The sequence below is a fragment of the Desmodus rotundus genome, chromosome 7 (genome assembly GCF_022682495.2).
Source record: "Desmodus rotundus isolate HL8 chromosome 7, HLdesRot8A.1, whole genome shotgun sequence".
Classification (NCBI taxonomy): domain Eukaryota; kingdom Metazoa; phylum Chordata; class Mammalia; order Chiroptera; family Phyllostomidae; genus Desmodus; species Desmodus rotundus.
In genome coordinates this window covers 62483615-62748371 of record NC_071393.1, presented here as the reverse complement: position 1 = coordinate 62748371, position 264757 = coordinate 62483615, and the positions used below count along the sequence as shown (strand labels likewise).

At 51.0% G+C, this 264757-nt stretch overlaps 30 protein-coding genes, 2 long non-coding RNA genes and 1 other non-coding gene across 76 annotated transcripts in view; 16 read left to right on the top strand and 17 right to left on the bottom strand.

Annotated features, from left to right (window-relative positions):
* LOC112301240 (dehydrogenase/reductase SDR family member 4) overlaps positions 1-6728 on the top strand; it is a 10149-nt gene extending 3421 nt beyond the window's left edge. Inside the window, exons 3-8 of one of the 2 annotated variants that reach the window (XM_071221939.1) lie at positions 1381-1482; positions 3510-3580; positions 3680-3731; positions 4024-4158; positions 4745-4819; positions 6330-6728. In XM_071221939.1, coding sequence (XP_071078040.1) covers positions 1381-1482; positions 3510-3580; positions 3680-3731; positions 4024-4158; positions 4745-4819; positions 6330-6380 — 486 coding nt within the window. In that variant the 3' untranslated portion in view covers positions 6381-6728. The remainder of the gene's footprint in view (positions 1-1380; positions 1483-3509; positions 3581-3679; positions 3732-4023; positions 4159-4744; positions 4820-6329) is intronic. The other variant, XM_024556687.4, reaches the window with a different exon arrangement.
* A 910-nt stretch (positions 6729-7638) lies between these two features.
* Positions 7639-24279, top strand: CARMIL3 (capping protein regulator and myosin 1 linker 3). 9 transcript variants are annotated; one of them, XM_053928272.1, is made up of 40 exons: positions 7639-7722; positions 9208-9302; positions 9606-9656; positions 9754-9813; positions 9899-10014; positions 10231-10328; positions 10569-10639; positions 10739-10812; positions 11018-11093; positions 11175-11263; positions 11723-11817; positions 12046-12132; positions 12343-12452; positions 12591-12668; positions 13298-13374; positions 13457-13561; positions 13657-13726; positions 14187-14268; positions 14395-14491; positions 14636-14690; positions 14770-14942; positions 15148-15216; positions 15418-15511; positions 15596-15694; positions 16088-16216; positions 16383-16496; positions 16886-17061; positions 17871-17958; positions 18092-18229; positions 18514-18577; positions 18694-18902; positions 19277-19377; positions 19981-20296; positions 20672-20800; positions 21426-21492; positions 21594-21683; positions 23180-23298; positions 23386-23566; positions 23721-23831; positions 23958-24279. In XM_053928272.1, exons 1-40 carry the CDS (start codon positions 7683-7685, stop codon positions 23981-23983), a joined length of 4119 nt encoding a protein of 1372 aa, XP_053784247.1. In that variant the 5' UTR covers positions 7639-7682; the 3' UTR covers positions 23984-24279. The 9 variants fall into 9 exon arrangements, with proteins under 9 accessions (XP_053784247.1, XP_053784246.1, XP_053784245.1 ...); XM_053928271.1 differs by having other exon boundaries at positions 19274-19377; XM_053928270.1 differs by having other exon boundaries at positions 19274-19377; positions 23955-24279.
* On the bottom strand, positions 14225-22319 carry LOC123479360 (uncharacterized). Its single transcript, XR_006654964.2, has 4 exons — positions 22069-22319; positions 16354-16503; positions 15582-15670; positions 14225-14313 (listed from the first exon to the last, which is right to left on the bottom strand). It is a non-coding gene; the product is annotated as an uncharacterized lncRNA (long non-coding RNA).
* Positions 24280-25927: 1648 nt separating the features above from the next.
* Positions 25928-32512, top strand: CPNE6 (copine 6). Of its 3 annotated transcripts, none has more exons than XM_024556674.3 (17): positions 25928-26131; positions 27451-27622; positions 28045-28224; positions 28549-28623; positions 28793-28867; positions 28998-29081; positions 29173-29262; positions 29610-29714; positions 29944-30030; positions 30251-30310; positions 30573-30706; positions 30787-30841; positions 30932-30983; positions 31330-31463; positions 31599-31835; positions 32024-32198; positions 32319-32512. In XM_024556674.3, the coding sequence occupies exons 2-16, from the start codon at positions 27455-27457 to the stop codon at positions 32159-32161; spliced, it is 1674 nt and encodes a 557-aa protein (XP_024412442.1). In that variant the 5' UTR covers positions 25928-26131; positions 27451-27454; the 3' UTR covers positions 32162-32198; positions 32319-32512. The 3 variants fall into 3 exon arrangements, with proteins under 3 accessions (XP_024412442.1, XP_071078038.1, XP_071078039.1); XM_071221937.1 differs by having other exon boundaries at positions 26032-26131; positions 32024-32219; XM_071221938.1 differs by lacking the exon at positions 28793-28867 and having other exon boundaries at positions 26041-26131; positions 32024-32219.
* Positions 32513-34212: 1700 nt separating this feature from the next.
* Positions 34213-39409, bottom strand: NRL (neural retina leucine zipper). Of its 3 annotated transcripts, none has more exons than XM_024555975.4 (3): positions 38529-39409; positions 36789-36881; positions 34213-35565 (listed from the first exon to the last, which is right to left on the bottom strand). In XM_024555975.4, exons 2-3 carry the CDS (start codon positions 36852-36854, stop codon positions 35233-35235), a joined length of 399 nt encoding a protein of 132 aa, XP_024411743.2. In that variant the 5' UTR covers positions 36855-36881; positions 38529-39409; the 3' UTR covers positions 34213-35232. The 3 variants fall into 3 exon arrangements, with proteins under 3 accessions (XP_024411743.2, XP_053784325.1, XP_053784326.1); XM_053928350.2 differs by having other exon boundaries at positions 36474-36881; positions 38529-39400; XM_053928351.1 differs by lacking the exon at positions 38529-39409 and adding an exon at positions 37926-38506 and having other exon boundaries at positions 36474-36881.
* Positions 39410-47034: 7625 nt separating this feature from the next.
* Positions 47035-56534, top strand: PCK2 (phosphoenolpyruvate carboxykinase 2, mitochondrial). The gene is made up of 10 exons (XM_024556638.4): positions 47035-47189; positions 49239-49484; positions 49962-50146; positions 50240-50443; positions 50803-50990; positions 51309-51471; positions 51734-51952; positions 53637-53774; positions 54051-54146; positions 54361-56534. Exons 1-10 carry the CDS (start codon positions 47161-47163, stop codon positions 54813-54815), a joined length of 1923 nt encoding a protein of 640 aa, XP_024412406.2. The 5' UTR covers positions 47035-47160; the 3' UTR covers positions 54816-56534.
* A 6738-nt stretch (positions 56535-63272) lies between these two features.
* DCAF11 (DDB1 and CUL4 associated factor 11) lies at positions 63273-71513 on the top strand. 9 transcript variants are annotated; one of them, XM_024556570.3, is made up of 15 exons: positions 63273-63404; positions 64041-64247; positions 65136-65263; positions 65730-65857; positions 66126-66190; positions 66466-66566; positions 66756-66902; positions 67102-67156; positions 67510-67578; positions 67908-67965; positions 68064-68249; positions 68715-68868; positions 69293-69445; positions 70454-70560; positions 70659-71513. In XM_024556570.3, exons 2-15 carry the CDS (start codon positions 64093-64095, stop codon positions 70788-70790), a joined length of 1638 nt encoding a protein of 545 aa, XP_024412338.1. In that variant the 5' UTR covers positions 63273-63404; positions 64041-64092; the 3' UTR covers positions 70791-71513. The 9 variants fall into 9 exon arrangements, with proteins under 9 accessions (XP_024412338.1, XP_024412317.1, XP_024412328.1 ...); XM_024556549.3 differs by having other exon boundaries at positions 63273-63421; XM_024556560.3 differs by having other exon boundaries at positions 63289-63443.
* A 3116-nt stretch (positions 71514-74629) lies between these two features.
* Positions 74630-76279, top strand: FITM1 (fat storage inducing transmembrane protein 1). The gene is made up of 2 exons (XM_024555962.4): positions 74630-75276; positions 75640-76279. Exons 1-2 carry the CDS (start codon positions 75011-75013, stop codon positions 76250-76252), a joined length of 879 nt encoding a protein of 292 aa, XP_024411730.1. The 5' UTR covers positions 74630-75010; the 3' UTR covers positions 76253-76279.
* A 2068-nt stretch (positions 76280-78347) lies between these two features.
* PSME1 (proteasome activator subunit 1) lies at positions 78348-81091 on the top strand. 2 transcript variants are annotated; one of them, XM_053928196.2, is made up of 11 exons: positions 78348-78494; positions 79080-79112; positions 79247-79309; positions 79429-79539; positions 79627-79669; positions 79790-79887; positions 80146-80214; positions 80300-80367; positions 80470-80524; positions 80604-80690; positions 80869-81091. In XM_053928196.2, the coding sequence occupies exons 1-11, from the start codon at positions 78462-78464 to the stop codon at positions 80947-80949; spliced, it is 741 nt and encodes a 246-aa protein (XP_053784171.1). In that variant the 5' UTR covers positions 78348-78461; the 3' UTR covers positions 80950-81091. The 2 variants fall into 2 exon arrangements, with proteins under 2 accessions (XP_053784171.1, XP_053784172.1); XM_053928197.2 differs by lacking the exon at positions 79429-79539.
* On the bottom strand, positions 81090-83744 carry EMC9 (ER membrane protein complex subunit 9). The gene is made up of 5 exons (XM_024555952.4): positions 83289-83744; positions 83070-83146; positions 81666-81735; positions 81484-81578; positions 81090-81325 (listed from the first exon to the last, which is right to left on the bottom strand). The coding sequence occupies exons 1-5, from the start codon at positions 83484-83486 to the stop codon at positions 81145-81147; spliced, it is 621 nt and encodes a 206-aa protein (XP_024411720.2). The 5' UTR covers positions 83487-83744; the 3' UTR covers positions 81090-81144.
* Positions 83745-84727: 983 nt separating this feature from the next.
* On the bottom strand, positions 84728-87994 carry PSME2 (proteasome activator subunit 2). Of its 4 annotated transcripts, none has more exons than XM_053927952.1 (11): positions 87864-87994; positions 87531-87563; positions 87032-87094; positions 86727-86813; positions 86592-86622; positions 86409-86506; positions 85770-85838; positions 85554-85621; positions 85349-85403; positions 84947-85086; positions 84728-84854 (listed from the first exon to the last, which is right to left on the bottom strand). In XM_053927952.1, the coding sequence occupies exons 1-10, from the start codon at positions 87909-87911 to the stop codon at positions 84958-84960; spliced, it is 681 nt and encodes a 226-aa protein (XP_053783927.1). In that variant the 5' UTR covers positions 87912-87994; the 3' UTR covers positions 84728-84854; positions 84947-84957. The 4 variants fall into 4 exon arrangements, with proteins under 4 accessions (XP_053783927.1, XP_053783926.1, XP_053783928.1 ...); XM_053927951.1 differs by having other exon boundaries at positions 84947-85033; XM_053927953.1 differs by lacking the exon at positions 84728-84854 and having other exon boundaries at positions 84966-85094.
* A 224-nt stretch (positions 87995-88218) lies between these two features.
* On the top strand, positions 88219-99476 carry RNF31 (ring finger protein 31). Of its 4 annotated transcripts, none has more exons than XM_024556527.3 (21): positions 88219-89174; positions 89259-89405; positions 89558-89713; positions 89936-89983; positions 90097-90172; positions 90634-90811; positions 91297-91684; positions 91857-92147; positions 92629-92877; positions 92995-93180; positions 93290-93496; positions 95011-95184; positions 95268-95366; positions 95455-95544; positions 97020-97134; positions 97250-97368; positions 97644-97757; positions 97906-97963; positions 98669-98765; positions 99061-99229; positions 99346-99476. In XM_024556527.3, the coding sequence occupies exons 1-21, from the start codon at positions 88983-88985 to the stop codon at positions 99397-99399; spliced, it is 3207 nt and encodes a 1068-aa protein (XP_024412295.3). In that variant the 5' UTR covers positions 88219-88982; the 3' UTR covers positions 99400-99476. The 4 variants fall into 4 exon arrangements, with proteins under 4 accessions (XP_024412295.3, XP_024412303.3, XP_024412287.2 ...); XM_024556535.3 differs by having other exon boundaries at positions 89936-90004; positions 92707-92877; XM_024556519.3 differs by having other exon boundaries at positions 89936-90004.
* IRF9 (interferon regulatory factor 9) lies at positions 99406-105056 on the top strand. Its single transcript, XM_045192035.3, is given in 10 exon segments — positions 99406-99534; positions 100915-101095; positions 101410-101593; positions 101821-101951; positions 102040-102118; positions 102218-102289; positions 102907-103248; positions 104137-104252; positions 104620-104706; positions 104708-105056. Coding segments are annotated over 9 exon segments (1275 nt in total). The 5' UTR covers positions 99406-99534; position 100915; the 3' UTR covers positions 104792-105056.
* Positions 105057-108055: 2999 nt separating this feature from the next.
* REC8 (REC8 meiotic recombination protein) lies at positions 108056-114303 on the top strand. The gene is made up of 20 exons (XM_053928960.1): positions 108056-108413; positions 108533-108679; positions 108767-108835; positions 108957-109099; positions 109193-109268; positions 109376-109496; positions 110476-110557; positions 110935-111020; positions 111253-111382; positions 111474-111546; positions 111628-111715; positions 111877-111945; positions 112274-112405; positions 112739-112805; positions 112900-113063; positions 113246-113294; positions 113540-113606; positions 113737-113868; positions 113951-114057; positions 114148-114303. The coding sequence occupies exons 2-20, from the start codon at positions 108624-108626 to the stop codon at positions 114237-114239; spliced, it is 1803 nt and encodes a 600-aa protein (XP_053784935.1). The 5' UTR covers positions 108056-108413; positions 108533-108623; the 3' UTR covers positions 114240-114303.
* Positions 114304-114354: 51 nt separating this feature from the next.
* Positions 114355-122779, bottom strand: IPO4 (importin 4). The gene is made up of 30 exons (XM_024556382.4): positions 122711-122779; positions 122544-122630; positions 122361-122440; positions 122235-122276; positions 121685-121814; positions 121417-121596; positions 121113-121178; positions 120906-121007; positions 120740-120823; positions 120324-120488; positions 120178-120231; positions 119906-120015; positions 119512-119620; positions 119250-119379; positions 118932-119045; positions 118733-118846; positions 118361-118481; positions 118118-118229; positions 117899-118014; positions 117706-117783; positions 117568-117625; positions 117363-117468; positions 117070-117263; positions 116888-116932; positions 116378-116503; positions 116070-116278; positions 115844-115976; positions 115659-115763; positions 114857-114926; positions 114355-114709 (listed from the first exon to the last, which is right to left on the bottom strand). The coding sequence occupies exons 1-30, from the start codon at positions 122777-122779 to the stop codon at positions 114579-114581; spliced, it is 3240 nt and encodes a 1079-aa protein (XP_024412150.3). The 3' UTR covers positions 114355-114578.
* A 69-nt stretch (positions 122780-122848) lies between these two features.
* LOC139441041 (uncharacterized) lies at positions 122849-125821 on the top strand. Its single transcript, XR_011651431.1, has 2 exons — positions 122849-122984; positions 123516-125821. It is a non-coding gene; the product is annotated as an uncharacterized lncRNA (long non-coding RNA).
* Positions 123122-129129, bottom strand: TM9SF1 (transmembrane 9 superfamily member 1). 5 transcript variants are annotated; one of them, XM_045191973.3, is made up of 6 exons: positions 128813-129129; positions 127773-128134; positions 126407-127028; positions 125937-126122; positions 124521-124794; positions 123122-123775 (listed from the first exon to the last, which is right to left on the bottom strand). In XM_045191973.3, the coding sequence occupies exons 2-6, from the start codon at positions 128115-128117 to the stop codon at positions 123382-123384; spliced, it is 1821 nt and encodes a 606-aa protein (XP_045047908.1). In that variant the 5' UTR covers positions 128118-128134; positions 128813-129129; the 3' UTR covers positions 123122-123381. The 5 variants fall into 5 exon arrangements, with proteins under 5 accessions (XP_045047908.1, XP_045047913.1, XP_045047892.1 ...); XM_045191978.3 differs by having other exon boundaries at positions 127773-128149; positions 128828-129129; XM_045191957.3 differs by having other exon boundaries at positions 128828-129129.
* A 33-nt stretch (positions 129130-129162) lies between these two features.
* On the top strand, positions 129163-136563 carry TSSK4 (testis specific serine kinase 4). The gene is made up of 5 exons (XM_045192010.2): positions 129163-129487; positions 133124-134110; positions 134465-134679; positions 135089-135452; positions 135868-136563. The coding sequence occupies exons 2-5, from the start codon at positions 133886-133888 to the stop codon at positions 136048-136050; spliced, it is 987 nt and encodes a 328-aa protein (XP_045047945.1). The 5' UTR covers positions 129163-129487; positions 133124-133885; the 3' UTR covers positions 136051-136563.
* Positions 136564-136593: 30 nt separating this feature from the next.
* On the bottom strand, positions 136594-141124 carry CHMP4A (charged multivesicular body protein 4A). The gene is made up of 5 exons (XM_071221934.1): positions 141005-141124; positions 138815-138964; positions 138547-138728; positions 137687-137822; positions 136594-137255 (listed from the first exon to the last, which is right to left on the bottom strand). Exons 1-5 carry the CDS (start codon positions 141033-141035, stop codon positions 137221-137223), a joined length of 534 nt encoding a protein of 177 aa, XP_071078035.1. The 5' UTR covers positions 141036-141124; the 3' UTR covers positions 136594-137220.
* A 335-nt stretch (positions 141125-141459) lies between these two features.
* MDP1 (magnesium dependent phosphatase 1) lies at positions 141460-143011 on the bottom strand. 3 transcript variants are annotated; one of them, XM_071221935.1, is made up of 6 exons: positions 142817-143011; positions 142640-142700; positions 142457-142567; positions 142033-142140; positions 141837-141931; positions 141460-141756 (listed from the first exon to the last, which is right to left on the bottom strand). In XM_071221935.1, exons 1-6 carry the CDS (start codon positions 142851-142853, stop codon positions 141464-141466), a joined length of 705 nt encoding a protein of 234 aa, XP_071078036.1. In that variant the 5' UTR covers positions 142854-143011; the 3' UTR covers positions 141460-141463. The 3 variants fall into 3 exon arrangements, with proteins under 3 accessions (XP_071078036.1, XP_024412182.1, XP_053783925.1); XM_024556414.3 differs by having other exon boundaries at positions 141551-141755; positions 141846-141931; XM_053927950.1 differs by having other exon boundaries at positions 141551-141755; positions 141846-141931; positions 142457-142561.
* A 905-nt stretch (positions 143012-143916) lies between these two features.
* NEDD8 (NEDD8 ubiquitin like modifier) lies at positions 143917-153310 on the bottom strand. The gene is made up of 4 exons (XM_024556433.3): positions 153154-153310; positions 145103-145150; positions 144847-144929; positions 143917-144269 (listed from the first exon to the last, which is right to left on the bottom strand). The coding sequence occupies exons 1-4, from the start codon at positions 153169-153171 to the stop codon at positions 144173-144175; spliced, it is 246 nt and encodes an 81-aa protein (XP_024412201.1). The 5' UTR covers positions 153172-153310; the 3' UTR covers positions 143917-144172.
* Positions 146977-147164, bottom strand: LOC112301584 (U2 spliceosomal RNA). Its single transcript, XR_002974494.2, has one exon. It is a non-coding gene; the product is annotated as a U2 spliceosomal RNA (small nuclear RNA).
* A 4-nt stretch (positions 153311-153314) lies between the features above and the next one.
* Positions 153315-161664, top strand: GMPR2 (guanosine monophosphate reductase 2). Of its 3 annotated transcripts, none has more exons than XM_024556394.4 (10): positions 153316-153689; positions 154104-154217; positions 154330-154449; positions 156630-156713; positions 156859-157032; positions 158174-158255; positions 158348-158454; positions 158649-158691; positions 159761-159920; positions 160125-161664. In XM_024556394.4, the coding sequence occupies exons 2-10, from the start codon at positions 154131-154133 to the stop codon at positions 160312-160314; spliced, it is 1047 nt and encodes a 348-aa protein (XP_024412162.1). In that variant the 5' UTR covers positions 153316-153689; positions 154104-154130; the 3' UTR covers positions 160315-161664. The 3 variants fall into 3 exon arrangements, with proteins under 3 accessions (XP_045047935.1, XP_024412162.1, XP_024412158.1); XM_024556390.4 differs by lacking the exon at positions 153316-153689 and adding an exon at positions 153747-153868; XM_045192000.3 differs by lacking the exon at positions 156630-156713 and having other exon boundaries at positions 153315-153689.
* On the bottom strand, positions 161153-164193 carry TINF2 (TERF1 interacting nuclear factor 2). Its single transcript, XM_024556387.4, has 9 exons — positions 163597-164193; positions 163345-163449; positions 163122-163223; positions 162935-163042; positions 162757-162850; positions 162132-162594; positions 161976-162043; positions 161571-161662; positions 161153-161438 (listed from the first exon to the last, which is right to left on the bottom strand). Exons 1-9 carry the CDS (start codon positions 163786-163788, stop codon positions 161241-161243), a joined length of 1422 nt encoding a protein of 473 aa, XP_024412155.2. The 5' UTR covers positions 163789-164193; the 3' UTR covers positions 161153-161240.
* Positions 164194-173427: 9234 nt separating this feature from the next.
* On the bottom strand, positions 173428-186751 carry TGM1 (transglutaminase 1). Its single transcript, XM_053929073.1, has 15 exons — positions 186618-186751; positions 185571-185900; positions 185233-185421; positions 184046-184294; positions 183548-183666; positions 183307-183414; positions 182716-182890; positions 182165-182303; positions 181923-182026; positions 179757-179845; positions 179111-179264; positions 178729-179010; positions 178445-178605; positions 177943-178079; positions 173428-173834 (listed from the first exon to the last, which is right to left on the bottom strand). The coding sequence occupies exons 2-15, from the start codon at positions 185896-185898 to the stop codon at positions 173606-173608; spliced, it is 2463 nt and encodes an 820-aa protein (XP_053785048.1). The 5' UTR covers positions 185899-185900; positions 186618-186751; the 3' UTR covers positions 173428-173605.
* A 2436-nt stretch (positions 186752-189187) lies between these two features.
* On the bottom strand, positions 189188-195229 carry RABGGTA (Rab geranylgeranyltransferase subunit alpha). 2 transcript variants are annotated; one of them, XM_024556377.3, is made up of 17 exons: positions 195118-195229; positions 194748-194804; positions 194474-194584; positions 193983-194107; positions 193601-193788; positions 193143-193346; positions 192757-192840; positions 192585-192667; positions 192393-192494; positions 192185-192290; positions 192056-192107; positions 191808-191896; positions 191597-191685; positions 191386-191502; positions 190659-190772; positions 190303-190390; positions 189188-189404 (listed from the first exon to the last, which is right to left on the bottom strand). In XM_024556377.3, the coding sequence occupies exons 2-17, from the start codon at positions 194748-194750 to the stop codon at positions 189256-189258; spliced, it is 1704 nt and encodes a 567-aa protein (XP_024412145.3). In that variant the 5' UTR covers positions 194751-194804; positions 195118-195229; the 3' UTR covers positions 189188-189255. The 2 variants fall into 2 exon arrangements, with proteins under 2 accessions (XP_024412145.3, XP_045047844.2); XM_045191909.3 differs by lacking the exon at positions 195118-195229 and adding an exon at positions 195061-195092.
* NOP9 (NOP9 nucleolar protein) lies at positions 195172-225293 on the top strand. Of its 3 annotated transcripts, none has more exons than XM_045191887.2 (10): positions 195172-195306; positions 220523-220966; positions 221847-221957; positions 222182-222323; positions 222439-222631; positions 223285-223425; positions 223823-223948; positions 224105-224341; positions 224558-224663; positions 225001-225293. In XM_045191887.2, the coding sequence occupies exons 2-10, from the start codon at positions 220528-220530 to the stop codon at positions 225156-225158; spliced, it is 1653 nt and encodes a 550-aa protein (XP_045047822.2). In that variant the 5' UTR covers positions 195172-195306; positions 220523-220527; the 3' UTR covers positions 225159-225293. The 3 variants fall into 3 exon arrangements, with proteins under 3 accessions (XP_045047822.2, XP_024412133.2, XP_024412128.2); XM_024556365.3 differs by lacking the exon at positions 195172-195306 and adding an exon at positions 219789-219885; XM_024556360.4 differs by lacking the exon at positions 195172-195306 and adding an exon at positions 219944-220307.
* DHRS1 (dehydrogenase/reductase 1) lies at positions 209354-219495 on the bottom strand. The gene is given in 10 exon segments (XM_024556370.4): positions 209354-210152; positions 210337-210417; positions 210762-210831; positions 211340-211460; positions 211462-211484; positions 211809-211938; positions 214990-215069; positions 215222-215365; positions 216572-216584; positions 219128-219495. Coding segments are annotated over 10 exon segments (936 nt in total). The 5' UTR covers positions 219265-219495; the 3' UTR covers positions 209354-210015.
* Positions 225294-225367: 74 nt separating the features above from the next.
* Positions 225368-228301, bottom strand: CIDEB (cell death inducing DFFA like effector b). 2 transcript variants are annotated; one of them, XM_024555889.4, is made up of 5 exons: positions 228143-228301; positions 227685-227829; positions 226384-226533; positions 225963-226153; positions 225368-225802 (listed from the first exon to the last, which is right to left on the bottom strand). In XM_024555889.4, the coding sequence occupies exons 1-5, from the start codon at positions 228181-228183 to the stop codon at positions 225670-225672; spliced, it is 660 nt and encodes a 219-aa protein (XP_024411657.1). In that variant the 5' UTR covers positions 228184-228301; the 3' UTR covers positions 225368-225669. The 2 variants fall into 2 exon arrangements, with proteins under 2 accessions (XP_024411657.1, XP_045047857.1); XM_045191922.3 differs by having other exon boundaries at positions 227685-227793; positions 228143-228300.
* A 1401-nt stretch (positions 228302-229702) lies between these two features.
* Positions 229703-231451, top strand: LTB4R2 (leukotriene B4 receptor 2). The gene is made up of 2 exons (XM_053929006.2): positions 229703-230022; positions 230353-231451. Exon 2 carries the CDS (start codon positions 230373-230375, stop codon positions 231447-231449), a length of 1077 nt encoding a protein of 358 aa, XP_053784981.1. The 5' UTR covers positions 229703-230022; positions 230353-230372; the 3' UTR covers positions 231450-231451.
* A 3501-nt stretch (positions 231452-234952) lies between these two features.
* On the top strand, positions 234953-236294 carry LTB4R (leukotriene B4 receptor). Its single transcript, XM_024555871.3, has one exon. The coding sequence runs from the start codon at positions 234953-234955 to the stop codon at positions 236000-236002; it is 1050 nt and encodes a 349-aa protein (XP_024411639.1). The 3' UTR covers positions 236003-236294.
* A 680-nt stretch (positions 236295-236974) lies between these two features.
* ADCY4 (adenylate cyclase 4) lies at positions 236975-253336 on the bottom strand. 3 transcript variants are annotated; one of them, XM_053928840.1, is made up of 27 exons: positions 253272-253336; positions 252760-252965; positions 251771-251866; positions 251354-251551; positions 251062-251223; positions 250278-250427; positions 249689-249837; positions 249499-249610; positions 248671-248798; positions 248360-248518; positions 247974-248106; positions 247600-247773; positions 244979-245022; positions 244756-244842; positions 244493-244562; positions 244077-244174; positions 243317-243401; positions 243085-243222; positions 242355-242465; positions 241924-242108; positions 241636-241720; positions 241015-241173; positions 238986-239132; positions 238568-238675; positions 238337-238451; positions 237925-238049; positions 236975-237841 (listed from the first exon to the last, which is right to left on the bottom strand). In XM_053928840.1, the coding sequence occupies exons 2-27, from the start codon at positions 252916-252918 to the stop codon at positions 237689-237691; spliced, it is 3330 nt and encodes a 1109-aa protein (XP_053784815.1). In that variant the 5' UTR covers positions 252919-252965; positions 253272-253336; the 3' UTR covers positions 236975-237688. The 3 variants fall into 3 exon arrangements, with proteins under 3 accessions (XP_053784815.1, XP_053784816.1, XP_053784817.1); XM_053928841.1 differs by having other exon boundaries at positions 251372-251551; positions 252760-253336; XM_053928842.2 differs by lacking the exon at positions 251771-251866 and having other exon boundaries at positions 236976-237841; positions 252760-253336.
* A 1014-nt stretch (positions 253337-254350) lies between these two features.
* Positions 254351-258388, bottom strand: RIPK3 (receptor interacting serine/threonine kinase 3). 2 transcript variants are annotated; one of them, XM_045191701.3, is made up of 10 exons: positions 258194-258388; positions 257906-257973; positions 257395-257704; positions 256803-256948; positions 256630-256676; positions 256259-256426; positions 256063-256148; positions 255469-255834; positions 255281-255341; positions 254351-254718 (listed from the first exon to the last, which is right to left on the bottom strand). In XM_045191701.3, the coding sequence occupies exons 1-10, from the start codon at positions 258194-258196 to the stop codon at positions 254570-254572; spliced, it is 1404 nt and encodes a 467-aa protein (XP_045047636.1). In that variant the 5' UTR covers positions 258197-258388; the 3' UTR covers positions 254351-254569. The 2 variants fall into 2 exon arrangements, with proteins under 2 accessions (XP_045047636.1, XP_024412016.1); XM_024556248.4 differs by having other exon boundaries at positions 254352-254718; positions 257833-257973.
* Between the last annotated feature and the right edge of the window lie 6369 nt (positions 258389-264757).

The window sequence follows — 264757 nt, the reverse complement described above, 5'->3', positions numbered from 1 at the left end:
CTGGAAGGAGAGGGGGCCGAGATGCACAGCAGAAATGACAAAGTGTTCCCGGTGATTCTGATGCAATCCCCCACCTCCCCACACTCAGACGGACATGTACAGGGCATGGCATTCACCACTTTGTAACGCGTTCTGCACTTTCCTAGTCACAAGGCCAGACTTCGGCAGAGCCAAGACAAGTGACTGGGGCTTTGTGCCAGGACACCAAAACTTAAAGAGCACAAGTATTGATACTGATTTTTTTGAATCATGTGATTTCAAATTTTTGCAAAATTTACAGCTCAGGTGTTCCTTCAGCAGTATAGAAACATCTGAGCTTTGCACCTAGTTAGCAAGAATAATTAGTTAAAATGGGAGCTAGCAGATGGTACACACTTAATAACACCCCTCTGAGCCAAATCCTGAGGCACAAAGTTGACTGAGGGCCCATTTACTGCTGCTTGCCCCAGGCGTCAAGATCACCAGTTCTGGGCAAATGCCGACTCTGGTGTCAGGGTAGCGTATTGTTGGCAGATTCTCTTTGACTACTCGTTAATCTGCGCATGACTGCCACCGCCTCCTTACAACTTATTAAGGAGGTGAGGTGTTATGGTGTTATCTTTCTTGGTTTTCCCAGTTTCAGTCTCAGCTCTGCCTTGAATCTTCTATTCCTCCAAGCCAAAAGAAAGGTAGGATGGGGGGTGGCGTTATAACCAAGTGCGGAACTGCTTTAAGCTCAGACTGCTGTGCTCCCCATCAGACCAATTTCAGGTCTGCCACCACCAGCTAGCTTTGTGCCCTGAGCAAATCCCTTTGCCTCTTCCAAAGACCAAAGGCCTCCTATTCTTGGCTGGCCCTAGTGTGTTGTTACTGAGCTATAGGGCCTTGAGAAATTAACTTCCCTGGACCTCAGTGTTGTCACCTTCACCATGAGGACGTGGGGCTAGATGACCTAAGAGCCTCCCCACCCATGGTAACTTTCTATAGTCTATTTAAACCAGTTTCTCTATTCCAGTAGGCGTGGACTGGTTGAGTTTAAGATAATGGTAACAGTAAGCACTTGGAGAAATGGGGCTGTGACTCAGTGTGAAAAGAGGAAGGGTCTAGAAATAGATTTTGAGGTGACAGCAAGACCGGGAGAACAAAGGAGCTCCCCAAAAAGAAAATGTAAAGAGTAAAGGGTCAGCGACAGCCTTAAAAAAAGTGGGGGCAAGAAGAAAAGATGCCAAAAAAATTAGACAACCTTAAGTGTTCAGCAGCTGAGGTTAGGATAGCTTTGGAGGAAAACGTTTCAAGAAACAGAGATGGCATTTTGTTCCTAACAAGGAATTCTTTATCAACATTGATAAATGCACCTCCCCCACTGACCTGATGCCCTGATTCAGACCCGACTCTCTCTAGGCTGTGAAGCTTCACGGGGGCATCAACATCCTGGTCTCTAACGCTGCAGTCAATCCTTTCTTTGGAAACCTAATGGATGTCACTGAGGAGGTGTGGGACAAGGTAAGAGGGGATTAATGCAGCAGGGGGCCTGGGGAAACGGCAAAAACTCAGCCTGCTTTTAGAATGCATTTGTCAAGTGCAATGTAAATGTGAAGGATCCTTGCAATTTGCCGTGCACCTGGGTGCACCTGGTAAAGGCCTAGTGGGGGGTGACTTCCTCTCTCCCTGCCCATCTCTTTTATTGCTGCTTCTCCCAATTTTGTCTGCTTCTATTTGCTCCTTGCTGACTGCCTTCCCTATACCCTCACCGCCACTCTGCCCTTATCCAGGCTTATCCAGGCTCTTCTTCCCGGTTTGTTTTCAGCAGACCTGGCAGCTCATCCGCTGATAACTGATACACTTAAATCTGTACACCACCTGTCCCTTTTTTTAGCTGCCAAAAAATAGTGTTTCTCATTAGTTGGAAAACTTTCATAGCTGCTAGTTCAGTGAAATACCAATTCTGGTGAAATGACCTAAGTTGCCGCTTTATAATGTGTAGCCTTTGAAAAAGACCTGCCCGCTTTTCTTCTTAACTGCAAAGTCAAGAAAATTGGAGCTCCGGATGTCTAAATGCAAGTGTGGAATATTGGTTTTTGTGGCAGCATGCATAATTACATTATATTTATAACATATTTCACACACCTACATTTTTTTAATGATAAAGCCTTAATTAAAATATTTGTCTTTGTTTATTAAGGTTTAATATTCCCTCATGATTTGGAAATGCTATGTGTTTTTGTGATTGCCCATGGTTTTGCTTTTTCTTCTGATGTCATCAATAATATCTTGGCTCCGAAGTTTAGAGCCCTAAAATACTGCACTTTATCAGTGTTTCACAGACACAGAGACCAAAGTGCCAAATTCTCCACAGTGAGTTACTTCCTGATTGATATTCTTTAAAGTAGAGAAACATCTTTCATGAGCGGTCTGAATGGAACCCACGGGAAAATAATTTCAAACCAAGTAATTTTTCTCTTTAGTTTGCTTTTTTTTTTTTTTTTTAAATCATAGTACATCAAATCTAAATGCCAGAGTTGATTCTTGATTGAACTTTGGATTTTTAACATAAGGGCACTTGGGGGACAATTGGGGAAACTTTATCATGGACAGCACATTAGGTAAAAACTGTCATTCTCGGTGGTAAATTTCCCAGTTGTCACCATGGACGGTGGCCTGTAAGGGAACATCTGTGAGTATTTAGGGTCAGAGCCTTATGACACCTGCAACTCAGGAGTCCATGCTTCGGGGAAACTATAAACGCAGAGACGCGGCAAGTGGGGCAAATGGGAGCAGTTGCAGAATCCTGGAAAGGATATTCATTGTACTTCTATTTCAACTTTTCTGTAAGACAGAAGTTTTTCAAAGTAAGAAGTCTGCCTGGGGGGCATGGGGAGGGACTGTCCAGCAGCACCTGGAACAGTGTAAACAGGGTCATGCATTTGTTTTCAATTATGGATGCGGGGCTTTGATTCCAGCCTATGCCCCAGCTTCCCCAAAAAGTACCTCCTTGTGATCCCACTTTCCAACAAGTGTCCACCCAGCAATCCGTCCTGCAGGGCCAAGAGCATCTCACTCCCTGAACTCGGGAGCCAGGGGAGTGCTGGAACGCTCCACGGGACAGAGGTCAGGCCACGTTTTCCCTGAGAAGCACGGTCCACTCCCTGGCAGGTCCCAGGAGACCAACCTAATTCCAGACTCTCTAGTCAGAGGAAACAGAAAATCCAGCTCAAATCCAAAGTAACCCTGAGAGTTTAGATCCATTCTAGGCCAAATCATTCAAGTACCTGGCTTGCTAGGAAACTAGATGAAGCAGGCTCCATTCTTCCTCACCCAAACCTAATCTTTCATTCTCTAACTGAATAAGCTGGTGAAAGACACTTCTCCCTGAGCTTGGTTTCTTCATTGACAAGGTCCTGGGAAGTCATCTCTAAGATCTCTGCCAGCCCTAACAAGCAGGTCTTAGGGACCCTATTATAACTTCTCACCTTCCTGCCCTCTCTAGCTCTCTCCCTTCATGCTGTTTCCCCTTCCTCTCTCCGTTTCAGATTCTGGACATTAATGTGAAGGCCACAGCCCTGATGACAAAAGCAGTGGTGCCAGAGATGGAGAAACAAGGGTACGGAGAATGAGAGGGAGTCTGGGTGCGACAGGCCCCACGTGGTCTGAGGGCGGGGGGGTGTCTGCGGGGAAATGGAACATTCTCTTCTTTTTCTAGAGGCGGCTCAGTAGTGATTGTGGCCTCCATAGCAGCCTACACCCCGTTTCCTGTAAGAATCCATTCTTTGCTACTTCCTTCCCTTCCCCCATACTGTACCTTTCCACACTTCCTGTGATACTAGGAAGTTTGTGTCCCCTTTTGGAATCACACCACCAAGTCCCTTCCCATAAATAGATGCCTTGCCTCCACGAACCTAGGGGAGGTTTAGCCACAAGACAGTTTTCTACCAGGAACCCTCCCCTACAGGAAATGCCCTGTTATCCACTGCCCTTTATGTCTTCTAATCAGAACCAAGAAAGAACCAGAAACAAAGAGACTAACCCATTTTCTTCTTTCCCCAGGGCCTGGGCCCTTACAATGTTAGTAAAACAGCCTTGCTGGGCCTGACCAAGAACCTGGCCACAGAGTTGGCTGGAAGGAACATTAGGGTAAACTGCCTGGCTCCCGGAATCATCAAGACTAACTTCAGCCAAGTGGTGAGGAGCGGGCGTCCTGCATCCTGCTGGGGAAGCCTAGTGCCTGGGTCCTGAGCTCCCAACCACTCCAGCCCGCCTCCCCAGGCCTTTTTCTAGTCCTCCTCCATGCCAGCCACCTGTCCAGAACAGACCCGCTGCTTTCTTTTTATTGATAGATTGATTGATTTTACAGAGAGAAACATCGATTTGTTGTTCCACGTATTTATGCCTTCACTAGTTGCTTCTTCTATGTGCCCTGACGGGATCAAACCCTCAACCTTGGTGCATCAGGACAATGCTCTAACCAATTGAGCTACCCAGCCAGGGCAACCTGCTCCTTTCTTGAGGAGTGCAGTGGAAACTGAGAAATTCAGACTCTATTCATGCCGTTCCATATCTCCATAAGTGGGTGGAAATTTGGGAAGACTCAGGGAAGTGCTCACTAGGATCTGAAAAGAATGAAACAGGAGAGGGCCGTGGGGAAAGACTAGGGGCTAGGAAGGACTAGGAAGTGGAAGTGTGTCTCTCCACCCTTCCTCTCAAATGATGTGAGAGCGGACAGTTTCCCCCCTCTCTGTCCCTCCCTTTCTTCTTCTTTCACATAAAGAAATTCCCCTTTCCTGCAGTTGTGGATGGACGAGGCGAGAGAGGAGAGCATAAAAGAAGCCCTGCGGATAAGAAGGTAAGGCTGTCACAGAGTTAAGAGGGATAAAGATGGAAAGGTCTGGTCCCTCTCCCAGCCCACATCTTGTGTCTCTTGGTCCCATGTACAGCAGGGACATGCTCTCCTCTGCCTCAAACACACACTTTGCAAGCTCGTGAACACTGCATCACTAGAGTGGGGTGTGTGCAAGGACGTGCCCAGGTTTCAGCAGAGAAGAGCTCTGGGAGAGGCCCTTACTCCTCTCCCCAGCTGGCTGTTTGCCTACACCTCTAGACATCCCTAGCTCCCAGAGACCAAAACCAAAACATATTTTTTTAGTTCTCTTTGAATAAAAAATCATGTTTTCAAAGCTCAGGTTGATGACCCTGCAATCCAAATAAAAGGAATGAAGATCTTTTACTAAGTCCCAAGACTCCCTTTACCTAAGAAAACCAGCCCCTTCCCCAAGGGGCCGGATGAACTAACTGGTCAGGTACCTTCATCTGTATCCCTTTCCTCTAAGTTCCCTGCCTCTCTCCAACTTCTCACTTCTGGGAACTCTCTTGTCTTTAACTTCCCATTTGCCTTCAAGGACTACTTGTGCAAACAAGGCCTGCTTAAGGAAGGAGGCCCCCTCCAATGCTCCCAAAGCCATTCTGATGTCAGGCGTGAGCTGCAAGCCTAGCTCACAACTCGCTAATTAGTGAGGGTATTGTCATCTTAGAGGCCCATCTTTGGTGGGGCAGGGTGGTAAGCCTTCCTGATGATTACTATGTGCAGCTAGGATGGAGAGCCACTAATCCAAGCCTTCTAGGTCTGAGATACCCACTGGGCCCCACCTCTAGAGCATTTTACGGCAGTTATGTTAAAGTGTTCCCAGCTATGCCATCACTGATACAAACACTGAGAATTAGCACATTCTCCCAAAACGAACCTCACTCTAAGGGACAAAAATAGATTCCTGAAAAAGCTGTCTGTGAATTGAAGCTGTGCAAATGCAATCACTTTAAACAAACCACTTACTGTCACAGACTCCCTGATGCTTGAGTAGCATGCACATGTGTGAAACAAGTTCTTTGAAGTATGAAATAGCTACTCGCCAGTTTATCTGTATAACTTTGGATTTTGGTGTCCTGAGTTCTCTAAAGCAGCGGTCCCCAACCTTTTTGGCACCAGTACCATTTTCTCTTGTGAAAGATGGGGTGGAGGTGGTGTATGAAGGTGGAGCTCAGGCAAGCTGTGCTCTCCGGCCCGGTTCTTAGCAGGGTGCAGACTGGTACTGAGGATTGGGGGCCCCTGCTCTAAAGAACTAAGTATCTCTATATTATTTGAATATAATTTATAGTGGGTTTTGCAGAGTACGATATTTATGCTTATACTAAATTATAACAGCTTATCATCATGATACCCCTATTTGATGGACTTGTACACTGGTCCTGAAAAATCATCTGATACTTTCTGATTAAGCAAACTTCATTCTCTGTGGGCCAGGTCAATGGGCCTGGCCTCTTTGATTTTTACTCCCTTCCTTGTTCTCCCTATACCCCAGGCTAGGCAAGCCAGAGGAATGTGCAGGCATTGTGTCTTTCCTGTGCTCTGAAGATGCCAGCTACATCACTGGGGAAACAGTGATAGTGGGTGGAGGGGCTCCATCCCGCCTCTGAGTACCTGGAGAGAGCCCACAAGGACAGAGATTGGGCTCCAACTTCTGGTCCAGTTCCTGCATTCATGGACTGGCCTTTCCCTCCTCTGCCTATCATACTGCTCACCTTATACCCTACCCACACCCCTCCCCCAAATCAATTCTGCCCTGTGACAAGATCCAGACTTCCCTGCTGTCAAGGTTTGGTCTCACGAGGATTCCTGCTGTTGCCCTAGCCTTGGATAAAGACTTCCCCTGAGGACACAAGACAGTCCTGCTGAGAAGTCTGAGTTTACCCTGGCAAAGACCAACTAATTATATATATATATATATATATAAAAATCTTCCTCCTTCCCTCCCCACCCCCCCGCCCCGCAACTGAGCAATTTGAGGGAGAAGGAAGGTTGGAACTTAATCTGCAAATGAGGTACAAATAAATGCAGGCCATCATGGTGGTTTTGAATCGATGTGTTCATTTTTTTTTTAGTTCGGGGTGCACAGGTGTGGTAGCTGAGCACAGAGCCTAAATCTGAGTGGACTGGATGTCTGGGTCCCTCTAATCCTCCTCCCTTGTCGCCTGGATCTGAGCCTGATGCTCAGGGATGGGGGCATCTGCAGAGCTACCAGCTGGAAGGAGGTGGCAGGGGAACTCCCAGGAGCTACATCCCCAGGGATGGTGCCAAGGGCGCCACAGGGATCCCCAAGGCTGGGTGAGCAGGAAAGGAAGGACGAACTCCCCCCAGATCTGGCCAAGTCCTCTCTCTCGACCCCGAGTTTCCTCTCGGGTTAGTGAGGGCGAGATGGACTGGCCCAAACTAACAGGAAAAGGGACAGGCCTTGCAAGGATAACCTGGGGTACCCAGGCCCACAAACAAAAGAAATAGGTTTTGCTCAGGGTGCCCGGAGAGTGTGGCACGATGTCCCCCGCTTGGGAGACGGCCCGGGCTCAAGGTAACACGCACAGGACAACGCACTCGGCAGCCGGCGGCAGGGGTGGGCACCGGCGCGCGCAGGGTCTCACGCGGCCCACAGGCGCGGTGCGCATGCTCAGTCCGGCACATCCCCGGGCAGGGTTGGAGACCAGGCTCTGGGAGGCGGGGGCTGGAGCGCTCGCGCAGCCGCCCCTGACAGGAGCGGGCTCCGCGGCTGCTGCAGCGCTCAGAGCTCGGGCCCTGCCGGAGCCGGATCTAGCATGTGCCGCGGCTCCAAGGCGACGGTGGTGTCGGCTCCTCTGCAGCAGTGGCAGCAACAGCGGCTGCCATGGCCAAGTCCAGCGCGGAGCTCACCCGCGAGCTGCAAGGTACGAGGCTTCGGTGGTCTCAGGGACACCTGGTCTGGGAGCATCCCAGACCCAGTGTGTTCCTCTCCGCGGCACACCCCAGCCCCGGTGCCTCCCGCCCCCGCCCCAAGCATCCCGGTTGCAAGGCAACCCCTTGCCCCTGCATCTCAGTTCCGGGCATCTGTCCCCGGGGCATCCTCCTCTGCCCCCATCGCCTCGCCCGGTCAGGACCTTACTGTCCCGGAGACGCCCGTGCCGATCTTCGGTACAGTCCCCTTGCGCTCCCTAAGGCTGACTCACAGTGATCCTGGCCCACCCCTCAGCAAGGCGTCGAGTTTCCCCTCGGGAGTGTCCCCGTTTCCCCGCCGGGTGGAGCCAGGCCCGCCCCGCCGCACGATGGGAGCTGCCCCTGGTCCTGACCGCCTCTTGGCTCCACACCCTCCGTCTCCCGGCCCCGCCCCGGAACTGGCCTTGGAGATTCCCCCACCCCCACCCCCTAGCTGCCTGGCAGCGCCCAGACCCGTGGGGCAAAGAAGAGAATCAGGAAAAAGGGCCTGGTTTGGAGCTAAAAGCAAGAGCAGGGTCTCCGCTACTTGCCTCCCACAGCCCCCGTCCCAGCCTGACCTCTTCTCGCTACCCTACGCACACATACCTCAAGGCCTCTCCTGTTTGCATGGCCCTAGGACTCAGCCCAAACCAAGGCCCCACCCCCCCCCCCAGCACTGCCACAACCCTGACCCCCAGAGGCAGGAGCACAGGCCAGCCCAGGCAGAGACCAGGACGCTCAAGGGTACTCAGAGGCATGCTGCACCTTGACAATTCCCCCCACCTTCACACACACAAGCACAAACATGCGATATGTGTGCACACGTCTTTATAGCATCTGCACCCCACCTCTCATTCTCTCTCTTTCTCTCCCCGCCCCTTTCTGGGATATTTGGCTGGGTACGGTCTCATTTAAACACTAACTCCTCCCCCCCCCACACGCACACATCAGAATCTTCTGGCTCTGTGCCCCATTCACAACTGTGAGTACAGAATACTCATTCACACTTACGCATCCCCACCAGTGCCATAGACAGGCTCCGTTTCCTCAGAAGGCACGCACACACGTGGAGTAAAAGGCAGACACACACACCCAGACCACCTAGAATATAGCCAAAAGGACACCCCCACATCCCTCCACTCTGACTCACTGTGCATGGGTTGACAGTTGTTGGAGTGAATGGGTTGGGAAAATCCTTCTCACCCTCAGAAGTGTAAGACACATCCTCCCACTCAGTGACTGTCCCTCAACTCAGGAACATCAGGAGCGAGTTTTCTCCACACTTCTCTCCCTCTCTAATAGGAAGAGAAAAGTCACCCAAGAAATAAAGGTCTGTGTCCCTATCCTTCTTTGTCTCTCTTTTTCTCTCTACTCCCGTCTGCCCCTGCCCCTGGAGAGCCCTGGGGAGGGGCAGTGGCCAGGGTAAGGGGAGCTCTGAGCAGGTCCCTACCCACCTGCAGACAGCATCCGGAGGTGCCTGAGCCAAGGGGCAGTGCTCCAACAACACCGAGTGAAGCTGGAGACGAAGCCCAAGAAGTTTGAGGACCGAGTGCTGGTGAGGGCACTAGGCTTGGGAGGGAGGGAGATATCAAGGACAGCTAGACCACTGAGAGCAGAAAGCCTGGGAAGCAGGGGAGACAGAGGTGGGGAAGAGCTGAGGAGAAATAGCCTGGAAGAGGGGCAGGCTGGACAGGTGGATATCCGAGAGATTAGGATGGGGCATGAGGGAGAGGGAGGACCCCCAAAGCAGATGGTCATTACTGACAGAGGTTGCACACAGGCTGAGGGGGCCAAAGGAGGGGTCAATGCCCAGGAAACTTTGCCATTTGCTGCTGACTTTCTTTTCCTTTCTCTGAAGGCCCTGACCTCCTGGCGCCTCCACTTCTTCCCCCTTAAAGTCCCAGCCAAGGTGAGTTGAGCTAAGGAGCGGGAGAGCACCTGGCATGCTCCCTCCTGAGCCTGGCAGCCAGACCCTTACCACCAGTTGAGCATCCCCACACCCCCAGGTGGAAAGCTCCTTCAATGTCCTGGAGATCCGGGCCTTCAACACGCTCAGTCAGAACCAGGTGAGCACCAGCGCTTGGCGCCCCCCGTTGGGCCAGCAGGAGCAAGGAGCCAATAACTGAGGCCCTGCTGCTCCCTCACCACCAGATCCTAGTGGAGACAGAGCGTGGCATGGTGAGCATGCGGCTGCCATCTGCTGAGAGTGTGGACCAGGTGACACGACATGTGAGCTCTGCCCTCTCCAAGGTCTGCCCTGGCCCTGGGTGAGTGGCAAAGGAGGAATCTCTCAAGGGGTTGGACAACAAGACTTCTTCCTTCCCTCCTTCTCTCCTTCCCCTGCACCTGAGCTCCTAGGACACCCAGGAGCAGAACAACGTTGTTTCTGCTCCTGTTTTTTTCCTGGGGATCCAGAAGCCATAACGGAAAGAATTGAGAGCCTCTTTTCACCTCTTTCTGGGATGTATTTGTTTACCTGCCAGGTGTCTAATCCGGCGTGGAAATGCAGACACTCCAGAAGGGCCCCGGGACACATCCCCCAACTCTGAGACTTCGACATCAACCACTCACAGTGTCTGTGGTGAGCAGGGGCAGACTTGGCAAAAGTGGGACTTAAGCCACCCTGCCCCTTGTCCAGAGTCCTTTACATGTGGGAGTTCACCTGCCCGGAGGACTCCACAGCTCCCAGACCTCAGAGGTTCATGGTGTAGCAGGAACCCAGGATACTAGCACATAAAATGACCTTGACCTTTCCTTGACCCCCAAACCTATTCTTCACCCCCTTGCCCCTGGTGGAGCCAGCCCATCTACTGCCCCACAGGTGGCTTCTCCGAGACCTACGCTGCCCTGTGTGACTACAACGGGCTGCACTGCCGTGAGGAGGTGCAATGGGTGCGTTGGGCAGGGCCCTACTTGGGCACGTGGGACTTGGAGGGAGGGGGCAGAGGAGCAGGAGGGGAGAAGGTGTGATCTGGTTTCCACCTCTCCAAGGATGTGGACACCATCTATCATGCCGAGGATAACCGGGAGTTCAATCTTTTGGATTTCAGCCACTTGGAGAGCCGGTAAACTGATGGAGTAGAGACTCCCCACCACCACCCCCAAATGCCCTTCTCGTCCCACCCACAGTCCCAGCTCTCTCTCCCCAACCTACCCGCCACTGCCTTCTACCCATCCAGACTTTCCCCAGCCCAACCGCTCCATCCCTAGTCTCTTCTTTCCTGCCCTGCCACCTGCTCACCACTCTCTACCCCCTCAATCTCCCCACAGAGACTTGGCCCTCATGGTGGCAGCCCTGGCCTACAACCAGTGGTTCACCAAACTCTACTGCAAGGACCTGCGGCTGGTAGGGACTAGGAGGGATGGGGGAAGTGGGAGAGAGCAGTGTCCTCTCTCATTCCCGATCACAGCACCCCTCTGTCCTCAGGGCTCTGAAGTGCTAGAACAGGTGCTACATACCCTGAGCAAGTCGGGGAGCCTCGAAGAGCTGGTGCTGGACAATGCTGGACTTAAGACGTGAGGCCAGCCTCCTCCTTAGGCAGTGGCACACCCTTGATGTAGTCTTAGGGCCCCAGAACCTCAGAGCATGGTATGGGCATCTGAGCTACCTCATCCAGCTCCTCACTTTACAGAACAGGAGACTGAGGCCCAAAAAGGCAGAAAACAAGCCAATGGCCCAGCTGGGACTCAGACCTAAGCCTCCTGACCCCCATCTCCACGGCCTCCCCCAGCATGCTCCATCACCCACCCAGCAGGGTGGGCTTCTCTAACCTCAAGGACCCAAAGTTGGGTTTTGTCTCAGCATGCCTTCTCACATACTCCAGAGTGATGACGAGCCCTGTGGCAGGCAGAACCCGAGCTGCCCCCCACCCGTGGGGGCCTCTTACCTTTGAAGTCCCAGCCAGGCAGTCAAGTGGAAGAGGAGGGGAAGCCCAGGGGCTGGGACAAACAAATCCTTCCTCCCCTTGCCTGAAGGGACTTTGTCCAGAAGCTGGCCGGGGTGTTTGGGGAGAACGGGAGCTGTGTGCTGCATGCCCTTACTCTGTCCCACAACCCCATCGAGGACAAGGGTGAGCCCCAGCCCTGAACTCTACCCCTACCTCAATGCAGACTCCGTCCTAGCCCCGAGTCCAGCCCGGGTCGGAACAGGGGCTCTCCAACTTGATGCCAGCCCCTGCCCCAACACAGTCACCCCTGACCCCGGGCCTGTACCCCACCCAAGCCCCTACCCTGACTCTGCACCACCTGCTCCCACTGCCCAGCCTCTCACCGGGCACATTTCTCTCCCCACTCCCTAGGTTTCCTCAGTCTGAGCCAGCAGCTCCTCTGCTTCCCCACCGGCCTCACCAAACTGTGCCTGGCCAAGACTGCCATTTCCCCTCGAGGTATTTGCACTAGGACCACTGACCTTTGACTTCTGGTTCTCTCCAGTGCTTCCTAGGGTGTTGAGCCCCAGAGGCAGACCCGCACACCCACACAGCATCCCAGGGATCAAGGAAAGGAAAAGAGCCATATTTCGGGAATGGGGAACAGTTGCATACCTGGGGAAGAGGTGGGGATGGGGGCCAACCCAGCCCAGTGCCCGCTGTGCTCAGGGCTCCAGGCACTGGGCCAGACCTTCGGGGCCAACCCGGCCTTTGCCAGCTCCCTTCGATATCTGGACCTGAGCAAGAACCCTGGGCTGCTTGCCACAGACGAGTCCAACGTGAGTCCACAGAGCATAACCGCGAGTTCCCGCAGAAGCACGCTCAGGTTTCAGGGCCAGGGGCCTCTGCCCCATAGCCCAGGGGTGGAGGGACTCTATCACCCCTTCCCCTGCAACCCCTCTGTCCTGCCTTCGCAGGCCCTCTACAGTTTCCTGGCCCAGCCCAATGCCCTGGTGCACCTGGACCTGGCAGGGACTGACTGTGCCATTGACTTGGTGAGGAGTTGGTAGTGGCAGACCAGCCTGTGGTGATTTGGGGAGGCCAGGGTGGATCTGTGCCTCACCCACTTCCTCAAGTGTGGAGGTGGTCAGAGCTGGCAGGAAGACTTCAGGCTCAGCTGAATTATACAGCAACACCCGTGGCTGACACCTGTGCTGCACTTGATCTCTGTTGCTGCCCGAGGTTGTGCTGGCTGTGCCAAAAAGCCAGCACTCACTCCATTCCCCTGGCTCAGGATGGAGTCCACCAGGAGGATAAGATGTTTTTCTTAATGTGAATGAGGCACCTTAGGAGCCTGTACAGTCTCAGGATGGAGTCCACCAGGAGGATAAGATGTTTTTCTTAATGTGAATGAGGCACCTTAGGAGCCTGTACAGTGTCCCTGGCTTTGTACATCCCCTGCCAGTGAGCCTAACACCCCTGGGGAACAGGCAGGGAGTAGAGCCACTTTCCACAGAGGGGAAACTGAGGCAGTAAGAGGCAAAGTGGACATCCATAGTAGGGCTCACACAGACTGACTGCAGAGGGTAAGAGCCAGGACCTTGACAGGGAGGAAGGTGCCCTCACCCACTGCTCTCAGCACCCCTCCCAGCCCCTATGAGACCCACCATGCCTCTCCCCACAGCTTCTGGGTGCCCTGCTCCATGGCTGCTGCTCCCACCTGACCTACCTCAACCTGGCGCGCAACAGCTGCTCTCACAGGTGGGAGCGTGGGGGGGTGCAGGAAGGGATGGGGCAAGTGGTGGGTGCCCCCCTCTCTTGCTGACCCCAGAGGTCTCTGCAGGAAGGGCCGGGAGGCCCCACCGGCCTTCAAGCAGTTCTTCAGCAGCGCCTACACTCTGAGCCACGTCAGTCTTTCCACCACAAGGCTGCCCCTGGAGGCCCTCAGGTCGGGTGGGTGCAGGGTTGGGGGAGCTTCCAAGGGGGAACAGTAAGAGAAGGGGGTAAGGGGTAAGAGTGGGCCTGCTGACCTTCCTCCCACAGGGCACTGCTCCAGGGCCTCTCCCTCAACAGTCACCTCAGTGATCTGCACCTGGACCTCAGCAGCTGTGAGGTAAGCCCTCTGTCCCCCAAACCCCACTGCCTGTTCCCCACCCACTGTTCATTTCTCTGACCTAAGCCAAACCCTGGCAACATCTTGTCTCTGCACTACTCCTTCGTGACCCTCAAACCCAGTCACACCTCCAGTTTCCCCTCTCACTGTGGTGTGCTTCCCTCTTTCCAGAGGTCATTTTCAGTCTCCAGTATCTTCCCCCCTTAAAGCTTTGCAAAGGGAGATACCAGGCTTTCCCACCAGAGGACAGGAGCGAGCTATCTCTGGTGCTCTCGCCTGGAGACTTCTGACTGAAGGGAACGGAGGCTCCAGCCCTAGGGAAGAATCTGCTATGGAGATGGGGCCTCCGATTTTACACCCTGTACCTGACATGACCTTGAGTCCTGGCGTAACCACTTTGGTCTCTGAGCACTAAAGGTGCCCTGCCCCTACCCTCTTCCTACCTCCCTTGTCCGTGCAGCTCCGCTCAGCAGGAGCCCAGGCTTTGCAAGAGCAGCTGGGAGCTGTCACCTGTGTAGGCAGCCTGGATCTGTCCGACAATGGTGAGTGGAGGTGCTTTTCTTCCTGGGGGCAGCCAAGGATGGGGCCTGGAGTGTGGGGGAGAAACCTTAAGGAGACGCCTGTGAGCCTCCGGCCTCAAGACCAGGCCTCTCCCCTATACTGGCCAGGGTTCGACTCAGACCTCCTGACACTGGTGCCTGCACTTGGCAAGAACAAGTCCCTCAAGCACCTGTTTCTGGGCAAGAATTTCAATGTCAAGGCCAAGTAAGGCCCTTCCCCATACCACAGACCCCCCTCTGTCATCCACCTCTCCTTTTGGCTCACTGGATTACCTCTGACTCCCTCCCTGCTCACCCAGTAGCATGACCCCAGCCCCCTCCCCTCCAACTTGGCCCTCACTCCCCTCAGGACCCTGGAGGAGATCCTCCACAAGCTGGTGCAGCTGATCCAGGAAGAGGACTGTGTGAGTGACTAGGCCAGGGAGGGAACCTGCTGTGGCGGGGACTTTGGAGACTGGGCCCAACCCCCACTTGCCCACACAGTCTCTGCAGTCACTGTCAGTGGCAGACTCCCGGCTAAAGCTACGCACCAGCATCCTCATCAATGCCCTGGGCAGCAACACCTGCTTGGCTAAGGTGGACCTGAGCGGCAATGGCATGGAGGACATCGGGGCCAAGATGCTGTCTAAGGCCCTGCAGATAAACTCTTCCCTCAGGTGGGCCCCCACTGGACCCTCTGACCCCCTCCAAACACATGACCTCCCTGCTTGCCTTGCTCCCTACCCTATCTTCCAAGGCACCCTCAGTCCCAGAAACATCTCTGAGTCAGCCTCATTACCCAAGAAACAGAGGGTGCTGTGTCCTGCCCCTTAACAAGGACCCAGAGGGTGGGGTAACTAGCTGTGCTCACCTTCTCCCCAGAACTATCCTATGGGATCGGAACAATACATCTGCCCTGGGCTTTCTGGACATTGCGAGGGCCCTGGAGAGGTGAGTGGACCAGACCCTGCCCTTACTCAAGCCCCCAGCATCCTGTGCCTGGACCAGGCTTGCACTCACACTAGCCCCCTTGACCTTTTTGTGCAGAAATGTTAGGAAGGGCCATGGACAAGGGAAGTGGTGGGCTAGAGGTGGGAGCAGGAACCTCTCCTCACCTCTTCCCTCACCTAGCTGTGCTACTATGTCCCACAGCAACCACACTCTGCGTTTCATGTCCTTCCCCGTGAGCGACATCTCCCAAGCCTACCGCAGTGCCCCCGAGCGCACTGAGGACGTCTGGCAGAAGGTGTCGGCCTAAGCAGGGTGGAACAGAAAGGGCAGGGGCCAGCCCAGTCCCCAAGCCCTAACCCACTCACCCCGTCATCTTCAGATCCAGTGGTGTTTGGTGAGGAACAACCACTCCCAGACGTGCCCCCAGGAACAGGCCTTCAGGCTGCAGCAGGGCCTGGTGACCAGCAGCGCAGAGCAAGTAAACATTTCCCTCTGGGACCCGTGGGGCATACAAGGCACAGGTGTGATGTGACAGGGAGGGCCATGAAGGAGGCATCAAGTGGTGCCCGTGACTGGACTCCATGTGTGAGGGAGCTGGGAGACAGGACATTCACAGTAGGGGTGAGAGAGCATGTGGGCAAACAGGAGGGACCCCCAGCCAAGGGGTGCACAGGGCTGTGGGAGCTCTGCTGGGCATTCAAGGAGGGTTACCCAAGAGGGGAGAACAGGCCGTCCAGTGACATCATCACCACCCCTGTAGTGCTGGCACCATCAGCGCTGCCCAAGGAGACCCAGAAATGAGGTGCCTGGGTTCCCACCTGGGAAGATGTTGTGTGGGGTCCCCCTAACATTCCTGCCGGCTGTGCTCCAGATGCTGCAACGGCTGTGTGGACGAGTGCAGGAGGAGGTTCGGGCCCTGAGGCTGTGTCCCCTAGAGCCTGTGCAGGATGAGCTGCTCTATGCTCGGGACCTCATCAAGGATGCCAAGAACTCCCGGGCGGTGAGCCTCCATTGCCCCCTCCCCTGACAGTCCAGAGGACCGCTGGCAGAAGGCCAGCCATGCTAGCCAAGGAGAGTCCAGGCCCTGCCCCATGCAACTGCCCTCCTAGCCCAGGGCAGCCGGGACCTGGTTCTCACCTTCTGATCATAACCCCTTTCTTAAATAGCTGTTTCCCAGCCTGTATGAGCTGGGTCACGTGCTGGCCAACGATGGGCCTGTGAGGCAGAGGCTGGAGTCTGTAGCCAGTGAGGTGTCCAAGGCTGTGGACAAGGAGCTGCAGGCAAGTCCTAGGGAAAGAGCCCAGTGTTGACCCAGGCTCTAAGGACTAAGGTCTGTGAGGGGGAGATTTCTGGGGGCAAGAAGGAAATGCGTAGCTGAGACCACCCACACTCCCACTGTGCAAAGACTTTGCTAGAAAACTGGGCTTGAATTTTTTTCTGCTAGCTTCAGTCTTGGCCCCTGAACTCTGACCTCTCCCCCCTGGACTGACTCTTCCCTGTCCATATGGTAGGGTGGGAGCCCGAGTATCTGACACTGTGCTGCCAGCTGGCCCTTTGACCTTGGCGAGCCATGGGGGGCGTTGGAATAGACAGGCTAGAGTCTCTTGGCTGTGGAGCCACCCCTAATCCTGCTGCCCTTGGGGCTCTGGCCTCCCTTCCCCCATACTAGGTGATCCTGGAGTCCATGGTCAGCCTAACGCAGGAGTTATGCCCTGTGGCCATGCGGGTGGCTGAAGGGCACAACAAGATGCTGAGCAATGTGGCCGAACGCGTCACTGTGCCCCGGAACTTCATCCGCGGGGCGCTGCTGGAGCAGGCGGGGCAGGACATTCAGAACAAGCTGGAGTGAGAGGCAGATGGGCTGGGGCGGGGCTGGATTGGGCCCAGAGCACTTAGGGATTCAGGGCCCAGCTCTTAGCAATGAATAATGAATGGCACAATCTCCATTACAAGGGATAAATCTTTAACCAACTGCAATCTTGCTCTTTAGGATCAGACTGGTCTTTGCCCTAGAAATCTAAGTGCTGAGCTGGGGTTTAGGAGCTGGGGTTCAGGAGCCAGGCAGTGTACACACAGATGTGCACACACACGTAGCCACACAGGCACACCCAGATTCATCTCCTAAAAGCGAAGCACAGCCTCCTTGGAGGCATGGTCAAAGAAAATTGATGTGAATGGAGTGTGTGGACTACGCTCTGTCTCCCTCCCACTTTTCACCCCTAGACCTCTTCCATTCCAGGTCTGGGTGCCACCACTCTCCAAAGAAAAGAAAAAGAAAAATTATTACAAGAAGCACTGGTGTCTGCTCTTAGCGCAGAGACCAGCAGAACTCACTCAGCACCCCAGTTTACTCAGCTCTGTTCCACTGGAGCTCCAGGGGTCTGACCCAGAGCCCCTTTGTTCCTCCTTCCTCTTCAGTCCTCTTTGTCCACCCTCCCAACCCACACACATCTAGGCTGGAGGTCTGTGGGTGGAACAGGCTGTGCCTTTATGGAGACCCGAGTGTAGCGAGCCTCAGGTGCCTCCTACAGTACATTAGGGCCTCCCTGGACAGCCAGGCTAGCTGGCCCTCTCCCTCAGGCACCTGGGGAAGGGCAGGGCTATGGCTCGGGGCTGGGGAGGAGTGGCTGAGCAACCCCTACCTGTGCCCACAGTGAAGTGAAGCTCTCAGTCGTCACCTACCTAACGAACTCCATAGTGGATGAGATCCTGCAGGAGCTGTACCACTCACACAAGAGCCTGGTAAGGCTTCTGAACCCTGGGCAGGCTCAGACATGCCCTGCATATTGAGGCCATACCATCTCCCCCAGCCCCCTGCCCTCAAAACTCTGGGAGGAGGACTGCTTCCTTGGGATCCTTTTCACACCTTCCGCAGGCCCGCCACCTGGCCCAGCTAAGGACACTATCAGATCCACAAGGGGGGCCAGGCCAAGTGCAGGATCTGTCCTCCCGGGGCCGGGGCCGTAACCGTGACCACGAGGAGACCACAGATGATGAACTTGGGACCAACATCGTGAGCATCCCACCCCCGATCCCCTTCCTAACCTAAGTCCTGTCCCTGAACCTACAAAATACTGTCCCCTTCTACTTCTCTGGACTCTGTTCTCCCCTTACTGAGCCTGGTCTCATCCCCCAGCCCCAACCAGCCCAGCCTCTTCCCGAATCCCAATGCCCCAGCCACCCAAGGAGAGGGAGGCAGGAGGGACTCTAAAAAGAAGGCTTCATGAGGAATGGAGGCTCCAGGTGAGGTTCCTGGGATGTGCAACGTGGTCCCACTATTCGCCTCCCTTTCTACAGGACACCATGGCCATCAAAAAGCAGAAACGCTGCCGCAAGATCCGGCCAGTGTCTGCCTTCATTAGTGAGTCCCCAGCTTCAATTCTAATGGCCTGCTTCCCTTTCTTTTTTTTTCTGTCTCACCAGCCTGCTTTCTCCCTGTTCTTCCTGCTAGTCCCTCTAATGCTACTGTCTCCATAGGTGGAAGCCCTCAGGACATGGAAAGCCAGCTGGGGAGCCTGGGGATCCCCCCTGGTTGGTTCTCAGGACTCGGGAACAGCCAGTCCACAGCTAGTGGCTCCTGGGAAGGTCTATCCGAGCTTCCTACTCACGGCTATAAACTAAGGCATCAAACACAAGGCAGGCCCCGGCCCCCCAGGACCACCCCTCCGGGACCTGGTCGGCCCAGTGTGAGTCCCTAAGGCCTTGCAAGGGGATTGACCGATTATACTTAGTAGAGCCAGAGCCAGGGATTGTAGCTTTAGGATCCAAATGCCGAGGCACCATCCTGGGGGATCTGGCAGGGGCCCCGGCAAGCCACCAAAAGTGGGACTACCTAGTTTGGATGAGACCCCACCCTTGTTGCAGCAGGAAGTCTGCCTGCCAGACAGTGGCAGTCCTTGTCTTAGTGAGGGCCGCCCAACTAGGAAATTTCCAGGTGGACTGCAGTCTGCATTTCCATGGGGCCGGGAGAGGCCAGTCCAAGTCCAAAGGGGAGGCCCTGAGTGGAAGGGAGGGTCTTCCTGGCTGGTTGAGATTCCCTATGGGACACTCCTCCCAGCAGGTGCCAGTACCTGGGACGCGTCAGGAGAACGGGATGGCCACCCGCCTGGACGAGGGGCTGGAGGACTTCTTCAGCCGAAGGGTCATGGATGAAAGCTCCAGGTGTGGCACATCAACACACTCCCATTTTCATCAGGCCCCGAGGCCCTGGAAGGACCTTTGTGTCTGCCCAGCTCTCGTGGTGGCCTCTCCAATGACAGAGCCCAAAGCCAGTCTTCCTGGGATATTTCCCCCACATTCTCACCCTTCCATACTAGCCCTTATCTCCCATATTCTCTTAGGAAGGATGGGGCCACCACAGTGGAATGGTAGGGATGGGCGGGGGTGGGGCATGGCAGCAGGCCCTGGGTTGGGATGGCCCTTAGGGTAAAAAGCCTGGAGGGAATGTTCTCGGTCACTGGCTCTGCACAGAAGGAAATGGGTCACTTGGAGAGACTGAGAGAAGGAAAGGGCAAGAGGGGTACCTGGGAGGAAAGAGTTGATCTGCTAGAGGATTATGACAGGGAAGGTAGGGACACCGTCTCCCCTGAGTTAAGTGGAAAGGGCTGCAGAGCAGCAGGAGAAACTGGATTGGAGAAGGAAGTGGGAGGTTTTTAGATCCAAGACTGTCTATCACCAGCACCACCCTGGGCCCTGAGCCACCTCTGCATCTGGCATTCGCATCCCCCCAAGGCTATGTCATTAACTCACCTTGACCCTGCCCAGCTACCCCCCGACTCTGCGGACCCTGCGGCCAGGCCTCTCCGAGCAGTCCCTGCCTCCACTCCAGAAAAAGAGGCGCCGAGGCTTGTTTCACTTTCGCCGGCCACGGAGCTTCAAGGGGGACAGGGGGCCAGGGTCCCCCACCACTGGGCTCCTCCTCCCTCCGCCCCCACCCCCACCCCCAACTCAGGAGAGCCCCCCCAGTCCAGAGACCCCCAGCCTCGGCAACAACTCTTCCCCATGCTGGAGCCCAGAGGAGGAAAATGGCCTCCTCCCTGGATTTGGGGAGGGCCGGGGGCCTTCCTTCCGCAGGAAGATGGTAAGTGAGGCAGGAGGTACTATGTCCTCCCTGTTTGCTGTCCCATACATAGCCCACCTGCCCATCCTACCCCAGGCAATTAATGGGAGGATGCTAGGACTCAGGACTCTGGGGAGCTTTGGTCATCCCAACTCCCTGCTCCTTGAGAGTGGGCTGGGTCTGGTGACCCAGAGCATGCTGGGAGTGCTCATGCATATCTGGGCAGTGAAAGGACTCTTCAAAGGGCCTGGGCAGGGCTTCCCTCCCGCCCCCATCCCTGCCCCCCACCCCCGGGGCTGGAGGCTCAGAGAGGCAGGGGCCCTCTCCTTCTCCCTCACTGCCCATGGAGCCCCTTCTCCCTCAGGAACTGCTTGTAAACCTGAGACCTTGTTTCAGGGCACCGAGGGGTCAGAGCCAGGGGAGGGGAGCCAGGCCCCTGGGACAGCACAGCAGCCAAAGGTCCAGGGTGTTGCCCTTCCTGGGTTGGGAAGAGCCAAAGGTTGGAGCTTCGATGGGAAACAAGAGGTAAGGGGAGTCCAAGGCAGTGAAATGAGGGTCCTGTGGGTCTCTGTCTACCACCCTCCACTTCCCATACCCCCATCCCTGGTGAGTCAGTGAAGAGAGCCATGCTTTGGTGTTAGAAGATGTTAGCTGCAGCTCTGCCCATACCAGACGCTTGCCGTGGAATCCTGGACAGGTCGCTTAACCTCCTGAGCCTCTATTTCCTTATAAAATGAGCAGTCATAAAAATTCTTACCTCCAGAGCTCTGTTTCCCAACCTTTGGTGACTTGTTTACCACCTTCAGGGCTGATTTTTACCCTCTCCACATTCCATTTGTGTTATTATTTACATAGTATTTTAATTCCACTCACCTTTTATAACTTAGTCTGGACCTGTGCATTATCTTTAAAACCAGTCATGTTTTCTTGTACACATAAAATAAACGTATAACTATTAAAATAACAGTATTTTCATTCATGGGAGCCATTTCTTATGCCCCTAGGGTGGCCTGGGTGCCACTCTTTGGGAAAAAACGGCCCAAGCATCTAGGGACTAACAACATGAAACATCAGAGCAGAAGCCCCTTGCTAACTGCAGCCCCCACCTGGAGGGGCCTTTTCTGATGACCTGACTCAGCTGTCCTTTCAGGGCACAGGCCCAGACCTGGAGGGCAGTGTCCAGGCTTGGCAGAGACGGTGCTCTTCGGATGATGCAGGTGAGAATGGTCACCCTCCCTTCCTTTGACCCCTCTCTCAGGGTCCCCTCCTAATTTGCCTTTCTTGGTCCCCTTCATCCACCCTCTCCCTCCCCCCCCAGGGCCTGAAGCCTGGAAACCCCTACCACCACCCCAAAGCACCAAGCTGAGCTTCAGCGCCATGCGCCGTGCAGAGGCCACGTGGCACATAGGTATGGAACACCTCAGGCAGCAGCACTGAAGTCCTAGGATATGTCCACACAAACAGAGGCCATGACCCCCGCATCTGGGAGTTTTATGGCTGAGGTGGGTCAGTGAGAAGTCAACACAGTGAAAACGTTTAAGGAGATCTACAAAGCTATAACCAAAAGACACAGCCCTATCCAAAGAAAGACCCCACAGAATAAAAGTGGCTTTGCCAGGATTGGCAGACCACAGCAATACTTTGTGGGCGATTCCAGATAATTCTCTAGGGCAGGGGCCACATCTGGTCACTGTCAGCAGAGTGTCACCCGCTATAAAGAAGTCCTCTCTTTGACCTTCAGCTGGGAAGAGAGCTGGCAAGTTCTAGCCATGCCAGGCCCACCTCAAACATACCAGTCTCCTCCAAAAGCAGCTTGCCAAGCCAGCCTCAGCTCATGCAGAAAGGTGCCACAAGGAGTGGGCAAGAATCCTGCCCTGGAGATCAGAAACCTCAGGTGCAAACCCCAGCTCAGCCACCACCAGCAGTGTGGACCTTATACAAGTAATTTACCTTCTGGCTTTGAAGCTCTGAAGGAATAAAGGGAGGGGTTTGTGGTATGACACTCCCTTCTGCTGGGTTCAGAGCACCTTTCACTTACAGGGCCTCAAAAGGAGAGCTTGGCATCAAGCTATGTTCCCACAAGCCTGGAATATGACCCTTCAACAATACTGACATGGACAAATCTCCCTATAGATGTAGACACTCCATAACCTTCCTCCTCTCCCACCCCAAGGCTAGGGCACAAGAGCACGGTGCAGAGCCAGGCTGGCCCTTGGCTTGGCAATGCCTGTGCTCCTGCCCATCCTCCAAGGCCCAGCCAGTACTGGGGGCATCTTTGCTGACTTCTCAGCCTCCACACAAACTAAACACCCAAAGTTGGGCTCCGTCCTCCATCGAGGAGGCCACAAGAGTCGGATGTTCCACTGCATACACACCTCTGCCAGAACCCTGCAGGTCCCTCTTGTTCACCTCGAAGATACACACACAGACACCACCTTCCCAGTGGATTACCCTTAGGCCCAATTTGCATAAAACCCCAGAGGCAGGAGGTGGGGGCGCCAGGGCACCTCTCCTTGAGGCTCTCATCATCTAAATCAGACTGGCAGGCAAAGTCCTCAGAGTGCCAGGCTGCAGCCTTGGCAGAGCCCAGGGGCACTGCAGCTGTGGATGGACAGCCACGCCTGTGGCCCCAGACAGCCCCAGGCTCTGGCCCTGTCCCAGCAGGAAAAATGTCAGGCCAGAGCCCCCTCCAGAAGGTGACAGGCTCAGGACCGTCCTGGGGACCACAGGCTAAGGAAATATGAGAGGAAGGGAACATTTGAGGCAGGGGCTTAGGAGCAAAGAGCTTTGCAAGGGGAAGTCCTGGCTTCCAGGGCTTCAAAGGCACAGGGGACAGGGTGGGATGGGGGTGGAGCAAAAAAATGCCTGTTTCTGCAGTTCCTCTTCTCTTTCCCCATCCCCTAGCTGAGGAGAGTGCCCCCAACCACAGCTGCCAGAGCCTCAGCCCAGCCTCCCAAGATGGCAAGGAGGAGAAGGAGGGGGCCCTATTCCCTGAGAGGACCATTCCTGCTAGGAATGCCAAGGTGAGGGCTGGCAAGGTGGGTGGGGAAGGCACTTTAATGAAGCAAGAGGACTAACTAACTGACCTAGCATCTTCCTTCTTCTGCCAGCTACAGGACCCCCCTTTAGCTCCACAGCCCCCCAAGCCAGTGGCTGTGCCCAGGGGCCGCCATCCCCCCCAGGAGCTAGGGGGCAGGGGAGAGGCTGAGCCTGGGGGTACAGCCCCAGGGATGAACAAACCCCGGCTGCAGCTAGGCTCACAGCACGACCAAGAGGAGACCCAGGTCCAAGGTCTGCCACCTGGCTGGAGGGAACCTCCGGGTAGCTCTGGGACCCTGCTGCCCACACCAGGTCCCACCCCAAGCATGAAATGAGTCCAGGACTGGATGAGTGCCCAGCCTGTGAACCCCACGCATAGGCCAGACCTCCCTGACTGTCATTTCAGGGCCCCTAGACCCCAGCCGCTGGACTGCGCCCCTGAAGCCTAAGAGGACACGGCGGGCACAGTCCTGTGACAAGCTGGAGCCTGATAGAAGATGGCCCCCTGATCCCACAGGTGCCAGTGAAGTGGGCGAGAGGGCAGTCCCCCTTCCCACCTGTCCATCCAACATGGTGCACCCCATACTGGGCGGCTGGCTCTCCCTGCCCAGGAAACAGGGCTCCCTGGATCTGTTCCCAGCAGGAGCCAGTGAGCCAGGAACAGACTGAGAGCCGCTACAGCAGCCTCCCCAGCCCTCCTCTCGACATGTGCCTCACAAGGACTGACCCTCCCCCACCCCCAACCTCCAGGCCCCTCTGCCAGCCCAGCCCACAGGGGCAGGATGGCAGGATGAGGTGTGGGGGACAGGAAGGGTGGGAGCAACCTGGAGAGAGGGAGACTCTGAATGCCTGCTCCCTCGGCAGGGCAGAGTGGCAGAGTGCCTGGGGTGGGGGCCAGTTCCCTCACTGGATCTGTCCCTCTAACCCCAGGGGCTCTCTCCCCACTTGTATATAATAAAAATCAAAATCACTGCCTGCCTTGCGTCTTTGCTGTCTTCCCCCATTTACTGGCCTCACCCCCCACCATCTGTTTCCCTTCAGTGCTTGGTCTCGTGGGGAAAAGTGAGGGATACCTCACAGGGATGGGGCCAGGGCTCTGAGCAGAGAGGGAAAGACCAGGGAAGTGAGGGACACGTGGAGGGAACTGAGAGGTCCTCAAGCCAGGGTGGTTGTCATGTATGGGATCTGAGTAGACATGACAGAAACCGATGCCCGGGTGTGTCTGTCCGGCTCCGAGGGGTGTGGTGGGACTGGAAGGCTGAGGAGACTGGGAAGCTCTGTGTGTGTGTGTGTGTGTGTGTGTGTGTGTGTGTGTGTGTGTGTGTGTGTTTACACATAAGCAGGCTCACTAAAGGTGGAATTAAATGGTGTGCCATCCCGGGGGCACCATCAATAGTTAGAAGTCTCACCAGTAAAGTGGCCTGAAGGTGAACAGAAGTGTCTGCAGTGTGAGAAGATCAACGATTAAATTGTTTCCCATGGGCATACCACCAAATAGTAAGTAGCTCAGCATTCAAGACTCCTGCTCAAGAGCCTCTTCTTCCATGAAGCCCTTCCTGGTTCCTCACCCTGACTCATCCTAATTAAACCCTCCTTGTCTGTGGCCCACTGCATCCTGGATAGGTATGGACCTTTGCCTCTGACACACTTACCGCCCTTGTGTACTGGTTTACCATCTCTGCCTGTGGGCAGCAGTGCCTGGCACCCAAGAGCTGCTCAATAAATGGCTGTTACCTTAATACATGAGCTGCTTAGGGGATGGAGGGTGAAGATGTCCTGGCGAACCCTCTTGCGTACTCATCCCAGATCACTGTGCACCTAAATGTCTTCACACGGCACATGCAGCTCCCGGACAATGGCTCACTCCCCTGGTCTCACTAGGGAATGACTAATGTCTTGTTTCCCCAGATCTGTGCATGGCTCGGCCCCTCCCACAAGGAATCTTGGGGCAGAGGGTGAATTGTGGGTGCTACGAAGATGCCTCTAGAATCGGTCCTTAAGCACATTTCCCCGCTGGGCAGCCCTGTCTCCAGGGGGTTGGTTGTGTGACCAGGTTGTGAGACTGTGACCCTAAGCAATTGTGTCCATGTCCTTGTGTCTCCCTGCTCAAGGATGCCTGGGTCACGGAACCTCATTCTGAGAGCTATGAGGTTCAGCACAGTTTTTAAGGAGCATGTGAAGATCTCCATTCTGTTGTATTTGGGTTGGTGTGAGTGAGTGTATATGTGTGTGTGTGTGACAAGTATAGCCCGGTGTTCTTGTGTATGTGCAAATATCCTTAACGAGAATGATGTGGAAAGTGTTGTGAGGCGGGGCATGCTTCCCTATGTATATCTGTAGGGCTATAACTGTCGTGGTGTCACGGAGAGTTTATGTGCTGGCATCTGTGCGTGTCAAGATATGTGTGAGCCTGTGAGTCGTGGGTGCGTGTCTCCGTTGTTCCCAGTGTGAATGTGTGCGCGCGCATGCACCGCCACGATGTGTGCATCTCTGTGCTGCTGGGTGTGGGTGTGGTGTGAAGGGGAAGATGTGTGTCACTGTGTCTGTGGGGGTCCTGCCTTTGAGCCACCCCCAGCCCATTCTCCTCCCCCAGTTCTGTGGCTCCCTCCCAGACAGTGGCCCTGCCCCTTCCCTCTTCTCCCTCCCAACTGTTCTCTGCAGGGGGTGGGGGGAGCTGGTGCTGCCGCCCCCCCTCCCCATCCAGGCCCCATAAATAGCAGCAGAGCCAGAGCTGGAGCTGGCGCCAGCGGCTGGAGCAGCAAGGGAGTCGGGGCCAGGGCCAGAACCGGAGAGAGGACCCCCCCAGCTAGAGCCCAGGTGAGCCTCCCCTTCCTCCCTAGCCTAGCCCAGCCCTGCCCAGGCCAGCCTGGTCCAGCCTCTGTAACAACATCTTCCCCAGCTCCCAGAGAAGTCTCCGGTCCTGCCCAACCCCCTCACTACCACCCGTCCTTGCCCATCTCAGGGGACCTACAGGAACCGGAGTCTGGGGATGGAAGGCAGAGTCCCCGGCAACCCAGACCCTCCCTCAAAGACCCAGAAAGTCACATGCTGTGGGGAGGGGGCCAGAGAAGGATCCCAGTTCAGAGGGAGTAACCTACAGGAACTGTCACACCCTCGCGGAGACAGATACACGATGAGGGGACAGACATGCAGGGTGGGCGCAATCAGACACACCAATGCACACTCTCCGGGAGAAGCACGGCACGAGATCAGACAGCCTCACCCTGAGACGTGGACAGACACAGATAGATGAACTGACCGGCCATGAACTTGGGCCAGCGAACCCCTGCCTGCTGCTGCCTGAGGCTTGGTACCACTGCTGGGGGAGGGTGGCGTGCGTGCATCCCACGGACAGCATGGAGGGGGCTGCAGCTCCCCAAAAATCTTGTCGCTAAGAGACAGTGTTAGTGCTGCCAAGAAGTGTGAGAACAGGGTGGGGTGGGAAGGAAAGCAAGAGTTGTCATAGTGAGAGCCCCTGCCAGGAACCTGGAGGAGCTTTCAGCAGGGACAGGGCTCTGCCTCTAATTCTCCAAGCCTACCACCCCTCCCTCCCCATCATCCAGCTAGAAGGTGAGTAAGGGGAGGTAAACAGGGACAGCCACCAGGGTACCTTCCACCCTGCCTCCTCCTGCCCACTGCAGCTCCATTCCTGAGGCCCATTCTCTTCAGACTTCCAGGGGCCGGCCCACCCCCTTCCCCACCCCCTTGCCTCAATTCATCTCCCTCCTGCCAAGACTGAGTGCAGCACTGGCTCAAACATCAGTTGGGAAATAGCAGAAGGTGCTGAGATGGATAAAAGTGTGGATCAATCGATGGCCTAGGAGCCAAGGCTGCCAGGAACCCCACCCCCTGCCCTCTAGCCCTGCCCAGCCCCATCCATGCACACTAGGCTGGAAGGGGTGACAGAAGCACAGGGCTGTGCAGGAGTGGGAGGCTCAAGGCCTCTGCCCTCCCCTGCTCAGAACGTCAGGGGAGGCCAAGCCCAGAGAGGGCAAAGGAAACGGAAGGTTCATGAGGTCCAGGGCGTCAGGAAGCAGGGCGAGGGAGGGTGGGGCCCAGGCTCCCAGAAGATAGACTCCCTCCCCGGGGAATGTGTTCCTTTTCCAGTGTCCATACTATCTGCTCTGTCCCCACAGCGACATGTCGAACCCTGAGATGGAATGGGTGCCCGAGCCCTCAGCCATGACACTGGGGGCCTCTCGGGTGGAGCTTCGGGTATCCTGCCATGGCTTGTTGGACCGAGACACACTCACCAAGCCCCACCCTTGTGTGCTGCTCAAGCTCTACTCTGAGGAGCAATGGGTGGAGGTGAGAGGAGGTCTTTCCTTCACTGACCTCCGCTGGGAAGGAAGGGGGCTGGGTAGGGGCAACAAAAACCTCACAAGGGAATGTGAGAACCCCGAGGGGCCTCTTCCAGGCTCTGTGGGTAACCTTGAGAAGGGTGTGCCATCGCTGCAAACACAAACTATTTCACAGTGTCTAAAGCCCAGCATTCCAGTGGGTCCTGAGATGGTCCCACAGATAGTGGCACTGCTCCCAGGGGCCTTATGAGAGCCCCAGAGGGCTGATGGTCTAGTGAGCTGGCAGTCCCCTGAGCTTGGGGGTTCAGTCAAGGGAGGGAAGAGCTAGTCGCTGGGGTTGTGCAAGCCCAAGGAAAGCTGGCATGATGGGTGGTCCTGGGCTGGGAATAGTACTGGGTTCTCAGAGGGCCCTCACCCCTCCTGTTGCAGGTGGAGCGCACAGAGGTGCTGCGCTCCTGCTCCAGTCCTGTCTTCTCCCGGGTGCTGGCCCTTGAGTACTTTTTTGAGGAAAAGCAGCCCCTGCAGTTCCACGTGTTTGATGCTGAGGATGGAGCCACCAGCCCCAGCAATGACACCTTCCTTGGCTCTACAGAGTGCACCTTGGGCCAGGTCTGCATTCCCATCCCGCCCCCATAAACTTCTACCCCTGAAATCCAAACTAACAGAGTGCATGAGCTCCAGAGGTAGTTCATTTTGGGCTTGGGCCCCATGTCCGCCATTCATTGTCTGTGTCACCTTGGACAAGATACTTAACCTCTCAGAGTCTTAGTTTCCTCATCTAAACAGTAGGGGGTCACAGTGCCTACCTTAAGGCTGCTGTAGAAATGAAGTCCAGCCCTAGCCCAAGTGGTATTTATTACCTCTGTCCCTTATTACCCCTGGCCAAGGCAGGTGGGGCATTACAGCTGGGTCTCCCTTCACCTCCATCCCCAGATTGTGTCACAAACCAAGGTCACTAAGCCATTGCTGCTGAAGAATGGGAAGACTGCGGGCAGGTCCACCATCACGGTAGGCAAGGTCACCTGTACTCACCCTTGGGCAGAGCATTCAAGGCTCCTGCATGGATATCCATGGTGACATCATGCCCATGATTGGCTCCCACTTAAGGGAAAGGGCATAGGGTGGCCCTCGAGGTAGGGGGGTAGTGGGGAGTCCTGCCACTTGTGTTCCCTTGCAGATTGTGGCCGAGGAGGTGTCTGGCACCAATGACTATGTGCAGCTCACCTTCAGAGCCCACAAGTTGGACAACAAGGTTGAAACCCCAGAGCCCAGGCCCCTACTCGAGACAAACCCCAGGGTCCCAGCACTGCTCCCTTCTCAGTGTTAGCCATCTCCCCCTGCACACCTCACCAGGCTCATGGGCCTACACTCTATGTCCCCAGGATCTGTTCAGCAAGTCTGACCCTTTCATGGAGATCTATAAGACCAATGAGGACCAGAGTGAGCAGCTGGTCTGGAGGACTGAGGTTGGTGCCTGGGGCTCTTGGAAAGAAGGGAGGAAGAGCAGAGTAGGGAAACCTAGAGAGGAGATGACCAACTCTCTGGTGCCTCTCCAAGGTGGTGAAGAACAATCTGAACCCCAGCTGGGAGCCCTTCCGCCTGTCCCTGCACTCCCTATGCAGCTGTGACATCTACCGGCCTCTCAAGGTGAAGTGCCCCCCAAGCAAGGGCAGACTACTGAAGCACCCAGGCTGTATCTGGGGCCTTCCCCTTTGAGTGTAGCAAGCCCCCACCCTCACCCCATGAGATAAGATCTTCCCACTGTGGGGTAAAGAAACCGTCACAGTTCAATGTCCCTACATGTATGCCTTTTATCAGAAGCCAAAGTCCCTGGCAGATTGAGCCAAAGAATAAAGTCTCAGCAGATGGCCTCTCTGGGCCGGTTGAGTTTGGGGCCTAGAAACTGTTAGCCCCCACCTCCCTGAGCCCCTCCCCCTGCCCCCAGGAACCATTGCCAAGCCTCCCTGACCCTGACTTGCTCCCTGCTTTCGCAGTTCCTGGTGTATGACTATGATTCAAGCGGGAAACATGACTTCATTGGAGAGTTCACCAGCACCTTCCAGGAGATGCAGGAAGGAACAGCAAATCCTGGACAAGAGGTGCCACAAAGATCCCCCCAGGAGGCCCTCCCAAGATCCCTGGGAAAATCCTGGGGGTGACACTGAAGAGGCCACTGTATGTGATGGGAGTTGTGGAGTGTAGAAAGTCCCCAGGCTCAGCCTAAGGACTGGGCCATGGAGGCCTTGCTCTGGGTGGCTCTGCTGGAAGGGGAATGAGGGGTCGCCTGATGGAATTATGACCTGGGCTTTTGGGGTATGTGGGGTCTAGAGGCAGTGGGACTGCATCAACCCCAAGTATCGGGACAAGAAGAAGAACTACAAGAGCTCGGGGACTGTAGTGCTGGCCCAATGCACGGTAAATCCCAGTGCCGGCCTCAAGCCCTGCCCCAGGCCTGAGCCCCACTGCAACCTCACATTCAGCTCTTCCCTTGCTTCTAGGAACTGAAAACTGTTGCCCTATACCACTGACAACTGCAACCTCAAAAACTCTAGTTCCTCCACTTCCCCCACAGAACCCCACCTAGCTCTCTCCTCAAAGGAATATCCCTCTACCTTACCTCTCCTGCTTCCATCAGGTGGAAAAGGTGCACACCTTCCTGGATTACATCATGGGTGGCTGCCAGATCAGCTTCACGGTAAAGGCCCAGGGGATGGGGACATAGGCAAGTGGGAGAGACTAAGCTCATAGTGAACAGAAGGAGCCCAGAATCCTCTCTGCCCTACCTAGGACTCTCATGACCTTAGCTTTGTCACCTTGTACCCACTCACCCCATCCAATGAGGATGCTCCCTGTGGGCTCGCCCAGATTTACCTTAGTCCCCTACAGACACTAGCTCTGGCCTAGCCTCTCTGTTGGCTCTCAAGGATGGAACAAGTCCCTTTTCCCACCACCACCAGGTGGCCATTGACTTCACAGCCTCCAATGGGGACCCAAGGAGCAGTCAGTCTCTACACTGCCTCAGCCCCCGCCAGCCCAACCACTACCTGCAGGCCCTGCGTGCAGTGGGAGGCATCTGCCAAGACTATGACAGGTAGAGGTGGGGGGGCAGGGGTGGGGAGACAGGCAGGGAGGCCTTGCCCAGTGGTCCCTACAGCCTTTCCTTCTCCCCAGTGATAAGCGGTTCCCAGCGTTTGGCTTTGGGGCTCGAATCCCTCCCAACTTCGAGGTAGGCTGGGTGTCAAGATAAGGGAGGAGATGGTGGGGGAGCAAGACAGAAAGGAACCGTCTCCTTGCTGTTCTCACCTTACACTCACAGGTGTCCCATGACTTTGCTATCAACTTTGACCCTGAAAATCCTGAATGTGAAGGTAAGAGGGAAGGTTCCCACCAGCAGCCTGACCTCCTGCCAATTCCCCTAGCCCTCCACCCCCCCCATACAGCTTACTGCACACTCCCTACACCCCATGCCAGAACACAGACTGCATTCCCACGGGCCCAGCTCCCTCCCTCTTTACCCATCCAGCACCTGTCTTCCTTAGGTAAGACTTCCAGGCCCTGGCCCTGGATCTAGCATCCAACTTCCCTGGTGCCTGGACCATCCAACCCCCCTTATTATTGAGGAACTAGTAGGACATAGGGCAGGACACCTCCTTGCTTTAAGGGGTGTCAGGAAGGGCTCCCTGCTAACCTCTGACAGCCTCACTCTGCCCACAGAGATCTCAGGAGTCATCGCTGCCTACCGTCGATGCCTGCCCCAGATCCAGCTCTATGGCCCCACCAACGTGGCCCCTATCATCAACCGCGTGGCGGGGCCAGCTCAGCGGGAGCAGAGCACTGGCCAAGCCACGGTGAGGAGAGGAAGCAGGCAACCAGGTTCTGCTCGGGTGTCCTCGAGTGGGGCCAGGGCCAGGGCCTGGGCTTGGGGCAGGTGCCAAGGCCCTTGCAAACAGAGCCTACCCTTCCTTCTCTCCACCTGCCCTCAGAAGTACTCGGTGCTGCTGGTGCTCACAGACGGCGTGGTGAGTGACATGGCCGAGACCCGCACTGCCATCGTGCGTGCTTCCCGCCTGCCCATGTCCATCATCATCGTGGGCGTGGGCAATGCCGACTTCACCGATATGCGGCTGCTAGATGGCGACGACGGCCCCTTGCGCTGCCCCCGAGGGGTGCCCGCAGCACGAGACATCGTCCAGTTCGTGCCCTTCCGGGACTTCAAGGATGTAAGTCCCTACGCCCTCACCCAACAGGGCTCCTCAGCACTCATATCCCTAAATCTGACCTGACTCTCCCACTGGGTCCGTGTCCTGAGAAAGACGCTGGAGCCCAGCTGGCCATTCCGGAACCACGCCCTCCTGACCCCGCCCCTTGAGCTCAGACTCCTAATCACGCCCCCGCCCCCCACTCTCAGGCCGCACCCTCTGCGCTGGCTAAGTGCGTCCTGGCCGAGGTGCCCCGTCAGGTGGTGGAGTACTATGCCAGCCAGGGCATCAGCCCTGGGGTGCCCAGGCCCTGCACGCCGGCCACGACCCCCAGCCCTAGCCCATGACTGCTTCCCACCGGACCGACACTCCCTCAGCCTATCAGTGAGTCCTGAGGGCCCAAAGGTATGGACACTAGGGGGTGTAAGGTGGAGCTTGGTGGAGCCCATTTTGGCCGGGAGTGGTATAGAGGGGGGTGCTTATGACTACCCCACCCTCTCCCAGGTGCCTGTCCTGACCCTTGTGACTACAGTGATCATTGCCTCTCCCTCTTGGACCAGCTGTGCCCCCTGAATCCTGGAAGTGAGTGGAGAGCCCTGCCCCATCTCTCCAGGCCCCATAGCTGTCAGCCTTGTGGCCCCTCAATGACTCTTCAGTGATCCTGACTTTCTGGCCATTAATAAAGGGAACCACTCCTAGCACCTCAGCCTCTACCCATCATGTCTCAGATGCCCATTGAACCGTCTGTAGTACCCACAAACACCATTAAGAAATGAAGACTAGCACCTTTCAAAAACTGGGCCAGAGCTCATCAGAGAGCCAGGTGCCTCTAGTTTCACCCCAACTATTTACCAATGAGATCTGAGGAACCCTGATCCTCATCTCCCAACCCCAGGGAGCCCAGGCATCATGGGGGCTAATCGCTGGGTGGGGGACATAATAAGGGGCTGTCAAGGGGGCAGGCTAATGCCTTTTTACAGCTGTCTCCAGAGAAGCCCAGCTGAGTCCCCAGGGCTGAACTCCAGCCCCGACACAGCTGTGGGGTGGGGCCCAGAAGGGGTGTGTGGGACTGAAGGAGGGCAGCGGGTCTGCTAGTGAATTGTGAATACAAAGGGGGCATTTAAGGTCCACGCTGCCTGGTGTTCCTGGTGTATAAATGTGTGTGTGTGTGTTCATGCACTGCACATCCCTGATTTTCCACGGGTGTGACCTTAATGGTTCAGGAAGTCCAGCTGTGTACTCTTAATAACATTAAGAATAGCAGCACATATTGTTTAGCCAAAGAAGAATCGGTAAGCCTGGAACTTGAACCCAGGCCCATCTGACTAAAGTGCTCACACTCTTAGTCATTAGCATGCTACTTCTATGTGGGATGTATCTGTGCGACCCTCCCTCATCTTGTGACCCAGTATTTATCTGTGGCCTGATTGCGTGTATGAGTGCAGGTACCTGTGGATGGGCATCTCTACCTGTGTGTGTGTGCCTCAGCCCCAATCAAGTAAAGTGTGCAAAAACAGTAGTGGGTCTGAATTGCAGCTCCAAAGAGCAGATGAGACCCTTGTAAGATCCAGAGTGAGGGAAGAAGAGCTGGGCTCCTACAGGGGCCCTCCCTGTTCCAGCCTCTCCCTTCAATGATGTGTGTGGAAGGGGATGCAGGTGGAGAGGATAAAGGTGCCATGAGCCAGCCACAGCCAGAGTGCGTAGCCAGTAGTCAATAGCCAATGGCCAATAGCCAGTGGTGGAAAAGGGAAAGGAGAAGAGAAAGAAATCCTGGAGGTGGGGGCGATGGAAGAGAGGCCTCCCATTGCAGGCTCCTAGGTGGAGGAGGGACAAGCCTGGGCTAGAGGAGGGGAAGGAAGGGACAAAAACTGGAATGGGAAGAGGCAGCTGGAGAGGGGGTGGATAGAGGGGCCAGAAAGGAAGAGAGACATATGGGAGCCTCTTCCCCCACACCCGATTGATTCTCCCATTTATTATGTCCCTTAGAGTACCTGATGAGGTTGTCACTCCCAGTTCAATGCCTCTGATCTACCCAGATTCCCCACCCACTCCCACCATAGGCTGCTGAAGCAGAGGGCTGGATTACCATGGCAACTATAAGGCCTCAGGAGAGCTATAAACAGGCCTGGTCCTGTCACTGATGCTCCTGGGCTTCTGTCCAGTGGTGATGGGAGGGGGAGTCTCCATCTGGCCCAGTCTCCACCCCTCCACCCCATTTTCATTAGGCCTCCAGAACTGAAAGGCACCACTCAACCCAGTTAGGGGGCTTCCCAGTCTCCCTCTCTCTCTCTCTCTCTCTCACACACACACACACACACACACACACACACACACACACGTCTGGAGCAAGGATAAAAAACGAACACTTCTTAAATTGCAAGAACATTAACCAATAGCATAAAGTTCTGCCCGGACTTCAAGTTTAATTCACAAAAGCTGTGTTCTCTCAGCTCCTTGTCATGCTGGGGAAATTCTCACCTCAGGTTCAGAAAGGCAGGAGTTAGCAGGATCACCTTAGGTAGATCTGGAGGTCAAGGCAGCCTGGGCTCATCCACTGCCAAGGCTTCAGCCAGGAAGCTGGAGCAGGACAGGAAGTCCCTTTGGTGAGGTTGTCTTGGGGAGACCTTTGGACTCCCACACTAAGGAGATGCCAGAACCGGAGAGGTGTCAGAAGTCATCCAATCCAAATAAGGTTTAGATGAGGTAACCAAGACCCAGGGAGCAAACAATTTGCTCAAGATTACAGAGGTATCTTGTGACAGAGCTGGGACTAGCACCCAGGTCTCCAGACTCCTGCCCAGGGTTCTCTCCCAGCCCACAGTAACCACCCCCAGAGCTCCTCGGGCCATTGCAACTCTGGGCTCTGGAGGCCACTGGGTTGGGTAGAAGGAAAGCCTCTTGGATAAAGTTCCTGGCTATTGGAAATTAAAATCTTGAAAATGCAATAGTCCTACATGGGGAGGTTACAGAATGAAAATACGGCCCTATTGCTAATTGCACTACAGGTTGAAAGCCTTGAATTAAAATCTAAACTGAGGGGGAAGCTGCACCACTCCCTCACCTCCCACACACTGTCACCCAGCCATCATCTACGCACCCCCCTCACACACACACACACACAAACAGTGCCTGGCACTGGCTCCTGCAGATCTCAGTATTCTAGTCATGTGGATGTGGGCAGAATGTGGAGGGTTTCAGTGCACGGCTTGCCTGAGGGGCAGGGAACCCTCTCCCAGAAAATGACCATCACCTAACTTCGAAGCATGCCTTGAAGGTCCAGGAAGTTTGGGAATATTGCTGTGGTCATACAAAGGAGTGTCTGGGACCAGAAGGTGCTCAGTAACCACCTAGTGAATGGCACAGCTGCCTCCTGGACGATGCCACCCACCCCTTCCACCACTCAGCGGCACCCAGCGGCTCAGATGAAGAAGTGGGAGTGGTCCCCGGACCCAGGGCCCCTGGAGGACAGCCTGTCACAACGAGCCTTGTAGAGGTCACGCTCCCTGGCCACGCGGGCCACCTCGGCCCGGAGCGCGTCCAGCTGGGCGGCCAGGCGGGCGCGCTCTGCCTCCAGCCCGCGCCGCTGCTGCAGCCTCTTGGAGCGACAGGCCTGTGCGTACCCACGGTTCTTCAGCGTGCGGCGTCTCTGCTTCAGCCGCAGCGCCTCGTCGCGCCCGCAGCCCCGCAGCTGTCGGTTTAACTCCCGCACAGACATCGACACCAGCGCCGCGTCGGAAAAACGCTCCGCCGGCTGCAGATGGAGCGGGTAGAGACCTGGTCAGGGCAGTGACCCCCCCCCTCCCCCCGGCCCTTCACTCCGGTTCCCAGCCAGGCTGGCCCCGACCCCTGAGAAGGCCCCGCCTCCGGCTCTCCTCAGGGCTGGAACACTCACCCTTCCACTGACTCTGTCTCCTAGTCCCGACCCCGCCCCAGCTTTCAACACTTCCGGGTTCCCTTGGGCCTTTGCTGTGGGTCTCGCGCCCCTCTGGACCCGCCCAGCGCTGCAGGCCCCGCCCACTTCCACTGTCCCAAGAGCCAGTCCAGCGCCTGAACGCCGCGTGGCCCCTGCGAGATCCTCAATTAGCATCCCGCTCCAGACCAAAATGTCTCCAGTGAGCCAGCGCCCACATAAACCCCGCCTTTCCAACGCACCTGGCTCTCCTGTCCTGAAGGCCGCAACCCTGTGACCCTCAAAGGATTTGGATTACATCCTAATGCCTTCAACACCCCCCATCGGTGTCTGTAATTAATAGGATGAATCCCAATCCTTTCTGAGAAGGTTGGCGGCTGGAGAAGCACGAAGTCTTGAAAAGGCCAACCTCATTATCTTTCCCACAGTTTTAACTCCGCTCCATCCATGCACAACTCTTTCCCTGTTTTCCACGCATGGCTTATCTATCTATATTTACCTCCCCGTCATCACTTGCTCCCCTACGCTTTTTAATTCTCAGCTCTCCTTTTTCTGTCCTCTTCTAGCCTTCTCCCTCTTCCTCCTGGGTTAGCGATACTCATTTCTCTCCATTTGAAAAAAAAAGGAGGGGAGCGGGTAGATTTTCTTTCAAAGGCCCTTCTTCCCTTCTCCTGCCTTCTGTCTCTTTTCCGTCCAGGAACTCTTTCCCTCAACCTGCCTCCTCTCAGACCAGCTCACTGATCACTCACCTGGACATGCTGGGCTCCTATCTCCTCTGGGCTCCCTGGGTAGTAGCTGTGGGGCCCCTCAACAGGCACTGGGCTCTGACCCTGCAGCAGCTCCACTGCCTCCTCAGGACTCAGCCCCAGGGCCTCCCCAGCCCCCAGCTGCTGCTGCAGGGTAGCCATCCAGTACAGCTCCTCAAGGCCTGGCCGGGATCCCTCAGTGGCCCCCACCATGCCTGGCTCACTGAAGGTGGGTGAAGGAGGCACTGAGCTGTAAGGTGTGGAGCCCAGTGAGGCTGTGGGGGGGCCAGATGGCCCCTCTGAAGGTTCCCGCTTTACCTCAAACTTCATCAAGTCAAAGTCATTGACATATTCCATGGCCAAGGGGCTGGGAGGGATTGCCATTCTGGGGGTGGGTCAGGAGGGACACACCTGCAAAAAAGAGGAAACTTGGAACCCTGGAGGCCTCCTGCCAGCCTTCTTCACCACAACCTGCTCCCCCAAAGCCCAAGTGCCCTGGGGCCCTAATTCTGGAAAGCCGGAGTGATGGCACAGCCCTGTTCCCTGCACATCACCTCCAGGCTGGGGGCCAACTTTTCAGGTGGTTGGGGCTCCTGACTGGGGACAAGCAGCTTAAAACCCTGAGTGAGGAAGAGGATAGCAGAGCCTCTGGCCCCACTGGTGCCTCAGATCTATGAAAAACAGGAGGAATATGGCAGTGTCCCAACTCTAATGCTGGAACACCCTGAGATGCTCTGTCATCTCAAGAGGCATCGTTCTATTTCCAAGCAATTGAAAAATTTTGTTTAATTAACTGTGAAAGAGAATGTGTATATTTTTGGACAATGGGAAGCATGTATGCTATGAATTTTAATATATGTCTAAGGATAACATGCTATTATACCTCTCCATCTCTCAGAGCACCCAAGACAATGCCTTCCACATAGAAGATCCTTACTGCACATCTGTTCTATGGATTAATCAACCAATGAATTCCTTTTATAGGAGTGAGAGACTTTGCAAGGAAAAAAGAAAGATCCTAGAATCAGTTTTAAAAAGATCAGGACTGAGCAATGACCTTCTTTTCTCAAGGTCAACCCCTTCACTGGAAACCGTCCAAGATTGGTTTTCCTCCTTCTATTCAGAAACCCCCTATGTTGTGTGACCTTAAGCAGATCATCTTCCCCTTTCTGGCCCGTTTCCCCTCCTATTCAATGAAGGGAGTTAGACTTTATCATTCCTGAAAGAGTGATCTGTGAAACACTAAGCAAGAAACACCCGAGGAAAGGTGTATGCTCAGAAAACTTTGAGAAATGCTGCCTCCCATCCCTACCTCTTACACATTCACAGAACACAGCAGCATATTAATCTAAGAAGTCCTTCAGTAAATTACTGTTCAATTTCAACACAGAGTATACCAAACTTACATCACCAGGAGCTCTCCTCCCTATTATCAACCATGGAGCCTGTACGTACCTGAGGAACCTCTGGTTAGATGAACTCAGAGAGTCTTCCCAGTCCGGAAGTCCCAAACCCTAGCTCAGGTCCCAGTTCCAGCAGCTGCACCCACAGCCCCAGAACAGGCAAAGCAGGGAGTGCTCATCCCCAAAGCTTAGAGTTTGGCTCTGTCTTGATGCCCAAACCTATGTATCCCCTTTTCCAACCACATCTCAGTCCCCTGGGCTCTGCCCAAAAAGGCAGGAGGAAGGACAAAGGCCTCTCTCTCTTCCTGTCCCAGGGATGGGTTGTTGCCCTATCTATTGAACTCCTCACCCTTGCAAGGACAGAGGAGCTAGGAATAAAGACACAGATTTAAGGAACTGGTCCTTGGCAGGGAGAAGATGATGAGACACTGAGAGGAGTCCATACAGAATTAGATGAAGAGGTAAATGAGGAGGCTTGTTTATCTTTCTGATGTGAGAGCAGTGAGTGACATAAAGCCAGTATAGGTGGGAGTGGGGCAGGGGAGAGAAGAGTGAGGATTGCTGAAAATAGACAACAGAGAGCAGACAGCTGGTATTGGGGGAGGGGGCTCTAGGTTAGGGGCCCAGCACCCAGGAAGGCCCAGGGCATACTCACTTAAGGGATAGCAGAGAGTCAGAGCCAGGCAGGCACAGCTTCCCCAGAGGCTGGAGGTCCCATTGAGCCTGGTGCCTTCAAGCTCAGAACAAGGGGCTGTGGGCACAGAGCCCGCAGGGCACTCTTAAAGGGATAGCTCTCTGAGGTCATCTGTGGTCCTTAGGCCTTCAGCCAATGAGGTAAGGGGATCATTTGCCTGTCTCATTGGCCTGGGGGTATGGGGGAAAACAAGAGGAGAGGGCAAGTATGCCAATTCTCAAGGAAGGGAAGAAGACATCTTCCCCGACAAAGCTCCTCACTGATGGCCTGACTCACATGTACTCAGCTCCCTGGTACAGACCACCAGCCTCATCTGAACACAGCCCTCAGCACTCAGTGATTGCAAGTGTGGGGCCAAAAAGAGAGCCAGACAAGCTCTCAGTGCCCTCACACTTCAAGGCTCTGTAGCCCCTTGTCACTGTGTTTGGGGAGTACAAGCTCTCCCAACCCCACTCTCACCTGAACTGTTGTGGGTTCCCTGTTTTCAGGAGTCCTCACATTTCTGCCCGCTGCCTCACTCCCACTATATCTGGCCTCGTGATCCTAATAGCTATCACATCAGAAAAAGAAGCCCACTTCTCCATGATGAATCTCCAAGACTTGACCATCCAGTTTCTCCCAATCTTGCTGACCCAGCCCCAGGACAGGCAGCCCAGCACAGGAGAAGGAGCAGGGAAAGGGAGAAAGGGAGATTCTGCCCCTTGCTTCTAGGCCACCGTGTGACACTGAAATCTAATCATCACCAATCCATCTGAGACTTTTGTAAATGCCTGCATATACCCTTTGCTTCCTCTCTTCTCTTCCCTGTAGGTATCTCTGTCCCACTCTCTTCCTCTCTCACTCAGCCTTGTTCCCAGATGGCTGGTGGGTGACCTACATTTTCAGCCTAATCCTCTAACACCTCTTAGAGCTATCATCTCTGGGTAGAAGTTGAAACAGGGATACTAGGAATTAGCCAGGGAGATGTTTAAACCTGTCTGAAGCTGTTTAAATAGGGTAAGTATTGGAACAGAACTCCAAGAGCTAAGGGCTATTCGCTATCTTCTGAGGACACCCAAAGCCTCCGATGGAGTTAATAGATCCTCTTTCCCAACCCAGAGAGAGATGTGGGTGTCTATCAGCCCCAATGATCATCATTTATAAAAATTAACCTAAATAAATAAATAAAATCTTAAATTAAAAAAAAAAAAAAAAAGCCCTGACTGGTGTGGTTTAGTGGATTGAGTGCTGGCCTGTGAACCAAAAGGTTGTGGGTTCGATTCCTAGTCAGGGCACATGCTTGGAATGCCAGGTCCCCAGTCGGGGGCATGAGAAAGGCAACCGATTGATGTATCTCCCACGCATCATGTTTCTCTCCCTCTCTTTCTCCTTCTCTTCCCCTCTCTCTAAAAACAAAGAAATAAAATCTTTTTAAAAATTAAAGTTAAAATTAAACCAGCCTTAGTCCCAGCCTTAGATGAAAAGGTGGGAGATTCATATGATCTAAGACAGTGGTTCTGAAAGTGTTGTCCCCAGATCAGCAGCATCACCTGGGAGCTTGTTAGAAATCCAAATTCTCTCACCTCACCTCAAATCTACTGAATCAGAAACTCTGGGGATGGAGCAAAAAAAAAATACATATCTGTGTTTTAATAAGCACTCTGGGCAATTCCGATGAACACAAAAGTTTGAGAACCACTGGTCTATAGAATGCGTACAATGAACTCAGCTTCCCTTGGTGCGTGACTGTGTGTGGTCTCCTCAGCCACGTTCTCTACACACATATAAGAAGACTTAGATCAGATGACAACTTTCCCTTCCCACATCTGGCCCTCATTTTGTGGTGCAGAGACCATTTTTCAAGAAGAAAGGCTTCTCGGTGCAATTGCCTGGATCTAGCACTGCTTTTTAGAAGAACCAAAAAGCCCAAGGCCTGAAAACAAAGCCACAGAATGGGAGTAGGGCTCATAGAGACAGAGAAGCCCACACACATGCCCATGGTATGTGGCTCTAAGGCAGGAAAGAGACCCCAGAATTTCCCTGGTCGAAGAAGGAATAAGAAGTGTTGAATGCAGCCCCCTTTTATTATACCTGCTCTGGCCTTGCCAGACACTTGCCCCACTCCCCACCCCCAGCAGCTGTCAGGTCTGCACTGATCCTCTTGTTTACTGGAGAGCTCAGAAGGGAGGTGGGAGGGCTAAGCTACTAATGGGCTAATGGAGTCAGACTAAATACACTCAGGCAGGTTGAGCTGCTAGCGGCTCAGACCAGGTACCACTGACCAGGGAAAGGAGTCTGGGAACTGAGGGCTGGGCCAGGGAAAAGGATGAAGGACATGGAAAGGAGAGGCTGTGGCCACCACTGGGGACTCAAGAGGTGGTTAATGGGTCCTCTGTGGCGAAGGGAAGGGATGCGTGCTGATACTAACTGGATCAAGGACATCTGAGGACAAAAACATGGGGATGAAGCCCTGGCTGGTGTGGTTCAGTGGATTGGGTGCCAACCTGTGAACCGGGGAGGGGTTGTGGTTCGATTCCTGGTCTGGGCATATGCCTGGGTTGCGGGCCAGGTCCCCAGTAGGGGGTGTGCAAGAGGTAGCCACACGTTGATGTTTCTAACCCTCTCTTTCTCCCACACTGCATCTCTTTCTAAAAATAAATAAAATCTTTTTTAAAAAAAAACATGGGGATGAGAAAGATGAAGCCAGGTGTACTCTAGGAATGACAGAACAAGAGGAAGGGAGGCAGAATGACTTACTTAGCCTTAGGAGGTAGTGGATGCAGACCTGGGACAGAGAGCAGAACAAGTCAGGGGCTCCCCAGGGGTCTGGACTGAGGGAGACAAGGCACATGGAAGAGATGAGCAGAGAGCCACGGGAAACTAAAAGAGATAGGAAAGCTTCTGGGAGGATGCCAAAGAGGGACTAAGAGTAACAAGTGATGGGAGCAAAGGACTAGAAGAGCAAAAGTAGTAGAAGAAAGAATCAAAGGAAATTAAGATTGAGGAGCAAGAACTAAAAAAAATACAGAGGAACAAACAGGTAAATCGTCAGGTCACAAATAAAGAGCAGTGGCCAAAATACCAAAAGGTAGAAAAATATGGATTGAGAGAAAGAGGGCCAAGCAGGCAAAGGACCTAGAGCTGTGGAGGAGAAAACAAAGAGGAAGGACAAGAGAAGAGACAGAGTCAGTAATCCAGGATGCTGTCACTACCTCCTCTGTCCTGCGTCCATTTTTGGATCCCTGTAAGATTTATTCTCATTCCTAGTTCTGGCTTTTGGTATCTAAGATCTTCAGAAATGGATCCAAATCCTCACCTCTCTTCACAGCCTACCCCTTACATTCTCGTTTGACAAATATTGTTAAACACCAACTCCACCGCAGGCACTGTGCTAAGCATTAAGTAGACCTCAGTAAATCATACTGACACCAGCCCTGCCTTCATGGAGCTTACAGACTGATGAAACATCATTATATTGGTGGCCCCTACCCTGGGCCCTGTGCTTTGAAAGATTCCATTCTGGTCCTGTTCCAGCTGTGTCCTATAGAGTGAGGTATCCAGGCCTCCTGCGCCCACACCCCCAATCCTCTTCTGGACCACACTCCAGATACCTAGGAATTCCCTGCCCAGAAGACCCCAAGCCCATTTCTAGGGCCCAAATGGACCTCTTCCCTGGGTTTGCCCACCCAAGGGTAGACCATACTACCTGTATACACATCTCTAGACACTACGGGTGGCCAAGGGGTGGCTGTTTACAGGAGGCTGTGGACGGAATGGGGATGCACAGGCAGAGAGGTCCACATACATGCACACGATGCCCCTCGCAGTACAAGATGGTGTCAGGCATGGGAAAGAGGCGGGCCTGAGGGCCAGTGGCCAAAAGCTGGCTCTTCCCATGCCACCACATTGTACTGTCAACTCCTGAGGACACCAAATAAAATCTAAATTTGAACCAGATTCCAGACCATTATGTATATGTTTGTCAAGGAAGAAGTATAGAACATATTTAACAGTTTGTTAGCTTGAGTTAATTCATTTTAAATATTTAAACACAAGGTTTGTGAGCCTCTATCTGTACTCTTGCTCCAGGCCCAACATGTTAGGGATGGAGGCCTACCTGAAAACAGATCATTGTAACCGAGGTGAACGCTGTGAAGGAGAAGAGCAGGGTGCTATGAGTTTTATTCCATGAAGACCTAATCTAATGTGGGGACACGGGATGGGGTGGCACAGTGGGGACAGTTTGCTTAAGACAGTCACATTAAACTGAGACTGGTCAGGTGAGTGAAAAGTGACCATGCCTGGATGTGTGGAGAAGGTGGGGATTGCAAGCTGTGGGAAGAATATATGCAAAGGCTCTGGGGAGGAAAGAGGTGGACATGGTCAAGAAACTGAAAAAGACCAATGGGGCCAGAGAGTAGAAACTAGGAAAGGTTAGAAGAATGGTGTAGGTGAGGCTGGAGAAGTCTGCTGGTGCCAGATTATGCAGAGCCTTCTACGCCACGGTTAGGATGTGGGCTTTATTCTAAGAGCAGTGAGAAGCTGGGAGCATTTGTGATCTTGCTCCCTGGCATACATCATCAATTTGGATCAAATAAACTCTTGTAAAAATTATCTAAATAAATAAGCAAATATCGCCCTGGCTGGTGTGGCTTAGTGGATTGAGTGCTGGCCTGTGAATCTAAAGGTCACTGGTTCGATACCCAGTCAGGGCACATGCCTGGGTTGCGGACCAGGCCCTCAACTAGGTGCATGTGAGAGGCAACCGATCAATGTATCTTTCACATGTTTCTCTCCCTCTCTTTCTCACTCCCTTTCCCTCTCTCTAAAAGTAAGTAAGTAAAAGCTTTATAAATAAATAAATAAATAAGAGCAGTGAGAAGCTACTGAAGAGTTTTCAGTGGAGACGTGACATGATCAGATTATTTTAAAAGATCACTTTGGATCTAGTGTGGAGAAGGGCAAAAATGGAGTCAGAGTCCGGTAAGGAGGTGAATGCAGTATCCAAGTTGAGTGTGGGGAGATATCTGAAGCTGGAAACAAATTCTGAGATCCAAACTTGTAATCAGATGGCTTATTGGGGAAGATTTTCAAAGGGAGTGACAGAAGCAGGACTAGAAAACAGGAAAAGTTGAAATGCATTGCAGTTGCAACAGAGGAGACTTCAGCTGATTCTGTAGGAGCCCTGGTGCTGGGGTAGACCTCCAGAGTTGTTTCAAACTGAGACAAGGGGGCCAGGCCTTTGAACCCCTACATCAACCAGTCATTGGATACTTGTTATCCCAGGAAAGGGGCATCGCATTTGACAAGACAGTTCTCCTCAGTCACAGGCAGTTTTCAGGGAAACATTCAGCTGTGAACCATCAGGAGCCAATACTCAGTGGCTGGGACACTGAGCACCATGGTCCTGAAGGGGACATCTGGGCAGCATACCAGCTACAGACTGAGGAAGCATCCACTACATCCACTACAGGGGGGTTACATCCCCCTACCCCTGCCTCCAGCGCCCTGGAAAAAAAGAAAACTCAGTAATGAGCAAGGCTGATTACACCCTGCCCCCTGCTGGTGTACGTGGACATTGGGCCAGCTGGCTGGCCAGGCTGCCAGAGGGCCAGAGAACTGAACAAAAACGTGTGGCTTAAGGGGCATCAGCAGTGCGAGGAAATCCTCACAGGAGCCCCTCGCTCAGTCTGCCTAAAATTACGGAAGTAAGAAATGGGGAGGATTCAGAATGTGGGACTCGTTCATTCTTTTATTCAACTAACATTTATTAAGTGCCTATTATAGGCCAGATTCTGTTAAGAGCTAGGATAAAAACCAAGATTAAATTTGGGCCCTTCTCTCAAGGAGTTAATACTCTGGTGGGCATTACAGAGATACAAAAACAACTAAATAAAGTGTGATAAGTACAAAACTATAAGTTATGTACACGGTATAGAACAACAGAGATGAGATATAGATGTTAATTCTAAGGGGCAAACTGACTTCATGTAGGAGGTGATGTTTAATTTAAGTCTGAGGGGCAGAAAGTGTTCACAGAAGTGCTCTGGAAACTGCAGAGTCCCATATGGAGGTGGAAGGTGGCAAGTAAGGAGGAGGGGTGATAACACTGGATAAATAGGAAACATATTATAAAGGACATCAGTTACCATGTCATAGGAAGGAAGCCTTGAAGGAATTTTTAAGCCTGGGAGTGGTATGTTCTCACTTTTTAAAATGATAACCCAAGGGGACAATACAGGGGGGGAAAAACAAGTTGGTAATTAAAGTCGGACTTGGATTCGGACACCATTTCTCAACCTGACCAGCTGTGTGACTTCAACCAAAAGGCTTCATCTCTCTAAGCCTCAGTGTCCTCATCTGTAATAGAGTTGTTGTGAAATTGAGTGAGATTATACATGTAAAGCTGCTGGCACAGAGCATGGCACCTAGGGTCCACGCCATAAGCATCATAAACATGCCTCTCTCTTAACTCTCCAACGTGACCTTAAGTGCAGAGTTTGGAGGGTAACTTGGTGGGAAGGAACAAGGGTAGCATTTGGAGAGGCAGGTGGCAAGTGGTGGCTTGGAAGCAATCACCTGAAACCAGGTGAGAGAGAAGCCTAAACTAGGAAGTGGCTATGGGGATAGACACAGATTTGAAAGATAATTGTGAGGTACAAACCCAAAGGTCCTGATGTCTGATTGGCTATGGAGGATAAAAAAGGAATCGTTTAGACTGATTCAAATTCCTTTGGGGCAACTGGCTAGATGGTGGGGCCATTGGCTGAGATAGGGAACCATGAAAGCAGGTGCAGGATTGTGGAAGAGATGATGACCTTCGGTAGGTTGACCAGTCCACCAGTGTGCACACCTTTAGGGCCGAAGGGGCAAGCAGGTTGCTGTTTGCTGTGGGGTAGGTGTGGACAGAGTTTGGATGTTGGGACTGGAGGGATGAGTCCCAAATGCATACACCTGAAGTTGAGTGCAGGGGGGAGCCAGGGTGAAAGAGAGGAGGTCCAGCAACAAGCCCAAGGCTGGAGGCCAGCTCTCCTTGTTTCACTGTGTTCCAGCACAGAACTCTGAGAAATCTGCAAATCAAGATTGTTTCTGTTGCAAATGGCAGAAATCCACTTAAAATTAGTTTGAGCAAGAGAAGAAATTTATTGACTCCTATAACTGAAATCACACATCTTTTTCTCTATCCCTCTGCTCTGCGTCCTCTAGGCTGGCTTCTGTCTCAAGCAGATTCCTGCTTTGCAGTACTAAGCTGACACCCAGAAGCTCCAGATTTATAGCCTACCAGCTCAGCAACCCCAGCAGGATGAGAAAGAGACCTCATGCCCATCCCTGAACATTCCCAATTGCTGAGGTCAGAGCAAGAAACACACAAACTGGCCAAGTGGAGAACATACCCCCCAGTAGACACACGCAACCACATAGGCTGAGGAGGAACATCAAGGGTGCTATTACCAAAAATGCAGAGTGGAGGCTGAGCAGATGCCTCCCAGAGAAATACTGAGTTTGAGATGCTGTGGCATTTGGGGTGATACCCAGTGGCCTCAAGTTGAAGACAAATGTCTGGATGGAGATATAAACTGAGAAATTACCCAAGGACTTTATGATGGTGATTGGGTGGGGCAGATGATTGCTCCAGGGGAAAGTGGAAAAAATGACCAGGTCAGGACTGACCAGTGGGGCTCAGTTTGTTGGGTGTCATCTTGGAACGTGAAAGGTCACGGGTTTGATTCCCAGTCAGGGCACAAGCTTAGGTTGTGCCTTCCCCCCCCCGCTCCCCGCCGGCGGGGGGGGGGGGCGCATATAAGAGGCAACTGATAGATGTTTCTCTCTCACATGGATGTTTCTCAACCTCCCTTTCTCCCTCACTTCCCTTCTCACAAAGAAGGAAGGAAGGAAGGGAAGGGAAGGAGAGGAAAGAGAAAAGAAAAAGACTAGGTCAGAGGCCCAAAGAAGACTGGAGTAGAGAGACATCAGTGTTAGTAAGGCGGAAGGGAGCCCTCATGGGGGGAGAAGAAACAAGGACCTGGGAATTGGGGAGTGAGGGGAATTTAGCACTGGGGCCCTGCAAATTAGAAGAGCCTGGGGCTTAGAGTGCCCAGTCCCTAGGAAGAAGGGGAAAGATAATATATCCAATTCCCGCTACTGGACTTTGAGGCCCCGCCGACTCCCGCCCTTGTTCTCGCTCGACGTTCCTAGGTTGTTTGCCACCCAAGGTCTGCAGTCATCATCTACCCGGGGCAAGAGTCCTCAAAGTTACATCATGTGCAGTGGGTGGGAAGGGGCGGGACGGGGGTGGGCCTAGAGGAGAGGACCCAGTCCCTCAAAGGCAGAGATGGGTTTAGGGGTTAGGGTGCAGGGGGGTGGGGTGGTGGCTGGGCGGGCTTGGGACTTGGAGCCCCGGGACTCGGAGAACGGGCCGGCTGGCGTGGTGGAAAGAGGGTCGCTCTGGCCCTGCTAGGTCCCGCCCCTGCACCCGCCCACCCGCCTTCTTTTTAAGCGCCTCCCACCTAGGCTTAGCTCCCTCAATCTTCGCTGCGTTCCTTTCACCCACCTTCCATCTCTCCCCTGCTCCGTTCTGTTCCCGTGGCCACCCCGCAGCCCCCGCCCAGGTGCCATGGCCTCTGTGTACCGCCCCAGCCTGCGGTGAGTGACCCCAGCCCCCGGCCGATCCACACTTTCCGCGGAGCTCGAACCTGAGGGGCTGCCAGTTGCTTCGGCCTGGCTTCCCATCAGATGAGGCAGCGTGCAGAGGGGCAAGTGTTTCTCGATCCCGAGCCTCTCGGACCTCGCGTCTCACCAGAGATCGCCAGAGGGGTGGCCGCTCCGGCCCCTCCTACCCCTCCCTACTCTGCTGGTTTCTGACCGCGTGTCCTCTGCCTGCCATTCGCAGAACTTCCTTCCACCTCCTCACTCACCCCCGCTGAGCCCGGTAGCCAAGTCTTTCCTCTTTCCTTTTTAGATGTAACTCTTGTTCCACAGGTTGCAATGAGGAGCAGTAGGGCCCTAGGGTCAAGGGTGCATGAGCCCTGGGGAATGAGCTCAGAGGTCCCTAACCAAGGTAGAATGTAAACATCCATTCCTCGTCCTCCGCTTACTAGCACACGGCAGGAAGCCTGGCAGCCAGAGAGACCTGGGGTTAGGGGAAGAAGGGAAGCAAGGCAGAGGATAGAGCCGAGTTGCTTTCAATTATTATACGGCTGCCTTTGTCGCCTGTCCAGAACGGGAGCCCCTCGGCCCTGTTTGTCCACCTTCTCCCCGTTTTCACAGCTTCCTGTCTTACCTCTGTAGCCTCGTCCCCAGGTTTTGTCCCAGAATTCCAGCTGACCCCATATGGCTCCCCTGCTGGTTCCAATTGGCCAGCCTTTGTGGGTGGTCTCTGGAGCTGAAGAAAAGGAGAAGTTCTCACTAAAGAGACCAGAGGGAAGTGGTGGAGCTTCACACCAGAGACTTCCTGAGCCAGGCTTTCCCTGGAGAGAGGCTCTCCCCAAGACCGTGTACCTTTAAAATTAGTGCTCAGGGAAAACCCAGGTCCCAGGTGCCCTCCTCCTCAGCCCTGGGACTACACTGGGTTTCCATCTCACTCAGCCGGGTGGAAGACACCCTAGTTCCCGCTGCAGCCAGGCTCCAGATCCCACATCCATGATCTCAGCTTTTTCCCTTCCCAGGCTTACACCATCTCTGAATTTGAGCTTCCTGCAGTCTGCTATTGCACCCTACCACCAACACCCAAAATCCTGTGGGCATGTGTCCTCTAGGAAAGAGAGTCAGGAGAATAGGATCATGTGGTCCTAGGTGTGTGGGGCACATTTTCCTATGCCTCCCTGGAATAGGAGGAGGGCAACTTTCCTCTCCTGGCCTTTGGTCTCTCTGGCTCATTCCACTCTGGGTCCAGGCCAATCAGAGCAGACCCTGCTTCTCCCTCTCTCAGGGGTGTGAAAGGACAGACAACAGGGACCCTGCCCTCCTGGGAATCGGGACATGAACCCCAACCAGTGACATTCCCCAATAGTCAGCCTTTCACACGGTTCAAAAGTACCTACCCAAGAGCAACATTTTTGCACTACTTTTGGACCAGGTGGGCTGCAGCAGATCTCATGCCTGGAACCTAATATCCAATCACCCCCTCTCTGTGCAAGAGTCCCAATCTAGAAACCTGGGACTGTACCATCTCAAAGAACAGGTTCTTTGCATGAGGTTTTCACAGTCTCACAGCATACCCACCAGAAGAAAATAAATAAGTAAAAATAACTGCCTTTTTAACTTATAAAAGCTAGACTTGAGAATGGAAAGAACAAGGATTAGAGCTTCAAACACCAGACACATGAAGCTGACACCTAGGCAGTTTATTTACACTTGGGCCATAGGACAACTGTTCATTTCTCAATATTGACCAAACCTAGTTAAACATGGGCATGGACTAAGCCTACAGTAACAGCAGCATGCTTACACACACACACATATACTTCTACACGGCCTTTACGATCATATGGCAATACCTGCCCCTTGCTGACCAGGAGACACCCTCATTAAGCCTCATAAAGGCCACAAGATACATGTGGCCTGAACCCATCCCACATACCTCTAGCCCTGCTTTAGCACACTCCCTAGCAGCCCCAGCTTCCTGTCCACCTGACTTGCCCATCCTCTGTGAAAACACCTGGCTCATTACCTCTCTGTTTTCTTCTCCCACAGGCTTAGCTGGCATGGGCTGAGCCCCTGTGGCTGGTTCTCACGGCGCAGCATCCAGACACTGCGAGTAGTCAGTGGAGACCTGGGCTGGCTACCTGCTGGGGTTCGAGACTTTGTGGAGCGCAGTGCACGCCTGTGCCAACCAGAAGGCATCCACATCTGTGATGGGACTGAGGCCGAGAACACTGCCACACTGACCCTGCTGCAGCAGCAGGGACTCATCCGAAAGCTCCCTAAGTACGATAACTGGTAAGCCCTAAGCCCAGCGACCCTGCATATAGGGCAGCTGTTTGGACTGAGGCCGCCAAGACAAAACCAGATTTAACTAGACTATCTCATGGAATGAGCAAGAATGGGAGTTTTAGAGGAAACAGTCAGGAATTACTAGGAGTGGCCTGCATTTTTATATTAAATGAAGAAGCAAATACAAATAAAACTTTTTTTCTCACAAATTCAGGAAGTTTTCTCTGGGAGAAGAGGCCTTGAGAGGGCTGGGGGCCAAGGGAACTACCTAACTAAATAGGGGCCTAGTCCAGGCCCACAATAACATCAGTATGCCTACATGTGTCCCCTTAAATGGGGCAAAACCTGGAGGAAGTAACTGAAGTGTGCAGGGATGGGAAAAACAGAAGTCCTAGCTAGAGTCAAACTTGGACTTGGAAAAGTGCATTTGGGGATAAGGGACCCTGCTGGCCACCATTTTCCTAATAATCCCCTCTCTCCCAGCTGGCTGGCCCGCACAGACCCCAAGGATGTGGCACGAGTAGAGAGCAAGACGGTGATTGTAACTCCTTCTCAACGAGACACAGTGCCCCTCCCGGCTGGTGGGGCCCGTGGGCAGCTGGGCAACTGGATGTCTCCAGCTGAGTTCCAGCAAGCTGTGGATGAGAGGTTTCCAGGCTGCATGCAGGGTAACCAGAGCAGCGACACAGAGGCAGGGACACTGATGGTATTAACAGGTGACATTTCCTTCACCTTCATCCAGGTGACATTTTCCTCCACAGGCCGAACCATGTATGTGCTTCCATTCAGCATGGGTCCCGTGGGCTCCCCACTGTCCCGCATCGGAGTACAGCTCACTGATTCGGCCTATGTGGTGGCAAGCATGCGTATTATGACCCGGCTGGGGACACCTGTGCTTCAGGCCCTGGGAGATGGTGATTTTGTCAAGTGTCTGCACTCCGTAGGCCGGCCCCTGACTAGGCCAGGTGAGCTCCTGCTCTGTCCATGGGAGGATGCAGAGGCCTGCTTATACTCCAGAAAGAACCCCAAATCCTACCCATCCTCATCAGTGAGACACCTAATTCCCCAGATCCAGGCCAGCAGTCTGGGCTGGGAGTGAGCCTGTGTTTGCAGAGCAGTTTGCACAATATTGAGAAAGTCAATTATCCATGTCTAAGAATAGGAGCATGAGAGCTGATAGATACTATGAGGTGGGCAGCTTCAGCCACCCATTTGTACTGCCTCTGCTCTCAAGTCTATCTCCTGCCCACCCTTGATCCCTCCAGCCCCTGATACCCCAGCACCTGATGCCCCGCCAGCAGCCCCATGACCCCATTGTCCCCAGGGGAGCCGGTGAGCCAGTGGCCATGCAACCCAGAGAAAACCCTGATTGGCCATGTGCCCGACCAACGGGAAATCGTCTCCTTCGGCAGCGGCTATGGTGGCAACTCCCTGCTGGGCAAGAAGTGTTTTGCCCTTCGAATCGCCTCTCGGCTGGCCAGGGATGAGGGCTGGCTAGCGGAGCACATGCTGGTGAGGGCCTGGTGAGGACCGGGCAGCTATGGGGGACAAGGCAGTGGTGGGGCCTGACCATTCTGCCTCAGCCTCGCCTCCTGACTGCCAGGTGCCAAGCTGGTGGGCAGGGACTCTGCCCAAAGCCTGAAGCTTTGACCCCACTTGGGGGACTTCCCCTTGCTGCCACCTCAGACCCAGTGGCAAGGTGGTGCACCTGTTAAGTGAATAAACCTGTTAAACCTGTCCTTCCTGTTAACCCACAGCTGTCTTTCCCATGCAGACTGTGCCCTGACCTTTAGTGACCTCCTCCTTGTTCCCTCTCTCCCCCTTGTTCAGATCCTGGGTATCACCAGCCCTGCAGGGAAGAAGCACTATGTGGCAGCTGCCTTCCCCAGTGCCTGTGGGAAGACAAACTTGGCCATGATGCAGCCAGCACTGCAAGGCTGGAAAGTGGAGTGTGTGGGGGATGACATCGCCTGGATGAGGTTTGACAGTGATGGTGAGTGGCCCTCAGATCATACTCTTGTTCTGGCTCTTCCCAGAGCACGATGGTCTCCCCTCCACTGTCATAGTGAGCTTTGTCAGTAAGGAACTTTTCCTGACCGGTCGGCCTGGCCCTCCCAAATCCTGGCAGAGACACAAAGCCTTTCCCCATAAGATCTATGGTTCAGCTCACGGCAGAGAGGGGCGGAGGAGGAACTTCCCTGGCCCACCCCTCAACTTTTCCTGGTTGGTCCTTCCTTTTTCTCCACTTCTAACAGGTCGGCTCCGGGCCATCAACCCTGAGAATGGTTTCTTCGGGGTGGCCCCCGGTACCTCTGCCACCACCAATCCCAATGCCATGGCCACAATCCAGAGTAATACTCTTTTCACCAATGTGGCTGAGACCAGCGATGGCGGCGTGTACTGGGAGGGCATCGACCAGCCTCTTCCACCTGGCGTCACTGTCACCTCCTGGCTAGGCAAGGCCTGGAAACCTGGTATGTGAGGTAGGGGAGTCAGGACACATCCCCCAGGGCTCAGCACCTTGATGATATAAAAGCCTTCACCACCCATAGCCATCTTCCGGGACCTCCGGAAGGCATAGGAAGTTGTGAATGTTTGCAGTTTCCAAACCCAGGAATGGTCTCAGTTCATACCCCAATTCTACCAAGTATTGGCTTTGTGACTTAGGCAAATTGGTTAACCTCCCGAGCTTCAGTTCCCCCATCAGTTGAATGGGAGTAGCACCTATCTCATAAGGTTGTTGAAGGGTTAAATGCATATAATAGTACTGAACACATTGTAAATCCACAATTAATATAAGCTGGAAAAGGAAATTTTTCTAAAAAGGAAAGGGAAGGGCTGTTTTGAAAATTATTACAGAAGAAATAGGGCTCAAAGCATAATCCATAAAGTGTGACTATTAGGAAAGGAGGAAGCCTGCCCCTCCTCCTGCCACTTAGTTCCCACTATCCCTCTGTATAATAACTACTGTCTAAAGTTCAGTATTGTTACCCTCACCCTTCCCCTGTCCCTCCAACACATACACTCTAAAACCTCTTCCAAACTGAATCAGACCAGTTCTTTAGCCTCTCCTGAAAGTTTCTCAACCCTGTCCATACTCCCCATGCCTGCAGTCCTGCCCCTCCCCCAACTCTGCACTCTGACCTTCAGCTTTCAATGGCCTTCAGCAGTCCAGGAGCCCAGAGACCTGGGTAGGGATGGGAGCAACGAAGAGCATGGTGGGGGAGGGCAGCCTTGTGGTCACTGAAGCCTATATTCAAGTTTTCCAAGCTGACCTAGCAGTCACCCTCATCATCTAATCACCCCTTCTTTTCTCTAACATCATCATTAAGCTCTCCTCAGCCTTCCTACCCAACTGAGAAATCCAAGAAAATTTTGTATTTCCCTGCAGGCTAATTCCCCAACCCTTTCATCATCTCTGGATTCAGGGGTATAACTAGGGCATGTTATGCCCAGCTTCAGTTCACAGAATAACACCGTATGCTAGGGTCGTGAGTTGGGGGCTGATGAAAGTGCAAGAGAGAAACATAAAGGATGTCTCTTATCTGAGAGTGGAGGCAGGAGCTAGGGGGTGGGAAGCGGGCAGGGGGTGGTGGCTCTTTGAATCCCTCATCCCCCAGGTCTGACTAGCAACCTTCAGCAGAGAAGGCACCATATCCATTTGGGGTGCCCAGGGAAATCACCAAAATTCTGTTAGCTTTAAAATCAATTCCTATTTGCACTTTGATAACTCAGGAGATTTTTATCTTATTGCATGAAAGGTCAATTGTCTAAAATACTCACCAGAGAGATTCAGTTTTTGCTTTAGATTTGAGTATTTGTTTAAATAATACCCCATAAATAAAGAAATCATTTCTGGGAGGAAATTATGCCAACATCTAACCCCATTACTTTGAGCACTGGTTAATGCCACATGGCTATAGTTCGGCATAAACATTAGTGCCCACTTAATCCCACTTCCTCTCCCATGCTTCTCACATAGCTCAGCTGGCAGTACCATTATGGATAAATAAGCTGATCTTTTAGGGGAGATGTCCTGGCTCCCTACTCCCTACCACATGAGATGAGGCAAAACGAAATTGTGCAAGAGTACACACACATGTGTGTTAGGGGTGGATGTGCCCTTGGAAGTGATAGTATTTGTATTTCCTCTGCCAGGTGACAAGGAGCCCTGTGCACATCCCAACTCTCGCTTTTGTGCCCCGGCTCGCCAGTGCCCCATCATGGACCCAGCCTGGGAGGCCCCTGATGGTGTCCCTATTGATGCCATCATCTTTGGAGGCCGAAGACCCAAAGGTAAACATTGTGTGGGCTCCATGCCTTCTTGGTAAAGGATCTGGGTCTATATCAGGGCCCATCTCCCTCTTGTACTTAAAGCTCTGGGACCCTCGTCCTGGATTGCCACCCTCCAGAGCTCTCCTTTGGAGAGTGCAAAACTGGGGGGAAGCATGAGTTTTGAAAATGGGACAGCTAAGGACCTAGGAGAGCAAGATTAGGAGTCAGAATCACCAAAAGGGAATGGATGAGTCCAATAAAAAGGACTGCCTGTGACCCCATTCACTGGTGTTCTAGGAGTGCCCCTGGTATATGAGGCCTTCAACTGGCGCCACGGAGTGTTTGTGGGCAGCGCCATGCGCTCTGAGTCCACTGCTGCAGCTGAACACAAAGGTGCGCACCTTCGGTTGCTCCTCTCCGGTGTACCGGTGTACCCCGTTGCCTCTTCTCTCCCTGCCTAAGCCACACCTGCCTCCTGCCCAGCCCCTCCCCCATCCCTTTTCATCCTGCCTCAAGGATATTCTAGAACCATGAACACTTTATAGCTTCCTCAACCTGGATGCCAGGTGCCCTTCTCTTTTCCTAACACATCCATTCCCCTCCCCAGGGAAGGTGATCATGCATGACCCATTTGCCATGCGGCCCTTTTTTGGCTACAACTTTGGGCGATACCTAGAACACTGGCTGAGCATGGAGGGGCGCAAGGGGGCCCGACTGCCCCGTATCTTCCATGTCAACTGGTTCCGACGTGATGAGGGGGGACACTTCCTCTGGCCAGGCTTCGGAGAGAATTCGCGAGTGCTAGACTGGATCTGCCGGCGGTTAGAGGGAGAGGACAGTGCTCGAGAGACGCCCATCGGGCTAGTGCCAAAGGAAGGCGCCTTGAATCTCAGCGGTCTGGGAGCCATAGATACCACCCAGCTCTTCTCCATCCCTAAGGACTTCTGGGAACAGGAAGTTCGTGACATTAGGGGCTACCTGACAGAGCAGGTCAACCAGGATCTGCCCAAGGAGGTGCTGACTGAGCTGGAGGCCCTGGAGGCACGTGTGCGTAGAATGTAACCTGGGGCTCCAGTCTAGCCAGAGAGCACAGCATACCCCTACCCTCCACTGCTACCTAGGAACAGAAGAGCACCAGGGTTGCAGAAAATGAGCAATTTGATATAACTAACATCTCCTGGGTGCCTTGAGGCCACATGCTATCCAATAAGAGATGCTCATTTATTTTACATAACATTTGTGTTTTCATTTCCCACTTCTCTTCACAAGCTTCCCTCTAACACCAATTTCACGATCTTCCAGCCCCTCCAAGTAGCTGGTGTCCCACCGATAGCTCTACCTTTGGCCCACCTAAGTAGGAATTGATTGCTGGGAGAAGGCACTATCTACTCTGTGTCCTGAGGTCTTAAAAAATGGGGGCCTCTGGGAGCTGCTCAGTACAGCCTCCAGGCCTAAAATTCCTGATCTTCTACTCACACTAGCAGAAGCCTCTATAACCCCATTCTCCAGTGAAGTGGTTCCATTGTCAATTCTCAAAACTGTTCTTCCTCCTGGCTGACCTGAAATTGGGACTCACAAAGTATTCATGAATGCTTATTCAGTATTTAGGACAGCTAACAGTTCTATAGCACTTTCTGTGTGCCAGGCACTGTTCTAAACACATTACAAAACAAACCTTTGAGGCAGGTACCATTTCACAGATGGAGAAACAAAGGCACAGAGAGGTCAAGTAATTACCAAAGGTCACACAGTAAACAGAAGAGCCAAGGGTAAACGATAACTGCAGAGCCATGTCTCTCACAGCAACATAGACATGTAGAGCTGTAAGGGTCTTAGACATTACCTATGTCATGCTTCTCAAGACTTAAAAGTGTATATGAATCACCTAGGGATCTTACTAAAATGCAGATTCTCATTCAGCAAGTCTGGAGTGGCCCAAAGATTCAGTTTTTCTTACAAGCTCCTGGGTGAGGCTGATGCTGCTGGTCCAGGGACCATAGTTTGAGTAGCAAGGCCTTGGCCTGAACTCTGAAATCAATTTTAGAGGGAAACCACAAAAAGAGTGATGATCCTACATAAATCAGGGGCATTAGCTGAGGATAACTTCACCTGTGATCTGGATCAGGCTGAGTGAATGTATAAACTGAGGTGGGTAAGATAGAAGTCTGTACCAGAAAAATGAAAATAAACTTCAACAAATAAGATGGAATTACTGGGAAGTCCCTCAAAAGAAAACACTGGAGGAAGAAACACCAAGTGTTCTAGAAAATAGCCAATAACCTGCTACAATGTGTAAGAGTAGAAAAGGCTCTAAAGGTCAGAGTGGATCACATGCTAAAATACAGTAAGCATTGGAATCCATCGCACTTACAAGTATGCAGACAAATCCTTAGCTTCATGAATAGCATATGATGACTGAAACATTATGATCAGAGGCAGCATAACAGACATTAAGCACATAGTAGACTCAGGCCGGTGGTGCCTCTCAGTTTCTTATCTGTAGAATGCAGATGTGCCTACACCTCACAGTGTTGTTAAGATTAAGAGTCATGCCGTGACTGGTGTGGCTCAATAGTTTGGTGTCATCCCACAAACCAAAGGGTCATGGGTTCGATTCCCAGTCAGAGCATATGCCTGGAATGAGGGTCAGGTCCCTGATCAGGGTCGTGGGAGAGGCAACTGATCAAGGTTTCTCTCTCACACATAGATGTTTCCCTCTGTTCCTCCCTCCCTTCCCATCTCTCTAAAATAAACAAATAAAATCTTAAAAAAAAAAAAAAAGATGACGAATCAGTGGTGCCAGGAACTCAGAACTATGCCTGGCATGGAATGACCTTTGAATATTTGTTCGCTGCCCTCACCTTTCCACTCTATATTGATTAGGTTAGACCATACAAGCCTATATTATATATTGCTGACTCAAGTTTAAGAGTAAAATGAGCAATTTAAATAAAATTTAGAGGAGAAATAAAATCAGTTTGGAAGTAAGTCCCTCCAGGAAAAGAGCCAGGAACTGGGGTTCCAGGCACCTCTCTGGTATCTAAATGCACAGTGATGTGAAGATGTTAGCCTTAAAAATAATTTTGTCTGCCCTGGCTGTTGTGGCTCGGTGGATTGAGTGCCAGCCTGTGAACCAAGAGGTTGCTGGTTCAATTCCTGGTCAGGGCACAAGCCTGGATTGCAGGCCAGGTCCCCAGTTGGGGGTGTGCAAGAGGCAACAGATCAATGTTTCTCTCCATCTCTTTCTCCCTCCTTCCCCTTCTCTCTAAAAGTAAATAAATAAAAATCTTTTTTAAAAACGATTTTAAAAATTTTGTCTATTAGAATAAAACTGGGCTGCATGCCTATAGCTCCAGATAAATGAGAAAAATTGATAACACATTGTAATTAACCTTTATTTTAAAATAAAACAGGTACCAAAGAAACCATACAAAGGTATAGCTTAATAAACTAAAGTGAATACCCTTGAAACTATCACCTAGAGAGAAACGGAACTTTGCCAGACACCGAAAGTAGTCCCTCCACACACACACCTCCTCACCATGCTCATCTCTTCATCTCCATCACAGTCCCTCCTTCCTGGCGTAAATGAACACTATGGTGTACCATAATCATTTGCTTTTTTTTTTTTTTTGTAGTTTTATCACTAAAATGTGCACCCCTAGACATTACAGTTTAGTCTTGCCCATTTTTCAAAAATTTCATACGCTTTTTAAGTCTCTTTCAATCTACAGGTTCCCCCTCCATTTCTTTCTTTTACCTCAATTTAACCATTAAAGAATCCAGGTCTAGATGGTCAATGCTTATACTCACTAATTTATTAGAGATTTCAAAGCACTCATATCTAAGCTCTATCACAACAGTTGGAATACTTTTACAAAAGGACACTCCCTTTATCTTTGACTGATTACCCTGGGGTACAGTTTATACAGGAACAGTAAGATAACTGATTCTTTTTATGTATAATCTTCAAAATAATTTGTTTTCTTATCCTTCCAAAGGTGACCAGTTAGTTGCACACACATACACATAAACCATATTATGAACTCATGGATTTAAACATAATGGGTTTTTTTTTGTTTTTTTATTTACTGATTGATTTTAGAGAGAGAGTAAGGAAAGGAGGGAGGGGAGATAGGGAGAGAAAGAGAGAGAGAGAAAGAAACATCAACTTATTGTTCCACTTATTTATGCATTCACTGGTTGATTCCCGTGTGTGCCCTGAAGGGTACAGAACCTGCAACCTTGGTGTATCAGGACAATGCTCCAATGAACTGAGCTATCCAACCAGGGCTCCTAAACATGTTTATTAAATTATCCTTATTAATGCTCAAATTATCCCATTTTTGGCTATGAGAACTTGGCTCCTGAGTCCTTTTGACATTACCCTGATAGTGCTTACTGTCTTTTTCGCTATCTGGTATGATAGGTTGTTCCACACTCATCTTGTACATTTCCTGCCCAGGACCTGGAATCAGCCCTTTCTCCAAGCTCTGGTTTGTTTCTGTGCGAGATGGTATTTTAAGATATAGATGGCAGAAGAGAGATTCCAGATGGCAGAGGAGTAAGTGGAAGCTACACTATCCTCCTCTCAGGACCAATCTGGAATTACAACTAAATTGTAGGGAAATCATGCTGAAGATATGGGTGGCAGGAGTATTCATCAATCCTGGTTTGGTCATTGTTTCTAGGTCTTTTCAGTGGATAGGGATAGAAAGATAAAACATCTCATAAGTTCATACTGATAGCTCCTATTCAAACTCAGGGCTCAAGGGTTTTTAATTTCTTCTATATAACAGAAGTTATACCTCCTGTCCAACTGCCACACAGAAAATTCTGGTTCTCAAGGAGGTCACAGGACATGAAAGTTTAGAAATCCCATAATTACTCAATTGCTTTATAGTCAACACATTTTAAGTCCTGAGTAAATTGGCACACTTCCCCCTTTGCTCTACACAAAGAATGCTGCAAGAAGATAAAGTATAAACACATCATCAGTCACTTCAGAATTTTCCCTTGTGTTGCCTGGAGCTGTACACGTGTCCCAGGAGTCTGTGTAGTCACCAGACTGGAAGCTGGCATGGGGGAGAGGGAGGACAGTCTGAGGAAAAGAAAAATTTGCTTTCCTCTCCTGTTTTTAGCCTAGTCCGCCCTCTAGTGGAGATGTTAATGAGCAGGAAACAGCACTAGGCGAGTCAGACAGGAAGTCCGACTAGCTGACATTTACTTAGCAATTACCACAACTGGTCCTAAAATGGGTGCTAAAGGTAGAAAACATCTCTGTGGCTTTAAGTGTAGCTGGGGAGAGTAGAGGCTGCTCAAAAGAAAAGCACTTTACAAAGTGTCATCAAGCAACATGCCAAATTTCAAAATCATGAGAGGGAAGACCAAAAGAGTTTATCAAAATGACTTAATTATAATTATTTTTAAAGAAATACCATTTGACAATGGAGTAAAGATAGTCTATTCAGCAAATGCTGTTGGGAAAATAGGACAAATACATGCAAAAACGAAACTAGACTCACCTTCTTACACCATATACAAGAAAGAACTCAAGATGGATTAAAGACTTAAATGTTAGGCCCTGACCCATGTGACTCAGTTGGTTGGGTGTTGGGGTACGTACCACCAATCAATATTTCTCTTTCACATGATGTTTCTCTCTCTCTCTCCCTCCCTCCCTTACTCTTCCTCTAAAAATAAAAAGATAAAATCTTTAAAATAAACAAATAAAATCTTAAAAAATAAGACTTAAATGTTAGACTTGAAACAATAAAATTTCTAGAAGAAAACATAGGGAATAAAATCTTGGACATTTTTCTCGGAGCAATATTTTTTCTGATATATCTCCTCAGGCAAGGGAAACAAAAGAAAAAATAAACAAATGGGATTACAGCAAACTAAAAAGTTTATGCACAACAAAGGAAACCACTAACAAAACAAAAAGACAGCTCTGGCTGGTGTGACTCAATGGACTGAGTGCCGGCTTACAAACCAAGGGGCTGCTGGTTTGATTCCCAGTCAGGGGGCATGGCTGGGTTGCGGCTGGGTCCCCAGTGGGGGGCACACCGAGGGCAGCCATGCATCGATGTTTCTCTCCCTCTCTTTCTCCCTCCCTTCTCCTCTCTCTAAAAATAAATTTTAAAAATAAAATAAAATCTTTAAAAAAACCAAAAAACAAAAACCCCCAAAAGACAACCTACTGAACTTGAGAACATATTTGCCAATGATACATCTGAAAAAAGGTTCATATCTAAAATTTATAAACAACTCATACAACTCAACACCAAAAAAAACAAACAATGCAATTTTAAAAACAGGCAGAGGAGCTCTTTTCCAGAGGACATACGGATGTCCAATAAATATATGAAAAGATGCTCAAGTAATTATCAGAGAAATGCAAATTAAAACAATGAAATATCACCTCACACCTGTCAGAGTGGCTATCATCAAATCAACAAACAAGTGTTGGCCAGGATGTGGAGAAAAGGGAACCCTCATGCCCAGCTGGTAGGAATGCAGTTGGTGCAGCCACTGTGGAAAATAATATGGAGGGTCCTCAAAAAATTAAAAATGGGACTGCCTATGCCTCAGAGATTCCACTTTTTGACATGTTGCCAAAGGAACCCAAAACACTAATTTGAAAGAATATACTTGTATGCACCCCTATGTTCATTGCAGTGTTATTTACAATAGCTAAGAGAAGAATGCAACCCAAGTGTCTCTCAATAGAAAAGTGGATAAAAAGGTGGTGGCACAAACGTACAATGGAATACTACTTGGCCATAAAAAAGAATAAAATCTTACCATTTGCAACAGTATGGATGGGCCTAGAGGATACTGCGCTAAGTGAACTCAACAAAGACAAAAATACCATATGATTTCACTTATATGTGGACTCTAGAGAACAAAATAAACACACAAACAAAATTGAAACAGACTCAGACACAGAAAACAGACTGTTGGTAGAGGAGTAGGGGGTTGAGAGATTGGGTGAAAAAAAGTGAAGGGATTAAGAAATACAAATTGGTAGTTACAAAATAGTCACAGAGATATAAAGTATAGCATAGGGAACATTGTAATTACTATGTATGATGCCAGTTGGTAAATATTGGGAGAAACACTTTGTAAAGTATATGATCATCTAACACTGTGCTGTACACCTTAAACTCACACAAAGTAATATTGAATGTAAACTGTAATAATAAAAAATGCAATTTTCTTTCTTTTTTTTTAATGAGATCAGTATTATCCTAATTCTTTTTTAATTTTTATTGTTATTCAATTACAGTTGTATGCCTTTTCCCCCCTTCCCTCCACCCCACCTCAGCCGAACCCCCCCTCCCTCCCCCACCTCCACCCTCCCCCTTGATTTTGTCCATGTGTCCTTTATAGTAGTTCCTGTAAAAAATGCAATTTTCTTTCAATGGAACACAGTACATCCTAAGATATAACTGCTCATAAATACTTTTAAAGTGTTGTAAGTCATAAGTGACATAATCAGGTTCATAGGCTTAAAAACCTTACATACAAAAATCAATCAGAGGATTCAGAGATGAAGTCCTATATTCTTTAGCATTTGATTGACGTTAAGACTCATTTTAGTCATAAAAACCTCTGGGTTTTTAAAAAAATATTTTAATGACTTTTATATGTTCATTCAGCAATGTACAAATTTTGTATTTCAAAGCCTTGAATTTGGATTTTACTCAGTTTTAAGCTGTATTTATAGGTGCTATGGAGGCCAAGAAGAGGAGAGGTCATGAAAAAATGCATTATTAAGATGACTTGATACCCTGGCTGGGTAACTCAGAGTGTTGGGCCAATGTGCCAAGGTTGTGGGTTCGATTCCCCGTCAGGACACATATAAGAATTAAACAATGAATGCATGGATGGGTGGAACAACAAATTGATCTCTCTCTCCCCCCATCTCCCTCTCTCTAAAATCAGCAAATAAAGAAAAAAAATTTTTCTCAAGATGAGTTGAACAGTTTTTGTCTTTTGTGAACCTCAGGTGCTCCAGTTGTATTAATCATAATGCAATGTTCATGCTATACCTTTTGTCACTAATTCATTGCAAGGCCTTTTCATTTTATTTGTTTAATGGTATAAAGAACCTGGATATTTTCATACTTTTTCATGCAAAATTTAAAGCATATTGTTTTTGCATGCACCATAATATGCCAGCAGAACTGACTACCACCGTTTTTAAAACCTAACAATGTTAACTTGAAGTTTTCCATAGCATAAAAATAGATTACATTATCATTTTAATATCTACCCGGTATTTCTGTGTCCTACCACATAGGCCATAACTTATTTAACCAATCCCGTTTCATACAGTAGTATGTCTGTTTATAGTGTATTGCTATTATCAGTAGTAAAATAAGTGTGGGTACGACTGTACAGATCGTAGGCTCATGAAGCAGAGATCTTCTCTGGCCCTGGTGACCAGAGATAAGCTCGGGTCTAGCAATCTAGAGACCAGGAGTCACCACCCAAAGGACTAACCACACCCTCCCCCTCCCAGGGAGAGTGAGGCCGGGAAGAGAGGGCCCTCCTCGCTCCCCTCTCCGTCCTCAGGAGACTCTAGATCCGGGCCAACTAGATGCACTTCTAAGAAAGTGAAGGCCAGGGTCGCTGAAGTGCAGCTTGGACTCCGGACCTTTGCGTCCGGCACTAGTCACTCGACCCAGATCCTTCGCCCCCCCAGACTGGGCGAAGATTCCGAGTCTTGGCACGTCCCAACCGTGCACTAATCCGGCTTGCTCATAAACCTGGAGAAGAGGATAGGAAGCGGAGTACTTGCATACCCTAGCCAGGTGGCCGGGGACGGAAATGCAAAGGCAAGGACTGAGGGTCTAGGGAAGGTCTGCAAATCCTTGAGGGCCAAGGGCAACTGACAGAATAGGAAAGGCCCGTTGATGCCCAGTAGTGTCTTACTAAGCGCTTGCAAAGAACGCAAAGGGAAGCCAAGGGTCATCTAAAAAGTTATCAAAGGGCTAAGGGGATGTTTCGGAAGGTAAACCCAGAATGGAGGTTATGCAGGCCTGGGTCCCCATCTGTGACGTGGTCACACCTTATATGCGTCGCCATCCCTAAGGTAGGGCCGCCTAAATCGATGAACGAAAAGAGGAAAAAGGCTGGGGCCGGCGGGCAGGCAAGGTGGGGAGAAAGATGAGGGCCTCAGAGATCGTCTGAAAGGTGCAAATTCACATGAACTTTTAGGGACCGACAGCAAATTGTATCCCTTACTAAGCAACCCCTCGGTAGCGAAACCACGAACTTCTTTTTTTGTTGTTGTCGTTGTTTTCTTCAAACTTCTTTTGTAAACCCCACCCCTCCACCCATTAATTGTAATTCCGTTGCTCCCGATACCCGGAGCACCCGGTTCCTCACTTACTCCTCCCAATAAGTAGCGAACACCCTCCCTAGGTCGAGGGCGTTCCCCTCCCATCATGCACTTTCTCCCACCCACCTGTCAATCACCAAGCCCTACAGTCCAGTTAGCGGGCCAAAGGGGCGGTGCTGTGAGGGGAGTCGCGTGACGTCGACATTCCGCGGGCCCGGCAGCCGGGAGACGAGTGACGAGAGTGCCGCGTGACGAAGGAGCGGTTGGCCAGCGCTGTGGCGGCAGTCGGTGTAAACAAGGTCTCGCGCCCCTGCAGGTCCTGCGACCCCTCCTGGCTGGTGGGTGGTCTTGTGCGGGGTGGTAACCGCAGGCTTCAGTGGGAGGGGCTTCTTGGCCTCTACACCTTGGTGTACACGCCCCCCGCTCACCACGTGGGCGTGAGGCTGGGAAGGAAGGGGTGTTAAGCTGAATTCTAACGTTATTGGTTATTGCTGCTGCCGGCTTTCGCAAGGGTGCACTTTGATTGGCCGGTAAGGGGGGGCGTCGGGGGGTCTTTGAGTCCTAAGGCTTCTGATTGGCTAGGTGAGATAAGCTTGCTTTCTTCCGGGAGGGGTTTTGCTTGGTTGGCCAAAGAGGTTACGGGGAATCCACTTTATCCTGGGACTTTGGTAGGTGAGTTTGAGGTAGAAAACTGATAAATTCCTCTTCAAAGAATTATCATTGGTGAGCTCGGGTAGACTCCTAGGCTTCTCTCTTCTTTTTTTGCTTCACAAGCCTGGGGAAGTTTTGTGTTCCTGAAGCGTTGGAGTTGTCACAGGCTAAAGAAAAAGGGATCTCCGTGGTCCCTAGGAAGTGTCGATCTCCTAGAGATAGCTACCCCTATCTCAGGAGACCCTAGCATTTCTAGAGCAGGCTTTACTTTCACCAAACCCAAGGAGGTGATAGGAGGAGTCCCTGCACAGGACTTAAGGATGCTGTGACCAGAAGATGGGATCCCGGAACAGCAGCAGCGCAGGAACTGGGTCCGGAGACTCCTCCGAGGGTTTGCCCCGAAGAGGGACTGGCCTACGTCGGAGTGAAGAAGAAGAAGAGGAGGATGAAGATGTGGATCTGGCCCAGGTACTGGCCTATCTCCTTCGCAGGTAACTTGCCCCCTGGTGTGTCCCCACCAGGTGCCACCACAGTCCCTTGATCCCAACTCCAGGCCAGGAAGTTACAGAAGATAGGGAATGGTATTAGCCCAGGACAGCTGTTCTCCTGGACACTCACAACACTCAGCTCCACACCCAGTGAGAGTGTCCTAGGGTCACTTGCCTAGGGTCACCAAGATAACTCTCTCTTGTGTTTGAGGGGACTGTTCAAGGGAGCTTGTCTAGCTATGACTACACAAATGTAATGTATTTTCCAAGTAAGTAAAAAAAGGGGGGAGGGGGAACCCTGGTGGGAAGAGAGTGATGTGAGGGGGTGAAGGGAAGAGTTGGGGAGGTGAATGTTGAACTTTAGTGAAGTTAATTACATGTGATATGAGGTCATGTGGATTTACTTGAAAAAGAAGTTTAAATTAAGCTAACTCTGACCCTGCTGTTGAAGAAAGAATGCTTTGAGGAAAGTGACCCCAAGAATTGACTGGAAAGGTAGTGAAAATGGATTTGTTTCTTAGCTGTGGTTTCTTGAGGAGAAGACAAGCTTGGGGAGCCGTCAAAATACTGTGCTCTATGCTGGACTCTTTAGGCAGAGGCTCAAAGGGAAATGCTCTCCAAATTTTTAACTTTTGGGGAAGTCAGCTTAGTAGGTCTTGTCAATCTTCATGTAATTTTGGGGTTCTCTACTCCTGCTGAAAGAGTGAGAATTAGTCTTATAGAAGACTTCCAATAACAGCCAAGGTCTAGTCAGCCTCATACCTCAAAATGGGAACTGCATGAAGATTTGAGTACCAGTGGTCTAAGAGCTGGATAGCTATTGACTCTGAATCTGGTTGGTTTGGGAAAGGGATCCTCCCCCTTTATCATGGGAGGGGGGTCTCTCCACAGGGGCCAAGTGAGGTTGGTGCAGGGAGGAGGTGCAGCAAATTTACAACTCATCCAGGCCCTCTCAGACTCGGAGGAAGAGCATGACAATGCCTGGGATGGTCGTCTTGGGGACCGATACAACCCACCTGGTAAGAGGAAAGACAGACCAAGAGCCTGACATCAGAAGACTTTCATTAGCCGTGGCTGGTGTGGCTCAGTGGACTGAGTGCCGGCCTAGGAACCAAAGGGTTGCGGGTTCAATTCCCAGTCAGGGCACATGCCTGGGTTGCAAGCCAGGTCCCCAGGTTGTGTGTGAGATGCAACCACACATTGATGTTTCTCTCCCTCTCTTTCTCTCTCCCTTCCCCTCTCTAAAAATAAGTAAATAAAATCTTTAAAAAATAAAAAGAAGACGACGACTTTCATTAGAAAACCCTTTAAAAATTTTTTTGGCAAAGAACAATTAAATTGAAAGAAGATAAGATAATTCAGGGAATGAGGGAGTCCTTGCAGACTCAGTATATGCAGCCACATTGAGTGGGCTTGCGCACAATTCTGCTAACTGTCCTGTGGGATTGAAAGACCTAGGATGAAACGTCTCCTTGGTCCTCGCAGTGGATGCAACCCCTGACACCCAGGAGCTGGAATGCAATGAGATCAAGACACAAGTGGAATTGGCCACAGGACGGCTGGGGCTTAGGCAGTCAGCCCGGGAGCACAGCTTTCCTCAAATGCTGTACCAGGTAGGCCTCTACCTCCCGCTAGCCTGGCAACAGGCCTATCAAGGTAGCCAGAAGCTCTGCTAGCCCCAGAGAAGAGGGAAGTACACTTTCCAAAGAAACCTCAAGTGCTGAGCTGGAAAGTTCTTAGCCAGCCTTCTGCAGTTCTGTGGGACATACTGTGTGTGGTATCCATTTCTGTAACAAGAGCAATAACTTTGGAGAAGGGGGCTTAGTGTGACTGAAGTGGGCTGTGTTTCTGCCAGCAATATTCCCCAATGTTTTCCTTTAGAGAGAACGGGGACTCTGCCACCAGGGGAGCTTCTCCCTTGGAGAACAGTCTCAAATGATGTCTCAGTGAGTATGGGGCTTATCTTCTAAATTTTGAAGGGACAGATGTTAAAGGATCCCCAGGGGTATCAAGGTTATGTTAAGTGGGGTTGAAACTTTGAGAGTAAACAAAGTGGGAAAGTATAGAAATTGAGAAGATGAAAGAAAGAGGATCGTACCCAAAGCCAAAAGGGAATAATGGCCTTGTACTCACATCCAGCTCTGTTAGGATTCTGCTAACCAGGACACTCTTCATCCTGAGCTCCCCTTACCCTCACTTTCCTTTCCCTCTTCTTCCCCAGCTTCTTGCCCAATGACCTTGGCTTCACTGATACCTACTCTCAGAAGGCTTTCTGTGGAATTTATAGCAAAGATGGTCAAATCTTCATGTCTGCTTGCCAAGGTACCAGACCCTGATCCTATGAACTGCCCTAGAACAAGGAATGGTCCTTCTGGCTGAAGCTAGAAAGGCTCAGTCCCTGACTTAGAGATGCTTAGTCAGAGCACATTTTTCAGACACACCGAGGGAGGTTGATCTGGGGAGGATTCAAGGAATGCATTCCCTAATTTTGTCTGGTCCCTACTTAAACAGACCAGACAATCAGACTGTATGACTGCCGGTATGGCCGCTTTCATAAATTCAAGAGCATCAAGGCCCGGGATGTAGGTTGGAGTGTCCTGGATGTGGCCTTCACCCCTGATGGAAACCATTTCCTATACTCCAGCTGGTCTGATTACAGTGAGTATGCCCCAGACTTCCACTGTCTCTCTAGCCTGGGACCTGAGATCTCCAAATGCCCACCTCCTCTGTACAGGACTCCACACCTTCTCCTGGAAAGATAACTCCCAGGGTCTGACACCCTGATCCTTTGTTCCATCTCCTCTCAACCGGCCTTTCCCTAGCCCCGAAAGATTTTTGTTTCTCTTGCTTCTTTTAGTTCATATCTGCAACATCTACGGGGAGGGAGACACACACACTGCCTTGGATCTAAGGTACTGGCTTCCCTTCCTGGTCAGACTCATCAGAAACTTCTCAAGGAAGGCTCTCCAGGAGCAAACCTCTTGAACTGGAACTCCTGCTTAGAGGGAAAAGTTCCCTGGTTGCAAGTTTCTCTGTGTGGATTCCTGGGAGGGACCCACCCATCCTGTCAGCAGAGGACCAGGGTAAAATAGATGGTTGCAGGATTATTTCTGGGTTCTCCCTGAGGTGATCTACATTCTGGCTCATGTTGGCAGGACTTCTTTTCCCTTGAGAAGTGTGCCTTACAACCCTCATCAGATTCTATATGGATTAATAAAGGCTGAAGGGAAGTGCACTTAACCAGCTCATCCTTTGCTCTTTTCAGGCCAGATGAACGTCGCTTTGCGGTCTTCTCCATTGCTGTCTCCTCAGATGGAAGAGAAGTGCTAGGAGGGTGAGTGTTTGTGGGAGACATTGCGCTTGGTTAATAGAGTCCTCCCAGAGACCTGCTCTGCTGTTACAGAGACCCAGGCAGCTATGGAAAACAACAGCTCTTCTCCAAGGTCAAGGTTTATTGCTTCACCTCTTGGTTACCATTTCCTCAGAATGAGATGAGAGGTCTCAGTCCTCCTCATAAATGCAGCTAACTCTTCTGTCTTCTGTATAAGAAGAGACAAGGGTTTGCTCCTCAGTAGGACTTCACAACGGGGACTTTCCAGAGCACACATAGCATTTGTCTTCTTGGTCCTGGCTCCAGTACCCTGTTTATTCCTTTCCTTTCAGGGCCAATGATGGCTGCCTGTATGTCTTTGATCGAGAACAGAACCGGCGCACCCTTCAGGTATTGATCCTGAGACTTAGAGTCTCTGCCTCCTGGCCCTTGGCCTATTAGAAGACCCAGAAAGAGGGCCTAGATATCCTGGTCTCTTTCTCCCCTAGATTGAGTCCCATGAGGATGATGTGAATGCAGTGGCCTTCGCTGACATAAGCTCCCAGATCCTGTTCTCTGGGGGTGACGATGCCATCTGCAAAGTGTGGGATCGACGCACCATGCGGGAGGATGACCCCAAGCCTGTGGGTGCACTGGCTGGACATCAGGATGGCATCACCTTCATTGACAGCAAGGTGGGCAAGGAGGCAGCAGTGCACAGCCAGGCTACTCAGGTTCCAGTTGTCCAGGAGAGGGTGTCAAAATGGACTGGTGTGGGAACTTGCCCAGGGTCCTTGTTAGCCAAGTTTGCAAGAGCTGGAGTTTAGGGAAGGGGTTTAAGCCAGGAAACATGAGATCCATTGGTACCCAACACTGATGGGAACCAGTGAAGCAGTTCAGGGCTTTCTGACAAGAAAATTAGAAGACAGTTAATCCAGGATAGAATGGAGACCCAGTGAGTGCCATGGGCAAAGAAGGGGAAGCCCAACCAGAGGATGGGTTTTGGGGTAGAAAACCGATGTGAGCCCACCTGGATGAGGAAAGAGGTGAACAAAATCAGATGAGTGGCATTTTTACCCCTCAACTGGAGAAGGGAGCTGGACTGACAGCACCAACATTTGCAAGCTCTGATGCCTCATTATCCATCTTGGGATTTATAGGGTGATGCCCGGTATCTCATCTCCAACTCCAAAGACCAGACCATCAAGCTCTGGGATATCCGGCGCTTTTCCAGCCGGGAAGGCATGGAAGCCTCACGCCAGGCTGCCATACAGCAAAACTGGGACTACCGCTGGCAGCAGGTGCCCAAAAAAGGTGAGAGTGGAAGGTAGAGCCTGAGATCTGGAGAGTGAAGAGTCAGGGGTGGTCTGTCACCCCTGGAGAGGTCTGTCATGGCGCAGTGAATATTACTATAGTTCGGAGCTGAGTCCTGGAGTCCTCCCCTCACTCCCCTTTGCCAGGCATTTGTTTGCTGAACCATGGGAAGAGCCAAGGGTTCCCAGGGTTGGGGGCTGGGGACCACTCTAAACTAACCTATAAGAAAATATTTCAGTATCTTAACAATCATCAGGAGGCCCAGCTGATTGTTGGGGAATACCAGCTGACTGTTAGGTGGAGAAAGAGCCACCAGTCGGGGGTTGGAAAGATTATTGTCTGTGAGCATCAATCTTTGCTAAGGACTGGTGAATTGGGAGAATCCAGACTCCTAACCTAGGGCTCTCCCTGCACCCCTACCCAGCCTGGCGGAAGCTGAAGCTCCCAGGGGACAGCTCCTTGATGACCTACAGGGGCCATGGGGTACTGCACACCCTCATCCGTTGCCGATTCTCGCCCACCCATAGCACGGGCCAGCAGTTCATCTACAGCGGCTGCTCTACTGGCAAAGTGGTTGGTAAGGATTGTATTCGAATGGGGGCCTCAGAAGGGCAGGAGTATTTCTCAGGCATTCTACCTGTAACTACCAGTGACCACCTTAAAAAACTCAGTGACATGTATAAGTGGAATTTAATTTAGCTTGATGCAAGGGAGGTTTAAACAGAGAAACAGAAAACACTCTATTCATTAGCATTTTAAAGTAAGAGAAAGAACATTGAATTCCAGTCAGTAAATATAATGGATTACCAAAATTATACTTGGTTCTGTTTAGTAGCCAGTCAAGTAGAGATTGCAGATGAAAGGTAGGAGGGAACAGAGGTAAAAAAAGAATGACACAAAAAGAAAACAGCAAGTAGTAAAGGCCATACAGCCACTGAAGCAGGAGGAATGTGCAAACACAGCTACATCTATAAGGAGCCTAAAACTGAACTCACATGGAGACCCATCCAGAAAGAGAGAAAGGTGTGCCCCATCCAGACAAGGAACAACAGGTTCATATGTCTTTGGAGACATCCACTGTTCACTTTTGTGGTGCTGTCCTTATGGGCTCTTTAAAAAAAATACTTGCCTGAGGGTATGTTTATTGATTTGAGAGAGAGAGAGAGAGAAACATCAATTGAATGCCTCTCATATGTGCCCTGACTTGGGATTGAACCCACAGCCTTTTGGTGCATGGGATGATGCTCCAACCAACCAAGCCACCAACCAGGGCCAGATCTTGTGAGCTTTTTAGAAAATTGTTGCTAAAAGTTTTAAAGCCACATTGTGCTGTGTTAAGTGTAGACCTTGTGAAATTTAGCTGAAGACCAGAGATATCCAAGTTCTGCTAGACCATACCCTCAATGTGAGGTAGGGAAAAGGGAATAGAAACTGAGAAAAACCTTGTCCTCTGCTGTGGGTTTTGTTCCCCCAGGAAAGGGGGAAGTTGCCTGAGAGGCATGTAAGTGGTATTGCTCAGGGAGAGATGAGGGGTGGCTGGAAGTTCCTGTGGTGGCCCCTCTCCACTCTGGCCTTTCCTGAACAGTGTACAACCTCCTCAATGGACACATTGTGAAGAAGCTGACCAGCCACAAGGCTTGTGTGCGTGACGTCAGTTGGCACCCCTTTGAGCAGAAGATTGTCAGCAGTTCGGTGAGGTTGCAAGGGTTAGGGGGAGCCAGTGCATGTCTGGGATTTGGACCTGGGAGGGGGCAGCACCCCCTGACTACTTACCACCTTCTTCCATGCAGTGGGATGGGAACCTGTGTTTGTGGCAGTACCGCCAGGCTGAGTACTTCCAGGATGACATGCCAGAGTCTGAGGAATGCCCCAGCGCTCCTGCTGCAGTGCCGCATCCCTCTTCAGCCTTTTCCTCGCCCTAGTGGATCTGACCTCCAGCCCATACATGGCTGAGCCTCTTGATAAGCCCTCTACCTTCTCTTCCCTTTCTCCCTTCTAGGGGAATCTTTGGGGAATTGTTGTCATTGGATGGGGAGGAACAAGCCCAGGCTTTCGGGGCCCTAAATCAGCCCTGGAAAATCCTCCTTGTGGGTCTCCCCACATGCTCACATGCCATGCAGCTTGGCTCTCGATCTCTGGCCAGGATCTGCACAACTGCCATTATTTTGTGGCCCTTGTAAGAGAACTGTTCTGAGTGTTTTTAATCATGTTTGGATGTTAGGTGTTAGCTTCTAGAGTAGATACCTGGGGCCAGGTCTGCACTTAGCTGCCAGCTGGGCCCATTGCCCAGGCCTTCACATTAAGGATTAGATTGGCCAATCAGAAGGCCAGGCGTCCTGGCCTTTCTTCCAGAGATCCTAATGGATAGAGCTGTAGCCCTTCTGGGGAGGGTGGGATGGGTAAAGCATGTCCTCAGCCAGCCTCCTGGGGTGGGGAATTATGTCCTTTCTCTCCTGTGTCTGGGTTTTCGGGGTACAATAGTCTGTGGTGTAAGAGGCTCCATGTGGCTTCTCACAGGGCAGGACCTCCCACCCAGAACGTTCCGTCTTGCAGAGGCCAGCAGCTTTAAGGAGGGATGTTGAAGTAGGACTCCTTTGTCCTCTTACTGGCTTTGGCTCCCTCAATAAACTCTCTGTGGGAACCTGGCTCAGTGTCTGTCTCTGTCTCTTTTTCCTGTCTGAGGTCTTTATCCTCTCTCTTCAAGAAAATAATTTCAACAGAGCCTTCAGATGTGCTCCTCTATGGTAAAAAAAACACCCCTTTGATACCTCAAGATGTAGGGAAATATCAAAATCATCTGTTAACTGAATTCTTCAATAGATAGTCCCTCGCCAACCTCAGAAGCTTCCCAGCAAGTAGAAGTCAAGAGAGCAGGAAATAACCGTATTTTAGACCAGCACACGTGCATCAGCTCTCTTCTGGGGCTGGCCCTGGAGCTGGTCCAGCCTACAAGAAAAAGTAGCCCATAGTCAGAGACAACCTGGTAGGCACTGATGCCAGGCCCCATCTGGGCACTTCACCCTTACAGTCACCCCTTGTATAGGGTGGGAAGTGGAGACGTACAGAGGTCAGGCAGCATGCCCCAGAGCAGCCCGATGGTGTGGTCAATAGGGGAGCTAGGGTTCCCGTCCAGCTCTGCTCCATCTTTTTCCACATTTCACTATCTCCAAGGCAATTTTCAAACACCTACAGGGGTTCTCAAAGATGCAGCAAGGGGTAAAAGGAATACCTACTTCACAGTGAAACCGTCGTTTTTTAAAAAGTGAATTGTTCAGATGCTCAGCCACCAAGTGTTCTCCCAGTGCTCTGCCCAGTGTGAAACTCCTTTTCCTCTGACTCTTTTCATTTCCCCTCTACTGCATCACCCCAGAGATGCCACCCATTTGACCCAGAACCCGTAGTACCTCCAAGGATGCCCAAGTTAGAAGCAAATTAAAACTATTACTGTCTTCAAAGCCCCATTTAATGAAGGCCCTAAAGACCACTCATTCTCAATAAGATGTGTTTCCAATACAGTTTTAGGTTACTGTTATCAAAATTTGTGAAATGTTTGTTATACTAATAATATATTTTATTAGTATAACATTATAATTAGGCAAATTCAATTCTGAAGAAAAAATTTTAATTTTTAGAGCTTTATGAATACAGGAAGTGTTTAAAAATTAAATTTCAAAACATTAGGTCCTGACTGGTGTGGCTTAGTTGGTTGGGCATTGTCGTCTCACAAAGCAAAAAGGTCACCGGTTCCACTTCCTGTCAGGGCACGTGCCTGGGTTGTGGGTTCAGTCCCTGGTTGGGACATATAGCAGAGGCAGATCAATGTTACTCTCTCACATTGATGTTTCCCTCCCTCTCTCTCCCCCATCTTCCCTCCCATCCCCTCTTGAAAGAGAGAGAGGGAGGGAAGGAGGAAGGAAAGAACAGAACATTAGTATAAGTTCTTCAAGGGAAGTAGAATGGCAATATCTAACAAGATCTCATCCTCCACCGACTAGTGTAGCTCAGGGGATTCGGCATCGTCCTGCAAAAGTCACCGGTTTGGTTCCTGGTCAGGGCACATGCCTGGGTTGCAGGCCAGGTCCCTGTTTGGGAGCATGTGAAAGGCCGCCAACCCATCAATGTTTCTCTCCCTACCTTTCCTTCTCTTTAGAAATAAAATCTTAAAAAAAAAAATCTCATCCCCTGTTTTTTAAATGGATAACAGTGAGGTATATAATCACTGTAGTGTTTAGATTCCATTGGATATATTTAAAAGACTGATATAAATAACTTTACTTTTGAAATGTTAGTGTATATAATACACTGGAGATTATGTCCTTTCCAACTATTTAAAAGTACAGTGAAAAACTTTTCACCAATTTAAAATGTTTGAAGGGGGCTCTGGCTGGTGTGGCTCAGTGGATTGAGTGCTGGCCTGCAAACCAAAAGGTTGCCAGTTCGATTCCCAGTCAGGGCACATGCCTTAGTTGCGGACCAGGTCCCCAGCGGGGGGGCACATGAGTGGCAACCACACATTGATGTTTCTCTCCCTCTCTTTCTCCCTCCCTTCATTTCTCTCTAAAAATAAATAAAATCTTTAAAATAAAATAAAATGTTTGAGGGGTTCTGCAGTGTCCATGAGTAGGAACTATGCCCAGTTATGGACTTTAGGATCTGGAAAGAATCTGATTAATCTGTCTTGATTAATTTACAGATGAGGGTGCTGAGGACCAAGGAGGGTTAGTAGTTTTCCTGAAGTCACACACTTGGGCCCAGAACCCAAGTGTCCTTGCTTGCTCATTCCTTTCAGTACTTCGTGGGTCTCCACTGTGCTTTGAAATCCCACCACCAGTTTTGAGGAATGAGAAAGGAAGACAAAAAGGGATGGCAAAACAGTTACTGAATAACAAGAATTTCACTTAGGTAAGTTGCTCTCTGCTCTGTGGCTCCAGCTGCAGCGGTCAGGTTGGGAGGCCAAGTTCTATGTGTGGCTGAGGCCCAGGGTAATTGGTTGGAGGATACAACCCAAGTTTTCAATGGCTGGAGATTTTCCTTCCCCATCACCTAGAAATAAACCTAATCTTTGGGTCTCTGAGAGTCTAGTGTGGGCCACCACCATCTCATACAGGACACCCTTTTCAGAACACTTGAATGTCATCTGTTAGCCAATCATAATAAACATTCCAAAGAAAGGTCCCCTGTAGATCTGATGTGCATTGTACAACCACCACAGTTTACACAGCAGCCCTGGGCTAAACTAGCCCCTCAGAGCCCCTCCAACCAGACCAGATGAGCTGGGCTGAGCCAAGTCCCTGGGGTCATAGTACCCTGAAGGAGAGAGGCCTGACTGGACTCAGCACAGTACACAGCTGTGTTGCTGCATGCTCAATAGTGGGCTCTTGTGCCAGATCTGAGAAGGGGGCCTGGACCACACTGATGAGACATACACAGATTTTTAAATAAATTCCAAGGTTTAGTTAGTTTTACCTTTCTGACACTTTCAACCCACCTAAGTTTACGCTGTTTTATTTGAGAGACCTCTAAAAATAGCTTAGATTCTTCCTCCTACCTGCCTGCAGCATGGCATGTGAAATCCAGCTTCTGAATAAATCTGTTTCACAAAACCTCCCCTCAGATATGTTGACTCTGTCACTTCCCATTCTTAAGACATAATGTTGCTTTAAAAGGTCAAACGGTAAAGAAATCTCAGGAGCCTCAAACAATTTTTTTTTTAATTTCCATGTGGATCAAACAGTAAAGTCGGGGGGAGGAAGGTGACTAGCAGTCTAAACAGAAACAGGCAGACCCAAGCAGGCTATGCTCAGAGACAACCCTGAACAGCAGGCCCAGCCCTGAGACATTAACTAGAACATGGTTAGAGCTGGGGACACAGGCCTAGAGGGCCAAGGGGACACAGGGCTAATTGGAAAGAACACAGACTGCAATCCAGACTGGCAACACCAGAGGCTGGGACCCTGCTGACGTGGCAGCCCTCTGCCCTGGCCCCTTACTGCCCCCCGCCCCTCTCCCCCCGCCTGCCAGCTGCCAACAGGGCTCTGCCCTGTGTCTACCACACCTGTCACTGCCTGTCCTTGTCCAGGGGGGCCCCTTCAGCCCCTCAGCTGCCCAGCAGAGCAAGCGGTTAGTGGGGAGGGGAGGGAACATGGAGCGGGGGCTGGTGGTGGGGGCAGGGCGGGGGGCCAGAGCCCGAATCCGGGCACTGCTGGGCTGTCTGGTCAAGGTGCTGCTCTGGGTGGCCTCTGCCTTGCTGTACTTTGGGAGCGAACAGGCTGCCCGCCTCCTGGGCAGCCCCTGCTTACGGCGCCTGTACCATGCCTGGTTGGCAGCGGTGGTCATCTTTGGGCCCCTTCTGCAATTCCATGTCAACCCTCGGACTATCTTCGCCAGCCACGGCAACTTCTTCAATATGTGAGTCCACTCAAGGCCATAGGTGCCGCTCCCTGCACTCTGGGATCCTAGCTCCCTGCAGGCTTCTGTCCTCCTGCCAGTCCAAACACTAAAAATAAGCCAGGAGGCCGAGGAGAAGGTCAGAGGAGGGGGAGGGGGACAGCATTGTGGGGGTACAGAGGAAGTGGGAGCAGGGCTGAAGAGGAAATATGGACCCTAGAATGCTTAATGGTCCTATAAGTGAATGGGGTGGGAGGTATGAGACAGGAAATAGACAGCCAGTGATGAAATGTAGGACTGGGGACAGCAGTGATGGGAACACAGACTGGAGCAGGGAGATTGGGCTGAGGTGTCTCAGTAGCCTCCCCTCTTCTCTGCCCGCAGAAAGTTTGTGAATTCGGCATGGGGCTGGACATGCACCTTCCTGGGAGGCTTCGTGTTGCTGGTGGTGTTCCTGGCTACACGGAGCGTGGCTGTAACTGCCCGGCACCTGAGCCGATTGGTGGTGGGGGCGGCTGTGTGGCGGGGGGCTGGCCGCGCCTTCCTGCTCATTGAGGACCTGACGGGCTCCTGCTTCGAGCCTCTGCCCCAGGGCCTGCTGCTCCACGAGCTGCCTGACCGCCGCAGCTGCCTGGCAGCCGGCCACCAGTGGCGGGGCTACACGGTCTCCTCCCATACCTTCCTGCTCACCTTCTGCTGCCTGCTCATGGCTGAGGAAGCAGCAGTGTTCGCCAAGTACCTGGCCCATGGGCTGCCCGCTGGCGCGCCCCTGCGCCTTGTCTTCCTGCTCAACGTGCTGTTACTGGGCCTCTGGAACTTCTTGCTGCTCTGTACTGTCATCTATTTCCACCAGTATACTCACAAGGTGGTGGGTGCCGCAGTGGGCACCTTTGCCTGGTACCTCACCTATGGTAGCTGGTATCATCAACCCTGGTCTCCAGGGAGCCCAGGCCATGGGCTCTTCCCTCGCCCCCACTCCAGCCGCAAGCATAACTGAAAGAAATAAAGGCACATCAGGCCTGGCTCTGGCCCCTCTCATCATTTGGTTGGGGGATGTAGGAAGGGTGGGAAGGATAAAAAGAGAGGCTGGTGGTCACTGAGGTTCCTCAGCCATTCCTTGCTGTCATCAACTTTGAATGTCCTTCCTTATGGCTTGATGGCCATTCCTCCTGCTGTCCTTTCAGTCTCCCAATCCTTGCATCTGAGCTATCTGAGGCTCTGATACCAAGGAATGGCACTGCGAGGGCAGGTAACAGTCCTTAGGTATGGGCAGCATTCCCACTGAGCAGGTGCTCCATCTCCAGCCTGCTTGATTCCTTTCTCCTGCCTCTTTCACTGAATCCCACCTCTACTTTCCTCAGGTGCCTAACTCTCTAGGAGCCCTTCCTACCCCATCTGTCCCATAGGGGTCCATGTGCACTCATTTTTTTAACAGATGTTTAATGAGCCAAGCATACTCCTATGCCATATGAGTAAGAAAGACAAGGTTTTTGCTGCTTAAGGGCTTATGGGCTACTGGGGGAAGCAGATGATAAACTCAAAAATAATAGCGAACACTTGTGTTGTACTTACTTTGTGCCAGGCACCAGTTCTTTACATAAAGAACTCTTAACACATTTAGCCCTCACAGCACCATCACTGTGAAGTGCCTCCATTGAACAGTTGCGAAAACTGAGGCACAGGGTAAGTAACTTATTCACAGCTAGTAAATATCAGAGTCAGAATATAAACACAGGCACTGTGGGTCCATTGTCTGTCTTTAAACCAGGGATCAAATTACAGCCCTCCTGGGGCCAGTTTTTGTATGGCCAGATTGCTAAGAATGGTTCTTATGTTTTTTAATGGTTGAAAAAAATTAAAGAATAATTATTTCATGATATGTGAAAATTACATGAAATTCAAACTGCAGTGTCCATAAAGTTTTATTGGAACTTAGCTACACTAATTCATCTAGGTATAGCTACTTACCTGCTACAACAGCAGAGTTGAGTACTGTAGTTGCTACAGACATTATCTGGCCTTTTACGGTAAAGGTCTGCCAACCCCCACATTATCCTCAAAAAACAAACTGACCAATATCAGCGGTTAAGTGCTATGAAGGTACTAAAACAGGCTGCTTTGTAAGCAAGAGACATGGAGGCAGATACTTTATAAAGGATGATGGAGAGAGTTGTTTCTTAAGTAGTGACATCAGAGCTGAGAATGGAATGCCAATATGATGCAGGGGAAGAGTGTGTCAGGAGAAGGGATTAGCGGAGGCAAATGCCTTGAGACAGAAATGAATGAACAAATGAAAGCCAGGTATTTTCAAGTGTAATGGAAGGGGGAGAAAGCAGTGCAACAGTGAATCTGATTGGCAACAGATGCCAGACTGTCCAGGTAGGCCTTTGGATTTCAGGAAAGCCCTTTGAATTTCATTCTTAGGTCAACAGGAAACTGAGAAAGAGTTCTAAGCAAGAAAGAGCCAGATCCTGCTGCTGTGTAGATAGCGGGTTACAGGGGAATGGAGTGAGGAGAGAGCTGCCTGGGGCCTGTGTTGGCGTGGGGCCAGTATCTGAACCTCACTACGTGGGCCCGAGGATGCCCGAGGGCGGGGTCCAAGGTCCCAAGCTGGCAGGGCTAGGGACGGGAGGCCACCTTCGCTCCACAGCTGCGGAAAGATGTAAGACCCCCAGAGAAGGCGTATCACTGTCTCAGGCTCAGTCGGTGAAGAAGTGGGCCAGTTCGGGGTCAGGACGCTGAGACGGGGGCGGGAGTCCCGAGGCGGGCACTGGCTGGGTGGAGGGAGTACGGGCCTAGGGAAGCCGAAAGGCGAGATTCAGAACCTAGGGAGGGCAGGAGTGGAAACAAGGGAGAGGAAGGGGGAGGATGAGGAGGGGAGGGGAAAGGGGGGAGGAGGCGGGGCGTCGAGAGCAGAGAGGCGGGGTGGGGAGGTGGACAAACGGCCTCAGAGGAAACGCTCTGCTCCGTCTCTAGGGGGAGCCCCGCCGAAGCTTCCTTCCCCTGCTCCCCCACTCCCCCCATCCCAGCTTTCCCCCCCCCCCCCCCCCCGGGCCTGACACCGCCTCCTCCTGTGCCTCCACTCCCCTCCACTCCCCGCTACTCAGGAAAGCCGCGCCGGTTACGCGCGCTGCTTTCGCTTTCCCTTCTCCGTGCCCAGCCTTCGCTCCTCGTGCGGCGCTCACGTCCCCGACCCGGTCGTGGCCATGATCAGGGTCCAGCCTGAAGCCCAAGCCAAGGTGAGCGCTGCGGGTTCGAGGAAGGGCTCATTAGGGAAGCATGGCGCCGAAAACCTGAGGACGTAGGTAATCCGCCTTCCAGCTCCCCCGACACTTGTCGAGGTCAGTCCTTCAGCCCAAGTGAGCCTCCATGAAGGGAGCACTGGAGGCCCGGGGAGACCAGCGGGGTTCGCCTGCCGGGAGAGAGGAGGCGGCCGAGGTTCAGCGGGTTGAGGTGAAGCGGAGAGCTAGCGTGGAGGGGAAGTCCTCTGGCCTGGTGCCGGGCCCACACACAGACGGGGTGCGGCACCTGCCTTGCCTCCTCGTTGCCTTTCCCACAGGGAGGGCCCCGGGGCCCACTCCACAGGGTATTCTATCCCTGCCCAGTCTCAGAAGGCTCTTACACAGCCCAAGAGACCCGAAGGATCTGTTCTCACCTGAACCACTCGCCCTTTGCAGCCAGAAATGTCCTCATCCCCCAAATCCACTCCCACGGGCACCTGCTCCACCCTTCCCCAGACTGAGCCCTACACAGCCCTGAGGGAACAGTACCCAAATGAACTGGCCATAAAACCAGGTGTCTGAAGGGCTGCCTATGTCCCACAGGTGGATGTGTTCCGTGAAGACGTGTGTACCAAGGTAAGACTCACCCCATCAGTGCCCCATCAGCCCCCTATCCCTACTGCTCAGCCCTTTCTTGCTGGGCAGGGTCAGCCCTGCGTCACTGCCTAGGAAATACATTTGCTTCTGACACCCATCTTCCTCATGCACAGACAGAGAACCTGCTTGGGAGCTACTTCCCCAAGAAGATTTCTGAGTTGGATGCATTTTTAAAGGTACTGGGGCTGGGCAGGGAGCTAGAGAGTAGAGGCCAAGGGGGAGAGTCTGAGGACCAGGAGAGTGAGGAGGTGAGAGGGATGCCCTTGCCTCCAGGCCTCCTCCTACCCTGTGTCAGGAGCCAGCTCTCAATGAAGCCAACCTGAGCAATCTGAAGGCCCCATTGGACATCCCAGTGCCTGACCCAGTGAAGGAGAAAGAGAAGGAGGAGCGGAAGAAACAGCAGGAGGCAAGCCAGGAAGAGCTGGGAGGAGGGACTCAACCATGGGAAAATTAGCCTTAGACCTGTCTCCCAAGAGCCCTTCTTTCCCTGCAGAAGGAAGACAAGGATGAAAAGAAGAAAGATGATGAAGACAAAGGTACCACTCTGGTGGGAAGGGACTTGAGTCTCATCTTTCAGGAGCTCTTCTTGAAGGATTCTTCTTCCCCACCCCTCACTCAGTCCTGGCCATGTGACTAACTTATTGGCCACTCTCTAGGTCCTCCCTGTGGCCCTGTGAACTGCAACGAGAAGATCGTGATCCTCCTGCAGCGCTTAAAGCCTGAGATCAAGGATGTCATTGAGCAGCTTAACCTGGTGAGCCCTCCCACTTCACTTCTACCCCCAGGCTCTAGGTCAAACCCTTTGTCTTCCTTGATCCCTGCAATTTGGATCATGGCACCTGCCAGGTCTTAGTTGGAGAGGACACAGCAGATGAAGCTGGAAGTTTAGGCTCTGTGCCTCAGGATGGACCTGGCATGCTGCCACCCAAAGTGGGCAGGAAGCAAGGAAGGACAGGAACTTGGGAACTGGGTTGAAGGCTGACGTGGCTTTGATGCCATTCCCTCCTCCCAGGTCACCACCTGGTTGCAGCTGCAGATACCTCGGATTGAGGATGGAAACAACTTCGGAGTAGCTGTGCAGGTTAGAGTGCTGCCTCACTCCCCCACTCTTCTTACCTCTCTAGTCCATCCTGTTTTCCACTTTCCCCCTTGCATTCTTTCCCCAGGAGAAGGTATTTGAGCTGATGACTGCCCTTCACACCAAGCTGGAAGGATTCCACAGTCAAATCTCCAAGTGAGTGTCTGTCCAACTGCACCCACGTGCACATCCTGCCTTGGCTGAGACAGAGAGGCCTGGGCTCTCTCCTCCCACTCCACACCCTTCTGTTTCCCACAGGTATTTCTCTGAGCGAGGCGATGCTGTGGCTAAAGCAGCCAAGCAGCCCCATGTGGTAGGTGAGATCCAGGTCAGGGTGCATGGCAGTGGGGAAGGACATATTTGAAGGCGGCCCTGACCCAGGTCTTCCACAGGGTGATTATCGGCAGCTGGTACACGAGCTGGATGAGGCAGAGTACCGGGACATCCGGCTAATGGTCATGGAGATCCGAAATGCTTATGTGAGGAGGAGAGGATGGGGCAAGGGTGGGCAGAGGCAACTTTCCCGGGCTACCCATCCCCTGACCCTGCAGGCTGCGGGTAAAGGGTGACAAAGCTCAGTCTTTCTGCAAGGTTAGAAAAGGGGCACAGATCCATGGGGGGCTTATGGCTGATCCCCACTCCTCCCTGGCCTTGCAGGCTGTGTTATATGACATCATCCTGAAGAACTTTGAGAAGCTCAAGAAGCCCAGGGGAGAAACAAAGGGAATGATCTATTGAGAGCCTCCTCTCACACTGCAGTGGATCCAAGAGAGAACTTCCTGTCTTTGACAGGGAACTCCAGATTTTGTCCTACCTTCAGCCTTTTGAGGTTTCTCCCTCACTTTGCCTCTCAGGCACAATAAATATAGTCATAACAGTATCCATCAGCTCAAGTCTCTTTATTGGATCCTGACCCTCCCACTCTGGCCTGGCTCAGGCATTTCCATTGGTGGGACCAACCCACTGTGTGATTTGGGTGTTGAGCTGCTGGTTGGTCCAGTCCTGCCGGATGTCATCAAGATGGCAGTCGAAGTCCACAAGGTGCAGGTGGGCCCGGCTGTCCAGTAGTGTTCCCACCATCTGCCGTGACTCTTCCCAGTCCCTCCACATCACTCTGAAATAGTAACCCCCATGGAGATGAAACTCAGCTGGCAGTGGGGCCAGACACTTAACAGAAGTTAGGTCTAGAGAATGACCCTTGGGGCAGAACCAAGGACAGAGACCCCGGTACTGTGGGTTTCCAAGAAGAAGTAGAGGGAGTGGGGCACTCACAAATTCTTGTCCTTGGGGACCCAGCGAAGACCATGGTTCTCCAGAACGATGACTGAGGGCACATGAGGCTGAGATACCAGTTTCTGATTATCCAGCTGTGTGGACAACCAGGGCAAGTGAGGGCTTCAAGGATCCCTCTTCCTATTTTCTTTCCAACCCCCTCCTCCAAACCCAAGCCTCACCATAATAAGTACTGCATCAGGGAAGAATTCTGCAATCCGCCCAGCGATTTTCAAGGCAAGGGGCCCAGGGCTGTGTAGAGGGAAGATCAGAGGAGTGAGGAGCCGACTGGAGAGACCCCATTCGTATGAACTGTGTCTCCCAGGTCTCACAGACATGAGTGCAGTGACTGTGTTTCCCTGTAGCTAAGCTGGGGGATCCAGTCTGCTTGATACTTGAATGCTGTGGGAAACAGGTGCTCAGACACTGCTAGTGAAAGTGAAAATCAAAGATGGTCTTCTTGGGGGGGTAATTTGGCATAACCATCCAGATTTAAACTGTATACTACAGATATGCTGACCCAGAAATGCCACTTAAAAAGAAAGTACTATAGCCCGGCTGGTGTGGCTCAGTGAACTTGAGCGCTGGCCTGTGGACCAAGGGTTTGCCGGTTTGATTCCCGGGTGGGGCACATGCCTGGGTTGCAGGCCAGGTCCCTGGTTGGGGGCATGTGAGAGGCAACTGATTGATGTACCTTTCACACAATGATGTTTCTCTCCCTCTCTCTGTTTTAAAAAGATGTTATTTATTTTTAGAGAGAGGGGAAGGGAGGGAGAAAGAGAAGGAGAGAAACATCAATGTGTGGTTGCGTCTTGTGCATCTGCCCCTGGGTTCTTGGCCTGCAACCCAGGAATGTGCTCTGTCTAGGAACTGAACTGGTGACCCTTTGCTTTGCAGGCTGGTGATCAATCCACTGAGTCACACCAGCCAGGGCCTCTCCCTCTCTTTCTCAGAAAGGAAGGAAGGGAGGGAGGGAGAGAAGGAAGGAAGGAAGGAAAGGAAGGAAGGAAGAAAAAAGTTACTGTAATAATGGGGCAGTCTATAACAAAATATTGGAAACAATCTCAATATTCAAAATAGGCATTAAATAAATTATGGTACATCTGTATTCATATTACATAGTTTTATGGTAAGGTAGGTCTTGGTGTAGAGATGGAAAAATGTCAGATATTTATTAAATAAGGGAAAAGCAAATTATAAAATAGTATGTATACTTTAATGTAGATACACGATTAATATATAAGTGGATATATTTTCCTACTTACAGAAAGTAAATTTTGTGGGGGTTTTTTTAAGTTGTTGGTTGGGCTTCCGAGTTTCTGTCAGCAGTTTGGGGGGGTCACTTTGGTTAAAACTAGTGTTAGCCTTTTCTTATTCATACACAGCTGTCCTCCCCACCCCTACCACTGCTCCTCCCAAGCATCTTTCTGTTTCCTCACTCCAGTACCCAGCCTTATGCCTGGTATAGAGTCCCTGCTCCTAAGCCTTTGATTAAGGAAAGATTGAAGGAATGACCAAGAGGGGTTCTCATGACCCCACCCCCACCCCATAACCCTTAGCCTTCTGTCTCTGGCTACCCCACTTACCTCTGGTCATGGAGAGCTGCATTAGCGTGGTAGTACCCAGCCACTACCAGACCGGCCTGCGCGCCCCACACATCCACCTGCCACGGGAAAGGGGCCGTCAGTAACTAACTCGAGCTGCCTGCCCTGAGGGTGTACACTGCTGCTAAGAGGCCGGAGATGGGCTTGGGCGAGGGGTGTTAGGGGATTTCTCGGTATTTGGTGGGCATCCAGCAGCGGCACCTGGTTGAGGGCGACCTCCAGCATGACGGACAGGGCCAGGTGGCTGTGGAACAGTGGCACACAGTCGGCTAGACAAAGGCATTCTCCCGATTGCGGCACCGGCGCCAACAACAGCCCATTGACCGCGGCGTGAGGATATCGGGCAGCGTGCAGGCACATCTTCACGTACGCCCGGGCCGAGATCTCCACCTCCCCCATGGCAAGCCGGGCCCCAGCTCAGGTCCCGGAAGCTTCTTCTACCACCCCTGCGCGTTCCCTGGCCCTTCCCGTGACCCGTCACTTAGGTTCGGGGATGACCCTGACCCGGCTCGAAGACTCCAGGGGCCCCAACCTGGCCGGGAATGCTGGCGGTGGCGATGCACGCCACTGCACTGAGCTCCGCCTCCGCCAGCCCCCAGGGGGCGGCCTCAGATTCGTGCTCGTCTCTGGGACCGAGAACCGCCTGCTCAAGCTGGACTGACTTCTGGAGTACTGCCTACATGGTGCCACTTGATAGGTTTAGAGGTTCTCATTTTGTCCAATCACTAGCCTCGCCCAGACCTTGCCACACCTTTGTCGCCAGAGGACTGAAAAGAGCCCACAACTGTAAAGCAAGCACTGCTAGCTCGCAGATTGGCTAGGTTACCCGACTTTGGCTCGTGATTGCGGGATGGCTTCTGTGAGACTGTGCAGCCGGCTCCCAAAGGCCCCACAGAGCCAGGAGGGTGTGCCCTGCATCGGGTGTCCCGGAGCAGATTTTCGAATTTGGGCACGTAGCAGACTAGCTTATTCCTACTATCAGATGAATGGATTTGTACTCTAGACTGATGCTTCTACTTAATAATGAGCTACACTACCTTTCCAACCACAAGTTAATCTGGCCCTTAGTTCCCTTGATGTAGTAGTATCTGTAGAAATGAAGACAGCAATTGGCTGAAGGTGGGTAAAAAAAAAAAATGTACAGACCCATCCTTCCCATAATATCCTCGGGTGTGATTTCCTTCATTATAATGTCTTGGGATTGTTTTTTAACCTCCCAGCCCTTGAGAAGGAGTCCAACCATTTACCCCTAATTCTTCCTGTGAAACCATTCTTCCTCCAGGCTTGCTGGAGGATGATGAAGTGATGAAAGGCTTTTCCTTTCTTCATTTCCTGACTTCACCCACAGAGCTTTTACCTTGTCTGTCCAAAGCCCGATTCTTCCTATAAGGGCTCTGCCCAAATGCCACCTCTTCCAGGAAGCACTCATGAGATCCCCAGATGGGAATAACTTGTGAAAATCCCCAATATAGGTTATCTTCATGGCTGTCATGGCATTTAAGTTTCCACCCTGTTGGGCATCTAATTCATCTTTGTCTACCTGGAACCCTTTCCCTTTCACAGCTCCAAATTCACATTCAGTGTCTGGACAAAGGTGGCACTCAGTAAATGTTTTTTGAATGAATGACACACACCAGAGGTAATCCACACAAGTATTGGTAATTTATTTCTTTTCTAGCCCTGGGCTCAGTACATAGATGGCTTCTCTTCACCCTTTGGGTTAACAATTTTCTCCAGGTTTTTGCTGATGATATGATAAAGCTCAGCCTGGAAGAAAGCCAGAAGGACAGCAATCAGGTTCTTGGCCTTTCCTCTGCCCTCCCTCATCCAACTCCCTGAGGGGCTTACTTCACACTCACATAGAAGGCCCTCAGGTCCAGCACCATGGCCCTGAGTTCCCCATAGGCTGTCTCATCTCTTTCGTGCACCAGGGCCCGGTAATCCATCTGGGATGTGGAAGGCAAAGCCGAGTCAGCCCCATGGGAGGTTGGGACATAGTCTGGTTTCCTCATACAGGGAATAGGTAATTTGAGGATGAGCCCTTGTCAGCACCAAGAAATGGGATTCCCATAGTTACAAACAAACAAAAAAAGGGGGTCAAGCGTTTTTGAAGCCCAAATTAGTTTTCCTAGACAATGATTATGGCCTGATATTCCCCACATGTGGAGGGTCATAAACAAGACAAAGAGAACCTCTATCCCCCGTTCCTCACCCCACCCCCAGCCAGCCTCAGCTGAAAGGCTGGTGGACAATCCACTCACTACATGGGTCTCCTTAGAGGCCTTGGCCACAGCATCCCCGCGTTCTGAGAAGTACCTGCCGGAAGCACAGGGATGGGCGTTCAGAGAGACATATTCTCTCAGACCCTTCCCAAAGCCCCCCATCATCCTGAGGGGACTGTCCAGCTTTGGGAGTCCCTAAAATGTTCCCACAGCATCCCTGTGCTGGCCTTTCGGTGGCCCTCACTTGGAAATGGTTGTCTGGAAAGCTTCTACTTTGGTCTTGACCGCATTCACCCTTTCCAACACCTTCTCCTGTGGTAACAAAAGAGATGGAAAGCAAAGAAAACACTTACTGTCCTCCCTTCTTCACTCACTATCTCCCTCCTCTTCCCAGTTATGTTTAGCTCCTAACCCTCACTCCCCAAGCCACTCTTAATGTCCTCATACACCCTTTTCTTACCTGGATTGCCACCCCAAAGTCATTTCCATCCTCAATCTTGGGGATCAAGTGCTGGATCCATGTGATCACCTACGTGAAGACGTACCATGTAGTGCTCATTCAACAAACCTACTGGGTTCTTCCTATTTCTGCTACTTCCTAATAATGGCTCTATTTAATGAAGCATTTATTATGTGCCAAGCACTATGCTATGTATTATACATTTATTTTACTCTTTTAAGTTTAATATTCTTTTTATGCCTTTTTAACAGATTAACAAACTGAGTCATAGATCATCTAGAGAACCTAAGAGATTTATGTAACCAGCTAGGTAAGTCATAGAGTCATGATTTGAACTCAGGCAGTCTTCCTCTAGGGCCCAAACTCTTAAAATCAACTTACTATGTTATAGCACCTGCACTGTATACCTGGTACAGCAGTGGGTTCTGAGGTTATGGAGGTGGGTATAGCACAGTCTCTGATTTCAGGAATACCGCTGTGATATCAGAGGTCTAACAGAACAAAAGGTGTCTACATCCACATCACAGATGGAAGTTTCCTACTTCAGGAATAGGTTCCTGCATGAAGGACTTGCATTTCTGAAGGACCCTGGGGCCTGGCCTGTCTTCTCTTTCTATTTCTCTCAGTTCCCAGGCTTACCAGAATACATTTTTCTTTGAGAGTCCAGACTTCTGGCTTAACCAGGGCAAGCAGGGCCAGAAGCTTCTCATTCCCAGGGAGAAAGCCACACTTAGGGACTGTGAAAAAAGGGGATTTAGACCTCTTCTCATCCAGCAGTCACTGTGCCATTTCCTTTTCCCTAGCCACCCCTTCCTCTCTTACCTTCCTTCTTCTCCTGTTTATCTGTTTCCATCTAAAGTAGAATGGGGGAGAGTAGCTTCAGAAAAGTCATGGAGGTCGGAGGGCCATCACTTCCATTGGGTTTGGAGTCTAAGCCCTACACCCTGAATGCCTCACCTCATCATCCTTGGGTGGGGGGTCTGGAATAGGGATGTCCAGTGGGGCTCGGAGAGAGGTCAGGTCGGTCATGTTAAGGGAGTCCTCCTGCACAGAGCTTATTATCAGGGGCCGCTCAACCTTCCCTCCACACATCCCATCTGCCCTCTGCCTCCCATCCTAGGCTCAGGCCTCACACAATCCTAAAGTTCCTAGTCCACCACCCACAATTGTTCTATGCATGCGGAGCCCAGCTGTTAGCTAGACAGGGTGGGTGGAGAAAATGGAGGCCATGGGATGGAGCAAGAGGGGTTCACACTACTCACTTGCAAGAGCTGATTCAGGTGTATGATTTTCTGTGGCAAGAATCTGTAGAGGAATTCCTCAGCCTGTGGATTACATTGCAAGGGTGGGGAATAACAGAAGACCCTCAATGAGACATTTGAGAAGTGGGACTGGAAGGGCCCTTGAAAATTATTGAACCCAAGACTGATGAGGAAACTAAAGAAGCCCTGAAAAGTGAAGGGACTTGCCCAAGCTGGGAAGTGGCAAAAACCAAGGTTAGAATTGTGGTGTTTCTGCTTCAGGGCCATAGCATTTCCCTCCACACCAAGAGGGGAGAGAAGTGGGAGGAGTGGGGAAGAGTATTAAGAGGGGTCAAATCAAAGGTAGAGATCAATAATTAGGAGCTTATCTTGGGTGAAGGCTTTATAAGGGAAGTAGGGTCCCGGTTTAGGATGGGTTTGGGGGTCACTCTGAGAGGTTGTGACCCTCGGGCATTGGTCTAAGATTCTCGGTCAAATCCCTTGAATCCAGAAGACTTACCTCTTGGAAAAGATTTTGCCTGAAGACATCCACCTACACAGAGAGCAATACCCGGATGTTGGTTAAGGGTCTCAATTGTCAACAGTAAGATCCCACCCCCAATGGAATGCCCTCCAACTTGGCTCGGGCCCTTCCCACCACCAGCCAGATTTCCCCGGAAGTCCATGCTCAACGAAGAGACTGGCTAGAGGGCTGGAATCTGGGAATTCCCGAGCAGAAGTGAAAGCACTAAAGAGGTTGAGGGAGTTCTCCAGCACGACTTGGTCCCTACCCAGGTTGGCCTCTACCACGAGGGCTCCCTGGCCCCCTCCTAGCCTCCCAGATCCCCGTTACCTGTTTGCGGGCTTCCCCGCTCAGGCGCACCCCACAAGGCTTGGCCATACCGCTTCAATTTGCTAGATTTCGGTCTCCCGGCTCGCCTCCTGGGCTTTCGCTTTCACTCCCCACACCCAGGCCCGCCCCCCTCAACCCCGCCCCCTTCCTTTTTTCCCCTCCCCCTGGCAGGCCGCAAGTGTAGCGAGCCCCTCAGCCATGCTCGGCTAGTTAAAACCGGGAGAGGCGGTGCTGACAGGGTCTAAGGCCGGGGGCTGCCCGACTGAGGCGCTCGGGCCAGTGGGACCGCGGAGACTGAACTCTCGAGAAGGGGCGGGGCTTACAGGAAGTCTGTGTTGGGGTGAGAGAGGTGGGAGAGTGGGAAAGGAGGTGTTCGGTGGTAGGGCTTCTTCTAGAAGGCGCGACTGTGAGGAGAGGCCGGAGAGGGATCAGAGCGTTGGGAGTAGTAAAAGGGAGAGCCTGGGGCTGAGAAGGGCTAGCAGGCTATGAAAGAGAGTAGGCGCAGGGACTCCCAGCCTTCAAGACTGACTGGAGAAGGGGAGGGACTCGCTTGAGCCGGGCACAGGCTCGCCAGAGTGGAGTCCCGGGCAGAATGGGACTTCCCCAGTGGGGACAGGAGCAAGGACTACTGGTCAGGATACAGAGGAAGGAATTGAGGGAAATAAGGATAACCCGGCTCCTTTGGTCAACCGAAACGGGGCGAACCAGCTTGGAGGAAGGTAGGGAATAGCTCTAGAACCAAGTTAGAAGCAGTGAGACTCTGGGGGCGGAGGGGTGGGGTGAGACCAGGGACTATTTACTCTTCTCATTGGCTGGGGCCACCCGTATAGGCCACGCCCCGTTACTCCATTACCCAGCCCTCCTAATCTTAAAGCCCTCCTCTTCCTCTGAACCCGGGTGGCAGTCCCGCCCTCTATCCTAGTACTTCCTGTTCCCGACTAAGCTTGGCTGGGGACTGGGGGGCCCAAGGGTGACCGTGGCCTGAGTAACCCAGGAAGGCGCGCCGACCGGGTCGGGTCGGGAAGTCAGACACCAGGCGGAAGGAGCGGTGCTCAGGCCGCGCGCAGCCCGTTCCGGATCCCCGCCGGCGGCTGTGCTGGGACTGACTGCTGTCTTGGGATGCCGGGGGAGGAGGAGGCGCGGGCCTTCCTGGCAGCTCGCGAGGAGCTGGTGAGCGCCCTGAGGAGGGATTCTGGTCAGTCGTTCTCCCTGGAGCAACTTCGGCCGCTGCTGGTCACATCTCTCCCGCCAGCCGCCCGCTACCTGCAGCTAGACGCCGCATGCCTGGTCCGCTGCAATGCTCACGGGGAGGTGAGGCCCAGACCCGCTTGAAAAAAGACAGAGAACCTGAGCCCGGGGCGGGCTCACAGCTCTCTGCTCTTTGACTGCTTTCAGCCCCAAAACTACCTTAACACCCTGTCCACGGCCCTGAATATCTTGGAGAAATATGGCCGCAATCTCCTCAGCCCTCAGAGACCTCGGTACTGGCGCGGGGTCAAGTTTAATAATCCCGTCTTTCGAAGTACGGTGGATGCTGTGCAGGTGAATCCCCTGGAGCCCCTAATTGGAGAAGGGAACTTGGCCTAGGTCGGGGATTGGCTAGAAAGGGCCTGAGCTGGGCAGAATGGAAAGGGGTTCAGTCTTGTTGGAAACGGGGCCTGGCTGGGTGGTGACTGGTTGCGAATGTGTGGCAGGGGGGCCGGGATGTTCTGCGATTGTATGGCTACACAGAGGAGCAGCCAGACGGGTTGAGCTTCCCTGACGGGCAAGAGGATCCAGACGAATACCAAGTTGCTACAGTCACACTGGAAGTACTGTTACTTCGGACTGAGCTCAGTCTGCTGTTACAGGTAAGGTGTCTCTGGACCTGAGAACTTAAGCACCAAGCCTGGGAAGCTCAGCCTAACTCCAAAGCCAGTCTAGGGATTCCCATGCTGCTAAGCCATGGGCAGTCTCTGCAGCAACCTGGGAGTTCCCCTTACTGTTCTTTCTGTGAGTGCTGGGGACCAGGGCTTAGAGAGAGGGCCTTGTTCTAGGTCTGTAGGTGGGAATTCTTCTTATCTTGTTTGCAGGGTTCTCACCCAAGAGAGCAAGCACTGGAGCAGCTGCTGAAAGACAAGGTTGACGATGGTGCAAAGAAGGCAGGAATGGGACTTTGGGGCCTGGTGAACAAAGGGGGCAGGAGTTAGGAGACTCCCCAAACACTTATCCATTCCCTGCCCTTTTTCCTCAGGTGCTAAAGCTCTCAGAGTTTGCCCCTCTACTGAGAGAGATTGTTCCTGGCTCCCTCACCACACCATCTGGCCCAGGTATTATTGGTCCTATATTGGTAGGGGGCTTAGTAGACCATGTTGATGGAAATTTGGGGGCCTCCTCTGTCTATCTTCTTGGTTATCTGCCTTTCTTTTTTTTGAAAGATTTTATTTATTTATTTTTAGAGAAAGGGGAAGGGACAGAAACATCGACGTTGGAGAGATACATCGATCAGTTGCCTCTCACACTCCCCTAGCTGGGGACCTGGCCTGCAATACAGGCATGTGCCCTGACTGGGAATCAAATCGGCAACCTTTTGGTTCTCAGGCTGGCACTCAACCCACTGACCCACACCAACCAGGGCTGCCTTTCTTTTTTTAAAGAAGAGATTAAAATGGTTTCCTTGAGTTCAGATATGTTGAAAAGTAGTCTGTAACTGATCCCCTTCTACAGCACATTCAGATATAACCTGGTCTTTTCCAGAAAGATGTTCTGTTCTTTTTCTCCTGTTCTCCAGCCTCCACTCCTGGTCCCTGCTTCCTCTGTGGTTCTGCCCCAGGCTCATTGCACTGCTCAGCCTGTAAACAGGCCTTGTGCCCAGCTTGTGATCGCCTGTTCCATGGGCACCCATCCCGTGCCCATCACCTCCGCCAGACCTTGCCTTGGGACCCCCAGACTGCCCACTTGACCCCTAGGTGAGAGTCCTTCTCTTCTGGGAGGGAGTGAAGTTGAGAGAACTTACAATTACTTGAGTATCTAGTGTGTACCATATTCTGTGCTAAAGGCTGTTTTATAAGGGGCAAGCAACTAGTTACTGCCTCCAGGAGATCATAGACATACATATCAATCAAGTAGCAGTCACAACAAGATAGATTATCATGTTGGGCACATAGGTAGCAGGAGGATGCAGCCTAGTCTGAAGGATCAGCTTAACCAGTTGGCAGGATTTTAAGCACCTAGAATGGGTCAGGCCCTATGTTAGGGATACCTACCAGCAAGATATAAACTTAAAGCTGTTATTTAAATGTTGAACAGGCTATGGGTATGGGAGTGTTCCAGACAGAACAAAACGTGCAAAGGTCAGAGCCATGTGTCATCACGCAGGGAATAAGGGATGCTCAGGGTGAGGGACTGAGGCACCGGGGCCCCCTCACAGGCCATGTCTGCTTTTCCGTTACAGCTTGCCTGCCTCAACTCCACCATGGCCCCAGCTAACCTCCATGCTGACCCTGGGAGACAACTCCCTTTCGTCCCCTGATCCTACAAGTACCCGTCTGCCTTGGCACTGTGCCACCTGTGCCATGCTAAATGAATCTTGGGCAGTGCTCTGTGTGGCCTGCAATCGGCCCAGAGGTTGTAAGGGGTTAGGGCCAGAGATCGTGAGTCACCAAGGCTCTGGGAGCCTAGAACCTGAACTTGCACGGGGTCATTGGGCCTGCCAGAGCTGCACCTTTGAGAACCAGGCGGCAGCTGTGCTCTGTGCCGTATGTGAACGACCTCGGCTGGCCCAGCCTCCTAGCTTGGTGGTGGATTCTCGAGATGCCAGCATTTGCCTGCAGCCCTTTCAGGTAACCTGTTCCTGGCCTTCCCAGCTCTTTATATGCGCCTGTTACCATAAGCAATTCACCACCTACTCATCCCGTTTTCCTTCAGTTTCCCCATGTCTTCCAACCTGCCCCCTATATTTACATCTTGAGCCTCAGCCAGCTTTCAATGGGATAATTCTTTCTGCCTTCCCAGCAGGGAGATACTTTGCTCTCCTCTGCCCAGACTCCGACCTGGTACTGTATTCACTGTACCTTCTGCAACTCGGGCCCTGGCTGGGTGTGTGCTATGTGCAACCGAACCAGCAGCCCCGTACCAGTAAAGCATGCCTCCCGGCCCAGTGCTGGCTCTTTGGAAGAGCAACTCCCGGAGTCAGGGCCTCAACGACGCCTCAGTGCCCCCCTGCCCAGTTCCTGTGGGGACCCTGAGAAGCAGCGCCAGGACAAGATGCGGGAAGAGGGTCTTCAGCTAGTGTTCAAGATCCGGGTAAGGATTTGGGCCTATGATGAGGTGGGGCTGTGTGGGAAGGGAGAGGCTTCAGTCAAATAATATGAATTCTTACAAATCTGGTCATTGTTAGTCACAGCTACCTGTTTGGGTTTTTTTTTTTAAAGATTTTATTTATTTTTAGAGAGTGGAAAAGGGAGGGAGAAAGAGAGGGAGAGAAAGATCAATGTGTGGTTGCCTTTCCCATGCCCCCTACCTGGGACCTGGCCCACAACCCAGGCATATGCCCTGACTAGGAATCGAACTGGCAGTCTTTTGGTTCTCAGGCTGGCACTCAATTCACTGAGCCACACCAGTCAGGGCCACCTGTTTTTTAATACTTCCCACATGACAGGTTTGCTTTGCTCTGCTCACATGATCATAGTCTGAGCTCAACCACTCAGCATTTTGATTCGGGCTGAGGGTGGATAGAAGGCACCCTTCCTGATAGGCCCTCTGTCTGGGGGGGACTGTGCCTCAGGAAGGAGAAGCTGCAGGCACCTGTCCAGAGGAGGTCTTCTCAGCTCTGCAGTACTCCGGCACTGAGGTTCCCTTGCAGTGGTTACACTCAGAACTGCCCTACGTGCTAGAGATGGTGGCTGAGCTGGCTGGACAGCAGGACCCGGGGCTGGGTGCCTTTTCCTGTCAGGAGGCCCAGAGAGCCTGGCTGGATCGTCATGGCAATCTTGATGAAGCTGTGGAAGAGTGTGTGAGGGCCCGGCGGAAGAAGGTACCAGCAGTGTTAGAGTTGGGACAGGGTTGAGGGTTGTGGGTCTCAGAGCCTCTCGTGTTCTCTCCTTGCTTGCTTTTTCCCTCTTTATTCTTCCTCTTTACTTCCAACTCTCAGGTGCAGGAGCTCCGATCCCTGGGCTTTGGGCCTGAGGAGGGGTCTCTTCAAGCATTGTTCCAACATGGGGGTGACGTGGCTCGAGCCTTAACTGAGCTACAGCGCCAGCGCCTAGAGCCCTTCCATCAGCGCCTCTGGGACAGTGGCCCGGAGCCCACCCCTTCGTGGGATGATCCAGACAAGCAGGTGCTGGGAAGAGGTGAAAAGCCATATAGAGGGGCAGAGGGAAGGGTGAAGAGTAGGAACCTTGGGTCTGACAACCACTTCTTCCCTCTCCACCTGAATCACATTGCAGAGCTTGGTCAGACGGCTTTTGGCAGTCTACGCACTCCCCAGCTGGGGCCGGGCCGAGCTGGCACTGTCGCTGCTGCAGGAGACACCCAGGAACTATGAATTGGGTGATGTGGTAGAAGCCGTGAGGCAGAGCCAAGACCGGGCCTTTCTGCGCCGCTTGCTTGCCCAGGAGTGTGCTGTGTGTGGTTGGGCCCTGCCCCGCAACCGGGTAAACACCTCCCACTGAATCTGGCCTTAGAGTATTTCCTTTAGATCCACATGCCACCCCAGCCAGTCTTTGGTCTTGTCATTTGCTCTGCAGTTGCTCCTGTGCCCCTGAAGGCTTCTGGGAAAGAGAGGGCAAAAATAGGCCACCTCCCCTAACCCCCATTTCTTAATGTTATTATTTCTTTATTATGGAAAATTTCAAACACACAATGGTAGACGAAACTGTATAACAAACTTCCTCCTCCTCCCTCTACCATGTATTCATCACCAGGCTTCAGCAATTACAAATGTATAGCCAATCTTGATTTCACTTCACACGCACACAGGATTATTTTGAAGCAAATCTCAGGCATCATGGCTTTTCTGCTAATATTTAGGTATGTATCTCTAAAAGGGAAAACTCTTTGAAAACATAGCCATAAATACCGCGTCCCAACAAAAAGTCAATAGTAATTCTTTTCTTTTTAAAATATTTTATTTATTTTTAGAGAGAGGGGAAGGGAAGGAGAGAGAGAGAGAGAAACACCAATGTGTGGTTGCCTCTCACGTACCCTGCACTGGGGACCCAGCCCGCAACCCAGGCATGTGCCCGGACTGGGAATCAAACTGGCGACCATTTGGTTCGCAGGCCTGCATTCAGTCCACTGAGCTAAGCCAGCCAGGGCTAATTGTAATTCTCTAATGTCGTCATTAAATCTCCATTCTGTAGGAGCAGACCCCTCTTTATCTCCTGAGCCCCAACTTAATCAAGGTCAAAAGTGGCAGGTCTTTTGCCAAAAACAGTTTGATGTAGTTAGGGCTCTGTATGTTTTTTGTTTTGTTTTGTTTTTACTCTTCATTTTAAAGTAATCATAAATATACATACATATGAAATAATTATAGATTCAGAGGAAGTTGTAAAAATAGTATAGAGACCTATGTGCTCTTCACCTACCTTTCCCCCCTTGGTTGACTTCTTGTATAATTAGAGTACAATATGAAGACCAAGAAATAGACATGGATACGGTGTTAGCTAGAATGCAGACATAGTTTGTTTTTCACATGGATGTGTGTATGTGTGGTTCTATGCTGTTTTGTCTCATGTAGAGATTCATGTAACTGGCACCACAATCAAGATGCCGACTGTTCCATCACCACAAAGGAACTCCCTCATGCTACCCCTTTATAGTTATATATATACAGCTTCTTCCCTTTCTCCTGTCACCTGGCAGCCACTAGTCTGCTCTCCATCTCTATCATTTTGCCATTTCAAGATTATTTGTGTGTTTGCTTTTAACTGAATGCGAATGCCTTTAGAGGACATTCTTCCCTTTACCTTAGGTCTTCCCATTGTCTACTTTCCTCCACCTGACGGTCTTCAGACATTTAGGTTGCCTGCCTGGCACCTGTTGGCATTTGAAGTTGCTCTCCCTGCCCAGTTGTTAATTAGTGGTTTCTCAGTGAACACCTGGCTGCTATCCCTTCCCAGGCTGGCAGTTGTGGCTTCTGACTTCCTTCTCTCCCTCTCCCCTCTAGATGCAGGCCCTGACTTCCTGTGAGTGCACCATCTGTCCTGACTGCTTCCGCCAGCACTTTACCATCGCCTTGAAGGAGAAGCACATCACTGACATGGTGTGCCCCGCCTGTGGCCGTCCTGACCTCACTGATGACACACAGTTGCTCAGCTACTTCTCCACTCTGGACATCCAGGTACCACAGTCTCTGGGACTCAGGGTGCCCAGGCCTTTGAGCAGAAACCCTTGCCATCCTCCACTTCTGCATTCTGTTACCAGCTTCGAGATAGCCTGGAGCCAGATGCCTATGCCCTGTTTCATAAGAAGCTGACCGAAGGCGTGCTCATGCGGGACCCCAAGTTCCTGTGGTGTGCTCAGGCAAGTGGCCTGCCCAGAGGAGCTGACTGGAAGGGTGGGGGTGGTGCCTGGTCAGGCCTCGAACAGCTCTATCCTCTTGCACCCACAGTGCTCCTTTGGCTTCATATATGAGCGTGAGCAGCTGGAGGCAACATGTCCGCAGTGTCACCAGACCTTCTGTGTACGCTGTAAGCGTCAGGTGAGGCACATCCATCCTTCCAGAAATACTTGTTGAGCTGCTGCCAGGTACTCTGTTATACTAAGAGTGTGCTAGAGAACAAAACAGACATGAGCTCTCGGCTCAAAGTGCTTACAGACTTGTCAGGGAGAGATGGAGGAAGAGTGAGAGAAGGAAGAAAGGATGAGGGAGGAGTGGAGGGAGATGGAGAGGGTAAGAGAGGAAGGCCAAGGCGGGAAGGATGGAGGGGGAGGAAGGGTGAAAGGGAGGAGGCATGAAAGGTAAGGTAGAGGAGGAGGGAAGGGGGTTGGTGAGGGAGGGAGGGGAGGAAGGAAGAAACGGAAGTCAGGGAGGGAGAAGGAGCATAAATACACATAAGCATAAGTTCTATGAGGAAAACAAACAGGAATCTGAGATTAGGAATAATGGAATGGAACTACTTAGAGAAGTCAGGCAAGTCTACTCTAAAATTGGTTTAATTTAAGCTCAGGCCTAAGTTAAGACAAAAGTTAAGGCGCAGAAAGTTAAGACAAAGTCAACTATGCAAAGAGTATTTGTGACAGAAAGAGCAACCCATGCAAAGGCCAAAGTCAGAAAACAGTGTTGTATGGTTGGAATCTAAAGAGCAAGGGTAAGAGGGGCAGGCAGCTGGAGAGGAGCTAGCCCCCAGGTCAGGAGAGGCCTTGAGGCCAAGTGAGGAAGGTGTTTGCTTTTCATTCTAAGACTAAGCAAGGAGTGACGTGATCTCGTTTACCTTTTTAAAAGTTTAATATTTGATCCCCCCAAAATTGCATTTATAGTTTGAAACACAATAAATAAGCACCTGAGACACTACCACTGAACCTCAAAACTAAGACACTCCCAGTCCTGTTGCAGCTGTCTGTAACAGCTGCCTTCAAAGGCACTTTGGCTCAAGGTAGAGTTTGGACCATAGGAGAGCCTGAGTGGAGGCAGAGAGAACAGTAGCCAAGGGAAGACCTGACCTGGCCCAGAGTAAGATGGTCACAGTAGGGATGAAGAGAAAGAGGACAGGGTTGTGAAACAGACATGGACACAATGTTAGCTAGGCTTTGGTAGTGGAATCAAGACTTCTGGGAATGTACGGTGGTGTGAGGGAAGGAAAGCGCCAAGGCTGGCCCCTCGGTTTGAGATTAGAGCAGGGGTGTCAGACTCATTTTCACCAGGGGCCATATCAACCTCACGGTTGCCTTCAAAGGGCTGAGCGTAATTTTAGGACTGTATAAATGCAACTACTCCTTAACTAGGGGTAAGGAGCTTGGTGCTGTTGCTGGGTAGAAACAAGGTGCCTGGCCAGATAAAACAAGGTGGAGGGCCGGATTGGGCCCACAGGCCTTGTGTCTGCCACCTGTGGATTAGAGCGAATGGTGGATGGCAGTGCCATAAGCTTAGCCAGGGACCACTGGGTATGAGTAGAGGGACGGGCAAGAAGGGCCTAGGATGAAGCTTCCATGTGACTCTTGCTTTCCTTCTGGCAGTGGGAGGAGCAGCACCGGGGCCGGAGTTGCGAGGATTTCCAGAACTGGAAACGTACCAATGACCCAGAATACCAGGCCCAGGGCCTGGCAATGTACCTTCAGGAAAATGGCATTGGTAAGGCTGCCCCACTATGCCTGTTTGCCCAGTAATCTATTGTTGCCAGTGGCTCTTTTCCTGAAGGTCTCAAGGAACAGTGGCAGCCCTAGCCCTGACCTGCTGTCCCTTGCAGACTGCCCCAAGTGCAAGTTCTCGTATGCACTGGCCCGAGGAGGCTGTATGCACTTTCACTGCACCCAGTGCCGTCACCAGTTCTGCAGTGGATGCTACAATGCCTTTTACGCCAAGAATGTGAGCCCAGAGAATGGGGATGGAAGGGATAAAAGGATAGGGGGCTGCCATTGGGTATGAGGGACAGAGGCCACTGAGGAGCAGCCTGGGGGAAAAGAAGAAGCAGCTGATGGGGGGTGTAAATAACCTCTCTCTGCCCCCTTTCCCCTCTGCTTGCACCAGACCCTCCAGTGTTTCCATCTCCCCCCACTCCTACACCCCTCACTCAAGGGTTCCTGAGAGGACAGGACCCCAACAGTCTCCAACTTCCCCTCTTCCATCTGGGTTTCCACTAGAAATGTCCAGACCCTAACTGCAGGGTGAAAAAGTCCCTGCACGGACACCATCCCCGAGACTGCCTCTTCTACCTGCGGGACTGGACTGCTCTCCGGCTTCAGAAGCTGCTACAGGTAAGGGGGGCCAACCTGGCTGGGTTCGCAGGTTGTCCAGTACAGGGGTCAGGGCCCAGGGTAGCAAGAAGGGAGAAACTCTGTCCTGGGAAATCCAGTGGGCTGACACGAAGGAGAACCTAACGCCCACCCATCTGCCTTTTCTCAGGACAATAATGTCATGTTCAACACAGAGCCCCCAGCGGGCACTCGGGCAGTCCCTGGAGGTGAGTACTAGGACAAGTCTTAGAGAAGGGGAGAGGGTGGCTGGGCGCCCACTGTGAATTGGGTAAATGGGAGGCTTGGGTCTGGGGTCAGACCTGAGCTGAAGACCCATCCCATGCTAACTTGTGTGTGCCCATTGATGAGGTAACCTCCCTGGGCCTTGTTTCTTCCTCTGTGAAATGGGGGTAATATTCACCTTGCAGCTCAGCTATTTTACATGAAGCCACATTAAAGCATCTGGCACCTCAGTACTCTCTTCTTTCATTCCCAAAGGATAATGATTCTTTAGTTCAATGAGTATTTAGTGAGACTTGCTAGCTGCACTGTCTTAGGTTCCATGAGGCAACGAGATGTTACATATGGTTCTAATGTACCCCACTTCTTACCATCAGGACAGAGTAAGACCTTCACACAATAAGTTAATTATTCAAAAGCTAAATCAAAAAAGAGCTGTCTCCGAGGGTATGTGATTATGGGCCAAGAGCCAGCTTTGATAAAAGCAGGGACAGCAAGGTCCCTGCTTCTGTGTTAGATCTAGTCTGCCACAATGGCTTCTGTAAGTACACCCCACCACTGTTAGAGTTGGCTCTCCTGTCCTCCGGTCCCTCCCTGGAGGCTTTCACCCATGCCTCCATCCCTGTTGTCCTAGGGCTTGGCTGTCAGTGGCCTCTTCCCAACAAAGGGTCTTTTCCTGCCCTTATCCGTAGGTGGCTGCCGAGTGATGGAGCAGAAGGAGGTTCCCAATGGGTTCCGGGATGAAGCTTGTGGCAAAGAGACTCCTGCTGGCTATGCAGGCCTCTGCCAGTAAGTGCCTGGCAGGGAGCTTGGTGTTGGGGAGAGGGACAGGAGTGCTGAGGGGGTGTCCAGGCAGTAATGCGCATCTCTGGGAGTAGTAGGTCTTGCAAGGAGGAGGAAAGGGCTCTCTGGGCAAATGCCTGGATAGGTAGTAGCAAGCAATGTGCACGGGTTGGCATACCTACACAGCTGAGGGTTGTTGATGTTGTTTATCCAACTGTGCCTGTGTTCAGCAACGTGCTGGGCGCACTCAGTTACCAGAAGCCAAACAGAAGAACCGATATCTCACCCTCTCATCTCTCAGGGCACACTACAAAGAGTATCTTGTAAGCCTCATCAATGCCCACTCACTGGACCCAGCCACTCTGTATGAGGTAGAGGAGCTGGAGACGGCTGCCGAGCGCTACCTGCACGTGCGCCTGCAGCCACTGGCTGGGGAGGATGCCCCTGCCTACCACACCCGCCTGTTACAGGTGAAGCTCCTCACCCCCAGCCTTGTCTCTGGCCCTATGCTCCGCAGGTCCCTTGTCTAGCCTATGTCTGAGCTCCAGACTTCGAGGATCATTGTCGTCTCTCTCTCTCTCTGCAGAAGCTGATGGAAGAGGTGCCCTTGGGACAGAGTATCCCCCGCAGGAGGAAGTAGCTGAGGGTGTGGGTCCCATGGCCCCACTCCCTCAGGAACATCTCCAGCACCAATAAAGAGGCATCTCCTTGGCCAGACTTCTTGGTGGTCCTTCTTCCTGACCCCACCATCTGGGGGCACCAGGGAAAGAGGGGGGTGAGCAGAGCTTTGCTAAAAGGGCCCCCTACAGCCCACCAGCTGACCCTCCCTGGATTCAGGACCAGAAAGGAATTGACCTCATGGATGGCAAAGGGAGGTCCTCCCCATCCAGCCACTTGGCCTGGGTTGACTTCCTCCCTCCCTGCCTCCTTTCTTTTCATCAAATTCAGCTGAGATTTGAGGTTACCTAATAGATACAAAGCCAGCACTGTGGGGGAACATAGATGGGTAGGTGGTACAGCTACCCCGAAGCCCTGGGGCCGGCCTCCAGCACACTGTGGCCTCCCTGGGGAAGCCACAACAAGGTGTATCTGAGGGAGGAAGAAGGAGCCTGAGCTGGATGGTTCCTCCTGCTGCTGCTGAGATTTCAACAGTGAGATTCTCAGATGCTGCTTCCCTCTGGTGGCAATCCATTGCCCTGCAACTCAGAGACCACGTGATTTCACGGAAAAGGACCTCCCAGGAGGAGAACTGAAACTTAGGGTGGGGACTGTAGAAATTGGGAGGAGTTAGCAGGAACCTCCCTAGCCAGGAGCGGAGCTGAGGTCAGCTGAGCTCTGGACTGCCTGCACAGCCGCTCAGGTAAGATCAGCGAAGAATTGGTGGCAGCAGCCTGGGTATAGGACTAGAAGGCCCCACCAGATTGGTGGAGGGAGGGTCCTGGGGGCCTCTCCACTAGACAGGAATATACTAAAGGCCTATGAGCCAGGAAGCAGGAGGTTGGCCTGAGTGAGAGGGCCAACCGAACTGACCAGGGTCTGTGTCCCAAGCTCTATAGGCAAAGGCCGGGTGCACCTGCTGCCAGGCCGTTCAGGGAAGAGGGCTGTTTGCTCCAGTCCACTCACACTTTTGTTTCCTGGCCTTTTGGCCCTGCCTACATCTGCTGAAGCTCCGCCCTTGCCCCACCTACCCCTAAGGCAAGCAGAGGGGAAGGATGGGGGTCTTAGGAGAGGTTGTGGGGGTGGTGGTTGAAGAGGGTTGATAAGGCGTCTCAGAAGCAGACACCGCCTCTGCAAAGGTTTTGGGATCTAGACTGGGCCTCTCATCAGGAACAGGCCACCAAGATAATGCTCTTTTCCAAACAATAGATGCCTGAAAACATCTTAAATTTAAGACCAGTGCCTAAGGTTCCCTTCCAGGTGTCACAGTTTGGGTGTTAAGAACTTTTTTTTTTTTTTTTGTAATTTCCAGTGATGGCAGAAACAAAACTATTTGGCCTCAGAGGATTTTGAGATATGTCTGGAAAAAAAAGATGGATGGGTTCTTTGGGGGTCCTTGCCAGACAGAATACAACCCAAATGGCCAGAACCTCAGCAGATGTTCCCTCCTAAAGTGTTGGTTGGTTCTACTGATGCTGCCTGCTGCTCTTATCCCCAGGATGGCATCAGGCAGGGCACGCTGCACCCGAAAGCTCCGGACCTGGGTGGTGGAACAAGTGGAGAGTGGACAGTTCCCAGGGGTGTGCTGGGAAGATGCAGCTAAGACCATGTTCCGGATTCCCTGGAAGCATGCAGGCAAGCAGGACTTCCGGGAGGACCAGGATGCTGCCTTTTTCAAGGTGAAAGGCCCTGGGAACCGTCCCCTCCTTCCAAGTGAGGGATAGAGTTGACACTGAAGCTCCAGGGGTTGTGTCTGCCCAGGTGTAAGATAAAGGGGAGACCAGAGGGTTGAACCAGCTACGTAATTGTCAGAGCCCAGTGTAAGATGAAAATGCAAACGTTAGTAAGGGTTTCAAGATGGCAGCAGCTGGGCATAAGCCCAGCACAGGCCTTTCTGTGCAAGTGCTCAGGCCGCGCTCATCCACGACGCCGGCCCTGGTGGCGTGCTGCCGCAGTCTGTAATGTGCTGCCTCTCTCCACTTCTGTCTGCAAGGCCTGGGCGATATTTAAGGGAAAGTACAAGGAGGGGGACACAGAAGGCCCTGCCATCTGGAAGACTCGTCTGCGCTGTGCTCTCAACAAGAGTCCTGAGTTTGAGGAGGTTCCTGAGAATAGCCATAGGGACGGGGCTGAGCCCTACAAGGTGTATCGACTGCTGCCACCAGGAACCCTCCCTGGTGAGTGTCCCCTTGCCCACCACTCCTAGAATGAGCCTCCCGGGCAGGTGCTGGGACTTCCTCCAGGCCCCTCAGTCAGAGTTCTACCTTGCCCCTGTCCTTGGGGAGCTGCTCCCCGGGTTCTCCTGCCCATTCCTGCCCATCCTTTCACTGTCTCCTCTCTCTCCCTACCCTCCATCCCCACCTAAGGCTCTGACCTTTCTCTACCCCTCACCCACATTCTACAGCTTCACCAGCAGCCCAGAAGTCACCATCAAAGAGACACCACAGCTCTGTGTCCCCTGAGAGGGAGGACAACAAGGATACCGTGAAGAACTGTATACTCAGTCCCTCCTTGTTCCAGGACCCCCTCAGAAACGTAAGAGCTGGGGAGGGAACTTGGTGGGCCTTAGGGCAGGAGAGTAACTAGGGGGAGAGGAGGCCAACGACAGGCCCTATGTCTGCAGGAGGAGGTGGAGGCCAATGGGGGAGCTGGCCATTCAGACTTTGGGAGCAGCAGTAGCAACAGTCCTGAGCCTCAGGAAGGTACCACCTCTCCTGCCTCTTATCGTCACCCTTGCCACACCCTCTGCCCTTTGAACTCACCCCTCCCACTCTGAATGACATACGCCTTCTCCCTTCCAGGCACAGACACAAATGAGGCCCCTTTCCAAGGAGAGCAGGTGTCTCTGGAGCTTCTGCCCCCTCCAGACTCAGGTACTTGCGTGTCTGGCTTACCCCTGCTCCCTGTCCCCACAGGTCATCTCCCTGGGACTGTACTCGCATTATCTAATCTGTCAGAGCTTGCAGCGACCTGGGCTCAGCTTACCCAAACACAGACACTGGTTTCTAGGCAGTGCACCTAGCTGGACTCCAGACTCCAAACAGCTCACTTCCCAGAATACCCCCTCTGCATTCTGTTTCCTGGAAATCCACTTTGAGACATTGATTTCTGTGGGTTAAACAGAGGCCCCATCTCTGGTACCTTCTTGTAAACTGTAAGACCCTGGGCATTAAGCCTTGAGGCCCTTGTGGGAATCTGCGTATCAGCTACTCTTCTGAGTAATGGGGAGGTCTGGCAGGAGGTCCCTTGCTGGTGAGGGTGAGGGGCGAAAGGAGGAGGGAGGGCAACTTCTGTAACATGAGAAGGTAGAGCTGCTGCCCCCACCCCACAGCCTGCCTTGTCCTCCCCAACTCTTGCTTGGTTTTCCTGCCTGGGCCTCATGTCCCTCAGCAGCAAAATGAGGACATTGGATTTGCAAGGAGCCCCTCTGCTGACCAGGGAGACCCCTGGGGAGAGACACTTGGTACAGTTGGCTGCTCTCTGTCTGCAGACTACTCGCTGCTGCTCACCTTCATCTACAATGGGCAGGTGGTGGGCGAGGCCCAGGTGCAGAGCCTGGACTGCCGCCTCGTGGCTGAGCCCTCAGACTCTCAGTGCAGCATGGAACAGGTGGTGTTTCCCAAGCCTGGCCCGCAAGAGCCCACCCATCGCCTGCTGAGCCAGCTTGAGAAAGGTGTCCTGGTGGCTAGCAACTCCCGAGGCCTCTTCGTGGAGCGCCTTTGCCCCATTCCCATCTCCTGGAGTGCACCCCAGTCCCCACCTGGTCCAGGCCCACATATGCTGCCCCCCAACAAGTGTGTGGAGCTCTTCAGAACCACCCACTTTTGTAGAGGTAAGGTTCCTGCAGCCCAGCCCCTGAGCCCCTTCCTCTCCCCTCAGTCCCCCTGGGCCCTGCCCCCACCGTGTGCTCCCTCCAGACCCATGCATGGCACTCTGCACTTGCTGGGTGCACGTCCTGTGTGGCCCTATGCTTAGCCCTGACAGCTGTCTGACAGCCCTCCTTCCGCAGCCCATGCCACAGAAGACGGGGCTCAGGTGGAGCCCAGCACACAAAAGTGTCACAGCTCAGAGAGCACCACCACAAGGAAGCATGCAGTCATCGTGGGAAGGTGCACCTTGTGGCTCTCTCCTACACACACGCTGGCACATGCACCCATCCACGCCTTCAGGGGAGCTGCCATGTGTCACACATCCTGGCCCTACCACACTCCAGGTGTCCTCTTAGGTTGCCCCATCCCATCCACACTTGGAATTCCACCTCCTGCCTCCACTCCACTCTAAACCTGGCCTTGGAGCAGGTGCCAGGAGTACAGGGGACACAGAGCATGACTGTTCCCAGGGCCATAGGTGCCCTAGCATAGCGAGGATAGTATGAGCAAGTAACCAAGGTGTGGCCACGTCTGAGTTAACAGCCAGGGCTGTTGCTGAGAGGACTCTAAACTCTCCCAGCAGAGAGCATGTCAGGCTGTGTTAACAGCTGGCTACTGCTAAATACAATACTTCCTACTGGAGGAGGGAGTACTTTTCCCCATCTGCATATGGGCGAGTAGCCACTTAGTTCCTAGAATTTCTCCTCGCACAAGACAGCAGCCTTGTGATCCTGCAGCTCCTCTGGCTTTGGTCTCCAAGTGGCCTCACTGCCACCTCTCTTTCTCCTCCCTCCCTGTGGCCCTCTCCCTTCTTTTTTCTTTCCTTCAACCTTTGACCCTTTCTCTTTCAGACTTGCAGAGATACTTCCAGGGCCTGGGACCCCAACCCAAGTTCCAGGTGACACTGAATTTCTTAGAGGAAGACCCTAGCCCCAACCACACCCCACAGAATCTTATCTCAGTGCAGGTAAGTTCAGGGCAGGGTAAGAAAAGCTGCCTAGCCCTGACTGGTGTGGCTCAGTTGGTTGGACGTCATACTGCAAGGTGAAAGGTCACCAGTTCAGTTCCTGGTCAGGGCACATGCCTAGGTTGTGGGTTCAGACCCTAGTTGGGGTGCGAACAAGAGGCAACTAATTGGTCTTTCTCTCCCTCTCTTTCTCCCTCCCTTCCCCACTCTCTAAAAATACATACATACATACATACATATGTACATAAAGAATAGCTGCCTATGCAGGCAAGGGGGTTCCAGGAGGAGAAGGGCCTACCGGGGTGGGATGGGGGTAGTGTCTTGCCTGTTGTGCTCACGACACCCTCTCCCCCCACTTCCGGCACAGATGGAGCAGGCCTTTGCCCGGCAATTACTGCAGGAGACTCCAGAGGACCAGGCAGCCGCTCTGTCCCTGGTGCAGAGCCTGGGGGACCTACCTTCCTCTCCTCCACTCTGTTCTTCCTATTTCCTTTGAAAGAGACTCATTCTCCACATTATTGACTTGCCTCTCTTGGTGATAATTCTTAGTGGTTGTCTGTGATGGTTATGTCCTTGAACTCCTCATGGTATCTGGTTGGTTTTTATCTGTTTTTTAAAATTTTGTTTGTTTTGTCTTGTTTTGTTTTTTGAGATATACCCTCTTTTATCTCTGAGGAAGTAAACTGGGAAATGGTGTGAACTCAGGGGGGCATTTCCTTTTCCCCCAACCCTAAAGCCAAGCACTTTATATTTTCTTTTTAAATCTTCACTAAGGATTTAAAATAAAATTTATTGAAAAAGGAATCAGTATCTGATTTGTTGGGAGAATAAAGCAGCAGGGCCACAGGGAGATAAGAGAGGTGGAACTTGAGAGTAGGGCACTTGGGCTCTCCTCCCGCTGACATCTCCGGGCCCCTTTCCTCCCCACCCACAGGTTCTGGTGAGGAAGAGGGAGCAGGCTGGGCACTGCAGATTTTGGGCCTGGCTCTCTGTACGCTCTGTGCAACCAGGATTAGGGTTAGGGTCAGCCACCAAGAGGGGCCCAGCCTACAGCCACTGGTGCCACCAACTTCATATGGGAAGATCCAGACTCCACAGTTCTTTGTCAGAGGCATCCGATTTGGGCCTTCATGAAAAGTCTAGGGTAGGACCCTAGATTGGAGGTCTGAATGAACAGGATAACTTGTGGTTGACCTGAAACCATGGGCTAGAGGCTTTGGGGTCTGCTGGACCTTCTGTGCCTGGGGCAGACCAGGCCCTAGTGCCTCTCCTCCCAGCACATGGTGCCCTGTGCCCCCACTGGAGGGTACTCCCAAACTGGTTTCCTCACTCCACCTGAGCTCCACAAGACAAGCTGGCCTAGGATGCCATGTCACCAACAAACAATCTGTTCACTGAGCTTTGAGGGATCCAAATCAGCTGACACTCCCTCACCAGTTTGTTTTGCCACCAAACTGGAAATTTTGTCTTCACAAGGCCACTTGTCATCCATCCTCTCTGTATGTTCAATTCCAGTAGAATAGCTCAGACCTAAGTCACCACTCACCTGATTACCATGGTCTCCAGCTTCCCCTTCCTGTACATGAACCCAGGTTAGAGGAGGGGCCTCCCAGACTAGACTCCTTGCTGTCATGTCACTCTTAGAAGCCTTCAACAGCTGGTGAATTACCTACACGATCAAATCTATATACTGAGATCCTCAAGGATCTTCGTGCTTCAGTGCTATTTGAGCCTTTCTTCCTCGTTAGGCCTGCCTTCTCTTCCGTCTCTCCCACCCTCCTCCAGGGACCTACACAGGCCTCTGCACTGACAGTAACAAAATCAGTACTGTGTGCACAGGTGCACAGTCCTCTGTGCCCTCAATTTGCTGAAATCCCTCCTGGACCTTTGTACCTGCTACCTCTTTGACTTCCATTTGTCTCGTACCCCACATCCAGTCCACCAGCCAGTCCTGTCATTGTTCCTTCAAAAGCTACCCGGACTCTGACCGCTTCTCCTTGCTTCCACCACCAGCACTTTGGAACAAGTCACCATTATCTCTCATACTTTTTCTTCCTGCTTCCTTCTCCATTTTCTTTTCTGCTTCCACTCTTGTCCACCTTCAGCCTATTCTCAACACAGTGGAGGTGCTCTTAACACATAAATCTCATTATGTCACTCCTGCTCAAAACCCTCCATTGGCTTTCACCTCAGATTAAAAGCCCAAGTCCTTACAATGGCCTCCATGGTCCTTATGATGAACCCACTATCCTCTCTATCCTCATCCCTTGCCATTCTCCTCAGTCACTTTGCTCCAGGCTCCTTGCACCCACCAAACACATATCTGCCCCAGGACCTTTACAGCTGCTAATTCTCTTGTCTAAAATACTCTTGCTTCAGGTAGGTACATGACTGGTCCCCTCCCTTCCCTAAGTCCCCTACCTAACTAGCAGTCCTTGCTACTCTCTATTCTCCTATGCTGCCTCATTTTCATTCATGGCACTGACCGCTTCATATATTTCCATTTGTCTACCAGTTTATATCCTCTCCTTCCTTACTCTGTGAGATCAGGGACTTGCTCTGTTCGTTGCTATACCCCTAGTGCCTAGAGGAGTACCTGACACATTGTAGGCATGTAACAAATAGTTGTCGAATGAATAATGAACAAATTATCTCCCAAACTAGGCTCTAGGTGGACGCCCCATTTTATCATCTTTGTGTTCCAATGTGAACACTTGTGAACATTGACAACTTATGGACAGTGATTGAAACAACTAGTTTGTAGAAGCCAATTCAGCCAAACACAGTGAAATGGGGATTGGGAACACTGAAACTCAAGAGAGCAGAGCTCCAACCAGGCTGCCACTAAAAGCTGTGTGGTCCAGGAGAAAGAGTCTGTATGGACCTCCGTTCTCATCTTCAAAAGCCAAGTTTGCACTAGATTTTGAAATCCCTTTTAGTCTCGACATTCTGTGGTTATAAGTTTAGTGTAATTGCACAGTTATTTGACAAATATTTACTGAACTAGGTTCCAGGCACTAATTGAAAACACAAGACCCCAATCTCAAGAGCTCTCAGATTGAAAGAACAAAATAAAATAGGGTCAGCTGGGCTGCAATGAGAGTTGAGTCTTAAAAAGATTCAGCATGCCCTGGAGTTGAGGCTGGGAAGGTCATCCAGACTAAAGAAATGACTGTGCAAAGGCAGGAGGCGTGGAGACAAGGCAAGTTTGTAACCAGAACATAACTTAATTTTACACAAATAATTGTTTGAAACAAATGGCTTTTGGATGCCAAGAATATATCCTGCATCCAACAAAGCTAAAATCTACTTCAGCTAGGAGAACATTCAAAACTGGAAAACAGGCAGATCAGGCATGCCCACAACTTAAACTGATCAAGTTTGGGAAATGACCAGGCAAGTCCCCTCGTTACTTCCTGTGAGATCTTTTACCCCCATCGACCTGTGGTGGCTCTCAGGCCACCTCACACCGTTTCTACCTGCCCAGCTCAAAGTAGACCCGAAGCTGGCATGAAGACGACCAAACAAATGCTACCTAGTAGGATTTGGTGGGGGTGGGGCAAGGTCTAGCCGCAGTTCAGGCGCCCATACAGGGTCAAGGCCTTTGCCCCAGACATGACCCTACTGGGTGAGATGCCTCTGTTACTAAGCTGGATGAGGGAAAGGCTGGGGTTTGCTCCCCGCTTATTGGTCAGCAGTGAAGCGCCGCCGAGAACCCCTTGCTACCAAAGGGAACGAGAGCCCATTGGTCAGGACACCTCATAATGGCCCAGCAGCGCGCAGGGTTCTGCCGATTGGTTCGTTCCTCCCTCGCAGGGCCCTGGGGTGGGGTGCGCGGGGGGGGGGGGGGCGGCTATCTCCTTGACCCCTGGCTGGCAACTTGGCGCCTGGAACAAGCTTAGCTTCGCCAACCCCTGTTCCCATTAGCTGTTTAGGGGGCCACCCTCTGCTGCTGAGGAGCGGGGCGCAGAGCACCCAAGTGCATGCTCCCTGCGGAGGGATCGAGGTCCGCGAGGGGGCGACTGGGTGAGACTGTCGCTGCTCAAGCTGAGAGCAAAGGTCCAGAGCCAGACATCTTTGCGCAGGGCCACCACGATTGGGACCTGGTCTGGGCCACCGCCAGGACTCTCCTCAGAAGCTCTGCATCTCCAACCTGCTACCGTAAGTAAGTTCGAAGCACCGACATGGTGTGAGAACCCTTCAGGGCTGACGCCTTACTTGTCCCCTGCATTCTGGGTCCATCCGCCGCCCCACCTGTCCAAATTCTTACTTTCTCCAAGGGCGTTGTGAAATCCTGTGCCCTAAAGAATTCGGATTGATATCCGAACAGAGAAGCAGTAGACAACGAGAGGGTGAAACCTTGGAGGGACGATGTTCTACTATCCCAATGTGCTTCAGCGCCACACCGGCTGCTTCGCCACCATCTGGTAAAAGCTGGCTGGGCCAGGGTGGGAGAGTTAAGAGGGGCACCCCAAGATCCCTGCCTGACAGCTCCCCACCCCCACCTGGTCCAGGCTGGCAGCTACTCGGGGCAGCCGGTTGGTGAAGCGTGAATACCTGAAGGTGAATGTGGTGAAGACCTGGTAAGGCCCAGAAAATGGACCTGGGCTGGTATGGGTTAGGGGGTGGATTAGGGGTGGGCAAGGCTGTGGGGCTGGTTTTCTGCGCAAGCTTGGCGGTGATTGGGACACGTTGTTCTCCTAGTGAGGAAATCCTCAGTTACGTGATGGTACAAGTGGACCCCCCCCAGCCCGGCCTGCCGCGCCCCCGCTTCTCTCTCTATCTCTCAGCCCAGCTCCAGATCGGTGTGATCCGGGTCTACTCACAGCAATGCCAGTACCTCGTAGGTAAGACTGGGAAGGCTCTGCCAAGGTGGGGCAGAGCCAAGTGGCCCTCGGCTAGGCTGGCTCTCCCCATTTTGTGCTCCGTGCCACCCACAGAGGACATTCAGCACATCTTGGAGCGCCTGCACCGTGCCCAGTTGCAGATCCGCATAGATATGGTGGACACTGACCTGTGAGTGTCCCCCTGGGCCCAGGACCACCCAGCCTTTGCTGGGGGACTTCCCTGCTTGATGTTTGCTCATCTCAGCCTCAGTCCTTGACAGCCACATTCTTTCTCAGACCCAGCCTGTTGCTTCCTAACTGCCTGGACATGATGGAGATCCTGGAAGATGCTCCGGATCCCTTTTTTGGGATGATGTCTGTGGATCCCAGACTTCCCAGCCCCTTCAATATACCTCAGGTGGGGCTCATCCCCTGGGACACCCTAGATTGATGATGGGCTGACAGTACAGAAGGGAGTGCTGCTGCTGCACCAGTCTGACACTGGGGTGAGGGAGACAAGAGCAGGTGCCGCGGGACTGTCCTGGTGGACCAATCCAAACAAACCTGCTCCACTCACTGCAGACCAGCCTAGAGGCTATTCTTGTTCCCACTCATCTCCACACTGTTCCAAGGCCCTAATCCAGGCCCTCATTCTCTCTCAGCACTAGGTTTTCCTACCCATGTCCTTCTCCATCCATTCCTGACACCTCTGCAACTCAGATAATGTCATTCCCTCCTCCAAAGACACCTCCAGCAGCTCCCCACTGTGAACAGAATACTAGCATTTAGGACTCTGTGCCTTGGTCCAGAGCTAGCCATTTCCAGGTATCTCAAAACATTCTTTGGGCATCTTTGGCTCCCAAACACACCAGTCTGATCCCTGGTCCCAAAGATGCCACATTCAGTTCTTTGCTTGATAAAGTCCTTAAGGTCACCCCTTGTTCTTTACTAGTTAAATTTTACATATCCTTATAAACTTTACTCAAATGCTACCCTTTTCCGTCAAGTTTCTATCCCACTCCCTGCCAGAACCAAATACTGTTCCGGAACTCAGCACATAGGGCCTTGTTTTAGTCATTTTGTTGACACTTGCTAGGGTCATATACAAACTTGCCTCCCCACTAAACTATATGCTCCTTAAGATCAAGAATCCTTCCTTTTCCCTTAACATTTGATATAAGGATATAGTGCTTCTTGCACAAATTGTCAAAGGCTGCATAACTGGTGTTGGGGGTGATGGGGTCTGTGAGGGCAGGAGTGGGAAACCCGATGGTGAGTGAATTCACTGCATGCTCGTACAAGAATTAGGTATAAGGGGTATTAAAGTCCATTGTGTGAATAAGACTGCAAAGTGGAAAAGCAGGGGACTGAAGCTGAAACCTATTTTGTCCCCAAAGATTCGGCACCTTTTGGAGGCCGTGACCCCAGAGAGAGTTCCTGAGATCCCTCCTGAAGTCCCTACAGAGCCAGGGAAGCCAGGTGAGCAGAGAGGGCCTTCTTTCTGGTGAGAGGCACAGGAAGCTCTGACAGCTGAAGAAATAACCATCCTTGAGCTGCTGTTAAGAGCCAGGCCCTGTGAGGGGCACTTTATGTGTGTAACCTCATTACTACCCCACAAGAGTCCTGTGAGATCAGAACTCCCATCCCCGTCTTACAGAGAAGAAAAGTGAAGTCCGTAGTGATTAGCAGACTTAATATGATTAAGCAGCATATCCAGGGTCAAATGGCCAGAGAGTGGCCTGGGCCTGACTGGAACCCAGATTGACTTGACAGCAGAATCCATGCTTTTGCTTCATGTGGGTGTGGGAACTTAGAAAAGAGGCAGAGGAGCTGGCATGACTTCCCTGCCCCTTCAGACAGGATCCCAGTCACAGTCACTGTGCTGCCCCCGGAGGCCATCACACTCCAGGAGGCAGAGCCCATACGTATGCTGCCGATTGAAGTGAGTCCCCCCTGCCAGCCTGAGGCCTGAGGCCTGCTGCTGAAAGCCCAGCCCCCCTTGCATCTACTTCTCTGCCTCCATTTCCCCTCTCTGTCCCTCTGGCCCTTGAGCACCCACTGGGCTTCCTTGGCCTGGCCCTGTGGCGTGCCTTTCAGATTCATTCTCCTGGATCCATTCTTTTTCAGAAATGGAATGAGTTCCCCCCCCCTCTTTGTTCTTCCTCTTACGACAGGGTGAACCAGACCTGCCAGAGATTAGCCGTCGAGACCTGGACCTACTCATTGCTGAGCAAGATGAAGCTATCTTGTTGGAGGAACGAGGCAGGCCTGTCTGGCAGTGTGGTGCCTGCCTGGCGCTGGACAGTCTGGCCCCCCGGGCATGGGCAGTCTGGGCTTGGGACGTGTTCCATCTCTTTTCTTCTCTGCTCTGAACCCTGATCCTCTCTCTTTGCAGTGTCCAGGGAAGAGCCCCGGGCCCCGGAAGTGGAAATAGCAGTTCCCTCACTGTCACCTCCAGCTCTTGCACAGTAAGTGCAGGAACCCCTGGGTCAGGTAGGGGGTTGGTGCTGGGAGGAGTGTTTTCATCTCTCTTGCCCATTTTCCCTCAGAGTGGAAGGGGCAGCAGAGCCACTTCCAGGTCTGGTCCTGGCCCCAGAGGAGGTGAAGCCAGCAGTCTGGGAGCCTGAGGTCCCGCTTGCTGGTGAGTAGCCACCATGCCTGGATCCTTCCTGGGGGCATCTGCACAGCTGCTGCAGACAAGGGCCCTGTATTCCCACTTGCTAATAAAAGCAGGGCCCTCTAGCTTCTTGCCTGGGTGGTTCTGAGGGTAGAGGGTGTGGGGCGGAGGCAGGACCTAGTGTGTTATTGCAGAGGTGACACCCCCACTCCCGGAGGAGCTGCGTCTCCCAGCCCCACCCAGCCCAGAGGTGAGTAAAAGCCCTTCCAAGCCTTCTCTTCACCCTCCTCTCCTAGAGCTGCTCACCCATATTAAGCTTCCCCAAGCCCCAGACTACTGCTAGCCTACACAAGCCTTTGTGCTAATTAGTAAGAGGTGGCCCTGCCCATACCACCATTTAACCAGCTGCACTTCAGATGGGTATGCCCCTACAGGGTAGGAGCTGCATGTGCTCCCGGAGGGCCCACCCAAGCCCTTTCCTCTGTGGCAACAGTGTGGGGCCTGTTTGCAGCCCACCAGGATGTCAGGAAAAGGAGTAATTGGTAGCCTTTCCCCCACCTCCCCTCCCCATTCAGCAGAGGCGGCCCCCAGCCTTCCCACCTCGCCGTCGTGGTCGCCGCCGCCAGTTACTGTTCTGGGACAAGGAGACTCAGATCTCCCGGGAGGATTTCCAGAAACAACTGCAAACCAGAGCTCACTGCTGGGAGTGTGTAAGTGCAGCCCCAACTTTGCAGGGAGACAGGGAGGGCCTAGAGCAGGTATATGCTAGGCCTTGTAAACTCCTAGGGAGGCACTGGGAACATCCCCTAAGTGCATGCCCTGGGGGTCTGCACATACATAACTCTCCATGCTCCTTCAGTGACCCTGCCCAGCACATCTACTGGCACCAGTTACAAGTCCTACTTTTAGCAATGAGCACAGCAGGCAGGGGAGTGTGCCCGAAAGGGTTGGAAGGACAGAGGCCCTGGACAAGGCCTTGCAGAGGTGATAGGGCAGTGCAGTGACTCCCTCTTAACTGGGCTTTGCCTTCCCTCCTAACACAGCCAATGGTGCAGCCCCTGGAGAGGACCATCAGAAGCCCTATGGAGCTGTTCCAAACCCCAACTTACTGTAAGAAGAGTGGTGGGAGTTGGCATGTATTCCTCACTCTTGGCATTCCTCATGCCTCAAACCCTGTCCCTGTTGCCACCCTGTCCCCACTCAGCTGGCTGGCTACCCCCAGAACTGATGGCTGTCTGGACTCACTGTGCTCAGCCACCCCCAAGAGCACTCAGGCGAATGCTACCCCTGGAGCCTGAAGAGGTGGCTAAGAGGGAGGCAGCAGCTGAGGAGGAAAGGAGAAAGACTGAAATTCCAAGTGATATTGAGGTAACTGCAGCCTCACTCCTCAAAGGACTTATTTCCCTTGAGCTCCAGCAGTCTGTCTTCTGCCCATGCGAGCCAATGGCATCAGGTCCTGTCTGAGAGCCTAGGCTGGTTCAGAGTGGGGACCATTTCACTCCTGCCCCAAGTGCTTCTGCAATGTTGACATCATTCTCTTTCACTCCCAGGTCCTGAGGGAGGCCCAGGAGCCCAGTGGGCCCCTTATGCTGTCCTCAGGTAAGCTCCTGAGGAAGGGGTGGTGAAGACCACCACCCTAACCATTGTCCCAGGAAACTGGTACCCCAACTGCTGACAGCTTTTGTCAGAGAGTGTTTAACACAGAAAGCACAGATTAGTTCTCTTCAGTTCTCCCTCCTGGGTGCTTGTAACAAGTCAATGCCCAGCTCTGGCATCCAGTCTGAACAGGTCCCAACTGTTGAGGTCCAAGCAGATTGGATCAGGACCTCCTCCTCCCCCAACAGAGCTCTCCATAGAAGCAGCTGAGGAAGACAAGTCCCAGATCAGCCTCATTCCCCCAGAAGAGCGGTGGTAAGCAGCTAGCCTGGGTGAGCTCAGGCCGCAGCCCTGGGCAGGTGGGGCAGGGGCTAGGATGGGTATGCCCCTGGTCACCATCACAGCTGCTCCTTTCTTTTCCTACCTGCCTCCCATGTTCCCCCAGGGCCTGGGCTGAGATGGAGCAGCCAGAGCCCCCTGCACTGCCTGTGGTGCCTGAACTCCCTGAGGTGCCCATGGAGATGCCTTTGGAGCTGCCTCTGGAGCCCGAACTTCTCTCGCTCGAGGCTGTGCACAGGTACCAAGGGGGGGGGGGGTACCTCAACTAGGCAGGCCCAGCATGGGGCCTTAGCTAATCTAATGGTTCTTGACCCCTACAGGGCAGTGGCACTGGAGCTGCAGGCCAACAGGGAGCCAGATTTCAGCAGCCTGGTGCCACCTCTCAGCCCTCGCAGGATGGCCGCCCGAGTCTTCTACCTGCTCCTGGGTGAGTGTGGGCACGTGCAGGGGGGACACACAGACTAGTGGCCACCGTAGGGACTTCCCCCTGACCAGCCCACTCTTCCTGTCTTGACAGTGCTGGCAGCCCAGCAGATCCTACGCATGGAACAAGAGAAGCCATATGGGCGCCTTCTGATCCAGCCAGGGCCCCGATTCCACTCTGGTTAGAGCCAGTGTAAGAGCTGCCAAGAAACCAGCTACCTTAAACCACGTCCTGCCTTACTGGGCCCTGCCTGCCTCCTTTCTGGACATGCAGCTCTATCCTCTCTGCTCTCAGAGCTACTGTTTAAGCAGAAAATGAACTGCCTTTATTACAGTACGCTGTCATGACTCCATTTGTATTGTCCCATAGCATAGCAGATCCAGCCCCAGGGACAGCAGCCCCATAAAGCAGCAAGCTGGGCTTGGTCTCTAGAATCTTTGGTAAGACACGAGGAGGAACTGGGCTGAGTGGTGGTCTTTGGGCCTGGTCAGGCTGTTCTCTCTGGCCCAGCTGCAGCCCACAGTCTAGGTGAGGCCCAGGATGGCCTGGAGCTCCTGAGCTTTGTCTCCAGGCAGTGAGCCCAATGCCAAGTGGAAGCTATCGGTGTGCTGTTTGGCTAAGAATGTCAGGAGCAGCAGCAGTGCGGCCTTGGTGTCTGGGTGGGGTGAGGAGAGAGAGAGATCCAGGGAGGACTGGTCCGCAACACCTAGTTGCCCCAGGCCCTCTGAGCTACACTGCTCCTTGCCTCCCCCCCCCCCCCCCCCCCCCGTCCTGCCCACCTGCCCACGACCGCCACCCTCACCTGGTGGGATCTTGTCGTCAGCCTGAATGAGGCTGTAGATGCGCAGGAGCTCAGGAGCTACATCTACCACCTGTGGGAAAAGATGGGCTGGCTCAGGCAGCACCAACCCTGAGACCTTTAGGACTAGGGAGGGGCCACGGAGAGGCAGAGTCCCCCACTAGGGCTGTTTTAACCTGATACTAATTCACAAGAATCTAAGATAACTGTGAAACATGAGAAGGACCCCTGAAACAATATCATGATAATTTTTGGGGCATAGGGGCCGAGGACAGGGGATTGTGACCAAAGATGATTGAAGTCATGACCTCAAGATCAAAATCCCAGACACTCAGGAGCACCACCATGAAGGTGCATGACAAAGGTGAAAGACACAGGGACACAGGGACATAAGTCCAAACCTAGCCACTCGGTGCAGTCAAACCCAATAGAAAGACTGTTTTGATTGTAATGGATGGTACGTGAGGTAGCCACACCTGTACCCAGGCTCCATAAAGCACAGCCTGAGAGAGCCCTAGTCTAGGAAATCAGCTTAGGGAAGCTGGGACTTCTGGCTCAGACCAGGGGATGCACGTGGCCAGACAGGATGGAGGCCCCTTGCGGAAAAATGCTATGTGGTGAGAGAAAGCCATTTTTCTCACATGAAAGGCCTGGCTGCCAATCCTTGCAGACTAATAAGAAAGCAGAGTATGGTGTGTTAAAGGGCAGCTTAAACTGCCACTCTGCATCAGCTACAACTGATGCCAACTCTGCCTTTCTCTGAGAAGGGAGCATTAATCTCTGAGGGCTCCAGCATGGAGGTTACCTGGTCAGGGGTGCTCTGGTACAGGAAGCTGAAGAGGCGCCCTACGGTGACCCACTCCTCCAGGTCCTCCTTCAGTGGCAGGGCATGCAGCAGGGCAGCCAGCACCTGGACACATAGATGGCTCTGGTCTCCTGCCCCGTCCTCTCCTTAGCTTCCAAGCACTCTTTCATACCCCCATCCCTCACCTGGGGCTCTGGTTTCCTTGTGGGACTGGCCATCAGTAGGCGAGAGAGTGCCCCACAGATGTTGTCATGGACTCGATCATGGCGTTCTCGTGCCAGCAGGGGCAGCAGGAGCCCTACCAGCTTGCAAAAGTGTCTGGTCCAGAGTCAAGGAAAAGGTACTCTCCCATCCCTGAGCCCAGGACACTCTCCCAATCTCACCCCAGCCACTCTTGCAAGCCAAGGATACTCCTGGGCAGGGTGGCCCCCATGCTCAGCCAGCACGCCCAGCCCGAAGATGGCATTGCTCCGCACTTCGGGGTCTACCTCCCGGGTGGCGCTCAGTAGCACGGGGAGCAGACGGGACACAAACTGGGCTGAGGCAGCACCCAGGCCCTGAATGCACTCTGCTAGTGTACCCACTGCAAAAGATTTCTCTGCCACCGTGCAGCCCTGTTTCTGGAATGGAGAGGAGTGCAAGTCAGCTTGGGACTGGAACAGAATGGAGGGTTGGGGTTTGGGCGGAATGGCGTTTGAAGCCAGATGATGAGCACTCACCGTCCTGTACAGCAGTAATGGCAAGAACCCAGCAAAGAAGGGGGCGAAAGCATCTCCCCCAGCTGCGGCTGCCAGGGCAGGAATGGCCTCACCAGCGTACTCTAGCAGCATGGCGTCATATTCAGCCTGTGGGGCCAGGTCAGGGGCTGGAGCACCAGCACGATCTGTGACCGTGGCACCTCCCAACATGCTCGTCCACTGCCAAAGGTTCCCGTGAGGGCTGCCCTTGGTGACAGGACTGGCACCTCTCAGGCTGGGCTTGTCCGCAGCCCAGATTTTTCTCCTGGCCCTACTACTCCCAATCCAAGCCCATCCTGAATCCCCACCTTGAGGAAGCCTGTCCTGAACCTTCTCTGCCTGAGTGGGAGCAGGGCTGTATCATTCACAGCTATTACCGATCTTTTAGCAGCCCCGGCTCACCTAGGCCAAGCCCAAGTGCACTGTCCACCCTGCTCTGTGGAGACTACCAGACACACTGCCTGGTCCCAGTGTTTGCATCCATGCTCTCACCTGGTCCTCGTCCTCCTCCTCCTCTTCAGTGTCCTGACAGGCTGTCTGCAGGAAGAGGTAGTTCAGCTCAGCCTGGGCTCTCCTGCCCCTTCTCCTCTCCGTGGGGTGGGGGTATGGGGGGGCTGGACTTTTAGCCTCTGACCATCTCCACCTGGGGCCTGCAGCCCACCTGCCCTGCTCACCTTCCTCTGTAGCACAGCCTTGAGCATGTTGCAGAGCTCGGCGAGGCGCCCAGGGGGCTGCAGTGTGAGGGTCCCACAGCTGCGCAGCACCCCTGTCAGGGCCTCCAACACAGCCATCACCACTTGGCGCTCCCGCTCCCCGTATACTGCCTGCATGTACGATGGCACCACCTGGGCCAGAGCGGCCTGCAGAGCTGGGGACATGATTGGCTGATGTCCCAGTCAGGCCCTGCCCCTCTCCCATGCACCCTCTGGCCCCAGAGGCACCTGCCCCGCCCCGGTGCCCTTCTCACCAGTCGAGCTGGGTTCTGAGGGGCAGCTCTGACAGGTTTTGTGCAGTGCGCAGCAGAACTGACCCAGGGCCTCATGGGCTGCCTTGCGCACATTCAGGTGAGGGCACTGCAGGATGAAGAGGGGTGGAATGTGCCTCCTCTGTGCAGGGCGAACACAGGGCCCCTGACCCTTGAACCTCACCAACTCTACCCATCACCCACTCACCTCTAGAAGTTTGAATACTTCTTCAAAGACACTCTCCAGGTAGGGAAGGAAGGCCACACTGTGAATTGACACGAGGCCATGCAGAAGAGGCTTCCAGGCAGGGTTCCCAGTGCCAGGCAGGGAAGGGCCAATGCTCACCTGGAATTCACAGAGATCTCCCCCAGGGCAGTGCAGGTGTCTTCCTTCTCGTCGAAAAAGGCGTTCTCCACACTGTACCTGGAGTGAGGTTGGGGTAGCCACAATCAGGGGCCAGCAGGAGCAAGTCTGGCACTGGGCCTTTGTCCACAGCTAGAGTCCCTCTGACCATGCCTATGATGGCACCCCTCCGCACCCTGAGATCTCTGAGTCATCCTCCTCTTCCTCGTCCTCATCCATGAGCTCTTCCTCTTCCTCCCCATTGCTCTCGTCATCAAACAGAAGGAAGGAACTGCTGCCCTCGTACTGAGGCTGGACAGCGGAGGCAGAGTGCAGACTCTGGCTCAGCTGTGACCGGAGAATAAATCCCCCGCCAGGGCTTCCACACTGCCCAGCCCACCTCCTCTCTGCTCACCACAATGCCCTCAGTGGAACGCAGTGACGACAGCATGAGTGTGGTGATTTGTAGCAGGTAAGGTGCCAGGGCCTCACCCATCAGCCCCGATAAGGCTGCAAACAGGCTGTACCTGGTGGAGGCAGGTGGAAGCTATAGAGTTCTGCTTACGATAGCCAGACAGGATGGGGGAGCCAGGGGAAACCTATGGTCCAGAACCAGAGGACTGAGGGCTGGAGTGGGGACAAGTGGGGGCTCACTCACGTGCAGCGCCGCAAATCAGGGTCGTCTACCTGGTCACACAGGCCCAGCCCTACCTGGCAGCATTCCTCAGCCAGGGGCCTCATGGGCTCTCCCACTGCTCGTGCCAGCACCCCCAGAGTCTCTGTGAGGGCAAAGACTTGGTTAGCACTAGGAAGTGGAACTGGGCCAGAGGAATGCAGGGCCAAGACCTGGGGACCAAAGGTGGCAGCTGGAGGTAATTCAGAAATCCCACCTACTGCTAGGTACAATGGGAACGCCTTCTTCAGTGAGAAGGAAGACACCTGCGGCTGCCCTGGGGGAGATCTCTGTGAACACCAGGTGAGCATCAGCCCTTCCCTGGCACTGGGAACCCTGCCTGGGCCCCTTCTTTACCCAGGCTCTGGATCCGCACAGGCTGAAGGTCCTCATGGCCTGTCACCAAGAATTCCCGCAGGTGCTCCATGATGGTGGGAAAGTGGGGCAGCAGGGAGGCCTGGGCAGCTGTGGCTGCAGGACAGAACCAACTGTGGGTGGGTGGGTGCTAGGCTTTCTAGGTGAGCCCCATGCCCTGCCTCCTGCCCCATTTCCTCACCAATGGCCCCCAGGGCGCTCACAGCCAGCTCCTTGGCCTGGGGACTGCTGGGGTTCCTCAGAGGCTGCAGCATACATTCCATAAGCTCCGGAAGGTAGGGCTGCACTTTAGGCCCTGTGGGAAAGGGTGCCTGTCTAACCACCAACCCACGTCTCTACATTCTAGGGGGTCCACATGCCTCCAGGCTGATGTTCCTTGTGGCCCCACCACACCCTCCTCCCCACCATAGGCAGTGATTCAAAGAGTTGCACATCCTGCCCCCTTCAGCCAAAGCTACAGCTTTGTCCCCTCCCTTGCACCCTCAACTGCCTTCACTACCTAGGTTCTCCACGAAATTCTCCAGGGCATAGGAGGCCTTGGCTAGGTGGTGTGTGTGCCTGGAAGGCACTGACTTCAAGTAGGCAAGGAGCAGTGGCATCACCTCCCCTGAATAGCTGCTGATATGAGGCTGTGGGAGAGAGTGGACCTTGAGTCAGCTCCACCGCAAGGCACACACTTCAGTGCCAACAGCAGCAGGGGCTCCTAAGGACATGGAGCTGGTCCCTGGAACTGGTGGCTACCCACATTCAGCCCCGCTGACCTGAAGGTTCTCCGAGAACTGGCCCAGGGCAAAGAGTGCGGCATTGCGCACAACTTGTGACGGGTCCTCCAGGCCCTTGCACACAATCTGCAGTAGTGGGGGCAGCAGTCTGGATGAGGCAGGACAAGAGAACATAGTCTGAGGGGCAGGAACCGAGAGCCCTGGGCTGAACTGTTCTCCTGTTTCCCCAGGCTTTCTCTGTCACCCGGTACCACCCCCTGGTCCCGACAGCTGGGATAGCCTTTCATTTATCTTTCAAATCAGAACACTTCTGAGATTAGAGGGCAAACACTATTAATAATTAGACATGAACGACAAGCACAGACCAGGACTGCTGTGGGTCATGTGGTTCTCATCCCATGGTCCACCCTCCCTGCAGGACAGGAATAAACACCTCTGCCTGATGTGGTCGCTAGCTCCATCAGACAGCACAGCCAACACCAGGAGCCCAGCCTTGCGCTGGTAGGGGCTTGCACTCCTTAAGGCCTCTTCCAGCATGGGCATCTAAGGAAGCACAGGGTGTTCTCCTGAAACCCCAGCACAAGCCTGCCCACTCTTGTGGCAACAGGCCCTCCACACTCACTAGGGCCCATACGGCCTCCATTCAGGAGACTATGCACACCTGGGGTTAGGGCCAGCAGGCACCAGAAAGACGGAGATACTTACCAGTGGGGTAAAGAGCTTCTCAGGGGGCAAATGTAGTGCCAGCATGTCCACAACCTGAAAAATGACAGGGAAACTTTGCTGGACAACTCTGCCCCCCAACCTCCTATAGCCACCTAATGCCCCGCCCAGCCTATCCCACGTCCCACCTGTACAGCAAAGTGCTTGGGTGTCTCTCCCACCAGTCCAATCTCCAGATCTCCCTCCTCTGAATCCTGGTCCTCTGGATCCAGCTGGCCCAAGGGGGGCTCGGCAGCAATAATGGGGAAAAGGGTGTGCAGCAAGGGGGGCAGGAGACGATTCTTCAGTAAGGCCTTGAGAGGGAGGGTGGAAAGATGTCCCTGAAAATCTGCTTCCAAAATGGACTTATGAAAAATCCCAGCCTTTCAGGCCATAAAGGAGTCTAACAAATAGCAAGTTTCACCTCCCAGCCAGGAGCCAGGGTAAGGCCAGAAAAAGTCTTAAACATCTTAGTTACGGTACTTTGAATATCCCAAGATTGTCAAAAAGCCCCACGTGTGAGATGAGGGTGGAGGTGGGGTTGGGTGTGTCAGAGGACACTCACCTTGCTCTTGACTTTGACCAAAAAAGTGAGGCAGCAGAGAATACGTACACGCACGGCATCACCCAGAGCTGTGTTTCTAGCCACCTGCTCAGAGACTAAGGCGAATCAGAAACAGGGAAGGAAAATACAGAAAAAACAGCAGGGGCTGTGCCTACCCCAGGCTCACCCCCAGGCAGAATGTGAGGATCTCAGAGAGGTGGGAGGTGATGACAGGCACCTCTGATTCCAGCAATTCATCCAGGGCCTCCATGGCCTCACAAGCCTTTGCCTGTCAGACAGACAAGTCACAGGGTTACCATGCTCTTATTCAGTGGATCAGGCTGGATGCTCCTGCACCCTCCTTCCAACAGAGCTCCTGCCCAAACGTCCTCACCTCATCTACAGAGATCAGAGTCTGCACGGCCATGATAAGCTTGGGAACCAACATCCGCGCCAGAGGCTGGACGACAAAGGATGAGTTGAATCAAGGAAGCAAAATGCAGTCTATTCTCAGGCCCCAGAAGCTGGCAGCTTCCTTGATGCAGGAGTCTAGCCACAGCCACCCACACTCTCCCTTCTCAACTGTTAGGAAGGACAACAGGCAGAGAAAGAGTCTAAAGTAGCTCTGTATCCTGCAAGGGTAAGGACCTAACAGCCCAAGGATAGGGAGCCAGGGAAGGTGAGGGCCCACATCTCACCACATCATCAGTGCGGAGGTAAGGGGCCATGGTGGTCAGAGTGCGCAGAGAGTAGAAGAGAAGCCCAGGAGACCCCACCTCACCAAGGGTCTCATTCAAAAGCCGAAGAAGTTCCCGGTGGTGGGGTCGGAAGACCTCAGGCCGGGAGGACACCACTACACTTAGCAGCAAAAGCCCCATCTGTCCAGGAGAAGGGGACGAGAGGGAAAAGCATACATGGTCTATCCAGCCTCTCTGTCCCTCCCTCCTGCCAACCATGTAACAGTACCTCTCTCTCAGGGATGTGGGGGCTGTGGGTACTGTGCTGAAGAAGCTGCATGAGCTGAGGCCAGGCCTCCAGGCCTTCCTTCCGAAAAATCGTGGCGGAGAGCTGGGCCAGGCTAAGGCTCACGGTGTGCCTGCAACAAGAGAGATTCCCCTGGCCCCCAATCACCTTCCAGTACCCTCCCCTGCACATGCTGGCCCTGCCTCCATCGGGTTATCAGGAGAGAAACTTCCAGGTGGTGGAACAGGGTCTTTGCCAAGTTGGGACATAGAAGATAGAGGCTCAAAGGGAAATCAATAGCATGATGGTATATAATCTGGTGAGCCTGACGTTCATTCAGACTGAATTTCGGTTTCATTTTTTGACAGAACATCACAGCCCACTCTCAAGAACTTTAGCCAACACAGCTTTAGAATCTTTGCCCTACCCTTGGTCTAAAACTGAAGTCCCTGCCCCCAACTCCCAGTATGGAGATGGATGAGAAGGCAGAAACCCAGAGTGGGTATCAGGGTGGAGTCAGTTAGGATCCGAGAGGAGGTGGGTGGGCACTTACTCTGTCTCTCTCTGGAAGGTCGTCAGAACCAGGGACTTGATGCTGGAACACACGTGGCAGGCGTTTGGTCCTCTGCCTGCCCATCTCAGCCGGGCCCCGCCCTGTCCCGCCCTCGGCCCTGCCCACCTCTCTCGGTGCTCAGCTGACAGCCGTCGCCAGCGGGTGCTCAGTCGTCTGCGGGTCAGCACAGCTGCGAACTGACGGATCTAGGACCAGGAAGCAGGCATGTGAAGGTCCGTCCGGGCAAGAGAGAGGGCTCGACCAGTGGCGTATTGTGGGAAGTTCAGCGGGGAGGGGCAGGAGCTTCACCTGAGGATCGGCCGCCGAGGCCAACAGGTCGCAGAGCGCGGATAGCGCGGCGGGGTCCCTAAGAACGGTCTGGAGCTGCTTGGTGGCCTGGGGGGTGCCGGGAGTTAGAGTTGGGCCTTTCCCGCAACCTCCCACTTGCCCTGATTTGGCCTCTCCTGCCCCCGTACCCGGCGGATGCGCTCGGTGTCCGGCAGCAGCAGCTCCCGCAGGATCAGCTCCAGGCCCGCGGGCTCCATGGCGGCAGCCGAGCCGCCGCTACTTGGCCGAGAGTTGGGAGGCACAGCACGTGGAAGCTCTGAAACCCACTTCCGGCGGAAAGGGCGTTGCTCTGCAAACCTCCTGTCGCCAGGATGATTCAATTCGCTTCTTGCACAGAGCTCCAGTTCCTCGACTTCCGTTGGGCTGAGCGCAGCTGAGCCGTGGAAACGACTCCTTGGCGAGGTAGGTTCCTCCAGCCCACGCTCGGTGGAGAACTCGAGTTCCGTTTATTCCACGGCCGACGCGGCTTCCTAAGGGACACCGAGTGCAACGGCAGGGCTTGAGTTCCTATATCCAGACCAAACCCTCCAACTATAGGATCCTTTTTCTTAATAAGCTTTATTTTGGTAATTGTAAAAAGAAAAATAAGGACCAAAACTAAAGGCAACTTAAGAAGTTCAAGTATATACTTATTATATAATATTTATAATTTCCGGAACTTCCCCGGGGGAAGGGAGTCCCAAAGGGCAAAGGGGAAGGCAACAATACCGTCACACAATTCAGTCAATCAGAAGAGATGTTGGTAAGAAATGGAGCGTGAAGAAAGGGAGAGAAGAGCAGTAGTTTTGCCACCCAAAACTCAGTCCATTTTGAGGTTAACATAGATATAACGGATGAACTTTAGGGAAGAAAAAAAGGAAATGGTGCCCAGCATGAGGAAGAAGATATAACCAGTGAGTAAGGAGTAGCCAAAGAACTCCACTGTCTGTACAGGCCCTGACATGTTGGAGCGCCTGGCATAGTAGAAGACTGAGTAGAGGAAGATGAAGAGTCCAGTGGAGCCAACACTCAGCACAGATCGCCACCACCAGCGGTAATCCTCCCCTGACAACTGGAAGTAGGTGAGCGCAATGGAGATGCAAGCTCCCACGCTCAGCAAGATGGCGAAGACAAAGAAGAGGATGCCATACAAAGTGTACTGCTCCCGACCCCACACTGTGGCAAAGATGTAGTACAGCTCCACAGAGATGGCACTGTGAAGAGAAAAGAAACTGCATTAAAGGGTTGTGCACTGCCAGCACCCCTCCATGTTACTGGGTCAGTGTGGTGAGTGGGTCCAGTCCACTCCCTGTCCTGGAGTTCCTGGCTTGTTGGGGTTTCTTTTGCCTATGATTAGCTGATTTCATTTTCAGAACATCTTTGATAGGTTGAGAACAGGGATCTTGTCTGTTTTATTTCCCATTGTATTATCTGCCTGCCACTGAGAGGTACTCAACAAATTGAACAAGTAATCAAATGGGCTTTATCCCATATAGCATTTGTAGACACTCAAGTCAAACCAGGAAGATGGTGAAAGGAGCAATGCCTCTACAAGTGAGACACCTCACATTTGAACTGTTTCAAGCTCATTCCTACTTAGAGAAAGGAGGGACCATTTAGTGATTTTTTTCTTTAATGGAAGGGTTTTTTAATTTAATTTAATTTTACTTATTGATTGTAGAAGGAGAGATGTCGATTTGTTGTTCCACTAATTTGTGCCTTCATTGTTGCTTCTTATATGTGCCCTGGCTGGGGATCGAACTGCAATGTTGGTGTATTGGGACAGTGCTCTTAAGCAGCTGAGCTACCCGGCCAGGGCTCCATTTAGTGATCTCTTAATGGTACGGCTGAACCAGAGATTATCACTGACACTAGGTTAGGGTACATAGGGTGAGTGGGGAAAGGAAAAGCTGAAGGCAGGAACCTGAGAGTGATGGCCATAGGATAAAGGGAGGATACCTGAAAGGCAGGAAGCCTCCAACAGTCATGTGGATGAGAGTAGACTTGTACCAGGGTTGAGGCGGGATTTCCCGGGCAATGTTCTTGGTGCGGCAAGGTGCATCGAAGGGGCTAGCATTGTTCTTCCCGAAGATACCTCCAATGATAGTGAGAGGAAAGCCCACCAGCAGCCAAACAGTCAAAAGCAGCAGGATGGTGGTGGCTGGCAGAGCCTGGGTCGAACCATTGGCCCAATGTACTGAGTTTACCACACTCCACGTCAGGAAGAAAGGCACTGCAAGGATGGGCCCCCAGAGGGAGGAGGGTTAGTACTAGGCACTACGTCCCTGGGGCACCCACTCAGGCTGGGTCTAAAGGGGAGAGGAGTGAAAAATCCTGCTCCCAGACAGGTGCCAGCCTTTCACATCCCACTTCTTGTCCCTTGTCTTACCGATACCCCTCCCCTATCCATTATCATTAAGGACCAAGGTGGCTTTACATCTCTAGCTGCTGTGGCTCAGTGAATTGAGTGCCGGCCTGTGAACCAAAGGGTTGCCGGTTCGACTCCTAGTCAGGGACACATACCTGGGTTATGGGCCAGGTCCCTGGATGGGGGCACATGAGAGGCAACCACACATTTATGCTTCTCTCCCTCTTTTTCTCCCTCCCTTCCCCTTTTTCTAAAATTAAATAAAATCTTTTTGTGGGGAAAAAAAAGGCAGCTTTACATGAGGATCTAAGAGTGACACAAATCCACCTGCCTCCAAGGGCCTGCTCTGCTGAGGCATCAATGATTCCTAGCATGAAACATTCCTTTGGATTAGGCCCTGGTTTCAGAAAACCTCAGTTCAACCTTAAATGTGTTGGAATATAAATCAGACCCTTAGCTTTGGGGACATGAAATGTTTAGAATGCCAACTACTACTGCCTTTGAAAGGACAAGACAGCTTAAAGGCTAGAGCAGAGTAGCCCACCTCAAAAATAAGAAAACAAAAAAGAAAAGGGCAAGGGGAGTCTCCAAAAATAAACCCCAGGGTGTTATTTCAGTGTAATGGTTGAGAATATGGGCTCTAGAGTTGAACTGCCTGGGTCTAAAACCTGGCTCACTACTTTTTAGGAGTGTAACCTTGGGCAGGTTACTTAACCAGCCTGAAATTCAACTTACTCATCTGTAAAATGGGGACAATATTGCCTACTTCATATTGTTATTGTAAGGATTAAATGAGATGAAGGCATGTTGAGTACTTACTATGCTGCCTGGAACACTTTAAGGGCTTAATAATTTTTAACTATGCAAAATAAATGCATTCTTGTCTTTTGAATGGTTTTCTTATTGTTTGTTTGTTTGTTTTTTGCTGATTTTCATTCCCTTGAAGCCTCACTCCGACTCTATCCCAGGTTCTAGGATGCACCCACCATGGAAGGGCCAGTTCTCACCAGAGAAGAGACTGGTGGTAAGAATGATGTTCCACACCCAACGCTCGCCTCCAATCTGCCGGTAGAAGTGGCTGGACACGTAGCCAGAGATGCAGCAGGTCAGGGCATACAACAATATAGCTGCTGAGTTAATGGCCCCATGACGGTGCACATGGAACATGCCCAGCAGCGCCATGACAATAATGCCTGCAGGGTGGTAGTGGAAAATCTGTGTTAGGTCTCACGTATTCCTCTGGCAACTTCAGAGGAATCAGCCTCCTTCTCTCATACCCAAGGCCTCCAGCAAGACACTATCCCCCAATTCTGTTGTCCAGAAAACTCACAATTAGAAATATATATGTCCTTGCTAGAGCCACCCCACCCTTAGGTCTGCCCCTCACCTTAGACAGATCTGCAGATCTTTTCGGAACAAATCACCTACTAACATTTAACCCTTGAGAAAAATCCCTGGTTAATTTTTATCACCTCACCAGTGCCAAGGGCCAGGAACTGGGCACCCACACCAAGCACAGCACAGAGCAGACCACGGTATGGAGGGAAACGGAAGACATCGGTATGGATGATTTTCCAGCCATTGTCACCTTGGTCAAAGTCATCACCAGAACCTGCAGAGGTTGTCTCCTCATCCAAGTTGTACCGAGCCAGGTCATTCCGAAGCACACGCATGAGAATGACAGCCACAAAACCCACCAGTAAAAACACAAGCACCATGGAATTGATGATGGACAACCAATGAATTTCCAGTGTTCGGGGAAAGAAACCACCATCATCACCACGGCGCCTGTCACTCCGACGCTCCACTGAAGTCTCAGACCAGTGCACACTGTAGGTGTGGGTAAGGCCTAGGGACTCATCAGGTTGTAACCCGTCTAAACTATGGGGCTTGACATCTCGCACTGAGACGTTGGCAAATATAATTCGATCTCCATGGAATTCCAGGTGGAAGTCTAGATGGGTCCAGAGTCCTATTTTGTGGCTGTGAGGCAGGAAGCCACTCTCCTCCATGTAGCCCACAAAGCCACGGAGTGGCAAGTCGTCCACCACAAATTCAAAATAATACAATTCCTCGATGGCCTGGCGCAGCTGTTCCACCTACAAAGAGCAAGTCAGGAATCAGACAAGGCCTCCCCCTGGTCACAGGGTTAGAGCAAGGTTACTCAGCTTCGGCACTACTGACATTTGGGGCTAGATCATTTGTTGATGGGGGCTTTCCCTTCCCTGGCTTCTTCTCACTAGAGTAGTACCACTTAATAGTGACAATCAAAAATACTTCCAGGCAGTGCCAAATGTCTCTTGGTAGACAAAACTGCCCCCTGTCCAGAACTACTGGGTTAGACCCTACTATGTTGGGTTTCTGAAAAGAAAAAAAAAAAAGTTTGACAGGGTTACAGCCTAGAAAAAGGAGAGGTAAGGTATAAGAAGGGCTAAAGAAAAAGTGTCCTAATATAAGATTTGCTAGTGAAAATAGCATGAGAGGGAAGATTAGGCAGAGTGTGAAGGAGCCAGTTAAGGGCTGAGAGGTAAGTATGGAAGGAAGTAACTGTGTAGTAGTGACTTGGGAGCTTATTACCAACAGAGAAGCTTGGAATCAGGAGTCCCAGGCTCTTATATCAGCTCTGCAATTCGCTATCCATGTAGTCTTGAAAAAGTAACCTTTGAGCAAGTACGTTTCTTCATCAACTGAATGCAAATAATGCCACCTGCCCTGCCTGCCACATGTAGTTGAAATCAAGTCAGATAATTTCCATAAAGATGCTTTGAAAACCATAAATGTGATGCACTGTTATTAGTCCCTGGGAGGGAGGAATAAGTTCTAGCCAATGTGGAGAGGCTGACCTGTGCAGGACTGAGCTGCATGTGGCACAGAATTCTCCTTTCCACATTCTCCCGAAAGCGAATCTCATACAAAGACTCAGCCATTCGGTCACCATCCAGCACTTCACCCAGGCTAAGGCTTTTGTGACGTATCTTCTCAGGAGAGCAGACTGGAAGCTGATAGTAGTGGTAAGTCTCCTGAGGGTTATGGTAAGGTCCCACTTTGTTGACATATAGAATGACAGGGTCACCGGCCTTGTAGTGTGTCACACCTTCCACCCTTGGTTCATGGCCTGTGCTCAGCAGCAGCATCAGGAATGGCAGCCACTGACAGCTCCAACTTCGAGGGTGTCCTAGGACTGTCATCCTTAAGGCAGTGGAACCTATTTGGGGGAGTCCTGAGGTTATGGAAACCAGGGATCAACTCATGACGTCCCAAGTCAGCCTTTTGAACTGACCGAGCTAGATGACTGCATTTCCTCCCCTTGGCCTCTCCGACCCTCCCTCAGACAGCTACCTCCTGACCCCCACACCACACCACACCACGTTTCTATCCCGAAGACTGGGCTGCAGCTCTGCTCTTCTGTCCTTGACCCAGGTTCCCCTCGCCCTCAGTTTGCCTGTCCCAAACCTCCCCGCGCCTCACTCCGTTGCCATGACAACGCCACGTGGCCTCGCACCTCCTGCACCTTCCCGCTGCAGACCCGGGGTCCAAACGGCGCGGGAAGGGCTGGCCGAGGCAGCGCCAGAAGCCTCTGCAGCCCCGTAGCTGCCCTTGGGCTCCAGCTGGGGTCTCCCCCAGAGCGGCGCACTAGCGGCGGCCTGTTGAGGACCTGACGACCGACCTCCGTAGGGTGGGCCGCCATTGTGCCTGATCGAAGAGACTGAGGTCACACCATGAGGGACCCTCGCACTCGGCTTAGTGAAGTGCTCGCCTATGAGCTTTGTGCAGCGGGACACCCGGCTCAGCTCCGGAGTCCACGCAAGGATCACCGAGCCTCTCCCCCGGCCGGGTGCCCTCCCGGCAATCGGGAGAGCTGCCCGGGCCACGTCAGCCTTACCACTTCCGCCCTCACCAGCTGTATCTTCGGCCCCGCGAGAAGCTTCTTCCTAGACTCTGTAGGGGGCCGTGGTCCAGCTGAGGATTCCTGGGCAGGAGGCCGCGGTCCAGGCCTGGCTGCGGGCATGCAGGCACCGTTCCGGGAAAAGAGTCGTCTCCAGGCCGTCTGTCTGTCCCCGGGAAGGTTTGGGGCGGAGACCTTGAGCAGTTCCTGCCGCGCGCGCCCAGTGACTGTCCAGGTCAGGGAACCTGGGCGGTGGCCGTGCCCGCATCTAGTGGATACCCTGAAGTGTTTGCTGGCTGCACCAATGGGACTCGCCACGGACTACTGAGGGCGAGACCTGAGCAGTTCATGGTCCCCAACCCCGGGCTGGGCCGGGGTGAGACTTTGGGTGTCGTTGTGCTAGGACAATGAGGGCACAGCCCGTACAGATGTTATAGTCTGGATCCCATCTTACTCCTACCGCTCATGAATGGCCTACCGCCAAAAAATAAGTACGTAAATAAAATATCTCCTTGAGGCTGTATTGGAGGCCTCCCTGGCTGTATAACGACCTTTCCATGGCTGACAGTAGGCGAACCTGAGCGAGGTCTGATGTACAGGCCCAAAGAGATAGGATATCTGCCCTTTCACCCGGTGAATGGGGAAGCCTGACAGAGCTATAGTTAATTGCAGGTAAAGAATCTTGCCACGCGTTCATCTCTTTCCTGTTTTTGTTCTTACTTATCTCTATATATGTATTTTGACTTCTCTTAATTTTGTATTGCAGATTATGCAGAAAAAGTTTACCTTTGCCTGTCTCAGCTCTATTTTAAGGGAAGCTGCCTTTAGAGGAGTTCCCTTGGAGATCAGACCCAGGGGCAGTGACTTCCGTTTGGCCACCTGGGAGTAAGGAAGCTGAAAGTCCCAAGTGGTTTCTGGCCTGAAAAGTCCATTTAGCTACATCTGCTCTGTCTGACCCAGTCCTTTCTGAAGGAGGTGAAGTTTCAGGAAGTAGAGGGTTGAGTTTTTTAGACAATGAATTTAGTAATTCAGAAAGTAGCAAGCCCTGGCAGGGTCCTGTACACCAAAAGGTTGCAAGTTCAATTCCCACTCGGTGGGGATGGGAGGCAACCGATTGATGTCTCTCTCCCACCCTCTCTAAAATCTATAAAGATTTAAAAATTTTTGGTGAAGATTTAAAAAATTTTTTAAAAGATTTTATTCATTTATTTTTAGGGAGAGGAGAAGAAAGGAAGAGAGGGAGAGAAACTTCAATGTGTGGTTGCTCCTCACGCACCCCTACTGGGGACCTGGCCTGCAACTCAGGCATGTGCCCTAACTGGGAATCGAACTGGCAACCCTTTGGTTGGCAGGCCCGTGCTCAATCCACTGAGCTACACCAGCCAGGAATAAAAAAAAAAATTTTAAGTAGCTTAGAATGGCTTTGGATAGTCTTTAAGTGACAAACACCCTGTCTCTAAAGCCAGAAACCCGGGCCTCTTTCTCAATTACCACCATCCCCCAGATCAGTGCCACCAAGCCCTTTCTGCTTATTTCCTGAATGTCTTCCAAATACCTGCCCACCACTGTTGTCTTGTTCAGCTCCATCCTCTCACCTAAATTACTGTGACAGCCACGGTGCTAGTCTCTTTGTCATCTTCCTCCTCGGGTCCATTTCCCACACTGCTGCTGTAAGAATGAATATACACACACACACACACTAAAAGTGTCTTTTTTTCCTGCAACAATGGCTCTTAAGTCTTCATGTATATTAGATTCAGCTAACAGCTTATGAAAAACACAGATACCTGGGTACCACTAAATCAGGATCTTGGGGGCATGGGTGACTGGGCATCAGCATTTTTTTTTAACAAGCTCTGATTTTTATGCATACCAAAACTTGACCATGAGTACATAAGATAAAGTCAAAAAAGCTGGCACGTGAGGCCTCTCAGGCCTGGATCTTGATTTCTTTAGGTACATTCCCCTTCTGGAGTCCTATCCTGATTCAAATTGAAATTCTTTAAGAAATTTTTTTTAATTTATTGATTTGAGAGAGAGGGGAAGGGAGAGAGAAGCATCGATTTGTTAGTCCACTTATTTATGCATTCATTGGTTGATTCCTGTATGTGCCCTAATGGGAGATCAAACCCGCAACCTTGGCATATTGGGACTACACTCAAACCAACTGAGCTAACTGGCCAGGCTCAAACTGAAATTCTAAATGTCACCCTGACAGGCGTGGCTCAGTTGGTTGGGGCGTTGTCCTGTAACCTAAAGGTCGCCAGTTCGATTCCCAGTCAGGACACATCCCCGGCTTGCCGGTTCCATCCCTAGTTGGGCTGCATGCCAGTAGGTGTTTCTCACATTGATGTTCCTCTCCTTTCCCTCTCTCTGGGATGAGAATAAAATAAACCTTTAAAAAAAAAATTCTAACCATCTTAAGCCTGCAAGCCTCACGTAGTTCCCTTTGCTTAGACTGCCCGATCTACAGTTCCCACTTACCTGCCTGGACACCTCTTTTGAACAGTGCAAGTACCACCTCCTCTATAAAGCCTTCCCTTGCATCTTTCCAGGCTTTGTTTGTAGCACTTCATCTCACTGTTATTTTATTTCTTATGTGCCAGTCTCCCTTGTTAACTGCTAACTCCTTACATTAATTTATCCATCTTGGTGTCCTCAGGGCCTAGCAATGCTTTCGTACATAGTAAGCAGTCTAACACACATTCCTTGTAAGAACTGGTTTACTTCCCCCACTGCCCCGTACTGCTCCCCAACCCCCATATGTGATGAGAACAGAGGTGCCACTAAGCTACCTACCCAGAGGCCAGCTGTGAAGCAAAAGATGGGCAGGGCTGGGTGGGCCTCCTTACCACAGTATGCCCTGGACAACTGCTCATCTTGATAGATTAAGGATGTAGATCTGGCCTCCAACAGGACTTGGAGCTGTCCTGCCAGCTGGGTCAGGCTGTCAGTAAACAGGAATTTACCAGTAGCCTATGGCATGATCTGTTGGAGTTTTCATTTCATTTTGGAGGATGGACGATATAAGACATCTGATTCTTCCTTTGTTTTTTCCTCTGCGTGCCCCTTCCCCCTCCCCCCACCATCCTTAAATCCAGACACCCCTTCTATGGCCACAACCTCTTGTTCTGTCATTCCCACCAAATTTGGTCTTGCATTTCATTGAGACCTACAACCCCTCCCCCAGCCCCTTTGGCTTTTTCACCTTGTTTTAACCCATGCAGCTCAGATTCTGCATTCCATCATTTCAGCCGCATTCTTGCCTGTGTCCTTGAAGATTCCATTTATTGCAGCTGCCAAGTGAAACCTTAATCTTGCGTTGTCCATCTATCAATGTGCAAGCACCTATATCTAGGATGCTAAAAGGATTTCAACACTGATGTGTTATGATCATGTGTCTCTAAATTGTGTTCTCTAACCTCGGTTGGGTCCTCAGTGCTGCCCAGTGATCCTGCTCATTTTCCAAATCAGCTCTCTTCCACTCTCCATAACCCATTTTCAAACTCCTCATTTCATCTCCTTGTCAGCTGACCTCCCTCTTAGCTTAGTGGGGGATGCAACAAGAAAAGCAATTATAGTCATTAAGGTAGGTGTTGTGACAGAGGAAGTATTGAGGTAGGAGCATCCAGGAGGCAGGAACTTCTAATTTGGGCTTGAGCAAGCTTCCTTAAAACAGTTCATCAGTTAAGTCCTGAAGGGAGAGCAGGTGTTTGCCAGAACAGAGGGAACAATGAAGGAAAAGCAATTCTGTTTGGCTGGAGCATTGCATGCGTGTTAGAAGGAAAAATCGGGGAGGTAAGCAGGGTCAAGTCTTGAAGACACAAAATTATTTGGACTTGATCCTGAGATTAATGGAACACATTAAATTGTTTTAAATGGGAATAAAATCAGATTTATGCCTTGGACTTAAGGATGAAGTACAGAGTTTAGGGTCATGGAAGGCAAGATAAGAATGCATTTCACCAGCCCTGGCTGGGTAGTTGGTTAGAGCATCGTCCCAATATGCCAAGGTTGTGGGTTTGATCCCTGGTCAGGGCACATACAAGAATCAACCAGTGAAGGCATAAATAAGTGGAACAACAAATCGATGTTTCTCTCTTCCTAAAAAAACCCACTGAATTTTAAAAGAATGCATTTCGAGGTTAAGAAGTGGAGTCTACGTATATACCCCTTCAGTCTGCATGATCCTTGTAACCTTGTAATTGTCTTTATTCATATAAAAGTATGGGAGTGATACTTTGTGATTTTGGAGCCTGGCCTCAATTGATCATGCAACTTGTGATTTTTTTTTCTCTTGAAATTCAGTGCCACTATATGAGGGAACTGAGGCCAGTCTGCTGGATAGTGAGACCATATGCAGCAGAAGCAAACCATCCCAGCTGAGATGAGACCACCAGATGAACCACCCAAATGGGCCTCACTCAATTTACCAAAAACTTATTCTACGCTAAAAAAGAAAAAAGTATGAATTTTAAAGTTAGATTCCTCAGAACATGCTTCTACCATACCTTGTAATTCTCTTTAATATTCTCACACTCATGTGTTTCTCATGCTGGATTATAAAATCTGGGAGCACTGGGTATACTGGCCTTATTACTTATTTTATCCCAGTACTTATCATACTGCCTGACACATAGTAGGTGCTCACTAAACACAAATAGTTGTAGGGACCAGATCTATGGATGGATTCTCACCAGATTGCAAAAGTGCCTCCAGGAATGACTATGTTCCAAACTCACTTCATTCTCAAGCCTTGTGTCCAGTGGTGGATAGAAGGTGAATTGTGATGTGTGCGGAACATGGGACCTTGGGGAATTCCGTAACCAAGAGGGGAAAGACATAACAATAGCTACTGGAGACAAAGAATTGCTTCTCCCTTTTCTCCCCTCCAAGATCCTAGTGAAGAGCCAAACCCACCATCCCGGACTTGTGTGACTACACAGGCAAGCATTTGGAGACTAACTTTACTTTGGTACCCTAGCCCTCAGTGGCTCGAGGTGCTGGTTTTCTGAGCAGACAGGAGGCTTTTAAGTAGCAAAGCTACCTGCTCTCAGTAAGCCCAGCACCATGGGGAAGGGAGACACCCAGGAGGTAGCACCACCCACCTCAGCCTACCGCTCTGTCATGGAGGAGTACGGTTATGAGGTGGGCAAGGCCATTGGCAATGGCTCCTATGGGACAGTATATGAGGCTTACTACACAAAGCAGAAGGTCACGGTGGCTGTCAAGATCATCTCAAAGAAGAAGGCCTCTGAAGACTATCTGAACAAGTTCCTGCCCCGTGAGATACAGGTTGGAAAGGGGACTGGAAGAGGGAACTGGCACCAAGCTGCTTAAAGCTTCTCACAAGGGATATGGTTAGGAGAGGGGAGGGCCAGAAACCCCCAAACCGGAACTTAATGCCTCACTAAGCAGCTAGGAAAATTACTTGGTATAAATCCAACCTCTTCCCACCCACCCAATTACCTCCAGCCCCTCAAAAAGTAAAAAGGCAAAGGACAGGGTTTGCCCACAGGCCACCAGCTAGCTCTCTAGGGTTTGCTCCTGTTGCAAAGTTCTGAAGGCAGCACTGGGAGAGTAGGAGGGCTGGGAGCATAGCCAGGGTTCTCCCTTCTCAGGTTTGATGGGTCACCGTTCTGGGGCCAGGTAATGAAAGTCCTGCGGCACAAGTACCTCATCAACTTCTATCAGGCCATCGAGACCACATCCCGAGTGTACATAATTCTGGAGCTGGCTCAGGGTGGCGATGTCCTTGAATGGATCCAGCGCCACGGGGCCTGCTCTGAGCCCCTTGCTGGCAAGTGGTTCTCCCAGATGACCCTGGGCATCGCCTACCTGCACAGCAAGGGCATCGTGCACCGGTGAGTATGCTGCCACCCAGACTGGGGCCTTCGGGCTTTCAAGGGGGTTTTGTGTGTGTTTCTATTTCCTGCCCTGTTTTTTCCTCCTTTGACCTCCCTGCTCAGTATCTAGGCCCATTCACCCACTCTATTTTAGTCACCTGGTCAAGAACATTTATTAAGTACCCACTGTTGAGCAGAGCCCTTTACGAAATGGGAAATGGTGAGCTCCCAGGGCTCCTCAGGTACCATTATATCTCCTTTTTAGTCTCTGCTCACAAGCCCACGGTTCTCCTTCCTCTCTGCCTTGGGTCTTCATAATGACATCTTTCTCCCATTGTGCTTTTCCTCATCTCTAGCCTCTGGCTCTTCAGCTCTGGGTCTAATACTAAGCCCTTTCCCTGACCCCCAGCCTTTCTGCTGCTGGTAGGGACTTAAAGTTGGAGAACCTATTGCTGGACAAGCGGGAGAATGTGAAGATATCGGACTTTGGCTTCGCCAAGATGGTGCCTTCTAACCAGGCTGTGCGTAATAGCCCTTCTTACGGCCAAATGAACTGCTTTAACCACCTCAGCCAGACCTACTGTGGCAGCTTTGCTTATGCCTGCCCAGAGATCTTGTTAGGCTTGCCTTACAACCCTTTTCTGTCTGACACCTGGAGCATGGGTGTCATCCTCTACACTCTAGTGGTTGCCCGTCTGCCCTTTGATGACACCAATCTCAAGAAGCTGCTGAAAGAGACTCAGAAGGAGGTCACTTTTCCAGCTAACTTGTCCATCTCCCAGGAGTGCAAGGTGCTGGCTCCCCCAGTAGAACTGAGGCTTCAGGGCTGACCCATAGGGAGGGAACCCAATCAATACCTCCCAACCCTGGAGAAGGCTCTTCCCTACCAGGAACAGCTCACTCTGGCCCCTGCCCTAGAATAGTGGGAAGGGCTTAAAGGACCAATCACTGGGCTCCACACCTTAGCTGAGTGGTGAGCAGCAATTCAACTTCTATCTTTCTAGGCCAGAGGGGGTTAGGCAAAGCTCTTCCTTCTCTTCCCCTCCAGTGAGTTAAAGGCCTGGCTCTTCAGGATAAGAGGAAAGCCACACCCCCTTCTGTCAGAGTGGTGTGATGGGCTATCCTGCTTCTTTCTTAGGTCCCCTGCTCATTGCCTGTGTGGCACAATGGGAGGCTCAGCCAAGACCTCTCTCTCCCCTGCCTTAGAACCTGGTCCTCCAGATGCTACGCCAAGCCACCAAGCGTGCCACCATCCTGGACATCATCAAGGATCCCTGGGTGCTCAAGTTCCAGCCTGAGCAACCCACCCATGAGATCAGGCTGCTTGAGGCCATGTGCCAGTCGCCTAGCGTGGCAAATCGTCACCAATCCATGGAAATCAGTATCTGAAAGTGGCTGAGAGGCAGGGGGTTGAGAGAATAGCAAAGCGGGAGGTGTTGGGCTAAGAATCTTTTATACCAAAAATAAATCTAAGTCTGATTTAGTTTCATGAGCTGGGGTCAAAGACATTCTTTCCTGAGGGGAACCTTAGCAGGTAAATTTCTGCCCACAGCCTGTAACCAGTAATCTTGAGAGCTGTTGAGTCCACAGCGTCATTCAGTGTAGCTCATATGTGGCTCACAGGAGAGGGAGAGCCCAGATGAACACCTGCTTTAGGGAAGTTTCATTATTCTGGCTAAGTACATGTTCATTATTTTACAACTCTTTGCACTTTAAATGTTCAAGCCATAGGGTAGAGGACCTGGTTGTTTGTTCTTTAAGAAAAGGGTATCAGGATATATGAAATATATTGGTACCTTTTTCCTCCTCTAAACTCACTATTGAAACAATCCTAGTGAATCACAGCACTTAAGACACAGAAGTGACAGTTCAAACCAAGTCTACTAACTATGGATTCCAGCAAAGGAAAGTTACTTGCCCCTTTATCCCTGTATTCTCCCTCCCTGTCCTTGAAAATAGGCTTTGCAAAAGGAAAACGGGCAATAAATCATGAGGCTGTCTTGGCAAAGGCTAACTGGGGGGAAGTGATGAGGGAAGAGGCAGAGACAGCTCCACTTCTAGGATAAGTAATAGACTGCAGTTTCCTCAACCTCAGCGCTAGGCAACTCTAGGACAAATCAACTTGAAAGATGAGCCTAGTAGGTAAGATATTAGAAACATTTAATCTATATTCCAATGCCCCTTAATTACTCCTGTTATTATTCATGGCCTGAAAAAAAGCTCCAAGGACCAGGGGAAGAGTTTCAGGTATAGACAAGGCAGTATAAATACCAGGATTCCATCTGCCCGATTTTATTGAGGACAAGGCACTGTAACTGCTAGCAAAGAGAAGGGAGCTCGGAGGCTCCTCCTGTACCAAGATCCTTCTTTACAGTTGAGTCAGGGATGGAAGGGCAACAAACCCTTTCTCAAGCAGGGCTATACCACCACTCTCAGCAGGGCCTCCCAAAAAGGCTATGTTCCTTTAGCTTAGCACTTGGCATTTAAGGAAAAGAGACCAACGGAGGCAGCATCGGGAAGATAAGCCCAGACTCATCAGGGTACCCAGTCAGCCAACTGCTATAATGCTTCTCCATCTTCATCCGCTTTGGGAGCTTTGGGGACAAGGATACCCAGAGAAAGATGTGTTAAGACCTCAGCACCTTCCAACCACCCCTGCTACAACTCAGAACCTGCTGAATTTTCTCTCCCCAGCAAAGAACCCAAAGGGGTGGCCCTTCTGCTTGCTGGGCTGCTGCTAATCCCCTATCTTTGTGTACCTTAAAAAAAAAAAAAAAAAGGTGCCTGTTTCTCCCAGCATTTGCAGCCCTAAACCTGGCCACACAGCTTACTGAGTGGAGCACAGGCTGGATTTCAGTCCCCATTTCCCTTTAGCCAGGTACCCTTATGCAGTCAACAACCTGTGCAACTTTAGCAGCAGCCCTTTCTGCCTGGTTTGTTTGAGGCAGGATGGATGAGGCACAATCTTTCCTCATATCTATCCTACCCTCTCAAGTCCCTGAGACATGAGGACGGCTCTGAGTACCTGGCCCTGAGGGCAGGTGTGCAGAGGGTACACTAGGCAGTTGGACTGGGGGTTCTTCCTCCTTTTCGCCCACATGTAACAACTCCCGGGCCAATTCCTCCTGCTCCAGCTCCTCTAGCTCCACCAACAGCTCATCCTGGATAGGGGACGACAAGACTGTTCAAGACAAAGAAAGGAAACTTCTGCTCTTAAAAACATACCGCTTTTGGAGTTCCCCCCTAAAATTGCCCTGATTCTCCTAGACATTGTTTTTGGCTGGTCCCATGCTTTCTCTAAGACTTCCTAACCCCTCATCCCCAATCACCTCATCCACATTATCTCCAAAGCCCACAGGCTGAGAAATGGCATCAGAGATCTGCTGGGCCATGTCCTGCTGTTCTGTGATTTCAGCCATCAGTTCATCCACCTTGTCAATGTCCCTCAGAAAAAGATATATAGCCAAGACATCAGGCAACTACCCCCCTGACTTTCTTATCTCAAATGAATGAAACACCTTCTGCCAGTGGCCTCGGACTGCTAAATCCATGGCCAACAGGTAGAAGAGATCTGTGGAAAATTGTAACTAGGCAAGTCTGGGCTGAGAAATGGCAAGAATCCACACTGGGCAGGGGGTGGGACAGTGGGAGGATAGATTGCACTCCCTTCTCTGAAGGATCTTTACAAATTAGGAAAATCATCTTTCTTTGCTAGAATGCCCCAGCCAGAAGAGAGGTATCTTGCAGAAAGCAAGGAGGCTGAAATAAGCCTACCCATCACAGGTACCTGTACTGTAAACTCACATTGGAAGGTTTTAAGGTCCAAAGTACAATACCAAGCTTATAACCCCAGTACTTGAGCCCCCTGCACCCCTTCCCCCATACCCACATGTCCTGATAGGCTTTCTTCATGCCATGGGCAGCAAGCTCCATGGTGCGAAGCACTTCTGCATTGGTGGTGGCATTCTCAATGGCCTCACGGTGAAACTCCAGGGTAGATAATGTCCCATCAGTTTGCGCCAGCTGCTGTTCAAATCTTTTCTTCCTCCTCAAAGCCTGTAGGGCAGCTGACCCAGGCCACACCTTGAACGTCAGAGTCAGAAGCCCCTGCTTGGTACCTGGGTCCTCCCTGTTGGTACCTTTCCCCTATTACCTCTCTTGTTCTTGGTCCCATGCTTCTTGGCTGTTTGTAGCTCCTGTTGAATCTTCTGCTCTAGAAACTCCTGTTTTTTGATCAGTATCTTCTCTGTCTCCTTCAGTTTCTGTATCGCCTCCTCAGGGGTTGGCCCCTTCTCCTTCTTCCCTGGAGTCCAATGGACAAGGCCCATATTGTGTGAAGGAAAAAAATTAACCACCAATCATGGAGTGCATACTATTTGCTAGGCATTTGACTGTGTTATTCTAGTTATTCCCAGAATGACTCTCTGCAATGAATGTATTTTTACAAATGTGAAAATAGGCATGAAGATACACTTTTTTTTTTTTTGGTCTAAAATCACAACTAGTAAGAGACTGAGCAGTAATTGAAATGTGGCAACATGACTTGCAAAGCCAGTATTCCTTTGCTATCCAAGCCTGGCTGGAATTTCAAGTCATTTCCAGTCTTTTAAAAAAGTTTATAGACTCTCTTTTATAAAAGATTTTATTTATTTATTTTTTAGAGAGAGGGAAAGGAGAAAGAGAGGGAGAGAAACTGTAATCAGTTGCCTCTTGCAGGTGCCCTGACTGGGCACTGAACTCAAAAGTCAGGCATGCATGCTGACTGGGTATTGAACCAGTGATGTTTTGCTGCGGGACAACACGTAACTGAGCCACACTGGTCAGAGCTAGACTTTATTTCTTAGAGCAGTTTCAGGTTCACAGCAAAACTGAGTGGAAGGTACAGAGACTTCCCATATCCCTCCTACACCCACATACGCACAGCCCCCCATTACCACTTCCCCTGCCAAAGTCCGGTCGCTTTTTATAATCACTATTCCACTTGCTGTCACAGGAGATACCCAAGATCCTGACACCACAGGTTCAAACTGAATGAAGTACAGGGTGCCAGAGAAAAACAACAAAAAAAACTATCGTATTTTTCCTTTCATCTTCTGCACTTCTAACAGTTATTTCCCTCCACCCCCCACAACTGATGGCCCTTGCCTGCTTGAAATCCTTCCATACTCTCTACTGCTTATAGATAAAATCTGAAACTTAAAAAAAAATTTTTACTTATTGATTTGAGGTGGGGGGAGAAAGAGAGAGAGAATAATAAGGAGAGGGAGAGAGAGAAACATTGATTTGTTGTTCCACTTATTTATTCATTCATTGGTTGATTCTTGTATGTGCCCTGATCAGGAATTGAACCTCCAACCCTGGTATATCCAGATGACGCTCTAACCAACTGAGCTATCCAGCCAGGGCAAAAATTCAAAACTTAAAAAAAAATTTTTTTTAATCCTTACCCAAGGATATGCTTATAGAGAAAGAGGAAGGGAGAGAGACACATCGGTCAATTGCCTCCCACATGTGCCCCCACCAGGAATGGAACCCACAACCTAGGTATGTGCCCTGACTAGGAATCAACCCAAAACCTTTCTGGTGTACGGGTCAGTTCTCCAACCAACTGACCCACCTGGCCAGGGCCAAAATCCAAAACTTTTTAAACGGGATTTACAAGGTTCTTTTGGCCCTTGCTTACCTCTCCAACTATACGTCCTTTTACTTTCCTCTCCCCTTCAGTGTGCATTACACTCATGGAGCAACCAGAACTACTCTTTCTTCTGGATATAAAAAGGATATAACCATCCTTTTTCCAGTCTCTCTTTTGCACAGTTACCTCTTCCTGTGCCTCGATTCTCCACCTGATGTTCTTCTAGCCTTCTGGACCCCCAACAGCTGCTTCTCCTGTGCTCCCCTGGTTTTCAGGAACATCTCCACCATATAGTGCTACACTATACTGTAAATGCCAGTTTTGCTGGTCTTCCCCCATCAGATGGGAGCTTTAAGAAAGCTCCTTTCTTTGTCACCACTGATTCCCTCTTGCCCAGCATCAAGTAAGCACCAATGTTTTGGGAAAAACCTGGAAACTGGTCGCCCAAAACTAAACAGTAGGAGCCAGCACAGCACACAACTCCTGTCCATTCCCCGGCCTCAGCTACTCCTGGAGTGGAGGAGGGAAGGCTAACACAGCCTGGCTCTCTGACAAAGTGGGGCCTCCTGGCACCAGAAGCCTTGCTGGGCCATCACCAGGATTTGCAGTGAAGCCTGTCTCCTGGGTTTCTTCGCCTCCAGGGGCCGTGGTCTTTCCCCACTCTTTGTGGCCAGCGCCTCCCGGCCGACCCGTCTTGCCCCGGCTCACCCCTCCCGAAGAGTCGGCCCGAACCACTCATCGCAACCCAGTTCTCTCCCGCTGCGGGCCCACGGCGTCATGCGTGCACACTTCCGCCTTGTTCCGGGGGAGGGTAGCGCAACTCCTCACTCAGACACAGGCCTCGGCCAATCCCTCCTGGGGCACCGCAGTGACTTCATCAACAGGCGCCAAGGAGGCCACTTCTACCACGTGATGCCAGGCACCAGCTCCAAATTCACAGGCTCCTCTTAAAGGGGCTGCTTCATTTTCAAGTATAAAAAGGCCACCCCCATCCCGCCTCAAAACAAATTATTTGTTTCCTGTAAGGAAATGTGCAGGGTAATACACCCCGTTACCTGGGGCCAGTGGAAGATTTAGTTCTTTATGCTCTTAACAGCTCAGGAGAGAGTGAAGATGCCGCAAGCACAAGGGGTTTGCCACAGGTTCTAAGGCAGAACTTGTTGCAGTCTAATGCCTCACACTCTGGTCTTGGCCCCTCTGGATGGCCAACACTGGTTCACACGCAAGAAAAACAACCCCACATTGTGGGTAAGATTTCTTCTGTCTCACACAAAAACACTTTAATAATTTACACATGCACCTGAAAATGCCTTCCTGATTTCCTTCAGTTTTATGCCTCAAATGAGGCTCATCCATAGGACTGGACCTCAGGGTCCAGCTTGGGCCTTTGCAAATGTCTCCAATCCTTGAGTTAGGATTTGAAGACTCATTCCATTCTGGACATGAATGCAGGTAACACCTAGAAAGAAACAGAGATCTCACTTTATACCTAACCCTCCTAGACACCCTTTCTCCCCATTTCCCAAATGGTATTCTCAGCACTCAGTACCCAGTTTGCTGACGTCTACAATATTCCGCTTCTCATCATCAAAGAACAGCATCTGGGAGAAAGGAACTCCAGTCTTCTGCCGCAGCCTGTGCAAGACAGGGCAGGGGGTAACCACACTGGCTTCTTAGCTCCTCCAGGCTCTCTGCTCTTCTCTTCCCCTGCTTCTACACTCATCTCCTGCGCATACCTCTCAAAGTGTGTGACCTTGCTGCCTGGATAGATTTCCCGCTGAACAAAGTATCTGTCAAGGTCAAAGAGCTCCAGTAGCTGGTTAGCCCCTTCAATTTCACCTGTCCTGCAAAAAGGTGTAGTAGATGGAATCAGGAGAGTGGAGGGCCAGAGCTGCAAGTGAACTATAACCAGGAGTAAATCAACTTGTTTTCCCAGGATGGATGGATAGACTTCCTGGGCCCTTATTTTACTCCATATCCTTCCTTTCTGACACAGGTGGCCCCACCCAAGTTCAAAAAATAAAAGGCACAGGCGGTAATAATTTAAAGAATGTACAATACTTGCAAATTTACACCGCCTAAATTTTGGGAACACGAGAAGTCTTGCGCATGCATCCGTCAACGTTAGGCTGACAGTTTTTTTCCAGTTGCTCTTCTTACCGTGAAGCGGCTGCGACCGGCACCCCAAGCCTCCGAAATCGGTTCAGGACCTCGGGCACCTCTGGGTACAGTCGGATGGTCTGGCCTCGCCTATCTCGTACAGTTCTATCACTGGAGAAGGTGAGAGTGCGCTCAGCTCCGGCCCGACCAGCCTTTCCCCAGTCCTCCCCAGCCCGGCCTCACCTGCTCTTATGGAAAGGGGGGTCTACGTGCGTGTCCACCCAGAATGGCCAGAGCGTGTAATCTGAGAGAGGAAGAAAGAGGAGGGTTCAGCCTAAAGGAAGCAGGGCCTCGAGAGCTGCAACTGGGGTTTGGAAAAGGAGAGCACCCTACGGAATTCTACACAGTCGGGTCCCTCACCCAGATCGAAGACAGCGAGCTTCGGGAGTCGCTCCATCACCCGCCCCTCAGGCTGCGTGCCGGAGGCGCACGGAGGCGGGGCCTTCTCCAGGGCCGTAGAGTTCTCTATACTCAAGGGAGGCTGCAAGACTGCCAGGCCAGCCTTAGAGAAACGGCGGTTAGAGAGTCCTTAAGGCGGGAGGGCCGCAGCGGTGAGCCCGGAGACTGCACAAGAGCGCCATCTGACGGTGGAAGGGGAAAGGACCGCTGCAAGTGCCAACACGTGGCACACGGGACCACAGTGGTTTCCGTTTCTCCTTCCTTCACTTCTCTTCTTCCTAGCCTCCCCAAATTCTGCTAGAGACGCCAGGGAAAAGCCCTTCTGGCACTGGTCTCTCATTTCACCTTACAAACCTAAGTCATCCATCACAGCTTGTGTCATTCCTCAATCTTTTTTTAATTTATGGATTTTTAGAGGGGAAAACATCAATTTGTTGTTCCACTTATTTATGCATTCATTGGTTGCTTCTTGAATGTGCTCTGGAGATCAAAACTGCAATCCTGGTGTGTCATGACATCCCTCTAACCAACTGAGCTACCAGTCCAGAGCTCCTCACCCGAATTGTGTATCAGCGTCTTTCCACAGTGTAGAGCCCAGACCCCCTCAGCAATATTCCAGCCGTAAAGAATATGGTATCTGTAAAACCCTTCTGGCCATTCTCAAGTCAGGCCCAAATGTCCAGTAGGGTCACAATGAGAATTCACTCTCCTGGTTTCTACCACCCATGTTAGTATAACAGATGTGTAACAACCAGTTTGGGGGAGGGATTGATTTGTATTGTTTGACAATTTCTGTAAATATTCCTACCTACCATGGCCAATTTCAAGCTACCAACATGAGGTTATTTGACATGGGGTTGGAAGGAGATACCAATAATTAAGTCCCATGAACCGATAAGAGCTGACTCCAGTACACCACTGCCACTGAGTCTGGTAATCATTCTAAGGACACTTCCCTTCCACGGCCCTACTCCTTCAGTCTGGTATAAGTGGGTGTACATTTGATCCATTCTGATTTCAGTCATATTTGTGCAACAGAAGAAAGATTCCAGGAGGCCAAGTATCTTTTATATTTTATTTTATTGAGAACCAGAGAGGGAAGCACATAGGTCTGCAAACTAAAACCCAATAGCCAGCAAGGGCCCTTTGGGCCAGAAACACTGCATCCTGGGGTCTTCACAGTCTCCCACCAGTAGACACACAAGACTGGGCATCCAGGAGAGGGGGCAGTCACTCTGGTGTCCCAGAGAGTGGTAAGGATATATGATGTCTCATTATGAGGAACAGGGTAAAGAGGTAAAATGGAGAGAGGGTCCATCACTGCCTAAGACCACCTCCTCCTCTTAGTGCTAACACCAGATGGAGGACTGAACCACCTAGGATTTTATAATCAGCTGCTGTCTTCTCATCATTCCTGCAGGAAAAGGAGGCACAAAAAGGATTAGAAATTCATGTAGAATAGGGCTCTTAACCTGGGTCTCATGGATCTTTCTGAGGGTCTATGAATTCAGATGACAAAAAAAAATTACATCTTTATTTCTACTAACCACAAACTGAAATCTGGCTATTTCTTTAAATTATGAAGATAGGCAAAAAACCACAGTGGTATAAGCAATATGGGTAACCTGTTAACAACAGAAATTAAATATTTTCATGTTATAATTATTTGCAGGTATCTTGAAAATATTTTGAAATTATGGTAGTATTTGGCCCATCATTCATTCTTAATGTATTAATACAAAGCACATATATTATTACAAATTTGCCTTTTTAGTATTTTGATAACTGTATATAATTAGTTTCTTCTGTAATTTGATGTATTTTATTTTATGTCTGCTAAAATATTATTCTGAGAAGGGGTTCATAGGCTTCACCAAATTGCCAAAGGCTGTAGGCCACCAATAAAAAGAAGTAGGCCCGCTTCATCTCCAGTATTTGCTCCCTCATCTTCACATAAGATTGCCACACCCTCATTCCCATTCCAAACTCACATCTGTTTACCACTATAGATGAGCCGCTGCTGCTGTGGGGGGATTCCCTCTTTCTCTTCCACACGTTCCTTGATTCGCTCCACCTTTAGGGGTACAAGTAGTCAGGGGCTACTCGTGGTAGGTAGGAGGGGTGAGACCATGGAAGTGGAAAGAACAGAGCTATGCAGAGAGCATGAAAGCAAAGGACTAAGTTCATCAGCATATCCAAACAAATGTACATGTAGGGATATAGGCATGAAGAGGTGATGGGTATTACCTTGTCTGTGGGTTCAATGTCAATCTCAATCTCCTTTCCAGTCAGCGTCTGAAACAGACAAAGATTTCATGAACCCTACAGCCCAATATACAGTTTACCTTCTAGGTAAAATGTCCTGCGGTGGCTGGTGTGGCTCAGTGGATCAAGCTCTGGCCTGCGAACCAAAGGGTCTCCGGTTTGATTCTCAGTCAGGGCACACGCCTAGGGTGAGGCAACCACACACTGATGTTTCTCTCCCTCTCTTTCCCCTTCCCTTCCCCTCTCTCTAAAAATAAGTAAATAAAATCTTAAAAAAAAAAATGTCCTGTCCTGTTCTCTGGGGATCTACTATCTTCTGAGAGATGCACATTCTTGGCAACACCACTTTGAAGAATCAGAAGGCTTTGAACACACCTGTATTCATCAAACATTTTTACGCTCTGGACTAGTTCGAGAGGTAAAGACTCTGTGAACCATTTGACCTTACTCCCCCAGGTCATTTCACATTCCCCACCCCACCAGAATCCATGAGAATACTGGTATTCCTTTGCTTGAGAGAGCAGTGAGAGATGTCCTAAAGAAAGCATTCCTTTTAGTCAGAAGGACCTTGCTTTATATCCAACGATAGAAATTAACATTCAGATAATTTAAAGAATTCTCAAGGACACCAGAGATCACCTCTGACCAGCTTCTCCCATATCTTCTCCAGACTTCTATGTAAATCCTAAATTGCAGCTCTGGTCTTCTTCCATAGGCTAAGGGCTGCTGATGTCCAAACACAATGTGCTGATTGTACCCTTTAAAATGCTGTGCTCCACTCAGTCTCATCTCTCATCCATCCTTGCTCTGAAAGCTTGTATCTACACCAGTCTACAGTAATCCAGACCACAAACACACAATGCATGGTCCAATTTAGGGACATTTCTTTCCTTTTACTATATTCCTTTTTGTCATACCCTTCCCCACTTTTTCTCAAACCTTCAAAGACCCTTTAAAATAAGATCGATGACTTGTCCCTAATGCACTTTAATACCCATTATAGCTAGTTGTTTAAGTATCTAACTCTCCAACTTCCTTAAGGACAGAGACTATTCTAATCGAAGCACAAAGCACAATATTTGACATATAAGCAATCAAAAAATATTTATGGGAGGGCCAAATACACTGATGATCATGTTATAATCACAGCCAACATTTATTGAACACTTTACAAGAATCAGAAACTGGGCTGAGTGTCTTACATGTATCAATATAGTTAATCCTTCCTAGTATTTCTGAGATATGAACTATTACTATCACCAATTTATAGATGAGAAAAATGGGGCTTGGGCAGGTTAAAAAGTGTGACTATGGAATCAAAAGGAGGGTGTAGATCTAAACACAGACTCTCTGTACTCAGTACTGCCTGCGTTGGACTGATCTAGAACTGAGACTCAATCTATGCTTCTGTGTAAATTCATAAACTAACACATGACGTCTCCTTATGGTATTCACACAGACCAGCATGAAGAAAGTACTTAGGGCCTAATTTTTCAAGTATGAGAATGGTTCAGTCCTAATAGATAGTATTTCCAAAAATGCAAGAGTAACTCCTTTGGCTTTACCTGTTTGGATGCAAAAGAATAAATTACAACAACGACTCTCAGATTTCTACCCTAACCCAAGCTGCAATGTGTGAACATTTTCTGTAGTCTATGATAAAATGAGAAAAACACTAACAGCAATGAGATTTTCATGCAACTAAATATATTCAGGCGTTAAAATGTCTTCTTGTGAAACAACAGTAAAAATATTTGGTAACTTCTTTTAGGCCCTTTCCTGACAAAATGAAAAGTATGCAATTCTGTGCTGTACAAAAATTATTTCACTTTATTGATCGTAATACTTTTGGGGGGGTAGGGGGCACCATCCCCAGAAGTACTGCAATACTGGGTAGATGTGTGCAGTGGATGGAGCAAGCTCCTATTCCATCTCCCAGCTCCAAAAATCCACTTAATATAATGTCCTCGAATAGAGGACGTATCAGATATTAAACAAAGAACACATACTACATTTGATCTTAGCCAAAAGGCAGAGAAGCGATTGATCATAATACTTTAAATGCAAAGACTCTTCAACCAGACAATTCTATTTATAGGTAAGTAAAGTGGAGGAAAAACTTGGGCATGTATCCAGTGAGGAACATGTGCACCTTTTGTAAAAGCAGAACACTGGAAATAGCTTAATGCCTAATAATAAGAAAACTATTAAACTATGGTACATCCACAGAATATTTGTTATGCAACAATTTATACACTAAAATGGAAAGATCTAAAGAATGCATAATTATATATTATTTTTTATATGAAGACATATGTACATGCACAGAAGAAACGATTAAAAGTATACATATCTCGCCCTGGCTGGTGTGGCTCAGTGGATTAAGTACCAGCCTACGAACCAAAGGGTTGCCAATTTGATTCTCAGTCAGGGCACATGCCTGGGTTGCAGGCCAGGTCCCTAGTGAGGGCTGCACAAGGCAACCACACACTGATGTGTCTTTCCTTCTCTTTCTCCCTCCCTTCCCTCTCTCTAAAAATAAATAAATAAAATCTTAACCAAAACAAAAAGGATACATATCTCTTGTAACAGTGGTTCTCTTTGAGAAGGGGAGTGGTACTAAACGGAGGGTTTATCTGTACTACCTAAATCTCTAATAAAATAATCTTTGTCACATGAATATTAATAAACAGATATTTATTCATTCTGATTTAATAACAGAACATTTTAAAGAGTAAAAAAGATTCTAAGAGAAGGCGTAGAATGGTTCTCCTAGGAGTAAAATGCTTGGATCTTATGACATCTAAAAAAAATAACTGGTTTGTACAAATCTAAAACTCAGGAGTGACCCTTTGTTTCTGAAATTGACTGTAGAAGCCCATGAATGTATCCAGAAAGCAATCTGGTCTCCTAGCAACAACACTTTTGGAAAATAATCATGACTATGTACAAAAATATACCTTTAACACTGGTCATTGAGCCTTTTGATACTGAATAACTAGAAGCACAAACTAAATATCAAACAAGTGAGGATTAAATAAATTATAGTACAAACACAGAGGGAAAATCAGTCCTCAATGTCTAGAATAATGGTATAATCCCAATTTTGTATTTAAAAAACCAAAACAAACAACAAAACCCCTCAGATATTGTTTCTGTTTTCAAAAAAGTTGGGAAGGATATATACATCAGTACTTTTATCTTGAGTTGTGAGGTTATAGGTACTTTAATTACATTATTTGTACTTTTCTGTATCTTCCATTTTATATACCATGAGTACATTGTAATGAGAAAAACAATTTTTTAAAACAAAGTTCTTGAGTCTTGGCTGGGTGGCTCAGTTATTTGGAGTAGTGTCCCATACACCAAAAGGTTGTGGGTTCAATCCCCGGTCAGGGCACACACATAGGTTGTAGGTTTGATCCCAGGCTGGGGCACTGTGGGAGGCAACTGACTGATGTTTCTCGCTCACATTTCAAGTATTCAGTAGCACATGTGGTTAATGGTTACTACACTGGACACTGCTTAAGCATTCCAGCTTAAACGACAATAAAATAAGAATATTCCCATTTTGTGACCTCCGATGAAATAATAGATCTAAGATCATGGAAAGTAAAAGAGCCTAACAGAAGTACACACCATACCACTACCTATGAATTATTTTCATACATGAACACACAGAAAAGACTAATCAAGCCTCAAGATCTTATTACCAACTCACAAGAAAAACAGGTTGAAGAGGAATGTATTAAAGACAATATGGAGATATAACCAGGAAATCCAAACCATACAAAATTCTATGGTTTACAACACAGTTTATTCGACAAGAAAAAAATAGGGAAAAGGGTGCATTACAGAATTAAAGAGGCTTAAAATACATATCAACCAACTGCAATGTATGATCTTAGTTGGCTCCAGATTCAAACTAACTGTAAAAAATAAATGAGACTATAGGGTAAATTTGATGACAGTAAGAAATCATTGTTAATATTTTTTTCATTTTTACTTTATTTTTAGAGAGAGGGGGAGGGAGAAAGAGAGGGAGAGAAACATCAATGTGTGGCTGCCTCCCACGCACCCACCATGGCAACTGGCTGGCAACCCAGGCACGTGCCTCTCTGACTGGGAATCAACCAGTGACCCCTTGGTTCACATGCCAGTACTCAATCCACTGAGCCACACCAGCCAAGGCTCACTGTTAATATTTTAGGTGTGATAATTATGGTTATTTTAGAAAAAGGGAGTTATTTTTATAGCTAAATACTGAAACATGTATGAGTAACATATGCTACGATTTGTTTCATAACACATCAGGTACGGAGAGTTGGTGAGTTTAAATAGGATTGACCATGAAATGATAGCTGGGTAAAGGGTCTTTCTCTGTGCTGTTGTATGTGGAATTGTCCATAATTAAAAAGTAAGTAAACAATTTAAAAAGATATTCTTGATACATCATGTGGTGATTGCAGATACTAGGTTTCTTCCCTCAGATCTGCTCATTGTGACCTGGGAGTGCATTCAATGCTAGTTAATAAGTCTATGATGAACTTCAGCCCAACATACTGCTTTAGGCACTGGAGGGGATGTAAAAGAAATTATGTGATCCAGCTTTTGCCAACAATCTTTTTCAAGTGAAGATTTACAACCAAGAAACAATGACCCATACAATGAACAGAACCAACCTACATAGTATATAAGCAAGTGCCATATTGAATATTATTGCCCAAATACAAGGTGCAATGACAAAGTGCTGTGGTGAGTAAAAATCTATGCTGATTAATTTCATACCCACTATCATAACTAAAATAAAAATGACTGACATTACTAAAAGGTAGCAAGGGTGAAAAGCAGCTGGAATGTTCATCCACTGCAGGTGAGAATGGAACATGGAACAACCCCTTGGAGAACTGTTTGGCAGTTTCTTTTAAAGCTACATATATCTACCACATGATCCATTAATTCCATTCCTAGGTATTCATTCAATTTATCCCATCCCTATGTCCACAAAAAGCCTTGTATAACAATGTTCATAGGAGCCTTATTCATAATGGCCAGAAACTGAAAACAAGCAAAATGTCCATCAAGAGGAGAATGGATAAACAAATTGTGATATAGCTATTCAATGGAATACTACTCCACTGTGAGGTACAGACACACTCAACAACAGATATAATGCTGAGTGAAATAAGTCTGACACAAGAAGTATATATTGCATAATTACATTCATACGCAGTTCTAAAGCAAATCTGACCTATGGAAACTTTCAGAGGGTATGAGTGAAAATATTCTACGGGATACTACTCAGCCATAAAAAAGAAAAATTTACCCTTTGCAACAGCATGGATGGACCTGGAGAACATTATGCTAAGTGAAATAAGCCAGTCAGAGAAAGGCAAATACCATATGATTTCACTCATATGTGGAAACTAGTAACAGACTGAACTAACAAGCAAAACAGAGACAGACTCATAGACAGAGAGCAGGCTGACAGTTCTGGGGTGGGGGATGGTAGGCGGATCCAGCAAAAAGGAAAAAGGACTCATGTGTATGGACTACAGTGGTGATTACAGGGCAAAGGGGGGTATACGGGGGGTAAATGGTAATGGAAATTTTTTTTTAATGTTCTAGATCTTATGGTTACATGAGTAGTTACTGTGGTTAAAAAATCACTAAACTGAAGCCTTAAGAACTTTATGTTTCATTCAATGTTTAAAGAAAAACAACTTGAATGAGAAAAATGGGGTTTAGATAGTACAGACAGTTGTCCAAAGTAATCTGCTAAAAGGGTACCAGTGCAGCATCTGGGGTAAGAGAGCAAGATGATGAAAAAGAAGTTTAAAGAAGATCTGTACACTATGATATTGTATATCATGCCTTGGTTTAGACTCTAAACTTTAGAAGGGGTATGGCCATATGAAAACCTGGTTGGAGATATCACACAGAAATAAAGACGTAAGTTAATGAGACCCAAGGCCAGAATAAGAGTAATGGGAATGAAAAGAAAATCAAGCAAAAAAAAAAAAAAGGTATCAAAGGAAAAATTAGGTTCTATAAGAGAAAAATGACTCTAAAGAACTGAGTTCCAGATACCTGGTAGATTTGCAGGATCAATATGTAAGATGAGTATTGGGGAGATGACTTAAGACAGAAGATGATATATTTAATTTCAGAGCAATGAACTATCAAGAGAAGATTTAAATCAGAAGGATTGGTAAAGGATTGCAGAAAGAGATACGGAAGACCCCAGCTAAGAGGAAAGGAATCCTGCCAATAAAACCTACCATTTATATAACAGCTATTAATCACGTTCATATGTATTTAACATGTAGAGAAATGCAACAAATAAAAAAAGAGAGACAGAGGAAAGATAACCTGTTTAAACGCAGAAAGGAAAGTGTTTCAGAAAAGGAGACTGACGATTTTAGAGAAGTACTAACTAAAAGTGAATTCAAAGAGACAAAATCTAGAACCTTGCTACTCACGCAGCATCAGCATCACGTTAGAAATGCAGAATCTTGGGTCCCATCCCAGACCCACTTAATATTAGAATCAGTATTTTTACAAGGTCCTCAGGTAATCCTTAAGTACTTTTGAGTTGAGAAGCCCATCTACAACACAGGTGTTTAAACTGCAGATCTCAACCATCAGTGGATTATGAAGTCAACTTAGAATAGAATCGTAAATGTCAGAGTACATCACACAGTGTTTTTGTGCCTGTCTGGAGGTAAAATTTTTTCGTGTAGATTGGGATTTTTAAAAAAGTTTACAAAACATTGAACATCAAGTATAGTAATAACCTGTTCTTTGAACTAAGAAAGTACTAAGGGGACACAAGAAACCTTATTCATTGAAAAGAAGATAAAAACATTCATCTGCTAGTGTTCCTCACACTTTTTCGATGGTGACCCACACTAAGAAATACGTATGAACTAGTAACACATATGCACGTGTAATACACATAAAATGAAACAATTCACAAAACACTCTTACCCAGAAGTATACCCTGATATTTCTATTGTCCTCTTTTTTTTTTAATGTTGTTCTCAACCCATTGAACCATTAAATTGATTTCACAATTGGTAACTTTTATAGGTCACTACTCAAAGTTTGAAAAAACAATGGCATTTGGCCATGCTGTTTGGTCTCAATCCTTGGCTAAGAGATTGTTTGGAAGAACTGAAGAGGTTAAGAATGGCTATTATGCATGGTAAATACAATAAGAAGCTGATGAAAGAACGCGACTTTCTGAGCAGTAACGAAGTCGAACTAATGTTGCACTGCATCAATTCAAAAATGTTTTTGTCTCTGCAGGTACAAAAGAGGAAATAGCAGACAGGGCTAATGAGAATTGGGAATTGAAGAACCGCGGAAGTTGAGAGATGGAGCTGAAGGAAATACTGCTACTACCAAGAACTAGGGCCCTGGTAACCAACCTGCCTCAGTCAAAGAAATGTGAGTGGTCCAGAATTCCTGGCTCAGAAAGGCAGGTGCTGAATGAACACACTCCTAGCATTGGTTTTTGAAGGCTGCCTGAGATGCCACACCTTCAAAGGCTTACAGTCTAGCCTCTGGAGACCCCCCATTCCCCAGGCTAACGTTTTTGTGCTGTGCTCGGAGGCAGCCTATTTTAGGAGCTGGGAGAAGCAGGAAACCCGCGCACTGAGACCGGAGATCAGAGCTAATTCCAAGAACCTAAGAGACAGTGCTGCCTAGCTACTGCTAGGCCTCCCTGACAGCGAGGGTTCGAATACATCGAGAACCGGGACAAAAGAGGCCTCCTTCTGGGTCATGGCACTGTTCTGGCGAGAAAGCAGGACTGGCAGAAACCCCGCGGTCGTCCGGATGGGCCAGCCCCCAGCAATCAAAGCTCTCTTAGAGTCCCCCTACTTCCCATCACCCCTCGCGCAGAGCCCTGAGGCTGTCATCGCCCTCCAGGTTCGGGAAAGGTGTGGTTTCCCTTCCCCGCTTCTCCCGTAAGATACAGAAGCCAGCCCAGTACCACTGCGTCTTGGCAAAGCTGGAGGTGCTCCCACCTTCACTTTAATTAGCATCTTCCTCGAAGATGTGAGCTGCAGACAGATAAATTGCTGCTTCCACCGATGCGGTAGCCGCTGCCGCTCCCCTGCACTACGTCTGTGGAAGTCACTTCTTCTTCCGGGTCACTACCTGGCTCCACCCCCCCCCCCTTTTATCTCCGGGGTTCCAGAAAGGCTCAGAAACGCTCCGGCGTTTCGTTTCGGTGTCGTCGTAAAGGGAAAGAAGGTGGTCCGCTTAGGTGCGCAGAGATGACTCTTCCGCGATCCTGAGAATCCTTAGCGAGCCGGTTCTAGTGGAAAGACGGAGCGGAACGAACTACTGCCACCGCGCCAGGGGCAGCTCCGCGCGTTCCACCCTGGGAGTTGTAGTCTCCTGCCCCTCAGATCTAACGGCAACCTTAGTGTGCGAACTCTGTTAATCAGAAGCTCTCGCAAGGTCGCTGCCGAAGCTGGAATTCCTCGGGTAATCGTTTTCGCCCGCAATTAGTGGGACCTGTTGGCTTGGACTGAAAGGCTCGGCGGGGCTGCACGAGGTTAGTTGCTAAGCAAGGGGAGCTTCGGTCAACTGCCACTTGGGCCACGGCGACAGGAAGTGAATACTCCTGTTACGGAAACTGGTTATGGGACTCTCCTCACATTCCTTCTCTCCCCCAAATCACCCTCTTAGCTCAAATTACTTTTTTGCAGGGGCTGGAAAAGGAAGAGTAGTGGGGTAAGGAATGTACCTCCTTAGGGCTACTCACGACTCCATCCGAATTCTCCCCTCGGATGGAGACACCGAGGGTAATCGTAACCGTGGGACGGGTCGGAGGTGACCAGGGATCAACCACACTCCGACTTTCCACAGTTTAGGCGAGGAGAGAGATGAGCCCTGCTGAAAGCGTTAACAGAGCATTAAGGCTTGTTATTGATTCAGCCCCCCTCTCATGTCTTTTCTTCCAACTCAGATTCGTTGCTACCTCGAGGCCCCTGCCATGCCTCACATCGACAACGACGTCAAACTGGACTTCAAGGATGTCTTGTTGAGGCCCAAACGCAGTACCCTTAAGTCTCGAAGTGAGGTGAGCCAGCTTGCCCGGGTGGACCAGGACTGAGAAAGATTCTTGGCCCTTTTCCTTGTGCGATACTTGTTTTTTTGATGAATGAAATGCTGTTTCCTGTTAATATCTGCAGGTGGATCTCACAAGATCCTTTTCATTTCGCAACTCAAAGCAGATGTACACTGGGATCCCCATCATTGCTGCGAATATGGATACTGTGGGTACCTTTGAGATGGCCAAGGGTCTCTGTAAGGTAGGTCTTCTCTTATGCTGCTTCCTCAATGGTGTCCAGTTCTGTGAGCTGACTGCAGAGTTTTTTGCATCCGCATCTGCATCCCAGCTCAACTCAACAGCAATTACCAGTCTGGATGCTACAGTTCACTATTTTCTCCAGTACTAAGGCCCCTTTATCTGGTTTGTTCAAAGAGCCATGTGAGTTAATGAGATTTGAAGCTAAGTTTTGCCCCCATTTTTCTGATATATAAATAGAACTTTATATTTCTCCTGTCCAGTAGTTTATACACCTTGCCACATTTTCTCAGAACCCCCTCGAAATAACATGCATCTCTCCAGTTACAGTATTGTTAGAAATTAAACACTTACTATTTTAGTCCAGAAACTAAATACAGTTCGAGCATTCAAAAATTCTTGACTAGAAGATCCTAGAGAGAAGAAGCTTATTAATTTTTATTTTATGCCTTTTTAATTTTTTTAAGAAAATCTTCTATAGACCTAGGTATCTGGGAGTTTCTGGGATGTGCCCAAAATGGAATGTGTTTTTCTTATATACAGGTTATTGTTCACTTTAAAAATAGAAGATGCTACTCTTGTCAGTAATGTTACCTGCCTCTATATTTACAGCTGAGAAGGTAGATAGTTATTCTGGGCACTCCGAGAACATACGTACTCTTCTAGTTTATCCATAGTTGATGGATTCTGCTGAGTATGGCTCTGTTAGCCTGAAGGACTTCATCTCCTTTTCTCTGTTTTTGATTGCTCTAAGTCTTTGTGGAATGTCTGCTGTTGTTGCTCTGAGGCTGATGGTTGTTGTTTTAGTATTGTATTGCTATTGCCATGAACTAACTATTTGGGACCCCTGCTGTTGCCTGTCTAGGTGAGGAATGGTGAATCTGACTGCAGTGTTAACAGACATGCTGTCACACATGGAACTTGTGGGCACTCTCTTGATGTTTTATGTTGAGCCTGGCTTTTCAGTACTGCTGATGCGTGCCAAAGAAATCAGATTTTAGAGATAGAGCCAAGTCTCAAAGAAATAATAAAATGGTTGGATGCAAGCATGCATCTTCTTCTAAATCTTCAGCTTGGTATGTATTTGGACATGCTTATCATGCCACACTGTGCCAGTGTATCTCCAAGGTCTGTTGACCTCCTAGAGTGATTTTTCTTTGTCAGCATGTTGATGGCAGAGTGTTGCTGAGAAAGCAGAATTCAATACCAGCTAGGTAGTATTAATGATCTCTGACTGCGTATCGCATAGCACTGTTACTGCTGGCTGATACATGACTTCCTTGGGTTTCTTTCCAGTTGCAAGACTTGAGTTGTCTCAGTCAACTGCTGTCTCGTCCGTTTGCATGCCTACACTTATATTCTTGTACTTTTAATTATAGTTGCATACATTATTATATTAGTTTCAGGTGTGCATGCCTACACTTTTAAAACACAAACACCAGCATTCACAGTGGCCTTTGAATGTCTTTCTCAAAGTATTGGGATATTGTTTGTAATTTGTTGAACTAGAAAGTAGAAGTCCAATGAGTCATTATATCTTTGAACTTGGTTGCCTGAAATAGACTGAATGAAAGTTTTCAGGTTGGTCTGTGTTTGTAGAAAATCTGTCCTTTATTATAGTGGAGATGGAGAAAGGATGGGGTGACACCTTATTGTCTCTATTTAAGGCTTTAAGCCTTAACCTTACTTAACCTTTAACCTTTTGTGAGCATTTAGACGCACAGAATTACTGCAGGTAAATCGCTGAGAAGGTACCAAAAATAGGTCAGGTGTTCTACTGGGTTACCTTAGAAGGAAGGGCTGAGACACTGTAGGCAGACAGTGGCTCTGTCCAGCATCTGCATGGTTCTTTCTTGTCTACTGCTTGTCCTACTGCACCAACAGCTTGTCCTAGTCACCTTTTAAGTCAGCAGCACTGTATGCGCTGGCAGGTGAAATCCAAACCATACAACTTAGTACTTGGTGGGAGTATCTGACAGCACTACCTTATGGTAAAAAGTCCTACTGGGATTTGTAAAGAGACTAATGGTTGAATGTAAAATCCCAACCTCAACCCTGAGTTCTTCAAGTTTCTTTTTCCAGACTTCAGTCCTTTTCTCCCTCAGAATAGTATAAAGGTCTATTTCTAGAAAAAGAGACCCTATTAAAGTTCTCCTTTTTGATGACTCTCTTTCATCTTCTCAGTTCTCCCTCTTCACTGCTGTCCATAAACACTACAGCCTCGAGCAGTGGAAAGAGTTTGCTAGCCAGAATCCTGACTGTCTTACGGTAATACTGGTCCTCCCCGACCCTTTCCTTATTCCAGTTTTCCAGGAACCTTTGCTGGGCTTCCTGGGTTCAACCCTTACTGCCCCACCCCTGTTGGCTGCTCATCAGGTCATTTCAAACATGCCAATGCCTGTTTCTTCCACAGCATCTGGCTGCCAGCTCAGGCACAGGCTCTTCTGACTTTGAGCAGCTGGAACAAATCCTGGAAGCTGTTCCCCAGGTGAAATATATATGCCTGGACGTGGCAAATGGCTACTCTGAACACTTCGTTGAATTTGTAAAGGATGTACGGAAGCGCTTCCCTGAACACACCATTATGGTATGTTTCTGTTACCCAGTAGTTGGTACCTCCATCTCCTCCTTCCACTCTTTTGTGACACTCCACTTTTTGTCACATCAGTTCCTTTCTCCTCTTCTGCGTTATGATTTTCCTGGTCTGCTTAGTCATGTCACTGGGTGATTATCCATGGTTCTGTGCTTAACATGTTTGGTTACTGGTCATTGCAGTATCTGGCCCTTGATACATAGCTTTGTAGATCCAGTGTTCCTGACATCACTCACAAAACCTTGATGTGTTTATGTGCTGTACACACCTGTGGTATGTGTTCACACTTGTGATACATGTACACCCGCCTACTGAAATGAATGTGGTACTATAATTCTATTAAAAGGATCACATGCAACAATGTTTTATTTTCTTTTTTACATGCTTAGGAATGATGACAAGGCCCCATTTTCTTCACTGCATTGAGGAGTCCCTTTTCCCTCCATCAGAAGCAAACACAGCTATGTAGATGGGGATTTAGCCTACGTTACTATGTCTTCCCCTTTTCCATAAGCCAAAGAGGTTTTATGACCCAACGGCTTAAGGGCAGGATATGTTTGAGTCTCTTGGGGAGATAAATCCACTGTAAATCAGATTTAATCTTGGTCCAGTTGGACCCCAGCTTTACCCTAGTATGACAGTGACACTGGCCACTAACTCCTTACCTCAGCTGGGGAAGCAGGGTCCTTTGAAGTAGCTAGTCTAAAAGCTCTCAGAGGGTTCAGTAGAGAGAACACAGCTATCCCCTTCTTTGTAATTATGTTGGAAGGTCCTGGTCCAGGCGTGCTATAAATGAGAGTACACAACTTCCTCATTTTTTTTAAAAAGCATTTTCTTTATTCCCTTCTTTCTTTTTTTTAAAAAATATTTTATTTATTTATTTTTGGAGACAGGAGTAGGGAGGGAGAACGTGAGGGAGAGAAACATCCAAGTGCAAGAGAAACACCCAATCATTGCCTTCTGCTGTCCTCAACCGGTGACCTGGCCCGCAACCCAGGCATGTGCCCTGCTGACCAGGAATCAAACCAGGAACCCCTTCAGTCTGTGGGGTCATACCCAACCCACTGAGCCACACCAGTCAGGGCTCGTCTTCATTTCCGATCCTAAGAATGCTGTTCTGATTGCTCTGTTCCAGGCGGGGAATGTGGTAACAGGAGAGATGGTGGAAGAACTGATCCTCTCTGGGGCTGACATCATCAAAGTGGGAATTGGACCAGGTAAGCTGGCTCACTGGGGGACTGCTGGCTACCTCTTCAGTGGCAAACACCTATGGAACACTTCACCCTCATCCTCATCACATTCTTCTCAGGCTCTGTGTGTACCACCCGGAAGAAAACTGGAGTGGGGTATCCACAGCTCAGTGCGGTGATGGAGTGTGCAGACGCTGCTCATGGCCTCAAAGGCCACATCATCTCAGTAAGGCCCACGGGCAGGCTAGGGTGCGAGGCTGCCAAACATCTGGGTTTTCTGCTGGGCAGGGAAGCTCTGATAGAGGTGCTTCTGGGTCAGGACTTCTGGGTTCCTGTCGGCTTTGAAGTGGGCTGTTGAGACGTCGCTGAGAGGGCTAGGGAAATCCAGGCAGTCTCTTCATATTGGTTCTTTCTTTGCAGGATGGAGGCTGTAGCTGTCCTGGTGATGTGGCCAAGGCTTTCGGTAAGGGCACTGGGAGGGCACAGAAGGATCCATTAGAAGAGGAGGAGTCACCTTGGAGGGCCTAGGATCAGGCTGAGAAAGGCTGAGGAAGCCATTTAGATTCTTTCATGATATGAACTTGTGACCCAGAAGCTTGTGGTGTCCTTTGGGACAAGCCAGCTGAGACTCTGATATGTACTCTCCCAAGTGTGGGCCAGGAACATCTGCATCATCTCCTGGACTGCTGGACAATGTAAATGCCTAAACCTCAGACTTAACAGAATCCAGCTCTGGAGAATGGGGCTGCACATCTGCAGTTTTTACAGCTTCCCAGGTGATCCTTGTTCACTGTAAGTTAGAAACTTTTGCTCTTAGAACACTTGAAGTGAGTCTTACTCAGCTGAGCACAGTAAAAGAAATGACCAGAAGATGGCCAAAACCAACCAAAAGGAGAGAGCAAAGCCAAGCGGGGAATCTCTGCAAGGATGTCCAACTTTTTGGCACCTCTGCGCCACACTGGAAGAAGAGTTGTCTTGGGCCACACATTAAATACATTACGACATGTAATCACAAAACAATCTCATAATGCTTTAAGTAAATTTAGGATTTTGTGTTGGGCCACATTCACAGCCATCCTGGGCTGCATGCAGCCCACAGGCCACAGGTTGGACACCCCTGCTGGTGGTTTAAAAAAAATTGTTTTTTAAAAGATTTTATTTATTTATTTTTAGACAGAGGGGAAGGGAGAAAGAGAAACATCAATGTGTGGTTGCCTCTTGCAGGCTCCCCACTGGGGACCCAGCATGCAACCCAGGCATGTGCCCCAACTGGAAATCGAACCAGTGACTGTTTGGCTTATAGACCGGTGCTCAATTCACTGAGTCACACCAGCCAGGATGCTCTTTAAAATTTTGTGAAGTCAGGAATAGAGGCCAGGGCAGAGCAGGCCTATGTGAGTTACAGACCAGCTAGGAAAACCACCAGGGCAACGCTGGAATCAGGACTGAGAATTTGGTGTGAGTTGCTTCTGAGTATGGGTGGGTATGTGGGCACCTGAGCCAGATTCATCTGTCTCCCCCCTCATTGATAGGGGCAGGGGCTGACTTTGTGATGCTGGGTGGCATGCTGGCTGGGCACAGTGAATCAGGTGGTGAGCTCATCGAGAGGGATGGCAAGAAGTACAAGCTCTTCTATGGAATGAGTTCTGAAACAGCCATGAAGAAGTATGCTGGGGGCGTTGCTGAGTACAGGTATGTATAGAGGCCCAGGAGTTGAGGGTTCTTGGAAGGTGTGACAAAGTAGGGTGGTGGCAGAACTCAGGGTTGCTGGGAGATGGATGGTGTAGTTCTTGAGAGAAAAGTGGTGAACCAGGGTTAAATGCGAGAGACTGGGGAAGAGTAACTGAGCTTAAGGAATTCAGAAGGAAAACATCAGAAAATTTTTCCTCCTCTAAGGGCCTCAGAGGGAAAGACGGTGGAGATGCCCTTCAAAGGGGATGTGGAACATACCATCCAGGACATCCTTGGAGGCATCCGTTCCACATGTACCTATGTAGGAGCAGCTAAGCTAAAGGAGCTGAGCCGGAGAACCACCTTCATCTTTGTCACCCGGCAGGTGAACCCAGTCTTCAGTGATGTGAGCTAGGCCTCAGCAGTTCTGCCGTCCCAAGGCACCAGCACCTCATCACAGGGCCTCCCAAGTTTGCCCCTCATTCATCCCAGCTACTATGACTATTACTTGGTAAACTCACCCCTGAGAGTTCCTGCAGTAATGCTATACTTCTCTATCTGCACTCACAAAATGCCCAGAATGTTCACTGGGGAGGAAGCAAGGAAAGCAGGCTGAGAAAATGAAGTTGAGATAATCAAGTGGGAATCTCAGGATTATTGAAAGAGATACTGATTCATATGCAACTGTTTTATGTATGGCCATGGTCTTATAGAGGGAAGCTTTTAGAATCATATTTTGCTAATCAGGTTCATTAAATAGGACCTTTGAGTATCGATAAAAAGCTCAGAAGTGTTTACATAAATTTAAGTATCTATAAAGAGAGATCCCAATGACTGTAGAGACTCTGGGGCTTTCTGCACAAGCCTGGCATCTGGGTGCTGCTCCAGGGCAAGTAGAGGTGGAGGTGGCATTAACCCAATGGAGTCAATGACAGTAAGTACTTTTCACATGAAACAACTCCATTTGAGTGCCAACCCCCCACCCCACCCCCCACCCCCAGGTAACCTGGCAACATGAGGACTTACAGAGTGTATATTCTGGCATCAGGACACAGATATTTTCAGAATAGGAAAAGGAGATTTCTCATCCAGGTTCTCAGCCCTGGTAATCTTTCTGGCACTTCCAAACAACACTTCCCAAAGGAAGCAAAAGGGCAAAGGAATTCTTTTAGACCTGGAGAGTCCACTTTTGTTTCTAATGATCTACACTGGCCTTACAGAAGCCTTAGTTCCCACTCCTTCATACCAACACAGTGTTTTAACAGATCCAAAGTTTAATTACCAAGCATTACAAAGTGATTTGGGCAATGTAGTCAGGCAACCCAAGCTTGGGCTTCTACTTTATCTCCAGTAAACCGCCTGTAGAGGTGAGGAGAAAGAAGACCGGCAAGATGCAGGTGGTGTTCCAGTCCTATTAGAGGAGTCTATATGGTCATGGGAAGGGACAGACACAGCACTGGGGTTAGAAGGGGGGAGGTATTCATAGAAGGTGGGGATTAGGGTGTCAAACTTTGTCTTCTCATAGTTTTCCAGAGACTCCTGCAGAGAAGAGAGCAAGGAGATCATCATTTAGAACAGTGCCTGAGCCCTCCATATTCTGGAGCACAGGGATTTCTGCCTTGTTCTGCCCCATCCCCTTCCTTCCCCAGCTTTCTGTTCCTCCCTACTCACCATTCCTTCCCTCTGGCCATTTTCTTCCTCATCAGAGTCCAAAACCAAGTCCCCTATGGTAATGACAGGGCTGCACACAGATGGAGGACACACTGCAGGAAGGAAACCAGAGTCAAAGTACTCTTCTAAGTGACACAGGCCCTTAAGAGTCCTCAAACCCTGACCGGTGTAGCTCAGTTGGTTGGGTGTCCTCCCGCAGAGTGAAACATCGCTGGTTCAATTCCCAGTCAGGGCACTTGCCTGGGCTGTGGATTCAGTCTCCAGAAGGGGACTGTATGAGAGGCACCTAATCAATGTTTCTCACACAGATGGTTCTCTCCTCCCCTCCCTCCCTTTCCTTCTCTCTTTAAAAAAAAAAAAAGTCCTCAAGAGGCTATCTGATCCAGCCTGACTCATTATACCTACCTGGCTTCCTGGCCCTAGGAGATGACAGTGACAGTGTCAGGGGCTCCAGGGGGCAATCCCAGCAATTCCTAGGGTGGCAGCAAGCAAAGAAGATAGGGTAAAGGGAAAGCAAGTAAGGCATGGGCTGCTAGTAGGGAGAAGCAACTGTTTACTCACTCCTTTTGCTCCATGGCAGACAGGTCAACTGGGTTCTCCTTCACAGCCCTTCCCCCCAGGGTCTGGGGTGGACTCCTAGACTTTCCAGGGGGGATTGCTCTCGTGTTGACGTCACATGCTGGAACTGCCATGTGTGTCCCTTGTTCTCCTCTGTTGTCAGGTTTAGATATGACCTGAGTTGGTGAACCCAGATTTCTAAAGGGTAATAGCATGGCTGTGGGGCGCTCCTTATTGCCTACCCTAGTGTTTGCCCACTGGGAACGGATTCTTCGCTGGCCTAGAGGGGCCAGATTGAAGTGGTGGCCAACCAAAGGTTCTGGGTGCTTCCTTGAGGCTGGTCCCTGAGGTAGTTTTGGGCCAGGCTTGGCTTTTGGCAGAGGATGGCGGAGTGTTGGTCTTGGTTGCTGAGGAGGACTTGGCTCCCTGGGCTCTCTCATGTTCACTGAATTAGTAACAGAGCACTCTAAAAAGAAAACAATGTTCTTTATAAAGAGAACACGTCAACTTAATGTGGTTTCTTATGTCTCTTGACCATGTAACCCTTCTAATGGGCTGGCTGTCTCAAAAGGTCTCAGGCTAAACACTCCACCCCAAAATTCCTAATTCTCCCAGATGGTCCTGGTACCTGGAAGTGGCCACCTCATGTCCACACCATACTGGCTCAAAGCAAAAGAAGTGATAGGAACTCCAGGCTGCATCCAACTCAGCACATCCTGAAGCTGTGGGCAGGGAGAGAGGCATGAAAACTACAGTCTTTGATCCAACCAGCCCGCACTCTGCCCTGTGTTTTGCCCCAGGAAAACCTGCTGAGTCTGTGGTGCAGGCAGTGCTTTTTCCAGCTGACACAAGTATTCAAAAAATAGCTTTTCCACAGCAGTCAGAAAGGGTTCCCCATACTCTTGTTCAAGTTCCTGCACAACAGAAAAAAGCAGGTCAGAAGAGGACTAGAGAAAATAGCCACATCATAGCTTCCAAACCAGCCAGTCTCACCTGCAACTTCCAAGCCAAATCCACAGGGGCTTCTGCCAGCTGCTTCACCTGCTGGCAAAAGGCCTCCTGTGCCTCCGAGATCTTTCTGAGATCCTGTTTTGTCTGTTGAAGGTGCAGAAGGCAGAGAGACAAGTTAGGAGCATCAGGTGACTAGGAGGAGCAATTTTGTTGCACGAAGGATTAACGGGGGGGGGGGGGGGGGATTATTCCAGGGATCACTCACCGCTTTAGGATCCCGCACTACAGGTCCAGACTCTGGGAAGTGGTGATGCAGGGCATTTAGAACCTGGGCCCAAGGCCGGCCCTGGAGGATCAGCTCCACCACCACCTGTGAATGGTACCGAGCTCAGGGACCTAACTTCGGGACAAGTTCCCCTTTGGCAACCGGTGTCACCCCCAAAGCGGTCTGCCGAGTCAGGCCCCTGCATCCCGCCTCTTCCCCTAGTCCTTTTCCTGGTCCCAGTGGCTCTAATACCTTGGCCTTTAGGCCCATACACAGGCGTTCGTGGTGACGGTAGCGAACCAAGCCAGGGGCAGCAGCGCGCAGGGACTGAAGAAACTGCAATACTCGTGGAAAATGTTCCACGCAGCGTCTGCGCAAGACTATCCAGCTGGCAGCGGCTGCAAAGCGCAGAGCAGCCGGACCCGCTCCCGGGGGCGTAGACATGGCGGAGATGCTCCGCCCTGGAGGCAGTACTCAGAGTCCTCTCCTCCACCGCGAGGCTTTCTGACTTCTCCAAGGGGCGGGGCTTCCGGTGGCTTTTAGTGGCTCGGTGGTTTCGATGGGCGCCGTATACTCACTATCCGACTCAGCGTCCTTTCATAGACCACCAGAATTTTGGATATCTCCAACTTAGGCAGGAGCTCGAGCAGAGAGTCTAGCCGGCTTCAGTGGCACCAGGTCGCTCGTTCTGCCTTAAACAGCACCCTTGTCTCCACCCAAGAGCTACCGCGCTTCCCGTCGTCCTGCGACCAGTTTTCTCTACCCGAAAAAGGGGTAGTAATAGATAACCAATGGGCCGCCGGCGAGAGAAAACGTAATGTCCCGTCAAAAGGCCCCGCCCCGGCGGTTCCGGGCCCGGCCCCGCCCCCGCCCTCGCTCTCCGTCTGGTTCGTTGGCCCGTTGCTAGGCTGCTTTGACAGCGGGTCTGGGCCCTCCCCTGCTCCTGCGTGTCTTTGCGGTGCCAGCGTAGAAGTCGCGTCCCTCTCTAAGGCTTTACTTTCTTGTCTGTAAAGCGGAATCATGCTGCTTGTTCTCTCCATCATCATCACCCACTGAAATATGATTCCTTAAATCCCAGTCCCCAAACCGGCACTACAAAGCCTTCCCGGGTGGCACGCCGCGTCTTGTAAGATTTCAACTGTTCCTTTTACAAAGCAGGAGAGGGCGCCACCTTTTAAAAGTTCGAAAGGATACATAAGGGGACTAAATGGTAAGGGAAAAAAAATACAATAAAGATTAAATAATTTAAAAAGATACATCATATTGTTAACCTGGTTTTCTCTGGATGGTGACACTGTAGGTAATTTATGTGCTTTTCTGTATTTTTTGGTATCATGTAATTTGAAAATAAAATGTAAAATAGTTTCCTTTTTCAAATTTCTGTTGTGTACTTACTCTAGACATCTTCTAAAGTAATTGATTGCTTTGATCGTTTGTCTCTTTGTCAGCCTTCCTGATGTCTACTTATTTCCATCACCAAGTACAGAGCCTGGCACACAATATATATTCTCTGTCGGTCGAATGAATCACCTGCCCTGACTACTTTACAGGGCTTTTGTGAAACTATCCTTTCCATGGGCTGTCTCCTCCCCTGGAGTTATGGCTCCCATATTCCTCCCCCTCTCCATCCAAGGTCTGAGGTGATCCACACACTCAACTGCCTATGGGACATCTAGTTGGAGGTCCTAAAAGTATCCAAATTGGCTATGTATTAAATTCTAGTTATTGTCCTTTTAATTTTCCCTTTATTTTTTCCGCGAAGTCCATCTTTATGTACATCTGAGTTTCTGACCTATACTATTTTCCTTCTTTCTGAAAAAATTCAACCTATCTTGCAAGTCAGGTCTTCTGTTGACACATTTCCTTGATTTGTGTTTGAGAAAGGCTTTATTTCTCCTTCATTTTTAAACAATAATTTTGCTGGATACAGATTAGTCTGCTGGGCATTTTTCCTTCAACATGCTAAATATTTTATCCTGCTTTCTTCTATTTGCATGCTTTCTGAAGAGAAGTCTGATGTAGTTCTTATCCTTCCTCCTCTATAGGTAAGGTGTCCCTGCTTCTAACCCCCAGGCTTTAAGATTTTATCTCAGTTTTCTGCTCTCTGAAGTTTGCATATGATATGCCTAGGTGCAGATTTTTATTTTTTATTTTTTGGTTTTTATCCTGCTTGGTGTTTTCTGAGCTTCCTCCATTTGTGTTTGGTGTCTATCATTAATTTTGGGAAATTCTTGGTATTATTGCTTCAAATATTTCTTCTGTTTCTTTCTTCTGGTATTTTCTACACCTTTGGTAATTGACCCACAGTTCTTATTGATTTGGTTTTTTCTTTGCATTTCAGTTTCGGAAATTTCTATTGACATTTAATCAGGTTTACTGATTCTTTCCTCAGCCATGCTCCTCTCTTGATCAGCCTGTCAAAGGCGCCCTTCACTTCTGTTAGTGTCATTTCTAGCATTTCCTTCTTGTTCTTAGTTGATACCTCTCTGCTTATACTACCCACCTGTTCTTACATGTTGTCCACTTTGTTCATTAAATCTCTTAACATATTGATCATAGTTTTAAATTCCTGGTCTGATAATTCCAATATCTCTGCCATATCTGAGTCTGGGTCTGATGCTTAGTCTGTTACTTCAAAGTGTATTTTTTGTCTTTTAGTATGCCTCATAGTTTTGGGGTTTTGTTTTTTTTTTTTGAAGTTGGATGTGCTGGTAAAAGGAATTGAATTGAGGTAAATACCTCAATTAGTGTGAAGTGTTATATTCACCTGGCTGGGAGTTAGTCTGTGTTGTTTACTGCAGCTGCAGGTGTCAGAGGCTAAAATTTCCTGTGGTGGCATAATTGTCTCCCCTGTTGTTCTGGGGTTCTCTAGTGATGTCTTTAATAAGATCTGAGATGTGCAGGTCTTCCCGTTGTATCCCCCAGGTAGACCACCATCATAGTGACTGTCAGGAGGAACTGAAACATGGCCTGAGGATCACTAGGACTAAGAAATCAAGACGGAGAGGTAAGGGAACAAAGGGGACTGTCATGGCAATGTGATTTTGACTATTTCATGTTGGTGCAGTGGTCAGATTAAGGAATTTTGTGGGTTTTAAAAAATTTTTGTGGTATTTATTATTTTTTTTTGAAAAGAGAAGATTTAACGTGAAGATGGTATAGAACTGAGGGTTCATTTTGTTTTTTAATCCTCACCCGAAGATATGTTTGTTGATTTTAGAGAAAGAAAAAGGGGAGAGAGAGAGAGAGAGAGAAACATCGATGTGAGAGAGAAACATTGATCAGTTGCCTCCTGTATGCGCCCTCTGGGGATTGAACCCACAACCTAGGTATGTGCCCTGACTGGGGACTGAATCTGCAACTCTTTCGGTGTATGTGAGGACACTCCAACTAACTCAGGCACCTGGCTGGGACCTGGGGATTCAATATGTTGACTCTGGAAATATGTTTTTAGTTCCATTGACCCTATCTGGCATAAACAGTTCTTTCTGGCATTGTACTGAAGAAGAAATAAAACTTATTTATGCTTTACATCATTACAACCTAAAGATATTTCCAAAGTACAGGGACAGGCTGGCTTCACACTAGCTCAGAAAACTTTCACTAAAGTGGCAGTGATACTTAACACTTGTTAAGGTAGCTCCTGTGGATCTGTGTCTTGTACCGGACCTGAGGTCCTCAATGAAGACTCCACAGCAATGTGCTCTGAAGACCATCAAGCTGGCTTGGGGGGGGGCGCCGTAGCGCCCTTTGAATGTGCAGCACTGCAGGGACAGGCTCCTCGGTGCTGAAACAGGTCAGTGGCTGATTGAATGGGATGTAATCTGCTCAGTCAAAATTGAGGTGCTGTGAGGGAGAGGAAATCTATTGCCAAACCCCACAAATATTCCTACATCAGAAAAAAAAGACATTTCTTCTGTACTATATATCCTTCCATTTCTTACAGGAAGTTCAGCTCCAGTATAATACTACGGGACCGCTGTCACGTATATGATCCTTCATTGACCAAACATTGCATGGCATATGACTGTTATCTTGTTTACTCTTCTAGATTCCTTTCTACCACAGGATCTTTGCACAGGCTGTTCCTTCTGCCTGGAGTAATCTCACTTCCCTCTCTGCGTATCCTCCAGGTCCTCTATTTAGGTAAAGCTTTCCTAACCACCAACACCAGGCTAGGTCACATGTCTTCACTGTAAACTGCAGAGTTGTGTACTCTCTTTTGTCTCATGCACTTATTCTTTTAATATTTCTCAGACTCTAAATTCCATAGGGCAGGAACTAGGTTTGCCCTGTGTTCCAGCACTTGCCCAGTGCTCTGCATATGTCATTAAAGGTTGGTAAGTGGGTGAAGAAATGGGCCCATTAGCCATCCCCATACCTGGACCCTGCCAGTCAGAGTCTCTGAAACAATTCTGGTCCAACTGTGGACAAAAATCCCTTTCTGGAGTGGACCTTAGAACAGCTGAAGCTAGCCATTATTTTAAACATTAACTTTATTTAAATAAAGTGCAATCACTATAGTCTGATCCATGAATCTGAGAAATATAAGTCATATTTTATAAATTAAAAAAATATGTTATTGTTTATGCTACGGCAGTTGTCCCAATTTTCCCCCTTTGCCCTGACCACCTAGCCCCACCTAAAATTTTATTTTTAAATTTGTGATTCGTTTCACCTTCCTTGTTTTTTATCAGGAAGATAAAAATCTTCCTTTTGGTGTTTTTAAATCTCCCAGAATTTTCCAAGAAACCTGACCAACAGCGCAGGCCTTGCAGCTTCTGCGCTTGTTGGGGAGAGCTCTGCTGCTCTCGGGGTCGCCATACTTTTTCCGCCCACTCTGTGTCCTCTTAGAAAACCACCTGCAGGGGTTGGTACCTGAGCTCTCAGAATTCCACCCGCAGATCCAGATTTTGCTCCCTGAGTAAAGAGGCTGTAGGAGCTTCCAGCATTAGCCACAGGCTTTGCCAAATCAAACCCACCAACATAGTGCGGCGCTGGTGGTATTGGGTGAGCATAGCTGCCTTCCAAACCCACTGACATGAGGTTCAGGGACCCTCATGTCCAGCCCAGTTTTCCAAGCCTAGGATGGTCCCCTGCTCTACTGTTGAGCTTCAGTTGAAACTACCATAGTCCACACTAATCTTCCCAACTTTAAATCTTGAGGCAGAAAGAAACAAGGAGAATATTGGTTTCCTTTACACTCAGGAAGCCCTGGGCAGAGAACCCACCTTCTCCCTAGGGATTAACTTTGTACACCAGGTGTCCCAAGAGAACCAAAACAGGTTACCAGGACTCAGAGCAAGTGACTGACTCATCACTGCCCATGGACGCTGACTAAGAGGGCAACTCCCGCAGATTTCTTGAAACCAAGACTAAGAACACTTTCTTTTTTAAAAAACAACAACAACCACACACACACACACACACACACACTTTGTACATATGAAGGAAATCATCATATAAATAAATATAAATGTTATAAAATAGGTTTTTCTAGTAAGTTTTCTGAGGTACAATCCCAGTACGAGCTCTGCTTGGATGGTCATTACTGGGCTCCCGGGTTCCATGGATCCCCCTCTTTCCCAGACTTGCTCTAGTCATCCATCATGCATTTTTCCTACAAATGCTCCAAAACACAATCCTCCATTGCTCCTCCCAGCTTCCAGACTCCCCATCACCCTCTGATTTAGTCCATCTTCCATGCAACGGATATTTATTGAGCACCTACTACATGTCATGGTCTGTGAATCAGCTGTGAGTAAGAGAAAGAAGGTCCCTGCCCTGGCTGGTGTGGCTCAGTGGATGTAGTGCCGGCCTGTGAACCAAAAGGTCACTGGTTTAATTCCTGGTCAGGGCACATGCCTGAGATGTTGGTCGGATCCCCAGTTTGGGGTGTGCGAGAGGCAACCGATCTATATATCTCTCACGCATCAATGTTTCTCTCCCCCTCTTTCTCCCTCCTTTCCCCTCTCTCTTAAAAAAAAAAAAAAAAAGACCTGAAAGAGAGAGAAGATCCCTGCCCTCACAGGGCTTACATTCTAGCAGGAAGGGATCTAGAGGCCTGAGGCCAGAACAGATTAAGCTGGGACAACAGGGATTCTAATGCCCACAACTAGAGAAATAAAGGAGGTGATACCCCATAAAGCATCCAATTTGAGCTTAACTCATAGTAAGAACTCAATGTATATTTGTTTCTTTCCTTCTAACTGTTTGGAGGATAGCATTGCCTCCCTGTTGTTTGTTTGTTTGCTTTTTGAGGATTTCAAGCATTTTGGGCCTCTAATAAATACAGGGGATCAGGGTAAAGTGAAGAACTGTGAAACAAGTTACAAAGTTGTTGGAAATCTTCAAGTCTCACATTTTCTCCCAGGTGTTCAATGAAAAGAGATACTGTTGTGTTACTGCTCAATCTTTCTGGGAACCAATTTAATAGAACATATCAACCATCTTAAACATGCCACATCTTGCAAATCATCGCCTTTAAATTTGTATGTAGCAGACATTTTTTGTGAAGCTCTGTGGTAGACCCTGTGCCAGCTCCTGGGACAGTGTGTGAATGAGCCAGGTAAGGTCTTAGCACTTAAGGGAGTCCCATTTTAGAGAAAAGAGACAACATTTAATAAATAAACAAACACAGTAATGTTGATTGATAAGTGCTAGGTAGGACACAAAATAAAACAGTGATTGCTAAAGAGACTAGGAGGCGGGAAAACACATCAGATTGAGGGTCAGGGAGGAGCTCCCTGAGGAAATGACATTTGAGCTGAGCCCTGATAACAGGAGGGTTCCCCCCCTCACCCAACCCCCTGCCATACCACCTGGGGGAAGAATGTTCAACCAGAAGGAAGAGCAGGGGCTAAGTCTTAGGTAGAAGATATTGAAGCTGAGAAGCAGAAACCTGGGCTGAGGTGAAAGAGCCACAGCATGTGGTGGAGATGAGGTTAGAGAGGTCTGCAGGGCTGGTGGATCAGAGTAGGACTTTGCATTGTTCCAAGGGCGAAGGGGAAACACTGAAAGGTTTTAAGCAGGAGAGCCCCAGGATTCAATTTAGAGTTTAGCAAGCTCACTGGCTGTGCAGAAACCGGATTGTTCAGGAACAGTGGAAACTTACCAGGAGGATATGGAAGTTCTCTAGGGAGAGAGCATGGTGACTGTGTAAGTGGAGAAAATGACAGATATATTTTAGAGGTAGAGCTGAGAAGACTTGCTGATGAGTTTAATACTGGAGGAGAAAAAAGAGGAATCAGGTGACTTTGTATGTTTATGGCTTGAACAACTGGGCCATAACAGCAATAATGAGATGCAACGAATTACTGGAAGAACAGTTTGGTGGTGGAATTAAGAGCTCTGTGGGGCTCCTTTTAGTCTGAGATAGAATGTAGGCTAGAGAGCCAGACTGCCTGGGTTCTAATTCTGTTCTAGACTGCTGACTGATTTTTGACAAATTACCTAACCCTTTTTTCCTCAGTTTCTTCATCTGTGGAGGGGGCATAACAATACAGCCTGCCGAAAGAGGTCGTTGTGAAGATGGCAGGAGTTACTATAGATCAATTAGTGCCTGCATTCTTACTCACTCAGCAAATATTTAATATCTCTAGGCACCAAATTCTGAGCACACAGTTAGGAACAAATCAAACAGACATCACTGCTCTCATGGAGTTTGTATTCTGGTTAAGGGAGGGGAGGCGCAATAAACAAATGCATTATTCAAATGCTTAGTATGTTGGATGGGGAGAAGTGCCATGGAGAAAAGTAACACCGGGAAAAGTGGTAGCGAGGGGTGGAATGGATTGCAATTTAAAACAGGAGGGCCAGAAAAGGCCTTACTAAGATATTTGAGAAAGACGTCAAAGGAGGGAGGATGCCAGCCGTGTAGTCATGGGGGGTGAGGGGATGGGGAGAGTATGCCAGGCAGGGGAAAGAGCAAGTCCAAAGGCCCTCAGGTGGAGGCTTCAAGAAACAACAAGAAAAGTGACGCTGAGTGACAAGGGGGTAGGGGGATAAAATTGGAGGGCTCTGAGGGCCACAGGGAGGGCCACGGCTGTTATTCTGAGTGGTGAGGAGCCACTGGGGTGGGGGCGGATCAGTGACACAATCTGACATTTAAAAACATCTCTCTGGCGGCCAAGGTGAGAATAGACAGGGGATGGGGAGGGCTACTGAGAGAGCTAGTACCCAAGTGAGGGAGGACTAGGATGGGGCAGTACCAGTAGAGAAGATTTGGTAACAAACAAATAACACAAAGAATTCAACATACAGAGCATCAGGTGGTGATATGTGCTATGAAAGAAAATGCACAAGGGGGAGAGGGAGTGTGAAGAATGTTACAAATTTATTTATATATATTTTTTTTACTTTTTTCAAATTGTAAGAGAAAGTTATTTAGAAAGTTAGAGAGGTAGTAAAAGTGAGCCAGCTGGGCTGCACAGGAAACAAGTCACAGAAGCAAAAGAAGGGACCTTGGAGCTTAGGAGAGAGAAAGGCAAAGGTAATGCACACCTGAGAAGAAGAAGAGGGAAAAGGGAAAGGCTGTGGGCATGCTCCAGAGAGGGAAAGCAGGCTGCGGATGTTGCAATTTTAAAATGGGAGGCAGAGGTGAGGGTGCAAACTATGGAGATGTCTAGGGAAGAACTTCTTGGCAGACTGCTGAGCCCTGCAGAGGCCCTAGAGCAGGAGCATGCCTGGCCCTGGAGGAAAGGAGCCAGGGACCTGGAATAGACTGAGCCTGGGTCAGGAAGGGGAGCTGAGGGCTGAGTCACTGAGCGCTGGTGAGGACTTCGGCCTCGGGGAAGCCAGTAGAAGGTTTTGAGCAGAAGACTGACAAGGTCAAATTCACCTGCTCATTCTGGCTGCTGTATGGAGAGCAGAGTATCAAAGAGCAGGAGTGGGCTAGGGGACACAGTTGGGAGGCAGGGGCAACAATCCAGGTGAGAGGCGAAGACCGCTCGGCAGCATGGTAGCTGTAGAGGTGATGAGGAGCAGGCAGATTCTGGACACACAGGAATGGGAGACAGAACCATCAAGACTCGCTGATAGACTGAATGAGGGATATGAGAGAGAGAAAGGAGTCAAGGCCGACTCCAAGATTTTGAGCCCAGGAAATGGAAAGGATAGAGTTGCCAAGTAGTGATACAGGAGAGGCCACAGGAGGACACGCTAGAGAAAGTGAGGAGTCTGATCTCAGACCTGTTTAGCTTGGTGGGGCGGTCCATGAAACACCCAGCAGGGGTGTGGAGAAGGCCGCAAATACACAAGTTTGAGGTTCAATGAAAACATATAATTTGGGGAGCCAGTGGTCCTTAAAACCCCAAGACTGGCAGGACTCACCTGGGCAGAATGGAACTGGAGGAGAGAGAGCCTGGGCTGGAGGCTGAGTCACTCCAACACCCAAGGCTGAGCAGGAGCAGAGGCATCGGCCACGGAGCCTGAGAAGGGGAGCCAGTCCCCCTCTCAGAGGACTGGGAGGGCAGCTTGGAAGTGAAGACTATCATCCAGTCTTTAATCTTGATGCTTTCAACCCGTATTTAATGCTGGGAGAGAATGCTCAAAGGTTATTTGGGGAGAGAAGCAGCACAGGAAAAATGGTTAACAGTTCTTATCTGTACATGGTGGTGGTTGAAGATTGTTAATATCTTCTTTACAGTTGTTGGTAAACTAGGAACATGTGTTTTTATAAAAAGTCTTAGATAAAGATATCTGAAAATAAACATTAAGAAGTGGCTTTTGCTGCTCAGAGAGTATTCCAGCCTATTTCTACCTCAGACATGTGCCTACAAAAGGGAATTTAGTTCTTTTCTCCCACAGTGCCATGGGAAGGGGCAGTTCCCCGCCCTCCCCAAACCCAGGAGCTTCAAAAGGGCTTTGGGCAATAGAAGCACCCTGGGGTGGGGGTGGGGGATTGGTCAGATAAGCACAAGAGGCTGTCTTGATGCCAAGCAGGCCCAGTCTCAGGAGCTGCTGAGCTGGTCTCATCTTACCTGCCAACCATGCTTCTCAGAACCAGGGGCGCCAGAAATGCCATGTGCGTCCCCGGAACACTGCTTGACCCAGCATGGACTGACAGATGGACAGGACAGCAGCTTCATTAAAAAACAGTTTATTAGCTTCTGTGCCACCCAGGGCAAGTGAAGATGGGCTCCCTCCCCAGGTGTCCTGGCCTCCCCGCCTGCACCCCTGGAGAGCCGCTCTACAGCGGACCCCTGTCTCAAGGCAGTGTCCTTGTTCGTCTGACTCCAGTCCCGTTGCTCCTGGCCCAGGGCTAGGCCCCACCTCGAGAAGCCATAGGAATGCTTTCCCCTGAGCCACTGTTGTCTCCAATGCCTGAGAAGAAGCCCCGACTCCCGGAGGCTGGGGCCACATCCACCTGGATGACACCATGCACCTGGGAGAGCTGTGGGCTGTCCAGGCTGGCGATGAGCTGGCGGGGGCCGGGTCGCACAGGCACGAACGTCTGGCGCAGTGTCACCGTCTCATTGCCCCCAATGTCCCTGTGGGCAGAGAGAGGGTCACAGGCCTGGGGCGACTGGGAGTGGAGTGGGGAGCAAGGACTGAGGGGGCAGCCAGGAAGAAGAGGTGAAGAGGGGGAGCCCCTCAGGCACTTCTAGGCTCAGCTGGAATCCCCACACCCAAGACCAGGACAAAGCCTGAGTCCCCAAGGCCGCCTACGCTCAGCCAGATCAGCAGTCACCCACGCAGCTGCCTGAGCTAGAAATCTGCCAGTCACCTGGGATGCCTCCTTCTCCCACAGACGCCCAGACAAAACTGTTGCGCTGCCGCCCTCTCATGGCCGCTGCCGCCTAACCAGACCATCCCCGCCCCACACAGGGTTTCCAAGACCGAGTGAACTTCATGTGGGGACTTTGGGGCTTAACACAGTATTGCCAAACACTTCCAGTTTTGCCAAGCAAGAAAGTGGAGGAAAATTAATTATCCTCTGCAACAATAATCTTTCCAAAGAAGGAGAATTGTAAGATAACAAAACATTGGGAAAATGTTATCAGAACAAAATGAAAGTCTTTCCCAAGAACAGGTAGTTGGCATGTTTAAATTGACATACATGTGTGTGTGTGAGAGACACACACATACTTCAGTGCCTTTGTTTTCTCCCTTCCTCATAGATTTTTAAAAAGCTATTCCGAGGCCACCCCTCTGGGAATCATAGTTTCACCAGCCTTCTAAATGACCTTGCCTCCCATCTCATTTTTCCATTCTATTCTCTAACCACTTGAACTTGAACTGAATGAACCCTTCAAGGACTCGGCCTCCTTGGTGCTCCTGGAATGAGACTGCAGGTCCTTAACCCGACACACAGGCTTGCTCTGACTCAGCCTGCCTGCCTATGTGGCTACAGCGGCCCCCACCATTCCTCCTGCCCACTGGCCCAATGGGTTCCTTCCCTCCCCTGCACTCACCTCCTTTCTCATGCTTGCCCTGGCTGCCAGTGCAGGCCCACACCACCTCCTCAGGGAGGGCTCCCTTGAGCACCTCCTGCCCTCAGGAAAATGAATCTGGCCTTTGTTTGAGCTCCCCCAGCAATCTGCATGTGTGCTTCGTATACTGAACACGATCGCATTTATATAGCACCAGCTCATGCCTTTTAGCATCTATCCTTTCCTGCCTCTGCCTAAACCCTTACCTCTGGCTCCCTACTCAGCCTAAGCCCATCTTGGGGATCCTCTCTGGAGCCACACCCTGTGTGGACACCTCAGTCCTCCAAGGGAATGAATCAACATCCCAACTTCGAGGATGAGCTCTCCCTGCTCGGAGCCTGCGTGCAAGGGGTGTCCCTGGACTACTCTGTACTCCTTCTACCACCGTTAGGTGTGCGGCTTAGGACAAGTTACTGAACTTCTCTGATCCTCACTTTCTGCTCTGTGAAATAGAAGTGAATATAAAATAAGAGGGTGGGGTCAGATGGTCTTGAAGGTCCCTCCAAGCTCCATGAAGGAGGGAAGCAGGGGTAGGCAGGGAGATACACAAAGCCTAACTGTTAAGTTATAGACTTAATCCCTAGATTTTCTATCATAACAGAGAACTAGAAAATTAAGTCTATAATGTAGCAGGTAGGCTATACTCTGGCTGGTTACAAATTTGTGTTTTTAATTTGTGCCCACTTTTCCACAGATACAAAGGTCTTCTTGTCCTATACTATAATCACACCGTGCTTTTCCAGAACATGGCCTTTATTTATAATGTTATTTCCAAGGGAAAGAGCTTTCCAGGTCCCAGCATGGGATACCAAGGTCTCTCTCTGCCCTGGTCTTTGTGGCAGGTGAGACATTTGCCACACCCCTGTTTATGAGTGTAAGCAGAGCACATCAGCTGCTGAAGCTGGACTGTGTCTGTGACAGTGAGCTCAGGCAATGAAACCAATTCCCTGACAAGGACGCCAGAAATTAGACGTCCAAAATTAGCACTGTCCTTCGATTTTGTACTTGTTCAGCCATGTTGCCAGTGCTTGGAACATTATTTAAAACTCCTTTTGGATTTTACTTCAGAGTCCATGAGAACTGCGCACGCGCGCTCACACACACACACACACACACACACACACACACACACACACGCCACAAGCACCCAGTCACATATGCACATCTGGTCTCTCCTTTACAGCCAAGCTTTCTTTCTGATTAAGGAAGGCCACCCTAGGGATGTCCTCTAGAGAATATGATTCAGGCTCTGGGGAAAATTCCAGAGAAGGGTTTGGAACAGACTTTCAGCCTCTCCTGGTGACTGGTTTGGTGGTGACAAAAGCTATCTGGAGGAGTAAGTTCTGGAATGTTTATTAAGTGGCTAGTCACCATGCTGGGTGGCACACCTTTTGCTCTAATGGGATTCTTTACCACAGCCTTTGATGTGCAAATGGGAGCGAAGTAACACCCATCTTGGAATCCAATATATCTGAACCAACAGTCCGGGGACTTCCCCCTTGGGGTTCTCCATTGTCCTGGTGGCCCTGGCCTGAGCTAGCTGCAGCTGAGGAGCCACAGGCGAGGAGAACCTGCCTTGAGAAACCATCATCCAACTCTCTCATTTACTGGTGGGGAGACTGGGGTCTTTAAGTGGGAAGGGGGGATGTATATAAGCCCACAGGTGAAGAGAGGGGCCAGGCCTCCCTGCTCAGCTCATTAGTCTTTTTCTTAACCCCAGGTGGGGGCAAGACTCAAAGGTCTGGCAGGGCTGCTGATGGGAGTCTAGTTCTGGGGACCCCTCAGAACAGGAGGTCCTCCCTCCATCATTTACAAGTGAGAGACACCTGCAGGGGGAGCTGTCGGGGAGTCCCAGCTATACTCTCTAAGCTGCCCCAGTCTTCCAGGGAGACAAGGGAAAGCATTCCTTTGTAACATAGGACATCATCCAGGGTTCAGGCTGGACAAAGGTCAGGAAAACAACCTTTTCAGCTTTGTCTTGTTGGCAAAAGTGGAGGCCCCCACCAAGGCAGAGTCTGCTGTGACTGTGTGGAGGGTGGGGGAAAAGAAGGGCAGCGTGGACAGGGACCGTCTGCTTCCCCCACCCAGCCCCTCCACAGGGACCATCGCTTTCCCTCAGGCTCTCTCTCTCTAAGGAAGAAAATGAGTGCCCCTGTCCCCAGAACCCTGATCTTAAACATCAGCCCCTGGCCTTCCCTGCTTTCCCTCCATGCTGTTCCTGGGGAGGGACAGGGCAGCATGTGTGGGTCTGTGTCAGAGATGGCAGCACAGGCCCAGAAACACAGCACTGTGTCAGGCTGTTGCAGAGCCTCGCCTGGCCCAGGATCAGGTCCAGGTGGGCTGGAAGAGGCCTGGGGTGCAGGGCTCCCTCCTCTGGAACTACTGCTCAGCCCTCGTGGCACAAAGCAAGCAACAGGCTTGAGAGCCTGTACAGGGTATGTGCCACATGGGCAGAGCAGAGTCAGGCCCTTGTGAACTGTTAGACCCTGTGAGACACGGCCATTAGGTTTCCCCTCTGTAAAGCGGGTCGGATGGTGGCAAGAATCAAAATACAAACTCCCAGCGGAGCACTATCTGTGTACCAAGCACATGCTAAATGCTTTACGTGCATCGCCATCTCATTTAATCCTCACAGTGGTCCTCAGAACCAAGTCCTACTGTTATCCCCGCATTACAGGTGAGGAAAATGAAGCTCAGAGGAGAAAAGACACTTGCCCAAGGGCACACAGCCAGTGAGTGATGGAGGTGGGAGTTGCACCCAAGTTTTTAGGATCCCAAAGCTTTGCTTTTAATTATATGATGGTCTCTAATGTACTTTAAAGGGTTTTTATGGTCTCCCAAATGAGAAAATATTCCTGAAGGTGCCTGGTCAACTGCTGAGTGCTGGGCAATGTTAGGGATGAGCTGCTAATGGTCCCTATGTGAAGTTTCAGCTCCCTAATGAGATGGTGAGGCAGGGCAGGGATACAGCACAGCACCACACACGCAGCAGGCCTCCTCAAACGTGTTGCTTGGGCTGAACTAAGTCAGGAGGTGTTGCTGGCTGGCCCTAAGCTGTGTTGTCGGACCCTGACAGACAGGACCATCCTGACCACCCTGGACAGGTGCAGAAGCCAGGTGGGGCCCAGGGCAGCCCAGGAGGCAGGCGAGGGGACGCCAGACTCACCCCACATTGAGAATCTTGGGTCTCTGTAACCCGGAGCCCTCGAGCCGGAAGACAACGTTGGTGAGGGTGACAGGCAGCGGGTTCTTGAAAACAATCTGTACTTCACATTCCTGGCCAACCACAGCTGCTCCCAATAACTGAGAGAAAAAGACACCCATCCCTACATCAGAGACCCTGGCCAAATACATGGGGTCCAGACACTGCACCAGGGGGGATTAAAACCTCCTTGACTCCCACATTTCTGCCCCTGAGAGGAGGCTGTAAATCAACCAGAGGGGAAACTCCATGTAGCTCCTCACCCGAAGTCACCACAGAATTGAGGAGATGAGGTGTAATTTCACAGATGAAAAAACTGAAGTCTGGGAGCCGAGGGCCAGTCCCTGACCTGTTCCTCCTGGAACTGCTAGTCAGGCCAGCCCATTCCTGACTTAGTGCTCTGTCCCCCCACTCCAATTTCCCTCCTCCCCTAACTGTCCCGCATGCTCTAACCAGCCGCCCTCACCGTGAGGGAGAGGTCCGGGGTGCGCAGACGGAAGGTGTGCTGCTTGGCCAGCACCTGGCCATTTTCCTTGACATGACCTGAGACATTGAGCAGCATGGCCCCCTGGTCCACAAGGTGGGGCTGGTATTCCTTGTAGGCCACGGGCATGGTCACACGTTCCGCTGGGGAGAGGAGGCATGGTGTCACGAAGGCCTGCTTCCCCAGACATGGCCTCCCAGAGTCTCCATGTCCACAGCCCCGAGTGATGGCCATCTAGCGGGCAGGGATGGGGAAGGAACACTTACAGGCCCTTGGGGCCAGCACCACTTCCTCCTTGCTCTCCTTGAAGGTGGACCCAGTGACCCCGGTATAGAAGGTGACTGAGAGGTAGAGGTGGAGCTTCACAGTACGGCGGCTGCTGCTGCGATTGGTCAGCACCACACCGATTGTCAGGTCCTGCCCCATCGCTGCATCCTGGGCCTCCACCTGTATTGCCACATCGTCAGCCGAGTCCCGGGTGGTGTACACATTGGGTTTGCTGCCATGGGCGGCTGCTGTTTCCACTGCCTTCCGCTCTGCTTCTGAGCCTGGGGGTTGAGGGTCAGGGTTGAGATGACTGCTACTGTGAGGGTGAGTGAGTGCTCGGTGGGCACATTTGCATGGGCCTGAGCTGGCCCGGTTGGGTACCTTCTGGGTGCTTATAGATGTGGGTGATATCCTCCCGCATGTTGGAGCCGATGGCCTTTGTGATGATGAGTGTGCCAATGGCCTTCTCCTCCACGTACACAATCTTGAAGCTGCCATCGTCCTGTCGCTGCCAGTAAACCTTGTCACTGTTTACCTGTTGGGAGAGGGTAGGGGAGTATGAGCAGCCACGGGGCCTGAGGTTGGACCTGACTCCAGCTACCTCCCCTTGATCCTCTGAGCAATCCGGCGGATTAGGTCTAAAGGCTGGGAGCTTCCTGGCAGAGCCAAACAGGGAGACTTTCCAAAATGAGCCCGATGAAGCCAGAGAGCAGGGAGGCTGGTCTGGGAGGCTCCTTGCCAAGCACTTTGGCATTAATAACAGTAATCCCTTATGTTCACCTTCGCTGACTTTATGACCCGTAAAGCCGTTTCATACCCAATTATTTCTTTTGATCCTGAGTGCAGGAAGCACGGCAGCCATTATTATTCCCTTTTACAGTTGAGGGAAACTAAAACTCTTAGAATGACTTGCCCAAGGACACACAGCTGGTTGGTCAGTGATGAAGTCAGGGCCCGAGAACCCAGGACTATGCCAGTGCTTTGCTCTCCACACTGCTCAAGAAGGCATGTGGGGTGCAACCCTCACCTCGGCGAAAATGAAGGGTGTGTCATACTTCATGTAGACCAGGCCATTTTTGACAGACTCCACGGAGCAGGGGCCACAGCAGAAGATGCCTAGGGGAGTCAGGGCAGGATGGAGGTGAGAGATCCAAGGAGGCCACGGGGGACCCTCAGATCCTGGGGAGACGCCTGCCCATCCAGGCCTAGCGCCCATTGCCTTGGGGTCAGCTGTCACCCAGCCCAATCCAGGGAGGATAAACAGAAGAGTGAGGTTCCATCTGGCCTGTCAGCAGGTGGCAGGGCCAACCCTGGGACAAGCCTGCACTGGCAACCAGACCATCAACACACTTGTTCTCCACCGACTAAAGCTGGGTGTTGGCTGTCTCTGATCCCAGAGTTCAGGACCCTCTATGTCAGGACACATCCAGAGCCCACGGTGATGCTGCTTGCTAGGAGCAGATTGACAACTCCACAGCCACGAGGGGGCGTGGGGGGGCTGGTGGGAAACAGAGTCTGACTGCGTTGTGCTGGGGGGGGGGGTTGGGGGGGCGGGTTTTAGGTGAGGTGGCTGACAGGGAGGAGGCCTGGCAGGAGAGACACAGAATGGTAAGTGAGGGGCATCCAACAGGAACGGGTCTTAGAAAACACCTATGGTCTTCTTTTATAGATGGGGAGACTGAGACTCAGAGAGGCAAGGTAGACGCTGGATCTCACAAGACAGCTGGATATGAGCAAGTGGAAGGAGCTAATATTTACTGTGGCCCAGGCATATTGCTAGCCTCTCCAATATATGATTTCTCATTTGATCTTCCCGAGCACCCTGTATGGTACATATTATCCTCATACTACAAACAAGAACATCAAAGCCCAAAGGGTCAAGGAACCTGCGCAAGATGACATATCTAAGGAGTAATCAAGCTGGAAAGAAGCCCGAGGCTGGCTGGCCCCAGAGCTCCTGCTGGCTGCCCACCCCACCACTTCCCAGAGTGGGCACCAGAACTCAGTTCTCCCAGTGTCCTAGGCTAGCCTTTTCCAGCATCACTGGCATCACTGGGTTGCACAACTCAGGGGGCACTGTCCATAGAGATGATTGAAAGGGAGGGGTCTGGCCAGAGACCAGGGGAGAAACATAGGCTGAATGAGGGCCCTCTTCCCCAGGATGAAGAGGGGAGAGGCAGAAGGAAGGAAGGCAGTGTGAGGGGCAGGCTGGTTGCCTGGGGCTGCAGTGTTCTGGTAGGATGGGGAGGGGCCTGTCTGAGAACAGAGTGTATGGCAGGTCTAGCTTTTGCCAACAAGCGTCTAGTGGAAAAGATACTAGTAGGTTATGTCATCAGTAGTTATTTCTCATGGCTGGGTATAGGGGCTGCTTTCTTCTTTGAACCTATCTGAATCCTATTTTTTTCTATACTATACATACTACTCATGGTGAGCAATGGAACAGACAGAAGAGGACTTGGTGAAAGCGAGAATGCACGTCCAGAAGGAAGGGAGTCAGGGACTGGCTTTGCTCTGTTGCTGACCTAATGCTCTGTGTCCTAGGGAAAGTCACTCCGCCTCTCTGGGCCACCATTTCCCATGTGTCCCAAAAGCGCTGGGAGAGGGCCCCAAACCCAGCTGATCTCATTACCAGGGGAACTTTCAAAAATAAAGATTCTTAGAATCCATCCCTGACAGGTCTGATATGTCAGGTCTGTGGTGGGACCTATGTATCTACTTACAACAAAACAAAACAAAAACCTCCTGAGAGAGAACAGGAAATATTTACATTTTATGTTATTCAATTATGCACTTTTCCCCCCTCTCAAGCATGTATTACTTATAATAATCATATTTTTAACTTTAAAAATACATAAATAAAAGTGTCCTTCAATTAACTATCCCTAGGATATGTAAGTAAAAAAGCAAATGAGAATAGTGGATTGGTTGGTGGAGAAAAACCTGTCACTGAATTCTCTTGAATCCTTTGACTTTTGAGCCATCTGGTATAATGGTATATTAACCATTATAAATAAATAAAACTGAGGCATACAGTTATGCAGAAAAGTAAAAACAAACTAAAGGGCACGCGGCTGATGAGCTGGTTGAAGGAGCTGTGGGGGTAGAGGACCTGGCTCTCAGGCCCAGTTCAGCACAGACACTGGAGTCTGTCACCCAGAGTGGGCTCGAGGAGCTGGGCAGGACCCCGCCTCACCACTGCTGGTCTCCTGGGGTGTGGAGTCCACAACCTGCCACCCAGTAAAGCCCGAGGGCAGATCCGGCCTCTTCATCCAGCAGTCGTTCCACACGTGGAAGTTCCTGGACAGACACGAGGGAGTGCTGGGTCTGAGCAGCCCGTCTGGGCTCCCCAGGACCCCTCCGGAGCCAGGTTGCAGGTCACTGTTCCTGGCAGGGACAAGCGTCCCAGCCCAGCCCCAGCCCCAGCCCCAGCCTCACCAGACGGAGTCATGGTTCAGGTGCTCGAGAGGCTTCATGTTCTCATCAAAGTAGATATCCATGGTGAGGGACGTGTCTGTGTCATGTGCGGAGTTGAAGTTGGTGACGGTACGGGTGGCCAGGCCCAAGCATCGCAAAACTACAGAGGAGGCAGGGTTGGGGCTCAGGGCTCAGGGCCCAGGGCCAGGGCAGGGGTGGGGGAGAGGTGAAGCATCAGGTGAGGAACAGCAAGGGGAGAAGGGCAACTGGGGTCGCCAAGCTGGGTCAGGGGTCATTAGGGTCAGGAGGCCTTTGGGTCAGGGTGTGTTGGGGGTTAGGGGAAGCCAGACCACCTGTCTGGCCTTGCCCCTGCCTGTCCCTTTCCCCTCCCCTCCCCTAGGCTTCTCTGTGGTTGTTAACATTAATTAATGATAATTAAGGCCAGCCTACCACCCACCCCCTCCTACCCCCGCAGCATAGCGACAACTGGGCCTGGCCCATGAAGGTGGAACCTGGCTTCCCTCCCTCCTCCTGCAGGGCCCAGGCCACTCCTGTCCCAGTCCCTCCACTACCTGTGGTGGTCACACCAGCGAAGACCCAGCACTGGCCATAAGGGACAGAATAGCCGGTTCGTAGGTAGCTGAGAAGGATCTCCACGCTGCCCACCCACGCTGATGGGTTGGTGCCTCGGGAGTAATCACCAGACCAGTTCCCAATCAGGACCCCATTGTCATCCAAGGAATTCACCTGTCCAGGCCAGGATGGGGTGTGAGGAGTCAGAGGAGAGGCTCAGGACCTGCCTTGTGGTCACCAGCCCAGCCCCCTGCCCTGCAACCTCCCCTCACCCCTAAATGCCTCAGGATCTAGCCAAGTCCGGCCCAGCCCTCCCAGAGCCATCTGCTTTCCCAGCCCTGGTCTGACACAGGAATGTGTATCCTGGGTGTGCCAAGTGTTGGGTTTGGCCCTACATTCCATTAGGGCTGGGACAGGAGCCAGGAAGGGTGGGGTGAGGGGCAGGCAAAGGAGAGAAGAGGAGTGAGACCCCTCCTCACTATACCCTTTGCAAGGGCAGGTCAGGGCTGGGGGTCCTGGAGAAATCTGAAAGGCCAGAAGTGGGCAGCAGGCAGACACTCAGCAGGGCTCAGAGCCACAAGGGCGCTCACCATGGCAGAGATGACCCGGGAGACGCTGACTGGGTCCCCACGGCCTCCATATGGCATGCCCCGCCGGTCCAGGATGTACAGGCAGGCATCCAGCACCCCATGGTCAAACTGCAAGGAGGGAGGGCAGAGGTGACCTCAGCCTACTGTGGCTGAGTTGGACCCCTTGGCCAGTGTCTTCTCTCCCACCAAACCCCACCTGCCTCTAGCGCCCCCTAGCACATCTGGCCTTGGCTGACTGTACCTGGCCATAGTTCCACGTCCGTTCGCCAATCTGTGCTTCGGTCCCATAGTAAATTCTCCCAGACTCATTAAGCACATACTCCTGCCGCCAGTCCTCATGTTCCACGTACACGATGTCCTCTGCATCCCCAAAATACACATGCCTGGTTTGCTCCAGCCCTCTCCCTGGGCCCCACCTACCCCTGGGCCAATTCTGCAGGGCTCATGTCCACAGAGGAAGGACAGGGACACCACTAGCCTAAAAACACTGTTCCCAGGAAGGACAGAGAGAACATGTCAGTGATGGTGGGAGGAGGGTAACTGTAACCAGGGTGTTTCACCAGGAGAGGTGAGGCTGTGTGACCTTGAGGGGGTAACCTTTTGGCCTAGGAACTAGATCCCCTCACCTGGACAATGGGGAGGCTGGCTTCTCCTCGGGATCCTGGCTGGATCCTAGGAGAGGAAGCCTGACCTGCCTCCTTTCTTGTCTATCCCCTGCTCCAGACTCCAGCAAGCTCACCTGGGCACCAGGGATTGAAGAGGATGTATATCTCATTGTTGGGGTCAAAGGGCAACAGGAACTCGCCAGCCTCCGAGTGTGTGCGGACTGTGAACTGAAACTTGCCGATGATGGCATTGGGGGAGGTGTGGACACGTAGGTTCAGATTCTGCCCACTGGACTTGGTCACCTGGGCCTTCCAGCCTCCACTGCCCCCTTTGCCCACTGGGATGATCACATGGGTGCCCTTGCCCACTTCGGGGTTGTTTCCTGGAATGGGAAAGCAGTAATTAGCTGGCGAGGCCTCCCTGAAGTGGGGGGGGACGGAGCCTTAGACTTCTCTCGGCCCCGCCCAGAACGTGTATGAACCAGCGTGTGTGTCCCTGAGTTGGGCCATCACCTTACAATCTGAAAGCAGCTCTGTCCCCGCCCAATGCTTGCCCACATGCCCAGTCCAACATCCCAAACCTGTTCCCCTGACACTGAACTCAGAGGTGGGTAGGAGAGACCAGGCCACAGTCACCCTCTGCCTGCCTGACTGTCCTAGCCCTGCCTGGGTCCAGGTGCCCCACCTCATGTGAATGGGCAGTCCAGATCTTGAAGGCCAACCCTGCCTGTTCCCTCAGGCTGCCGCTTCGAGAGCCCAGGGAATCCCTGGTGGAGGTGGTGGGGTACTTGGGAAATGAGAGGTGGGGTGGACAAGGTCAAGTCCTAATCAAAGGGTATGAGGAGTCTCCCGCCCCCAGCAGCAGGGTAATCACCAGCCTGCACAGTCAATGGCCACCAAGCAACGCGGTAAGGGAGGCACCTGCCCTGGGCCATGGAGACCGAGGAAACGCAGAGACAGACTTGGACAGAGAGCGTAGAGGGAGCCAGCCACACCCTGTGCAAGGAGAGCAGACCCAGAAAGAAAGACACACAGAGGCAACAACACAGAAGCAAACAACAGAAGAGAAAAAATAGAAAGAGATGCCCCTGAAGGTTTGAAGTGGTTGAGCTTAGGAAAACAGGGACACCAAGACTTTCCCTGTGACATGCCCCTAGGGACACACACTTGCAAATGCCTCATCCGCCAGAGGCCCAGGAGTGGAGGAGTGAGATGAGGGAGGGGTCCAAAGATGCCCTCTGACCCTAATGCCACGGCTAGGGGGCCAGCTAGCCAGGCCTCCGCCCAAGTTTCTACCCTTCCCACTACAGTCCCTACTGACCAATGTGCAGTTCCAGGGTGATACGGTCAGAGGACTCATAGGGCCGAGACAGGAAGAGGACCATGTGGAAAGGCTGCCCACGGCGCAGGATCAACTCATCGTACTCGAACTCATCTGTGTGGTGCTCTCGGCGGTTCTGATCCGAGCGTGAACTCAGCAGATCCACACCGGTCACCACCAGCATGCCCTCTGCAAAGTCACAGCTCCTGGTCAGTGAAGCCCCATGGGGATCCCAGGGCTCCATCAAAAGCCTCCCAGGCCCCCAGAGATGCCAGGATGAGTCTCAGTCCCCATTAAGGCCTTTCGACTCTCAGGTAAGATGGACAGGCCAGTCTTACCTCGGATCACGCCATCTCCAGCTGCGTTCACACCGCTGCCCCGTGAGATAGGTCGGCGGGAACCTGAGCCCCGGGAGTCGGGTCTTCTTCGGCCCCCAGAACTGGACCCTCGACCCCTGGAGCCAGAGCCTCGGTCTCCGTGGGGCTCCCAGTCATCATCTGCCCCACTCCGGCAGGAGCAGCAGCCACAGCAGCGAGCCCAGAAGGAGCGGCTCCCTCTGCTTGACCGCCTGTCTGGCTCGGGCTCGGGCTCTGGGGATGGTGTGGCGGAGGGCTGCCAGGGGTTCCCGCCCCAACGGCCCACATCTGAACGAGGACTTCCCATCATGTCTGTGTGGAAGAGGCAGGGAGGCTCCAGTCACCCTCTCCGACGTCCTTTACCCAGGACACCCCAGACAGCCCAGCCAGAAAACCTCCATTCAGAGAGCTGAACTGGGCTCAGCCAGATGACAGAGATGATCTTATCTTGAACCAGAGGTTACCCCAGACCCATCCAGAGGCACTCCCTGAAGACTTCTCTCAGACTTACCTAGAGAAACTTCCCACATTGCAGAGGAGAGTCCTCCCTTCTCACCCCCACATAGACATCCACCAAAACAGATACCCTACCAAAAAAGGGCCCATCCCAGGAAATGTGTGGACACTTGTCACAGTCTTAAGACCCAGCTGCACAGACCATCCCCTGTCCTGATCCCACCACCTACTGCTCCTCCGTCTAGATAGAGGTCGACCAGCTGATCGCCTTTAGGACCCATTTCTTAGCAGAGACTCCCCACCCAAGGCAAAAGACAGGCGGGTGACGAGGGACCTGGGGGCCTTGGCATTCCCCACTTCTGGTCAAACCCCGCGCACAGCGTCCGGGAGGGGCGGCTCGCTGCGCCCGAGCCCGCGCTTCCCCGCGTGGAATCCCGGCACAGGGGCAGCTTTGCTGGCTCCGCAGGCTCCAGCTGGGTCGCACCCCACCTTGCTGGGGCCGGACCTGAGGGAGCGCGCCCCCCAGACCGCGTCGTGGGGCTCAGCAGCCCAGAGCCCGTCGGGGCCCCTCACCTGGCGGCGGTGCGGGCGGCGGCAGCTCTGGGTTGCGCCTTCGGGGTGGAACAGGTTAGGACTGATGAGACAGGACGGACGCGCTGGACGCCGCCGCACGAGTGGAAGGTGTGGGGCCGGCGGGCAAGTGATTTATGAGGGGGGAGGGCGGGGCTGCTGCTGAGAAGGGGGAGTTTGGTTGCTCCCTCCCCGTCGGGGGAAGAGGCCCGGCCCCCTGGGGCTGTCTCCAATGCTAAGGAGGGAAATGAGGCCCCGCTGAAACCTATTTTCCCTTTCGAGGAACTGAGGAACCTTGGAAACGCATGGTGCCGCTGGGGCTAGGGCTTGGGAGGGCGCGGGGTGGGGGTGAGGGTCGGAGTCAGGGCTGAAGCTGGAGTGAAGTGGAAGGCTTTGTTGGGACCGACACACCAGGCTGACTCCTGCCAGACTGCGTACTTAAGGAGTCTCTTCTCCTGAGGGCAGTGGGGCAGGGAGCCCCTTTCACTCACGCCCTTATCCAGCGGACCCTCTGCTGCCATGCTCAGCCTGCCTGCCTGTGGTCTCAGGCCCCTGTTGCCAAGTTCCTGTGCAGCCCGGGTCAGGCTCAGCTCTGTGACACTGGCCTGGTCCTAGTCCTGATCCTGCCCAGGGAGGTCCCTTGGTCCCAAGGTGCAGACTGCTGACATCAGCAGCCTGGCCCTCAGACTGGCTCCACCAGCCAGCCCGAGACCTGCCTGCTCTACCAGATCCTCTGACCCCCTACCCATGTGTCCCTCCTCTTCCTCCAGCTGCTCCACAGCCCCTGGCAGAGGTGAGCAGCCCCCAGCTTCCTGTGTCCCTCCAAGTTTGGAATTGGGGGGCATGGTCAGAGTAGGAGCAATCCCTTCTTTTCTTATCCTGCCCCCCCCAGGAGTCTGGGGGAAGCTGAGGCCTTACTCTGAGGCTTGGGTTGGAACTGAGGCCCCTCCCCAGGCTGCAGAGTGCCCCTTCCCCCCCTACTGAGAGAGGAGTGTCTGGTCAGCTGGAGTCCTGGGTTCTCCAACCCTGAATTCTTCCTGGGAATCCTGACCAACCGGCTCCAGGCACCTGCCCTGTGTGCATCCCAACTCCACCTTGGCACAGGGGAAACACCGGTTGCTGCCCTGGAGAGAGCAGCAAGGTAAAGAGGAGGCCAGTCATCTTTACCGAGGCTTTCTTGGGAGTTCTACAGGAGGGCTGGGCCGCCTCTTGGGGCCTCTCCCCGCTATCCCACTGGTGTCCCAGCACTGCCCACTGGCCATCGAACAGGAAAACAGTGAAAACTGGGTTGGCCATAAGACACAAGGAAGCTGACTGAGAAGAGGCGGAGTCTGATGATGCATCAGGCAGGGAGGTGCTTCAGGGAGTGCGCCAGAGGTTGGGAGTTCTCCACACTCACGTTGACCTTTTCAGGTCCACCTCCTAGGCTCAGCCCAGCAGGGGGGTCCGCCCCAACCTCCAACACTTTCAGACAACCCACCAGTGGAAATCAAAATCCCAGGCAGATATGAGGGAGGTCAGCCAAAGGGCTTCATTGAGGGGCTGTTTGTGCATCACTATGGACACAGAAAGGGGCCGGACCTTGAAGATCCGGTTGTGTGTGAGCAAACAGGAGCTCAGGAAGATTCCCAGGGAACCAGGAAAATGCCTGTCAAACTCTCTCCTTTTTGCTTCAATCTTTTCCCCCACCCAGCCAGGTTTGACTCATGGCCTAATCTGAGCCACTCCCTTTTCCTCCCTCCAGGAGGCTGGAGCACCTCAGGGCTTTCAGTCAGGATAAGGGTGTGTGTGTGTGAGCACAAACGTGCAAGGGTCCACGTGCACAAGGGTGTGTGTAGTGGGGGTCACCATGAAAGTGGACATGGATTCAGGGAGTGAGGCCAGGCTCTGCTCAACCATTCCACATTCACACAGAAGCTAGAACACGAGTCTGGAAACCTGGAGCAAGGTGTGCAGAGCTTTGGCTCCAGCACTTGAGCTCAGCAATCATGGGTGCGTCTTACTGTTTCCTCATCAGTACAATCAATGGGCCTAATCATCTCATGCCTGAGAGCTTATGATGAGCAAGTGGGATCAAGTATTTTAAAGGGCTCTTCAACTGCATAATGCTATTCATGGGGAAGGATATTGTTGTTCTGAGGGTAGAGCAAGGGTGCCCAGACCCCCTCCTCTGGGAAACAGCCTTCTTGGCTGTGGTGAATGAGAGCCAGGGCTCCTGGGCAGAGGGAATCTGGAAGGGGCAGGGGTCATGGGAGAAACTTTTAGGAGCCCTTCCAGGTGGAAACATAGATGCTTTGTAGCCCAGACCCAACTGTTACCTGACCCCAAACTGGATCCCAGCCTGGAATCCAGACCCAGCTCCAAACCAACCAGAAGGTAAACTTGAATCTAGACTTCACCCTGATTCTGCCCAAATGCTGAGGCTTTGATTCTCCATGACAGGAAATAGCAGGACTGGGCATAAAACAAAGGAAACGGTGAGCCAACACACCCTAACTCTCTCCTTTCCTTTCCCAGAAAGGTGGCAGTAGTAATGGTGGTGACGGCGATAGCAGCAGCAGCAGCCGCTTATCAGCCTTAGAGGCTTCCCCATTCTTTATTCAGTCCCATAAGTTAGAGGGCAGGATGGGGGCAGGGTCTCTTAGGTGAGGATGCTGCTAACTGAAGGCAGCAGCTCGGCCAGGTGTTCCGAGGTGCCCACTGTTTGGCACAGGGGGTTGCCCCGCAGGTTGAGGAGCACCAGCTTAGGGCAGGAGGCAACAGGTTGAAGTGCTGCAGGCTGCTGGAGACCTTAGGCAGGAGAGTCAAGGAAAGGTTGGCCAGTTCCCCCCAGATCTTGTTTGCTCCTGTGCACTCATCACTGTTTTTCCTGGCAGCCTGGTTGGTGGGCATTTCCCACACTTCCCTAGAGGGAGTAAGGCTCTGGGCAGGGACTACAAACACCTGCCCACAGGGGCCAGGCAGGAAGCACAGGGGACAGGCTGGGTTGGTGCTAGAAGTGGTGGAGACTGTGGCCAAGAAGGTGGCCAGCCATGGCTAGAGGCATCCACGACTCAGCAGTGACCAAAGATAGCTGAGTGGAAATGCCGGCCAGCCGGGCTGGTGTGGCTCAGTGGACTGAGTGCTGGCCTGTGAACAGAAAGGTTGCCAGTTCGATTCCCAGTCCGGGCACATGCCTGGGTTGGGGGCCAGGTCCCAAGTTGCAGGGGGTGGGGAGGGGATGTGAAAGGCAATTAATCAAACAGATCAATGTGTCTCTCACACATTGATGTTTCTCTCCCTCTCTCCCTCCCTTCCCATCTCTCTAAAGATAAATAAATAAAATCTTTAAAAAACAGGAAAAGAAAATACAGGCCAAGGTTGCTTTAACTTACAATCTTTAAGAGGAATCAGAATTCCAAATTTTTAAAATATGAAACTTCCTGACTTTTAAAATACTACCTAGTACCCAAACACATCTGCAGGCTGCCCATTTGTGAACTCTGGCTTGAGGAAATCACTTGCCCCATGCAGAACTACCAGTGCAAGTCAAGGACAGCCACACATAGCCCCTCCCCCTAGCTTAGGCTGACAGAGCTCCCTCCCCATCCCCCTTCAGAGGGGCACCCACCCTGTTTGCTGTCTGTCCTTTCCCAGTGTGGCACCTCACCCTACCCACAGTCTAAAAGGCACCCAGAAGGAAGGATACGGTTGTTGCACAGTAAGAGCTCCTGTAGACGTGGCAGGTTGGTCACACCATCCAGGGACTCTATGGCATTATTGCTGGCCTGTAGTACCTGAGGAGCAGGGAGGGTAGGGAAGACAAGGCAGGCAGGCAGCTGGCAGCCTGAGACTGATACAAGCAACGGGGGTGCCCAGGGGGACCATCTTACAGTGCATGGGAGGGCTCCTGGGGTCAGGCTGGGTGACGAAGGGGGGAAGACAGGGGTCGTATGCAGTGGCTGGAAGGACCTGGGCATCTCTTTGTAGGGTGGGCAGGCTTCTGAGGTAGAGGAAGGGAAAAAGGACCACCCCGGACACTGATGGAGGAGTGAACAGTTTTACCTCAAGGCAGCGCAGGGCAGCCAGGGCAGGGGGCAGGGCTCGGAGACGATTGTGTGACAGGTCAAGATGAGTGACCAAGAGCAGCTGTTCCAGATGGCAGAGCACCGTCAGGTCCTGAGGAAGGAATGATACACCCAACAGGGCGGGGCCTCAGCCATCATTTCTCAGGCACTTGCCCTCTGTGCCCCACACAGGCACTTGGGAACCCCAAATTAGGAGAGGATGGGGCAAGTGGGAAGCTTACTTTACAACCCACCATAGTACATGCTACAAGTCAAGGACATGGGACAGACATGAGTGCTGTGGGTGAGGTGGCCAGTGGAGTGGGAACAGGTACAGGGGGCAGAGGAGGACACTGAGGGAAACACGGACACTGGCAGGAGGGGCCTGGTGAGTCCCGGTGGCCAGATGCTGGGAGCAGAGGCAGGCTGCAGTGATGGGGTAAAACTGATGTGTTGGGAAGGTTGGCTGGGAAGGACTATGAGCAGAGGAAAAACAGAGTCTGAGAAGTTTGTCAGGAACCTTTGGGAACTATTCAGGCTTTAGGTGTTGGCCTGCTCCAATGAGCAGAGGAAAAAATGTCCAGAAAGGCACCTGAGACTGAAGGCAAAGCCAGACAGGTGAGGCCAGACAGACCAGGGAACAAACAGAAAAGCTAGCCAGGCCATGAGGAAGAAGGGTGGGCCGGCGGGATGAGGGCCCAGGAAGGGCAACATGCAGTCTGTACCTTGTGACTCAGGTACAGCACGCGCACCTCCGCATACTCCATCTTGAGCACACTGTTCTCCAGCAAGAACTTGCTGCGCAGGTCATCCAGGTATGCTGCCCGCATTGGGTCCACAGCCTGGCAGGGACAAGGCCGGCAAGGAATTTGTGTCAGCTGCCTTCCTCCTGCCCACGGGGCCTCCCCCTTGTCTGTTCCTGTAGGCCCAGCTTGCCTTGAGTGTCTGGAAGTACTGCAGTGTCTCTTTCTCATATAGGAGGGGGTCCAGCGCACGCATCAGCAGGATGATGGTGAGCAGGCACCCTGAGAAGAGGCTCTGCTCCCATATTCTTGAGACCCTTTCTATCCCCCCCACCCCCGCCCCACAAACACACAGAGAAAGGGGCCTCCTGAGAGACGTAGGATCTCAGGGAATAGGGCCTCACATTTATTCTCAGGCTCCAGCTCCTGGAGCTCCTTACAGGATGTAAGCTCGGACTGTAGCACCGTGGACTTCTCCATCGACAGCTCACACCTGAGGGTGGGTGGAGGGGGGAAGGGATGATGCCCACAGCCCTGGGGTACTAGCCATCCCCCTATCCAGGCTGAGACCACCTGCCTGAGGCCCCTGCCTCCCATCCCAGTTGCCTGATGCCCAGAGTCCTCTCCTGCAGGCATGCTTCCCTGTCATCACCTGAAGAGCTGCTCATCTGTGGCTGAGTCTCGGCACCAGCCCTCTTGGTAGCCTGAAAGAAAGAATAGGTGGCAGGAGGGGACACCCATGAGAGGAAGAGGGGGAGGGGGCTGCTGCAGGTTGCATCACCTTTTAAGAGCACACACTCCTTCTGGATATTGCCTGCTGTCCAAATGATGCGAAATGTATGTTGGGGCAACTGGTCATTGAGGGAAGCAGCAGGCAGGTCACAAAGCTGGGAGCACTGGGTCAAGGAAATGCCCAGCCATGCCACTTTTCCGATCATTCCACCCAGGTCTGCCGCAGCCCCCACTGTGTCCCAGCAATCCTGGGATACCCAGACATGACCGGGCCGGTTCCTGCCATCTGGAGTCCTCCAGTCCACAGTCAGGGGTGACTCATCAACCATGAGCAGTAAGGTCTTCATCCTAGAGTCCACCTGGCACAGGGGACAAGAGAGACCCCATCAGTCCCAAAAGTGTGAAGCCCACAATCCACAATGTTCTCCGGCAAAAGGTATAGGACTCACCAGGATGGGCCGAGAGAAGGAGACAGTCAGACAGGCCTCATCCCGGCTCACGTGCAGGCAGTGCAAAGCATCCTGGGGGTCAGCTGGCGGGGAGACACAGCCTTGGGTCCCCTTAAATCCTCTTTAATCCCTTCCAAGCCCTAAACACCCAGCCTACTCCCCCACCGCTCACCTCGTCCCAGGAGCCAGCGGTGATAGAACCAGGCACTCTGATCATTGGGGTCAGTGAAGAAGGCATTCTGCACCAGCTCCAGCTCTGCAGGGGCCCAGGAGGCACAGGGCTGTGGTTAGGATCCTGGCTGCCCCAACATCCCACCCTCTCCTTGGTGTCCCTCCAGTCCTTGATTGCTTGTATGCCAGCTTTCTACACCAGCTACATATATCAGTTTTCTATTTTCCCACTGGACATGAGCTCCCTTCTGTCAGGGGCTGAATCTTGTGCACCCCCAGAGACAGGCATGAAATAGCTGCTCAAGAAACCCAATTGCAAGTTCAGAAACAGGGCTAGGCTGGAAGGGCAGTGATGCAGAGTCCTCCCCAGCACCCAACCCAGCTTACCCTTGAGAAGCACATCCTCAGGGAGGCGCCCCTGTGGTCTAGAGTCTGGCTGAGGATGCAGCTCGGGCAAGAGGCAGGAGCGGTAATGCCAGGAAGAGTAGTTGGAGAAGTTTCGAACGATGAGGCTGTCAGTGAAGGCAAGCTCCTCTGCAGGGGGCACAGCTGCCTGTGCGGCCACAAAACGCCGGTAGTCCCAGCAATGAACTGGGGGGAGGGGTGACAGCACATCTCAGAAGCAGGGCAAGAGGAGCAGCTCCCTGGGTGGTACCTGTGGAGTTGCCTCCAAGACCCCGAGAAAGACCTCTATGCATCCCATAGAGTTTGGCTCCATAATCCCTCTGCCATCAGCTCAGTAGGCCTGTCCTGGTCATCCCTCCCCACTCTGGGTCTTACTGAGGCCCCAGTACCAGGATGTAGGGCACGGGAGGACTGTGGGGACAGAATCTGCAGGCACATACAGTTCCGTTCATCAACCTCGAGGAAGTGGGCACACAACTCCAGCTCCCGAGCCCAGTTGGGCTCTGGCAAGCGGCTCAGCAGCCAGCAGCGGTGGTGCCAGGTACCATAGGATTTGGGGTTCACCCTCAGGCAGCTCTCCAGAAAGCCCAGTTCTGCCTTCACCAGAGTGGCCAGCTCCTCGGGGGACCTGCACCCAGAGGAGAATGGGGGGTCAGGACCCTCCAACACCCAACTTCAGCTCACCCCTGACTTTCTGTAACAATCCTCGACTGCCCTCTGCCTATGCCTCTGGCTACCCACTTCCTCCTCTATCCCTGGACCCAGGCAGGGGAGAGAGGTAGGGCTAGGGTTATATTCCTGGGATCCTGAACCCCTACACACTTCTGAGCCTCCAGCCGCTGGAGCACCTCTCGTCGACAGTTCCAGAGGGTGGCAAAGTCAGGGTTGGCTCCCAGAATCTGGCTTGTCAGTTCCAGCACTGACTCATCCAGCTCACCAGCCTGGCGCTGAGAAGATAGGTAGCGGGGTCAGAGATCATATCATTCTTCCACTTCAGGGATAAACAACATAAACAGAACTATCCAGCATTCTATAAACCCCATGCCATACAGTAGGTAGTATGTAAAGCACTTCATGGATTTACATGTATTCTCTCATTGAACTTTCACAACAGCCTCGTGCAGTAGGTGCAATTATTAGCCTCATTTTACAGATGAGCAAACTTGAACTCCAAAGAGATTCAGTAACTTGCCAAGGTCACATAGGAGTAACCGATAGAACCCAGGCAGTAGGATTCTAAGGCCCAGCTCTTGGTCTCTGTGCTATATACTAAGGGGGCCACGTGGAGAGGGGGCTAGCTCTGAGGGCCCCACCTTCTGGAAGACAGTCTGGGTGGCTGATTTGTATAGCTTCAGCTTCTGTTCCCGCTCTAGCCTCTTGGCCTCCGCCTGCTCTTCCGAAGTCTTCACCTTCAGGCGCCCGTGCTACAGGTATAGGCGGGTTGGAAGGGAGCAGGTTGCCTTGCAGGGACAGATCCACGGAACCCACTGTGGAGCCTCAGGTTTACAAAGGTAAATGGAAAGGCAAGGCCAGTAGGGGCAAGGTCATGGGCATGCCGAGGTGATGGGCCCGACTCAAGGTTCTCACCATAATGCCGGTTAAGGGTTCAAGCCAGGGGCGGGGTCCAGTGGCAGCCTGTGAAACCTGGGGAAAGAAGTGTCAATCATAGAAACCCCGCCCCCTCTAGCCCCGCCCCCAGTTCCCCCGGAAACCGCACGCGAACTTGGTCGGAGACCCCCGGGCTGTAAAGTAGTTCTGGACAGGCATTGCACTTCCCGGAGGAGGCGTCCATTAAACTGGGATTTGCACCCGTGCGGTCTTGCCCACGCCCCGATCCGCCAGGGCCGGACCCGAGCCCCGGCATTTAGGCGATGGGGACCACTCCACGCACGTAAGTTACCGTTGCCAGCCTTCCCCACTGCTACCAAGCACTCCCGCCCCCCGCGGGCGGACCCACCTGCGGTGTGAGGCTTAGTGGAGGACGCGGAGCTGCGGCGCCCACCACCGAGCCCGGACGCTGGCTAGAGCGGCATCCCGCCCCGACTCTCCAAGGCACAGCGCCCTCTGCAGGCCACAGGAGGGACCCGAGCGGCGTTGGAGGGCTCGGAAGGCGCGTGCGCGGGGTCCGGAAACTGTTAGCCCTCCTGTGAGTACGAGTGCGCATGCGCGGCTATGGCGCGCGCGTGAAAGTCCCGGGCGCTGTAGTTTGTGTCAGCTACTCCAACAGCAAGCAATTCAGTTGAAAAGGTTTCTCCAACAGCCTAAAAAACACTCCCTCACCACTTCACTGGCCTCATTCTGGTTGTACAGGCCACCTCCTAGTTGCTAGATCTAATGGATGGAGTTTCCTCTCTTTATCTTCCATGACTTCTGCAGCATGTGACGCTGCTGACTTTATTACACTTGGCGCTTTGTCCTAGTTTCTCTTGCACCTTAACCCCTCTCTTCTTTTCTCCTAAAAGTTGATCTTTAGGGCTCTTTCCCCATCCCCTTTTTCCTTAACGTAATGTTGCTGGGAGGACCTTAACAGCTCTGTCCTGGGCCCACATCTTCTGACTCACACTTACTCTGGGTGACTTCATCCGCACTCATGGTTTTTAATTGCTACCCATAAGCTGATGACATCTCCAGCCCAGTTGTCTTGCAAGCTTTAATAATTAATGAAAATATATGTGTGTATACATACATGTGCACACACACATTCAAAAACCTTTTAGATATTACATGAGTGTCTCAGAGACACCTCGAACTCCAAAAGTCAAAAGGTTTCATTGACTCCCTTCCATCCAGTCTAAACTTTGGTTTTTATGTTTCCCTATTGTAATGAATGGTACTATTCCTTCCCTACTTTTCCTTAATATCTCTTAAAAACCATCTCTATTCTCACTGCACTAAGAATTTAAGCTCATTTCTTCCCTGGATTGTTGATAGTCTTTTCAATGTTCCCCCGTTTCCACCCTCTCCCCTCTATTATCAGTTCATCTGTGCAGCTGGATCAGTCTTTCTAAAATGCAGGTTCGATCGTGTCACATCTCTGCCTAAAAGCCTTCCATGGCTCCTGACAAATTTTTCAGGACGTATTTTGAATCAGGTTAGCACATCAGGCCTTTTGCCACTTGGGTCCTGCCAAGCCCCTCTGGCCTTTAGTCCTGCTTGTCCCTGTTAAAAACTCTCCATCACAGCTGATAGCACTATTTGCAGTTTCCAAGCACATTAACCTGTTTCCACCTCTTGACTGCCCTTCCTTTGCCTGGTAACTCCTGTTCATCTTACAGATTTAACTCAAGTAGCACCACCAGGAAGTTCTCCAAAATACCTCAGCCTGATTTAGAAGACCTTCATATGTGTTGTTATAAGAGTGCTGATATTTCCTTTGCCTATTGTAAGCCTTGGTTTGTATGCCAGCATCTCCTATCAGGTTCAGAGTTCCTGGAGGACAGGACCACACTTTCGATCCTGCCTCTGCAAAACCTAGCCTTGGTTCTTAGGAGTTGTTGAGTATTTATTTGAATGAATGAACAGAACGCCACATAGGGTGTGGGCTGGCTTGGCTGGCCCTAGTAGTACTGTTGGTGTTTAGGGAAGGGAGAGTTCTTGTGGCTTGGATCAGCTCAGAGAGGTTTCCTGGTGGAGTCTTCATGGGGTTCTCAGTGACAGTGTGCATGTGTGTGTGATATATTTTTGAGAAGTGTACGTCTGTGTGGCATGTATATGTTTACAACTCACATCTGGGTAAGAAAGCATGACTTTGAATTCTTTATATTCCATACCTTTTAAAAAAAATCCTCATCCCAGGATATGTTTATTGATTTTTTTTTTCTCTGAGAGAGAGAGAAAAATGGAGAGAAAGGAACAGCAATGTGAGGGAGAAACACCAATTGGTTGCCTTCTGTATGAGCCCTCACTTGGGATCAAACCCAAAACCCAGGTATGTGCCTTGGCCCAAGCATTGAACCTATAACCTTTTTGGTGCATGGGACGACGCCCCAGCCAACTGAACCACCCAGCCGAGGCTCTTCTACACCTCTTTAATAATACCCGCTTGCTAGAGTTGAAGTGAAGATTAAACACAATTATGTAGGTAAAGTGCTTAGAACAATGCCTACACTGAGTAAGGACACAGTAAATAGTAATAGTAGCAATTTCCCCATTTTTGTGACAGATGTGCAAGGAAATTGAGATGCAGAAAGATTAAGTAACCTGTGTCTTGGTCTGGTCCAACCCTTCCACCTCACCTACTGCTTTTTTTTTTTGTCACCACCTGCTTTTGCTTCCTGCTCTATACACACTCACGTGTATAACCAGATACCTGGGAAGACAGGTGCCAACAGGTGCAGTACCATCTTACATCATAGTCACTAAGAGAAGAGGAAAGGGGTGGAAGTAGGCCGAAACACTTATGAAATATGTTTTAGTAATTAGCAATCTTGAAACTGGGAAAGTTGAGTCAACCGGGTGTAAAGGAGGAAGTGAGTGTCATGAATAAATCTGCTTCCAAGGAGGTTGGGCCTGTTTTTGGAAAGAGAGGGCAGGAAAGGCATTTCAGGCATGTACTATGATGTGAAGGTGGGAAAGAGAAACCAAATAGACTTCGTTGGCTGGCAGACAGAAGGTGAACCAGGTGCCTTTGAAGATAAGAGCAGTGGAACCAATGACAAGCCTCTAGCTTTAAGGCAAGAAGCTGTTAGGAGTTATATTTAGCGTCCTGTGTGGGATAAGTGGGAAGCATGCAGGTGTCTGAGGGCCATGATCTGAATGATGTTTGAGGAAAGAATTTTACTGCCTTCTGTGTAGAGAAGGGAACAAGCAATAACTGCATGCCAAGTGAGCCTCAGACATCTTGATGTACTCCCTACGTATGTGAAGTAGGTATTATTATCCATATTTTACAGTGAGAAAGCAATGCTTACTGTGGGTTTACCAAGGTTAAGTTGCTTGCCCAAGGGCACGCGGCTTGGAGGAAACACAACCAGAATCCAACCCTAACTAAGCCTGGGTGCCTGCCCACTGCATAGGTGGGAGTGGCCATTGCCAGAGGCTCGGACTTGAGCTTCTTAAGGCCTGGAACCACCTCTTGCTAACCCAATCCTTTCTGTACTCCTACTTCCCAACACACACACACACACATGTGCACACACATTTAGAATGCCTCTAGGGCCCTGAGGCATCACAAACTAGAGATAGTTTGGAGGGAGGAAGGAGACCACGAGCCCTGGGTTGGGCTCTGGAGGCAGGGAGTGTAAGGAAGAAGCAGGTACTGGAGCTGGTGTGGGGCTGGTGCCGTGTGGCAGTGTGTACATTAATTCAATCACTTGAGAGGTATTTAGCATCAGAAGTGGGCCCGAGGGTGTGCTCATTGCATGCCAGGAATACAGTCTGGACCACAGAGATTCGGTCTTTGCCTTCCTGGAGCTTACTGTGTAGTGCAGCATTGTGCTAGATTAGAACGCTCTGTGATGTGGAAGTAGTATCTACGCCATCCAGTATTGTCACTCCTAGCTCCATGTGGTTGTTGAGCACTTGAAATGTGGCTAGTGCAATTGAGGAAATGAGTTTTAAATGTAATTTAATTTGAATTTATTTAAATATAAACAACCACATGGGGCTAGTGGTTAGTATGGGACAGGACAGGTCTCAGGGGTGAGACACATATGGCAGCATGTAAGCTAGAGTAAGACAGGGGCCCATGGGACCGGCCCCAACCTGACCTACGCTGAGGTCAAGAGGAGCTTATTCTAGATCTGGTGATATGAAATGGTTTGCAGTTTTTTCCTTTAGCTCCTGGTGCTTTTCATCTTCCTGTAAAAATTGTCAATGAAGTACGCATGTATGAGTATACTAAAACTGCACAGAACCTAAGTGCACAGCTTTGATCCTCCTATTTTACACTCTCCAGCTATAGGTATGCGGAAGGGGGTTATCAGGTCCCAGAATACAGGGAGTGGAGGTGAATGTCAGAAGTGGGTCAGAAAACCCCCTTCTCAGGGGTATTTGGGCAGGACCTGAAATCCTAATCTGAGTCCCCTGGACCTTGCTAGGAAAGGGGGTGGAGTTGAGGAGGGGGCTGATGAAAAGAGGGCTATTTTTGAGGAACAGTAGGCAGGATTTGGTAGCAGTTGGGACTGAGATGCAGGGACAAAGGTGACTTTGAGGCAGACCTGCAGGTGGTAAAGCTGAGGGACTTGAGAATTTGTGGGGTCTGTAGAGGCCTTGGAACATGGGCGGGGGCAGGGTGTGGTACTGGAGAAGAGAAAGGCTGCCTCTAATGTGTTTGGTGTGCGGTGGAGATGTCCTGAGGCAGTGGGAAATGCTTGCCTGCAGAGGGCTTGAGAGGTCAAGGCAGAAGGTGTCGCGTGGGAGCGCAGATAGTAATTAGACCCCTCAGGGAACGGTACTCTGGTACTCCAGAAGGGACTGGAGGAAACCCACAAACAAGCTGTGGGTAGAGTCATGGTGAGGGCAGAACTAGGGGTGCAGGGCAGAAAAGCCTCAGCGGGGGAGCAAAGGAAGAAATGGACTTGGAAGAGAGGTGCTGTGACCCTGAAGCCATTATTAATGACAAATAACAATGACTAAATGCTTTACAGCCCTGACGAGAAGAAACTGAAGACTCTGTCCAAGGTCATGCCACTCATAAGCAATAGAGCCTGGTCTCGTGTCCTGGCTGTCTGATTCCAGAAGACAAGCTCTCACTCACTTTCCCCCCAGCCTAGCCTTGCCCATTGGTGTCTGGTCTACCTGGCAAAGATGGAGAGTGTAGAGGAGGGTGAGAAGAGTGTGGATATGCCTCAGACTTCTGGGAAGCTAGGGTAAGTGTGCTGGAGGGCCTGGTGGGGAGGGAGCCAGCCCGGGGAACTTGGGCCTGATGGTCCAGATCTTCTCAGAGCCCTAGATCAGCAGGTTATCACATGATCAGTGATTAGACATCTGGATGGGGGCAGCCAGGCACTTGAAGGAAAATCAAATGTTGGGAAAGTCTGAGAGGGTCAGTGTAAGTTGTGGTAAAAGAATTTCAAGTGCAAGAGCTGAGCAGGGCATCTGCTGCACAGCAGGAAGGGCAGAGCTGAAGCTTTCTCAAGGCCTGGGTGGAAGTGCCCACTTCTTATCTTTTGTAACATGGGCCTCCCTCTGCCCCAGCTTCCTGACTCCCTAACCCTGACCTCAAAGAACAGAATGTCAGACCTGGAGAGGGCTTCACAGATCATCTAGCCCCCTGCTCATTTCCCAGTGGCTCTGTATTGGAAAAAACTCCGTTTTCCACCATCTTTGTACGGAAAACCCAGTTCTTTCCTGCTATGAGTCTTTCACCTATGTGTCTCCTTTACTACATATTCAGAACACTTCACTTCTGACATGTCTGGTTACCAAATGTGTGGAGATTTTCCCCCGCAACAAGCAATTCTCTGTGACATCAGCTGGGTGTCCTACAATTTAACTCAGTTCTGACACTGTCTACCTGGCGACAGCACCAGATCCCACAGGTTAAGGGCTCGGTACCACGAGGGTACTCACCCCTCACCCACACATACACTTCGATGCCAGTTAAAAGCCCAGGTTATCACCTGAGCTTCTGACCAAGCGGCTGCAGATTGGAGGTTCCGAGGATCCCCCTCCTTGAGGTTGATTAATTTGCTAGAGGGGCTCACAGAATGTAGGAAACATGTATGTTTACCAGTTTATTATTAGAGGGCATGATAAAGGAGACAGGAGAACAGCCAGAAGAAGAGGTACATAGGGCAAGGTCTGGGAGGGTCCTGAGTGCAGGAGCTTCTGTCCCCATAAAGTTGAGGTGCGTCACATTCCCGGTGTGGATGTGTTTGCTGACCTGGAAGCTGTCTGAACCCCATACAATTGGGATTTTATGGAGGCTTCATCACATAGGCATGGTCAATTATAACAACATTTCCAGCCCCCCTCCCCTCTCAGGAGGATGCAGGGTGGAGCTAAAAATTCCAGGCTTCTAATACTGGCAAGCAGTCTGCATCCAGAAGCCATCCAGAAGCCCACCCTGAGTCGCCTCATTAGACAAAAGATACTCCTAATGCTCTTACCATTTGTGAATTGACGAGGGTTTCAGGAGCCCTGTGTTAGGGACCAGAGTCAGAGGCCAAATGTTAGAAGAAGAGATGCTCCTAGTGCTCTTATCACTTAGGAAATTACAAGGGTTTTAGGGGCTCTGTGCCAGGAACTAGGGACAAATACCAAATATATATTTCTTACTATAAATCACAATATCACAGGCCTAGAGATCCTTGGTGACATGAAGTTGGTATATGTGGTGGCAGTCAGGGCTAGAAGCCAGGTTCCCCAATCATGGGAGGCAATCAAGCATGTGCTTGTGAGAATGTGGCAGATTGTCTCAGTGCTTTTGTACCCATCTCGGTATGTTTAGGAACAAAATGGTGAATTGTGTGTGGGATGATAGGACAGTAGGTACAGTTATAACCGATAGGATGTTCATCTCCAAATAAAGGTGATTAAATGTGTCTTTGTCAACCTTCAGGGAAATCTCTAGTGGTGGCAGTTTTTCAGTGACATGTTGAATGATCACACAGGTGCCATTCTTGTATTTGAAAATAAATAACTTTGAGAGGAACACTAGGCCATGGAACCTGACCTAAATGTAAATCGAGGGCCAGATTTGAGATGGTATTGAATAGGGGTAGCGGTAGAGTCTGGGTCTTTGGTCCCCAAAAAGTCATCTGCATTAGAGCGAGATTTGTGGGCGGGGGGATAACAACAGTGTGCACAGACAGGGAGTCTCCGGTTGGCACAAGGCTGGTCAGACGTGACTCTGTGATTCGCTTGCCAAAAGCACTGACATGACCTTGAGCTGCATGAAGACAGCTTTAGGACCCAGAATGATGGGGCTCAGGGGCAAGGGGGACAGGAACAAACCTTAGTGTCAAGAGGGAGAAATCAGAATGGTGAGGACAGCCAATCACCAGAAGGGAGGACGTGGAGATATTGAGCTGGGGGAGGGGAGGCAAGGGGCAGATGATCGTGGTCCCCAAACTCCTGAAGGACTGCTAGTTGGAACAGAAACTACATTGATTCTGTATATCTGAGAGCAAAGACAAAAACTATTGGGTAGATATAGACTCATGAAGAAAGACTTTCTAATAATTAAATCTGTCCTAAGGTGAAATGGGTTTCAGTGCATGGTGGTGAGCTCATATCATGGGAAGTAATCAAGTATGTGTTGGTCAACCACTTCGTGAGATGTGGTAGAGGACATTCAAAGATCAGAGTCTCTCTACCCCAGAGTTCTGCAAGGTTTTGATTCCTGGGGCAGACCAGGAGACCAGAATGACCCAAAGTGCAAGAGGATCCTCTACACTGCCTGTCCCCCAGGGTCCCAGGTTCCTTGGGCACTTGGTCTGAGTGCTTGGATATTTTTTTCTCTCTTCCCTGCTCCCAAGTTCCTTCTGCCAGGCTGGGGAAATTCCTCACTGGCCAGTGGGGCCACCACGTGCCCATGGCATACTTCTTGACTGGGGAAGAGGAAGGAATAGGCTGGCTGGTGGGAAGGAAGGGCAGGGACCCAAGACTGGGCCTGAAAGACAGAAGGGCCCCAGAAGGAAAGTCCCCACAAGGGAGCTTCCGATCCTACCCAGGGCGTGGAGGGTGCTAACTCACGTTGGCGTCTCTGGGGAAGGAAATGCCAGAAAAGCAACCAGGCAGTGGGGCTGCAAATCTGGTAAAACTTCTTGAGTCAGAACTGGAGCCTCTGTTACAGGAATCAGGCCCTGCATACTGGTTTTTGAAGATGACAGTGTTGCTTTAAAATTGCTGAGAGCGCTGGTAAGCTGGACACATGGCCAAAAGGCCTGCTGCGTGGCAGGGCTAGAGTGGCAACCACTGTTGCACAGCTCCAGGGGGTGCCTGGAGTTTAGGGAATATACAATGTGAGTGGTGCCAGGAGGCAGCAGCCCTGAGGCTCTATGTCCACATGAGAAACAAAAGCCTTAGAAGATGGTAGGACTGTGGGAGCCTGGGGTAAGCAGGTGTGCTCTGGTTGGTAGATGAGCACAGGGGACAAAAGACCAGTTCCAGGAAGCAAGAGCTGTTCCCTTGGGGGAGGACCTGGTCCCTACCCCTTCCCTGTCCCTTCATTCATTCAACAGCTAGGGACTGAGTGCCCTTTGTACTGAACACCATGCTGGCCATGGGGACCAGGACAGTGAACCAAACACAGACACAGGCCCTGCCCTCACGGAGCTATGGTTCAGAGCAGGACTATCCAATAGAGCTTTCTGTGTGATGAAAATAGTGCAGCCCCAGCTGTTGTGGCTCAGTGGATTGAGCGGCGGCCTGCGAACTGAAAGACCGCTGGTCAGATTCCCCAACAGGGCACATGCCTGGGTTGTGGGCCAGGCCTGCAGTTGGGGTCATTGGAGAGGCAACCGATTGATGTTTCTCTCACACATTGATGTTTCTCTCCCTCTCTTTCTCCCTCCCGTTCTCTGAAAATGAATAAATAAGATCTTTAAAAAAGAAAAGAAAATAGTACGGAGAGGGAGTCAAGCAATTGTATAAGCAAATTTAAAATGACAGCTCTGCCTGTATCTGGGATAGGGGACGTTTCCCAGGGAAGTGAGCTTAGAGCTGGGGCAGAAGGAGCGGGGAGGAGCCCTGGCTGTCCCTGTGCCCACCCAGCACTGCGGCCTGCGGTGCCTGCATTCTAGCTCACCCCGTGGCAGTGCAGCATCCCTGCTTTCACTCCAGCTGTGAACCACCCAAGAAGCTGTGTTTGATGGCACCTCCCCTCACTTGGCCTGGTGTCCACACCAGGGTGGTTGCTCAACAAACATTTACATAATTCAGCCAATCACCAAGCAATAATCATTGAGCACCAGTACGGCTCACTTTGCAGCAATGACCCACACTGCCGAGGCCCCTGCTCTCATAGAGCTTCCACTTGTGGAAGCAAGTGTACACAAGTTCCCTGAGGAAATTAAACAGGGTATTGAGATAGTGTTGTTGGTGGTGATGGTGTTGGGGTGTCCTGGGAAAGAATGAATGAGTGAATGAATGACGAGCAACGGAGGCCAAAGAAAGATTACACCGCACCCCTGGGTGTTGGAGTGGGGATTAGGGAAGCAGGGAACTCTTAGATCCCAGGGCGGGGACCTTGGGGTGAGGTGGGGAGGAGAGGTCTGAGGTGGCTGTACTCCAGACCTCACAGCCAGGGTGAGGTGGAGAGGGAGTGGGCAGGGAATGGGGTGGAACCTCAAGTTCAGTAAAGAAGAACACCTGGAATTGCTGACAGGAGCGACACTATATCCCCATGTCCCCTTTGCACCCAATCATGACTCAGGCTTGAGTTCTGAGGGGAGGGGGGTGGGGCAGGGAGGACCTGGAGTTTAGGTTCAGGGGGCTTGCTTCAGTTTTGTCAGCTGTAGGAGAGTGCTTACACTACACGGCAGATGAAGGAGGATTAAGTACCACCCAGACAGAGTTCAGGTCATTGCTGGCGCTCTGTAGACACTAATTCCCTCAGCCCTGCAACAGCAAGTCTCTGGTTGGCTCAGCTGTGCCACAGTGGTGTCAAAGCTCACAGCCCAGGCACCTTGGCTTCCTCTTGCACAAGGTCCTCTGGGGATGCTGGGGCAGTGTCTGTGTGTGCAGTTCCAGCTTTGCTTGTTTCTTCTAGAACCACTTCTCCAAGGAAGGAGGAGCCAGGGATAGGGGCATATGGGTACTCACTAAAAGAAATTGCACAAAGCTGACCCCACTTCTTCCCTCTGCCTCCTTTCCAACATTCTTTGTTATCCTCCATTTCCAAGGGAGTCTTTCCCAGATTCCCCATTAAAAAGTTAAGCACAGGTGGCTTCCAATTCCTCTCCTCTTCTGGCACGCAAGTCCAGGCAAGCCCTGCGGCCTGTTGACCTTGTTCTGAGTGAACCTGCTCGAGACGGAGCAAGGATGCCCTTAGTTGCCTGGAGGCAGGAACTGAGACCAAGTTGTGAGGTTTGGTAGAGAAAGACAGGGATAAGAAAGTGAAACCTGAAAGGAACAAGAGTTTCGTGTAACCTGGAGAGCAGCCTGGCTGCACCGACTCCTCCTGCTTCTTTGTGTCCCCACCCAGGGTCTTGCCGTGGTTGTCCAGTTGTTTCCTGATGATGAGTGAAAACACTCTGAGAACTGGACCCTTGCCTTACAAGGTTGGCCTGTGTCTGTCCGCCCTGCCCTGCCCAGGGCACAGCAGGAGGCTGCAACAAGGGGCAGCGGACTAGGAGATGGAAGGATAGGGGAAGGTCCTGTGGAGAGATGGGTTCAGGGGCCGGGAGGAACAGTGGCTGGATGAGAGGCCTGAGAGGGCGCAGGCAGAAGACTCAGGGAGGAGGGCCTCTGTGGAGTAGTGGGCCAACTTAGGGGGTGAGGACCGGGGACCAGATTGGATGGGGACAGGTTGTGGCAAAGTGACTTCTGAGGATATGATGGGGGCACTCCCCAGCAATGGGGAGGCCAAGGAGCTGAAGGAACCTCACTCGACATCTCAGAGACCATGTCAAGGCCTTTGGGGGCCATGGTGGGTAGCAGCCAGGATGAGGAAGGAAGGACAGGTTTGGGTCCAATCACCTCACCTTGATTTGTCTGTCAGGCTGGGGCTGCTCACTCCCTGTGCCTAAGTCCCCAGCCTACTGTCACATTCCCGAAGGGGCCTTCAGGACCTGATGGGAACCCCTCCTTGGTGACTTGTCCCAAAAGCTGGAATCTGGACCTCTTGGTCCAGCCCTGCTTCCATCAACTTTCTGTTCGTGTTGGCCAGTTGGTCAGAGCTCACATCCATGGGGACAGACACTTCACAGTCTGCTTCATTTTGGCAAACCCTAACCATTGGGCAGTCGCTCTAGAAGGAAGAATCCCACATCAGGTGTGACATGCATTTCATAGTTGCACTGTGGGCTCCCTTCTGTGAGGAGGCCAGGGCTGGGCTCCTTGGTACTCACGGCCCTTCTCTGCAGCCATTATTCTCCATCCCCTAAGCCCTCAGTCACTCTCTTACCCTCTCTGCTGGCAGGGTCAGGAAGTTTCTGGTGATGGGAACAGCTGCCTGAGGACCTGGGAAGGGAAGGGGCCTCTGAGCCCAGGGATACTCCTAGCTTAGAAGTGAAGGACACAGGGCCGGAACAAGCCTTAGAGACTGGAAGATATAACCCCCCTTAGCTGGAGGAATAGATGTCCCTCTTTGCACACAGTCTTACCAGTTCCTTGAGTAAGTGTAGCTATTTGCTTATTGCTATTTGTCTGGGCTGTTTCTGGGGCTACCTATAAACTTGGTAGCACTGGTTGCCTTGCCTCTGAGTTGGGGTACAGGCACTCAAAGGCAGGGATAGGAGGGGACTTTTCATGGCACACCTTTCTATAACTTTTGGGTTCTGAGCCATGTGAATACATGGCCTTTAAAAAATTTAAGTTAAAAATGCAAAAAACCAAACAAACAAAAAAACCCCACCTCTTCTCCATCCCTTCCTGGGCTTCTTTGGGGTATTAACCATCTTCTGGGGACCAGTCAAGCTGGTGAGGGTAGGGGCTGCATGCATCTCAGCCAGCCCCTCAGGGTCCCACCAGGATTAGCCTCAGGCAAGCTGGCGTCTCCTTCACAGCTCAGGTACGTTCCTCCTTTCTTGGTGCCCGCTGCTGGTTTCATGGTTCCTCATGCCTGTGGTAACACCACAGCAGCCCTGCGCTAGCCCCACCTCCCTTCCCACAGGCCCCCAGTCTGTTGACTCTGTCGCCTACCATGTCTCCTTTGCCCCCACCTCCACGGCCATCAAGTCCTGGATATGGTATGTTGGCTCTTCTGCTGTCTGTATTGCCTTCTGGTGTGTCCTCCCCACACCTCAGTCCCAGAGAGCTTCCTAGAATACAAATTTCATCACGCTGCTCTCCTGCTTAAGTCCTGCTGTAGCTGACCGTCAGTGCTCTGCCCACATCTCCCTGGGTGCCCTTTTCCATTTTCATGCACGATGCCCCCTGCAGTGTGCTTTCGCGGTGGACACCTTCGGTTCTTCTTGGACAGGGGTCCTTAGCCTCATGGAGCTGCTTCACCCCTGGGCCACAGCTGGGGCTGCCCCGAGGCCTCATGCTCCAGAGCTGTTTGGGTGGCTAGCTTACTTGTCTGCCTCTAACCCCACCCACCTGCTGGCTTCCTCTGGGAGCCCTTCCTTAATAGTATGTTACTCAGCATCTAAGATGAACCCCTCAGTGGAAGCCTATTGCTCACAACTTAAATTTCAACCACTTGTCTTTACTCATCTTTCTCTCTGGAAATCGATTCCTTATCACATCTACATTTAAGCCACATCAAAGTTCCAGCTGTTCTGTTGTCACATTTTTGTATCTTGGTACTTGCCTTTTTTTTTTAATTAAAAAAAAAAAATTATGCCCTGGCTGGTATTTCTCAGTGGATTGAGCCTGCTAACCAAAGGGTCACTGGTTGTATTCCCAGTCAGGGCACATGCCTGGGTTGCAGGCCAGGTTCCCAGTGGGGGGACGTGTGGGAGGCAGCCACACACTGATATTTCTCTCCCTCTGTCTAAAACTAAAATTTTTTTAAAAACCAAACCCCTTCTCTCCCCGACGCTTTACACATCTGGTCAGTGTCATTTCTTTCTTCAGTTCTCTAATGGAGCTGGTTGTTTCCTCCTGTATTCGCAGGGCACTGTGTGACCTTTATTGTAGGGCTCATCTCACCAAATTTAACTAGTCTTCCCTGGTGCCTAGCATGGTGCTGGCACAAAGGAGGCATTACATAAATGTTTTTTGAATGCATATTGATCCTCCAAATATCCTAAGACTCTCTATTGGGCTTTTCAGTCTTGAATCTCTTCTGCATCCAGTCGAAATTCACTGTCCTTTCTTCATTATCTCAAAGCACTGTAGTCTATTGCTTATGTTGCTAAGATTAATTAAATCTTGTTGGAGGGAAGCAGGATGGTGGACTATAAAGAACGCTGTTCCTTCTGGTACCCCGGGATACCAGAAACTCAAGGTCTAACTGCATGTGGTGTGGGATCTTGGAGGGCCAGCTTGCTTCCTTCCTTCACTAAGTGGAAGGTGTAGATGACCTCTAAAATAGTCCAGAGCTGAAACAAACGTTGTTTGTAGGCTGCGGCCTGGTCTGTTGTATTCTCTGTTCTCCCAAGACCAAGAATAGTGCCCGGTGCAGAGGATGCTCTTAAATGTTTGTTGAGAGAAGGATGTGGCTATTTCAATAGCTATGTATTTCTTGGCACTTTATGTATGTTATTTCACGCAATTCCTGAAGTGGTGGGATCAGGGTTTATATGCAGATTTGGATGACTTTGAAGTGCATTTCTTCCCATAGTACCTTGTGGCAACAAGGATTTGTTCTATTGATGGCTTTTAGTGGTGGCTCTAGAAGGCTGCAGGCGATCCTGAGGCCCTTATTCTTGTTATTATAGCATACAGGCATCTGCCTCTGCCACTCACTAACCTCGAGGGGCAACAGGAATTGAGAGCGGTTAGTGGTGAGAAGGCAGTGAGGAAATCTTATCACTGCCATCTGAACGGGGTGCCTGGGCAAGTGGCGGGGTTTAGGTGCACAGTGCCAGTCATGTGCTGACAAGGCCAGCTCCCTCCCTCTCTCTCCAAAAAACGAAACAAAACAAACAAACAAAAAAGCCCACTCAAAAAAAACAATAAAAACCCTGTTTGGTAGCTCTTGTTAGTTGCTGTGGAATATGTGCTCTCACTATATGGCCAGCTTCAGGCAACCACCGTGCAGTCACTGACTGCAGACTTGGCAGAACTGTGCACAGCTGGCCCTCACAAGCCAGTAAGCTGCCCTATCATGCTAAAGGAACAGTAACCAGGGCTGTCCCTAGAAAGCCACAGGAAGATTACAGCTGCTGAAGGCACTGTGGGCAGCCTCGGGAAGGCTCCACTCTTACTCTGCCTCTTTGGAAGACTGGAGATGGTCTCTGCCCCTCTGACTCACAGCAGCTCTCCCATTACCTCAGCGGCCATTTAGGCTGCTGGCTGGAAGGCTCTCCCAGAGTGGCTCTCAGCTCCTCTTTGGAACATACCCTCTGCTGCCTTGCCTCAGGCTGGCACAGCCCCCAGAGCAGGCAAGGCAGCCCTAAAGGGCTCTTCAGTTAGTCCTTCAGAAAGTAATTCAGGTGGTATCATCCTGAGAGGAAGGATGAGAGTGTGTTAGTACCATCAGTTATTCCTTTGCCCCTCACTTGAATTTGGACTATATTTTCCTTCTGAATTCCAGGATATCATCACCCCTGAGGACAGCGCCCTCACCGCATCAGGCCCAGCTAGAAGGCAGCAGGCATCCCTGTAGAGATGGTGCAGTGAAGGGGCAGGAAAGCAGTGTGAGACCGAGGGGCGCTGACCCCCAGCTGGGGTGTGAGAAAAAGGCCTCTGGCCCCAGGGCAGGTGCCCCTGAGACAGACTTCCCCAGGGAAGAGCAGGACCAGCTCTGGAGGAAAGGGGCCTGCCTTGTCCCAGTGATGGAGCATCTGGAGAGCCCAGACATTTTGCATGTTTTTGGGTCTTTCTCTTGAGTATTTAAAACTTGGCCTGATACAGAATCAGCACTCAAAAAAATGTGTTGAAGGAGAAATGAGACCTACTTAGTACCCAGAGTGTTTTTTAGTACTAAGGCAAAAAGTAAAATGTAGGGGCAAGGAAAACCAAGGCACAAAGAAGGACCTATAGGGTCCCACGGCTCACCAAAGACACACATCAGAGGCCTTCTCTTTTTGTATTGGGGCATGTGGTATATGGGAAAGGCTGCCCTCTTCTACTGACAGGCCCAGCCACCCAGTCCAAATCAAAAGACCAGCAGAGTAATGACGTAAGCCCAGGAAGGTTAGAACTTGCTTGTGTAGAGCGTCACGATCCACTTGGGCATACGGACGAAGCCGGGCAAGTAGGACGCCAGCCAGCCCAGGCTAGAGGCAGAGCGGAGAACTGAACCCAAAGACAAATAGTCCCGGATGGGGCAGCCTGAGGAGAACAGGAAAAGAAGAAAGATTAGACCCTCGTTTACCAGTCCTTGGACACCTCCACCTGGGATGAGGGGACTGAGCAGGATGGAGGAAGGAACAGGAAGGGAGCAGCGAGGGAGAAGGAGTGGGCAGGAAACAGAAGGTAGGCGGGGCCAGGCTGGCTGCTGGGCTGGAGCTCTTACCATCCACATCCCGAAGGCCATAGCGCTGAGCAAGGTCACAAGATGGCAGCACCTTCCCACTCAGGCTCAGGATATTGGGGTCTGTGGGCACACATGCAGCTGAGATGGCATGGGAGTAGTGCAGGGTGACAAGGCTCTGGCCCAATGGGACAGGGCACCACTGAGACAGGCTTAGGAGCCCAGAGTTGTTTCTCTCTGTTCCTAGGAAGGTTCCTGGGCCTCTGGCTTCTGGCCATATGTCCTAGGAGCTAGTTCTTGAAGCTCCCAATGTTCAAAATGGGAATCCTGACCCTTTGGGTCTCCAGAAGCCAGAGAAAAGAAGGGTTTATTCCTCAACCACCTCCTGAGCCGAGACCCAGAACTGGCTGCCCCCATCCTGCAGACCCTCGAGGCCCTTTCTGTTACCAGCTGCCCCACCTCTTTACCTGTTGCCAGAGCCACCACACACTTGCCACTCATTTCTGGGGTTTCCTCGGATGAGAAATCAGGTTTGAGCTGAAACATAGGAGCAGAGAAGTGAAGGGTTAATTTTTCAGAGCACTGCCCAAGTCTCTTCCCTGCTTTCAGCTTCTTTTCCAGAACAGAGGCCCTCATCACTGCACCTGTAAGACTCAGCATCTTGGAAGGTGCGAGAACCACTCCTCCCTACAGCCACATGAATCCTGTGCCCCAGCACCAGGACCCACTGTCTTTCCTAAGTGGAAGGATCTGGGGAAGCCAACTATGTTGACCTTCTAGGTTAGCGCAGTGTGGGAGTCAAGACCATGGGCTGACTTTAGGCAAGTTTTTTCTCTCTCTGGGTTTCAGTTTCACTATAATAAGGAGATACTATCTCCCTGACAGGATGAAAGGACAAGACGTGTGCACAGCGCTCAGCCCCATAATTTACTTCCGTGGTAAAATGCCCGGCATCCACTCCTTGCTATTGTTACTACCTTGATGTTAAGGATGGACAGGCTGATTCCCCTGCATTCTCTGCCACCCTTGGCTTCCCCTCACCAACCTGCTTAAATGTGGGGTCCTCAGCATTGTCATTCCTCTCCATATAATCCTTCAGCAGTTCTGTCTGCACCAACCCTGGCCACAGAGACACATAGCTGACCCCATGGCGCTGTAGCTCATGGGCAGTCAGCAGCTAGCCTGTCACACTGTAGGGGGACAAAAGGCAGAGTGAGAGCCAGGGCACCTGGCCATACCACCTTCCTCCCCTGCCCTCCCTGCTTCCGTTGAGGATGCCCCAGCCCCGTGCCCTTCCCAGGCGCCCTGTCTCAGCTGTCCACCTTTCGCAATGCACTACTGACTCTGGCCAGCAGAGAGGAGCCCAGCTGAAGGAACTGCTCATGGAGGGGCAGAGGGAGAGCATGATGGCCAGCTGGCCTTGCCCCTCTGACCACTGGGGATTTACCTCCCAAGGTAAGTGGGTACCATCACTGTTTTGTACCTCTCCAGCCCCTGTGCTACTGGGTCCTCACTGCAGCTTTGCCCACGCCATAAAGGATGCAGAAGGTATACTGCAGCCCCCCAATGGAGATGACCATGATGAGTCCCTGGCCAGCTGGTGCCATCAGCCGTGCCCCATACACTGAGCACAAGTAGTGGCCTCTAGAAGGAGGGGTAAGGAAGGAATGGGCCCTGTTCAGGGCTGGCCTGGGTGCTGGAGCCTAGGCAGCTTCCTCTGCCCTCTAGTGGCTGCAGTCAGCCAGGAGAAGGCAGCACAGTGGTGACGGCAGACCTGGAGAATCCAGGGCTTGAGGCCACCTTCTGAGAGAACACCGATAAAATTAACCACTGAAGAATGAGAAATGGCACTTTCTAGAAGATATAATGGAAGAAAAGAGCTCTCTCATGATAGCAGTAACAAACCTAAAGTAGCCCAGGGGAAAAACATATAAGATCTTCAAGGAAAAACTATAAAATTCTGTCTAATATAAATGAACAAGTACAGGCATAATTTATTCAGAAAAATCAACATATAAAACATCAGTTCTATGCAGATTCAGTCAATTTGAGTTATATCTCAATAAGACTTTGGGAGGAACTAACAAAATAATCTAAAGCTCAATGACAATGAACATGAAATAGCCAGGAAAATTCTGAAAAAGGAAGAGTAGTATCTTGTGGGTGGGAAGACGTGCTCCCCTCACCCCGCTACCCCATGTTAAAATGTACAGTGATATAATAGTTAAGAGACTGCAGTACTAGTATAACAATACACAGAGAGTCAATGAAGCAAAAGAGTCAACAATTACATCCGAGTGTAAATGAGAATTCAGTGAATTATAAGCGGAATGTTTCAAATCAACAGGGAAAGAGGGATCATTCAGTAAATGAATTTGGTACAACTGGCCACTTATTAGGTGGGTGAGATTCGCTGTCCACTTCATTTATGATTTCAAAATGCATTTCAAAAGGGTAATTATTTGAATATTAGAAAATGAACGCACAAAAGCACTAAAAGAAAGCATGACAATGTATTCATGAACTTGAGGTGAGGAACGCTTGTCTTAGAGGCATACCAAGATAGAAAATATAAAAGATTGACCTATTTGACCTCTTAAAAGTAAGACATAAGTATAAATGTCTTATACATACATATATGTAAATGACAAATACATACATCCACATGCTTATGTATATCGAGAGAGCTGGGGAGAGCATGTATGCAAAAAAATGAGTAATAAATTGGGAAAAATATTTGTAAACATATATCAAAGGAACCTATTCAACAAAGATCGCTTACAAATTGATGTAAAAATAGCCTGGCCCCAGTGGCTCAGTTGGTTGGAGCACGCCAAAAGGTTTCGAGTTCGATCCCGGGTCAGGGCGCCTACAGGAGGCAACTGATTGATGTTCCTCTCTCACATCAATGTTTTTATCCTCTCTCTCTAAAAATAAAAATAAAAAAAAAACATATCCTTGGGTGAGGATTAGAAAAAGCCAAATTGATGTAAAAATAAATAATACAAACAGCTCACAAAAGAATAAAGAGCCAATAAATAAATGAATAAAAAGCTCATCTTCATAAATAATAAAAAGTATGAATCTCAAAACCACCTTTGGATCTCTCTGGCCTATCAGAGCGGCAGAAACTGCCTGCCTGAGTGGCCTGTTTAGCACAGCTGAAGATGTGAAAAAGATATTCTCCAGTATTGTCACAAGTTTATAAATCGGTGGGGTCTTTTTGGAGGACAGTTTTATAAATGGTTGTTAAATCTTTAAGAAGTACATTTTTTCCCCCAAGAATTCCACCACTGCAACAGATAAAGGATTAGATAAGTTATGGTACTTACTCCAAGTCGAGTATTTAGAAGAATGGTAGAATAATAAACTATCAACAAGGGAAAAATGGGTGGTGGTAAGAGAGTGAGATCATACTGATTTTCACATTTTTCCATAGTTTATGGTAAAATGTGAAAATCATAAACTTGGTAACCAGAAAACAATTTCTTTTGCATGGGAATCAGGAACCTCCAAATGAAAACAAGTATAGGGAGCTATGGTTTCGAAAGGAAGCCCAGCCTAAGCTAATGCAGAGGGAAGACACAGTAAATGCTTATGTGCAGGTCTGTAGGGGACGTGAGAGGTGGTGTTGATGGGCTTCCAAGAGGAAGTAACTTTAACCTTGGAGAATTCATCAGGGCTGGGGCTTTGCCTTGTAGGCTGAAAACCCTGATCAGCAAGAGATGAGTGTGAAAGGCCGCTCTCTCTGCAGGACTAAGGACTCTGTGGGCAGTGCCTATTCCCAGCTGTTTGGATTTTCTGTTCTTGCTTCTAGGCTACCATCGCTCTCTGTCCTCATAACCTTTCTACTACTCTGGAAATCACAATTGGATTCTCACTCTGTTCCTTGGGATTGCCACTAGAAGCCGTAGGTGTTCTTAAACACTTTAACCTTAGATTTGCAGATAGTATCTTAGTTACTCTCAGAGGTGGCTGGTCATATTCAGGGAGTGTAGTTTCTGAGAGTACCACAGTTTCAAAAATAATAAACACAGACATTACTGTATATCATGCTGAGTGAACTTTAAATGCTGTGTTTCATCTCATTCCTGTACCACATATACAAGTATGCCTGTGATACCCCTGGCCTCCCAACTCGGACCTGGGAATGCCCCTGCCTGTGGGTCCGGAGTGAGGTGCTGGAGGCTAAGATGGCTGGCACTCAATCTTTGTTATTGTCCTTCTCTTGATCAAAAACAAAACAATTTCGCTAGAGGGAGGGGGTATAAGGGAACTAAATGGTAATGGAAAAAAAATACAATAAAGACTATAGTAAAACAAAACAAAATAATTTCTTTCTCTAACCATTTTTAGAAATATTGACTATGGGTGACGTGCATTATTGAGGGAAGGAGGCCCCCTTCTGGGTCATGCATTTGGATGGGCAGAGAGTGAGGCCGGAGAGAGGCAAAGGGCAAGGTCAGATGAAAATTACTGACAGAAACAAGATCGAAGTTGACATTGCCAGGTACAGATTCACTTGGATTGAGCTTCTCCATAGTTGAGTGGAAAAAAATGGGACAAAAGGGAGACAAAGAGATGGGACATCAGAGGGAAAAGGAAAGGGCATATGGGCAAAGATCTGAGCCCTCAGCCTGGATAAGTGAGTGAGAGGAGCCCAGGCCCTTGCAGCAGGGCAAGGGGAGCACCCACCTGAGTCCTACGTTGTTGACATCATCCCAAATGGAGGCCGGGCTTCCCCAGAATGCCTTCTTACTGTTGTTCAGGATTGTCTGGAAAGCAAAGAGAGAGTGATAAATTAGATGGTCTAAAGGCAGGAAGGTATGAGGGGCTGGATCACACAAGGGACAATGAGTGGGGATAAGGACTCAGGGGTCAGAGAAGGCGGTCAGGAGTGTGGGGCTGGGATCCAAGTTCAGAGTACCTCAACCCCAGCATACGCATTGTTGACCAGCACATCCAAATGCCCATGCTGTTCTCGATCCACCTGTTCAAACAGGCTTTGCACGTCACTTTCCTGGCTTGAATTACACACCACAGGCACACACCAGCCCCCTCAGGATTGCGCCTGGAGAGAGAGAGAGAAGATATGAGCTCACAGTCACTCATGAGTGTAGCCATAAGGCAGCTTCCCTCAATTCCCAGCACGGGAGCTGAGAAGGCCATCACAGGAATCAAAGCCAGCAGCTGAGGGAACATGGCTGGCAATATCGCCCTCTGATGAGATCTTCCCTTTATAGAGCAAGGTGGATTGGGATCTCAGGTTTAAAATATACAAACATTTCCTGAGGCTTACCATGGGCAAGGCGTTGTACTCTACATGTGGAGGGTATGAGACAAATAAGGCATGGAGGCTGCTCTTGAGAAATGAGTATCCATCTTTTTCCTTGTCCTTGGCCACTCATCTCACATGCCCTTAGCTCCCAACCTTCACTACTCATGTGGAACCCTTACTCAGTCCCAGCCCTCTCACCCTCTTCACTCTACCTGTGCTGCTGCCTGGTAACAAAGACATCAATGCTCCCAGGCATGAACTGTTTCTACTCTGTTCTGCCTCAGCTTCTACAAATGTGCCCCATCCTCTAACTTCAGAAAAAGAAGAGTACCTTATTCAGAAACAAGCCTCCTATTATCTAGATTCATGCTCTGGGTCCAACTCTCTTATCTCCTTGCCTACTAACTGCTCAATTGGCCTCCAGTCTTTCTGCCTTATATTATTCTTCATACGCCAGCCACACAGTATGAACTATCTAAAACACAAATCTGTCTTGCCCTGGCTGATGTGGCTCAGTGGATAGAATGCTGGTTTGTGAACTGAAGGGTCGCCGGTTCGATTCCCAGTCAGGGCACATGCCTGGGTTTCAGGCCAAGTCCCCAGTTGGGGGTGTGTGAGAGGCAGTTGATCAAACAGATCAATGTATCTCTCACACATCGATGTTTCTCTCCCTCTCTTTCTCCCTCCCTCCGTCTCTCTCTAAAAATAAATAAATAAAAACCTTTTAAAACACAGATCTGCTTAAAGTCCTCTAATGGGATCATCATCTCTTAGAGAATAAAGGGAAAGTTCTCTACCTGGGTCTTCCAAGACCCATTTTCTGTTTCCTCTCCAGCCTGTTACCTAACACTCCTGCCTTGTACCTATATTTAAGCTTTGCAATTTTTTCTCACAACATCTACACTCACTATTGTCCCTCTGCTTGTGAAGTTCCCTTAGCTGTATAGTGGTCTTACCTTCTTTGACCTTTTACCTTTCAAGACTCAGTTCAAGAATCACTTCCTCCAGAACGCTTTCCCTAACTAACCTCCCATAACATATTGAAACTCATCCTGTGAAGCCAGAGCATGCTGTGCACATTAGCCTCTTAACCACTCACCAATTCACATTACATTGAAATGAACCATTTCTGCCTATAGCTAGAATCTAGCTTTTTAAAAATATATATATTTATTGATTATGCTATTACAGTTGTCCCATTTCCCCCCCTTCACTCCATTCCCTCCTGCCCACCCCCTCCCTCCCACATTCCCCCCCCCTATAGTTCATGTCCATGGGTCATACTTATAAGTTCTTTGGCTTCTACATTTCCTATACTATTCTTATCCTCCCCCTGTCTATTTTCTACCTACCATTGATGCTACTTATTCTCTGTACCTTTCCCCCTCTCTCCCCCTCCCACTCCCCTATTGACAACCCTCCATGTGATCTCCATTTCTGTGGTTCTGTTCCTGTTCTAGCTGTTTGCTTAGTTTGCTTTTGTTTTGGTTTTAGGGGTGGTTGTTAATAACTGTGAGTTTGCTGTCATTTTTACTGCTCATATTTTTGATCTTCTTTTTCTTAGGTAACTCCCTTTAACATTTCATAGAATAAGGGCTTGGTGATGATGAACTCCTTGAACTTGACCTTATCTGAGAAGCACTTTATCTGCCCTTCCATTCTAAATGATGGCTTTGCTGGATAGAGCAATCTTGGATGTAGGTCCTTGCCTTTCATGACTTGGAATACTTCTTGCCAGCCCCTTCTTGCCTGTAAGGTCTCTTTGGAGAAATCAGCTGACAGTCTTATGGGAAGACCTTTGTAGGTAACTGTGTCCTTTTGTCTTGCTGCTTCTAAGATTCTCTCCTTCTGTTTCATCTTGGCTAATGGAATTATGATGTGCCTTGGTGTGTTCCTCCTTGGGCCCAGCTTCTTTGGGACTCTCTGAGCTTCCTGGACTTCCTGGAAGTCTATTTCCTTTGCCAGATTAGGGAAGTTCTCCTTCATTATTTGTTCAAATAAGTTTTCAATTGTTTGTTCTTCCTCTTCTCCTTCTGGCACCCCTATAATTCGGATGTTGGAAGGTTTTAAGATGTCCTGGAGGTTCCTAAGCCTCTCTTCATTTTTCTGAATTCTTGTTTCTTCATTCTTTTCTGGTTGGATGTTTCTTTCTTCCTTCTGGTCCACACCGTTGATTTGAGTCCCAGTTTCCTTCCCATCACTATTGGTTCCCTGTACATCTTCCTTTGTTTCTCTTAGCATAGCCTTCATTTTTTCATCTAATTTACGACCAAATTCAACCAATTCTGTGAGCATCCTGATTACCAATGTTTTGAACTGTGCATCTGATAGGTTGGCTATCTCTTTGTGGCTTAGTTGTATTTTTTCTGGAGCTTTGATCTGTTCTTTCATTTGGGCCATTTTGTTTGTTTGTTTTGGTGCGCCTGTTGCGTAAAGAGGCGGAGCCTTAGGTGTTCACTGGGGCGGGGTAACACTGGTCTGTATGCGGTGACGGTGATGCTGTATGTGGGGGAGGGGCTGAGAGGGAGCGATGGCACTTGCTCCACTCTCTGCCATTTTTCAGTCACTCCCTCTGCTACCCACAATCAAATTGGGCCCCTCTGGTGCTGATTCCCGAGTGGGTGGGCTTGTGCACACTCTAGGCCCCTGTGGGTCTCTCCAACAAACTCTCCTGTGAGGCTGGGAGTTTCTCCTGCTGCTGCCTCAACCCCCACGGGTGTTTTCAATCAGAGGTTGGAGGCTTATTTCCCTGTGCTGGAGCCCTGAGTTGTGTGGTCTACTTTGCTCCCCCTTTGTTCCTCCTGGTTTATCTATGCGCCAATGTGGGGCTGCGGGGTCTGCTAGCTGCCGCACTGCCTGCCCCGTCCCACAATCCACCACCTTGCTGGGTCCACCAGCCGCTTCCCTGCTGGGAGTCCTCGCTGCCCCGGCTGCCCATCTCCACCCGTCCTACCGGTCTGGATGAATGTTTCTTCTTTATCTCCTTGGTTGTCGGACTTCCATACAGTTCGATTTTCTGTCAGTTCTGGTTGTTTTTTTTTTTTGTTTTTAAATTGTTGATGTCCTTTTTTTGGTTGTGCAAGGAGGCACAGTGTGTCCACCTATGCCTCCATCTTGGCCAGAAGCTGAGTCTAGCTTTTAAGAGCAGAAGTTATATCTTATTAATCTGGGTAACCCCAGTGCTTCACCCAGTGCCTAGCAAATCAAGTGTGCCCAAGTATTTATTTAACTGAAAATCAAGTAAGAAAGGTCAAGTAAGAATGTACAGTTCAATAAAAGTCTTGTCTAAAATTGAGGAAAACACAGGTCCACAACTCTTTAGTTGCAATTCCAAAATCCCTAAAGCTCTCAAATAATGCCTTTTCATAAAACTCACTTGGTAGCAAATAGGACCCAATCTGAAGATATTTATGGGGTTCATTTATCCCACTTTGAGAAAATATTCATGTTCTGTTGAGGAGTATGAGGGGTTGGAAGGAGTGGTTAATAAGAAGGGATCCTGTAGGTGGTTTCTGCTGTCCTGGTCCCAGAGGAAGCACTCACATCCTGAGCAGCAGCCTGCAGGTGTCCAGATGTCGGCCAGCGATGTAAACTGCGGCACCAGCTTGGCAGAGCCTCAAGGTGATGCCGCGCCCAATACCCCTGGAAGCAGCAGTCACCACGCACACTTGGCCATTCATGGGGGTTGCCATGAATAACACACAAGCAGAGGGGTAAAATCTGCGGAAGCCAAGATTTGCTCTGAGGAAAGCCTGCAGATTGTGTATGTGAAGGGGGACCCCCGACAGTGATAGGAGTTGGGATCCTCTGAGGGGAGAGAAGTTTCAGAGGGTGACAACTAGGTGCAGGCCTGGAGGCAAGACAGGCAGTCCGCTTTGGGATGTCCAGAAGTGGAAAAGGGGGCTGGGTAGGGCTGTCCAGGGCGGGACATCTACCAGGACTCCGAGTGAGGATGGCTGGGTGAAAGATTCGGGCTCAGCACTCCCTGCAAAGCGTCCACGCAGAGAGGGCTATCTGGAGCTCTGGCCCCTGGCCTGGCCTAGCCAAGCTGAGCCCAGAGGCTTGGCTTCTAGGCCAGGTTGTGAGCGAAGGTCCGGGGACCCTGAACCTTAACTGGGAGGAGCTCGCATCCCTTACCTGTCACCTGTGCTACCTCTTGAGTCCACGCCCCACCAAACTCGCTGATTGCCCCGAATCGCGAACTTTGATTCTGGCCGCGGAGAAGAGACCAGGTGACTACAGCTGAGTCAGTGTAGCAGGCGACGCAGAGGGGAGAGCCCGAGAGCCAGCCGCATGGAGGCAGCGCGATCTAGGTATACACCTCCCACCCCCGCCCCTCTGGGGGCCGTCGCGGGGCTATGACGTCTGCGGTGCGTCCCAGGCGCGCCGGCATTTCTAAACTCCTTGGGGAGCTGGCCCGTACCTGGCTGAGTGCTGTCCGGCTGCAGCTGAGACCGCTTTTGTTGGCTGAGAAGGAACTAAGCACCCATGGCCCTGGGTCCGCGGTCCCCCCGTAAGGCCAGGCGCCGGTTCCCAGCTGGTAGCAAACGAGGGCGCGGGGCCCAGGGGTCGGGGCGCCCCGCATCAGGTCGTCAGAAACAACCCAGCGCGCCTCCGGAGAGCCTCTCGGAGCCGGCTGTACATGCCCACCCTCACCTGAGCCCGGAAGCGCTGGGGTATTTCCGCCGGGCGCTGACGGCGCTTAAAGAGGCCCCGGAGACCGGGGAAGAACGAGGTAGGGAGGGCCTCCCGGGTGGGACCAAGAGAGGGACTTGTTGACTATAAAATCCAGTACAGGCAAGGAAATTTTCGTGGGTTCCCAGGGCGCGGGGGACTTACGTTTCATTTACCGTATCCTCTTCCTCACTCCCAGCCCCTTGGTTAAGTGATGGAACTTAACCTTATCCTCTTCTCAGTGTCTTTAAAATCTTTCTTTCCTTGTCTATCTAGAGCTGATGGTGCACAATGTTTTGAAGGAAGTGGAGGCTCAGGCCCTCGCCTTGGCCACAAACAGGACTGGCAGCGAGATACTGCAGGGACTGTTGGGGTTCAGTCCCCTGAAACCTCTGTGCCGAGTACTGGCTGTTCTGCGCTCTAACTTGCGCTTTGTGGCCTGTCATCGATGCGGGGTCCATGTATTGGAAAGTGCTTTGCTGCAGCTGCCTCGATTGTTGGGGAGCCCTGTGGAGGAGGAGGAGGAGGAGGATGGGAAGGATCATCCCATGGACAGCCTGAAGGAGCTGGTCCTGGGACTGGCCTCTGAAGTGTGCGATGACTTTCTTTTCTACTGCGGAGACACACATGGCAGCTTCGCGGTCAGAACTCTGCTGCAGGTGTTGGGAGGGACTCTTCTGGAGTCTGAGGGAGCCAGACCCCATGGCTCCCAGTCACCTGGTAAGTATTAAGAGAGAGGGAAGTGGACCTAGAGGAAATGAGAGTTTAGGAAGTTCAGAAGAAGAGAGTAAGCAGAAGAGTAATTCTTCATGCCCTTGAAGAATTAGCAGAGAAATGGGGACAGGGGTTAGCAGGCCAAAGATTAGGGAAAGCTAAATGTGACTCAGTGTACATTTGTATTTATACACATCCTGGATTCAAGCAAAAGATTGGGAAATAATACCCTTAGTACATACAACCCACTCCAACATTTTCTTTCCTTTCTTAAATTGTTACATTAAAAAGGTGCTGGTTGATACCCACTAAATTGATTTCATCATGCACTCATAGGCAGTGACCTACATTTTAAAACACTTTGGGAAAACAGGTTAGAGAATTTAGACAAGGCCTGATTTTTGAACACTTACATTTCCTGGCTGAGGAGTTTGGACTATCCTCCTGGACCGTGGGGGAACTGGTTGAAGTTTCTTAGAAAAATTAAAGCAAATGTAGTCTTAATTTAGTCATCTAGATGAGAAGACAGGTTCAGCTGTGTTCTGCATCTCTACGCTGAAGCCTTGTTCACCTGTGGCAGTGATTTCCAGCCGGCGTGCTGTGGCACACTGGCGCGCCGCACACACTTCTGCACCGCGCAGCGCCTGACCGTTCAGTCAGGGGCACTGACCTCTGCTCCCTTAGACTGTCCAGTGTGCATGAATCAAAATTAATACTTATTTTTTTGTCAGATTGGCAAAAAATATATTTTGGGGTATGCCACAGAATTTTGGTAATTACTTTGTGTTCCATGAGATGAAAAAGGTTGAAAATCTTCGGAATTCTTCTCCCTCCTGGATGGTGGTTTGTGATCTCACCACTGCACACATTCTTGATCTTCCTTCAGAAGCACGAAGGGCCCCAACCTGGGAATGTAAGCCAGCTGCTTTCAAGGTTCCTGAATCCTTCTTGAATTGTCTTCGAGACCTGAGCTCCTGCTTTCTGAAAGACATCACTGGTAAGGAAAGAAATAGGAGGAGGGCCTAGGATCTCCCTTTCTGGAGGTGATTATCTTCAACCAAGGCCCTTATTGAGATCAGTCTACTTTTCCAATCTGATCTGGCTTGGTGTTGCAAAGACTATAGACCTTTTGTCCGTGGTCCCTTGTACCTTGTTCGATGTTGTATGAGTCGTCTGGATTTTGGGAAAGTTGCTTTTATTATTTGTGTTCTTTTCCCACAGTGTTTATCACTGACAAGATCTCCAGCTTCTGCTTTCAAGTGGCCTTGCAGATCTTACACCACAAACTTCCCCAGTTTTGTGCCCACCTCTGTAATGCTGTGATTGACTATCTGAGTAACCGCAGTTCTTCAGCAGATGGCAGGTGTGGTCAGGGTTAATGAGGATTAACCAAGGCTGATGGGGCTATGTGAAGTGAATGAGGCGATGTAGGTCTTTTGGATGGAGTGGAGTTAAGACTACCTTCTTCTCACTTCCAGCCCCCTACTGCTATTCCTGCGGGATCGGACGAGCTCCAGACTCCTGGAGCAGGTGTTGCTGGTGTTGGAGCCCCCAAAGCTCCGGAGCCTTTTTGAAGATCACTTCCAAGGGCAGCTGCAGACCCTGGCTGCACATCCTATTGCCAACTTCCCTTTACAGCGTTTATTAGATGCCATCACTACCCCTGAGCTGGTGAGAGTCGGGAACTTACCTGGGTCTCCTTCTGTATGCTGTTGTTTTTATTTGTTCTTGTTCATTGGGCCCTATTTTATGGTGTGCCCCTCTCTGTATCTGATTGTGTGCTGGCTATTCCCCTTCAAAAGTTATTCTTGGGGGTTTCCCAGAGCTTAGGGTGAAGGTGCCTCCTACCCAGAAAAGATTTGCTTTGGCTTCACTCAAATGCCAATGCCAGCAGGAGACCGGCTTAATCCCAGTTAGCAGCCTGAGGTTCAGTGGTCCACCCAGACTGGTTACTTGGCTATAAATCAAATGAGCACTGGAGCTGTTGCCATAGCTTCTCCTTCCCTTTGCTGTTTAGTGCCAGGGCATGCTTCCCTGTGGTGTTGTGGGTTGGGAGTTAGGGTGGAAGGACAGGTTTGAGTCTAGTTCTCCTTTACCCTGAAAGTACGGTCATTTAAAGTCCCCTCTGCATGTGAGGCAGCTCCTCTAAGACCGCCCCCTTGTCCTGGACCTTTCTTATCCAGCCAAACCAAAGTCTTGATACTGGCAATGCTTTTACGTTTTATCTAGCATTTTTAGTTGTTTTTGGCAGAAGGATTTCTCTGAATAACTTAGCCCACAGTTACCAGAGTGCCAGGGATTCTTTATTTCATGTCTCCCTTTAGCTGTCCCCTGTGTTCGAGGAGCTGAGCCCTGCCCTAGAAGCGGTGCTGGCACAGGGTCGCCCAGGGGTAGTCATTGCCCTGGTGGGAGCCTGCCGCAGAGTTGGGACCCACCAAGCCCAGGTCCTGCAGCTGTTGTTAGAGGTGAGTGGGTGTTCCTGCAACCTATTTATGTCATCCCTTCAAATTCTGCCTCCTCAAACTTATCGAATCTTTAGTCATTGTATCTCTGGACCCAAGAGATTTAATGCCCAGGGAGTTCACAGGTAACAGCAGAGAATGAGGCCAAAGCCATCCCATAGCCCTTGAATGAAAATTGTTTCCCAGAACAAAGAGAGAAGTTTATTTAAGGACTAAATATTTACTGACCCCTGTTACATGTATACATTATGGGGGTACATTGGGGCAGATGAGACCCTGTCCTCATGTAGCTTACATTCTTGTGGGCACGGGCATTCTCACTACACATGAATTTTTTCCTTGTCTAGAAAGTCAGGGTTAAAGTCAGTTCTCAGTTTCATTGTTTTGTCTTCTCATCTAGGCATTCCACTGTGCAGAGCCCTCTTCTCGGCAAGTGGCCTGTGTGCCCCTGTTTGCCACTTTGATGGCTTATGAGGTGTACTATGGACTGGAGGAGGAGGAGGGGTCAGTGCCTGTGGAGCACCAGGTAAGGCAGGGCAGAGCCGTGACTGACTGGGGATCAGGCCCAGGGAGGCTTCGGAAGTCTATGACCACTGAGGTGAGGGTGGCGAGATCTCTGGCTTCCTCCAAGTGGAGGTGGCACTTTGGTAGCTGCCTCCTGATTTCCTGTCTCTGTCCTCAGGTTGAAATGGCCACAGCCCGTGCCCTGGGGGAAGTGACAGTCCTTGGATCTCTACTGCTTCAGCATCTGTTGCACTTCTCCACTCCTGGCCTTGTATTTCAAAGTCTGGGTGCCTTGACAGGACCACAACTTCTGACTCTGGCCCAAAGCCCTGCTGGTTCCCATGTGCTTGATGCTGTCCTGACCAGCCCTTCTGTGACGCGCAAGCAGCGCCGCAGTGTGCTCAAGATGCTAAAGGTTAGACTTCTGGCTTCTGCTTTGATTCTTCTCCCATTTTCCATTTAGAGAACATGAGCTTCCCCTAGGACTGTTCTTCAGAGTCAGGGAGGATATGCCTTTCCTAGACTCTTTAGACTCAGCCTCTATACTTCTGAAGCTTCATTCCCTCCTGCCCTCCCCAACACATTTTCACAGACTGCCTTATAGGGACCTACCTTACTTGTCTCAATACAGGGACAGTATGTGGCTTTAGCTTGCAGTCGCCATGGCAGCCGTGTGCTAGATGCCATCTGGGGTGGAGCAACCTTGGGGGCCCGGAAGGAAATTGCTGCTGAGCTGGGTGAGTACCAGCGTGTCTGTGACCTTTTCAGACTTTCTCTTTCCTTACTCCAAGTAGCTGGTTGGCTGGGGGGTGGATTTAAATTCAGAGACTTCAGTTCCAAAGGGTGGTCTTGGCCATGGTGCTTAGTAGTCTGCTCTCCCCTGCCCCTCTGCTGATGTGCAGCCCTGTGCTCCCACCCCTCCTCCCAGCTTGTTCTTTGGAGAGTGAGGGGTTAACTCCATCCCAAGGCAGGCCCAGGGTCCAGGGTAATGGAGGGACCTTCACTCCAAGTAGGGTCTCTTTGAGCATGGGTTCAGTACATTCTGGTACTGAAAATGAATGGTTCCCTTTGCAGGGGAGCGGGATCAGCAGCTGATAAAAGACCCTTTTGGCCACCATGTGGCACGAAATGTGGCCCTGACTACATTCCTGAAGCATCAAGAGGCTTGGGAACAGCATCAGGGAGCAGTGGCCAAGCGGAGGCGGATTTTGAACTCAATTCTTGAAGACTGAGGCCTCAGGATCTGGGAGTGGGTGTGGATGGGGGAGGAAGAAAGGAACTGTCTGTCTTGTCCCCTTACTAATTTAAATTGGCGTCATCAAAGACAAAAGTGTTATTGGTAAACATTTTTATATTTTTATTGGAAAGCCTTTGTTATTCTTGGGAAGGGTATGAAGAAATAGAGAATCTCAGACTAAAGTCCAAGACGGCTGCCTTCACTGCACTGGGAGCTCAGGGAGAGGAGCTGTACGAACATCTAGAGGTAGCAGCACTCAGGGTGTCATCACGATGCCTGGGACAAGCTTGTGGCCTTTCAGGGTAGGTGGGAGGCTGAGAAGATGGCTAGGAAGGGACAGCATTTATAGGCTAGCGGTGTAAGGCATTATGCTGATGGGGTCAGAGGACAGTGGGGAAACCAGGTGAGTTACCTAGTCTGCACTATCTGCAGGTCCCCAGGCTTAATGTCAGTCCCTACAGCTGTCTGTTGGAATGAGTCTAGGGGCAGAAGCTCCAAGCCCCTTCTCAGTAGGGATGAAGGCGACCTCGCTGCTGCCACTGCCCAGCCCCTTCTGCTACATGACGAAGAGTAGAGGAAATTCCCAGCAACACATGGCCCAGGCCCTGCAGCAGTGTGGAGGTCAATCGGAGGAGCTCCCTGAAGGGCAGAGACAAGAGGCAGTCAGATGGCCAGGAGGAAGTACAGAGCTGGGGGCTAAGGGCATGCAACAAGGGAGAGCTAATGGGTTGGGTAAATGCAGAAGGAATACGGGACTGCAGCTATAGGGATGGGGGAGTAAAACATGTTGGGTTCTGACCTGAGTACTTTCTTTGGGCCGAGTCCTTGAATGTCACAACTCATGGAGTAGAGCCCATAGAATGTGGCCTTGATGTTCAGGCTCCCAAAGAGGTCTCGAGGATTTTGCTTGTACATGTCAAAGGTGATGCGGGCGATGTCCTTTCTGTGCTTGGGCTTCTCCCAGCCCAGGCCATATGACAGCATCCCGCTCTGTAGGGCACCCCATGAGTGCAATGGACCCTCACCTACTGACAGCCATGGTTAATCCCCACCTGTAGTGGGACAGACCCACCCTTGCCTGGACTGTTAGTCCACGATAAGGTGTCCTTCATAAATCCTTACCTCTCTCGTCACCCCTGCCTCCCAGGGTTAGGCAAGAGGAGAGGCTTGGGAGAGACCTAGAGGATTGGTGGCTGATAGCCCCAGTTGGAGCCTCTCACCCTGCTGGGACTCCAGCTCTGCCCACGTTCCAGCACCATCAGGCACGTGTCATCCTCCAACAGCTGGAAGAAGTCTTCACTCTCCACAGCGGTCCCGTCCTCCTCCAGCACCAGGGTTAGCGCTCCACTCAGCAGCAGGGCCTCTAGTGCCTGCCCAGTGGTAAAGCAGGAGAAAATGGCAGAGCTTGTCCCCTGCCCCTCCCCCCTCCAGCTGCCCAGCATCCATGGGGTGGGCTGACACTGATATCCCAACTCTACTTCCTGGTGCTTTGCCATCCTTTCAGATGGCTCTGGGTCTCAGCTGTTCTTTCGCTGGGGGACCTTCACCAGGAGCCAACCTTTTTTTCCCCCTTTGCTCTGGTTTGCTTCTACCATGTCATTGTTACCTCCCCTGCTCTCCTCCAAGCCACTTCTGGTTTGGAACTGAAAAGCTGTCAAGGGCCCTGGCCGGGTGGCTCAGGTGGTTGGAGCACCATCCCCTACACCGAAAAGTTACAGGTTTGATCCCTGGCCAAGGCACACACCTGGGTTGTGGGTTCAATCCCCAGGGGTGTGTATGGCAGGCATGATGGATGTTTCTCACATTGATATTTCTCTCCCCCTCCTCTCTAAAATCAATGAACATATCCTCGGGTTAGGATTAAAAAAGAAAAAGAAAAAAGCTAGCTAGATTCTCTTGAAGTCCATCCTTTGGGAATGGGCACAGGCTGGGGGTGTAGGGCGTTATCCTGATGGGGCCTGAGGTGATGGAATCTCATCTCTCATGCCCCACCTTGCTCTCCCCCACGCTCCAGAGTTCTCCACAGCAGTTTTCAGTAATGACGACAGCCTTTTGAGTCTTCACTAGTGCCAGGTATCTATGTAGCAGTTTACATACATTATTCTCTTTTACTTTTTTCTAACCACCCAAGGAGGTATATTATTCCCTTTTTATAGTTGAAGAAATTGACGTTTTGATAGCATAAGTAACTTCCCAAGGTTTGACACTAGGAAGTGGCAGAATCAGGAGTTGAACTTAAATTGTTAGACAAGTCGCCATGCCATGCCATACTGACTTCTGAATCTGTCTCTCCAGCCCTCTATCTGCTCCTTCCCCTATCCCCAAAGGAAAGCCCACTCCTTGGGGAAAAAAATAGATTGACTCAAATGCAGCAGAGATCATTGCCCACCCCTCCTTTTAGCTGTCAGAGGGAAGGGCACTGTGCAACCTCAGCCCTTTCTGCCGGTCATTCCAGGTTCTCACTCTTCTTGAGCCCCTTGGCTGCCACTGGGATAGGAACCCAAGGGCCTGGCTCACTCACCTTGTCTAGCAGTTCCTGTTGGGTGGCAGCTGTCAGACCTTTCCGGGTGGTCCGCTTGTGATCACAGACACGGAAAGGTCGCTGGGGTGGTGAAGCTGAGGTCCAGACCCTATGGCCAAACTCAGAGCTCATATTGGATACTGATCTGGTAGTTTGGAAAAAAGGTCAGGAAGGAGTGAGGGGTTTGCTGAGTGTAATGGGGATGATGGGGGTGGGGTGGCCAGAGAGTTAGGGAGGGAGGGGTTTAGATTTTTAGATTAGAGTAGCCCAGTGAGAGGGAGAGACCCTGGAGTGGAGGTGGATGGTGGTGGTTTGGAAGCTGGACAAGCCCGCTGTGGAAAGTTGGAGTGGAGAGGGGAAGGGATACAGGTTCATGAGTTTCCTAGGGGCTGAATGGAGTTTTGTTGCCCTGCTTCTACCCCCAGAGTCAGAGAGTGGAGAGGAAGATGAGTAATCACCTGAGTAGGCCGCTGGGATTCAGGGCAGAGAGGTACTCCATGGTGGAGGGAAAGAGGTCCTGGGCTAGGTCGTTCTCCACTGTGCTGGGCTGAAGCGGTGATGATTTCTGTTACAGAGCTGGGACCTCAGCCCCAGTGAGGTGGAGGATGAGTCAAGCCCGGACTCTGGACCAGTAAGGAGGGCAAAGTCCAGGGGGAGGGAGAAGAGGAGGGGCCTAGATGGGGTCCTGTGGGGAAGATTAAAGTCCAGACTTGCCAGGCAAAAGCCAAAGAAACTTTCTGTGAGTCTGTCTCTGGTGGCAGCATGTGATGTGAGGGTAAATGGGAACTATGTGAGAGGATGGAATGTGACCTCTGGTGTTTTTCTTTATATGGAGGTAATGTCTAGGTATAGAAGCTGCATTATGTGATTTGTGCTGTACATGCTGCCACCTACTGAAACACCCATAAACTGCAGCTTTAGGAAAAATGGAGGCTGGATTGAGCTTGGGTTCAAGGGCAGGGCTTGGAGAAATGGTAGGCGAGGTAGTGAGTCTGGGTTGGGTGTGAGAAAAGGATGGGTCCTGATCCATGCATGATCCTGTCTGGGACTCTGGCCTTCCTGCTTTCCTGCTCTTTCCTTCCCGTCTAGAGGAAGCAGTTGGCTCAACGTATCTCCGGTTTAATTCTGCAGAACTGCCTACTTCAGCCACGCTGGATTAGTCGCTTTCCCTCTCGCCTTCCCCCTTTGGCCACTTACGGGGCATGAAGTTCATGTGAAAGGGGAAGTGGTCCTTTGATGACATCAGGACTTCAGGTGTCCCATCTCTGATCTCAGCTGCAGTTGTGATGGGCAGTTGTGTGGAAGCAATGAACTCCTCACGTGAGAGCAAGTTCCTCTGCTTTCCTGCCTAGAAGTCTTGTCTGAAGCTTTGGCGGTCCAGTCGGCGCCCTGACAAGGGCAGGCTACAGGCGTGTGTAACAGTGTCAATGACACCTCTTTCTGGAAGGCGTTTTCTGCATTCTTAGATGCCCCTGATGCCTACGGAAGGAACTCCATAACATTGTCCCTGGCTTTCCTCTTCCCTCTCTTGTCCTGCTCTCACTCCCGCTTCCGAAGCTGATCTCCCAAATGTAGGGTTACCTGTACCCACGCCCTTAACTTACACTCTGCTTTAGAGGGAACCCAAATGGAGATGATGTTAGTGTCCTGGTCCCAAGGAACCCTCGGTTCTGGTTGTTGACTGACACAGGTCTTTCCCCTCCCTTCAACTTTATCGATAAATTTACTAAGTCCTCTCAAATTTCTTCATTTCTAATCTCTGCCTGACCTCTCCACCCAGAGAAGACTTCTTTTCAGCAGGTCTTCCTTTGTTTCTGGTCTTGTATCCTGGTGCAGCCTAATAATGTGGTCTCTTCAAGGCTGTGTGCTATAACACCTCAGGCAGGTTATGCGCCCCTTACACCTCCATGCATTCCCCAATTCCCCCACAGATCTTAGCACCACGCTTTACACTGAAAGCTGTCATTGACAACCCAGTGAGAGACCTGAGGGTGGGATGACTGGGTTGGGAGACTTGGGGCCAGAGCTGGGGGATCAGGATTCAGCAATGTCTCTACTCATTCACTTTCATGACCAGGGAACCTCATCTGCACCCCTTCAGCTTTTCCTATTGCCTGGGAGGCAGTACCTTACATGCCTGGACGTGTTAGTGATGGGAAAGAGGAGGGTGAGGGAGGGGCCCCAAGAAAGGCCCCACCTTGTCCCTAGCCATTCTCGCCTCACCCACTGCAAACCTAACAGGCACAGGACGGGAGCAGGCACCTAGCCCATTGCTGCTTTGCCTTTCAGCCTCTGCAGGCCCTTTGCGGGGGCCCTCACGCTGCTAGCTCCCAGCTGGGTAAGTAGGTCTGCCCAAGTGCCCTTACTCCCCACTGCTCACTTTTGCCCTGAGGTGTAAAGAATGGGGCTGGACAAAGAAAGGTAGAGGAGTGGAGGTGCTGACAGCCTGAGAGTGAAGACTGGGTAGGTCGGCTGATTAAGAGCAGGGGATTTGGGTTCCAAGAAGTGTTTTCAGTTGGGGCTGGGGTCGCTGAGGAAGCCAAGGCTCCCAGAGAGAAGAGAGTCAGGCTGCAGAGAAGTGGGAGAAGGCACAGTTCCTTATCACCTGGCATCAGGGTTACCACAGGCTTTTACCCACCTCCTGAATGCTCTCTATGGCTCTTTCCAGCCCCCTGTAGGTGCAGAAGGATGATAGACTGCTACCGCCCCCCTGGGAACGAGACGCTGCTGAGCTCCCCGGCCTCACGGGCCACAGGCACCGTCTTCCTACTGCTGGCAGCGCTGCTGGGGCTACCCGGCAATGGTTTTGTAGTGTGGAGCTTGGTGGGTTGGCGGCCTGCTCGGGGGCGACCATTGGCGGCCACTCTCGTGCTGCACCTGGCACTGGCCGACGGTGCAGTGCTGCTGCTCACACCTCTTTTTGTGGCCTTCCTGGTGAGGCAGGCGTGGCCGCTGGGCCAGGCGGGCTGCAAGGTCGTGTACTACGTGTGCGCGCTCAGCATGTACGCCAGCGTCTTGCTCACCAGCCTGCTCAGCCTGCAGCGCTGCCTTGCCGTCACTCGCCCTTTCCTGGCGCCCCGGCTGCGTAGCCCGGCCCTGGCCCGCCACCTGCTGCTTGCCGTCTGGCTGACCGCTCTGTTGCTTGCTGTCCCAGCCGCCGTCTACCGCCACCTCTGGGGGGACAGCCTGTGCCAGCTGTGTCACCCGTCGCGGGCCCACACCGCCATCCACCTGAGCCTGGAGACTCTGACTGCTTTCGTACTGCCCTTCGGGCTGGTGCTCGGCTGCTACAGCGTGACACTGGCGCGACTGCGGGGCGCCCGCTGGGGCTCCGGGCGGCAGGGCACGCGGGTGGGCCGGCTGGTGAGCGCCATTGTGCTTGCCTTCGGTTTGCTCTGGGCCCCCTACCACGTGGTCAACGTTGTGCAGGCGGTGGCCGCGCTGGCTCCACCCGAAGGGGCCCTGGCGAAGCTGGGCGGCGCAGGCCAGGCAGCACGAGCTGGAACTACGGCTTTGGCCTTCTTCAGCTCCAGCATCAACCCGGTGCTCTACCTGTTCACTGCAGGGGATCTGCTGCCCCGCGCAGGCCCCAGCTTTCTCACGCGGCTCTTTGAGGGCTCCGGAGAGGCCCGAGGAGGCGGCCGCTCTAGGGAGGGGACCTTGGAGCTCCGAACTACCTCTCGACTCAAAGTGGTGGGGCAGGTTGGGGGCAATGGAGACCCGGGAGGCGGGGCAGCAAAGGAGAGTCAGGAGTGGGATCCTTGACACCAAATCCTGTTCTCCCTTCTCCCCTTCCATCACCCCTCACAACTCGGAGAACCACTCCTGAGCGTTTGGGAATCCTCTGACTAGTTTGGATCTGTCGGGGCAGGACTATTATGTGCCTGGGGCAGGCCCAGTTTTCCTCCAAACTGAGGGATTGCGTGGGGTGGGGGTTCATGTTAATGAATGTTGGGCATTTGCAGGCTGGCATGTGCCCACGTGCCGGCGCCGCTCACTTGTTGCCAGTACATGTTGTGAAAGACGTCGTGCAGCCATCACACCGTGGCTGAAGCGTGCTCTGCCCAGTGGTTCAGCATGCCTGGATTTCAGGGAGCCACCTGGTTTCCCTGCTGGGTCAGGCCAGGTCTGGGCAGGGCTAGCCTTCTGTGGCATCTTGACCTGTCCTTTCCGGCCCAGGTAGCCTGGTCCCTCAGGCTAGCCCATATAACCACTCTGTAAATAAAGGGAGAAAGGAAGGAAAGGTGTGTGCGCTTAGACGTGGGGCGGGGATGGGATCCATCCTCTGGGGTCTGGAAGAGCCAAGTGGGAGGAAGCTGGCTCTGGAAGGTGAAAGTCAGTTTATGGAGTTTGAAAGGGAAGTTTTCTGTCTGTCTGTAATGTGTTTGGCCCAGTGAGGGAGGGGCCCTGGAGGTCTGAGACTCATCCTCCTCTCGGAGTCCAACTCTCCCCTCAAAGGTTGCCCAACTCAAAAGGGAGCCCAGGAGCAGGCACTCACTCTCCCAGAGGGTGTCTGCAGTTGGAGATGAGAGGAATATGAGGAATGGTGTGGATATTTGGAGGACAGAAAGAACTTCTCAGGGAGGGGCCACCTATCCTTTCTCCTTTTTCTCTCTGCCAAGTGTTGGCTCCTCCCGAGCCTGCTAGCTATTCCTTACCCGCCCTCTCCAATACTTCCCCACCCCCATCTTTTGGAATCTTTTTACATCTAGGCCTCAAAACTATTCTGGATCCTGACGCTTTTGAGTTTGGGGAGGCAAGATGGGGTTCCTTTTAGGGGATATTCCTGTGTACACACATGTGGTCACTAGGGTGACCAACTCAACCTGGTTGGCCCAGGAATTTCTCAGTTTTAGCAGTGGATGTCTCTTATTCCAGTCCCTTCAGTCTCTGGCAAACCTAGATGTTGGTTATCTGAGTTCTGGTCAATCTGACCACTACCCCAGGTTCTGCTTTAATGACTGTTCACACCATCTAGGCAGAGGCCAAGAGAGAGCAAAAGAAACCCAGTTTGCAGGGTCAGGGTCACACCAGGGACACCAAAATGGGTTGGGAGTGGAGCTTTGGACTTGGAGGAGGTATGCTTAGAGTGTCTAGCCTGGGGTGGAGGAAGAAAGGCCACTGACAGAGATGTATGTGGGGAGCAGCTTGGGAGAGGAAGAGAGACAGTTAAGCTTGTGTCAGAAGGAAGGGGCCTCTGATGGACCCCAGAGCTTTGAGTCAGAAGCTTCTGTACTGATACATGGACTGCAGAGGCTTCTTCCTGTCTTCACGCACTGGGGGAGAGGATCACCAACTTCCTCTGTTACATATTCCCTGTCTCGCAGATGGTGATCTGTGGTCAGAAAGCCCTTTCTCAACCCTGCCTGCTTGCTGTGGTTTCAGACCATTTCTTTTCATCATATCCTCTGCCTGATAGCTACTGGGTGAACTCTGCTTTGGCTTTTCTCAAAGCAGAAAAAGTGGCAGGCACTATTACTCTCTGAAAATTTCCCCCAGAGTGGGAGAGTTGGAAGGGAAGCAGGAGATCAGACTGAAGGAAAGACTTTCCAGCTCTTAGCTCCTGCAGGAGAGTTCAAGAAAAGGAGGAAAGGGAAGAGTGATCCCTTTGTGGGGCTGTTTCCCTTTCCACAGCTATGGTTTCCCCTCTTGGCAGGGGAGGCATGAAGAATCACTGCCCCCATCCCCTCATTCCTGTTCCCCATGCTCAGCCTCTACTTCCTATGTGTGTTGAAGGTGGGACTGGAAGGTGGGGCTATGGGAAGGCAGGAAAAAGGTGGTGCTGACCTCCTTGCCTAGTGCCCAGATCTTAAATCTGAACTCAAGGCTGTCAGGGTAGCCACATGGGCAAATACAAGGCAAGTGGTTGGGGGAAGGGGAGGAAATTGACATTCTGTGTGATAGTAAGGAGACCCTTTGGACTTTGGCTTCTACCAAGAGAAGGGAAAATTGATTAACTTAGAATGGAACCAGCCCTTTTAAATGAGGGGAGGGCCTGGGTTGCTAGAAGATGGACTTCTCCCCCCAACTCCACTCATACTTGAACCCAAGCCAAGGATAACTTGCTGACCTCTTTAAGTCATTTCATCACCCAAACCTCGAACCTAACCGCAGTTGTAACCTACATTTACTATTAATCTAAAAATCTACTTGCTCACACAAAATATACTCAACATTCTACCCTCTCAATCTGAGCCCATTTCCTCTCTCTGGCTTCCCTCCCTCCTCCTCCCATATGACACAGTTTGTTACTATGTTCAATTATCTAGTCTAGACCTGCATATGAGGCCACACCCCAGCCTACTCCTACACCCTTTTCTCTCTCACTGCCCCTTTTAGGGCTCTTCTCATCTGGTCCCTCCCCTGAGGGTCCTCCTCCCTGCTGGCCTCTTCGGAGCACAAAGAATATCCCTCCTTCTAGTGAAGGGAGGGGGTAGGAGTTTCAGCCCCACCCTCAAGATGCATCTTCCCCCTCCCCTTCGCTGAGGTACTTCCTCTCTGGCTGACTTAGCTGACAGCATCCAGACCTGCAGCCAGACCCCCAGCACTGAGACAGAGCTGGGGATAGGCAATACCATTCTGCGCTGTCCCTGGGATTGGCACCAGCTTCCAACCAGTGCCCAGCAAAGCCTGTGAGTAAGGATCCTGGGAGTAGAGGAGGTGCTGGGGGGGGGCGGGGTGCAGCCACGAGAGAAGGTACAACGGAATTTCTGAAGAGAGCCTGACCTAAGGTAAGAGGACTTGGGAGGATTTGTACTTCTTTCCATGAACTCCTTCCCATCCCTGTTACTCCTGGTGGAACTTGGGCATCTCTGGGGAGAGTGGGTAGGGAATTGGAGGACATTAGTGAGACCGAGGGGGCTAAGGACCTGGCAAGGGACAGAGAGGCGTTAGCCTTTTGAGAGGTGCAACATCGGTAAGGAAGTCCCCTCACCCCTAGTTTGGCTCTGGGTTTGAGGGTCTCCTGAGGAAAAGAGGCTGAAAGGCTCTGGAAATGCTACTGCTACTGCTACCGTGTATTTTGCAATTGGGTCTACGCGCAGGAAGGGGCCCTGTGGCCCAGTTAGGAAATTACTCTTTCTTCTCAGCCAGATCCCCTAAGACAGGCCAATTGGCAGTGATGAGGGCAGTGCATTGCAAAGGTGCATCTGATGTTGCTGATTTGGAGAAAGACTAAGAGGGTTCAGGCTGTGTGTGTCCAGGGTGCCAGGAAACCCTTGAACCCCTACCCTCATGTGCATGTCCACCTTAACCTCCAGATCCTGGTGATGGCCACGAACACTACATCTCCTGCAGGACCTTCCTCACAAGGCATCATGTTCATCTCTCTGCTGGCTATCATTCTACTGTCAGTAGCTCTGGTTGTGGGGCTCCCTGGCAACAGTTTTGTGGTGTGGAGCATCCTCGTAAAGATGCGAAAGCGCTCTGTCACTGCCTTGTTGGTGCTGAACTTGGCCCTGGCTGACTTGGCTGTATTGCTCACTGCCCCCTTTTTCCTCCACTCCCTGGCCCAAGGCACTTGGATTTTTGGAGTGGTTGGCTGCCGCCTGTTCTACTATGTTTGTGGAGTCAGCATGTATGCCAGCGTTCTGCTTATCGCGGCCATGAGCCTGGACCGCTCATTGGCGGTGGCCCTCCCCTTTGTGTCCCAGAAGCTGCGCACCAAGGCATTTGCCCGGCGGTTGCTGGCAGGCATCTGGGTGGTATCATTTCTGCTGGCCACGCCTGTCATCATATACCGCAGTGTGGAACGGAAAGACAGGAGCCTGGTCTGCTTCCCGGTATACTCCAGCAAAAGTCACATGGCCTTCCATCTGCTCTTCGAGGCCATCACCGGCTTCCTGCTGCCCTTCCTGGCCGTGGTGGCCAGCTACTCAGACATCGGACGCAGGCTGCGGGCCCGGCGCTTCCACCGCAGCCGGCGCACGGGTCGCCTAGTGGCGCTCATCATCCTGGCCTTCGCTACTTTCTGGCTGCCCTATCACTTAGTGAACCTGGCTGAGGCTGGCCGCGCGCTGGCTGGCAAGGAGGCAGGGGTGGGGTCCGTGGGACAGCGGCTTCGCCTGGCCCGCTATGTGCTCATCGCGCTGGCCTTCCTGAGCAGCAGCGTGAACCCCCTGCTGTATGCATGCGCAGGAGGCGGCCTTCTTCGTTCAGCCGGTGTGGGCTTCATCGCCAAGCTGTTGGAAGCCACCGGCTCTGAAGCGTCTAGCACCCGACGTGGGGTCACCCTGGGCCAGACAGTGAGGGGCGTTCCCACCCCTCCTGAGCCTAACCCAGCTGAGAGTCTCACTGTCTCCACGGAGCCTCTCCAGTGAAGTGAACTGAACCAGGCCTGGAGAGTGGTGGTGGAAGAACACTTGCTTTCCTCCTGGTGGAATGCCCCCATGCTGGCCTGACCCAATTCTGCAAATCGTGTGGAGGTGGAGAGGAAGAAGAGGGAGGGGAGAGATGAGTAAAGGCAGAGTGAGATCCTGGCTCCCCTGGGCAGCTTCGCAATTAAAACTGAAGTCTGAAACTGGGTTAACCCTGTGTGTGTGGCATGTGCATTATGGGGAATTAGGGTGCTGCTGGGTGTGTCTTAATGGGGGTCCATCTCCATAGTTGAGAGGCACATCCTTTAGTTTCCCATGATTTTCAATTTTTGAAGGGACACAAAGGCAGACATAGAAATCAACTCCCTCTCCCACATTCTGAGACAGGTGGCTTGCGGATCATATTTAGAACACAGGTTTGCAGATTCCTGAAGGAGCGGACCAGGGAAGACCACCCACGTGGGCTCCTCACTCCAGACTCCTTGACTCATCTGACTTTCTGAGAAAATGTAGCACTGCTCTGGGACCTCTACCCTGAAGCCAATGATAGTTATCATTGTTACCATGACTCCAGCTTCCTGCCCTTGACCTTCTTCCTCTCAGTGGTAGGTTTCTAAGGGACTGGCTTTCTTCCCTTAAGGGGAAGGCCCCCCCATCTCCCAAAGAGGCCTCACTTGAGAACCAAGTCAGCAGATCCTGTCCCCTAGAATTGACATCTAGCCAGGCCCCGCAAACACACTCTGGCACAGGGTGAGGCTGAGGGTACTCTGTGACTGTGGTCACGCTTAGGAAAGGAAGATTCCCCAAAGTGCAGAGGGATGAGTCATTCTTTCCTAGGGATGGCTGTGGTCTCAGAGAGCCTCTGTTCTGACAGCATTTTAGGAAGATGGGAGCAGCAGTGGCAGTGTTGTACTTTTTGAATCTTTCTTGTAAGAAAAGAGAGAGCAACTAGGAGAAAAACCAAAAAGCCATGCTTTTTTTCTTGCAAAACATTTGCAACAAAGCTAGAGTGTTAAGATATCCCTCATGGACCCCAAAATTTGAGCAGGGGAATGAACCGTGGATGTTTCAAGACCCACATAATATCAGCATCTGAGCAGAAGTTTACAGAAGGAAGCAAGGGGGCATCTGAGGGACCTGAGAACAGGAGAACCCCCAAACTGTCTGCAGGTCCTCACCGGAAAGCATCTTGGGTCAGTTTTAGAACCGCAGCTGAAACGGGGAGGGACCTAATAGATTTTTTCCAAGGCCTCTCACCCATGCTGCATAGTAAGCACATAATAAGAGCTTATTTAGTGCTTGTTGAATGAATAAAGGTCAAACAACATTCTTCCCAAAGATTCCTTCCAATATTTGTGGGTGGGGAGCGGGAAAGGACAAATCCTTGTTTTGAGTCATGCAGCTAAAATTCTTCATACTTCTAAGGTTTATAAAATACTGAAGTCAGGTTGGCAGGGAGGCTGAGGCAGTTCTCTTCCTGAGCTTGTGAAAAAGAATCATTCCCTCCCACACACTCACGCTCATGCTTGCACACACACACCACTCAGTGTGAACTGGGAAAAAGCAGTCTGGCTGAGAGGCGTGGAGGTGATTCCAGAAGCTGTCTCAGCAGTTTCTCATATCAATTTGCTCCAGACATTCCAGTCTCTTTACTGAGGATCTTCGAGATGAAGAGTAGGAAGTGGGGTCTCAGCCTAGGGTGGCTGAGGGAGGTCCAGCTCGTGTCAAATCTGTGTTCAGGAAGTAGGTGCACAGCTGCCCTTTGCCTTTGACCTTGATAACACCTCTGCTGTAGCAGGTGTAGCCTAAGGCCTGCAGGGCCCAGGCCGTCTCCTCCGTCACCTGCAATTGGAGGAGGGTGAAGGAGTATGGGGATGCTCCTAACCTTATCTACTGCCCCCATGCCTCCAATGTAGTTCCCTCACTTGGATCTTGCCCAGGACTCCTGTACTCTCCATGCGGCTGGCCACGTTCACCGTGTTGCCCCAGATGTCATATTGTGGTTTCTGGGCCCCTATCACTCCGGCCACTACAGGTCCATGGTTCAACCCTGACAAGATATGGTAAAGATGGGGCAGATTTGAGGAGGGAGAAGAGAAGAAAAAGCTCAAGGAACTAGGAAGAAGAGCCTGGGGGCTTTAGCAGAGAGGAGTGTGGGGCAGGGAGTGGGAGCACCTCATAGCTCTCGGCCCAGCAGCTTCCTGCTCCATCTCTAGGGGTTAGTCTGGAGGGAGGTCCAGGGTTGAGCTGGGAGCAGCTAACAGAGGACATGGGGAGGGAGAGCTTGGGAAGGTGAGGAGGAGGTCCCAGACTGTCCTGGCAAGGGAAGGCCCTTACCCACACGCAAGCGGAAGTTGTTGAATGAGTGCTTGTTGATAACGTCCAGCTTACACCCAAGGGCCACTGCAAATTCCACCATGGTGCCAAGGTGGCTACAGCTTCGCTCAGCATCCTGGCAATGAGACAGCCACCAGAATGGGTCAATGAGAGCACAGGAATAAGGCCTGTTTATGGACCTTCCAATGAGAGCCCAGATGAAGGTTGGTAGGTAAGGAAGGAATGCTGTACCTGCTGTGCCTCCTGTCCAGAGGTGGCATTTAGGCCTGTAGCTGCCATGTAGGTGCTGCCGATGGTTTTGATCTTCTCCACCCCACTGAACTTGGGCTTAGAGAGCAGCTGTATAGAGATGAGGCTGTGTCCCCCGTCTCCCTTGCTCTCTCCCTCCTCTCTCCCCAAAGCCCAGCCCCAGACCTTTGGAAACTAAAGGACCAGTTGCAGGGTCGGGGATGGAAGCAGGAGGGAGAGTTGGTAGTGAACAGAGTTGCTGATTATTCAAGGCAGAGATGGGGTATCAGAGGCGGAGTGGGAAGGCTCAAGAGGGCAGACTGGGCCTCATGGCCAGAAGAGCAAAGTATTTAGGAGGAGGGATAAGTGGGGAATTCTAGGGTCCTGGACATAGGATGTGAGGGACCCTTGGAGCTGTCACCTCATCAAAATCAGCAATGATCTCATTGAGCAGCCGCAGACACTCTAGCCCCTCGTGGTTGATGTTGGACTCAGAGTAAAACTCCTTGAAGTCTGGGACTGAGGCGAAGAGGACACAGACACATTCATAGGACTGGTGGTAGAGGTCCTGGGAAGGTGAGAGGCTGGAGTAAGGCTGGAGGCCATATTCTTTCTCCTTCTGTCATTGTGTCCCCATGCCTCCACCTCTGTGTAAGAAGGATTGGGAAAGAAGGGGCGGGGGAGGGCTAGGTTACTCTAAGGGATGTGACACAGGAGTCAAAGATTGGGTGTCATTGTGATTCCAGGAAGGATACATGTTTGGGGTAAAGATCACCTTATAGCAATGTGAAGGGAATCACTTCTAGAACTGGGATCACGTCAATGAGAATTATCTTTACATCCTATCTATTGCTGAAAGGTATTAAGTGAGTTAAACCAGCTTATAAAGATCTACAGTTTGCACAATAAAATAAAGCAATAATAGGGAAAGTGGGGCAAAGGGAAAATAAGGGTAAGATGGTAAAGATGGAGTCAGATCTGAGGTTGGTTCACTAAATGGGTTAGTGAACCCGTGTTAGTCCTTGATTCTGTGTCTGAGCTTTCGAGTAGCCAATGTGAAAACAGAAACAAGATCACTTACAAGATTCCCAGTGTCTATAAGAGAAGAAACCAGAAGCAGAGCGACTTCTGATCTTGAGAACAGACAGCAGCTGGTGGGGACATAAGGCTATAAAATAACCTCTGGACTATTTTTTTCAACACCTCTCAATACAGGCCAAGAGCATTGCCATAGCAGAGGATGAGGGGGTGGTGGTGGTACGAATAAGAGGGTACAAATATGTGGGTGACCTTCTGATGGACTGATTATAGCACGATTTTTTGAAGATCTAGAGCAGTATCATCTAATAGAAGTTTCTGTGATGATGGGAGTGTTCTACATGTGCCGTCCAGTGTGGTGGCCACTAGCCACATGCAGCTGTTGAGCACATGAAATGTAGCCAGTGTGATTGAGGAACTGAATTTTTTCCTTCTTTCTCTCTCTCTCTCTCTCTTTCTCCCTTCCTTCCTTCCTTTCTTCCCCCCACCTATTTTTTAAGATACAGGTTTATTCACAAGGCCTGAAAATTACACAGCACACCTGAGGCAACACAGCAAGGTCATGGGTTAAGAGTGGGGCCTAGGTTCTCAGTCTCACCTTTTTTAAATGTGCCAATTACAGTTGACATTCAATATTATTGTATATTAGTTTCAGCTGTACAGCATAGTGTAGACATTTATATAATTTATGAAGCAATTCCCCAATAAGTCTAGCACCCACCTCGCACCACACATAGTTATTACAATATTAGCAACTATGTTCCCTATGCTGTACTTTACATCCCTGTCAGTATTTTGTAACTATTGATTTTTCTGTCTTAATCCCTTCACCTTTCTCACCCAGACCCCAAACCCCCTCTCATCTGGCAACCATCAGTTTGTTCTCTGTATCTATGAGTCGGTTTCTGGTTTGTCTGACATTTATATTGTTCTTTAGATTCCACATGTAAGTGAAATCGTATGGCATTTTTCTTTCTCTGTCTGACTTTTTTCACTTAACATAATGCCTTCTAGGTCCATCCATGTTGTCACATGAATTTTCCATTTGACTAATTTAAGTGAAAATGACCACACATGGCTACTGGCTACCACACTACAGTGCAGGTCTAGAGAGGTGGTGGACTGTGTTCTCCACACAACTCTCGTCAACATTTGACAAAGCTTTTGAAAGGTTTGGAGTGATCCTGTGTTGGAGAGAACACTTTCTAGGAACTTGGAATACAGAGATTCTGTGTTTATCAAAAACAGAGCCTAAGGTCTTGTGAAAATGGAAGGCACCTGACAGGGGTATGGAGGGGTTTGGGTGGCTGCCCAATCCGCTCTGGGGGAGTCCAGAAAGGTTGGGTTGAAGGCCAAGACTTTCATCTGAAATTAGTCCCTATGGTGTCTGGGGCTCAGGAGTCAGGAGTCACCTCATTGCGCCGGTTCTGGCCAATAAACTTGGGGGCCACGTGTGCAGGGAGCACATTCTCCAAGAGCAGCCGAGTCAAATTCTCCATTGTCTCTGTCTCCTCCCTCTCCTGCCTCAGCTTCTTCTTCCACAGGAAATCCAGGCGGCAGTAGTACTCATTCTGGGGAGGGTCACGGGGCCACGGGGAGACACAGTGAAGGGGAAACCCCAGACCCTGAGTCTAAAGCTCCATGAAACTTAAAGCCACACCTCTTCACAGTTTAGAGATAAGGCTTAAGATGCAACTAACCTGGGGAGACTACCTTGAAACTAGATTCAAAATTGGGGGGGGGGCAGAATTGGTAGCAAATTTTTTCTTAAACACGGGCTTTCCTAGATTGGTGGTGGATGGGGAGGGAAGTGTGAATTTGAGGAAACTCTCCTTGGGGAGTGAGGAGAAAGAAAGGGAACAAAAAAATTCACTTAGAAAATTTCACTTAGAAGCTTTCAGTGGGTACGCCACTGGGGCTCATCCCAGGAGACACCAGATTAAGGAAAGTGTAAGAGAGACATAGTCACAAATATGGGGACCCCCATCTCATTCTTCATAGGGAGGCCCTGGAAGGCTGACTGGGTGACTTACCTGCCGAGCCAAGACAAGGAGTGTGAAGAAGAAGATGAAGAAGGAGATAGCTCCCATCAATTTTGGCTCCTTCAGCACTCCAGGCCTGAGGAGGCCATGGGTCAGGGTTGTCTCTTGTCTTGCCCCTTCACGATGGCCTCTCCCTGCCCCCAGTGCCCATGGAGTCCTCAGCCTCCCTCCCGCTTTGCCTTGTGGGTGGTTCAGGTCAGTGAAGTGAGGACAGTTCTGCCCTGTCCCACCACCCAGTCCCAGAGGGTCTGGGCACTTCTCTCCAGCAGCCATGCGCACCTGGAGTCCAAGGAGCCCTGATAGAGGCGGGCGACGAGGCAGTCAGACAGCCAGGCATGGGAGTGCAGGAAGAGGGAGCAGGAGGCCGCCAGCCATAGCAGGAGCAGCAGCAGCTTCAGTTCGAAGCTCATGTGCAGAAAGAGGGAGCAGGAGAGGAAACCCAGCACACAGCAGTGCATGGAGTACTGTGGGGCCAGACAGGCTGGTCAGGAGGTAGGACATGTCCCACAGGCAGGGGTAGGGGGGCACCTGAGGGCTCCTGTCCTGCCCCTCCCAGGTCCTGGGGGGCAGGGGGTGTCATACAAACAGGCACACACCAAGTGTGACTTATGTCCCATGACCCATGGCCTCCCCACAGGATGGAGTGTTCTTCAGTTAAAGATGTGCGGGAGGAGCTGAGGAAAGTTCTGGAGGAGATTCGGGACACTCACTGGAATGCTGATGAGAGGCAGGGACCCAGGGAGCTCCCAGGAGAGGTTGAAAGCCATGGAGGACACATTGGGAGCCCTGAAAGGGCAGTTCGATGTTGCTGGTATGAAGAACTGCAGAAGAAGACGAGGAGCTGAGGTGGGCAGGCAGCTCCTTGGGCACAGTGGTGGCTTGGGCAGGGTGTCAGCTGAGGCAGGGATAAGTCAGGGCCAGACTCCTCCAAAGGAGAAGATTTGGTTACTTCTGGATGGTGAGGCCCCTCACTGGTGGTGACGAACAGGGACTAGGGGAGTGGCTGTCATGCACACTAGACTGCCAAGGCTCCACTGTGTGATCTCCTGCTGGCCACTCAGCCTCTCTGGGCCTGAGCCTCCTTTTCTTGGCTAGGCATTATTCCTAATGTGCCTTTCAGGGATGGAATTCTAGGGTTGATTCTAAGTTCTGAAAAATCAGCCAAACTTCTCTACAAAATAATAGTGAGTGAGCTAAGTAATGATGATCTGCCTACATTAAAAAAAAAAAAAAAGATGGAAGGATGTCTACCAAAGTGTTACCAAGATCATGCCCAGGTGGTATACCATGAGTAACTGTCATTTTTTTCATTAGTTGTTCAAAATTTCCAGCATCCCCTGGCCTTAGTCTAGCTGCCCTCCCAAATCCAGAGGTCCTCTTTCAGCCTTGGCAGGTCCAGCATGCCCTGATGGGGGTGCATAGGGCCCCCTCTGCCCTCACCAGGCTGGCAATGGCCATGGCAAAGATGAGGAGGATGGTGGCAGTGCCCAGGGCAACTCTCAGTCCGGGCCGGGTGGCCACCAGGCCAGACAGTGCGGGCAGCCAGTGCAGCATTTTGGGGCCTTTCAAGACACACCTCTGTGGAGGAAGCACGGGAATCTTAGCCATGGAGTGGGGACCAGGTTGTGGTCAGAACCCCAGCTCTCCACTTCCGCCCCACAGCCCACCTCACCGTCAGGTGCTCTGAGAAGCAGATGAAGAGGAGGAGGAGGAAGAGGAGGAAGGTGATGCTATAGGTGATGGCCAGCGCCGGGGTCCTAAAGGGAGGCAAGAGTGAGGCTTTGAAGAGCCAGAATAGGCTCCCTGTGTGTGGAAGGGTGCTGTATCATCTGGTTGGAAGAAATGCGAAGTGGTCGTGGGGATCTGAACTAGCTGCTGGTGGGGTCTGGGATGATAAAAGACATTATGTGATGAAATGGTAAAGTTGAGGGGTCTAGGGCAGTGTTTGGGTGGGACAGGAACTAATAAGATGGGAACAATATTGGAAGGGGTGGTGGGGCTCACAGAGTGGCTGAGGCTGCATCAGACTGGCCTCTGAGGCTTGAGGCCAAAGCTCTTTCACCTGTCTGAATTCTGAACAAGTCCTTGCCCTTCCTAGCAGTGGACTAGGAGTGAGGACCTACTTTCTATATTTGTTTGCTGTGAAATTTGGGCTCCTCAGTGGAAACAAAACCTCATTCATGGGAATGTTAGACTCAAGGGAGAGGCATGTGAAAATGCTCAGGTCCACAGGATGTAGAAAATTCACAGGATGTACAATAATAATTGGGGCTGTGGTTATCATGGTTCCCCAGAATGCGTGTCTCCATTTCTTCCCTGGGTCAGTGCCAAGGAGAAGTAGGCAAAAGAAGAAAGTGGGTGTCAGGGATCAGAAAGAACCAGAGGGTCCATTTTTTGAGAACCAGGGCTTCCCTTTTCTGGGACTGTCTCACCTGTTTGTCACCAGCATCTGGATGATGAAGTTGGAGAGAAAAACCAGGAAGGTGCAGGCTGCATAGTATTTGAAGGCAGGGAGTGCAGAGAGTCGATACTGGAAGGGAGGTGGTCAGGGTGGAGACAGGGTCACCAGTGCTGCTCATCATCTTGAAGGTGTAAATTCTAGGCAAGGAGTTGGTCCCCCAGCCCCACAGCCCCACCCTTCATTCAGTTCCTGGTAGCCGCCATGGGTTCTCCAAGGAGCTGTCCCCTCTTCCATCACCACCCAGTAATTCAATCTACAGTGTGACTTTTCTTTTAGAGAGAGGCACGAGCCCCTCCATCACTCCCAGGATCACAAACTGAGCACACCTGGGGCGGGGAGATGGGACCTCGGGGCATCCTCTGATGCGCCCCCAGCCCCTCAGCCCACCTCTTTCTCCATTTCCTTCTCTCGGAAGTACAGTGTCAGCGGGTTGAAGTCCTTTGACTGCTTCCACTGTCTGGTGGGAGGTGGGGAGCAGTGAGTCCCAGAGAGGAAAGAGCAAGGCAGGAGGGAATGGTTAGGCGAGTCTTCCCTCAGGATGAAGAGGAAAGACCTTCCCTCCTCTCCAGGTCATCAGCAGAACAGCACCCTTGCCCTACCCCAGGAGCCCAGGCCCTCCAGCCCTCCCAGCCCTCTTCTGTTCTCCATACTTCTGAGAGTTGAGCTGTTCGATGACCTGGAAGAACTTGGCATCTCCAGTGTCCAGTTCATCATCTAGTCCCCAGGGTGTACGGCTCCTGCACAGTGAAAGCCCAGCTTGTTGCCATGGAGACCCTCAAAAGCATCTGGGCGAAGCAGGAGCGACCCCCACCCCGAGGATGCAGGTTGGTCACCCAGGCAGCTCCACTGTCAAAACTGCTTGGGCTTCCTCACCGGTCCAGGCTCCACTGGGGGCTGAAGGAAGCCAGGGCCTTCTCCTGTTGGGAGAACACACCAAGGGGAAGACGGGAAGACGGTGAGGGTCCTTGGAGCCTCTCTGGAGCAAGGCATTCCATATCTACACACATCTTTGACCTTGAGCATTTGAGATGGCTGTGTCCGCTGCCTCTAATGGCTTTTTTCTCTTTCCACCAAAATTCCACCTGCTCTTCAGGGAAAGTTCAAACCACAATCGCTCCTTAAAGATTCCTCCTGACTCTTTTTATTTTATTTATTTTAAAAAAATTTCATGAGTTTATTTGAGCCAAACCGAGAAACACGTGAGGGCGGGGAGGTGGGGGGGATCTGAACTGCTCTTTCCCCCAACTCCTTAGACTCCTGGGGCCTTCTTACTGTGATTTCCTCAGAGTTAGTTTCTGTCACTTACCAGGCAACCCTGTGTCTTCCACAGGCTCGAGTGGTTGTTGGTTCTCTGTGCCTCATTTTCCCTAAGGACTGCCCAACGCCAAAGTCAGGGGCTTTCCCATCACCCTTGGATGCCCCCAAATCCTTACTGGTGTGAACTGAAGTGACAATACGGAACATTTTGACTCCTCTCAGACCTTTTGTGACGGTCAGGCTGAGCTGAGAGGTAGTGGGGGTGGGAAACAAAAAATGGAGAAGGAAAAGAGGAAGAGAACCAGACTTGGTTGCAGTCATTCTCTTCTGATCCAAAAGTGCTGCACAGTGCGTGCAGAGATAAGAAAACAAACGGCAAGTGAAGTGGGTGAGGACAAGCACCAAGGGAGAGAGGGAAACACTGTGGCCATGGCCCAGGGCAAGAGGTGTGGTGACCTTCTCTGATCCCCTGGGCTCATGTGAAGGAAGCAGGGTCACAGGGGCCACCTCATCCCCCTCAACCAAAACCGGATGTGTGTGAGAGGAGAGGGAGGGACAGCGACAGACACAGAAACTGAGACAGGGACAGAGAAAGATTGAGAGGTATGTTCTAGGTACAAGCTCATGAGCCCATCTGTGCATCTATGCCTGTGCCTAAGGTTTTTCAAATTTCCTGCCTGCCTCCACTCAATGCCTGTAAGTTATTTTTAAAAAGGGAAAGCATCTTATTCACTTCTATCTTCTCAAGACCTAGTCTAGTGCTTGCCACATAGTAGGTGCTCAAAATTATGGAGGGAGTGACTAGACGAATGGGATACACGGACACAAACACAGCCCCGCCTCCCCCAAATTCCACGTTGTTTAAGAGTAAGCTGACTGTGATTCTCAGGATTTCTAACATGTGACTGCAACCCTGGAACTTCAGGGACTGAGGTGAATTTCTGGGCTGGTCAGGTCCTGTCTATAAAACAAGGGGCCCCTACCCCTCTACCATGATACTTCTTAGCCTGCATCTTAGTGGGGGTTGGAAAGGTCTGGCATGGGTTCTGGGGGGGCATCCCCACCATGGGATGGCACTCAATGTTGTCTCATGTCCTTGGGTCCCCGGCCACACCCCGTTTACTCTACTCTCATCCTGGAGGCCTCATCCTGCACCAATCAGCTGGGTCTTGGGTACTTTCTTCCTCTCCTTCCTGTGAGCTTAGCCCTTCTGACTTGTCCCCTACTCTAGTTGAGGCTTGAAATGAAGTACTCTCCTGACCCATAGCTGCCAATGTCCCCTCACTCCTCAGTGGTCACTGCTCTCAGACTATTTTCCTGCTGAATGGGAGAGAAGAGGGACGGAATGGAAAGGATACCCCGGGGTCATCCCATAAATCCAAACAGGTCTACCAGTATAGAAGATTCTGGGAAGATCTGCAGAAAGGTAGCTGGGAATGACTATCAGGTTGGGGAAGATCAGTAAGATGGAGGAGAGCAGGCCGAGGAGCCTAACCCCGGGGCAAGCCTTTAGGGACACAGCCTGGCTTTCTGCATGAAGGTTCTAGTCACTCATCATCCAGCACCAACCCCAAGAGCTAGAGGCAGGGGAGATCCTGGCTCCTCCACCAGCTGGGGGTCAGTGGTTACCTAAAGGTGCTACGCCTAGGATCAGCCAGCAATCGGCCCTGCCCTAGCTTTCTCTAGTTAGGAGGCAGGCCCACTCCCTTCCCTACCTCCCTCACCCCTGCCTGCTCATGGTGACTTCCTTCTTCAAAGCCATGTGAGATTTTCACTGTCACCTCATTTTATCTGTGTACAAGTGCTGAAGAGTAGGGGCAACAACCAACTGCCCCACCTTCCCAATCCTAGTGGGTACTGAATAAGAGAGCATGTAGTTGCAAGAATTGAGTTAAAAAGAGACACTTCCTGGTGGGAACGGGTGTGAGCACTGGCTTCAAAGTTAGGAGGAAGTGGGGTTCCTGGGGGAGGGGCTTCTTGAATGGAGGTTGGGGAGCAATGGACATGGTGTCTATGGGAATCTCACATCTCTGCAGTGAGCTCAAAGGGCAGTCATCTTTGCCCTTTTTCTTGAGAGAGGGCAAGGGAAGATCCTGAGACAGTGACTTGGGTGACCAGAGAGTTTAGACTTGGGATGTCACCAGGTGACTCACTGGTGGTAGGGGCAGGGAGGCTGGGAATGGGCATTGGGGGTGTGTTTATGTAAATGCAGGGGCTCGTGATAGAGGTGGACATACCTGGAGAGGAGTAGAAGTGGACACAGGGCTCTCAACGTGGCTCAGGTGGGCAAAAGGCTTGGCTGCACCCCAGGATTCCAGGTAGCGGGTCATTAGCAGTGATGGACGCATCTTGGGGCCCTCGAGAGAGGACAGCAACCCTCCTGCAGTGCCCTTCTCATCCTCCTCCTCAGCCTGGGGTAGGTACGGGTTGACATTCAAGATTACAAATCCTCCCCCATTCTCCCCACAGCCCTTAGAAATTTGTGTCCCCTTCCCTGCAACATGCACACTAGGACCTAGGAACTTAATCTCTGGCACTGGAGAAGAGACTGGGCCGGTGGCTGTGGATGGTTAGAGTGGGCCAGCCCTTGGGTTCCCAGTTAGGCTTTTACCCGGGGGTCAATGACCAGGTAGGTAGGCTCCCCTAGCTCCCGCAGGTATGGATCCCGGTGTTCCATGGCTGCATCCTCCACAGCGTAAGCTCCTGCCAGCAGGGCCAGAGTAGCCCCTGTGATGTGCACTCGTCTGGAAGGAGGAGACTATGGGAGTTAGGAGGAAGGGCCTCCAATCTCTCTTTTCTTTCAAGGATCATTCCTGAAGGTCTGACTTCAAGAAAGGACCAGTGCCATAGGAGGTCTCTCCCAGCTTCCCACCCTGCACTCCAGGGGCTCCCTGGGCCCCAATGGGATACCTCATTTTAAGGAACGATGGAAAGGGAGGCAACAAGGGGGAGGCCTGGTTGGCCTCTTGCTGTAGCCTCCTGAGCCCCAGGTCTCACCCTGGCACACCACTCGCCTCCATGTGGTTGGCTAATGTGACATCATGGGACCAGACATCATACTGCCACTTCTGCAGCCCGATGACTCCACAGAGCACACTTCCTGAGTGCACGCCCACACGCATGTTGACGTCCACACCGGTGGCTGCTCGCAGTTTCCTGAGCAGGGTGTGAGGGACTACCTGAGTGCTGTCTTCAGCCCTGCCCAGGTCACACCCCTTCTCTTCTCCAGGAAGACTTCACTACCTTGCCTGTTCCTCTCCCACACATTCATCCCTCAGGACTCCTCTTGCCTGCCCTCTTGAGCTGACCTGATGGCCCGGCACATGTCCAGCCCCATGCGCACGCAGTTGATGGCGTGGTCTGGCAGGGAGAGGGGCAGCCCGGAGACACAGTAGTAACAGTCTCCCAGGATCTTGATCCGCATGCATTCGTGCTCCTGGGAGTGTGTGTGTGCAGGGGGAGAGGGGCACCTGATTAGAGGCCAGAGGATGCAGGAAGAAGTTGGGGAAGGCGGGAGCAAATGCGGTGTTCCTGAGGAACTTGTGAGGTTGGGAGTGTCTAGGGCACATCTAGGGACTCCCTTAGCTTGTTGTGGGGCTGGCTGAGGTCTCTCATGCAGGTGTTGTTCTCAGAAGGGTTTCTCAAGGGTAGGGATGTCTGTCACTTTCCCCAACTTTGGCATGTGTAGGGTGCATTCAGATTTGAGCATATAAAAGTAGCCTCAGGTATGAGGGGGTTTTTTGGAGCGGGAGACCCAAGATTAAGTTGCTTAGGGGCATCCCTGGGGTCTAAGCTGGTGGCTGGGCCAGAGATTTCCCTTGGAAGGGCCTCCTAAGGTTAGCACATCTGGATATCTAGATTCAGGTTTAGTGTCCAGAGACACCTGTGTTGGGGTTCTGGGCATATTTGGGGTGCTATGGTTGGGGCACCTGTGGAGATGTTGAGAGGTGTCTCCAGATTTGAGGTGTGTGGTGAGTGGTTCCATAACTGGGGTGTTTGCCAGGGTTTCCTAATTTTCAGTGGTGTATCTGGGAGCCCACATGGGTGGGACGAGGGTCTTATAAGTTAGGGATTGCCCTTGGAACAGGCTCTCCAGAGTGGGGTGTTTGAAGCCGGGGAGGGAGGCCCCCTCTGACCTTGGCGATCTGGTCGAACTTGCCAAAGAGCTCATTGAGCATCAGCACCAACTCCTTTGGGGAGCACTCACTGGCTAGCCGCGTGAAGCCCACGATGTCAGCATACAGCACGCTGGGCAGGGCAGACCGCAGTCAGTGGGGCCAGGCTCTCCATTCATTCTCCCTTGCCTCCAGCCATCCTTGCCCATACCTGACTCCCTGGTGCCTCTTGACATAGAGGCTGTGGAAGTTGTTGGTGTTCTCTGGCCTTGACCCCTGTCCAGCCTGCAGCCGTGCCATGATCTCTGCCTTCATCTCTCGGGCCAAGTAGGCAGGAAGGATGGACAAGAGAAGGTGTTCCTGAGGGAGGTCACTATGAGAACCAAACCTTCTGCACCCTAAAGCCAGGAGCCCAGCTTCCCAAATGCCTAGGAGCCCACATCCTTCTCTAGCCCCACTGGGTGTTCCCCAGGGTGGTCTTCCAGGTCCTCCCCACCGCATACAGCTATGCTCCAGTATCCCATCCTGCACTGACCACCTTTGGGGATTGAACTCCCAGCACCAATGCCAGAATTAGAATTCATTTAGTGTCATAAGGTTCTAAAAGGCTTTAACAAGCTTCAGTTTGGTTGAGCCTCCCAGCAACCTTCCAAGGTGGGCAACAGCCACTTTTGACAAAGGAGAAAATAAATTGGGTGACTTGCTTAAAGTCATCTGGCTTGTGAAGGATCCCAGTTGTGTGAGTTAAGTAACCCCTTTCTCCTACGCTGGGTCCCTCCTGGCCCCCAGTACAGGCAGACCTGGTGCTTCTTCTCTGTGTCCAGCCGCCGGCGAGAGTGCAGGGAACTAAGCGCCTCTCTGAAGGTGGCGCGCAGTGCCCGCTCCATCAACGCCTTGTGGTACACTCCGGCCACATTCCCGCACAGGAACAACACCGTGTTTGCTGCCAGCTGTGGGTGAGGGTTAGCCTCAGGGGGCACTAGACCTGGGTAGGGGTGGGGGTGACTATGTGTGTAGCTGGAGTTGATCTCCAGAGGGGCCGGGGAGGACATTATCATTAGAGACCCAAGTATTTGGAGGCAGTGAGTGCCACACAGCAGGATCCGTAGGTGGTAGGTAGTGCTTCTTGCCCCCCACCACCTTCCCCCAGCTCCAAACTCTTGGCTGCTGCACCAATGTAAGCTTCTTAGGTCTAGAAACCTTTGCACACACTTTTCCTCTGTCTGGAATACCACTCTATACCACCCCCTCCCCCGCCCCCTACACAGCAGCACAAAACTACTCAAGCTCCAACTTTTGCATTCTCTCTGAGGGTTCTATCAAGCACATCTGTCCCCACCACCCCTAACTTCTTTCCCTGTGGGCACAGAACCCTCTTCTGGTGTCTGTGGTCATGGAACTGCACCAGTGTACCAGCTCCAAGTGGGCACAGTCCGGGTCCATCTGTATGTGTGCCCTGTGCCCAGCATTGTGTCCTGCCGTAGAGTCAGAGTTCAGCAAACGGTTGGTGAATGCCCTGACGAACCAAGTAGCGCCCAGCTGAGCTGGCCCTGGGTGCAGCTTGTGCTACTCCTATGTGCTCACCTGCGGCAGCAGCGCGGGTCTTGAGTCCAGCTGAGGCCCAAGATACAGCCCGAGGACCAGCAGGTGTGAGAGCGACGAGACAAGACCCGCAGCGGTGGCTTCTTTCATGCCCAAAGGCAACATGGCGTAGGTAGTGAAGATGACAAAGAGGAAAAAGGACACCTGGGGGAGGAGGAGCGGGAGCCGGAAGCTGCAGGCTGACACTACTGAGCTGCTTGCTGCTGGTGTCCTGGGTGCAAGTTGGAGGTCGGGGCGTCCCTCTACCTCCTGCTCCACCTGCCACCCATCTCACCTGGTCCCAGGCGCTCACCAGGCCCCCAGTGAACAGGAAACCTTGGCCCAGCGCGAGCAGCGCTGCCCACACGAGGCCCGACAGGGGACGCGTCCAGCGCTGCAGTCGCTGCTCGCGGGAGGCTAGGCCCAGTAGCAGAGAGAAGCCACCCAGCGCGCACAGCACCGTGGTCAGGAAGCCTGGGTCTGAGGTCAAATCCTGTGGGGAGGGGAGTGGGTGGAGTTTGGGAAGCTCGTCCAAGAGCAAAAATGAGCAGCCCCTCAGGCCATTTCTGAAAAGTATCTCAAACCCAAGTACAAAAAGGAGGCAGGGCACCTCTGCTTGCCATTCATATTAGGTTGAACCATACGAATTGTTGATAACCTGATTTTAATCTACAGAACTAGCAATCTCATAAGGTTCAACCTAATATCTCACTTGCGTGCTGCAGAGGCAGCTGACCCAGAAGTTCTGACTCCAGCTCCATATCCGCCATTGTGTATCCGTGATCATTCTGAGCCTCGGTTTTCTCATCTGTCAAATAGGAATCGCAGCACCAGCCCGGGATCCGGAAGCAAGTGAACAATCCTAGCTCACAGAAGGCACTTAGAACTAAGTGCATCCAAATCTGGTCAATTTGCTGGTGAGATTCCCTGCCCCAGGCAAACGGCTCCGAGTTTCTGGGCTCTGGGAAGCAGTGCTCTGGCAGCAGGGGGCGCCAGGAACTTCCCTTATCCCTCAGGGGCTGCATTCTCTCCACGGCCTCTGGGCGTAGAAGCCCTGCCACTGTCTTCGCCCTTCCTCCCACCTCTTCCTGGACTTTGAGGTGGATTAGCAAGGACTGGTTACGTCCAGTGAATTTTTCCCACCTTGCCTCGGAAGAGTGAAAAGAAAACTTGGAGGCTGTTTCCAGAAATGGATTTAAGGACCCCTTTTCTCCCTCCAAAGGAAACTGGGGATTGGTTTATTTTGGGACTAAATGAGAGCGGGATGGAAGGTAACTTCTGGGAGTTGGTGGGTACAATTGTCCTGCAGCCCCTTAGGTGAAAAGAAAACCAGGAAACGGATTCCCACGGGGCCCAGTGTAATTTCCCCCACCCTGGAAAATGGGAAAATCCGGTGTTGGGTGTTGGATTTATTCTAGAACTAGTAGATTACAGAAGCTCGTAAGGTCTGTCAGTACCCTGGAGAAATTAGAAGCACCCAGGGCTCAGATACCTCTCAGAGTAGACCCAGAGACCGTTTGGCCCAGAGAGGTGAGGTGACTTGTTCAGTGTCTCTATAGAAAGGTTCAATGCTTCTTTCCCTCGTCCCAGCAAAGAAAGCACATCGAAAAGAAGACCCCACAAGCCTCAGCACTGAAAATACTTCCTAGACAGTGACCCTCCCATTGCCCTTGAAGCTTGGGCACAAGAGGCCCTGCTCACCCTGCCGCTGGCTGAGGCAACGACAAGCAGGGCCAGGAGCGCGCAGAGCACGATCACCAGCAGCAGTAGCAGGAGCGGGTACTGCTGGCTCAGGCTGTAGTAGGTCTCGTAGAAGAGGTCTTCGCTGGGCGGCGGCCGGGTACTGAAGAGTCTGGCCATGGTCTTCCCTCCTCCGGCGCTGCACGGCGTGGGGGCAGACCCCGGGGCTGGGGAGTGCCGTTCTCTAGGTTACTGTCAGCAGGCCCCAGCCAGCCCCAACTGTGTCCCTCTCACCTGGTACACGCCACTGCCATCCCCGCTCCCAACCTCGCGGGAACTCATCTCCTTCCAGGCACACCCTATGGCTTCCAGTGTTCTCCCAAGTTGGCGGTGAGGGCACTGCTACTCCTCGCTCAAACCCGGACTGCGGAGGTACCCCCGCCCCCTGCTTGAAGCAAAAGCCTCAGCTCCAGGAGAACAGGATTTGAGGTGGAAACAATGGAGCCCCGGGGTCCCTTTATTCTCCAACTCACCGCCTGCGAGGCTGCTGCAGCTGAGGTTGCTAGGCCCGGGGCGGGAGCCGCGGGTCGGGGGTAGGGGTAGGGGGGTGGGGGCGAGCTGCGGAGTCTCTGCCGGCCGCTAAGTTAGTGGCTCAGATCCCCAGGCGACAGGCGCTTCCCTCCCGGCGCCTCGGGCCCCCTCCCACTTCCCCGGTGAAACAGCCCGGCCCTTCCCGTGCCAGAGCGGGACTCCCCAGGCCCCCTCCCCCACTCTAATTGTTTCTTCTGACACTACTGCCTTTCCTGTTCAGCCCACTTTAGTAAACAGAATGAGGACCACGGGAGAGATGCGTGGGGTGGGCCCACTCAGTGGCAAGTATTAAAACAGAGGTCGGACGCTTGGAAGTGGGGAGGCTGAGGGAGCGCTGGAGTAAAGGCTGGCGGGAAAGTAGGGATGCACACGGTACCAGATGGGAACTAGGATCTGGGTCAGGATGGGGGCAAGTGCTCATTTCCCCCTGGTCCCTAGTGCCTGGACAGTAACCACTGTGGCCCCAGCTGAACTGTGCATTCTCCTGCCGTCTCCAGCTCCATGGGAGGGGACATGTCTGTGGTTGCTTTGAGGAGCCATAGCTTTCTACTCCCAGACACAAACTGAGAACCAAAAGACCCCTGCCTCCGCAGCAATGTGCATGTGTGTGTGGTGGAGGAAGGTGATGGTATGAGGGCTAACCTCCAAGAGACTGGAGGGGTCTCTCCTGCAGGGCACCCTTCCAAATTCCCACCCCTGGGCTGGGTCTGCAAATTCCCATGCACCCCTCTCCCTAGCACCCCACTGCCTAGTCTCTGTAGCCCAGAAGAAAACAGGAAGGGGGATATTGGCACCACAGCATCTATCCCCACAGTTTGTGTTTAGGGTGGGGGCTTGCCTGCTCTAGAGGAAGTGCTCTGCCCTGAGATTAGAGTGGGCCCCAGGAGCCAGGCCTCTGAGATTCCTGGATTCCTTCCTGCCACCAGCTGGGCCCTGACCTGTGTGCCATGACATTGCCCACCCCCAGGCCTCAGCATGCCACTTCCTGTGTCAGTGAGACTGCAGCGCCTCCTCTACCCGTAGCCTCCTGCGTAGTACTTTGGTTAAAATTCCACCACTTTATTGACTGCTGGGGCCACAAAGTCAGTTCCAGTGCAGGGCCTGGTGGCCCTCAAAGAAAGTCTTGGCTAGCTGCCTCAAGTCCAGGTGGCAGTTTAGAGGCTTCCTCAATTCCTGTCCTTATTATACTGGCCCTGTGACCCAGTCCAGGCTTCAGGTTCTTGCATCACTTCTTTCAAAGTTACTTGCGGGGGGCATGCTGACAGCCCCTACCCATGCCTTGAGGTGGCCGTTTCCATGTGGGTAAAGCAATTTTTCCTGGTATTGTCATGTGGTTGTTGTTTCCAATCTGCACCCATTTGCTGTTATGGATGGTAAGGTGCGATGGCCCTTTAAGGAAACAGTGGTGTTAGTGTGAGGGTTGAGATGTCAGCAATTCAGTTAGGAGGAGCAGCAGAGTAGAGGGGTAGCGGCACCTCGTGTTCACCCGGGGGGGGGGGGGCGGGGGGGGTGGATGCAAAGATGGGGTCGCAGGGCCTCTCACTGAAGGTGTTGGGTGTGTCTTTGCCTTTCCCCTGTTGGCTGCCCCCTCAGAACTGGGTGTGCAGAAGCTCAAGAGTGGTGGCAGCTGATGTTTCTGGCCCTGATATTTGGGTCTTTTCTGCTGGGAGGCCCTCTGGACTAACCTAGTACCATGGAATTGGGGGGTTCATAGAGCTGGTCCTGGGGAGCCAGAAGGCCCAGGGACAAATCCAGGCTTTGCTGTGACCTCAGCAGGGTCCAATCCCAGTGGGTGTCAGTTTTTTTCTTTTATGAAATGAGAAGGTGTGGGGTAGATGGCCTCTAGTCCTTTCTTTCCCTGCTTTTCCCCAAGGTGCCCTGGATCTACGTATAGTCTTGAGGATGAAGCTGGTAAGGAGTTGGGTAGGGGAAAGGAGTGGGGAGTGGGTACCTGGAGTTGGATTTGGCCCTGGCTCCTCAGGAGGCCAGTTGGTGCCACATCTCTCAGGCCCCTGTGAACAATACAGCACTCTCAGGTTCCCTGTCTTGGGGCTTGTTTCCAGACCATAACCCTTGGGCCCCAGGTTTTCCCTGGAAAGGGGGCAGGATTTGCATCCCCTAGTCCTGCCAAAATCTCACCTGATTTCCTTGGGGTCCAGGAGCTGGCGTCCAAGCTGAGGTGGGGTTGGGCTTCTGGTTTTTGAATGATGAGGTCTCTGAAGTTGAGGGAGGTCGGGCTGTTGAACCAGAAGACATTCTTGCCGTCCAGGCATGCTGGACCTCCTCTTTCTGTGCCTCAATCCTCTCAGGAAGGTTTGCACATTTTTCAGGAGCAGAGCTAGGGGACCGTTTCAGATTCAGTTTGTCCAGCATGTCAGAGACGGCGATGGAATCAAGGCTTCCTGTGGGTCCCCCAGGGCCATCATTTTCTGTTTCGCCCAGGCCTGGCTCAGGGGCAGACAACCACCTGTTGCTGTTCCTGTGCTCAGACAGGAACTTCTTTACCTGCAAGGACAGGGAGAACTTGCTGGGCATGGAGGTGGGAGACCCAGAGTAAACCCAAGGAAGGAGTCTCTTGGTTCATAATCTGTTGTCTGGGAATTCAGAAGTGCAGTGGGGAGAGTGGGCATGAGGGTCAAGGCATAAAGAACAGTGGTCAGTAGGAAGCTGCTGGGTGGCCTGGGGAGCCATGTGGTGCCAGATCTCGGGCTGGGTTTGGTGTTGGACACTCACTGTGGAGACAGCAGCATCCATCTTCATACCATCTACATCTCCACTTTGTACCAGGCAGAGGGCTTCCTCAGTGTGTTGTCTGCATTCTGGAGAGAAGGCAGAGCAGGTGACAGGTGAGCAAAACTTCTTTCCCAGGGAGAGCGTCTGGCTGACAAATCCAGGCTGCACCCAGCTGCCAGTTAAATGGCCAGTTCACCTTGGAAGGAAGGCCTGTCCTTGGGTTCGTGGCTCCAGCAGTGCTGCATTAACTCCATCAGTCCTCCCAAGCCTGGAGTCTCAGGGCCAGGCTGGGGCAGCTCTGTCAGTGGCGGCCGGATCTTCCTCTCATACACGGCTCTCTGCACCAGTGACAGCTGGGTCACTGCTGATGTGGGCGTGGGGGACATGAAGAAAAAGCATTCAGGGTATGAGGGGCCACCTGCTACCTCATGGAAAGGGGCAGAGAGTGTAGTCCAAGGGGAGGTGAAGACAGAGTAGGAGAGTCTGAGCAGGTAAGCAGGAAGAACAGGGCTTGCAGACTCTCAGGAGGAGGGCTTAAAGGAACCCAGAGTGTGCTTAAAGTCTTACTCTCAGCTTCTCTTCCGGCGAGCACTGCCCACATCAGCATCCCGAAGCTGCCGGAGACACAAAGGTGAGGCCAAACCCAAACTCTGGCAAAACTCCTCTCCAGTATACTTCCTCCTAGAAGGGCCCCAAGAGGTGTAAAAATTGGGAATGTGTGTTTGGCATGGGTACCTTACCTGTAGACATCGCTGGCCATGGAAGCCTTCTGATTTACATCAGCTAACAGTTCTGGGGCCAAGTAGGCTGGGGTACCCCCTGACACCTCAGATCCTGCCCGTGACCGTGAGCATCCCAGAAATGTGGACAGGCCAAAATCTGCCAGCTGCAAAGGAAGGGAAGGAGGAAGAGGTAAGGGATGGACAGAACCAGGCAGCTTCCAGAATTCCTTTCTCTCCCTTACCCCAAACCAGAGATACAGATCCAGCCTTGTGAAGGGGGTATGGAGGGCTAAGGGAACAGTGGGACCAATGGGGCCCTTGGTTTGGGGGTCTGGGTCCCCCTTCTATTGGGCTGGGTCAAGGTCTGAGTTTCCTGAGCTGTCAGCCATGGGTCTTTTGAAGTCCTAGTGGCGTTGTCAGGGTCTCTATCACTTGTGGTAGAGGCTAAAGCTTCCGGGTGGGCCTTGGCACTTGGCCAGCTTTTTGTCCAGAGGAAGATGCTGAGGGTATTCAGTAGACAGGACTGTATCAGATGCTACAGTGGGTGGGTCTGGAGCAGCTCTGGGGCAGGGCCTTGTCCAGGGGCTGAGCTGGGGTGTGGTACACTGACCTTGGCATGCAGGTCTGAGTCCAGCAGAACGTTGGAGGGCTTCAGGTCCCGGTGCAGAAGCACAGGATCCTGGCTGTGCAGGTAACACATCCCAAGCACAATCTCTTGCAGCAGGCGGCAGATAAGTGGCCAGGGCCGAGGACATTGGGGTTGCAGCAGCCCCACCAGGGAACCGTTCTCCATGAATCGAGTCACCAGAGCCGGCCCAGACACGTAGTCCCACTCCAGCTTCTCGGTGACTCCCAGCAGTGGCAACACGTCCTCACTATGCAGGCTTGCCATGGCCTTCACCTCTCTTGATATCACCTCCCTATATTCCATGAGAGAGCTGGGGTCCCGCTCTGCTGGGCAGATCCCTCCCTTCCCCATTCAGGCCCCCAAGAACAGCAGCCTGCCTCCAAGGCAAGACACTGGCTAGCCAACAGCTGGGGCACTCACGAGTTCACGATCTTGACTGCCACATAACGACCCCATTTCTCATGTCGAGCCAGGAACACTGTGCCGAACCCACCTTGTCCGATGCGCTTCAGTTTCTTTAATACCTCGGTGGGCACCAGGGAGGCTTGGGTACCTCCAAGCCTGAGAGAAGGTACCCAAGGAGCCTTGTCACCAGCTGGCCTCGGCCCCAAGTCCCTGCTGCTTCCTGCAACCCCTCCCCACAATGGGACTTGTGACTCAGCAGGGTTGGTACAATCCACAGCCTCCCCTGTGGGTCTCACTGTCCCCTGGCCTCAGCACAGGCACAAACGTGGTCCCTGAGCAAGTCCAAGGGGCATCCTGTGTCTCATTCTCTACTCACCATATCTTGCTGCAGGACATCAGGCTGGATGGGGTGAGAGGCTTCTTTCTGGAAGTTGCGAGTTCACACAAATGAAGTGACTTCTGGGAGTGGTGTTTGTGGTAGAGAGGGGTCTTGGGGTCAGGAGAAGGATCAGTCTCTAGGCCACTCAGGCCACTGCATGGATTCAACTTCCTTACCCTGAGTGACTGAACAACTTCCTTTTACAAGAACTGCCCGGAGCCTCTAAAGTTCCGTCTGTCTCTGTAGTCCCGCCCCAAAGGGGCTGGGCAGAACAGAAGCTTATTGCTTGTCTTTTTCTTTCTCTTTTTAAAAAATTTAATCTTTATTGTATTTTTTTCCATTTCAGTTAATCCCCTTATGCCCCTCTCCCCCCAGCAATTGCTTGTCTTTTCTCATTGGCATTTCCTTGAACAAGCTGCTATATACCACAGCCTGGTTAGGTGTCACTGGCATTTAGGCTGCCACGAAGGTGTCCTCACCTTCCAGAAACCCACTCCAACCTCTGGTGTCTCTCTCTTCTCCTACAGGACTCCCAGCTGCGCCACCTGCCAGACCTGGGCTGGAGATGGGATGGTGTTGAGGAGGATTTCCTGGTCCTAGGGCTCAGTTTTCCCACAGCTACCCTAAGATCATAGCTAACACCTCTGTAATGTTTGACATGTGCCAGGTACATATATGAGCTTATGTAATTCTCACATCAACCCTAAGGGCATAGATACTGCTTTCATGACTTCTCTATGGATGAGGAAACACAGGCACTGATAGTTTACCTTGGCCAAGCCAGTGTGGAACATCAGAGCCTGGCTCCAACCATCAGGCTTTCCTGTTTTCACATAGGCTTCAGGGCTGTACCACTCAGTGGGAAGTGAAAGTGGCTAGGAAGGTGTGAAGAGTCCAACAGTGTGCTGAAGGGTCCCTGTCTGTATTCCTGCCCAGCCCCTGACAGCTGCTGTCACTGAGGAAAGCTCCTGGCATTGGTAGTGACTTGTCTGTTGTCAAGACCAAGACCTACTCCCAGAGCTCATGGTTAGCTAGATGAACGGCCCCACTGAAGGGTTGCTGACATGGAGGTGTGCGCTGCAGTGGAAACACCTCAGAACCTCCCTGCTTTTTCCTCCCATGCACATTCCCTGGTTAACATAGCTTTCCCACAAGCATATGCTCTGAACAAGGGCTTTTCAGAACTCAGGAGCTTGGGGAGCCTTAGGGGTTTAGGGTAGACAAAAAGTTACTTTACCCATGCAAGGCCTGACCATGGCTGGAGATTGTGGAACAGCCAGCTCTGGGTGCTCAGTCCTTCAAAGGCAGACTCATTGTGGGTCGCGTGCCTGCTCTCACCGGAAAGTACTCATCTTGGTATGCACTTTCCATTCTGTTCAGTGGTCCACGGGCTTTGCTGGATGGAGTACAAGGGGCCAGTAGTTAACTGTGATTTTTAGAGCAACTGAGAACTCCAGAATCCACCCCGTGAATTCTAGTGGGGTCAGTCCATGCTATTTTGGAGCTGTTTAAGGAATTTTTCGACCTTAGCCAGTACATGATACACACCAAATATTTGTTGAATTGAATTAATAAATGAACAACCAAAACTTCTGGGACTTCCTTAAGATGCTGATCATTCCAGCTGGTACTCCATACTTATTGGGAGAAAAGAGGAGGTTGGGCTTCTTTATGATTAGGGGCTCTCACATGCACATTGATAGAATACAATCGGAATTAGACTTTATTATAGAGATATGATGGTATTTCATAGACTCCGAAGGCAAGTGCAGCAGGTCCTCAAAAAAGTGTGGTCAGGAGCTAAGAGCTATCAGAGAGGGCACCATTCTTTTCATGATTATCTCTAGGGAGAAGAACCTGGGCCCAACAACTCATCTCCACTTGAGGAGAACAGACAGAAAGGAGATAGAGGGGTGTTTAAAGACCTGGCTGGATTTCATAGATTGGGACAAGACCCTGAGAATCATGGGTGAGTCACTGTAAAGCATGTAGTTGGGGATAGTGTTAGAGACTACTGTTTTTTGACTCAAAATAAACCAAGTCCTTTTAAAAGAAAGAGGGGCAGGAATGGGAGCCTGGAGTGCGTGCCGGAAAAGACCCTCTGCTTCTAGCAGGAGGGGACTCGTAAGGCAGAGTTGATTCCTAGATTTTGAAGCTTGGGCCTTTCCTGAGGCCTGGTGCCCCTGACCCCAGTTGTTCTAGGTTTTGGGTTCTGTTTGGGTGTCTGTCATCCCTTTAGTTCTCTGTTCCTGATTGTCTTTGGTTACCTGCAGCCCATCCCTAGTAACCTGCTCTGGCTCCCTATCCCTAGTTGTTGGGGTGAGGGGTAGAGAGCAGAGGGTGTAGTCTCTCTTCCTTCATATTCTAGACCTAAGTAATTCTCACCTGTTGTTTGATTAAGATATTTCAATTATAGACCAAATGTTATTCATTGAGGTGATGGCAAAAAAGATTATGGAGAATTTTCATTTTCCTTAGTGTGTGAATATTTGATATTAGCATATATTACTTTTTTTAAATCCTCACTGGAAGACATGCTTATTGATTTCTAGAGAGAGGGGCAGGAGGGAGGGAGAGAGGAAGAGAAACGTTGATGTGAAAGAGAAACATCAGTTGATTGCCTCTCACATGTGTCCTGACCGAGGACTGAACTCACAACCTAGGAATGTGCCCTGATCGGGAACTGAACCCACGACCTTTCAGTTTGTAGGCCGATGCTCCAATGAACTGAACCACACTGGCCAGGGTAGCATATATTACTTTCATAAAAACTTGAAAAAGGAAGAAAATATTGATTTTGCAAAGATTTAACTACAAAGATATTAACTGAAGTGTTGTTTAAAACAGTGAAAAAAGAACCTTAAATATCCAATAATAAGAAAGAGACTAAATAAATTTTGCAATAAAAGACTATATAGTCATTAAAATGATGCCCTAGACCTATATTTATTTATATGACAGGTGATTTTCACATATCTAATGGGAAAAAAGCAAGTTACAAAATAACATGTACCATATTATCACTTTTTTTGCTTGTTTTAAAATTCTCTTCCAGTAGTATGAGTTCTCAAAAGCCCCCCGTAGAAGAAAACTTAAGTGCTATACTGTATAAAGCACGACAAATAGATATTTAAAAATTTCTTTAGTGAGCTCTCCCAAAGTAAAGGTAGTCTTCCAAGGGCATCCCCCTGAAACCAACAAAATAAAACTATACAAAACAAAAGGTAGAAAAATACAATAAAAATTTAAAAACCCTAAAGGTAAATAGCAAATAAACAGAGAAGTCAACTACCTAGAAACCTAGAGCTTTGGGGACTGGGCAGGGGTATTGGAGGTTGGCAGAGAACCAGAGAGTAAGCCCTAGGGTCTAGGAGGATGGAAGAGCTAAATGTGAGAGACACCCCTATTCCCTCCAAAGCTGAGGCCCTCAAAGAGGCTACATTCTTAGTGGAAAAGCTAAAGTCCACTTGCTCGCAGAGGGAACCTACAAGGAAGCCTGTCTAGGCTTCAGCAATAGATGTCACAATGAATAAAAACGTTAGTTTCCATGTGAGACCTGCTCTTTCCCTTTGATCAAATAAACCATACACTGAAAACTTTAAGAGGCCCCAGATTATTAATGCTCCCTGGAATCCAGCAGATGCAAACTGAGACCTCCTTAGAGGAAAGCAACCTCAATCCAGGATTCTGGACTAAATTCAGCCAAATATAAACCTACCAAAAAATTACTAAATATATACTGATTCAAATCACTATGAGGGTGAATAGCAGGAACAATAATCAACAGGTTTAGATCTCTAAGGACTCCAGAGTTTGTAATAATCAGATAATCTAAAGAAGCTATTGCGAAATGCTTAAAGAATAAAAGATGGAGCAGAAAAACTGAATGAGGAACAAGAGATGATTAAAAATGCCCAGATAGATTTAGGAAAAAATAGAATATCAAAACCCCCCGAATTGTATGTAACCATTAAAATTAAAATTGCAATGCTTGGTTAAACAGAAGATACAGCTAAAGAGAGAAGTAGTGTGCTAAAATGGATCTGAAGATATTCCCCAGAATGCAGCAAAGAGAAACAAACAGATAGAAAAATTAAGAGGCAAAGACTTAGGAGATTCAGCAACTATCAGATTGGATCTCCATGAGGGGAGAAGAGGAAAAAAATGGGAGCCAGGCAATATTTGAAAAGAAAATGGCTGAGAATTTTCAAAAATTGATGAAACGCAAGAATCCACAAATACAGAAAGCACAATGTATACCAAGAAGGACAAATATAAAGAAGTCCACATCTAGATACATTTTTTAAAAGATTTATTTATTTTTAGAGAGAAGGGAAGGGAGGGAGAAAGAGAGGGAGAGAAACATCAGTGTGTGGCTGCCTCTCACAAGCCGCCAACTGGGGACCTGGTCTGCAACCCAGGCACATGCCCCGACTGGGATTCAAACCAGAGGCCCTTTGGTTCTCAGGCTGGCACTCAATCCACTGAGCCACACCAGCCAGGGCTATATTTGGTAAAATACTTAAATGGACAAATAGAAAAATGTCTCAAGTAATGGCTGGTAAGTTTACACATGATTTTATTTTCTTATGTTTTATATTCATATTTTTTATCTGTATTTTCTAACTTTCCTAAAATGAATTCATGAAAGTTATGTAGCCTCCTCTTCACTCCCAGGCCATTACCAGAGAGGCAGCACTCCCCTGTGCCACGTACCACTATTCTAACAAGAAATCTACTCTTGGCTTTTCCCTCTTGATTTCCTGCAGCTCTAAGTAGGCCTGCTGGCTTCACCTTTGACGCTTGATTGGTTAGGCCTTGGTGGTCCAATGATGAGCAGGACTTTGTTAGTCTTGGGAGAGGTGAGTCCAGTCAAGAGCAAAGGTGTGAAGTTCACAGTGGAACTTTGGGAAAAGGCAAGGAGTTCAGACTGGCTGAGTGACCATTTTTTCCCCCCTCATATGCATTGTTATTATCATCATATCATCAACAATGATAAAAGCTAGTCTTTTTACACTTGATATAACTACAAAGCACTTTCACACTAAGTCATCACAAGCCTGTGAGGTTGGACCAATTATCAAGTTTTGTGGATGAAGAAATAAAAAGACCTCACTGTTGTCTGGATGTGAAAGACAAACAAAGTGGTAAGAACTTTTTTTACTGTGGCCATGCAAAACCCACCCACTGGTGCAAGTCTGCTTTACTCATCAGGGAAACCCTTATCTCTGCTCCCAGTTGTGGAAAAACAAACCCTGACCTGAAAAGGAAAGGGTGCAACTGTGGGTAAATGAACTGCCACTTTTGGAGACTGCGCTCAACTTGGAAAAGTCAAAAAACAAACCCCAGAGTTTGAGCAGAGAAGAGTTATGGGGAAAATGTTCCACTGGGAAGGGATCTGTGATATTGTTATTTATGATTAGACATATATATTTGGTCTTACCCCATTCCTGGCAAGAGACCTTCTAAAACCCTTAGAATTTCCTGTGAAAAGCGGTCAGGGGAGTGTCTTTTTTATGTTAATGAAGTGGCTTTTGGAAACTGCTTAGGTTACCAAAGAAGTGGACAGTTTGCCAGGGGAAACAGCCCCATGTTTGGAGAGTTGGAACTTTCAGTCCCACTCACTCCATGGTGGGCAGAGGAGCTGGAGTTTGAATCAATTGCCAATGGCCAATGATTCAGTCAATCACGCGTATGTAATGAGGCCTCCATAAAATCCAGAAGGATGGGGTTCAGAGAGCCTCCAGATTGATGAACAGGTAAGTGGAAGTGCTGGGAGGATGATGCTTGAAGAGGATATGGAAAATCCAAGCTCCTTCTCATATAACTTGCCCTATGCCTCTCTTCCATCTGGCTATTCCTGAGTTAGATCCTTCCTTTTGTAATAAACCAGTAATCTAGTAAGGAAAATATTTCTCTGAGTCTGTGAGCCGCTCTAGCAAATTAATTGGACTCAAGGCCAAGTTCGTGGGAACCTCCCATCTATAGTCACTTGGTCAGAAGTACAGGTGACAATCTGGATTTGTGATTGACATCTGAAGGGGGTGTTGGTCTTGTAGGATTGAGCCCTGAACCTGTAGGATCTGATGCTCTCTCCAGGTAGATAGGGTCAGAAGTGAGTTGAACTGTAGGACACCCTGCTGGTGTAAGAGAGTTTCTTGGTGCTGTGGGAACTGCTCCCCACCAAACATATCCATTGGAGTTGGGTTTAGAACCAGTAGGGTTCCATGTTTGGGAGTCCCTTCCAGTGGCCAGGGCATGCTCTTCTCCTTTAGCATTCCAAGCAGGGCAAAAGGCCCTTTTAATTTGTTTTTCCTCAGCAAAGCCGAGACTGATGCTTTCACAGAGAACATGGTGCCCCTAGGGCCACCGGCCCCAGACAAATGGAACCCTGCTTGTCATCTGTTTCTTTACAGAGCGCATTTCGAAATGGTGTCCCATTGGCAGAACCTACGTTTCCTGTCTACACACTCCAGGCAAGTGAGGCTGGGAAGGGTAACTTCTTTTCATTCTGCCTTTGCACAATGGCACTAAGAAGATTTTGAGCAGCTGTAAATGATG

Coding starts and splice junctions, on each gene's coding strand:
- RIPK3 (XM_024556248.4), bottom strand. CDS start 258,213: ATGTCCTGCAGCAAGATATG. Junction 256,677..256,802: donor ATGGCCAGCGATGTCTACAG/GTAAGGTACCCA, acceptor TGTCTCCGGCAG/CTTCGGGATGCTGATGTGGG. Junction 255,835..256,062: donor TGGATGCTGCTGTCTCCACA/GTGAGTGTCCAA, acceptor CTGTCCTTGCAG/GTAAAGAAGTTCCTGTCTGA.
- EMC9 (XM_024555952.4), bottom strand. CDS start 83,486: ATGGGGGAGGTGGAGATCTCGGCCCGGGCGTACGTGAAGATGTGCCTG. Junction 83,147..83,288: donor TGGAGGTCGCCCTCAACCAG/GTGCCGCTGCTG, acceptor TTCCCGTGGCAG/GTGGATGTGTGGGGCGCGCA. Junction 81,736..83,069: donor GCAGCTCTCCATGACCAGAG/GTAAGTGGGGTA, acceptor CCCTCTACACAG/CCCTGGGCCCCTTGCCTTGA.
- CIDEB (XM_024555889.4), bottom strand. CDS start 228,183: ATGGAGTACCTCTCTGCCCTGAATCCCAGCGGCCTACTCAG. Junction 227,830..228,142: donor AATCCCAGCGGCCTACTCAG/GTGATTACTCAT, acceptor CCAAACTACCAG/ATCAGTATCCAATATGAGCT. Junction 226,534..227,684: donor AACAGGAACTGCTAGACAAG/GTGAGTGAGCCA, acceptor ACCACTGGGCAG/GCACTAGAGGCCCTGCTGCT.
- CARMIL3 (XM_053928265.1), top strand. CDS start 7,683: ATGGCCAAGTCCAGCGCGGAGCTCACCCGCGAGCTGCAAG. Junction 11,818..12,045: donor CAACCCCATCGAGGACAAGG/GTGAGCCCCAGC, acceptor CCCACTCCCTAG/GTTTCCTCAGTCTGAGCCAG. Junction 17,062..17,870: donor GACATTCAGAACAAGCTGGA/GTGAGAGGCAGA, acceptor CTGTGCCCACAG/TGAAGTGAAGCTCTCAGTCG.
- NEDD8 (XM_024556433.3), bottom strand. Junction 144,930..145,102: donor ACATTGAACCCACAGACAAG/GTAATACCCATC, acceptor GTACCCCTAAAG/GTGGAGCGAATCAAGGAACG. Junction 144,270..144,846: donor ATCTATAGTGGTAAACAGAT/GTGAGTTTGGAA, acceptor CTTTTCCTGCAG/GAATGATGAGAAGACAGCAG.
- REC8 (XM_053928960.1), top strand. CDS start 108,624: ATGTTCTACTATCCCAATGTGCTTCAGCGCCACACCGGCTGCTTCGCC. Junction 112,806..112,899: donor GTTCCAAACCCCAACTTACT/GTAAGAAGAGTG, acceptor GTCCCCACTCAG/CTGGCTGGCTACCCCCAGAA. Junction 113,607..113,736: donor ATTCCCCCAGAAGAGCGGTG/GTAAGCAGCTAG, acceptor ATGTTCCCCCAG/GGCCTGGGCTGAGATGGAGC.
- TM9SF1 (XM_045191973.3), bottom strand. CDS start 128,117: ATGACAGTCCTAGGACACCCTCGAAGTTGGAGCTGTCAGTGGCTGCCA. Junction 127,029..127,772: donor TGCAGCTCAGTCCTGCACAG/GTCAGCCTCTCC, acceptor TGCTCTTTGTAG/GTGGAACAGCTGCGCCAGGC. Junction 123,776..124,520: donor GGAGGCTTCCTGCCTTTCAG/GTATCCTCCCTT, acceptor TTCTCTTCACAG/TGCCATCTCTGTGGAGCTGT.
- ADCY4 (XM_053928840.1), bottom strand. CDS start 252,918: ATGGCCAGACTCTTCAGTACCCGGCCGCCGCCCAGCGAAGACCTCTTC. Junction 251,552..251,770: donor GCTGCCTCTGCAGCACGCAA/GTGAGATATTAG, acceptor CCCTCCCCACAG/GATTTGACCTCAGACCCAGG. Junction 250,428..251,061: donor GACCCGCGCTGCTGCCGCAG/GTGAGCACATAG, acceptor CCTCACCCACAG/CTGGCAGCAAACACGGTGTT.
- TINF2 (XM_024556387.4), bottom strand. CDS start 163,788: ATGTCTACGCCCCCGGGAGCGGGTCCGGCTGCTCTGCGCTTTGCAGCC. Junction 162,044..162,131: donor TCTGCCATGGAGCAAAAGGA/GTGAGTAAACAG, acceptor CTGCCACCCTAG/GAATTGCTGGGATTGCCCCC. Junction 161,663..161,975: donor TCCTAGGGCCAGGAAGCCAG/GTAGGTATAATG, acceptor TCCTTCCTGCAG/TGTGTCCTCCATCTGTGTGC.
- NOP9 (XM_024556360.4), top strand. CDS start 220,061: ATGGCCCTGGGTCCGCGGTCCCCCCGTAAGGCCAGGCGCCGGTTCCCA. Junction 222,324..222,438: donor AGTTCTTCAGCAGATGGCAG/GTGTGGTCAGGG, acceptor TCTCACTTCCAG/CCCCCTACTGCTATTCCTGC. Junction 224,664..225,000: donor GGAAATTGCTGCTGAGCTGG/GTGAGTACCAGC, acceptor TTCCCTTTGCAG/GGGAGCGGGATCAGCAGCTG.
- RNF31 (XM_024556519.3), top strand. CDS start 88,983: ATGCCGGGGGAGGAGGAGGCGCGGGCCTTCCTGGCAGCTCGCGAGGAG. Junction 89,406..89,557: donor GTACGGTGGATGCTGTGCAG/GTGAATCCCCTG, acceptor AATGTGTGGCAG/GGGGGCCGGGATGTTCTGCG. Junction 89,714..89,935: donor AGCTCAGTCTGCTGTTACAG/GTAAGGTGTCTC, acceptor TCTTGTTTGCAG/GGTTCTCACCCAAGAGAGCA.
- RABGGTA (XM_024556377.3), bottom strand. Junction 193,347..193,600: donor CGAGGTTGATGAACGGAACT/GTATGTGCCTGC, acceptor CCCTCCCCCCAG/TTCATTGCTGGGACTACCGG. Junction 192,291..192,392: donor ACCGGCCCGGTCATGTCTGG/GTATCCCAGGAT, acceptor CAGTGCTCCCAG/CTTTGTGACCTGCCTGCTGC.
- PCK2 (XM_024556638.4), top strand. CDS start 47,161: ATGGCCTCTGTGTACCGCCCCAGCCTGCG. Junction 50,444..50,802: donor CCGGCCCCTGACTAGGCCAG/GTGAGCTCCTGC, acceptor CATTGTCCCCAG/GGGAGCCGGTGAGCCAGTGG. Junction 51,953..53,636: donor AGGCAAGGCCTGGAAACCTG/GTATGTGAGGTA, acceptor TTCCTCTGCCAG/GTGACAAGGAGCCCTGTGCA.
- CHMP4A (XM_071221934.1), bottom strand. CDS start 141,035: ATGAGTGGTTCGGGCCGACTCTTCGGGAGGG. Junction 138,965..141,004: donor GGGCCGACTCTTCGGGAGGG/GTGAGCCGGGGC, acceptor ATTGGACTCCAG/GGAAGAAGGAGAAGGGGCCA. Junction 137,823..138,546: donor AAGCCTATCAGGACATGTGG/GTATGGGGGAAG, acceptor TCCCCTATCCAG/GATGAGCTGTTGGTGGAGCT.
- TSSK4 (XM_045192010.2), top strand. CDS start 133,886: ATGGGGAAGGGAGACACCCAGGAGGTAGCACCACCCACCTCAGCCTAC. Junction 134,111..134,464: donor TCCTGCCCCGTGAGATACAG/GTTGGAAAGGGG, acceptor TTCTGGGGCCAG/GTAATGAAAGTCCTGCGGCA. Junction 135,453..135,867: donor CCATCTCCCAGGAGTGCAAG/GTGCTGGCTCCC, acceptor CCCCTGCCTTAG/AACCTGGTCCTCCAGATGCT.
- PSME1 (XM_053928196.2), top strand. CDS start 78,462: ATGATCAGGGTCCAGCCTGAAGCCCAAGCCAAG. Junction 80,525..80,603: donor CAGCCAAGCAGCCCCATGTG/GTAGGTGAGATC, acceptor GGTCTTCCACAG/GGTGATTATCGGCAGCTGGT. Junction 80,691..80,868: donor TGGAGATCCGAAATGCTTAT/GTGAGGAGGAGA, acceptor CTGGCCTTGCAG/GCTGTGTTATATGACATCAT.
- FITM1 (XM_024555962.4), top strand. CDS start 75,011: ATGGAGCGGGGGCTGGTGGTGGGGGCAGGGCGGGGGGCCAGAGCCCGA. Junction 75,277..75,639: donor CACGGCAACTTCTTCAATAT/GTGAGTCCACTC, acceptor CTCTGCCCGCAG/AAAGTTTGTGAATTCGGCAT.
- TGM1 (XM_053929073.1), bottom strand. CDS start 185,898: ATGATGGGAAGTCCTCGTTCAGATGTGGGCCGTTGGGGCGGGAACCCC. Junction 179,011..179,110: donor CATCTATAAGCACCCAGAAG/GTACCCAACCGG, acceptor CTCAACCCCCAG/GCTCAGAAGCAGAGCGGAAG. Junction 178,080..178,444: donor CCCCGGACCTCTCCCTCACG/GTGAGGGCGGCT, acceptor TTTTTCTCTCAG/TTATTGGGAGCAGCTGTGGT.
- IPO4 (XM_024556382.4), bottom strand. CDS start 122,779: ATGGAGCCCGCGGGCCTGGAGCTGATCCTGCGGGAGCTGCTGCTGCCG. Junction 118,847..118,931: donor GAGCGCCCTGGGGGCCATTG/GTGAGGAAATGG, acceptor TCTGTCCTGCAG/CCACAGCTGCCCAGGCCTCC. Junction 116,933..117,069: donor AGGCTGTGCTACAGAGGAAG/GTGAGCAGGGCA, acceptor CTCTTCCTGCAG/ACAGCCTGTCAGGACACTGA.
- PSME2 (XM_053927951.1), bottom strand. CDS start 87,911: ATGGCCAAGCCTTGTGGGGTGCGCCTGAGCGGGGAAGCCCGCAAACAG. Junction 87,564..87,863: donor GCGGGGAAGCCCGCAAACAG/GTAACGGGGATC, acceptor CTCTCTGTGTAG/GTGGATGTCTTCAGGCAAAA. Junction 86,814..87,031: donor ACCTGAATCAGCTCTTGCAA/GTGAGTAGTGTG, acceptor AGCTCTGTGCAG/GAGGACTCCCTTAACATGAC.
- GMPR2 (XM_024556394.4), top strand. CDS start 154,131: ATGCCTCACATCGACAACGACGTCAAACTGGACTTCAAGGATGTCTTG. Junction 158,455..158,648: donor TCAAAGGCCACATCATCTCA/GTAAGGCCCACG, acceptor CTTTCTTTGCAG/GATGGAGGCTGTAGCTGTCC. Junction 158,692..159,760: donor TGATGTGGCCAAGGCTTTCG/GTAAGGGCACTG, acceptor CCTCATTGATAG/GGGCAGGGGCTGACTTTGTG.
- MDP1 (XM_071221935.1), bottom strand. CDS start 142,853: ATGGAGCGACTCCCGAAGCTCGCTGTCTTCGATCTGG. Junction 142,701..142,816: donor GCTCGCTGTCTTCGATCTGG/GTGAGGGACCCG, acceptor TTCCTCTCTCAG/ATTACACGCTCTGGCCATTC. Junction 142,568..142,639: donor CCCCCTTTCCATAAGAGCAG/GTGAGGCCGGGC, acceptor CACCTTCTCCAG/TGATAGAACTGTACGAGATA.
- CPNE6 (XM_024556674.3), top strand. CDS start 27,455: ATGTCGAACCCTGAGATGGAATGGGTGCCCGAGCCCTCAGCCATGACA. Junction 30,707..30,786: donor ATCTGCCAAGACTATGACAG/GTAGAGGTGGGG, acceptor CCTTCTCCCCAG/TGATAAGCGGTTCCCAGCGT. Junction 30,842..30,931: donor GAATCCCTCCCAACTTCGAG/GTAGGCTGGGTG, acceptor TTACACTCACAG/GTGTCCCATGACTTTGCTAT.
- NRL (XM_053928350.2), bottom strand. CDS start 36,854: ATGGCAATCCCTCCCAGCCCCTTGGCCATGGAATATGTCAATGACTTT. Junction 35,566..36,473: donor TAGGAGCCCAGCATGTCCAG/GTGAGTGATCAG, acceptor CTCCATCTGCAG/CCGGCGGAGCGTTTTTCCGA.
- DCAF11 (XM_024556570.3), top strand. CDS start 64,093: ATGGGATCCCGGAACAGCAGCAGCGCAGGAACTGGGTCCGGAGACTCC. Junction 64,248..65,135: donor CTGGCCTATCTCCTTCGCAG/GTAACTTGCCCC, acceptor GTCTCTCCACAG/GGGCCAAGTGAGGTTGGTGC. Junction 68,869..69,292: donor GCAGCAGGTGCCCAAAAAAG/GTGAGAGTGGAA, acceptor ACCCCTACCCAG/CCTGGCGGAAGCTGAAGCTC.
- LTB4R2 (XM_053929006.2), top strand. CDS start 230,373: ATGATAGACTGCTACCGCCCCCCTGGGAACGAGACGCTGCTGAGCTCC.
- LTB4R (XM_024555871.3), top strand. CDS start 234,953: ATGGCCACGAACACTACATCTCCTGCAGGACCTTCCTCACAAGGCATC.